Here is a 272,976-nt window from a genome sequence, read left to right as displayed (position 1 = left end):
GTCAGTTCGGTTTAAAATTAAATCGAACTGAATAAACTGAAAATTGAAATTTGAGTGTTTATAAAAATCGAACCGAACCGATTTTGGTCAAAAATCGAATCGAATCGAACTGGTCTGATTCGATTCGATTTGATCGGTTTCAATTTTTAATAATTTTTTATTTTTTACACTTTATTTTTAACATTTTAAAATTTAATTAAAATATTTTAATTTTAATATGATTTAATTTCTATATATTATTGAAAAAATATATTATTATTACTAATCGGTTCGGTTTTTTTAATTTTTTTCTGATCAAAACCGAACCGAACCGAAATAACCAAAATTTTTAAAATTAAAAATCAAACCGAACTGAAATATATAAAAACCGAACCAAATTTTCAAATTAATTCGATTCGATCAATTTTTTCGATTTGAACCGAATACTACTCACCCCTCCTGTCAATGATTATGTCACAGAAAGAGGACGAGATTATATTAGTAATCACGTCTTGAGATTCTTAGTATCTAGTAATCACATGATCCTGTTCAAAGCTCAACTTGGCATTTATTATTATTATTATTATTATTATTATTATTATTATTATTATTATTTAGTGATATTACCCTTAAAATATGATGTTTTAATTTAATGAATCAAGGGTTAGTTAAACGACTCATAGACCCATCCAACAACGTGCAGAACATGCTTGGACAGACAGAGGGTGACCCTACATCATGAGAATACACAATAAACACATACTTGTAATATAATATCATGCATCGCCAAATCTAGATATAAATCAAGAACTGATGATGCATGTTTGTATTGACAAAATCTCATGGAGAACTATACTACAATATCATTACAGGTAGTACTTGTGGTAGCAGCTCCCAGGTCGCACTGCAATCAATTTCTTGCTTATGAAAATTAATTATTTCCAAGTTATGTGCAAATGGTGAATTCTTTTATATGAATATCTCTGTGAGGCTCCATATTCAGATATTGATTGAACCAAATGGATCATAACTTGGATGAAGCACCGGAGAGTGCATGACTGACCAACTCCCTTCTCAGAATCTTCCCTGCAGGAGATTTTGGAATAGAATTGATGAAAGCTACTCGCCTTATCTTCTTGTACGGCGCAACCTGCAAACAGAAAATGACTAGATAATATTTACAGAGTCCTCCTCAACAGTACAAAGCATATGACTCAATAAGTAATTAGAAACATGCCTGCTTTGCAATAAAATCTATAACTTGATCCTCAGTGATGGTGCTTCCCGGTTTTCTCACTACATAGGCCATGGGAATTTGTCCTGCATCTTCATCCGGGTATCTGCTTCCAGATGACACAAGTCAATGAAATGAGGGAACCTGTTAGCTCTTCAACTCGAAACAGATTATGCACACTCTTACGTAACTAGTTTCCATGATTTTGGCCTTTCATCTTATTGGCTTCAAATATGGTAAACAATCTTGCTATTATCTAACCATTTATCTCAACATGAAAATATAGATTACTCCCACGAGAATTATCAGTTAAAACTATCATAACAAGCTTCTCTTAAAATTCACAGTTCACATATTTAGACATTTTTATTTGATCCCACTAGGAAAACATTTAACGGTTTCAACATGTAAACCATCTTTGTTCAGATTCTCAACAGAAGGATCTCTTTTGCTTTCATGACATTTCAAGTTATCGAATTGGATAGGAACATATTGTCAATTTACTGATCCAGCAAAGGGATGCAATGAAGATAGCAAAACTGTGAAGAAACTCTACATATGCCTAGTGGGCAGTATGTACCGCAACTATTTCAGAAAAATATAGAAGAATCTATTCCTTATGAGCGGTACTTCACTGTGAGATAGAAATAAAATGCAAAATTGATATTTTCAGCATGTAAAGCAGATAAAATGGCTAGATACTCACGGGATCACAGCAGCATCAGCGATTTCAGGATTGGATTGTAGTAACTGTTCTAATTCAGCTGGGGGCACCTGCAAGTTGGCAGAAATAAGATGACATTGCAAAATACTGAAGCAATTTACTATTTTAATGTTTATTGCTAGTCAAAGACAGGCTTGAAACATTTGGGTGGTTAACTCACCTGATATGCCTTGTATTTTATCAGTTCCTTTAACCTATCAACAATATAGAGGAAACCTTGAGAGTCAAAATAACAAAGATCCCCGGTCTTTAACCAACCCTCTGAATCCAAAGTTTCAGAAGTTGCCTTCTCATCTCCTACATAACCTGCACTAACACCACTCGAGCTCATTAGAGAAAAAGAAAATGGCATTCATCTATACACCAACATATTTGAGTTGAATGTTAGCAAATCCAAGAATATAAGTTCCCAGAAAGAAGATTTAAGGCGTCATGTAGTAGGAAAAAGTAAAGGTAAAAAAGCAAGAAATCAAGAACCAAATTCAAATCACAAAACAAGGGGGCACCAACTCTAAGTGATGGTTCGAGAAATATTACCCCCTCAGCTATGATATTACCAGCGGGAGTAGCAAAGCAGAGTCTCCCCTCATATCTCTCTTTGTAGTTATTGACAAAGCTAAACGCAATGCCATTGTTAAGATTAGTTTAAAGCTTTCACTCATGTTGAGCATCCCTCCAATTGAACACACATCAGTCATTACCTCTCATGATAGTTGGCCCCCGCAACCACAGCTCCCCTCTCTGGCCAGGAGGCAAGGCCACTCCAGTTTCAGGATCAACAATCTTTGCTTCCATATTTTCTACTAGGAGACCGACAGAACCATGCTTCTTGGCCTCTTCAGGTCCTATCATCCTTGTTGCCCCACCTCCAGTTTCGGTCAATCCATATCCCTAAGGCAAAGTACAATAGAGACTCATAATATTAAACTCACCATTGTTATTAACAACGTTGTCAAAATGCTAAAACATTCCAAGTGTTTGCAGTACAGGTATGCTGACATCGCCATTGACATTGTCATTGTCATGTCTTAAAAGGGAAGCAACCAAACTTGCAAAACATTGGCTTATGATCATTCCAATAACATTTTAATTTCAACATGAGGGGAAACAACCAAACTTGCAAAAATTAGGCTTATGATCACTCCAGTAACATTTTAATTTCAACATGAGAATCTCCAAAATTAATAAGGTCGCGTACCTAGGCCTAGTAATACGAGAATCTCAAAAATAAAAGCGTCCCAATAGGCCTACCTGGATAATATCAACATGTGGGAATTTTTCCTTGAACTTATCCGCAACATCCTTGCCCAAGGGTGCGCCGCCGCACGCCAGCATTAACAGCGAGCTCAAATCGTACCTGTTGATCAATTCCGACTTCACAAAAGCCACAATTAACGGCGGCGAAACCGGCATGTAATTGACCTTGTATTTCTCCACGGCCCTCAACATTCCTTCAAAATCAAACCTTTCCATCAAGACCACCGTCTCCCCCATCGCGGCAGCTCTTATCAACATAAAGAATCCAAAAACGTGAAACAGTGGCAGCGTAAAGAGTGAGATTTTGTGAATTTCCGGTTCATTCGCGTTCAGATTCCTGTTATAATAAAACCCGGAAATTAAGGCAATCAGGTTCTGGTGCGTCAAAGCTACTCCTTTTACTCTCCCGGTTGTTCCCGAGGAGTACAGAATTGCCGCGGTGTCAGACTGTTTCACCTCAACTCGGTTTAGTCGATCGTGGGTGGTGGCATTTGATTGGGTCAACAGCGAGAGGAACTCAGGCGAGTCGATGAGTATGGTGCCGTAAGGGAGAGAAGGAAGTTTACGTGCTGTTTGGGATGTGGCGAATGCGATTTTTGGTTTACAGAGCTGGATTTGGTGAGTCACCTCCGAGTTGGAACCGAGTGGGTTGGCGGGAGAGATAGTGACACCGAGAGAAAGGAGAGAGAAGTAGAGAACCGGGATTTGGAGAGAAGGCGGGGAGAGGATAAAAGCGACATCGTTCGTAGAGAGAGAGAATCGAGCTCTGAGAGCGAGGGAAAGAGAATGGGTCTGGCTGAGGAATTGAGCGTAGGTAAGAGAATGGCCCGTGTTAGAGTTGACGATGAAAGTATCGGTGGTTGGGTTTGTGGTGGAAGATTGAAGAAGAGAGAAAGCGCATTGGGTAATGGAAAGAGGTTCATTTGGTGGTGGTAGAGGAGTGGACGGTCTCAGGCTGTGAAAGGTTCTGGTTTCCTTACAAAAACCAGTGCTGGGATCAAAGGGATGGGTGGTCGTAGTACCGCCGGTAGTAGGTTCTGGTGCTTTTGCAGCCATTGATATCCGCAAAAGGACGAAAAATTAACTGTGCGGTCACACTGAGGCGGAGAATAAAGAGATGGAGGAGAAGGCAATAATATAAAGGAAACTTGCCGTTTTGGGCAAATATTATTGAGAGGCGCATGCGTTTGGTTTCATACGCACTGTGTTTGGAAAACTTTTTGGAGGGAAGAGAAAATAAAGGGTGGAAAATAAGGAAAAAAATAAAAGTGAATAAATTTTTTTGTGTGGATAATTGAATGGAAAATAAAATAAAAAATAGTTTTATTAGTAGTAAAATATTTTGTCTTTTTAATTTATTAATAAAATAAATTATTATAAAAATAAAATATAATTTAATAAATTACCATTCACTTTCTCTTCAACATTGAAGATAACTGTTATTCATGGATATGATATTTTTCTTGGTTATTTTTCTCGCTCTTTTTTTCTTTTCAAATAAAATAAAAGTAGAAAATATTTTTTTTTATTTTCCACTCATTCAAATAACTCATTAAATACCGCGTATAACCAATAATTAAAGACAACTGAAAACAACATCTAATTGTAGCTGAAATATTTTATTTATTATAATACATATTCATTAATAAATTATAATATATAAAGTTAAAAATATAATTCTAGAAAATAATTTCTTTATGTATATAAATTTTTTTATTATACAAAAATAAATGTTATAAAATATAATTAATATAATATTTATATTTATAAATAATTTATTAATATCTGAAATTTATTTATGAAAGTTTTATAATTAATATATATATATATATATTAAAATGATATTGTTATGTAAATAAATAATAAGATCTTATGAAAAAAATTTAAAATTAAGATTAGTTAAAAATATAACTTATAAATACTTATTAGTTATTAATTATTTTTTAAAAAATTTTATTAAATAAATAAAATATTCTTTTTAAAAAATTATCATCTATTAGTTGGATGAAAAAATTAAACTAAACTGTCTACCACGGTGTAAGTATTATTAAATTTGAGAGCGGTAAGGGAAAGCGTTGAAACCTTACCTGCTACTGACAGATGCAAACGTGAGGCGAAATGGTGATAAAATTTTATATAATATGAAAATTAATTAAAACTAATATATAAATTAATTAATGAGAAATTAAAAAAAGATCATCTCAAAAGATAACTATTGAACAATTATTTTAATAATTATATTTATTTCCATATAATATTTTTAATAATTTACACTAAATTTTATTGGATATAAATATAGACACGTTTGACGGGTGCTGGGCCTCCTGGCTTGATATGCAATTATCTCCGGTTGTGGAAGTGTTTTGTGTTCATACTTTGCTGGTAAAAGCCTTTATTTTTTATCAATCCATAATATATTATACAGCTATTAGAAATATAGAACTAAAGGCTTAAATATAGGAGTATAAAAACTATGTCCAAAATACCAACATATCGATTTAAGAAAAATTGGATTAAAATAATTAAATTAATTTAAAAAAATCGTAAATAACTGCATGCATCGAATTAATTTTATCGATACTAATTTTATCGACGAAATACTGTAAATATCAAATATAAATATCAATCATCATATTATAAAAAAAAATACAAAAAAATAAAAAAACAACCCAATATACAATACAGATAAAATAAATAGTGAGTCTTCAAATTCAATATAGAGCATTCAGATAGTACTAAAGAAAATGACGTAGGAGAGCTAAACAATCTACAGCATGCAGGAGTGGTGATCGTCGGAGATAGCGGTGTGGTCCTGAGAAGCTAACGTCAATTGGAGCATTCTTGTAACCATAGGTGCAACAGAACGTGTTCATCACAAGTGAAAATATTAGAACATGCACAAGACTAAAAGAGAAACAAAACAAACCAAAACTCCATCTTAACCACAAGTGAAAATATTAGAACATGCACAAGACTAAAAGAGAAACAAAACAAACAAACCAAAACTCTATCTGGAAAAATCAAAATAAAAGGGTTAAATAAAAGAGACAAACACTTTTCTCTTATCCAAAGGCAAAAAAACAAAAAAAATCACCAATAAAGAAAGTTTCAACCTTGTATCAAGACGTAAAACCCAAACTCACAAACCGTTGCATGTAAAGCCAATTCACATATACATATGCTATCGATTCCTAACAAGTCGATTGGATTTTTCACTTTTTTATTTTTTAAAAATTTTAATTTCTAATTCTTCTTTCATGGAATTACTCGTCAATAATATTTTTTTTCAATAATATTTTTTTCACTTTTCAATAATATTTTAAAAAAATAATAATTTTTTTATTAATACCATAAAAATTGCATTTCTCAAAGTTTATAGGACTGCACAATTATATAAAAACTGTGCCAACGGCCCAATCCACATAAAAAATAAAGATCAAATCTAAAAGAGAAAATTAAACCATAAAAGAAAAGAAATCAAACTACTTAAATTAAAAAATTGGAAAGACACACCAACAATAAGCATGCACCAACTCCACGATGAGGACATTGACAGCTATTATTGATGTGCTCCTACAATTTCAAGAATATTATAGTCGGTTGCAATTGCTGACAGAAACAAAAAAATTATAACGATGAAGTAAGAATAAGTAGGAACACCAAGACCACAACAATAAAAAAAAAAACCAACATGCAATATAAAAGGCATTTGATATTCAACAAGCGAAGCTCCTAACTATCAATAGAGGAGATAACGTAGCAGAATTCTGCCTTACGACAGCGAATGAGAGCGTAGATCATGGGAGGTAGTAGTGCGATTCCAATATACTAATGTCACTCAAACTGAAACCCTCATAGGAAGTTAATCGAAGTATTTCTATGCCGCAAATTTATCAAGACAAAGACCTCTTACACAAAACCACCGGAACCTGCAGCAAAAGATAAATAAAAATAGCAATCCAAACAAAACAAAACCACCACACATCTCCCGCTAAGGAAATTGGAGGGAAAGGCACATACAATAAAAAAGAAACCTTTTCTCTTCTGTTTGAAGGCAGGGGAAAGGAAAACAAGAGAAAAATCGACCACCAAAATTTGCAAACCCAAATAGCACTCCGACAAAAAAATGCAAATTTTCGCTATCATTGGTTGCTCCTTCCTCGACCTTTTGCCTTCATTTTCTCTTTCTTTCTCCTTTCTATAATTTTATTGCTTAATCAAGTAGATATAAAAATCCTTATATAATTGACTTGTATTTAAAGAATTACAAGCAAAAGAGATATTAAGTAACACAATATGTAAGCTGAGTTCATATGCGTTAGTAAAATTTTCATATATTTGTGTTATGAATTTATATGAATTAATTTAAATGCATATTTTTCATATCAAAGCAAAGACTTAGAACCAATCTCTCAATAAATATAAAACAAAATATTTGACAAATAACTAGCTGCAAAACAAATATATGAAAATAATGCAAACTGATAATACGGATTTAGGCTTCTAAATTTCTTTATAAAATCAATTCAAAATTTCAATTCGATTGAATTAAATTTTGTAAAGATTAAGCAACTATATTACTTTTTTTAATTAAATAAAAATATAGACCACATAAATATTATCCTAATACAACACATGTTGGTTAAAACACTCATTTCGGGCACTGATTAGTTTACTTTTTGGTGTCTTGTTGCGCTCAATTATTTACTTGTGACGCAAAAAATTTATTATAAAAAGATGTGAACTTAAAATTATTTGCAAAAGTAATATCATAAATAAGAAAAATTTTAGTATATTTAATATTTTCATAATTAATATTAAGATCAGATTTTGAAAGAGAAAACAAATAATATGCAGAACTCCACTTAAAAAAATATATATCTAAATTATTTATAAAACGACAATTATAAAAGTTAGATTGTATTACTAATTGTTTCACTAGTTTATTCCTTTATTTTATTTTGTCTGATTTTTACGTTATTTAATATCTTTACTAGTGTATTATCAAGGTTTAATTTAAAGTGGTAAATTTTTTTTAAATGAAAATTAAAAATTAAAAATTAAAAAACTCGAACATAAAATCTTTTAAATTTATTTAAGTACACATATTATCAGATTATACAACCAAAAATCTTCTGTTTACGAAAAATATATATATTTATTTTATATTTTAATATTTTTATTTTGATTATAGAATTAAATTTGTTAAGTAAATAACTTTATCAATTAACATATTTTATTTTTATGTGAATTGATATTGTTAATTTAAAAATTGTATAGATCGATTTATACTTTGATATATTAAAACATTAATTAATTAAGATTTTATTTGTTAATGAAATTGATATGACACATTTAACTATGTTACGTATAAAAAATGTAATATAATCATTATTGTATTATGAATTTAATTATTTTATTTAATAATATAAAAAAATTATGAATCATAATTATTTAAATTATTTTTTTCTGAAAAAACGATTTTAGAATAATTATTTGCAATTAGATAAATTACTTTTTTTTATCATTATATTATACTATAACTATTATTTGTTATACACTTTCATATTTTTCTAATTTATCCGTAAAACAACAAACTAGAGAAGGGCTAATAAATAACTAAATGAAAATTATAGTAAAGTTGAGTGATGATAATTTTAATAATTGTAAAATTGAAGACAAAATAATAACTTATCTTAAGAAACATTAAGGTTTTTATTATTTATTAACAGTCAATTTTGAGTAAATTTTTAAATTTGTAAATATCTTCGTGTATTTTATATATAAGTATTAAATATATTTATCTTTATAGTTTTCTTATTATATGGGGAACAGTGTAAAGTTTTGAAAGACTAAGGGAACAGATGAAATTAAGTGAAGAAAAGGGGTTACCAAACAAATATTCAAAAGAGTAGGATGTGACAGATAAAGAATTAGGGTTTAAGGTTTTGGCACCCACTAATCTCCTTTCTCTCAGAAGAGGCGCACTTCAAGAACAGTATCATCAACAATGCCGCGAACAACCACTGTAGAGTGCGCTGGTTGCCCTCCGCTTCGAGCCTTAACTTTCGATACACTTGGTCTAATTAAAGGTTGCTTTTCGTACATAATCAATTTGTTCTGATTTTTTTTTATTTTGTTGTGCATAAAATTTTGACATTGAATCACTCTTTAGTGGTAGAGTCTCGTGGTGATCGAGGAATCCCTCAAGTGGTAGAGAGATGGGGTAATCCAGACGCCTCTAAATGCGTGCTTGCTGTTTCTTTGGATGACAGTAAGAAAGACCCTGTATGTGTTCTGTTATTTGCTTCTTCTTCTTCTTTGTCTACCTTTTTCCCCTTTTAGCTGAAATTGAGAAGCAATTTGGTCAATGTTATTTTATTAAGGAATTCTGGGAAATGAAGCTTACTTCTGTTTGTGTTGTTTGCTATAAATTTTATTTTATTTTTTCCCGTTTCTGGAGTTTAATAGCATAAACGGGAATATTGCTGTTGTAATGATGGTGTGTATAATTTTGCTTTATGCAGTTATTAGCTGTTGCTAGGAAAAGCGGTGTGGTACGTTAGCCTTCTTTCAACTTTGAATATCGAGACCAGACTTCTGGTTTTCAATTATGGTTAGTTGTTGTATAGTCTTATTTGAAGCTTCTCTTAGTTAATACTGTGCTTGTATGTTTGCAGATTGAAGTACTCAATCCACTTAATGGTGAAATTGATGTTTCCATTTCTAATGTCGGTGATGCTGGTGCTCAACCTGAGGATGATGCTGTTGTTGGTTTGCATTTTCTCAAAAGACAAAGATTATCCGGGTATTGCTATATTTTATCATTTTGGAAACCAAACAATGTAAAACTCGTGGCTAATAGTCTAGCACTTGGTCAATGCTGATATCTGTGGTGTTGATTATCTTTAGGTCATGCACTTTGCTTACATGTACAACTAAAGGAAATGCAAGCATGAGGTGCATTGAAGTTACCGGTTTGACTGCAGATAATGCCAGTACTGGTGCTTCTAGAACCTGGAAAGTTTGTGCTTCTGGTAATATTTTATGCTCTGAACTGGATGGAAATGAAAACTATGCTTTATTTGGAGGGTGAGTGTTGTATAAATTTGCAATATAATACAAACATCAAACTCAAACTTCACAAAAATTGAGTGAAGTGATGAATGGCTTATTTTCTTTGATTCAGGAAAGCTGTGGAAGTCAATCTATGGGATCTAGAGAAGTGTTCTAAGATTTGGACTGCAAAACCAGTAAGCAACCTTATGCTTCCTCACCTTTTATTGTTGCACAACAAATTTTGAACAGCAAATTATTGTTGAACAAGGAAATCAAATAATTTTTTTTTTATTTCGTGTATTTTGGCCCCATATTATATCATTGTCACCTTCTACAGCCCCCTAAAAACAGCCTCGGTATTTTTACTCCAACATGGTTTACATCTGCAACATTCCTGACTAATGATGATCACCGTAAATTTGCAGCTGGCACCAACAGCCATCAGGTAATCTTTCATACAATGCTTTCTTTATGTTTAAAACCAAGTATCTGATATAAAAGCTCTGAAAGGAAGCACCTTGAGGATAGCTGTGTAATAAGTAAATATTGTTATAAAATGTCTTTTGATATGATAGTCTATAGTCTGTACTTGTACTTTGTTATATGCCTACTCAAAGCAGTGTTGGTTATGCTGGATGTGGTTGCTCCAAAATGGTGATATATTTAGAATGTTTTGTTCTTGCATCACACTCCTTGTTGTTCTTATTGTTGGGAAGTCTGCCCTGTTTATTGTATGTCTTGAAATTGTTACATAACATGTGAGATTGTGAGCATGAATTTTCTATCTAGGTATGATTTGAAAACAAAAAAAAATTCTCAGAGAAATGAACTTCATTGCTGTCACTTTTCACCATACTTTTTCTTGAGCCACAAACCAAAACATATTTTCTGATGCTCCATGTTATCCCCTTCCATGTGCAAGTGAGGATATTCTTGCTACAGTATAATTGCAATTCTGGTTGTCCTAACAGGTTCGTCTGTATGACACTTCTGCTCAGCGCAGACCTGTAATTTCATTTGATTTCCGTGAGGCCCCAATTAAAGCAGTCACTGCAGATCAAGATGGCCACACAATATATATAGGAAATGGGTCTGGTGATCTTGCTTATGTTGACATACGCACAGGTACTTGAATATTTGACTCCATTGGTATACAGTGATCTGCTTTAATTATATTTTTCTTTTTGAATTATAACAATGTCAAGGAGTAGTAATTCAGTACATGGTCTGGTAGAGCAACTTCATCCATCCATTTTTTTTTTAAAGTTTTCAATGGCAGTGTCTGGACTCTGAAAAGTACATTGAACCTATCCTTGATCTTCTCTGTAATAATATCTGTATAGGTTGTTCTGTACAGGTAGTTAGGGTCTGGCTTTATGGTCTCTTTCTTTAGTATGCTTGTTTATTTGTTTTCCCCTTAAGCCTTCTAGTCTTTTTAATCGTCTATTACTCTTTGGTGTTCTTTGGAGTAGATATTGTTGTCTCTCTCTTGCTTCTGTTTTTGATTTATCTGTAGTTCAAATGCTAGTTTTCTTTCTGATTGTTGTGTTAACAGCAATTTTATTTTTCAGGGAAATTATTAGGATGCTTTTTGGGGAAGTGTTCTGGTAGCATCAGATCCATTGCCAGGCATCCTGAGCTCCCTGTGATAGGATCTTGTGGTGAGTTTGTTGCTTAACTTCCTCTTTTCTTTGGTGATATAAACAAATATGTCTCTTGCATCACGCTTGTGTTTAAGTTTATTGAACTCTTAACATTCATTTTTCTAGGGCTGAATTTTGTTCTGTTCTTCACTTTTGCTTTTTTAGGTCTTGATAGCTATTTGCGCTTGTGGGATATAAAGACACGGCAACTTCTTTCAGCAGTATGTTCCTGGACTTCATTTCTGTTATGATCTATGACACAACTAGTTTACAGCTATTATGGTGTTTTTCCTAGTAATTAACAGTTTAGCATGAGGATTGCACTAATAATCCTCCAAAAGCTCAGGTCACTAACTTTAGAAGGATAACTATTATTATGTGAACTAGTTACTCATCCCTCTCCCCTTCCTCCTCTCACAATATACGATGTGAATGCTTGAAAAAGAATAATCACATAAAGGGAATTGGAAGCACTGTTAAAATTATTCCTTTGGGTGGAATATGAAACTACTACCAGGCTTTGCTGGCTCTTCTATATGTTGTCAGTTCATATTAATATTATTTTAACAATTGTTAATTGTGAATTCTAGTTCATAATTTAGTGTTTCCTGTGTGGTGCGTAAAATGTACGGTAATTGACTTTTTACTTCCTGTGCTTTGATGTTATTAATACTTATGTTCCTCTAATAGCTTGAGAAGTCCTTAAGGTTTAGTTTCCTCAAATACTGTGGTTCCTCCGACTATTTTTAGTTCATTAGCTGTTAAATACTTTAGTAAAAGATCAGAATCCTTGTTGAAACTAGCAATTTTATTGATATTCTACTTTATTTTGTCAAAAAAGAGGGATAAAAGTGTGAATAGTGGCAAAACTCATGACAAAACAATACTTACCTGAAATTTTATCTCATTTGACTTTGATTAGTGGATATATGCTGAAATACACTTAGAAATGGGTGAAATGACTAAAGAGTTTAACAGAATCAAATTTTAGGCATTTTTTTCAATTTATTTTTATAAATAGAGGGATGAAAGATTTAATATGACAAATCCCATGGTTGAAATAGTAATTTTCTCAAAAATATACTTGTTTTGAGGAATTTGATTTAATTAATTCTCTTGGTTTGAGTCAGCATGGTGTTATAAGTTTTTATGTCAAGGTGGAGTTAATTTTTTGAATGTGGTTTGTTTTGCAAATATGGTGATCTGTTACAATTAGGTTGTTGAATAAACTATATTGTATCATTCTTGCAGGTTTTCCTGAAGCAGCATCTTACTAATGTTGTTTTTGATTCCAATTTTACTGACAGAGGTCAGTTTTCCTTTCTCTCTGCATGGCTTCGGAAATTATTTTCTGGGGACAGTATTTACCTCACTTTCATTTTTCATGGTTGGTGAACATGGAGTGACAGGAAAAGTTGTTTGCTAGACCTGGGTTTTGGTTTAATGAGTAAATGACTAACTATTGGCAGAAACCAAGAGTGAGAATGGATTGTGACATAGGATATGTGGTTTTAGGAACTGTTGCCTGCACTTGATATTTTTTTCTTCCTTGCATAGGATATGTGGTTTTAGGATTCACGTTTTCTTGTGGCTTTAGATATCTGTATATCTTGTCTATCAAATGCACTGTGAATGGAATGAAAGATTGGGGATGCTAGTTTATTCCGTTGGATCATGTCTAAATGATGCTATTTGTTGTGTTCCTCATGAAGAAAAATTGGTCTGCTTTGTGGAGAAGAATGAAAAATGATATGTTTCCTCGGAATTCCATTCTGCCAAGCTTTTTATGTTCAATGAGAAACGAGAGACTATCAAAAATTGTTTCTTATCTAGGTTATTTTGGAGCTTCAAGGTTGTCTAAATACATTTGGAGCTTTGAGGTGGATCTTGTGTTGCTTAAAATTTTATCAGAATTTGAATGTGACTTTTGAAAATACTTGGCCTAGCTTTTGTCTTTAATGGTATATTTTTGTCCTGAAGTGCAATTCTATCGATGATTATTCTAGTCTAGTTTTTCTGCTTATTGTGTATCCCTTCAATGCAAGCAGAAGTTGCAGTGGAAGCACAGAATGCGAGTGAGATCCAAAATGAGAACGAGATGGGAACAGTGCCTGCAAAAAGAAGCAAAACATCTAAAGAAAAAGGAAGCAAAAGGAAGGCATCTAAAGAAAAAGATGGAAGCAAGAGGTTAAAATCCAAGGAAAAGAGCCACTGATGAATGGCAATTTTTGATTACCTGCTTGTACCATGAACGTGGTGAAGAATGGGATCATGCACTGTGATTAGATGGTGCTACAACAGGATCACATGGCCATGGTCGTGCAACATTTTTGCGATCCAAGTGGCAGGGGAACACTCGCTTGCCTTTTTCTGCCGTTTGTACTTGAATGTAACAAAATCATTTGTGCGATGAGTCATTAATGCAATAGATTTTGATCTCTATCATCTCTCGTTGATTTCAATTGTAACAAGAAATTGCGTCAATTTACTTTAATAGGCAAAGTCAGTTTCTACGAAATTCGGTGATCCCATGTTATGGCATTTTTGTCGTATTTACAATGTCTATAATGTTAACCTTCCCAACCAAAATACAACACATTAACAAATAACTGATGTGAACGAAATGCAAGAAAAATGGAAGTGAGACGGCATTCGTTCAGCATAACAAGAAATTTTGGCATCCTCGTGTAATCGTCGGTACAACATGATAAGCATCAGAAGGGGATGAGCCAAATAGTGAAACTTGTGGGTGAATGATTGCAACAAGAGTTATTAGCAAGTTGAGGCTAGTTTGGTGGTGTGGTCGGTTGTGCGTCAAGATGTCGGCTTATCAAGTTAGCCCATACCACCTATATTACTTGCCCCTGATTTGTTCAGGATTAATTGCTGCTGATATGTTCGGGGTCTAGGCTACAGGATTGTAAAGGTATTCTAGGTCAGTTGTCACAGTATTCTTCAGTAGCCTATTAAACCAGAAACACAATCAGTTGCCAAGGAGAAAATTTTACCTAGTGAATCCATGAGTGGATTCTATTTTGGTCCTACTTATTTTACATTACAAATCCACATGGACTCGGTCTAGATAAAAATTTTTATTGCGAAGCCCAATATTAATGGTGGTTCAGTTTACGAAACAAAGAAGGGTTGATAAACTTTCATAGCTACTTAGCTATGCAGGAAACATTAAACCAGTACATCGTGAATTGCAGTTTATTATACCATTCCCATAGGTTATCATTCCATATAACCATATGAAAGAATAAGTGACAGGTGCATCACATCACAAAAGCCGAGCCTCACTTCATTAACTAGCGCATTATTATGCCACTAAAATGAACTGCAAGTTCTTTCAAAAAGTAACAGACAAAATTAACATCATTTTCTCCACAAATCCAAATAAGAATCTCGGTAGAACAGGGCAGCAAACGAAGCAGCATTAAGTTACTCTGATGAGCCTCTCTCTTTTTTATCTGCCTCCGACGATAGGTACCTATGTTAAGGAAGAAGACGTTAAATAATGTTTAATTAATTCGTATTTCTTTGTGGATCAATTGTCACCAACAGATCGACTGCATCCAATAAAAATGAGATAACATCAAAGGGCCAATGACTTCAAAAAATTATGAACTGCAGATTTGTAATTTTGGCCTTAAATTAGAAAATAGAGGCCATACTTTGGAACTAAGAATGAGACATCAGAGCACAATAGATTATTTTGAAGCTCATCTCATATTTGCAAATTCACAAAAAGTGCAGGCTTTTTTCAAGTTATCAGCCCTAACAATAAATTGATACTACAGGTTTGAAACTCCTCCCTTTTCCAGAAAAAAAAAGAAGGATACTAGACACCCATATGTCTTCAACTTAAGATTTCTAGCATGTTGAGAAGAAGGGTTCTAGTCTACCATTTATCTGTTTGCATGTGATAAATTAAAGGAAAAGCAATCACATACCACACTAAATTTGAACGAATAGCATTCATCAAATGACATCTGAAATACCATTTATTTATTTCAAAGATCTACTTTATTACATTTTATTTTCTGATTACCAAAGACCTCATTCATTATTAATAACAAAAACTGTTGAAATTTTTCTCAAGCATGTATTACCAAGTGAGGCAGCATTTGAAACAGGTTATTATCTAGTGGTGGAATAGTGGAGGTGTATCTCAGACTATGAACTCTTTTACAGTTCATGAAAATATGTCAAGAGACTGGCCTATCACAATTTAACCTAAAAGAAATTTTCTTTGGCTGAACAATAAGCGGGAAATGACTATAATACTTTTTAATTTTACTCCAAATGCCAGGAGGATGATAGACGACATATTGTTATGGGGAATTAACAGGGCAATTTAACACAAATCACATGCAAAGCTACTCACCCCTGGCCCTTTGCCCAACGGGAGAGTTGATAGAGTTGCACAGTCTCGTTTGAAGCATGGCATGCTAGAAGTAGATAGTTGCGAGGTTGTACCATCCATGCAAACCTCATGAACAATGCTGAATAAACACACATAGCTGCAGCACCAATGAAGGTTCTAATCATAGATATTTAGTAATTATTGAGAAAAATTCACATTCTGTTGAAACTAAAAATTTTACCTCCTGTCATATTTCCAGAAATCATCTCTGGGGGTTTGTTCATGTCCACCAAGCCCTGTTCAGTAAGCCAGATGGAATTGTAATAAGGTCAGAAAAGCAGGAATTGTAATAAGGTCACAAAAGCACGGAACTAGAATTTTTTGTATGATCAAGAGTATTTATAGACATGGAACATATTAAGGGGTATTCTGTATAATATAAAGACATTGCAGTAAGACATACAGCAACTACGAATCCCCAGTTGGCAATAGGGCCCCAGAAATGAGTTGTTTTTGGACCAACTGGACTGTTCAAGAATGCTCTAAATGAAGCCATATTAAGCACCTCTGTAACAACTGCAAATCAAATTAGATGTCAGATAATCCAACAATTAAAGATTCCAAGATGAAAAAGTTAAAAGAGGAAAGAAGTATGAACCAGATTCAGTCACAAAAACAAAAGGATAAAAAGTCCATCACTTTTCACATTGAGGTTAAAGTGGGAGAAAATTCTCCGTACATCACAGGAAAAGGACAAATGCTACTGGAGCCTTTCTTTGGTCTCACTAAAAGTGAAATGCTCATAATGTTTATTCCACCCTGTTTTTTGGTTACGTGATCAACATATGGCAATGAATAACTTGGTTAGGACTTAAGAGTAAACAACTTATAAAACTGGAGGAAGACTTTCCAGCTATAACAAAGAAAGCAAGAACATTTTTCCTTCTACTTCCCCATTCATTCACTTCTAGAGGCCACTGCTTAGCAGTCTAAACTAATATCCCAAGACAATAACTTTAACTAAAATTTCACTCGAAATCCATCGATTAAACCTTTTTTTCCCTTCTTTCCAGTAGAGCCTCATCCAATACCACCCGTAAATTTCATAAATTATCCAACAGAGCAATCAAAGAAGTACAATTTGATCACACACGTAAGAAAGCCAAAAGGAAAAAACCTAAAGAAATGCTAACAACCCGAATTAATCAGTAATTAAGTCTACAAGCTTACGCAATTTTAAGTAGATTCAGCTCCTAAAATATATTTCTAACTATAAATAACGACGATGTGCGTGTTCATTTACATGCATATGCGAAAATATAAGGAGATGCCATCGTGGAAGCTTACCTGAACGGAGATCGTCGGATAATTTAAAGACGGTGAGTAATGGTATTGAAGCGAGAAAAGAGTGGACTGGGGAAGAATTGGATGGTTCGGTAGAGTGCGATGCAGAAAATGCTTTTGAGTCTGATTTGGTGAGGTCGATCCAGGGAAAACAGTTACTTCGTGTAAAAGAAATGAATAAAAAGAAAAAAGGGCAAAAAAAAAAAAAGAGAAGAAAATTACTATTTAACCAACTTAATAAAATAGGAAAAATATAATTTCCTTTTAATAAAATTACAAATTTGGTTATATATGATGTGAAAATATTTTGAATTAATAAAAAAAATTGAAAATTACAGCTTCCATTCGTTTTTCACATTTTTCTCATTTATTTAATTTCCGTTATTTTTTTCATATTTCTTATTTATTTATTATTTAAATAAATTTAAGAACTTACATTTTTTTCTTTTTCTTTTTATATTATTTTCAAAATAATTTTAAATTTAAAATTCTGAATAAACAAAATAAATTAATACTCATATCTATAATTTATTCTGCCCTCAACTTATTTATTTTGTTATTGAAAAATAATAAATAAAAAATTTAATATTTCATGATTTATTTTAAATTTTCATAGCTGATTAATATACAACTATATTATCAATTAAAACATATTTAAATTATTTTAAACCAGCATGTTTATTTATCTTTATTTTTGTTTTGTAGCAATCACTATTTTATATTTATTTTAAAATATAATTAATCAAAGTTATGCTAATTCACATTTTTGGTTTCCTCATATGAGTTTATTAGAAAAATTGACATATTTATCTGTATTTATAATCGTTTACTTTAAAAATATAAAATTATCATTAATTTTATAATTTATTATAGAATTATTGAAAATAGAATACCACTGTTGAAAATAAAGATGTTGTGATACAACTGTTAAAATTTAAAAATTATAAATTTAGAGAAAATAAAAAGAGTTACATTCTCATTATAATTATTCAGTATTATTTATAGATAAATCTTTAAAAAATTAAAAATTTATAATAAATATAATAAAAAATTAAAAATTTCTCCAAAAACTAATAAATATTAATAAACGGTCTCGTTTATATAATATTTATTATCTAAATAGACTTTTAAAATTTTTCAAATACAATAAACTTCGACTCATCAAATGAAATCTTATATTGTCCAAGAAATATTAATGCAAAAACTTGACACAGTGATGGAAATCTCTGTCCAAGAAATGGAAAATTTTCTTTTCCCACTCGTTCGCAACAAATGAGAGGAAATAGTAATACTGACCATTTTGAGGTAAATGCTTAAAAAGCGGTGGTGATGGCTTCTTGTTCGCACCATGTCTGGTTTTCGTATTCATGAAAGAAGAACATATTTTTCTTGTGATCTCTTTCCAACTCAATTTCCACGCGAAAACTACCAACAACTTTTCTTGGTTTTATAGCGAACACAACAGGAAAAAACAAACAATCTGCTGCTTTTTCAAGAAGAACATCTCATGGCGTTTTCATCAACCAATTCAAATTGGGTTTTACATATTCTTGTTCGGATTTGTGCCATGTTGTCGCTAGCCTGCACCTTCTCTGTGTTGGGTCATGATTTGTAATCTATCAAATTTATGCATTCCTGAAAGCTTTTAGCATTAAGATAAAGAGACATTTTTTCTTTTTGGCTGCAGCAACTGCGTCAAGAGCACTAGGATTACCGCTGATGGTGGAATCACAGATTGCGTTGAACTTTGATATTGAGACAAGTATTAGGAGAACAAACTTTCCTAGTGATTTCTTGTTTGGAGCTTCTACTGCTGCTCTGCAGGTATCATGTTCGTGTTTATATCTGTATGCATAATTAGTAAACAAATGCCAATGCGTATAAACGTATAACTTCATTGCGCAATAGATCGAAGGATCAACCAAGAGTGAAGGGAGAGCGCGGAGCATTTGGGACACCTACCTGGAAAACCACAGAGGTTAATCTCACTTTTATTTATTTCCCATATCATAGAGTCTGTACCAAGTCTAGAAATGGTGATTCTCAGCATTTGCAAGTATCTTGCGCTTTTTCTTTCCTTCAGATAAAGTGATTGATGGAAGTAACATGGATACTGCAATTGATTCTTACAAGCGCTACAAGGTGTCTTTTATCTATCTGTCTTTTGCATAGGAAATTTAAATGTGACCTTTGATTTTTTTTTTCTTTTAAAAAAAATTACTTAAAGCTGTTTTCTTTCTGCAGGAAGATATGGAGCATCTCAAGAACCTTGGAGTAGATGCTTATAGATTTTCCATCTCCTGGACCAGGATTCTTCCCGGTATGTTTTGGTCTTATGTTTATTCGAAAAGCAAATTATTGATATTTTATGTTTGAACGAATATGTGTGTAGATGGAACTTTGAGTGGTGGGGTGAACCAAGAGGCAATTGATCACTACAACAAGATGATTGATATGTTAATAGAATATGGTAAATGCCTAGTATGCACTGTTCATATGAAGTGGATTCCTCTTGAATAGTAAAACCAACCCCTCATTTGGCTTTTGTGTTGCATGTTTACTAATCATGCACACATAGGTATCAAACCTTTTGCGACTCTGTTTCACTTTGACTCTCCTCAAGCCTTGGATGAGAAGTATGGTGGCTTCTTGAGCAGTTCAATTGTGTAAGTACAAACATTCATATCCATGTGAAGTAAGGTTGAGCCTCTCATATTCAAGTTAAATGCAAATATAAAATTACTACTTTATGGGTTTGCAAATGAATTTTAGAAGATTCACCAGTACGTCTATAACTTGGGATGACAGGACTTAATGGAGTTTGTTCAATAATTTCAAACTTCAACTTTAATTTGAGCTGAGCTTAAGTTAAGATCATTGAACCTAAATTTTAATTTCAGCCGAGGTTGCGTTCAACCCAATTCTATACATCCCATTTTGCAGTCCTATTCACTGGTGCACCAAATACAAGAAACAATAATAACTGAGTTTGTTAATGTCCCTCCTTTCCAGGGGTGATTTCCAGGACTATAGTGAAGTTTGTTTCAGAACTTTTGGAGACAGGGTAAAAAATTGGATTACAATCAACGAACCACTAATGATTGCACAGCTTGGCTACGACCTAGGGATTGCTCCCCCAGGCAGGTGTTCAGGACGAGCCAATTGTGAAGCTGGGAATTCATCCACTGAGCCTTACATTGTATCCCATAATCTTCTACTCGCCCATGCAGCTGCCGCCAGGCTTTATAAAAACAAGTACCAAGTGAGTAATCCCTTCAACAGCGTAAATCATCTTAATTAATCAGCATATTATTTGATTCTATTATGCAAATCATTTCTTTTTGCAGGCAAAACAAGGGGGAGAAATTGGAATTTCCCTTGTAGGGCAATATTATGAGCCCTATTCTGAATCATTGGATGATAAAGCTGCACAAGAAAGAGCTTTGGACTTTCAGTTGGGATGGTTAGAGAGCATTCCTCACTTAATGGAAAATTATGTACTGCATGTTAGTTATTATTATTTTATTATTTTAAAATATTTTGCTTGATGTAGGTATATGGAACCATTAGTGTATGGAGATTATCCTAATATCATGAGAGAATTGGTGAAGGACAGGCTTCCAATCTTCACCGAGCATGAGAAGAAGCTAGTGAAGGACTCTTTTGATTTTATTGGCATAAACTACTATACGTCAATTTATGCCAAAGCCATCCCAATAGATCCAAATGCTACGCATACCAGTTACACTGACGACCAATTTATATATGCCACAGGTGTGGGCTCTAAACCCATAATCAACTACAATTATTCCCTTAAATCACATGTCTTCTCACTCTTCATAAATGCTCTTCTTCCTGTTTTGTGATTGCAGCAGAGAGCAAAGATGGAGAACTTATTGGCCCAAAGGTAAGAAATATGATCTCCAACACGATCACGTTAGTTATATATATCATATCTGTATACGAATTTCTTTACATTTTTGGTCATGTTTAGTTTGAAGGGATGAACATTTATGTGTACCCAGAAGGACTTCAGAAAGTATTGGAGTTGATCAAGGAAAAGTACCAAAGCCCTAAAATCTACATCACCGAGAATGGTACAAAAGCCTCCTGTTTCTTCAATTTCTTGCATAGTTTTAACTAGCTAAAAATGTCTTCATGGCTATTTCTTTTTTCCTTTTGTAAAGCAACAAATTTATTGCTACGTTTGTTTGCAGGGATTACTGAAGCACGGAACGACAACCGTGGACTAGTTGAAGCATTGGATGACCTGCATCGAATTGAATATATTCAACGGCATTTATATCGAGTTCACAAAGCAATCAAGTAATTTTTTTTTTATTAAAGTTTAATTATCACTTAAAGTCTTTCTGCAAATCCACATTAGTAACATTTCTTTTGGGTTTTCCAGAAGAGGATGTCTAAGCTAATTCTTGTTTTACTAATTGTGTAGGAATGGGGTGAATGTGAGAGGATATTTCTACTGGAGTCTGTTTGATTCATTTGAATGGTTAGGGGGCTACACGATAAGATTTGGGCTCTACTATATAGATTATAAGGACAATCTTAAGCGTATCCCCAAAGTTTCTTCAATGTGGTATCATCATTTCTTGCAAGGTGGTAGAAAGCAGGCATATTAACTCCACTCTACTTTTCATTACTGTGATATCTGGACATGGACTAGGATACAACAGTATAGAGACACAAGACAAAAGATACAAGTCACAGAGTCCTTGAAAGATGGGAAAATAGATGTATACGGCCCATGTAAAATAGATGATTTGTTGTATTGAATGTTGTATAGTCTTTTCCATTTGAAGAAACGTGGATTATGCTTTATGGTTTATGAAAATTACAAGAAAAGTCATTTGCTTGGATTAAATGACTATTGTCTTGGATTTGGTCTCTTTCCCTCTGCACTTGTCGAGGTATTCATCTCCTTGCTTCTATAGCTCCCATGTTTCGGCCTGGCTATGATTTAATTGCTGCTCGTGGATTTTCTGTTGAGTTGTGTACAGGAAACTTTATTATGCATTTTCATGGATAATGCAAAACAATTTTGCACTTTCATGGATACAGGAAACTTTATTATGAACAAAAATGATATGCATGAGTTGTGTACACTTGATAATAAGTACAAAAATGGTATACAACTTCGTGTCATTTCATTTGAGAAGATCAAAAAATGGGTGTGCTGTGCTTGCACATGCATTCAGGTACTGGGTATGCAATTACATCTCTGTCTCTCTTGTTACTTCTCGGCTCGGGCTTGCCCTTTGATTTCCTGTGAAGCATCCTCACTATACTTCCAAATTCTGTATCTGAAAGGGAAGAATCTTCATAGAAAGGAATCATTGCTCGCTTGTTCGGTTTTATGCATTTCCAATGTCCCACATAGGCACGGTGGCCCTGTCAACACAAAACTAGAGATTCAGATTCTTCTTGTGCTAGCTAAACGATCAATTTCCTAAAGTGCAATAGTTACCTGCATGAGCCTCCCCATGTTTCCCCCATGGGATGGCATAAAGACATTGCTGCTTAATGAAACAACATAGTCAATGGCAGCCATAGCCGAGGATTTTTTGAGATAAGGTGAGAGTTCTCCTTCTCTTGCCAGCATGTCCTTGGTCACAAGATTTTGATATTCTGACATAAGTGGCTGCAAAGCTCGAGTACCACCAAATGGCTCCCCTCCTGCAATGTATATTCGTGCATCCCTTGGGGCCCCTAAAGCCTTTAAAAGCCTGCAGTACCCCAAATCCAGCGATTTGTCTAATTACAGAATAAGAAACCTGCTCCATACAAATTCAAGTTTATGCTTATGGCTCACCTTGCTATTTCTAATGCATTGAGGGGACAAAGACCAGCGAGTCTTCGCTCAGTGTAGCTCATGTTTAGCCTTCCAGTCAGGTATTCGGGTTGAGACTCCCGAACTTCAGCAATAATTTTGTCGTATTCTGGGCCTAAACCAGTGAGACATCCACTTCTGACCCAGACATCCTTCTCCAACCGGAGATGGAGGGCAATATATGGACCTTCAATCCACATCCTCCTTGCAAGCCGATTCCCTAGTTCCAGAATTGGGGCGGCAAATCTGAGCGCATGGAAGGCTACCTAAAAAATGTACAGGGCGTACAAGGAAAGGTAAGATTACTTTTTTTTTTTTTTTTTTTTTGAGAAATTCCTTGCTGATTCTTTTTTTGATGGCTGCTCTGTCTTACCTTGCACCGAAGTTTCTGTAGATCAGGTGGCAGATTCTTGGAGAGCTTAGAGGCTAGCCCTTTCAGTACAAGAAGACCTTCTTCATTCAGCTGCATGAAATCATTAATAGGTATGTAGTAAAAATGATCATCCCAGCTAAGAACAGCAGATTTGAGTATCTTAAACAAAATAAAGGACGGAAAGAGTACCTTTCTAGAGAATTTGGTACGGATCCAAAATGGTGAAACATCATTAGGAATCTGATGTTCAATGGACTGTCTGGACATCAAATGAGTGGAGGGAAGAGATGATACAATTCGTACATCAGCTTGTAAAATCCTCTTGAAAAGTTCTACGTCAAAAATATCAGAGAATTCGCTGCAATTTATCAAGACAAGAGATTTGTAAAATAACCTATACCATTCTAGATCAGAGATCAAGTTGACTAAATCATATTACCTGTCATCGCCCCAAATCAGATTAACCTGCAGAACTGGCACAACCAGAGCTACTTCAAGAATTCTCGCAATAACAACAGCATCAACAATCTGATTCCTCTGCTGGTTCACTCCCCCTGAGACTACTGCCACCAAGAATTTTCTCTTCTCCTTCGAAATTCTTGCAGATGCCTTTCGGTATTTGATACTGAAATCCAAGCATGGTTTGTACCCTTCCCCATCAGGCTGCGCCCAGAACTCTCTCTCTTCTTTCGACACATTTCCAGTAACCCCTTGAGCCGGTAATGGCATCATAACACTCTTCGCTAGTCCAGGCTCATCATTCACATTCGAAGAATATCCTGAAGAAAGAGAAGCTAAAAGCACGTTTGAAGTTGATCTGGAAGGAAATGAAAGCGGAGATGAGGGAGAGATGAAAGAACATGAGACTGAATCTCGAGAAATGGGTATGAAGCTGAGTATGGAAGAACCCACGAGAGTGAAAAAAAAGAGAAAGAGAAAAAAGAGAGAGAGGGTTCTTGTGGTCGCTGTGGAAAGTGCAAAGAACTTGGTTTGGTTTCTTGGGCTTTTTCTTGGGGAGAAGAGAAGAGATGTTAATGGAGAGGCAGAGACCAAGTGAAAGACGGGTGATGGGGTGAGTGTGAAGAATGGGTTCTTGGTGTTTCTTGCTCTAGCCATGGAAGCTTTGCTTGAGTTCTCTGCAACTGGAATCTCCTCGAGTTCCTCGATTCGGTTGTGAATCTTGAATCAGTTCAATTCAATGAGATGGAGGGGATTTCCGTTATTGATTTTGAGGTTCAAAGACTAATATACCCTCGATTTGATGAGGAGTGGGGAGTAAATCCAAAGGGTGTTTTGATCATAAGAAGCACTTAATTGGGGACAGCCGTTATGAGAAATTGGAATCGGTTGGTTTTCCCGGGTAAACTGCAGACATAATAAACTGAAATGAATTTGCATGCCCAGCTCCTCTACCCAAGGAGAAAAATGGAAAATTTCTTTATTGAGTCTTAAGTTTGTTTCGCACAAAAAAATATTTTAAGTAAATAATTTTATTATTTAATTGTATATTAAAAATAAAAAGATATTAATAAAATTTATATAAAAAAATATAGTAATATAAATAAAAATTATAAAATATAAAAAATAATTTTCTTTTTAAAAAAGAGTAAAGACTTTTTTTTAAAATAGTTTTAGTCCTCTTTAATCAGGATTTTGTATTAGTATTTCCGAATACCTAAAAAATAAAAAATATGAAAAATATTTTTGTAAAATATATTTTGTATTTTAATGAAGGACCTGAGCGGGCAGGAGACCAGAGGATAAATTCTCCGAGATTTGGGCTTTATCCCATAAGTAAGCTGGACTCGATGCCCACAGTCCAAGTGGAAAGGCGAGCGTTGGGCTCTATATGAAAACCCTGGTAGCCCGTGATCTCCTCTTCCAAAAATTTTATGAAAATGGCGAAGGAAGAGACTCACAGTCAGTGATGGAAGCTGTGTTGTCTCCGGTCTCTCCTATAGCTTTTCACGCCGTTGATAACTCTGATTGCTTCCTTTCTGCGCTTTTGTTTGTTTCCCTAGAAAATTTTCCTTTTCTGTCTTGGGAAAATTAATCAAATTGTGGACTTCTATCGTTGGTTGATTTGTTTAGATTGGAGTTCAGCCATATGGAGGTGGTTTACGGCATATATGGTTCGATCGTGAGGTTGATAGTAAGATAAGAAAATGATTGCTTCGTTCCTTTTTTACAGCGTCTGGTTAGAATCGAGGAGCCCATTGTGCATTTCCCCACACTGGCAATTCACTTAGACAGGTTCCTTAATAAATAAATGTACTTCGTTATGAGTTGTTTATGGGTTCATATTTTAGGATTGCATGCTCTCAGCTTTGATTTTGGCTTTTTATGTTGAACAGAAACGTCGATAGTGATGGGTTTAAGGTGAAAACTCAGATTCATCTTGTCCCTGTCCTGGCAACTTCTGTCAAGGTAATCTTCATATTACAGATGCTTTTATATGAATATACAATAAAAAATAGAAAAGAATATAATTTGTTGTCCAATTACAAGTTAATCAGTAAACATGTTCTCTTGTCTTCGCAATAGGTTTTACTATTGTTTTGATGTTTGCTTTTCTTTACTTGATAATTGTTTTTCACTGGTAGAGTTCAGCAAAGTGTTTACCAAATCGGTCCTGACTCCTGAATCAATGGAGATCAAACTGATGGGAAGAAATCTACCATTCACTCAAAGCATCTCTCACTTCTACTAGAGGTTGGTAACTTCCGGAGAAGATTGTCTTCTTTTCTTTTTGTTTGTGTGAGGAACAGGGGCATAGCGGATGCAGCCGTGGTCATTGAGATGGTTTCGCTTCTAATTAAACAAATTTGGGTGTGTTTTGATGGTGATTTGTTACATTTCTTCTTTTCTGTAGATGATGGCAAGTCATGCTGGCTGCAAACATGATGTATGTGATTTTGAATTTCTTAAGGTCCTTCAACTCAGACTCTAAGGTGCTCCGGTTTCTGATTCTAAGTTTTTAGGGGGGGGCAATCAATCTAATTTCTCAGGCTTCAGTTTGAAAATTTTGAATTCTAGTATATAATATATGTCATTTCATGCTTCTGAATGACTGAAATTGTAGAAGTGTTGCCTCTAAATATCTTGGTTAGTATTTATGGATTTTCTACAGTTGCTCATTCTCCTAGACAGGGGATCTAATATCCGTTGAACCAACCTGTAGAATCTGCATATGCCATCGATACAAAAGATGGGAGATTCTCATCCAACTTACTTGCATAGTCTTATAATGCAACTCTAATTCAATAATGTGTGTGCATTTGTAAGCATAGTTTTTTTTTTCTTTGAAAGTAACTCAGAGGAATATGACATATGTTATTTATCATGGTAGCATGAAGATAATCATCAGCCCAATATGCACGTTTGGCTCGTGATCAAGCACAATGCAAATCAACGCTATGCAACCAATTCAGTCACTTCCTATTTAGGGAGATGGCACCAAAGCACAACCTTCCTGTTCAGGTCAGTTTTCTCGCCGCCTGCCCTTTCCCCTACTACCACAACCCACCAAAAATAAAGTAAAATGATTTACAATAATTCTGATGGAGGTGCTATTATTTCGTTAAACTGAATTGATTTTGTTTACTTTTTAGAACCAAGCATAATTACATCCATTTCGATCTCTATGAGACCTTTTTTTTATGCAACATATGATTTCTGATGCTTGAACATTTTGATATTGGAGGATGCGCAAGACACATTCCACCGCCAAGAACACAAATTCCACTCTGCATAATTTAGAAGAAATGAACTAGCAATAGAATACAAAAAGATTTCAACTTTGAGTTGCTTGTGGTTTCAATTACATACCACAAGTTATTGTCATTGACATGAAAGTTTGTATTGGAATTAACCCCCGACTGAAGTAATCATTTGTGAGAAATTACTACGAATGCAGTATTAGTGGTCCTCAATGACATGCCTTGTGGTTCGACCATTGCTCCAATCCTAGCATGTGGTGTGAGGATTCGTACGGTTGATGCATGTGCCCCACAATTAACGATGTACAGTATCGGAGAGATGTGTGCAGTTGATGACGTCAAGCATTCCTATGAGTATTAAGGCTTTCTTCCAAGAGGTTCCTCAGCTGGATGCAAAGATCACAGTTGACGCGTTGGTCTCTGGAGCCTTGAGCCTCACAAAAAACGTTGTTACATTGCCGATTGCGTTGTTGATGTTGCGACGGCTTTCGAAAATTGAAGTGCAAGTTTATATTTTAATTTTAAAGCAATATGAAAAATGCTACACTAGAAAATGACCTCCGTTGGTTGTGGAATGGTTCCCCCCCCCCCCCCCCTTTTATTATTATTATTATTATTATTATTAATTTTGTAATTATGAGCACATAGGAAAATTATTTCATTGAATATTGAGCGAACCTTACAAACCATACGGTCGAATGGATTCTAAAGATTTAAGAACGATCTGGGATAGTAAAGGGTATAAGGGATTTGTGTTCTGCCAATCAATAAAGTAAAGAAGCGGAAGAATGTAGATCAAAATGATAAAATGCCGAGAAAATTCCAAGACAAATATATAAATTATAAAGGAAACCAAGCAGCTTCTCTGGTTACCAGCAAGAATAGAAGATGAATGCGGTACAAAATAGATCACTTCAATCACTCAAAATATGAACCAGAGTTTTTGCGTCCTTATTTTATTTGAACTCAGAATTTGCGGTCAAAATAAAGGAGAAACAAAAGGATAATCATGTGAAAGCATGTTTAGAATACATATGAGAACAAAAAACCATTAAAATTGCCGGAAAAATCAACCCATTTGTGAGTATTAACGATCCCGCTTTACGAGGATAGCACTTTCTGAACCTCAGATGTGACCTCTTTTGGAGGTTTCTCCGCACGAAGATCCGCAACTACACCCCTGTTCTTATAATAATCGATTACCTGCATTTCAAATGTTCAAAACCCATCATATTTTCAGAGCGAGCGACTAAAAGACAATACGGCATAACTGGACAAAACAGCAATGAATCAACACGACAAACCATGGTGATTGAATTCTAGGAGCACTAGTAAATAACACATGAAAGGTAATTCACATTAATAATTTCAAAGTGTCATCACAAGCTAGACAAACAAAAGCTAAGGTAACAGTTCAAAATACAAGGTAAAAGTTGATCTAGCTTGATATCCAAATGACCAATTAAACTATGAAAAAAGAGCTAATTTCATATTCTCATGATAATGCATGAAAACAACCCTCATCTTAATGGCTGCAAGCAAACGTTCCAATCACAATTGATTCAGATTGGCTATTACCAATTTTAAACTTAAGTCCAAAGAGCCTTGAAGCCTATGCTAAGACAGGCCAAGTGGCCTAACCAAGAAATGTGTTTTTCCTTGTGTTCACTTAAGATGAATATCAAGCTGCACCAAGGAACATTTTGGTTAGTTGTCCGTGGCTAGAAGCCGGCGCCAACTATTTGCTCTGCTATCTCTTCAATTGGTATTATGATTTATGTATATAGATTACAGTAAGCTATTTGCACTTCTCAAAGGTGCAAGATTAATGTCCTAATCTGGCCCTTACTCTTGCACCAAGGTTTCACAGGCATATTTCTTCTAGCCTGCAAACAACTAGTAACTAGTGCAGCACTTCATATACTATTGCACAAAACTCTCTATCTTATGTCACCAAAACTAATGAAATAAATTGAAAGCATACTGGTTCAGTTTGCTTGTGAAATGCCTCAAGTCTTGACTTAAGAACCGCTGCAGTATCATCTTTACGTTGAATCAAAGGCTCTCCAGTCACCTTCAAGAAAATAAACAAAACGATGGAAGTTTGTTAATGTGCTTTCAACTGCTAATATACTACAACAGAGATGCAGTGATCACCAGGTAAGCATATAAAATCAGAAATAGTTGACTATAGTCTAAGCTACACTCAAACACAACTTTACTGATCCGTGATTTAAAAAAATTGGTAGGAAATATACACAAAGATAAAAGTGTGAAATGGCATCCTACTAATGATTTTGAACAAGCTCTAATAAATCTACCTTATTTGTAATATTGATGTCTTAATAAAAACATTGATGCTGTAGATAAATAATTGATAGCATGACCACTTTCATCAAACTTGGTAGATGGCATGAAACTTCTAAAAACTTGAACCAACCCCTAAACAACCAATCAGGTAAACTTCCTGACAGTAAAACTATACAGGCAGGGAATTGCCTCAGACACCAAATAAAACTTGTCATACCATCCTAAGCCTAGACATAAATAATGGTACTAAATTTAAAGACAAAAGCAAAGGAGCTAGCACTCTCCAGGAACAATTCAGAAAGTACTATAAGGGACCACTTTATATGTGTAATAAACAATTAACTTGTTAATCAGTTTCTTTTACTCTAAATTCTCCTATTATCAACGCATACATCCTAAAACAATTAATACATTTTTCACAACCAAAATATGTCAAATGAGAATCATGCATGTTGGCTTACATCATCTATGCCAGGAACATTGGGAGGTGAAAATTTTGTATGATAGGTTCTACCACTTGAAGGATGGATCCAGCGACCAGTAATTCTTTCCTCCAAAATTACATCATCAATTGCAAAATTGAGCACCTTATCAACTTTAACTCCCTGCTTTGCAAGCATCTCATCAAGCTGGACATAATCACAAGACAGTAAGGTTAGGAATGCACCATAGAGAAATCAGTTGAGCAATCAACAAAACCATAATTTAGATGCATATATATATATATATATGATAAGAGTGGCACCTTTTGTGCTTGGACCACAGTTCTAGGAAATCCGTCAAGAATGAAACCTTTCTGGCATGAAGGCTTCTTCATTGCTTCATCAATAATTCCAACAACCAAGTCATCAGATACAAGTTCACCCTGAGAAATCCACAAAACACTGAATTAGCAGACTTCAGAAATAATAACGAAGCAAGAGCACAAGATGGATATGGAAAATAACAATACATAAGGAAATTTAACCTTGTCCATAGCCTCCTTGGCCTTAACACCAAGTGGGGTTTTAGCAGCAACGGCAGCTCTCAGCATATCACCAGTAGCTAAGTGGCATAAGCAGTACTCGTCCTTAATAATTGGTGATTGAGTACCTTTACCAGACCCAGGTGGACCTGCCAATCAAACTACTAAAGGTTACAATACGAAAATATGCATTTACTGGTATTGCTCAGTTGCAAGAATCATATGCAATAATGCAACATATTAACTATTTCCATAAGATACATGTGCTGGATAAGAACCTAAGACAAAAAGAATAAAGTCGACAAAAGTCACCCTAAGATTAAAAAATAAAAACTGCAATAGTAGAAATAGTATATTGCGTTGTCCATGTAAATCTAAAAGAAAAAAAAAACAGTATTCTTTGTCCAATTATAAGGCAATCAGTAAAGGGAGTTTAACGAAGAAAGACAGCTGTTTTACGCTTTGCTTTGTTGTAATTTCTGCTTTATAGAACGTCCCTCTGGAAATTCCATCGTTTTACAGAAATATCCGAAGAGCATAATCTTGCCCATGCTTACCATAAAATAACATGGCCTGAATAAAAAGAGGCCTTCTTTGTTTTCGTTCATTATTAAATCTTATTACAAAGCCTAATTCATCATGAATACAAAAAAAAAATTACATACATTTGTGAATACTAACATATTAGGGAAATAAAATCCACCAAGGGGACAAAAAGCTCGTACTTGACTATAGCACAATCCCTTCCAATATCCTCAATTTATCCCAGCTACCAAGCAAAATATGTAAGCAAATTACTCAGAACAAAAAGGACAGCCAATTAAAGGATCTGAATGCACCGTTTAATTTCACAGAACTAATTCAAAGGGAAACAGAATGAACTTGACATTGAAGCTCATGTTATAAACGCATAAATGTATTGTATATGCAGAGAGAGAGAGAGAGAGAGAGAGACCGATGAGAATGAGGCGCTTATCAGGTTTAGTGGAGCACTTCATGCGACGGAGGAGCTCTGTCATGAGATCCACAGAGGGCACATCTTCCAAGTTCGAGGCTGAGATGCTCGCCATTGAGTCTAAATTTTACTAGTATTCCCGCGTACCACTTCCAAGCAAAACGCAGAGAGAGTTGAATTTCCGCCTGGAATGTGGAAGGGGTTTGGTGCTCAATGCTTTCAGTTGTTCGGACCTTCCAATGCTTCAAATTCAAGCAGTGCCCCTCTTACCAGTTTCTGCCCATTTCCTCTTTTACCCCTTGACTTCCTCTTTCCCTCCTGGCCGTCCCTTGACCCTCAGAATTAATTAAAACAAAGGATAATTACTGTCCTAATACCCTAATAAATTAAAATACTCTTATAATTTTAAAATTATATTAAAATATTTTTATTTCGTTAATAAAAAGATTCATTAATTTTTTATTAATTTATTAATTAAAAGTAAAAATAATTTTGATATTATGTTTCTGTATTATTCTGATTAACTAGAATCTACTTTAATTTTAGAATTATATTAAAATATTATTATATTTATTAGCTAAAAATACATTTTATTAATTTCTATTTATTATTAATTTATTAATTAAAATTAAAAAAATATTAAATAATTCACTCACTATTTATTAGTTTCGTCAGTGATTGTAATTTTTCACAGTCTGTTATTAATTATAAATCTTTATTTTTTTAGAGAATTATAGAAAAAAATGCAAGAAAATATAGAGATAAAAAATTTTTAAAATAAGTCCAATTAAGCTTTATATTTTTATTTAAGAGTCACTTAAATTAAATTAAATTTTTTTAATTAATTCAACCCATATACTTTTATTCAAGAGCCAATTAAATTTTAATTTGATATAATATTTTTTTAATTTAAATTTATTATTTTTATTAATATGAAAATGTTTAAAAAATACATAGAGATAGTAAATAATTTTAAAAATTATAAAAATAATATTTTATTAATAAAAATAATATTTTAATATTCAAAATGATATTTTATTGTTAAAAATATTATTATTTTATACTTGAATTTATTTTATTTTTAAGTAAAAGTATATGGACTTAATTGGTAAAAAAATAATAATAAATCAAACTTTATATACCCTTTGAGTAAAAGTATAAGGACTTAATTGAATTTATATTCTAAAATTTTTATTTTTGATTAATAAAGACAAAATGAATAAAATTTAATAAGTATTCTTAATTAATATAATAAAAATATAAGAACATTAATCTTAAAATTATATGGATATTTTAATTATTTAAAATAAATTTAGCGATAAAAATAAATAACGGATATCTTTTTAATTAATAGAATAAAAGTATAAGAGTATTTTAATATAATTTTAAAATTATAAAAATATTTTAATTAATTAAAATAAACTATATTCACACAACCCTAATTATCTCTAAAATAAAACATAGAGTATATTTTTTATGCATGTATTCTCGGCATTTTAAAATTTTTTTTAAAAAAAAATTATTTTTTTATTATAGGATAGGAAAAATACATACAACATTTTGAAATTTTAAAAATTTTATTTGTTAATATTTCAATTTTAAAAGATATATTAAAATATATTTAGAATTTTTTTAAAAAAATTATTAATTAATTACTCAGATAAAGAGCATTTTAGATGTCATTATTATTTATGGATAAATTATTTAATATTTTTAAAAATTAATAGACATTTTAATATATTTTTAAAAGTAAAATATTAATTAATAATTTTTTTATATTATAAAATTTTTCCTAAAATTTAATTACAGTATAATTGAAATTCCTGAATAAATTCTATTATTAACATTTTAATTTTTTAAATTTCACATTTCTTACAATGCTTTAAAAATGGTTAAAACAAAATATACAATATTACACCAACCCTTATTCTTAGCAGATAACATTTTCACCAGGACAAATACTATTATATAACATTGGTTTTAAAGACAATTTTCTGTCCGACCAAAAATTCAAAGAGACCAACGGTTTCATCTTGATTTCACACGCAGGGTCAGGATCATGGGAAGATGAGATGAACCTTGCCCTCAGGGAGTAGCTGTGATTTTAGACCCGGCAACCAATTCAGTCACAACCTTTGCCTGCCATTAAGATAAACCACCAACGTGGCAGCATTACCCGTGAAGCGATAGCATACGCAAATGCCAACAACTGCCCATGGATAGTATCATCTACCGCAATAATAAAAAATTTGCCAACAACATACATAACGTTAAAACTTCCAATGGTTAAAGCACAAACAGAACCTCCTTAAATATTTCACACTTCTGAACACCCTAATCTCTTGATAATTCATATTAATAACAGAGAACAGAAGGCTACTCTGATAATCAAAACTCAGCTGACAGAAAATATTAATGTAGCAATTTGGATACATCTGTCAAAATTTATTCATCTTCATTTTTTGACTTCTTTTTCTTTTTCTTTTTGATTTCGCTAGCAGGCTGCACATCCTCCATATCTTCATCTTTACTTTTCTTCTTTTTCTTCTTCTTAGTAGTTCCGTCTTGCTCAGCATTGGCACCATTTAGACCATTTGAATTATCCACAGCTTGCTCCTCAATTTTTCTCTTCTCCTTCTTTTTCTTCTCCGATTTAGCATCCTCTAAACCATCTCCATTTACACCAACTGCTGGTTTATCCTCCGCCATAGGTTCAGCAGCGTCTGTAGCCTCAGATTTTGATTTCTTTTTCTTGCTTTTCTTTGCTGAAGCTCCAGCAGGTGCTTCTGTTTCCATTTCAATATCTGCAGCAAGCAACATGACCATCAATCGGGTGGAAACTAAACCACCAGTATAATTATGATAGCATGGTAACTGTGAATATGCCAACACACAAGATTGTTAATGCAATATAGACCAGCGTCAATCAAAAAGATCAATTAAAATATACATCCAAAATGTCTAGCCTCGGCCATGCAGGATTAGCTGGACATAATGATTGCACAGCCGTAATTCAACTGAATATACAATATCACATTCTCCATCACTTGCACCAAAAAAGAAAAGAAAAGAAAAGGAAAGGAAAACTGACTCTACTTGAATCAGCAATCATTTTTCACTCAGGTACACACCTTTATTCTGAGTGCTTTCAATTGCAGCTTTCATCACATCAATGTTTTTACGAGGTGCAACTCCCTTGTCATAGAAATCTAATCGTTCCTCGACCTGTTCTCTCAGTTTCTCTCCAAAAATGGTAGTGCCGCTATCTGACAAGCAGCCAAAAGGAAATAGAGCTTTAAAGAGAGAAAAAAAAAATGAAACAGGGGGAAAATTTAGCCAAAAGATTAGAATTTACCAGCAAAACAATCAATGCGAGAAGCAATTGAGCATTTGTTTGCTAGATATCGAGCCATGCGTCCCTTGTTGCGGGCAGATGCTCGACCAATAAAAGATGAATGGAAAATCAAACCATATTTTGGTGTGTTTCCTCGTGTTTTCAGTGCCCTAAAGACAGCACAAAAAAGTGAATCTGTGAACTTAAAACCCTAGACAAAAGAATACCTAGGAAAAGCATCATAATGGAGTTAGTAATAATATCTTTAGAAACCTGAAAAGAGATAAGCATCAGCATCAGGAAGCAAAGAGATAACAATGATACATCTGGACATCAAATAATTGAGACCAGTAGGAAAGAACAAATAGTCTTAATTTTTCAGCAGAAATTCACCAAATACAATAAAATTAGCAATAGTTAGAACACCTGAACAGTGCTTTCTCTGCCCCAAGGATCTGAAGGGTAGAAGATGGACACTTAGCCAGATTCGTAAGACTACCAGCATGTGAAATCAAACGAGCCCCAACGACTTCACCAATCAAGGAGGCCAAATTAGGTGCTATGTCATTCATCTTAGTAACCAGATATTCATAGAGCTTTTTCCTATACTCAGAGAGATCCATTACCCTCTGAGCAAACTGTTGCACATTAATCAAGTCAATCGGGGACAAATCCTGCCCTGCAATTAGGAACAGAAATAAGTGAATAAAATATCAGAATTGAAAAGGTAATATCATAAGAAATATAGATATGATAATTCTACCCATTGATGCCTTCGCAGCTTCTACAACCTCCTTTGCCTTCTCTTCATCTCCAAGTATGTCTGTCAATTCAGGGATTTTGTCTTCAGACAACTTTGCCTTGTCCTCTATGAACTTGGCGAGTTTTGCATAGAGATAGTTGTCATTGACAATTTTCACTAATTCAGGGAAATGCCAAGAGTACCATTCTCTGCAGAGAAATGGAGTTATTGGAGATACAAACAGACTAGATAGTTCAAGAATTGGTCTAGCAACATATACACCGGGTATTAAAAATCAACAACTGACCTGACTCTCATTGAGAAGGAATTGATATCCTTATCAAGAGTATCAAGGAGAAAAATTGCTTGAATAACCATATTGTCAACTCGGTTGACATTGAACTTCACTTTTGCCCTGCTGTAACTGTGCCCCAGACCAAGTTGAGCCTTCTCCAAGTCACCAGGCTATAGTTCGCAAGGTTGGGGGAAAAAGCATAAGGAGAAAAGAAAGAAGGCATTCTGTGAGATATACCTCTGATATCTAAAGAACAAAAAATTGAAAAAGAAAAATAACATTGTAATCCAGGAACAACTTGGAGTGAAAATATACATGAAGAAATGCAAAGTGCAAACCTTTAGATCCTTGATGAACCTCTCAAAATGTAGCCTTACACCACGGAGAAGCTCGAGAACGAATTCATTGCTTTGGCAAGGTATTTTTGTCTCTTCAAATATATGCGACCCCAACTTAGGCTCCGCAACTCCTAAACTAAACTTTGGCTTTTTACCTTCCTTCACTTTTGGGAGATTAAGTTCTAAAAAGCTTCTCAACTCATCCGTCATAAGCCCTGCAAACCAAAATAAATAGATGCTATAGCAAGCCACAATTGTACTATTAAAGTGAGTAGTGAATATAGCCAATTCCAGTATCTAGGATGATAAAATCTCTACAGAAGAATGAGTCTTGGGACCCTAATCATATGGCAGAGAAAAACAATATCTACTGAGCCTCACACAAGTAAAATAGATGAACTGCATGCTTTCCCAAAACAGAACATCTTAACAAACAATATTGAAAAGTTAATATTACTTTTCACTGTGACTGCAGTGAGCTGTACTGGTCTGAACTCGGACAGATTTATAACAACACTAAGACATTGAAGAAAGCATACTAACAGGTGAAACCACATAAATAAAAGACAAGATACACATATGGAACATATATTACAAGCTTAAATCACGTGGAAGGTACTTGAAATTTCCTCCAACCAGGAAGCAGGAGCTAATGCTCAACACAAAAATATACAATGGGATATTTTTTTTTTTAGAATGATAAGAACAGAAATGGGCAGAATACAGTAACACAATTTTTTAGAATCATAAGAACAGATAGGATAAACCATCATTTCCTCCGACCAGTTAGCTTCCAAACATTTTTTATTAGCTATATGATTATTTTCTAGCAAACCCAAAAATATATTCCCTGAAATTAAATCCAGGCAACGAAAACATACAATAGAACTTGACGTAACTCCAAATATCACTTCCGAAAATCGACTACCGGTATCTGACAACATAATTAAATTGAACAACAAATAATACTACATAAACCACATATTTACAGTGATAGTCTTAAGTAGTGTACCTTCAGAGACAGAGTTACACTGATTCAGAGCGTCTAAAGACGACTCGAAAGGATGAAAAGCAGTTAACTGAACCACTTTGCCAAAACGGTTGAGATCTGCGACAGAGCTGCGAACAGCCTCTGTGTTCTGCCCAATTTCATCAAGACCATTAGCTAGAAAGAGACTATAACCAGACGCCGACTCGTATAGTAAATACAGCGCCATGGCTGAGATGAAGAAACAACCCAAAAATGAGGTGAAAACAAACAATATGAGCTATAGCCTTTCCCTCCTTTGTTCTCTGCCGATGGTAAAGAGAAGGGGGTACTGAGGGTTTTGGTGTTAGGGTTTATATAAAAATATAATTTTACGGAACTAGGGTTCAGAAATGTAAATCCGCTTGAGTGCAGGCAAATTCCATAACGAATCAAATGCATTTCGGACCTAAAGCCCATAAACCACCCAAGTCCAAAGCCACTTGTAAATTTGTAGATAATAAATGTAATTATAATCAATATTTTTTCTTGAATTTTCTATTGATGAAATAAATAATGTTATATGTCAAATGTATTTATATATAATAGATTTTTTTAATTTATAATAAATTATATTTATTTTAAAAAATAAAAATATTAAACTTTATTAATTTTTATACATCTAATAATTCTTAAAATGCGAATGACCCATAATCCACCTAAAAACAGTGAGATAAAATCATCCATTGCAAAAAGACAAATTCCTAACTTATACTCTATTTTTATAAAAAAAACAATTAAAAACTCAATAAAATTAGTAAATAATTTTCAGAAAGGGTTGTATATTTCTTGATTTCATATATTTTTTAAATATGTTATACTTTGAATGTTAATCCCCTTTAAAAGGAAATTAGCATAGTTCGAACTTTAATCTTTGTGAGCAAAAAAGAGTCGGGTTCATACTTTTGTTGTGTAATCTTTTACAAAATATATTTGTGAGATATAGATTTTAATAATAAACAATTTCACGCGTTTAATTATGAAAAATGAAAATATTAGGTTTAGTTTTTGAGCGAATTTTTAAATATTTATATGGATGAATTTGAAATTTTCTATATATATATATATATATATACCAAAGTTATCATATATTTTATAGTTAAATTAATAATATATTATTGATTGGATATACACATTGATGTTTGAGAAGAAGGGTTAAATTCAGAATATATTTTTGATAAGTTTGATTTGTTCTCTTTTGTTTCCTTTTATTTATTTTCTCTTTTGATTGGATATACACATTGATTTTTGAGATCAAATAAGGGTTAAACTCAAGATATGTTTTGATAAATTTAGTTTGTTTTTCTCTTTGTTCCCTTTTATTCATTTTTTCTTTTGTCATCTATTGACGTGTAACTGTCATTCTGCATTCTTATCCTTCTGTTATAGTCACGCTGAAATCATGGGTTCATTGTCCTACAGGGCTAACGGATATTTAAAATCAGACCCCACGTGCAGTCCAGCCCGGCTCGTCAAGGCAAGTCTAGGGCTTATATATGGAGTAGGCTCATGCATTGAGCCCTAATAAAACTAAGACTCAATCTTCCAAGCGCAAGCTCAGTCATGGCCGGGGCGTCCAGAGCCTAGTCATCATCAAATATCCCTTTAATCGCTTATTAATTATCCCATAATTTATGAGGGGGTAAATTTCGAAATCTCAATTATTATTGCGTAGCTCTAGGAGAGTTCTGTTAAAACGTCTCTTTTTTGCCTTTGTCCATTCCAAACTTACGCTCTTGCTTTCACTCGTTACTCTGTCTCTTGTACTGCTTCTGTTATATTGTTCTTTCTCATCTATATAATCCTTGATTTTCCAATCTGAGGTACATCTTACTCCTCTCATGATTTCTATTAGGAATCCCTATATAGTAAGTCTGGTGTCCTCTATTACCTTCCTCTTTCTCCCACTACTTTTTTCGCGACTATTCTGACATCACCATCTTTAGAATTAGGGTTCCATTGCCTAATGAACGAATTTGTAATACCCGGCTCGACCCCGGCATCGGAATTCATACTTTCCGGCGGACTCTCCGTTGGAATCTGGAATTCTAGGATGTCGGAGTTTCCTAGAAGGGCAAAAGAAAGGTTTTTCAAAATGTTTTTACATGTTTTTATTGGTTTTAATCAAGAAAAGTTCAGTTTTGAAAAGAAAAGACCAATGAGGGAAATGTCAGGTTCGGCCGCCGAACCTCACTTTCGGCCGCCGAACCTCACTTTCGGCCGTCGAACCTCACTTTCGGCCGCCGAATGTGGCTTTCTTTCGCTACCACCGAACTCCATGTTCGGCTGCTGAACATGGTAGAGGTGTGGAAGCAAGCTTTGGCTGCCGAAGGTGGTTGACCGGCCACCTATAAAAGGATCCCTTATCCGGATTGGAGGTGAGTTTTCTCTCTCTTTTCGGGTATAAATGAGTCTTTGTCCTCTTTTGGTTGATTTCTTGTAGGTCTTTGAAGTTGAGCAAGTTTTAAGTAGTTTTGATCTTGGATTTGAAGTTTTGAAGCAAAGAAGCAAAGAAGCAAAGTTGTGAGGCTTGGAGATTCCGGATCCGTTTTCCTTTGCATCTCCGAGTTTAGACCATCAATCCTCTCGATCTTCAAGAGGTAAGCATGGATCCTCACTTTTCCTTATGTTTTCAGTGTGTTTTGAAGGGTTTAAGGGAGTTTTATGCATGGTTATGCATAGTTTGCATGGTTAGGGTTTATGTTAATCATAAGCCATATGTGTGTATTTGTGTTGTTTTTGGGGTTTAAGCTAGTTCTAAGCCCCTATATGCATGAAAAAAGGGTATATGCATGTGTTTGAAAGGTTGGTTGCTTGTTGTGCATGTTTGGATAGGTTTTGGAGGCTGGAAACGTGAGTTGGAACCGGGTTCTACCTTCTTGGAGAACCCAGGTTCGGCTGCCGAACCCCTTGAGGAGGCTGTTTTGACCGCCTAAACTCGCCCCCGAAAGTTTGGACTTTCAGCTCTGGAGTGGAGTTTCGGCAGCCAAACCTGCCCCCGAAGGTTGTTGAGTTTCGGCTATGGAACCACTTTCGGTCGCCGAAGGTGCCGCCGAAAGTGGCTGAGTTTCAGCTCTGGAGGGACTTTCGGCCGTCGAACCTGCCGCCGAAAGTGCCCTGTCCAGCCTTCCTTTGCATGTTTTTCCATGCATGTTTAAGGTATTTTAAGGGGATTTTTGAGGAGTTGTTTAGAGTAATGATAGAGTATGTTTGGTCCCTCATTTAAGTCCACCTTTGTAGGATCGGACCTGAGGAACCCAGGAGGCCCATAGAGTTAGCTGGTTCAGAGCTAGTGCGGCATTTGCTAGAGGTGAGTAGAACTGAACTACGTTTTTAACATACATGAAAGGTTTTAGCATGAAACATGCATCATGAATGCCATATATATGTTAGGTTGTATTGCATTAGTCTTCACGAATATGACGCATTGCATTATTTCTTGTTGGTGTGGATGGACAACAGGACTACCCTTTAGCCCTCTAGTTATTATTTCTATGTAAGAAGTCCTAAGGAACCCCACCGAGGGCCGGGCACAGAGTTTATGTGTGTAATAGAAGTCCTGAGGAGCTCCTTCGAGGGCCAGGCACAGAGTAGAGGGATTTTTGGGTCAGTCCATCCTTGATGTGCATTGTTTGTGATGTGAAGCATTTCATGATGGCATATGATATTTGACTGTTTTTATTATTCTACTCACTGGGCTCTAGTAGCTCACTCCTCTCCCTAATCCCCAGGTTTGCAGGGCCAGAGATAAGACAGGGTAGCAGCAAGAACAGAGAATGTAATAGTATAGTAGTGGACATGTATTAGAGAAAAATGATGTAATGTAATGTATATTGAGTATAGTATTGTGCTTCGCCCTATAGATCCCTTTTGTACATGATCAGGATGTATTATGTTTTTATGATGTTTTATGATGAGAACCAAGCTTGATATATGTAATGTTAACCCATCTAGAGCATTTGATAAGGGCTCTAGTATGGAGTTTTATGTTCACAAAGATAGTGCATGCATAGGTCAAGCTTGGTAAATGAAAAGTTTAAAATTTTTATGGAAATGTATGATCATGTATGGGATTTATCAGGTACACAGAATGCACAGTAGGCTTGCTACGGGTTCCGGCGACCTTAAGTCGATCTGAATCCTAGCGTCGATAGTGGTCCAGTCTCCGGGTCGTTATAGAATTGTTCTCCTCTACCCACTGTCGGCGGGTCTAAAAGACACTTAGTAAGGGCGTAACTTAGTTTTTTTCGTCAAACTGCGTAACTTCCGGCTGACCTTCCCTTTTACCCCTGTCTTTATCAAGGTTTTTTTAAAATTTTAAGGTCACTCTGCGAATGTTGTCCCCTAACTCTATTATTGTCACGTGCTATTTCAAGTTCGTCTGTTTGTGCTAGAGTTTTACCCCTTCTATCGAGTTGTTTTATACTTTCTTCCATCTTGTTAGGTCTACCCATGGATTTTATTACTTTGATGACTAGGTTGAGTTGTCTATATTTGCAGGGTATAAGGACTTGATTAAAGGTTGGCATAAAATTTTGTGGTTGTCGAGTTAAAAGAAAGCTCAGAAGTTAATTGGGATATTGACCTCTCCAGGGGAGAAGTTCATCAGGGCTATAATGACTTCCTTAGGTTAAGCCTAGTAGATCAAATTTACCTTCTTCGACTGACCTCTGTAAATAAGAAATATGACGTTGAGAAGTGCATGTTTATGTCTAATTTACGGGACTACCGGAAAACTTGTATTCTTTTTTTGTTTTGTTTTTTTTATGTCTTTCTTTTGTTGTTTCGAGCTCTGACTAGACTGATATTTTCTTTTCAGCTTTCGTCATGCCAATGGATTCCATCAAGCTTCTCAAGAATTTCACTCTATCTCGGGAGAGCATGAAGGTGACTTAGGTCGCCTTTAAGGCCAACAAGTCAGTAGTTGATGTGACTAGGGAGGTTTTCCAGGCCGCAGATCTCACATCTTCAGTTTGTCTCTCTACTCCTGCCTCCGCACCTTCTCTGGCTTTGGTGCCTGTGTCAGGGGTCCCTCCTAAAGTGCAGACTTCTTCCAAGGCTGCTCTTGCTTTAAAGGAAATTCCTAAGGAGCCTATCGCAATTAGCAAGTCGACTGAAAGCAGCTCGAAAGAGGACACCAGGATTGCTCTCTTGGATGTCCCACCCATTCCAGCCATGGGTGCTATCACAATCAAAGGTAGAGTTGCTAAACATGCCCGAACCTCAGAACCTGTAGGGGCAGCTCCTTCCCCTCCCATTGATAAGGAGAAAAAGGTGGTAGAGCACTTGTCGTCTATCCTAAAAAATGAGCTACTGAACATCATCGAGGTGACTGTTGAGTCTACACTGGCCTCTATGGCTAGGATGCTGTGTGAGAGGATGTTTGGGGGGTTCCAAATGCTTTTGATCCCCGCTTTCTGGCCCTTATTAGCCATCTAGCCTGTATTGCCAAATAGCAGACGGTCTTCAGCTCGCACTCCCTAGAGGATCTTGGGGACAGTTTGAGGGAGATATTCCTCATGGTAAGTTATTTATCCTTCTTGAAAGTGTTTTTGATCTTCTAGCTTTCTCAACTTTACTTTTTCTTTTCTATGGCAGGTCTTTGGCGTGTTTATGGTGATTGATGCTCATAACTAGTCTCTCTAGAGCTCGATGGACCAGCGCATTACTGAGGCACGCTGGGACGAGAATTTGGTTGCCACTGGTGAGGCTCGTGGGCACATTATTAAGTTTCAGGGACAAATTGAAGACCTCATCAAACAGTTAGAGGAGATGAGGGAGGAGGTCATCAGAGCTTCCCAATGGGCCTCTGTGGCGGAGTCTCAATGAGATGAAGCCCTCGCTTAGCTATCCGCTTTGGAGGATATATGTCGTCAATGCAATAAGGCTTGGGCCCAGCGCGATGAGGCCTTGGCTCATACTACTGTCCTCTAGTAGGAGCTTAACAAGCGCATCAAGGACCTGAAGGGCATGAATTCGGCAGTGGAGGAATCTCCACTTCAACAGTAGCAACTCTGCCAAGAGGTTTCTGCCATGGAAGAGAGATGTGCCTCCTTATTGAGGGATGCCCGGACTGTAGAGGACAGAGTTCAGTAGGCCTATGAAGAGCGGCTGCAGGAGCACAAGGACTTTATAGAGCTGAAGGAGAAAATTCAACAGGCTTGCGAAGCACAGCTAGAGGAGTACAAGGGCTAGGCGAAGCTAAAGGAAAAAGTATATAAGGAGACCTTTTGCATGTTCGCTTCAAGCTTCAACTAGGGCCTCAAAGTTGCTCGTGTTGCCCCCTCCGCTCCATTGACTGACCTACGAGCCCTTGAACTCAATTCCGATGGCGAGGAGGACTGCTACGGAGAGGACGATAATCTCTTGCCCAAGAACCCCCTTTCCTTGTCCCCTAGACTGCAGGAGGGATATCCTGTAAATGACTTAGTTAGTTATGCTCCTCCTTCCCTTGCTGCTTCTATAACCCATTTTAATGGTGTAGGGAAAGAGTGATTAAGTTAATAAATTTTTTGAATATTTCTGTTATTTTCCAGTTGTTTGCTTTTAGTTTTCCTGTCCATTTGAATTCCCATACTTAGATTATTTTTTGCGTTTGTCTGTGAGCAATGTCAAGTTAGCTACTCATTTGATATTTTGCTTGTAAAAATGTCTAACTTATTGGGTTTTGGATTATGTTTATTGAATGCCTTTTTTTTATGTCTTCTGCTCAACTGGAGCCTTTAGATGGTTAGGTTGTGAGCTCTTTCCCCGGGTTGATTTAGCGCTAGGGGCGAATTTTTTGAAGTCGGCGCTCCCTGTAATTGCCCTTGGCCCTTATACAACTCTCTGTCTTGGTTCATATTGTTGCAAGGTTTTATTTTTTCTTTATTCATAATTCAATATTTGTGGTGCCAAGATCATCTTCTGAGTTTAGCGTCTTGCCTTAATTTTATTCTGGTTTGGCATTGGGAGCGTCGAGTTTCATCTTTAAGGTCGGCACCTTGCCTTAGTATTATCTTTGATAAAGCGTTAGGGCTTATGGGTGTCAAGGTATTTTTTTAAGGTCGGTATCATGCCTTAACTTTATTTTTAATTGAGCACTGGGAGGTGTCGAGATTCTTTTTTGAGGTGAGTAACATGCTTTAACTTTATTTTTAATTAGACCCAAGGAGGCGCCGAGGTCATTTTTCGAGATCGGCACCATACCTTAACTTTATTTTTAATTAGGCCTTGTGGGTGATGAGATCCTTTTTAGAGGTCGACACCATGGCTTTATTTCTTTCGACTTATGTTTTTGCTGGTATGGGCCTTTAGTATGGCCTTTATCTCTTCAATCAATTTTATGGTATTGACGGTTTATTTCCAATATCGGTCATCCACCTCATTGAGACCTTCATTTTCTCAACCGGTTTTGTAGTGCTGACAGTCTTTTTTCGAGATCAGTCACCCACCTCATTCAAGTTTTCATCTCCTCAATCGGTTTTGTGGTGCTGACGATTTTTTTTAGACCGCTCACCTACCTCAAGGTCTTAATCTCTTCAACTGGTTTTATAGTATCGACGGTTTTATTTCTGAGATCGATCATCCACCTCATTAAAGTCTTCATTTTCTCAATCGATTTTATGGTGTTGGCTGTCTTTTTCCAATACTGGTCACCTACCTTGTTGAGGTCTTTATTTTCTCAATCAATTTTGTAGTGCCAGCGGTCTTTTTCGAGACTGGTCACCTACCTCATTGAGGTGTTCATCTCTTCAACTAGTTTTGTGGTACTCGCAGTCTTATTTTCGAGACCGGTCACCTACCTCATTAAGGTCTTTATCGCTTGTCAAAAGTGTTTTGATGGTAGAAAAGAGAATTTTTATTCATATTCATTATAACAGTTACATTGTACATCTTATGAAAAATACCTCTTCAAATGCTGGATGTTCCGGACATGAGGTTCTGGACTTCCTTACAAATCTTCGATTCTGTATACTCCTGATCTGATGACTTTAGTGACTCTAAACAGTCCTTCCTAGGTCGGTGCTCGCTTTCCTACAACAGCTCTTTTTTCTGTGGCTTTTAGTCTCTTTAGGGCTAAGTCCCCACATTTAAGTTCCTCTCCTAAACTTTCTGGTTGTAATATCGAGCTGCTTTCTGCTGATAAGTGGTTGTTCACACTTGTACTTCATCTTTGATTTCCTCTAAGGCATCCAAGTTGCTCTTTAATTTATCACTTGGTGTTTTCATCATTGAATTGAACTCAGTGAATGGGGATCTGTAGCTCTATGGGAACTACAACTTCTATCCCAAATGCTAATGCGAATGGGGTTTTCCCTATCGGTGTCCGAGGTGTGGTCTGGAATGCCCACAAAATGCTATGCAGCTTGGTTGCTCAATTCTTTTTAGCACCGTCTAACTGCTTTTTCATCCCTTAGAGAATAACTCAATTTATCACCTCGGTTTGGCCATTAGTCTGCGGATAAGCTACTGAGGAAAACTTGTGCCATATACCTATATTCCTTATAAAATCCTGGAAGAGTTGCAGTTGAATTGCTTTTCATTATCTGATATGCGAGTCCTGGTATCCCAAACTGGCAAATAATGTTGCCCTATACAAAGTCTATCACTTTTTGAGCCGTAATGGTGGGCACGGCCTCTATCTCAAGCCACTTGGAGAAGTATTCAATAACTACAATCACAAACCTCTTCTGCCCCACAGTCTTAGGGAATGGTCCCAGAATATCTATCCCCCATTGCAAGAACGGCCATGGGCTAGAGATACTTGACTACGGTGTAACCGAGCTATTGATTGCATTGGCAAACCTTTAACAGATATTACATCTCTTCACAAATTTTTCAGCTTCTTTCTTCGTTGTAGGCCAGTAATAGCCCTGCCGGAAAATTTTATTCGCTAATATGGTCACTCCTCGTGAACTCCATAGACTCCCTGGTGTATTTCTTAGATTATCCTAGATGCCTCTTCTGGCCCTATACACCTTAACCACGAGCTGGACTTCCCTCTCCGATATAGAATCTCTCTTACCGCTTGGTAATTAAAGGATTTGGCTGCAATTCTCCGAGCTTCTACTTTGTCTTCTGATAATTTCTCGGCTTTGAGATATTCAAGGTATGGGATCATCCAGCTTCGTTCTTCATCAACTTGCATAATAGAGGCTGACTTTTCAAAGGTAGGGACATCAATTTTCTGCACATACACTTTGTTCAGTAGCTGCTCTAGCTCTTCTACTGATAGTTTGCTAAGCAAGTCTGCTTCTTCATTTTCCTCTCAAGCTATTCTTCGATATTCAACTATAATTCTTTGCTCACCAATCTCGGCTTCCAAGACTCATACTTTAACTAAGTACTCTTGCATGACTGGGTCTTTTGCCTGGTATACCCCTATTATTTAGTTCACTACTAGTTGTGAATCGTTATTTATTCTGAGGTCAGCTGCCTCAACTTTCAAGGCTATTTGTATTTCGTTTAGAAGAGCTTCATACTTGGCCATGTTATTGGACGCTGGGAACCCGAAGCATAAAGTATAATATACTTTGAACCCATCAAGCCCTTTTAGAAAGATTCTTGTCCCACTACTTGTAGAACTCATTACCTCATCTGCAAATAGATCCCATACAAATTCATGCTGGGGTTTGCTCCCTACCTCTCTTTCCTCTAAGGTCGATAGTGCATCACTCTGTTCTTTCTCGATTGTGCTGAAGGAGCATTCAGAAGTCGGTTAAGGCCTGTGCTTTAATGGTTGCCCGAGGTCGGTAAATGAGATAGTACGGGCTGATTTCTATTGACCACACTAGCATCTGCCCTGAAGTTTTAGGCCTGTGTAGGATCTTTTTCACAGGCTGATTAGTCATTATCACTCCTTGGTCATCCTTCAGATACATTCTAAACTTCCTTACGGCTAGTAATAGAGTAAATATCAATTTTTCTATGTTTATATACCTGACCTCTACGTTCTTAAGTACCTTACTGACATAGAATATCTGCTTTTGGATCCCTGCCTCTTCCCTTACCAGCACGGCACTTACCGCCTACTCTGATACAGATAAGTATATCAATAGCTCTTTCCCCGCCAAGGGACTGTGGGAGCTGAGGTATTCCTTAGGGCTCTTGAAGGCCTCTCGGCAATCTTCCGACCATTCAAAATTCAGAACTTTCCTTAATTTCTTGAAGAAGGGTAGGCATCTCTCTGTGGACCTGATTTAGGTCGGTGAAGTCTATACACATACTATACTTTCCGTTGGCCTTTTTTACTAACACGGGTTAGCTAACCACTATGGAGACATTACTTCCTTAATAAACACGACCTCTTCTAACTTCTCCACCTCCTCCCTTGTGGCCTTTTGCTTCTCTTTCTTGAAAACCCTCTTATTCTATTTCACTAGCTAAGCGTCTGGGAGGACGTTCAGTTTATGGGTCATTACCTCAGGATTAATCCCCAGCATATCCAAGGGCTTCCAGGCAAAACTTGAGGCATGCCCCCAGAATAAGGCTATTGCAGCTTCCTTTTAGCTTTCTTTTAGGCTCGAATTGATGCTGAAGACCTTGTTGCTTTCTTCTCTATATAGTGGGAAGGTCTCCAGCCTATACACAGATTCAGTCCTGGCCTCCTTCCTTTCGTCTTTGACCTCCATAACTTTAGGGTTTATCTCTTATAGCTGGGCACATTATTCCTCTACTGTGGCTAGGTATACAGCTCTGACTTTCTCTTGCCTTATCCGAATGATTCCAACCTCTACCTCTGTTGGGAACTTCATGGTCAGATACCGAATGCTAGCCATTGCTTCAAAATCATACAACATTGGTCTTTCCAGGATGGCGTTATAACTCAGAGGTAACTTCACCACAAGGAATATTGTGTAGTGAGTTCGTGACAGGGGTGGCTCCCCTAGAGTGAGGCTATCTTTACTTTTCCCTCCACCGCTACTAGGATTCCTTCTATCCCTTTGACTGGAGTTTAGTCCCTGACAAGATGCTTCTCGGGTATTTTCAACTGTTGGAAGACCTGATAGGGTAATAAATTCACATTGCCGCTGTCATCCACTAGCACCTTACGAACCCTGAAATTATGGATGACTACTTCGATGACCAAGACATCATCGTGGGGCATTTGCACTCCTTGCGTGTGCTTTGGGAAAAGGAGATGGTTATTGGGGAGTGCTCAGCAATCTGTATCAACTATGTTCTGCTTTCACTTTTATTTCTACCTCTCTTCTTCTCCCTCCTGCTCATACGACCTTTAGTCTTCTCTACAATCATGTTGATTGTTCTACTGAGGCCGTCGTTTATTGGCACTCCGATTGTCTCCTGGGCCTTTCCCCCACTACACCTTGTTATTACCTCTGGCCTTTTTGGCTTCTTCACAAAATTTTGAAGATGGCCTCTCTTGATAAGCCTTTCTATCTCATTTATTAACTTGTAGCAGTTGTTTGTGTCATGGACGTGTGTTCTGTGGTATTGACAATATTTATCTGGGTCCCTTCTGCTTTCATGGGCTTGGGCCATTACATAAAATCTTTATCCTGGACTGCTATGAGCACTTCAACTCTAGACATATTCAAGGGAGTGACTTCGGCGAGGAGCCAGGGTTGATAAAGTCTCTATTCCTTTCTTTCCCATTGGTGTTTGTTCAATGCCTTCGGTCTCCAATCCTGTCTCCTCTCTACCTTGTCTTGTCTCTTGTCCTCTCCAATCTTGCTTCTTTCTCTATCATCCCTGGCAAATCGGCTTGTCGTCTAGGCATCATCCTGTCTTATGCATTTCTTTGCCCTTTTCATTAGCTCCGAGAGGGTAGTAGGGGTCTTTCTGCACAACAACCCAAAGAACTCTGGAGAGGTTGTACCCCTCTGTATGGCTTCTATAGCCCTTCCCTCATCCAACTCGGGTATCTGCAAAGCCTCAGAGTTTAATCTGGCCATATACTCTCTCAGGGATTTATTCCTCCTCTGCCGCACAGTTTCTAAGTAGCTTATTTTTCTCTCCACAGGAACTCTGGCAATGAATCTGCTGATGAATACATTGGCTAGATCTATAAAGTTCTTGATGCTCCCCGACCTCAAGCTATTAAACCATGCCCAGTCTGGTATTGTCAAAATGGTTGGGAAGACCTTACACATCAAGGCGTTCAAATGGGTTTACAATTCCATGAATGTCTTGTAGTTCAATACGTGCTCTCGGGGATTCCCTGTCTCGTCATAGGCTGCCACAGTTGGCATCATAAACTTCTTTGGTATGATTTCTTGTTGAACCCGTTTTACAAACAATGATGAGGTTGGCAACAAGAGACTGTTGTTGTCTCGTGCTCCTAATTCTGTCAGTAGTTGTTCTTTCAATCTTTCTAACTTTTGGTCTACGTTTGCATCTTCCTTTCTGAGCTTTTTCTCTAGGCGGTAGTTTCTTTCTAACTCTTCACTCTCTGACCTTTCTACTGGCTTGAAAGAGTAACTCTCAGCCCCTTCATTCTCGATAAGCTCCCTCACTATCATACCTTTAGCTCGGGTTGTCGGCTCGTTTCACTACAAAAAAACAGACTATCAGCGACGAATTTTTCCGTCACTGAAAGTCAAAAATCCGTCGCTAAAGCTTTCAGCGACGGATTTTCGACGGACTCAAATCCGTCGCTTAAAGTCATGTCGCTAATTTTTTCCGACGGATCGGGCGTCCGTCGGAAATATTAGCGACGGATTTCCGACGGATCTGAATTCCGTCGGATAAATTTGCGACGGCTTTTCCGACGGATAATTTCGTCAAAAATTTTTGCGACGAACTAGTTCGTCGCTAAATCCGTCGGAAATTTCTAATTCACGTGATGCATATTCCGTCTCTAATCCGTCGCAAATAATTAGCGACGGAAAAGTTCCATCGGAAATCCGTCGGAAATATTAATATTCAATAATATTAATAATATTATTTATATTTTCAATAATATTCATTATCGTCAATAAAATATTTTTTGATTTTATTTAAATATTCTTATAATCTAAATAGTTTACAACTAAAAAATAAATTTAATATAAATTAAAAGTCATTCATAATCATTATAATTCATATTCATACACACAAATACTTCACAATGTTTACAAAATCGAAAGTTTAGAACAAATCCATATACTTAACAATATTCATAAAATTTAAAACAAATCTATCAGTTTGCTGAAACATCTGATGGAGAAGTAGAATCTACAATTGTGTGATGATGAAAATATGTTTGCTTGTGGAGTATGCTCTCGTGTTTCCTTTTGCATCTCTGTTGCCTCATGTCTTTCATTCATAGAGAGCTGCTAGCCATGCCCTCTACCTCTAAGATAATACTGCTCTTCTAGACATATGAAAAAAAATTTATATATAAATTTCAATTAACAATAATTGTAAATAATAATAAAACATCAAATAATAAGTCTTTAAAAATATATAAAAATAAATTTATATAATAAGTAAAAATAAATTTCAGATCCATTAACATTCTTGAAAGTCCCAACAGGGCATTCCTGTTTTGCAATTTATAGCAATTAACCAAAAAGCATCTTTGACTAATCCACTAACAAGGGAACATTAAAAATGCAATCGACAAACAGTAAGAACCCTGACTGATTATTTTATAGATCTAGCTAAGATTTTTGGGCATAGAGATGTACAAATACATATCCTTGGTCATAATAATTTTTCAACACAAATGGGATTCTCAATATAGGGCAACCAGAATGAGGATATAAATATAATAATATATCAAGGCCAGTGGTCCTAGAAATTGTACAGGCATAAGATCATAAGATGTTCAAAATATTCAAATGGTCCACGAGAAATTGACAAGATGGTATTAATAAAAATACCTCGCAGAATATACCATAAAGCCCTTTTGGACAGGCCCTTCCAGTAACAGTTTCATTTCCACCAGAATGACCCTGACCTCTACCAAATCCTCCCCTGCTATCAGGTAAACGAAAAGCTTAAATCAATTGACTTCAAAATAACCCAGCCATGAGCATTTTTATAACAAATAAGTGGGAGTGCATGTGCGTGTATAAACTAGGACAACCAAAACATTCAATAAAATATAAATCAAAGAAGATAAAATAATCAGAACTACTGTATGGGATATACACTACCTAATATAGACCAAGTTAGAATGCTTCCATTTGCAGTTGCAATTGGCAGATACTCATCTCTAACTGAAATATCTGACAAATGAAAATGAATCATTATATGTTAAAAAATATCAAAATTTTAAATGATAAATATCTATAATCAGTGATATATGAATAATTTATTTATTTAAATAATAAATTAAACGCAGCATTTATTTAAATATACATTTATTTATTTAAATATACATTTATTTATTTAAATATACATTTATTTAAATAATAAAATTAATTAAACGCAGCAAGCTGCTGCGTGCCCACGCAGCATGCTGCTGCTGGGCACGCAGCAAGCTGCTGCGTGCCCACGCAGCAAGCTGCTGCTGCGTGCCCACGCAGCAAGCTGCTGCTGCGTAAGCAGCTGCTGCATGCCCACGCAGCAAGCTGCTGCTGGGCACGCAGCAAGAAAATATTTTTAATTTTTTTTATTTTTAAAATACTTAATTAATTAAAAATATTTTACTATCTGCAACCATAAAAACAATCTCATGTTCACTAACTTACATGGAGTGGCGACGATCGGAAGCTGCAGCGGCGGGTGGCAACGGCGGTGGAGGCGACAGCGAGGACGAGGCGACAACAAATCCGTCACGGGAACGGCGAGGCGACGGCGGCGGTGAGTGGCAACGGGGCGCGCGACAGCAACTTGCGGCAGCCTTGGGACTCGCAACGGTGACGGCGACGGCGGCGGCGAGAGTGGCAGGAAGATCGATTCGGCGCTGAGGGGAAGATAGGAGAGGAAAAGCGTGGCTGAAATTAAGAGAGATGAGGAAAGAGAAGTTTAGGGTTTTGTTTTTATATTGTTTGATTTTTCTGACGGATTAGCGACGGAATAAATTCCGTCGCTAATATTTTAAAAAGCCGTCGCTAATCCGTCGCTAATCCGTCAGAAATTTAAACATAAAGTATTCGTCGCTGATCCGTCGCTAATTTTTTTTTTCCGACGGAAGTAAATTCCGTCGCTAAATCCGTCACTGATACCTTGTTTTTTTGTAGTGTTTCTCCGACTGAATTTTTCGTCTCCATTGTCTGTCCTCCTACTGTTCTGCTGAGGGATTTGACAGTTCAATGTAGGTTAGGACTCATTGATGTTGAGTCTCTCGGCTACAGGTGGTATACTCAACAGGGTATTGAACCCTCTCTGCTGTAACATCTAACCTAGCCAGTGGGCAGTATTTTATAACTGGAGAGCCATATTTTGCAATTCTTGATCAGATAGGATAATTCGGGACATGGTCTTGGCTGAGCTTGGTGAAGGGTTAAACAATATGGGTGGTTGATTTACTGGGGCGGTCGAGCTAGAGAATGAGAACTGTGGACCTTCCTGAATTGAGCTCAGGTCGTTTGGGGTGTTTCCAGTATGATTTTCATAGTGATTGGTCATGTGGATCTTAGTGGGTGAAATGATGATGAGATCTCCGATGATGAAAATATCTTCTTCGTTCCACAGATAACGTCAATTGATGTTTGAAATCTAGTAAGGGGTTAGGCTTAAGGTATATTTTGATAAGTTTAGTTTGTCCCTCCCCTTTGTTTTCTTTTATTCATTTTCTCTTTTGTTAGTAACATGTAACCACTGTCATGCGCTTGTACCCTCCTATCATAGTCACGTTAACTATAAGTATGAATGTATTGTGTCATTTTTTATTATCAGACGACTATTTAATTTCATTCAGTGCCATTTGAACATTATTTCGGGTATCATAGAATTCATTGTCCCAGACTAACGGATATTTGAGGTCAGACCCTCTATGTGCAGGTCCGTTGCCAGCTCGACTCATTAAAATAAGTTCAGGACTTATATATGGAGTAGACTCATACATTAAGTCTTAATAAAAATAAAGTCCGATTTTCCTATGGCGAGCTTAATCACGACCGAGGCATCCAGATCCGATCATGATTACACATTAAGATATAAAAAATATGTTTGGGATTGTGTAAGTCGCGTGGATTAACTTGTAAAATTCCATCCGTGGGCTCTATAATAATTTTTGCTATTTGTACTCGTGAGAAACAGATATGTGGCAGGAAAAAATTTTAAGCCATTTGATAATTATTATCTAGAGTTCTGTGTTCGTTGAATTATAATTCATATTCAATTCTTACAAGTATACAATCTAAAATCTGTTTCATGTGGGATTAATATTTTGAATGATAATTTACTGAGAAATTCCCTTTTTTTAGCTCACTGTTAACTAGTTACTAATACAACTAGAAATAACTTTGATAATAGAATATATATTAAATAAATTTTATAATTTAGGAATCATTTAATAAATTTTATAATTTAGGAATCATTAATAAATTATCCTAATTAATAAAGAATAGGAATTCGAGAGACGCACACCAATGCAAAAGGCCTGTCGTTTCATCGCTTCGGCCCATAAAAATAGTCTCACAGCCAGACAGCAGCAGTTCGCAGTTTTATTTCTGTACGCAGTTAGGGTTTTACCCGAGCCAGGACCCAGAGGCCGGAGGCCGGAGGCAAGAGACTAAACAGCCATAGCTGGAAACAAAAAGCACCAAGAAGGACAGGTAACCATTCATTTTCTTTATCCTACTATTTCTATTCCAGTCCAATGATTCGATTTTTTTGTATAAGACTCTCCCAAACGGGGCACAGAACTTCACCAGTTACATTTATCAATTCCTTTTTGATCCCAACATTTTCTCACAAGCTCATGTTCAACCTCTCAAACTCTGATTTACCAGAGTCTCTCACTATCTCTTACCTCCAAAAATCTTGTGGGCTGTCCTTACAAGCAGCCATTTCAGTCTCTAGAAAGCTACAGTTGGAATCCACGGATAACCCTGACTTAGTCCTGAACTTGCTCACTGCTCATGGTTTGAGTCAGACCCACATCAAGAATTTAATCACTAAACGTCCAATGTTGCTCTTAGCTGATCTGGACAACACCCTTAAACCTAATATGGATTTGTTTAAGTCTTTGGGGTTTTCTGGCACTAATCTGGCCAAAATGATTATCAAGGAACCAAGAGTACTTGAAGTTGATGCAAAGACAGTGGTTCAGTTCTTTAGAGAGAATGGTTTTAGTAAAAAACAGATAGCGACTTTGACCTTAAAGCGACCCTCACTGTATTTATTCAAGTCAGATAGAAATTTTAAGCCGAAGTTTGAATTTTTGAAGTCCTTGGGTTTTTCAGAGCTTGATCTTGCAACCATTTTGTCAACAGCGCCTTATATTTTGGAAAGGAGTCTGGAAAACCAAATTATTCCCTGTATTAATGTACTTAGGCGTGTTGTTGGAAATGATATGATTGTCCAAAAAGTAATAATGGGATGCCACCGGTTTCTTTATTTTAATGTAGAGAAGATGCTTGAGCCAAACATGTCAACGTTGGTAAACCATGGGGTGCCAGAGTCCATAATATCGAAGATATTCTTGTTTCATCCAAAAGCATTGCTGCTAAAGACTGACAAGTTAAATCAGATTATTAATGAAGTTAAGAATTTGGGTTTTACTCCCACTAATATTGTGTTTGTTGTAGCGGTTCGTACCTTGGTGACAACGAACAAAAGACTCTGGGAGAAAAAGTTGGAAGCCTATGGAAGTTTTGGCTTGTCAAGGGATGAAATTGTTATGGCATTTAAGTTGCAACCTATGTTTATGATTGCTTCAGAGAAGAAAATAAGAAAGTCGATGGATTTCTTTGTAAACAAGTTGAACTTGAAGCCTTCAGTGATTTCTAAGAATCCAAATCTTGTACTACTAAGTGTAGAGAAGAGGATTATACCTAGGTGTTGTGTTCTGCACATTTTGATGTCAAAGGAATTGATAAAGGAAGATTTTAACCTTGCTTATATGCTTACAATGACAGAGAAGAGGTTCATGGAGAAATTAGTGACCAAGTATCAGGATGTTGTTCCTGAAGTTGTTAAGGCGCATCAGGGCAGGATGGAATTTCAAGGCTTTCCAAGAGATATGAAAATGTGAGAGACCAGGGGTGCTGCGAAATGGCTAGGTGATGCCAAATGGTTTGAAGCTCATACTCCAGTAAGTATGATTTGGAAGGCAGTGTCATTGGAAGGCAATGCATCAATGTGGTATGTCTGTTTTTAACAGTAATCAGTAGCTGAAAGTGTGAGTATATTGGACTGACTGTTTATCGTTCTTGTTTGCACATCAGTGGAAGCCAACTGATGATGTGCATGAATAGCTACAATCCACATTGATCAGTAGCTGAAAATGCGTGAGCATATTTAACAGCGTCTTGTTGTCTGATGCCTCGCAATTTTAGGAAATTGATTGAAAAAATTGGTATTTGATGAGTGTATTGGAAGAGTGGTGTTTTCATTCTGTCCCTTTTTTTTTCTCAATATATCAAAGCATTGAAGTGTATTCAGGTGTATCAAATTTCATGTTAGTTTTAACTTTCAAATGATAGATTATTGGTGTAGTTCTTTAAGCTGATGTGCAAGACATTTTACTGAAGATTTTTTTTTTTCACAATTTTTAATGACATATTGTCGCTTGGGAATTAATTTGTTGGATTCTTTCAATTCAGAAATCAGGATTTCTAAATTTTAACGTTCTAGTGCAGTGAGGTGCTTCTGTTTTTCTGGCAGTAGTTCTTGTATCTGACTGCAGGAAATGCAACTTAGCTTTGCTGATACATGTATTACTCTTATTTCAAATAAAGAAAAAAACTACTTAATAGCAGTATATATTGATTACATATCAAACCAAAATAATAAATTATGTTTTTAATAATAACTTAAAATAAGTTTTAGGGTATATTCTGGCAATAGCTTTTAAAGTATAAAGTGTACATATTTTTTTCAAAATTTTCTATTTATTTATATACGTGGATATCAAAAAGCATAAAAGGCTTTGGATCACAATTCTTATTGTGTGAAATTACTTATTAAAATTTAGTCTATTATGAATTTTAAATATAAATATTTATATAAAATAGTCTACATATTTTAAATTTACGATTAAGTCGAATTTGAACAATCATTCTTGTTAGTGTGACCACATTGCATTTTCTTTTTTTTGGAACAACGCAAAAAAAGAAAAATTGCATTTATAAGGCCTTGAAAGGCCGAGTACAGAGGGAATAATTAAGATCAGCATACAATCGGAGGAAAATTAGATAAAATCCCAATTCCATGCAATTGGAGGAAAATTAGATAAAACCCCAATTCTAAAAAAACATATCAAAACCAACTATAAATCAACTCAAAATCAAGACCCAACACAATCAAAATCAAGACTCAGTGAAATTCAAACGAGTCGGCCCAATCTAATCCAAACTATCCATAGAAAAATAAGACACGGCATGAAACTGATACACGCAACAACACACCATTAGGAGTCATCATCAGCATCACCTATCAAAACAATCCATGCCATAGCATCGCCAATCAACACGGATCGACAACAACCCGAAGGATCAGCACTAGAACTAGCAACGCTCAACAATCTTAGAGCACAAACCAGCCAAGCAAGTCACATCTGAAAACTCGAGAAGAAACAAATCGAAGGCAACCAATAGTAAAAACATGGTGCGCAAGAAGAAAACGCTGTAGAACTTAACAGGAGCGTAAACTCTTAAATGTCGCGGGAGCGGTCCCAGAATAAACTGTAGATATAAATATTTATAGAAAGATGGCTGAAAGCGAGCCACCAAACTCCATCCAGTTCGAAAAAGCAGTCGCCCCACATAAAAAAGGTCAAAATAAGTTGGTACCGTCTATGGAGAGGGAAATCAAGGATGATGGTCATTGCCCAAAAATAAGGAAAAGCAAATGCTCTAGGACCATTGCATTTTCAGAGTTGCCTGTTGAACCACTTTCATTCTTCATTTATTTCAGATTTAAATGCTCTTTACATTATTTACCTAACCTAGTCGGTGGTCAAAATACCCAAATTTCAGGGTTACGCAATGGGAATATTAGGTTCAATAATTTGATAATATATAATACTCCGCAGATAAATTATTTTTATTTTATTTGTCTTAAGATACAAATAACTTTTCTTAAAAAAAAAATTATTAACTAATATTTCTATATTTTTTTATAAAAAAATCACTATTTATAAAATATTAAAAAATGAAATTCATTAATTTCAAAAATAATTCAATAATGAGTTGTTTAATTTTTAATAGAATACTATAAGTGAAATTCCACTATTTTAAATGAAAACAAAAATAAATATATTTATGGAAGACGATAGAAGTAGATGATAGATGGACAAGTCTTCGGTCCACTCAGTGCTACACTCAGTACAGAGCTCTCACGGCATGGCCTACTAAATTGTTTTTTCTTTTATTTAAATGGAGCTTTCTCTTTCTCTTTCTCAGTTTCACCTTTCAACCATCTTTCTATAAAGCTAGAATCTGTGTCTAAAGTAAGGCATCTAATCCTATCTTTAGATAATCACTCTGCTTTTAGTTGTGATTCATAATAGACTGTAAGGTCGTTGGTGCTGCAGCAGTGGAAGGTCCCATGATGGGCTAGATCTAATTAATTCTCTCTTCAAATTTTGAAGGCAATGCAAATGCGGTACACCATTAATGTATTGAATATTTGTGCAGGAGAATCTTAATTTGAATATTGGGGAGGAGACCACCTTCTGACTGAGCCACCAACTTCTGAAATCTTTCACTGCTGCCTTGTAAAAAGATTCCATAGAACCTAAACCGATATTTCCAGGAAAACTGACCAAGGACATTTCTCTTTTGCCCATTTTAGATTGAGTTGGGCAGCAAAATGACATCAGAAGTTCTAATGCAATTGCAGGGAGATGCTCCATGAACAAGATCTCTGGAATTACATTCAAAATGGGGACCCATCTAATCCATGTTTCAAACCGGTTTGTTCTTATAGCCAACCACTTGAAAATGTGAACTTTTCACAGCACATTTTGCCCCAGAGGGCAAAAAAAGTTACTGTAAATGGGTATTTGCCAATTTGATAAATTAGAGTGTAGAGACAGCCTGTAACTATATGGGCAGTTGCAATCACAAGTTCCAAGGATAGGCACTGTGATTACTCTTATGCCCTCCGATTTGAGGCAGCCATCCTCCTCTGTTGGGCAATAGAGTTAAAACATTGCTTTATAGCTGCTGAATAGTTTTCTTAGTTCTTGTTTCTCTGTCAAGCTAGACATTACAACTTCTTCAAAGTGTACAATTCAAATGCTTCCTTTCAACTTTTTCTAGTTCTTTTCTCTCTCTTTAGTCTCTACTGCGTTCACTGTTCACAGTAACCAACTGTTACTGTCGTATGAGACAAACTCTGTCCGTTAATGTTGGAGAAAGCTCAGGTCAGAAAATGATGTGGAAGGGCTAGCTGCATGATCTGATCCAGGTACCTGTCCCCCCACATCCCATTGTAAGGTTTCCGGCGAAAAGCAAATTTCATTAATGCTAGTAATTCACTGGTTGGTGTTTATTGAGAAGGAAAAGGGAAAAAAAACCTTTCACAACAAACTTTTCAATTGATCAGAATTATAGCTCTAGCCGTTTGTGTTTTGTTCTTTTACACTTGATGGGCGATTTTCTAAACTGAAAAGTTTCACTTCATGCATAGTTTTCTGAATTTGTAACTGTGATTTATCTTGTAAATCCAACAGGTTGCAACTACTTTTGATTCTATACTGGTCATTCTCTTCTTCAATTCTGTTTCACCCATTAACACTGATTTGCTTTTTGATTCATGACTCTTATGCACGGTTTCAGATCCTCAGAAGGCATCATTATTAAGTGTTTATACAAGAGAAAAGAGTTTGTCCATGGAGTGTTGTAGCTGGTTTCTGCTGTCATGTCTTTTATGGAGTTCTCTGATTCTGGGTTCCCATCAATTACAATCTTCACAAAGACAAGTGCTTCTTCAACTGAGGAAGCATTTGGAGTTCCCAAATCTACTAGAAATTTGGAATGATCATGGCATAGATTTTTGCTATATATCTTCATCCTCACAAGTGAACATGTCATGCCAAGACAATTTTGTGACCGAGCTCAGAATTACAGGAGACAAGCCTGCCAAGTTTGATAACTCTGTTGGACGGGTAATTCCAAATCAAACTTTATCAGAGAATTTCTCTATGGATTCTTTTGTTGTTACTCTTGCAAGGCTTAACAGCTTGAGAGTCCTCAGTCTTATATCTCTGGGCCTTTGGGGTCCACTTCCAGACAAAATTCATCGGTTGTCTTCACTGGAATATTTGGATTTGAGTTCAAATTATCTCTTTGGTTCTGTTCCACCAAAGATTTCAGCGATGGTGAAACTTCAAACTCTTATACTAGATGACAATTTCTTCAATGATACAGTACCCAATTGGTTTGATTCATTGTCTAATCTTAAAATTCTAAGATTGAGGAATAACCAATTGAAAGGTCCATTTCCATCGTCAATACAGAGAATTAACTCTCTTACTTATCTTGTTCTGTCTAGCAATGAGATATCTGGCAAGTTACCAAGTCTTGATGCCTTAAGCAACCTGCATCTGCTGGATTTAAGTGGGAACCATTTAGATTCTAAGCTACCTTCAATGCCGAAAGGACTGGTCACAGTAGTCCTTAGCAATAACTCCTTTTCAGGTGAGATACCACATCAATATAGCCAGCTTGGTCAGCTTCAGTACCTTGATATGTCATTCAATGAACTAAGCGGAACACCTCCTGCTACAATTTTTACGTTGCCAAACATCAGTTACTTGAATTTGGCATCAAATATGTTAAGTGGTTCGCTTCCAGACCAGCTAAGCTGTGGCAGCAAACTGCAGTTTGTTGATATATCTAATAATAGTTTTACTGGCAGATTGCCTCATTGTTTGAGAACTGAATCAGATGATAGAGTTGTGAAGTTTGATGGAAATTGCTTATCCACTGGTTTACATCACCAGCGTGCAGAATCATCGTGTATGGTCATGCCTGTGAAACATAAAAATTCTGGTGGCAAAGATGTAGGAATAGTAGTGGGTGTGGCTGCTGGTATACTTGTTATTGTGGTGCTTCTGGCTTTCGGCTTTCTTGTTCTATGTAGAAGATATTGCCCACGGGGAATCTCAGAGCAGCATTTGTTGCACAAAGCAGTGCAAGAAAACCCAGCGGCAGGGTTCCCATCTGATATCCTCAACAGTGCAAGTAAGTCATCTAGCAACAAGAAACTGCAGGCAGAAATTGCAGAAGTTTTCCTTTTCATTTGAAAATTTCAGTCAGAAACTATTTTACACAAGGCAGTGGGGCTTGAATCTTGACTTTTGAGAATTTCTTATCTTGTTTGGTGACTATATGTTTTTTTCTTTTCACTTCAGGATTTATTTCTCAAGCTGCAAAATTAGGGACACAAGATCTCCCGGCATGTCGGTCATTTGCATTAGAAGAGTTAAAGGAAGCCACCAAAAACTTCGATAACTCTACCATTTTGGGTGAAGGTTCTTATGGAAAGGTGCTGCCTAAAACTTGCAAAACTTCCTAACATTTTTTGTCATGAAGTGGAAAGTGAAACGCAGAATGCATCTAGGTCTTTTCATCTGTTTTTAACTATAACAGTTCATAACATTTATATTATTATCACATCACAGGGTAACTAGGATTAAGGAAATAGGTATAAGAAAAGTTGCTGAGAAATGAGATGACCAATCTTGATGCCCTTGTCTAAGTCCATGTGTTTGTCTAAAGTTCTCCCTATGTACACTGGATTCATTTTCCAATTCTGAAATTTAGGTTATTAGACATCTGCAAGGCTTGTTCCAAAGTTCATCCTAAGCTTTATGCAAAACAACCCTTCATCATTGAAGATTTTGTCACTGAAACATTTCCTTCTCTGCTTTGCTTTCTCAGCTTTACAAAGGAAGATTAGAAGATGGAACCCAAGTTGCTATAAGGTGCCTCCCTTCGTCGAAGAAATACTCATTTCGAAACCTTAAACTCAGGTTGGATTTGCTTGCAAAGCTTCGTCACCCACATTTGGTTTGTCTCTTGGGGCACTGCATTGACAGTGGTGGACAAGATGATTACAGAGTGAACAGAGTCTTCCTTATATTTGAATACATTTCAAATGGGAGTTTTCACACTCGCCTCTATGGTAATTTCTGAAACATTCTCTTGGAAGTGATAGAAGCATGATCTTGTTGGGTCTTACAGAAAATTTAGACAAAAGGACAACCTATTCATAATGGTGATCAGGCTTAGATAAAGCATAAGCAGCATATGTCATTTTATTTCCTTTTTTTTTCCTGAAAAAAAAATCTCAAGTATCCGTGAATTAAACTATCAATTAAATGGTTTTCATTCTTTTTTTTTGTTTTTATTTTTATCCATTTTGTTATATTTAGTATGAAATCTTGAATTGTATTCTTACTCTAGCAATAGTACATTGGTGTAGAGAACAGTCCAGGCAAGGTTCTAGATTGGTCAGAGAGATTGACAGTGCTAATTGGTGTAGCAAAAGCAGTGCACTTTTTGCATACAGGTGTTATTCCTGGTTTCTTCAACAATCGATTGAAGACGAACAATATCCTGCTCAATGAGCATGGGAATGCAAAGTTGAGTGACTATGGACTGTCCATTATCTCTGAAGAAATAGTAAATTGTAGGGTAAGGCTTCTTCCTTATTTGATCAAATCGTCAGACCAAAAATAAGCCCTTGGTTCTGGGAGGCCTATGACCTGGTTATTTCTTTGCAGGAAGGTGGAGAAGGCTTTAAATCATGGTACGATTTTCTTTTTTACCTGCATCCATTTTGTGATTTGATTCCACCAAAACTGCATAGCTGTTAATGCATCTCCAGATATGGTTGTTCAATGAATTGAACCAACTCAATCATAAACAATTCGTTCATGAGAAATTGGCAAAATCATCGAGCAATAAATCGTTTCTAAGTTTATTCATCAGAAGCAGAAATTTTGACACTCATTTTGTAGCTATGCAGCACGCACTCCTGCTATATATGCAAAGATTTTTATCCATAAATGTCCTGTGTTTCAGGCAAATGGCAAGATTAGAGGATGATGTTTATGGCTTTGGCTTCATATTACTTGAATCATTGGTGGGCCCCTCAGTATCTGGCAGAAAAGATAAGCTGCTGCTGGATGAATTGGTATGCACCGAAACTCTGAATTGGAGCTTATTTTATTTACCAAGTACAAGAAAATTTCTGAAAATCATCAGTGAGCAGTATTCAAAGCCATTTTTATGTCCTCTCATCTACTACATTGCATTTCTTTTTTTAATTTGTTCTTTTAGAATATGAGAAATCCTAATGTAAAGAAACTGCATTTTTACAGGCATCTTGTGACAGCCCGGACGGGCGTAGGAAATTAATAAGCCCAATTGTGCTGGCAACTTGCTCACAAGAGTCCTTGTCAATTGTGCTTTCTATAACAAACAAATGCATTTGTTCTGAATCATGGAGCCGTCCGTCATTTGAGGACATCCTCTGGAACTTGCAGTATGCAGCTCAGATCCAAGCAACAGCTGATGGTTCAAAGATTTGACAACGAATCACATGAGGGGTTATTTATGCGTGGACTCGCAACTCCCTCCAAAGGGAACTTGTTCCTTTTTTTGTTCATCGAGGTTGCAGCTATTGCAAATGTTGAAGCTTTGCTACCTCAAGTTGGGCATAACTTGTATTTATATATTGTTATTTCGCTCCTCTTTTTTTTTTTTTTTTCTGTTTCTAGGAGTGGATTATTGTCATTATATATTCGCTTGGCCTCTGTTAATTCTTGTTCTGACTGACCAAAGATCAACTAGTGGAAAAAAGTTTTCCTCTTTCAGAAGATGGATTATAGGTAGGTGCTCATTTTTTCTTTTCCAAATTTATTACTGCCATTATGATTATCACAAACAGCAACAGGTGCTCAAGCAGTTGGCAATAATTGAAGATAATTTGTAAAGAAACAAAATTGAAAAATCTAAACCAGCTGATTCATACTACGGCAGAAATCCTGATGTCCTCTAGTTTTATACGTGCATGCCTTAATGAATTTTTGTTTACCAGGAGCTAATTAAGGCATCTATTTAGATATAGGTTCTAATTCTATGATGGTGATGGATGTACCAAGTTATCTATTATACTAGAATAAATGAAATTGTTGGTTTTACTGTTTATGGAAAATTCTTGTACTAATCCGAGGTATAGACCTCCAATTAATATATCATATTTTAGGGGATCCTATTATAGTTTTAAATAGAATCCCTACAATCCTACATACGCCTAGATGTGGTTAACATTGAATCATTATTTACATAAACGCCATATATCCATTCTAAGCAATTTGTCCACATTAAAAGTTTAACTAGTTCTTTTAGGGACTTCATTGCTATTGAGATATTACTAAACATTTTTCATGTAGTTGTACGCTTGGCAAGAGTGAAATTGTTAGATTTTTTTTAAATTAACGCTATAAATTAATAGAGTTAAAATTATAAATGAAAAGACTTGGACATTCAGCGGCTAAAAGTGGTTTCACTTTCGATAATAGTATATTTACACCAAAAAATACTGACATTGTCTATACATGACATGGTTCTTTAATTTTTGTGATGAGACATTGTTTTCATCGCAAAGCATATTTTAGAAGATGTAACTAAAATTTCTACAAAAGTCTCTCGTTGGTTTATGATGTTATTTAGCTATGAATTTTCAAATTTGGGGACGAAAACATTTATAGCTAAATACTATATTTGTCATGGCGAGTTTGTAACAATTTAAAATGTTTGTACATCATAGGCATACCTAGATAATTACAAAAGAGCACACACATCAATATATCACACGTTGCATCATCAAAATTGTTCACAGTTGCACGAAAAAGAAAAAAGACATCTACATATCCTAGGGAAATTCACCAGTGATATTTCCGGGGCTCGTATTTAAAATGAAGTAGGCACCAAAAGGAACTTTAAAGCAAGGTATATCCTGAAGTCAGCTTCTTCGAACAATTAACAGCATTCATATGTTGTAGACGCAATGCAGCCAAAAGCCCTTGCCAGGTCTCTCCAGGTGCACCGCCGACTTGAAAGTCAAGAAGCTTTTTCTGTTTCCTGTAATAATCTTCTAGTGGTTTGCTCTGAGGACAAAAATTGAGAACAAATTATCATCACAGTTCCTCCCTCTTTCTGCTTGTATTGCAAAACCACTAAATAGATGCAAGCAATTGTCTTAACGGATCCCGCCAAAAAGATCCACACACACACACACGACAACTATTTGTGCAGTAAAATAAAGTTTCACAAACCACCTCCCTATGTATAAAAAGATAACAGGGCGGGAAAAGAAAATAAGAAAGAAAAGATTACCATTACAAAGCCAGTTAAGGAAACAAGGCTTTGAAAAAGTGTCTGCCCGTGTTAAATTTGGAAATCATATTAGACAATATTTATTTTATATGGACTTATATAACAACAGAGTTACTTTACACATTGATATTGTGATCCAACCACTTATATTCAGTTATTTATCCTTTCATCTTTATTTATTTCCGGGATTTTCATTCCCAACAGCCCACACAGTTGACTGGAGGAAACAAACAGAAAAATGAAAAATAAAGAAAAAATCAAACACACAAACTGAAGGATTGTTTTTGACTTTGTGCTCCATTTTTGCATGCCATATAACACCTAGTCATTCTGATTTATCACAATGATCCACATGGCAATATTGATTTAGAAGTTTATATGTGCAAAATGTGAGTCTTATGGGGTAGATAAAAAAAAGGGTGGCAGAATACTTATTCTTCACAATTGCTGTAGTTAGCAGCAACAATGACCTCATACACTTAGAAATTATTTGGTAAACAAAAAAATGCCAATGACAACAAACATGCAAATGTAAATCAGCTGCTCACAATTTATTGATAAAAATTGCAACATGTCTAATATTAGCTTTTGTTGCATAGTTGGGGCTAGCTGGAATAAAAGGGGAAGGGAGTGCAAAGATAAACCTTGACCAAAACAAGGCGGAAGATATGTATATACACATGCAAAAGACATAGCACACCATGCCGGAAAGTAGCAATATGTTAAAAGTTCATGTTGTAACTTAAGAAGATACAAGGTGCTAGGTTTACCGTTTACCTTCTCAACATAGGCTCGGAGCTTATCTTTCCAAGCACCTTCTGCAATGATAGTGGAATATTTTAGTTGTCTGTGCTGTGAGTAACATAGAAATTGTTCTAGTTCACATAATTCATAACAATGGGCAGAAATACTACCTTCTTGGTGCTTTATCAAGAAATCATCGGTGCATTTAAAATTCACTACCAAATCAATCTTTGCAAGTTCATCAAGAATCTCCTGCATAATTAAAGAAAATGAAAAGAAAGCAGTGGATCAGCATTGAGTGACTCTAGCTGATTTCTACCTGAACTAAACACAAAAACTAGGTGAGAAGCCACAGTGAGGAAAACTACATATCCTCTTGGACAATAGAATAAATGTCCAATTGTCCATGAACAGGACGTTTGTTGTTACTTGAGAGTGTCAATGATACAAAACTTTAAGTGCTTTACCTTTGAATTAAAAAGCATTCAGTTAATGGTATGTACATCAAATTTCCAAAAAGACTTACAGCTTGTAACTGTGAACGAGGAATTCCATCCAAAATAAAACCAATTTCACCTCTGTAATACCCATCTTCCAACCTCTTAGACAGCAAGCCAAAAATTATATCCTCTGGAACAAGTTGCCCGCGATTAACAGCATTTGCAATCTAATTAAATTGAAGACAGAACAGTGACCCATCAAAATGTTTCCATTCAAGTAGAATACACAAAGGTGGTAAATAAAAAGCAGCCAGGACAAGAGAAACATTTTAAAAAGTAAATTCATTCACTTGTAATGATAAAATATCCAAATATACTATATCAATCTTCAGCAGGGCCATTTCTAGTAATTGCCATTGTCAAGTACAGTGCATAAAACTTTAACCTCTGCGTCGCCAAATTCCATATAATAGCACTATTTTCAATTTGGAACCATTTACCCAACATAAAAGGTTCAACAGACAAATGTCGTTTAATATGGCTTAACATTTCTATTTTAGCGATCAGAAAAAAACCGTGCTATCACTATGGGTTCGTTAGAAGTCCAAAGTCAACAGAACTTAATTCTTCAGGCAAAGATCATCAATAAAACAATACGAAAAGAACCCTAGCGAATCCTTTCAACATTAATTCCTAAGAAATTTCCGAGCGCAATCCAACTTGAACGCATGGAAATGAAGACCTGTTTGTAGAGAGAGGTGCCTGGTTTCAGCTCTTGACGAACGAGACTAGCCATAGAAATGTAAGGGACTTCTAGAAGCTTGGATAGTCTCTCAACGTACACGCGCTTCTTGATACGCGGATATCCTATGAACGCCCAGTGCACTCCTCTTGTCGGAACCGAGCTTTCGGCGTCGGCCATTGGAGCCTTGGCAAGCCGATTGCTGCTCGGCTCATAGTAGTTGCTGCTGTTATCGTTGTAGTAGTAGTAATCGGGGTCGAGCTGCGGTTGGGCTGCGCCAGAAGTGTAGAATCGGTAGATAGTGAGGAGACGATATACTAGGGGCAACCCCGATACGACGGGAGCAGCCGTTACTGGACGGCTCAGAGCGATCATGGCAAATAATATTCCCGGGGGGGAGAGGGAAGGGAAGAGAAAAGACAGTAACTGCCTAACTGGGTGTCGGCGAAAATAGATTATTATTTTTTATTTAATATTACTTATTAATTAGTTAAAAGTTGCAATGCTATTTGTTTCGCCGGTCACGTCAGTTTGAATTGTCGGAGCCACGCGCAGTTGGAGTTGGAATTTTATTTTTTAAATAAGAAAGATTTACAATTTAGTCCATAAATATTGCCATTATTAATAAGTTAGTCTCTATATTTTTTAAAATCTATTAAAATGTCATTATATTTTCTTTCCGTCAATGAAATAGTCAATTCATCATCTTTTTTCCATTAAAATTAGATAAAGGAGGAGAAAAAAAAATTTTAAAATCTAATTTTACTCTCAAATAAAACCTCATATTTTATCCTTAAATATTATTATTATTAACAAGTCAGTCCCTATATTTTCAAAAATCTATTAAAACGTTTTTATTTTTTTTTATATATATTAAAACGTTCTTATCGTTTTTTTTTGTCAACGAAATAATCTCTGCCCATCGTTTCTTTCCGTCAATAAAATTGTCCCTCCCTATATTTTCAGAAATCTATTAAAATATCCTTATCTTTTCTCATATCTACTAAAACGTCATTATCGTTTCTTTCCGTCAACAAAATTGTCCCTCCCTATATTTTCAGAAATCTATTAAAATATCCTTATCTTTTCTCATATCTACTAAAACGTCATTATCGTTTCTTTTCGTCAACGAAATAGTCCCTATCTTTTCTCACATCTATTAAAATGTCCTTATCATTTCCTTTCGTCAATGAAATAGTCCCTCCTCCTTCTCCTCCTCCTCCTCAAAAAAGAAGAAGATAATGATGATGAAGGAAAAGAAGGAAAAGAAGAAAAATGAGAAGCAGAAGAAGAAAAAGAAGCAGAGGCAGAAGAAAAAGAAGCAAAAGCAGAAGAAGAAGCAGCAGAAGAAGGAGGAAGAATTGATGAAGAAGAAAAGGAAGGAGAAGGAAAAGGTGGTAATTTAGTCTTTTACTATATTTTTAACAACAAAAATAAATGGAAGAACTATTTCGTTGACGGAGAGAAAATATAAGGACGTTTTAATAGGTTTATAAAAATACAGGGATTGACTTATTAATAATAGCAATACTCAGGGACTAAATTGTAAATCTCCCTTTAAATAATTATCATCCATCTCTAATTACTTGATTAGCAAAAAGCTAATTTCTATGAACAAAATAGATTTTCTAGAAAGCAATTCCTACCAAAATAAACTTGACATCAGTTTATTAATATTTTTAAAATTTTCACAGTACATTTTGTTAATCAACTGTATGCAATGTGATTAGAACAAAGGTAAACGAGAACATGTTTTATATTTATGAAGGAATTCTGGAAGCCAAATTGTGAAATTCTTGTAACTAACTATCTGTAGCTGCATAAAAACCATGGACTAATTGGAGGACTGCAATAGCTTTTCTCCCTGGTGCGACGGACTTTCAATTTTGAGCTTCTTGCTCTTTCTTGCAGTGGGGGAATCATCTTCAGCACTCCATAACAATCGGTTCTGCATCAAATCTAGCAGCCGAGACTGTAAATGCTTGTTCATTTCCATGACATGTTTTGTCATTCTTGTAGCACACATCCGGTGGTCCACGCTTGTTTCTAACTTCATCTGCAGGGCTGCAGGTGTATGTTCTTCCTGCTTGCATACCAACAGGAACATAAGAATATATAACATTGCGCATATAACAATATGTGGAGAAATAAAAGTATAAGCTAATGTTCTTTGTGCTTAATGCTAGTAATCACAGTTAAGGCATGGACTGACTGCATTTAGCAACTTCTATTTTTCTTTCTGTATAAAAATGCACATAATAGGTATGTAGCCTATGAATACGTTTATAATGTGAGAAGGGAGAGTAAGACCTCCATCTCAAATATTTGGTGGTCCAGTGAATTGATTCTGAACTCCGAAGAGGTTTGACTGTCCTTAAGAGGAGAACAAGCACGAAGGAGAACGACTGCTCCCTTGGATGAGTTCGATTCAGGCTGAGGACACTTATCAAGCAAAGAAACACGGATCTGATAGGGACCTCTTTGATGGTTTGTTGAAGGAAGCAGTGAAGGGTGTGGAATCACCACAAGATTAGTTACTGCCCCTGCTTCAGATGCACAGAATTTTTTGTGAGAACTCCATTCACCAAGGGAAAAAAAAAAAGATCAACATAAAAATTTCTAAACAAAGTTTTGCCACATGTATTTCTAGAAACAAAGGAACTTCGCTCCATAGTGACTTTATTACCATCCTAACAAACTTGCAGTTTCTTCTTTTTTGACATCCAAAACTTACTTGTCAATACAGCATAACTATGACAAAATAATGGATATTCCTTGAGATTTGCAGTCAATAAATTTTACAATTACCTTTTTGGTAGTTAAATCTTCGTACAGTCACCCAACTAATGGCATCCCAGAGGCAGACAGTACCATCCTCAGATGCTGATATCAGACCTAATGTACTGAAGGCCAATGCTGTTATGGAACCTCTGCATAGAAGAAGGAATTCTGTCAATATATTATGCTGTCATTCGCTTCAGTGCTTGATACAAGATGTGATACCATCTATTATGAAAGGCAAGTAAATTTAGTTACGGAAATGCAACTTGGGCAAGTAGGTCAACAGCAAAATTCAAACTTCTTTGAAATGTTTAATTCAAGAACTGGAAGCGAGTAGGATGCTTAATTACTTCTAAGAAATTAATATATGAACTAATACAGTAACCTTCAGATTCTTCTTCCACTTTTACTATTCCTCTACATCCTACATGTGCTTCAGTCATTCCTAATCAGATTTCAAGAAATTTTATGCATCATACATTAGACATTACTTGTGTCCTTCCAGCACGACCAGGTGATCTTCTCCAACAACAAAAGGATCATCCACCAATCCAATATTAAGCACACTAACAAATATTCTTCCATCTGTACTTCCACCAAACAAGAATTTCTCTGCTGGGTGAAGGATGATTGCATTTATCCCTAGTGGATGTTCTTGAGTTTGTATAAGCCTACCTGAAACCAGGTCCCAAGCCTACAAAGGGAAGGTATGCCCTTTATGTAAGAATTTCAATGATAAATATACAGCATAGGAATATATAATGTAAACATTCTATTAACCTTGCAGGTACCATCAAGGGAGCTTGATATCAAAGTTGAGTTTGCGCTGGATGTTGTTAACAGACCACTTACTGAGGACCTATGCTCCAAGTAGTGAAACAATGAAGGTGAGCTTTCCAAATTCTCCATATCCAGCACACTGCCACAGTATTGGTTTTAAAAAGGTATATTTCAATCATTTTGCTTCTTAAATTACTCTACCAGATAAAACTTAAAATGAGCTGAGGGTGAAAGATTTGGTCGTTTTTACCTGACCATAGACCACACACAGATCATACCATCATCTGAACCTGAAATAAGAAGAGAGTCATCATTGGAAAATGTCATGCACTTCAAAGACTTATGATGTGCCCGCCATGTTTTGAGTAATCTTCCATTAGCAACCTACATGTCATCTCAATCTCATTAGAAACTATTGTTTGGATCATGTTTAGATCATCATGCCTATCTGAACTAAGTTCTAACTGCTTGGCTGAAAATACATGTATATATATCAGCCATTGCAAACGAAGATGATGTTTGAACCTAAGAAAATATAATATTTGGTTACTAACCTCCCAGATATAAACATTTCCTGAAGGAGCGCCGCCTGCGAGATACACTCCATCCTTGGTGCAAGAAATCGGCCCAATGGCTTCAATGGGGTAGCTCCGAAGTGGTGACTGTGGCTGAAAATTTAAAAAAGATAATAAGAATCAGAACTTTATCCCAACAAATTCAGATACCAAATGGGTTGCTCAATTATTTTGGTGTTCTTCAGTTAACGACGTTATAAGAGCAAAATTATCTCGAGAAACTAATACAAAAACTCAAGCAAATGCTTTATGCTTTCTTTTAAAGTCAAGGGTGATTTACAAAAACACTCTTGTGTATTGTAATTATTGATAAGTTGATTCTTAAATTTTGAGAAAGTCATTAATGGTATGTGATATTAATATTGGAGCTGCTATCCAGAAAAACAATGTTTAAATATATAATTTAAACTTGTAGTTATAAAAATACTAAAATAACGCACAGGAGCCACAGGGGTTACCTACCCCTAGAGTTGTTCCAGTCTTGTAATTCTGTACTTCTCTCTGGATGATAGTCCTCTCTAGTATCAAATTATATATATAAAAAAAAAAAAAAAATAGTTGCTCTGTTATTTTCAAATTCTGCTTTTTTTCAATACCATTTAAAATGTTGTTCTTTTCCATAAAAAAAGAGTTTTGCCTCTTGTAGAAAGTTAATATTTATTGTATACATGACAATAGAGGTTACAACATATTTATACGTGAGAAACCATATCTAAAAAGGAAAGGAAATCAAGAAATAAAGCCTATGATCATGCAATCCCTAAGATTAGGCAACTAACACATTTATCAATATTTACTTCCTATAACCTATAACTCTCCTCCTCAAGTTGGAGCATAGATATTAATCATGCCCAACTTATTACACTTGAGTCCCAGTTAGAGTTTTAGTCAAAATATCTTCTAATTGTTCTCCAGTTCTGACATGTCCTATTAAGATTATCTTTTGTTGGACCTTCTCACGAACAAAATGACAGTCAATCTTGATATGTTTAGTTCTCTCATGAAATATTGGACTGGAGGCAATGTGGATAGCTGATTTAGCAGGCACTAAATTTGTGAATCCAACCTCTTCTAATGGTTGCACCCACAAGATTTCACATACGGCTTGTGCCATGACTCATTTTCAGATTCAGCACTAGAATGAGAGACCACACTTTTCTTTTTACTTCTCCATGAGACCAGGTTACCTGGTTGATCTCTTATCAACCTTCCAATCTGCCCAATCAGCATCAGAAAGCATTCAATATTTGAATGCCCATGGTTACTGTTGAATCCCACATCGGTTGTGTAAAGGGGTAATGTGCCCTTATATGAGGTATAGGCAATCCTCCTCCTTGAGCTAGCTTTTGGGGTGAGTTAGGTCTGGCCCGAATTTAACATGTTATCAGAGCCTCCCCATTTGATGTTGGGCCTCCCATTAATATGTCATGCACCAGTAAAATTCTGGGCGTGAGAGGATGTGTTGAATCCCACATCGGTTGTGTAAAGGGGTAATGTGCCCTTATATGAGGTATAGACAATCCTCCTCCTTGAGCTAGCTTTTGGGGTGAGTTAGGCCTAGCTCGAATTTAACAGTTACCATAGAAGAGGTCTTGTCCTGGAGCCCCTTTCAGGTAGCAAAGAATCTATCCGAGAGCATTCCACTAAGCAACATTAGGAGAGGATATAAACTGACTTACCACACTCACTAATATATGCAATATCAGAACGAGTCAACGTCAAATAATTCAACTTGCCAATTAATTTTCTATATATTTCAGGATCTACAAATGGCTCACTATCTTCTGTGGTATGTTGAAGATTAGGAGTCATCGGTGCACTACAAGGCTCAGCACCCAATTTTCCTATTTCTGTCAACAAATCAAGAACATATTGTTTTTTAGATAACAAAATGTCTTTCTTACACTGCATAACTTCAATGCTCAAAAAATATTTCAAGGAGCCCAAATACTTTGTATGGAACTGTATTTTGAGAAATTCTTTTAGGGATATAATGCCAGCAACGTCACTTCCTGGATAACAATACAATCCACATATACTACAAGCAGAATTACTCCACTACCATAATTTCTATAAAATTTTGAGTGATCACACTTACTCATCTTCATTCCAAACTGTTGGACCACCTCACTAAACCTACCAAACCATGCCCGAGGACTTTGTTTCAAGCCATAGAGAGATTTTTGAAATCTACAAATCTTACCTAATTCTCCCTGAGCAATAAAATCAGGTGGTTGCTCAATATAAACCTCCTCTGAAGGTCACCATAGAGAAAAACATTTTTAATATCCAATTGATGTAAAGGCCAATCATGTGTAGTTGTCAAGGAAATAAACAATCGATCAGATGCGAGCTTGGCAACTGGAGAGAATGTATCAAAATAGTCAACTCCATAAATTTGAGCATAACGTTTAGCCACTAAACGGGCCTCGAGGCAAGCAACAGATCCATCGGGGTTTACTTTTACTGTAAACACCCATTTACACCTAATAGCCCGCTTTTCTGGAGGCAAGGACATCAACTCCCAAGTATCATTAGTGTCTAAGGCCATCATTTCTTCTTCCATCACAGCACGCCAACCAGCATGGGATAAAACCTCAATAACAGTTTTGGGGACTAAAATAGAATCTAAAGCAGTGGCAAAATAAATAATGAGAAGAAGAGGATAATTGAGCATAAAAATAAAAGACGAAATAGGATGAGTGCAAGTACGTTTACCTTTGCAGAGAGCAATGGGTAAATTCAAATCAGACGATGGTGAAGGATCAGTAGGAGCAAGGTTTGTCAATGAAGAAGCTGGTAGTGGAGTAGAGTTAGAGCCCTCTAAGCATCTAGAATAAACATGAAAAATGGGAGCGTGACTTGGCACATGAGCGAAAGTGCAGTAAGAGTGTGAGAAGGAGAGAAAGAGCGAACAATGTATAACAAGAGGTCATCTTCCTCCCTTGGGTATCATAAACAAATGATGGTGGAAAGAATGTAGTAGACTCAAAAAATGTTACATCAGTAGACACAAGGTACCGATTAAGATCAGGAGAAAAATAACGATACCCTTTCTGAAGTCGAGAATAGCTAAGAAAGACACATTTGAGTGATTTGGGATTCAATTTAATAACCTGTGGATGAACATCACGAATAAAATAAGTATAACCAAAGATACATGGCTCAATAAGAAATAAAGATTTAGCAGAAAATAAAATATTATAAGGGATATCACCATGAAGAACGAAGGAGGGCATGTGATTGTAAAAAAAACAAGCAGTTGATACAGTATCAGACCAAAAATATTTAGATACTTTTATTTGGAATAATAGAGCTCTGCCTACTTCAAGAAAATATAGATTTTTTTCTTTTGGCAACCCCATTATGTGAAGGAATGTCAACACAAAAACACCGATGGAGAATCACTTTTTGTGACAAATAAAATCGAAATTCCCCAGAAAGAACACCATTAAAACCTACGACTAATAAGAGCACTAGTAGTGTGTGAAGGAATTGAAGATTTTGTACGCAATACCCTAGTGAAAACATCATGTAATGATGATATTTCAGAGTCAGATAGAATATGAGATTTAGCTGTCTCAAACTCTGTAGGGAGACCTGCAAGGAAGCTCATAATAGTCATTTACTCTCGTTGAGCTTGTTGAGTTTTCACATATGTACTAAAAGGCATCAAGATATTAAGTTCCTCGTATACTCTTTTAAAATCCATAAAATATGATGTTAGATTTCTATCATGTTTCTCAACTTCGTAAATAAATACGAATAGTCTTACTCAAATCCAGAAAATTAGATTCATTTAATTTGTGTTCCGTGATTTTATTCATCACAAGAATCACCTCAGCTACAGTGTAACAACCAACTTAAAGCAATGGCAATAAAAGAAACAGAAGAAACACGTAACAGAATGTGATCCAAACCAGAAACACCTCCTCCACTCAGCACCCAAACAGCAAACGGACCATAGAACTTATAAGGGGGCTTCAAGGCGACTCCGGCGAGGGTGACCAGAGCAGCAACAGATATGCGACACGCCTCCATGCACAAGCTAGTGGGACGTCGTCAGAAACCTTGCCACAGCAGGTGAAGCTCGACTCTTCAGGGCAGTTTTGGCGGCGCTCCGACACCCTCCTTGGGTGGGGCAGTGAGAAGCAAATATTACCCTATGTGGGTAACCTCAAAGAACAAGAGCCTTACGTCTCCAAACATAACAGGAAAAAAATTCAAATGTCTACGGGAGGCTCTAATACCATGTACAAAGGTAATATTTATTGTATACATTACAATAGAGATTACAAAATATCTATACATAAAAAACCATATCTAAAAAGCAAAGGAAATTAAGAAATCAAGTATATGATCATGCAATCCCTAAGATTAGATAACTAATACATCTATCAATATTTATTTTCTATATTAACATACTAACTTCCTATACCCTATAACACCTCTCTAAATACAATGTCAAACAGACACTAAAAAGTTTCTAATTTTGATTTGTCGGACACTTCAGTACTTTCATTTATTTTTTAAGTATATCCTAGTAAATTGTGTAGCTTCAATTTCAATTGCATGGCCATTTAGTATGTGAATTTAGTTATTATTAAAAATTTTATTCGTCTATTAGGAAAAAAAAAAACATTTCCATTTTATAAGGGCATTTTAATCTTTAGAACAGAGGGAAGAAGGTGTTTAAGGAAGCTAAAACCTGAGAATGTTTGAATGAATTTTTGAAAATACAAGGATAATTGGAAAATTTTTTATAAGCACCCGTCTATATGCATACACGGTCAATAGAAAGTTAAATTTAAATGTGAGACTATGATTTTAATTTTTAATGTTGTCTGTTCATTGGTCGGTGTATATGAATATAATTATTTCCCATTTAATTCACCCTAAAACCAATCACTAACAACTTAATTTGGCCCGACCAAGAAACAAGAATCAATTGTACTCTGATTTAAAAAAAAAAAAAACAACCCTCTGCTTATATAATCATTATAACAATTTTCCAATATTGAATTCCAGATGAATCATCATGGGAGCAACTCTTCGGCGAACTCACCAAAACTATCCAAAAGCAAAAATCAAATTGTACACGGAATTAATTAATTGAAGTTAGTTTGAGGATGTTACTGGTACCTTGTTGAAGGGCCAGGTGAAGATAGCCCCGCCACCAACAGATCCATGCTTGTTAACCTGAGAAGCTACAAGAAACTGGTTTCCCAAGCACAATAACCCATGAGGAGGCGAGGCACAGGTCGGAATGTGCAATAGACGATCTCCAGTTCGTATATCCCATATCGCTATCCCTGTCCCCATACTCCTATCACTGCAAGCCACCAAAGCCTCTCTCGCATTTTCCATCTCGATCTCCCTCTCGCTTTCTGATCTCTCAGAAACAGAGAGATGCGTATGTGTATATATGGAGTGTGTGTTTGAGAAGTTGAGCATGCAGGGCAGATAATGGTTTAAAGAGATTTGTGCGCTGGCGAAAGAGACAAAGGTCGTTGGCCAGATTGCATCTTTCGCCCATAATTACAGTGATTGAGCGAGAAAGGAAGGTTCAGCTTGTTAGGCATGTGTATTGCATGCAACTGCTCCACACTTAATGCATGGCCAACTGTGGAGAGCCAGGTATGCTATTTGGGTCCACACTGTAAAACATTCCATATAAAGCGTTTTAATTAATTAAAAAAAGTTAATGCTAGTTTTATTAAATCAAAGTTAATACATATATGTGAATTTTGTTTCGTTTAAAGCATTTTAAAAATTAATTAATATAAAGTATTTTTGTAATAATATTTCATTTTACAAATTTTAAGATATCATTAAAATAAATTGTATAAATTTATTTATATTCTTTGCAAAATATTTTTACATAAAATATTCCTTATTAAAATTATTGTACATAAACAAATAAAAGCATAACGTATAAAATCTTTTATATTTGTAGGTTTTAAATAATATCACAGCTGGAATTATCTCATCTTCTATCTCTTATAAAATATAACATTATATTATAAATTTATAGTTAAATTTATATTTTAATAAAATTAATTATTAAATATGTTTATTTTTAAAAATATATTAAATAATTTATGTTTATTTAGATATGCTAATTATTAATTATATAAATTAAATAGTTGTTATTTTAAAATGATAAAAATTAAATAATTATAATTTTAAATTATTAATGTTAACCGTAAATAAAAATATTTTAGTCATTTTACACATACTAACAAATTACATAAAATAAATAATTATCTGAATAAGAAATTTTTAAATTGTTTTTTAAAATTTTAAAAAAAAAGTTTAACTAACCTTTACTTTTGCAATAAGGTTCATTAAAATACAGATATTAAATAATAAAATTTATTTTTAAAGGTAATGTATAGTATATTTTTATAAATTTAATGAAATTTATAGTTTGGTTCTTATTTTTTAATAGTAAATAATTTAATTATTAAAATTTTATTTTATAAATTAAATTATTTAAATTAAATGGATTAAATTATTTTAAAAAAAAATTTAAAGGGCTATATTATTAAGATTTAATAGTAAATTTTAACTGAATTATTATTTAATTAATAGAATAAAATTGTAGAAAATAAATTATTTTTCATTAAAAATGAGGGAAATTAAATTATAAATTGTATTAAATGTCGATATTTTAATATTTTTTTTAATCATCCTCGTTCAGCAATTCTTTTTCCCCTTAATAAAAATTTCAATTTTGTCGTATATAACGTGACTCGACAAGGCTACAGTGAGGACAAAACCCAAATAGGGATATAACTCATATAAGCACCTGCAATCCGGTACTGTCATCGCTCGTCGCTCATCCCTCATCACTCCTCACTCCTCACTCCTCCCTCCTCAGTTAACACTTGTCACGCGTTACTCTACCGCCCTCGTAGCTTCCGTTCCCCACTGTGAACTATCTCACTAACAAAGCACTGAAACCGTCAACGCGGCACCCAGATTGCCCTCTTGCTCCACGCATTAACTATCCAGATCCCAAGGATTTCCTCTTTGCATCAATATCCCAACAATGGGCGGTAAATCCTATGTTTCTTTGTTTGCTGTGGCTTTCTCTGAAAAGTTTTCTAATGTCAGTAATTTTATCACTTTCTAATGAGAAATTGGCGGTGACGATACCACAGGTAGGAAATCGGAATGCCATAGTTCCAGTCTATGGCTGTCTCCTAACCCTAGTAAGAGATGGGGTGAGCTTTTCTTCCTTTGCTATACTCCTTTCTGGCTTACTCTCTGTCTGGGCATTGTGGTCCCCTACAAACTCTACGAGGTAACCTCTGTTTGTTCTCGGAGAAAATTATTAGAAAAGTTTATTTGAGAGAGCAGTGCAGATTTTTTGCTGTTTAATTTTGAGCTGTACTTATGAAAAAAGAATTTACAGAACAAGAGTAATTATGCTGCTAATGTGCTTTTCTCACGCAAATGCAATAGAGCACGCGCCAAAAGTGGTGGCTCGTGTAACATTGATTCTCTGAGTATCATTGTTGTTACTGCAGAGCTTTACGGAACTGGAGTATTTGCTTCTGGCTATGGTTTCGGCAGTTCCTTCTTTCTTGATACCAATGATATTTGTTGGAAAGGTAAATTCATGATTCAGTTCTCTTTTCTTTGGGAAAATTTCTGAAATCCAAGTCTCTCTCTCTCTCTGTCTTTTTGCTTTTTAGATTTTTATTTTCTTTGCTTATTTGTTTGGTGTTTTTTACAGGCTGATAGTGGCTTGAATTGGAAAGACCGCTACTGGGTCAAGGCAAGCATTTTGCCCCCTTTCACCATCCTAGTTTCTACATTTTCCATTTATTAACTATTCAATCATATTGTGATTTCATTTGCAATCTTTTATGAATATTACGTTTTCTTTTGATGAATGATCTTGTAATCTTGCTTAGTGATCTGTTAATTTCTATTGAAGTTCTTCAATTACCTTATGTTTATGTTTTTATCCGGGGATGTTTGTAGCAGTTACAAATTTCTCACCCTATTTTTCTAAATTGCGAAGTAGTGTGAATTAAATTATTTAGGAAAAAAAATATTGCGAATTCAAACTCCACTTTTTGTCTTAGTAAACCTGTTCAATACTTTGTGACCATAACCAAAATGGCCCTGGATGTATTGGTTAGTCATAGTGTAACTGTGTAAAAATAGAGGTTTTAGAGCATACTAGTAGTTGAATACTGGCAAGATAATATTTTGTTTAACAATTGTATAAAACTTTAATAAGGAGAAATGCTACAAGTGTTGGCAGGAGTGGAGGGACATTTGTAGTTACGTTTTTACTTTCTTCAGTGGTGCCTATTTTAGCAAAGTTTGTTCTCATGTTTTAACTGGTTGAATACCTTTTAGTGAATGTGAACTTGAAAAATAAAAATTATACTTGGGCTTAGCTTCTTAGGCCATAATTTTCTTAAAATCTCAAATTTCTTTTTCATAATGTCAACTTAGTTCAGTTGCATGTTCATGTGAAGAAAGTCCAACTCTAACAAAAGGCTATTGGCCTCAATTGTGAACTTATTGTTGTGGCAGGCTAGTCTGTGGATAATCATTTTCAGCTATGTTGGAAATTACTTTTGGACACACTATTTCTTTACAGTTTTGGGAGCTTCTTATACATTTCCATCATGGAAGATGAATGATGTAAGCTATAAAGCAAGAAAATTCCTATTAATACAATCTACATAGTATCCTGTGTGCTTATTTTGTCCCACTATTTTTGCAGGTACCCCACACAACTTTCCTTCTTACACACGTTTGCTTCTTGTTTTACCATGTCACAGCAAATATGACACTTCGCAGACTACGGCATGCTATTACTGACTTACCAGATAAAGTTCAGTGGGTTATCGAGGCAGCATGGATTTTGGCTCTTTCATATTTCATAGCATACCTGGAGACTTTAGCCATTTCTAATGTATGTGCTAACTGCCAACTTGCTTGTAGCATACTTAATTAACTTTTTTTTATCTAACCATAAAAGAAGCACATTTCACGTAAATAAATAGTTTAGTCAATGCAGAATATGCTCTTTTTATATTACTGAGGATTTAGTTTTATCTAATCTAACAAGTATCTCTGTGCCTCATCTGGATATTGATTTGATAAAGTTTGTGGCCTCTTTTAACTAAGTATATCTTCATGTTTTGAATATGTGCAGTTTCCTTACTATGAATTTGTGGACCGGGCTTCCATGTACAAAGTCGGATCCTTGTTTTACGCCATCTACTTCATTGTAAGCTTCCCAATGTTTCTGAGGTAAGAAATAAACCTACTGAGAAATTTGAATTTCTGGTCATTGCTGCTTCTCTTATGCTTTTCAGTATGCTAATAGTTTTTGCATTGTAGAATATGCTTGGTTGATGACACTAATTGCTCCTAATTTGTAGAAAATACTGGAATTGTATTCTCAGATTAATGTGCTTCAGGTCATGGTAAAATTTGTCTAGTTACTTTAGATGTTTCAATTGTACTGTAAATTGGCGATAATAGGGATGCTACTTTTTTTTTTTTGGGGGGGGGGGGAAGAATAACACAAGTGATCAGAAAACATCAAGTTGAAAAAGTGAAAAGAAAATGGAATCATTTGAGTAATTTTATATGTGTAGTATCTAGAACAATGACTCGTGCCTTAATTACATATCAAATATATTCTTACTCCAGTACCATAATTAATTATATGTCAAAGATATTCTTACTCCTGGTCCAGAATGGGGGGAAAAAGATGTATTCTGACTCTTCCTTGTGGGATTCACTGATGCACACAGGATCGATGAGAAACCTGGTGACTTATGGGACTTAACAAGAGTGGCTGTTGACGCTTTGGGTGCTGCAATGTTGGTAACAATAATACTTGACTTGTGGAGGATCTTTCTTGGACCCATTGTTCCGCAGCGAAATGCAAAACAATGCCTTCAACGGGGACTGCCATGGTTTCACGGACATGCCAATGAAACTTGATGAATCTACCTCACTGTTGAAGTTTCCAGCACCTGATGTTGTAACATTAACTATAACTTGCTAATTTATTAGACCAGTGGCTTTTCCATATCATGGATTGCTTCAACTTGGGTGCAATGAAACTTGCAGCAGTAATTTTCATGGCTGGTGTGGTGTCCAGTGCTTCTGGTTAGTGTGGTTAGATCCTGACAGAAGGGTAATACTGTGTCTTTCTTCTTTTTCACCCAGATAGGATTAGGAGTACAAATTATAGCATCTATATAATAGAACCCTAGCTGATTGGTTGAAGTTATATTATATGCAAAGTAAATAAACGAAGAATTAATCAAATAATATGAAATACAGCAACCTAGTAATGATGTAAACTGAAGTCCAGTAATGTCTCATTATTCCCTTTTACTATTTTATTTTGGCCTATTGAATAAAAAAGTTAATTTATATTTATATATAAAACTTTAAAGCTCAATAATTTTTTTTTTTCTATTAATTACATTATTTAGCTCTCATTTCCATATTTATATGCATACTATATAATGAAATTAAAAAGGTAAAACAAAACAAACTTTTGTAAATTAAAACATACAAAATTTCATTTTATCTAATATTATTAATATGAAATAAAACTTTTCATACATATAATTTACAACAATGTTTGGATATAATATTTAATGAAATGTTTTAATACATAATAATTATTTAAATATGATATCTTAATCAATAATTTATTAAAAATTCAATTTAATTTATTTCTTTTTTAATAAATTCCTTATTTATAGTAAATTTTTTAATTTAAAAAAAATTAAATTTTTATCTGATTTAAAAAAAAATTAATTTCTCGTAAAAAAATTAAATTTTTATATAATTTTAAAAAAATTCATTTAATTTTTTTTTATAAATGAATCACGAATTTTGTTCAAGTTTATATCAGAATCCAATCACAATTGATCACATCAAAATTAAATTAATATTAACTAAATTTAAATTTAATAAAAATTAATTTTAATTTGATCAAGTTTAGATATGACTTATTTTAATTGAATCAAAGTCTCACTTATTAAAAAATAGAGTATTGAGAACTAATTGAATCAAAATAATAAAAAAGCAAAAATAAACATGAACAAAGCCTTCAATTCTACTTTTATGTCTCTACTTGGGTTAGGATGGCAATGAATCAGTAACACGGATTCGATACTCATAAAACGGTTTGGATAATTTAATTTTTCAATTAATTATAATAAAATAAATTTAAATAATTATAATCAAATTTAAAATAAATTTAAATTTAAAATATAATATTTATTGTAAATTCAGATTAAATTTAAATTTTATGTATAGAATATTTATTATTCAAATTTATTTATATAAATAATTAATTTAATATAAAATAATATATTTTGTAATAATATTTATAAAATTTTTTATATTTTTTTATTTAAAAATTAAAATTTAAATAATTTTTAAAAATGTTAAATTTTTAAATAAAAATTATTAATAAAAATATTTTTTATATAAATTATTAATTAAAATATATAAAATTAAATGAGTTTTAATTTTATTCGAATAATAATTAAATTTGAGATAAATTTAAATAATTTAAATTAATTTTTAATTAATTTTAAAATAAATTTAAATATTATTAATAACCAGTCAATTTCAATTATCAGTCGAAATAAGCCCAAGTAGTGTTCAACTTGGGAAGAGATAATTAGCTGCCACATAAAAAGTTTGAAATAATATATTTATTCAAAATGTGAGCGACAATAAATTTAATAATAATTAAATAAATATTTTTAAATGTAAAATAAAATATTTAGTATATGTATGTTAATTAATTTTATATAAATTTAAATATAAATATTATAACTTCTAGTAAATTAAATAAACTCGAAATATTATCATACGCGTGTGGAAATTTGAGCAGGCACGTGCGAGCTTCTTATCATTAATCTGGATCTTTTTGTGAGGAAATGATAAGAAAGGTATTTTGGTTCTCAACCAGCCCTTGGCTTTAAGCCTTTACTCACTTCCCGCTCCAAGTAGCTGCCTCACTTTATCTAAATCATAAACCTAAACTTTCTTCCTAAATTCAATTCTCAGTTTCTAATCTCTGCAACTGCAAAAACACATGTATTTAGGGTTTTTGGGGGGTTTTTCTCTATCCCATTCCTTATACACTGGGTCTACATGCTTTGCTGCCTGTAGGCTCAAAGACTTGCAAAACATGGCCGCCTTTAGTACTATCTCGCTGTTCCCCAATAGTCTTTGTGGCCGCCCGAGCCCGAGGAAGTTTTCCATTTCGTACTCCTTCCGTTCTCCTATGACTACAGGTGCGTGCAGTTCTAAAATGTCGGAGAATGATTTTAATTGTCACACCTTGTTGTTCTTTGATTTGCATCCTTACATTTTGGTGTTAGAAAAAGGAAGGAATAGTCTGAGAAAAGAAAGTGAAATTGTGGTGCTACGGAATTTTTTGTTTTAGCGTGTGAACAAATGGGAGAATTTGACTTGAAGTAATAAAAACATTTTTTTAGGTCAGTGGACTAGTGGAGTGGTTGTTTTGGTGTAATGGGATTTCTAGAAAAGAGAACTATGGGGTTTAAACACCTGGTTTATTCTTTCAAACTTGTTTATTATGCTTCAGAGCTTATATTAGCTATATATCAGAAAGTCTTATATTTGGAAGATTTAGATTGGAAAGGGTTGTTTATTTGGACTCTTCAACTGTTAAAGCTAGAGCTGTCTTGAAAAACTGTTTGCACTTTAATTTTATTGAACTTTCTTTTGATCCCATAATTTTTTTTAAGAATGAAAAGGAATTTAAGCTGTTGTGTTTGGTTAATTTGAGGGAGTTTAACACTAGGTTGTGTCAAATAATGGGAAGTTTAAGATAGAAACTGAGCCGACCAACTTAATCTCATTAGAAGTTGTTAACACAAGTATATAGTTTTTTCCCATAATCTCTTACATAAGAGCTCGTACACGTCTAAACTTAATATATGAGCATGTCTAGTTGTCTACATGTTCACTTGAGTTTGAAACCTCGAAAGGCTGAATTTTCTGACATTTGTTTTTCATTTTGTTCTCCTTGGAATCCATATTTTAGAACGTACTGGCCATAGGCACTCCATAACGCCGCCTCATTTTAAGTATTGAAATTTTCAATTCTTTTGGTGCATAACTTATTTTGGTTGGTAGATTGATTTTTTGGTGACTTGTATCTGAGCCTCTAGCCGTCATTGTGTCTTTTCCCCCCAAATATCTTCTTTTCCTTTTTCAGTTTATCATTTTGGCCTTTCTGGTATCGTAAAAATAATTGCTACCATGAATTTAGTTTTCATGATTGTTGTGCTATCTCGGCTCATTCTAGGCAATCATGGATCCAAAGCTTCACGTAAGAGATCAGGAAGATTAGAAGGGGCAGGGAAAAGTATGGAGGATTCTGTTAAACGAAAATTGGAACAGTTTTATGAAGGGTCTAATGGTCCACCAATCCGCATTATTCCTATTGGTGGCCTAGGTGAGATTGGAATGAATTGCATGCTTGTTGGGAATCATGATCGCTACATACTAATTGATGCTGGTGTTATGTTTCCTGAGTAAGTATTTTTTGCTTCCTTGATTTGATGTTTAATGCATTGCATTTCTGCCAAGTGGATAATGATTTCTTATGAGGATTTATTCCATCGCAGTTACTCACACTTTACCGATTCAGTTGCTTCATCAATAATTAGCAATTTACTAATAGCATGAATTATCAAGGGGATTAAACATGTGTAATATAATGTGTTACCGAATTCATTGTGCATGCTTCCGTAAATCACACCTTGAGTAATACATTTATGTGAAGGCACCAGAAATTGCAGTTTTCTTTTGTATGCATGATTAGTAGCCATGTTGTTTATTGTCAACTGATGTGCTGACATTTTAATATTCGTGCGATCCGTGTTTCAGCTATGATGAGCTTGGAGTCCAAAAAATTATACCTGATACCACATTTATAAAAAGATGGAGCCACAAAATTGAAGCTGTTGTTATAACACATGGACACGAAGATCACATTGGTGCGTTGCCTTGGGTAAAGTTTCCCTCGACTTCTTGAAAATTGCATTTTGACTTTATACTGCAAAATGAAATACAAGTCTATTAACTTTGTTAACTCTGACATTTATACAAAAAGTTAGTTGACAATCTGACCTTTGCTTTATTAACTGTTATCACTTGACCTTTGTGATAGTATAACTATTTAAACCCTAAACTTTACAAAGTAAAACTATTAAACCCACGAACTTTACAAAGTGTAATTATTTAAGTCATGAAAATTCCAAGAGAGCGTAATTCACATCCGCGCATAGGTGGTTTAGTAGTTACACTTTATAAAGACCAGGCATCAAAAGTTAACAATGAAAAGGTCAGGGTAATAATTGGCTTTTTATGTAAAGATTAGGGGCCAAATTATACATTCAGCCTATATTATTTTTTCTGTTGTTCTCTAGTTTCAGGGTGTAGTCCCATAGCTGAGCCAACAATTAGTGTTTGGTAGAGAATAAGCTGCACTATTACCTTGGCTGATGGCTGGGGCAGCTTGGTCCATGTACTTGGGATGGAGAAGGTGTATAAATAGGTGAAAAATCAACACGAGACTTGCAAGGAGCAGCAGTTGTCAAAATATAATAGTTTTCTGGGTCTAGTATTGGATTCTAGAAAATTTTAGCTTATTTTTAATGGAGGAGAAACGTGAATTTGAAGACTTTAGGTGGGTTATTATGTTCAAAACCTGCTGATGGCTGCTTTCATGAGCACATTATTTTGTTCATCACATATTTGGAGCCTTCTTAAGGGATCGGCTTGGTTCATCAGTAATTTTTGCTTGTGGTTTGTTGTGGCATTGCTGTTAACTATAATTTGGCATTGCTGCAGTTTAGATGGATTTACTTTCATTATGGAGCACATTCCCTATGGCTTCCAACTTTTGCATCTAGTGCATGTTTGGTAGGAAGTAATTGGGAATAATAGAATTCCATAGAAAAATATAGAAAAAGTGCATTTCATTATGTTAAATTATGTCATACCAACCATGCACTTATTTCTCTGGAGTTGGTATTTGATAATTGGGCTAAGTAGAGGGTTTCTCTTTTTTTTTTTTTTTTTGGGGGGGGGGGGGGGGAGGGGGAGCAAGGAACCCTAGCTTATGAGTGGTTAAAACGCTGGTGATTGAGAAGAATCATTTGAAGGATTAGAGATGAAACTGGGAAATCATAATTCAAGATTTATTTTGGCTTTTAGATTTGGTAGTCAGGTTTTTTGTGGATTTATTCTTTTTCTGGATGGTTTCAGCCTTATAGGCTGCATCATTGATCTCAACCATGTATGATGTCTTACCCCCTGTTTGGAATCAAGAATTTCTTAAGAATTTAACTCAATTGATTTCTTTTCTATTAATTCTCTTGTTTAGAATGACAGAATTCCTTTTTTTACTTAAAAAAATTTCATTTAAAAGGGATTAAAATCATGCATGATTTTATAAGAATTTATTTGAGTTCTTTTCTTAAAAAATGAATTTTTCCAAATGAAGGGTAAATGTTTCTTCTCATCATGCATGCTTATTTTGAATACTTCTCATCTGATTTCAAGCATTTTGCTCTTTATTTATATATTTAAGAATAATCCTCTTACTGTCCAAGCAGGTTATCCCAGCTCTGGACTCCCGTACGCCAATATATGCATCATCATTTACAATGGAGGTACTTATTTTGGGTGCTACTTTACATGCATACTTATGAGGCTTAATTTTGTCAACTTGAGCATATATATGTATATATATGTACACACACAGAGATATATTGTTATGAAGTCTCCCTCACTTGACAAAATAGCCTGGCTAGCTCATGTCATGATTTGTCTGTTAGGTACTAAGAAACTAAAATCATATATTCACTCTTTCAAGTATATTAATTGTAACGTCATTCTTTTAATAGGAAAAAAAAAAAGCAAAGCAAGTTCAAGTACTGCTACAAATTTATTAACACTTGCATGGAAGATGTGGTTGTAGATGATTTTCATATACTTTTTTAATTTTTCAACAGTTGATCAAAAAGCGTTTGAAGGAGAATGGGATTTTTGTTTATTCTAGACTTAAGGTTTTCAGAACAAGGAAGAAATTTATAGCTGGGCCTTTCGAAGTAGAGCCGATAAGGGTGACTCATTCTATCCCTGATTGTTGTGGACTGGTACTTCGCTGTGATGATGGTACAATACTTCATACTGGGGACTGGAAGGTAAGCTTATGGTTTGATATAGCTTCTTTTTTATTTCACTTCACAAGTGGCTAAGAAGGTATTCATTTGCAGATTGATGAATCTCCATTGGATGGGAAAGTTTTTGATCGTGAAGCATTAGAAGAACTTTCAAAAGAAGGAGTAACTCTGGTAAGCCTTCTGGACTTATCTACCACATCATCAGCTTGTCATATTGTTTGTGAAAGTCATATTTATTGGGTTCAACATTTTTTAAGATATGGAAACCACAAAACAAAAACATCCCTTCTCTGTTTTTGTGCTTAAACATCGAATGAAGAGCAGTCCCATATATGGTCTACTTGACCAACTGACTTCTATTTCTTGATAACACATACATGGGGAAAACTGATTACTCTTGACAGTCTAAGGAAACATTTTTGCAGTCATGCAGTGGAGAAAAACAATTCCAAAGCACTCACTATCCTTTCTTTCAATTTGAAAACCATTTTACCCCTTTTTAGGTTTAAAATTTTGCGTTGAAGTATGGCACCTAATGCTGTAGATTTATTTTCTTTGGTTATTCATTTGAGAGATTATTCATGTGTTTAACCTCTCTTTCCCTCTTGTTGGTTAATTTTAGTTTTGAATAGGTATTATGATTCTTTAATTGGTATTGTTTATTATAGATGCATTATAAATTTATTTCTTTTATTAAAGCTGTTCATAAAGAAATGCAACTTGACATTGTAATTAATGTGCACTTCTGCTCAGATGATGAGTGACTCTACAAATGTTTTGTCACCTGGAAGGACAATTAGTGAAAGTGTGGTGGCAGATGCACTAATGAGACGTATTTCAGCCGCTAAAGGAAGGGTTATTACTACTCAATTTGCATCCAATATACACCGTCTTGGAAGTGTGAAAGCTGCTGCTGATTTGACTGGTAGAAAATTGGTATGTGCTTCTGGGTCCTTCTTCTTCTAGTATATTGTAATGTTTAAGATGGAATACATGCCTCAGCAGCTGTGATATCATGGTCATTTTTTAGGTCTTTGTTGGCATGTCCTTGCGGACATATTTGGATGCAGCTTGGAAGGATGGAAAGGCACCGATTGATCCATCCACTCTGGTATAACACTTCAATCTTTTCTTGCTTTCTTCCTTATTTCTCTGTTAATTGTTTAGATCTTAAGCTTTTGGTTTATATCCTCTCTTCATTTCCTTGGTTTATTGTTATTTGTATTTAGTACTTAGCTGATTGTACAGGCATTGTGATTTGTACTTTACAGAAGCAAGTCATAATATTGGTCAACTTCTGAACATGTTTCTTTTAAAGTTTTATTGTTTTGGATCAGTCTACTAAAGATTGATGTATTTCATATGCTTTTTATTAGTAAACAAAAAGGTGTTCTTTAAGTCATTTGGCTCAGACAGTTGGCATTTTTGATAGGCTATTTGTATAGTGTTACTTCTGAGGTAGTTATCATGATTCAGAATGCAAGATGTACTATACATTTCATCTTGTTATCATGATACCCTTCTGCTTTACATTATATAGGTGAAAGTTGAAGATATTGACGCTTATGCTCCAAAAGATCTGCTGATTGTCACAACTGGATCTCAAGTAAGCTGATTTTATTCACTGTTGTCCGTTTTAACTAGCCATGTGACTTTGCATGCTTTGGTGTCAGGCAGAGCCACGTGCTGCACTGAATCTTGCATCATATGGCAGCAGTCATTCCTTCAAACTGAGCAAGGAAGATTTAATTCTGTATTCAGCTAAGGTAACATGATCTCCATTTTATATTTTCAATCAAGAGTTTTCCTAATGGATTCGTTTCTTTATTATTATTATAACCGTTGAGATCATTTCGGTAAATAGCTTAGATTTGTAGTAATAATTAGGGATATGATTGTGTGATATGATTGGGATATGATTAGGCTATAATTAGGGAATTAATTTATTTTAATTTATTTTCTTACCTAGTATGTACTCTTATAAGTAGTATATATACCCAATTGGCTTGAGGGGAATAATCAAGTATTTTCTCTCAAATCTTCTACTCTCTTTTTCTTCTTTTCATCAAATGTTTCATGGTACCAGAGCCAAGAAACTTGGTTCACCTTTGAGTGACAGATCTGCCACCTTGTTCTGGTGACTTTTTGGAAATCAGTTCCCAGCCCGTTCTCCACGCCGACTTCGGATCTACTTTTCGGTGAAGCACCGCCTCTAGATTCGGCCCCATGCGCCTCACGCGCCACCCCAAGCAGCCTGTCTTAGGCCATACGCAGCCCATTCCCCACGCCGGCTTCCGATCTATTTCCCGATGAAGCACCACCTCCAGATTCGGCCCCACGCGCCACCCCAAGCAGCCTGTCTTCGGCTACATGCTGGCGCGTGCACCATCTTCCGGTGACCGTTTCACGCCGGCGATTCTTCCTCCAGCATCGCCCGGCGACAGCGACTCCAGCCCAGCAGGTCCGGTCACCTGTTCAGCTTGCCTTCACATGCCCTCCGGCCACGCACGGACGCGTGCACCATCTTTCCGGCGACCGTTTCACGCCGGCGACTCTTCTCCAGCATTGCTTGGCGCCGGCAACCCCAGCCCAGCAGGTTCGGTCGCTTGTCCAGCCCGTCTTCACACACCCCTTGTGAATAGTAACATCAGATTTAGTGTTCACAAGCGCAAATCCTTCTTTGGCAGATTCAGATTCAGATTCAATCTCCATAGCCCAATCAAATATTGCCCATTCTGGTAATTCTTTTGCTTATCTAACCAAGTCTTTACCTATTGGTTTATGGATCCTCGACTGTGGTGCTTCTGATCATATTTCTGGTAATCTCTCTCTTTTTTCTACTCTTGTTTCACCTTCTACACCATCTAAACTTACATTAGCTAATGGTTCACAAACTCAAGTTAAAGGGATCGGTAACGTATGTCTCCTGCCTTCTATCCCATTTTCTAATGTTTTATTTACCCCTGACTGTCCATACAACCTAATCTCTGTTAGCAAATTGACTAAAGATCTTCACTGTTCAGTCATCTTTGCTGTTGAATCTGTGGTTGTGTAGGACCGGAATACTAGGAAGATGATTGGAGCAGGATATGAGTCACAAGGATTGTACTATTTTTCCACTTCTAACTCTCCAATTGCTTTTGTGTTTTCCACCTCCGTTGAACTCATTCATAGTCGTTGGGGACATCCAAGTCTGAACAAGTTACAAAAACAGGTTCCTAGTCTTTCTTCCTTGCCTTCTTTAGAATGTGAGTCTTGTCAACTCGGGAAGCAAACTCGAGCTTCTTTTCCTAAATGAATCGATAATAGGGCCACTTCTATGTTTGACATTGTTCATTCAGATATTTGGGGTCCAAGTCGGTTAGTATAACTCTGGGATTTCAATATTTTGTTACTTTTATTGATGACTATTCTCGTTGCACTTGGCTTTTTCTGATGAAGAATCGTTCTGAGTTGTTTCCTATTTTTCAAAAGTTTTATGCTTAAATCCATAATCAATTTGGTGTTCGCATCAAGATACTGCGAAGTGATAATGTAAGAGAATATTTGTCTTCCTCATTCACTCATTTCTTATCTACTCAGGATATTACTCGCCATACTTCTTGCTCTTATAGCCCACAACAAAATGGGGTTGCTGAGCGAAAAAAATCGGCATTTAATTGAAACAGCCCGCACTTTACTCCTACATCACAATGTTCCATTGCGATTTTGGGGGGAAGTTGTCCTCACTGCCTGTTACTTGATTAACCGAATGCATTCCTTTGTTTTGCAGCATCAAAATCCTCATTCTATCCTATTTCCTAATCAGAATTCCACCCAGTTGTCTCTGCGTGTTTTCGGATATATATGCTTTGTTCATGATCATACTCCTGGCAAAGACAAACTCCAGTCCAAATCAGTTAAATGTGCTTTTCTTGGCTATTCACGGCTTTAAAAAGGTTACAAATGCTATAATCCTACTACTAACAAATATTTTGTGTCTGCATATGTCACCTTTTTTGAAACCTCTCCTTACTTTTCTTATAGTCCAACACACAAAACTTTTGTCCCTAAAGCTTTGCTTGTACCTCCGAATCTTATTTCTCCTTTAAAGCCAGTGTGTCCATCTCCCACTCCTATGTCACCTCTTTAGGTCTACACACGTCGGTCTCACCCATCTGCTAATAACAATGACATTTCTATCTCTTATGCAGATACTTCTAATAACTCACCTCTCGTTCCTTCATCACCTACTTCGGTCATGCCTTCAATAACAGCAACTACTCCTCTTCTTGCTCTTCGAAAAGGTATTCGCTCTTCCTGAAATACTCATCCCATTTATAATTTTGTGAGTTACCATCGTTTGTCTCCTTCCTACTATACTTGTGTCTCTGTTGTGTCTGCTGTCTCCATACCCAAGACAGTTAAAGAAACATTGGATCATCTTGGTTGGTGTAATGCCATGGTTGAAGAAATGAATGCTCTGCATAACAATGGAACTTGGGAACTGGTATCCTTACCACCTAGTAAGTCTACTGTTGGTTGTCGATGGGTTTACACAGTTAAGGTGGGACCTGATGGCAAAATTGATCGCCTAGTTAAAGGTTACACACAGATTTTTGGGTTTCATTACAGTGATACTTTCTCTCCAGTAGCCAAAATAGCTTCTGTTTGCCTCCTTATCTCATTGGCTGCAATTAATCACTGGACCCTGCATCAGCTGGACATTAAAAATACCTTTCTTTACGGAGAGCTCGCTGAAGAAGTTTACATAGAGCAACCTCCAGGGTTTGTTGCTCAGGGGGAGTTAGGCTTAGTATGTCGTCTTCGACGCTCTTTGTATGGGCTAAAACAGTCTCCAAGAGCATGGTTTGGACGATTTAGCACTGTAGTTCAACAGTTTGGAATGTCTTGAAGTAATTCTGATCATTCCGTATTTTTTCGTTATAATGGTGATAGATGCATCTACTTGGTGATCTATGTTGATGATATTGTCATTACAGGAAATGATCATGATGGAATCTCTCAGCTTAAGCAACATTTGTTCAGTCATTTCCAAACTAAAGATCTGGGAAAAGTGAAGTATTTCTTGAGAATTGAAGTGGTAGTCTAAAACAGGTATTGCGATTTCTCAATGGAAATATATTTTGGATATATTGGAAGAAACAGGCATGTTAGACTGTAGACACGTGGATACTCCCATGGATTCAAATCTCAAACTTGTTCTTGAACAGGGGGAGCCACTTAAAGATCCTGCTATATATAGAAGATTAGTTGGCAAGCTCAATTATCTCACTATCACACGACCAAATATTTCCTTTGCTATAAGTGTAGTTAGTCAATTTCTTTAAACTCCATACAGTAATCACTGGGATACAATCATTCGCATTCTTAGATATATCAAAGGAGCTCCAGAATAGGGTCTACTCTATGAGGACAAGAGTCACTCGCAAATTGTTGGCTATTCTGATGCAGATTGGACAGGTTCTCCTTCAGATAGACGATCTACTTTAAGATATTGTATTATGATTGGAGGAAATCTTATATCCTGGAAAAGTAAAAAACAGAGTGTGGTTGCAAGATCAAGTGCAGAAGCAGAATATCGAGCTATGGCTTCAGCAACATGCGAAGTCATTTGGTTGAAGTAACTCCTTCAAGAATTGAAATATAGCGATATTGGCCAAACGAAGCTGATATGTGATAATCAAGCTGCCCTCCATATTGCATCAAATCCTTCAAGAATTGAAATATAGCGATATTGGCCAAACGAAGCTGATATGTGATAATCAAGCTGCCCTCCATATTGCATCAAATCCAATTTTTCATGAGAGGACGAAGCATATAGAGGTGGATTGCCATTTTATTGGACAAAAGATTGAGTCCAGATGCATTTCTACTAGCTTTGTCAACTCAAATGATAAACTAGCTGTTGTTTTCACAAAATCACTTCGAAGATCACGAATCGAGTATATTTGTAACAAATTTGAAGTATATGATATGAACGCTCCAACTTGAGGGTGCCTTCCATATTGCATCAAATCCTTCAAGAATTGAAATATAGCGATATTGGCCAAACGAAACTGATATGTGATAATCAAGCTGCCCTCCATATTACATCAAATCCAATTTTTTATGAGAGGACGAAGCATATAGAGGTGGATTGCCATTTTATTGGACAAAAGATTGAGTCCAGATGCATTTCTACTAGCTTTGTCAACTCAAATGATAAACTAGCTGTTGTTTTCACAAAATCACTTCGAAAATCACGAATCGAGTATATTTGTAACAAATTTGAAGTACGTGATATGAACGCTCCAACTTGAGGGGGAGTGTTGAGATCTTTTTTGTAAATAGCCTAGATTTGTAGTAATAATTAGGGATATGATTATGTGATATGATTGGGATATGATTAGACTATAATTAGGGAATTAATTTATTTTTTTACTTAATATGTATTCTTGTAAGTAGTATATATACTCCAATTGCCTTGAGGGGAATAATCTAATTATTTTCTCTCAAATCTTCCACTCTCTTTTTCTTCTTTTCATCAAAGGTTTCAATAACTATATATGTGTTAACAAATTTTAATTTATACATTCAACAGAACTTATACTGATTTAAGCTTATACTCTCTTCCATCTTTGCCTTCTTCATGGATGTGATTTATAGTTTTCTACTTCATGTTCATGTGCTTTGTATGGAATAATAGAAGATGTTCTCAATCTTCTGGTTGAGTGATAGTACACTCATGATATAGTATGTAGAATCGAAGATGCTGTAAATGTTGGAAGTGCCAAATTTAATATGTGATGTTCAAACAAAACTGTACAGGAGAGCTGCTAAATAGGAATATGGTCAAAGATGTTGATAAAATTTGTTCTATTCCTCAAATTCATTTTTTTGGGGAAAAAAAAAGAGATGCAGTTAGTTGGCCATTTTCTAATAAATTTTACAGTTTGAACTAGTCAAGCTTTTGATTTTAGGCCCAACTATTTACATACATTCAACTTTTTTTTGTGATAATTGCTATCACTGAACTTATCAAAACATGTTTCTGGTGATAATTGCTGTCACTGACTTGTCAAAACATTCTCTTCTGCTTTCTCCTTGCTTCTGCAAGTTTTTAGTCGGACATTTGGAAGATGGTTATGATTTTAGTTAATATTTTGTTTTTGTTGTTTATTATTAGCAGCAGTTTTATGTTTTGCTTTCAGGTCATCCCTGGCAATGAATCTAGGGTGATGAAAATGTTGAACCGTATATCAGATATTGGTTCAACTATAATAATGGGCAAGAATGAACTGCTGCACACATCTGGCCATGGATATCGTGGAGAACTGGTAAGATATTTTATGATTTTCTCAGGATTTCATATGTAATTTTTGGCATCATATCACATATTAATTGATCCTGGTTTCAATTAACTGGACATGGCTGTTTCTCAGGCTTCATCTGTTTAGCGAGAAATTTTTTTCAAGCAAACATTTTCACATTTATTAGAGTTTTGAGCATGGTTTTAAATCACGGTCGCGGCCACATTCGCGGTGGTGGTTGCGGATAACGGAAACAGACCTATAACGGCCGTAACATAATAGTAACGGCCTAGCGCTATGCAAATTTTTTAAAAATGTTTGCAAAGTTCATAAATAAAATGATATTGATTAGATTTAATTTAGAACAATGTATACAAATGCATAATAAACATAAATATATAAAATATAGATTGTTTAACTTAAGTTAAACATCATATAGTTTAAAATAAGAAAAATCAACATAATCTTTATAGATCGAGTAAACTAATAGCTCAAAGTATAATTTTAACTCAAAACTAACACTTTAATCCACAAAAACTTACAAAAAAAAAGGAAAAAAAAACAGCAATTAAAAACTAAAATAGATAAAATTTAACTAATTTTTTAGAAGAAATAAGCTTGGAAATAGAGTAGTTTATAATGGATCTAAGTATATATGAGAAATATGCAGGGAAGATTGAAATTTGAAAGAGAAAGGGAAGAGAAAACTTAAAAAATATAGTCTTTGAAGTTGCTGAAAAGTATAGAAACTAATGAAAATGAAAATAGAGCAAAAGATAAAAGATATAAAATAATTTTAATTATTGATAACGGCCATTACCGTTATGTAACGGTCGGTAACGGCTGTTACCATTATGTAACGGCCGTTACGCCTGCAAATCAGGAGGGGCTGTTATATAATGGGATAACGGTAATGGCCCCCCCAAAATCCGTTACATAACGGCCGTTACGTCACGTAACAGCCATTATTTAAAACCATGGTTTGAGGCACTTGGGAAAATAGGTCAACTACAAATATTTTTCTAGTAAAAGGGAAAATTAAGTCATTTTTAAGCAAAATGAGTCATTTGGAAAGAATAAATTGTTTTCCGAACTATGAGAATCTTATTAACCCGATTGAACTTCCTATTATGGATCTTGGTAACACTCTTTATTTTTTAACATTGCAAACAAACAATGGGAAAAAAAGTCCTTTTCATGGAAAATAATTTCCTTGGAAAATATTTTCACATACAAGTTATTTTCCACAAAACAAATGGAGCCTTGGTGTTACCATATTAATTTTGGCCCTTTTTTAAATTGAGAACTACTTAGAATTATTGCCACAGACATCAGCCCCTTGTTTAGAGAGTGGTGAATAAACTATTTTGATTTCATGTTTGGTGATGTCTTTTTCACTCAAACTTGATTTGCATCTTGGTATTTCTCTCTATGGTGGTTACACTATCATTTTATTTACTATTGTAAGGCAAAGGCCATATAGTTTGATGAGAATTATCTAAATATTAATCTAATTTGTTCAGGAAGAGATACTTAGAATTGTGAAGCCGCAACATTTTCTTCCTATACATGGTGAACTCTTGTTCTTGAAAGAGCATGAATTGCTTGGGAAATCAACTGGTATTGGACATACTACGGTGAGTCAACTTTCCATATTCTTGGTTCACTGATGTGAATAACAATAATCTTAATTTGAAAAGATATTCTATATTTGTAATTGTTTAACCAAGTTACATGCCATGCCATTTTAAGTTCCAACTCACAGCATGATCTGCTCATATATGGTAGCTTTAGTGTGAGTGTTGCTCTCTTGGTTGATAGCGTCCAATTCAAGGTTTAGGCTTGTCCTGGGACCTTTAATTAGACATATGCAGAATACCAGCTACATTGCAAGCTTTGAAGCATGGGCTGCTGAAACTTGTTTATAATATCATATAGATCGGGAATCTTCCAAGCATACCCGAATGGGCCAAATCCCAATGGACTTTTCCCATCAAATTTCACTGGCAGTACACATTAGGCTGGGTATTTACTCACATGGCTTTGCATGCCATCTTTCTCCTTCTTGTTATTGAAATTCCACCATGACAGGGAAAGACTTCTCAATCTAGTTTTATTGTTGTTTGACGCTAGATACGCATACAGTGGATTTATTATGCACACGACAATTGACATGATTTGGTTTGGTGTTATAATTTGAAACTACAAATATGACGTGGGTAAAAATTACTTATGATTTTTCAGGTTATTAAAAATGGAGAGATGCTAGGGGTTTCCCACTTGAGGAACAGAAGAGTTATATCAAATGGTTTTATTTCCCTTGGGAAAGAAAACTTGCAGGTTGGTTATACTTGAAGATTTCAATTTCTTGGTCACAATAATCCAGTTGAGAAATATTACACTAACTACAGTCTCATTTATACTGCAGTTGATGTATAGTGATGGAGATAAAGCATTTGGCACATCTGCCGAACTTTGTGTTGATGAGAGACTAAGAATCGCAACAGATGGCATTATAGTGGTCAGGTAGAACATTTTGATCTACAGATGAGTTCACCTATTGTTATTGCGTTAGTGGTGTTGACTTTTCTCTGTTGTAGCATGGAAATTTTACGGCCACAAAATTCAGAAAGTCTCATTGAGAATACCATAAAAGGAAAAATCAGAATCACGACACGCTGCTTGTGGCTGGATAAAGGGAAGCTTTTAGATGCTCTCCACAAAGCTGCCCATGCTGCACTTTCGAGCTGTCCTGTGAATTGCCCTTTATCTCACATGGAAAAGATGGTGTCTGAGGTTTTGAGGAAGATGGTGAGGAAGTATAGTGGTAAAAGGCCTGAAGTCATTGCCATCGCGATGGAAAACCCAGCTGGAGTTCTCTCTGATGAGATCAAAACAAGGCTATCCGGTAACTCTCATATTGGTGTTGGGATATCATCATTGAAAAAAGTGGTTGATGGATATCCCAAAAAAAATCGCTCAAACAAGACACAAGAAGAAAGCAATGGCTATATGCATTTAGATAACACATCGCAACGGAATTTGGAAGGTCCACCCTCTCTCTCTCTCTCCTATATGTATGTATAGATGTGTTTGTGTCTGTGACCGTGTGTGATTGCTCGTGTGCACACATGCATACATTTGCATGCATGTATTGGTGGATACCTGTACCCCTGTGCATTTGGGAGAATTTTTTACTTCTGTGTATTTGTTCGGGTGCATGAATTGCCTTACTGAGAAATCCTTATCGTATCTGAAATGAATGTACTTACTCTCTATCTTCCCAGCTGTTTGTATGAGGCAAGCCATAATTTCAGCATGTGCATAGATTTGTATTTTACCTATGCCTTAATCTAGCATGTCATTGCTAGTGCTTTTTTTTTTTTTCTTTTCCCTTTGAACATGTGTATTAAGCAGCATGTATATTCTGCTCTTTTTTCCTACATGGTACTCACACAGTTGATGATATTCAAGTTGGGAGACTACCAGTCAACGAAGAAACCACTACCTCAACTTCCAGCTTGGCTGATAGCCTTCCTTCCGACTCTGAGGATCAAGATGATTTCTGGAAATCATTCGTTTCACCATCATCACCCGTGGACAATTTGGTTCCACAGCAGGAAAATGTAAACGAGCTCAAGGAAGATGGTAGTATGAGCAGTGATGATAACTCTTCAACTGTGCAAAATTCTCAATCAAAGCCTTCCAAGCGAGTGAAAAGGAACAAATGGAAACCCGAGGAGGTGAAAAGGCTGATAAAAATGCGTGGGGATTTACATGATAGATTTCATGTTGTAAAGGGGCGAATGGCTCTGTGGGAAGAGATATCTGAAAACTTGATAGCTGAAGGATTCAATCGAACTCCTGGACAATGCAAATCTTTGTGGGCATCTCTGGTTCAGAAATATGAGGTTTGATCTTCTTCCTTTTCTTGTATTACAATTTTGGTTCATTTTAAATTCCCTCTATTTTTTATAATGAAATTATTCTTGGTACATGTACACGTGCATATTTGTGCCCAACTCTTGCTTTTCAATATGATAAGATATTTGAACTCTTTTTATACCTTGTTTTTTTTTTTCATATTGCTTAGTGACAATCACCCTAGCATGAACAGGAAAACGCGAGTGACGAGAAAAGCCGAAAAGTGTGGCCCTATTTTGAAGACATGGATAAAATTTTATCTGGCTTCGAGGCAACGTCAACAAAATGATGATTGGGTTGATATATTCAACACATGAAGATGGTCGCGCAAGTGTCTGGGAGAGGCAGTGCTTGTCCAAATGAACCTTGGATGGGAATGGCTGCGGTGTGGGATCACACAAGTAGCAGTAGCACAGCCTCAGCATCAAGGATTCCTACTTAAAAAAGAAATGGGGCAAATTTTGAAGCTTTAGGGGCTCCATTGAATTATTAATGAGATACACATTCAGTGACGAGTAATAATTGTAAAATGGTCATCTCATATGTAGGTATCATTTGATTATTATGATTGTGGAATGTTTTGGTGCAGAGGATGTTTATTTTGTATTTTTTTTCCCTTAGTATTTGTTATATTAAAAATTTTTGATGTGATGTAGTAATTTGTGGGTGCTGTTCAAATTTAATTAATCTCCAAGAATGATTCTTTCTACATTCTGATATGTACTATGTATAATAAAAATTAAATGAATAATAAAATTTTCAAAAAAGTTGTGATATTTTTAAAATAAATTATGGTCTTTATCCGGTAAAGCCAAGTCAGTAGAATAATGTAACAAGTCAGTCAGAGCCTGTGAGGGTAAGATGGAAGTCTTCTTGGGCTTAGGTTGATCGACTTAATTTGTTTTTTTTTTCTCTCTCTCCAATGTTCATATCAAAAGGACTTGTGTTTACTGCAGGGTAAGATAGATTGATGCCATATTATAAAATTTGAGCGCGAGAAAACATGAATAATTTTCTAAAGTTACAGTGAGACAATGAAAGAGGCAGAAAATGGCAGTTGGAGTCATTGGACTCAGATGGAGATGAGTTGTCGGAACTGGAGGATCATAATCATCTAATGGAAGCCGGAGGAGAATGAGCTTTTGCCATGTATGATGTTAGATAATTGTGGGTTTTCACTCCCAAAGAACTAAATGCTTAGAAGGCTTGGTGAGTCGAAGTCTATGGAATAAGGTGAAGAGATCATAATCACGTTTGCTCCTAATGGGGATAATATTCTTAGCCTCGAAGAATTTTAGGGTTATGATGCAGTAAAATCTTCCTTTATTGCTTACATCATAATATGGGAATTAATTAATATTGAAAATGAATACTTTAATGGGCCCTTAGAATGATTTTTATTTTTATTTTTTACGAAACTTAGTTTTGTAGTTTAATATCTAAGCTAGACAAATGAATGGAAAACAAGAAATCATTGATTTTAGTATGAATAGCAAAGTTGCATACGTTTGGGACAACATACTAACGGACATACCACTCCATTTGAAACTGTCATACAGCTAAACCAATGCATTTCCCCCCCGAATTTCTCAATCTGTTCCCCGTTTCCTTGTGTTTGTTGTTTTTCAGCTATATTGCTCTTTCTCCAGCTCATCAGCTTAGAAGTTCAAAGCTACCCCAACCTTCATTTCTCTTCTTCTTCTTTCCTTTGTCTGACTTTTACTTCAGAATATTTTGAAGCATTGAGATCGTGTTTCGGACAACAAAACTTTAGTTGGGCGACAGGTAGGCAAGGTTCTGCAGTCTTCTTCATTTGCCAAAAACAGTATGGATTCTGTGACAAATCTCCACGCCTCTGGTAGGATTTCTTAAAGCTCAAGCATTTAGTAAAACCTTTTTAAATGCATAAATCATGCTTGGAATTTTTTTCTCCCTTGTAGTTGGCCAGGGGATGACCTCTAACGATGCCAAAGTCTTGTCAGGATCAGACACTGAGGATGATTTCTTCAGCGTCAAAGGAGGTTAGATAACAAAAAAATTTCTTCCTTTTTCTTCCCATTGTTATGCAGCGCAAGGACTTCTCATTTCTGAATTCTTCTTCAGATTTCAGTCGATCTTGTAGTAATGCCTCAAGCCGCCGAGACAGCTTCAGTGGGTCTTCTTCTGTTCTCTGTCAAGATCCTTTCAGGAGTGATCAAGTAGACAATCGCCCAAAATTATTTGAGTTCCTTCAGGACGAATGCTGGAGTGAAGAAATAGCTTCAATCCATTTGAGCTATGTTCCTAGTGCCGTCTTTACTGCTCCAGGAATAAAAGATGACAGGTTAAAACCAAAGCCAACAGTCCTCCAGTTACCTCCAATGGAGGAAACTTCAAGTATCCCTGGAGAAGAATTAAAGCTCAGTGATAAAATAGCTGGGGACCATAATCGCAGTCTGAAAAACGAAAAAGCAGCTACTGCTAGTCGCTGCTGCTTTCCCAGTTTGAGTCCAAGACGCAGCCCCAGGGAAGGAAAAAAGGGGAATCCACCCAATTGAGCACTAAGGATGACCAGGTGAAGGTTTTCATTGTAATATTATTAATATTGCTTGCCTTATTTCCTACGCCTGAGAGAACTAGTTAGGATTGAGAAGTTCTTGAACCTAACTGTAACTTTCCAGTTTGTTAAACAGAAATAAACAACTAATTGATCTTGTTTTGAAAACAGGAATAAAGAGAGAAAGAGATCAGATGAATGAAAGAAAGCACGAGTTGGATTTAGCAAATCTTACATGCAATCTGCCCTCCGACACAATTTGTTTTTTTTTTTTTGGGTTTAGTTCTAAATTAGTGGGTTTGATTTAATTTCATAATTTAATTAATTAAGATTGATGGGTTTATTTAGAAAAATGAATTTCTCTAGCTCAATTTTGTTATGCAACTCCATTGATCAATCAACTCATGGCAAGTTTGTGCATTCCAATATGTAAAATGAAGACACATTGCACAAGGTAGAAAGACAAAAAATAATGTGGATGGTACTATGTGATCGATCTCAATCCTAACCTGTTATTTGATGTGATCTTGATTGCTGTGTTTTGGTGTTTGTGGATTTTGTTATTTTGAGCTGACCTATAATTTGATTTTATTGTTGTTTTTAGAGAAAATTATTTTTTTGTCTCTATAGCATAATTAATAGATTTGTCTCTTTACTTTTAGAACCCAACACTTTCATCCTTTGATATTTAATTCCGTCAAAATTCAGGTCCCTCCGTCAAAAAATTATCTTAAGTCAATGATTTTCACTTGGTTAAAGGAAAGAGAATAAATATAATTCTAAAAATACCCTTATCAATAATAAAATGAAAATTTACTATTTAATTCTTATAATATGAAAAAACTCGCTATTTAGTTCTTCAATTTTGAAAAATATATTAAAATATTCTTGACATTTTAAAAAGTCTACTAGTTAGTTTTTTTTATTAATTTTATCACTAAATATTTTATGATTTAATCCCTATAGTTTAGAAAAAATTATTATTTAGTCCCTCAAATTATTAAAAAATTTACTAATTAGTCCCTCCATATCAGGGGTATTTTAGATTTTTTTACAATACTTAACGACTAAAATTAATGAAAATACTAACTAGTAAACTTTTTAAAATGTTAGAAATATTTTAATGAATTTTTCAAATGACAAACAGTAATCGACAGCGAATGACATTACAAAAGCAATTTATATTGAGTTTTAACTTTTTATTCTTAATAATTTAAATTTTATATATTTTAATTTTTATTATCTTTACTGAATTTGAATTTTAAATTTATTGAATTTTTTATTTGTTTATGGAGATTGAATTTGAGATTTTTTTCCTTGAATTTTAATGAAATTAAATTTCAGGGACTAAAGTGTTGAATTCAAAAAATAGAGGGATAAATATATTAATTATATAATATTTTAGGGATGAAAACGTATTTTTTCCTTTAATTCTTTGAGAGAGGGACCTATAATGTAACAGCCCGGCCCCGTACGACCGGCCCTGTTACCGCCCACAGCCCGTGACCTTCCTCTGGGCCCAGCCACTGTGAGCAGCTCTTAACATCCCTTCACCCTCACGGGTTCCAGGCAGGATTTGTCCCTCGGGGGAGCCATTACGGCCCGCCCTAGCCCGAGTGGATTTGGCCCAATTCCTTCCTCTGGGAATTAGGTCGCCTCCCCCACTGCTCGAACCCTTGACCTCCCACTTTAAGGGAATAGTCTGGTGAGAGTGAGTACCAATTGTGCCACTATTCCCTTAAAGTGGGAGGTCAAGGGTTCGAGCAGTGGGGGAGGCGACCTAATTCCCAGAGGAAGGAATTGGGCCAAATCCACTCGGGCTAGGGCGGGCCGTAATGGCTCCCCGAGGGACAAATCCTGCCTGGAACCCGTGAGGGTGAAGGGATGTTAAGAGCTGCTCACAGTGGCTGGGCCCAGAGGAAGGTCACGGGCTGTGAGCGGTAACAGGGCCGGTCGTACGGGGCCGGGCTGTTACATAATTGGAACAATTGGTACTCACTCTCACCAGACTATTCCCTTAAAGTGGGAGGTCAAGGGTTCGAGTAGTGGGGGAGGCGACCTAATTTCCAAAGGGAAATTTGGGCCAAATCCACTTGGGGAAGGATGCATTCGATGCAAGAACCCAAGGGGACAAATCCTGCCAGGAACCCGTGAGGGTGAATGGATGTTAAGAGCTGTTCACGACGCCAGTGGAAAGCCCGAGGTGGCAAAGAGGCCAGGCGAGGGATAGCCCTGGGCCGTGAACGGTAACAGTGCCGGGGATCACGTCCGGGCTGTTACATATAAATTTGTAAAAATTAAATTTCAGGATTAAAGTATTGGATTCCAGAAAGGATAGTTCAGTCATTTTTTCTGTCACTAGCGGTATTTTTGACGGAGAGACCTCTAATTTTGATGGAATTAAACTTCAGGGACGAAAGTGATGGGTTCTAAAAATAGAAAAATGAATATGTTAATTACGCTATACCTCAAAAACTAAAAAGTAATTCTCCATTGTTTTTAAGTTTTACAAATGATTGCCATTTTCTCATTTTAAAAAATACTTTTCATTATTCAAATATAAAGGTGACATTTTATTTATTAATATTATATATTCTATAACATTTTTTCACATCATTATTATTATTATTTTTAAACAAGGACCAATTAATATTTTTTTTTTTGAAATAAAAGACTGAAAATTAAAAAAATAGAATATGAAACATCTCTCCGTGCTAATGTTGTCAATTTTAAAATTATTATTTCATGCAACTAGTTTTCCTAGATTTATTTAGGTTTCTTTTTTCTTTTTTCCTAATGCTGTGTTGAGGTAATTTCTCTGGAAATGGGGCTTTATAGTCAGATTTAGACGTAAATTTGCAAAAAAGCAGAGCAACTAGGTAGTTGACTTGCCTCAATCATTTTTGATATTTGAATTTCACTTTTTATTTATATTACCACAAGAACTAAAATTCATATATGTCATTGTTATAATAATAATAACAATTTATTAATTTCATCATCACATGCTTTGTAAATCTTACTTGTATGGATTACGTCCCTTACTTTTTAATCATTCGATTATATATGATCAGACCTATGATTCAATACGATTAGTACTTTGCATGATATTACATAATTCAGACACTATTTCTATTTAAGAGTGGACGTTCGATCGGTTCAATTTTGAATCAAATCAAATTGAATAAATTAAAAATTAAAATTTTAGTATTTATGAAAATTAAATCGAATTAATTTTTATAAAAAATTAAATTGAATTGAATCGATCTGATTTAATTCAGTTCGATTTAATCGATTTTAATTTTTAATAAATTTTTTATTTTTTACATTTTATTTTTAATATTTTAAAATTTAATTAAAATATTTTAATTTTAATATGATTTAATTTTTCAATATTATTAAAAATAATATATTATTATCACTAATCGGTTCGATTTAATTTTTTTAATTTTTTTTATTAAAATTAAATTGAAATAAAATAATTAAAATTTTTAAAATTAAAAATTAAATTAAATTAAAATAAATAAAAATTAAATTAAAATTTTAAATTAATTCAATCCAGTCAACTTCTTCAAGTTACTCACCCCTATTTCTATTCATAAATAGGGATGGTAGTTTAAAGGGTATGATTTTAGTTAAATAACTATTAAGCTTTTGTATTTAAAAAAAAATGTTCTAGTTATTAATTATTTAATTAAAATATTTATGTGTTTTGCAAAATCACTTTTTTATTACTTTATTTAAAAATTATCAATTTATTTTAACCTTAATTAATTATTTATATTATTTCATTCATAAAATTTAAATACTACATATATTATTTAATTTATATAACTATTTTTTTTGAACGGAATTTATATAGCTATTTATAGTAATTATTTATCGTTTTATTTAATGAAATCACTAATGGGTTTAATTTATAAAATATAAATATATTTAAATCAAATAAATAAAAATGAAAATAAAAGAATAATTAATTAATTTTACTAAATACAGCAACTTAATAATAATAAAAATAATAATTTAGGTTATACTTATCGGGAAGTGATTTTTTATTTTTTTGGGGACAAAGAAGAATGGAAACTATGCATAACGAACCAATCTGGAAACTATGCAGAAGTCACGCCGAAACGACACACCGTTTGACCTCAATAATGCTGTCAATACAAACCTAACCTTCTCTGGCAAAAAAAACTCTGACTGAACTGTGGTCTGAAACCAGGATCTCTCTAACTAACATGAAAAAAAACCAACCGAAGTCCAAATGGTGGATGCGGTGTCAACTCCACCGCTGAGGGCCACGGACCTCTTCTCGGACCCCCTCGACGCCCACCCGCTATGGTTCAAATCTAATCTTAGCCAACCTTCGGCTCCGAGTCCTACATCTCGGAGCTCCGCACCTTCGTTCCATTCGACACTCTCCGCTCGGAGCTCCGGACCTACCTTGCCTCCCTCAACCACCTCATCAACCACGATTATGCCGATTTCTTTAATCTCAGTACCAAGCTCGTCGATGTGGACGCTGCCGTGGTGCGCTTGCGAGCCCCGCTACTGGAGTAGAGGAAGCGTGGACGGGTCTCTTGCGGCTTTGAGGAATGGATTGCAACAGAGATCGGAGGCAGCAGCGGCGAGAGAGGTTTTGCAGCTGTTGTTGGATACGTTTTACGTTGTCTCTAAGGTGTGAGTTTGGATCAGAATTGGAAGCCTCGTATTGAAACTTATGGTTTTTATGAAATGTGCATTGTGCGTTTTGTATGCTGCAAATCTACTGGATCTTTAGAATCATACAGCTTTGGCATCGTATACCAAATTTTGTAAGTCTGTAGAAGTTGAATTTGCGGCTTATTGGTGTTTATACTATATCAGCTTATTTACTGGCTTTGGTGCACGATTTTGGAATACCAACCAGAGTACTGGGCTGTGCAATGGCGAGTCAATTTTATTTGTTTGGTTTCTTTAGAATTCTAATTAAGGGAAAGTATCCATGTGTGTGTTTAATGTGGATAATGTCAAGTGGGCACTATATTTTGAATTCAGCAATGAGGAAATTTAATGGATTGCCTGTTCAGTTTCAACTTCATATTTATTGATGGCAGACTATCAAAATCAATTCAATGAAGTAGACAACATAATTTGTAGTTCCGTAGAATTGATAAAAGTTCAATTCACCGCAGATCTAAACTCCTGTTCCCTTTTCCTTTTGTTGTTGTAAATGTAATTGTGTTGATATAAAAACATTTATATATATGTTGATGAGTGTATGTTGATGACTGGTCTAATGGAGCTTTGAGTTTGACTATAAAGAGTTCTATGAGCAATGGCACTTCCTTGCAACCAATTGAGAGTGGAACAAATATCAGGGAGACTCAAAGCATGCTTCTGGAGAGAATTGCCAGTGAAATGAATCGGCTAAAGTTATATATGGCTCATAAACAGGTCTTTTCTGCTTTCTCTTTATATCTATGTTTAGGAGCTACTTTCACATAAGTTATGGGAAAGACTATTAGATATGAGCATGTAGAGTCGTACAGAATGTAACAAGTTATCCATGAGTTCAAAATTGCTTTCTGCATTACTGACACATTTGTGGTCATCGCTTTTCTACATTATGCCAGTACAGAACCTTCCTTCAATGAGAACATGGAGAAGAGAATTCAAAGTGCAAGCCTTATATTGGATGCAAGTTTGGGACATTGTTTTGTAAATGGCTTGGAACACCAAGGTGAAAATGCAATTTACAATTGTTTACATGCACATGCTGCTATTGATAATACCAAGAGTGCAAAAGAAATTTTTCGCTCAACTATTGTAGCTCCACTTGTAAGGAAAATTATTCCTCATGAACCATCAGGAATTGTTGATGGTGCTTCTGGACATGGACTTGAAAATGATTATTACCGAATTAAATAATGCGTTCGGAAAGACTGCAAATTCCTCTTGGAAATTTCATCTGCAGGTATTATCATATAACTTATTACGCTGTTGCTAAAATATTCATTTATTTTGGATCGTAGGACCAACTATTAGCTTGTAACATACCCCTTTCGTGGTTTATCTGATCCAAGCAGCAGCTTGTTACTCTAGTCATTAATGTCAACTTCACAGAGAAACAACTCACCTGACTTGTTATTATCTTATTTTAGTTGGTGCTACTTCTAGATGGCTATCTTGCCCATATCTTTTGAACACCAAGATTTTTTGTGTATTTTGAGGAGATGCTTCTTGAATCTACAATTGTTTTACACAAGTATGACAGCATTTAGAACCCTCTTATAGAGTGAAAAATGTATCTACCAGAAAGAACTCAAGAATGGGTTTTCATATGGGCTGTCCTGCTCTTGTTTGGTGTCTTTGTACCTTAGAAATAATCGATCAAATATTAATAAATTGTCTTGTGTTTGTCTCTGTATTGAAAGGCAATTCTACCTTAGAAGTAATCGATCCAATATTAACCTTGTTCCTACTGTGTGCAAGTGCACTAAGTTACTAACTTGTTTCTGTACTCGTTTTCTTGCTCTTCTGTTTTTATGGTTCAGAGAATTCAGGTCTGCATGTATTTAACTTCTTAGCCAACTCAATCTTGAAAGAGGTTCTCTTATCAATTCAAAAGGGAAAGCCGGGTGTATTTTACCTGGAAGGCCAACTGAATTTCTGATGAACTACAAGTCAAGCTTGGAATTCTTGGCTCATCCTGAAGGTAATATAGGACTTCCATGTCTCTTCTTCTCTCCGTCCAACTCTCCAAACCAATACATTGCACCCATGGGATTGATAATTTTGCATGGCTTATTTTTTAGCTATTAATGCTTTAAGAAAATGACCATAGTGTTATGATTATGAGTCTGTATGTTGTTCATTATTGTTATAACATCTAATTGTCATCCAAGGCTATTGTCCATCCAGATCTGCAGTTGCCAAATTTCAAGCAGAAGTTGTATATGCCGAGTTCATGAAACGATGGAATATTGGGGTTTATTTCTCTCTAAGGTATGTACTCTTAGATGGTTGATTTTTCTTTATTATAAAAACTTTTGCTCTTATATGTCCATTTAATTCAGATTTCAGGAAATAGCGGGGGCTCTGGATTCAGCACTTGCAGCAACCATTCTTGTCCCAGCTCAAAATTCACATTCTGGTCATGGAAAGTTGCAAGACCTGACATTAAAGCAAAGTGCCGTTCTTTTAGAGAGCTTGAGATCTTGTTGGAGGGAAGATGCTCTTATCATTTCATGCTCTGACAAGTTTCTTCACTTATCTTTACAGCTTCTTGCAAGGTCAGTTTTGAACTTCTTAATTGAGATCAGAAGTCTTTCTGTTTCATGCATCAATAGTTAAATTCCCATTAACATGGATGTCTAAGATCTTGGTGGTCTATTGCCCATTAATAAATACCCAACAGATTTTCAAGTTGGTTATTCTCTGGACTGGCTGCCCGGAAGACAAGTAATGCAGGCTCCAATTCTGCATATGAATGGGTTCTTTCAGCTGTGCCTGATGATTTTGTTTATGTATGTATCATGTCATCATTCTGCCATACTTATGCTGTAGACTGGATCTTATCAATGCCCCATGCATGGTAATCATGCTTAACTAGCAATTTCATGTAGGTCCTTTTAATATTTGCAGATTATTCATGGCATAACTTGCCTGGCCACTGAGGTTTGTGGAGACTACCTTGATCATGTACTTCAGTGCCTATCTTCATGTTCTGCTGACACTCTTGATCTGGTAAAACAAAGCATTTTACATGGTGGAGAGTCATTAGATGACATATCACCTCTTGCTATCAATGCAATCATAGAGATACTAGTTGATAAGGCCGTTGAGGTAGGCTCTATGTCAAAATGATTGAATTCATGATGTGTAGAATGAGTATGCTTTATCTGCCATTCAATCTTTTTTGATCATTGGCATGTGAATTGAAATTTATTCACACAAGTGCTTCGGCTTGAAAATGTAGGACTTGGGACTGGTGAAGGGAATAACTGCAACTTACAGGATGACTAATAAGCCTCTCCCTATTAGATACTCACCCTATGTGTCAGGGGTGTTGCGTCCTTTAAAGGTTTTTTTTTTTTTTCTTTCAGTTTGTAAATTAGCTCCTTGCATGTGGTCTGACAGTCGATACTGTAGTCTAGGCCGTATATTTTTGCAACTTGTTTTAGGAAATGACGTGAAGGTTAGTTGTCTTGTAGCAATATTTATGGTATGCCTTGCAAGGCTTCTAAGAATTACACTCCCACTCAGCTTGATTATGATAGACTCCTTTATCCAAGTGCTTAATGTTGTTATTTATGCATTTGTATCACTTCTGTAGTTACTATAAGTGCTGCCTGGACTGTGTTTGTTATACTGGCTTCATGCCTCCAGATTTAACCTGTGTAGTATCATGTATCATGCAAACTTCCTGATATTCTTGTGAAGTAACTGTATTATAGATGTTCTGATGAACAACTTTATGCTTGCAGGCTTTTTCAGATGGGGAGCGAGCTATGACCTATTTAACCAAGGAAAGTAGAAATGAATTACTGCTTGGTGGTGCAACCGACACTACTAGTCGACATTATGAATGGGCTGCTGAGCTTGTCAGCGTGGTTTGTATCCAAAAATGAAATATCTCAACTTGACAGAATTTTTTTTTTCTTGAAATAATTGATTTTATTGTGTTCACTTGTCATGCCCAGGCTAGGAAAACAGAATCATCACTCGAGAGGATACGGCAGGGTGCTCAACGACGAGCTGGAGCAAGTTCAGATGTCTCAGACCAGAGTGTTTCCGATACTGACAAGATTTGCATGCAATTGTTGCTTGATGTCCAGGTGAGCTACATTTCTATCGTTCACGTGTTGCAAGCTGTACAAGCGGGAACTAAACGACCTGTGTTCATGAATTAACTTGTATATAATTTCAGCAGGAGCAAGTAATATCATTTATCATGGGCAATCATCTTGGAGGCATTGTTGTTTCAATGTTGGCGATTCAGTAAATAAAAAATGGCTTTGTGCTAACAGCGATTTTTTCGTTTCCCGCTTTGTTTTGTTCACTCTTGAAGAGGAAATTACCGAAATAATATTTTTCCTCTTAGAATAATAAGAACGAGAGACGTTACACCTATCACGGCTAGGCTCATAGTCGAACATGCATCACTTGTGTGCTTATGGTTGTAGACAAAAAGGAGACGGTATTTGCAAATTGACGGAGAGGGATGAGGCATCCTATACAGGTGAAAAAGCTACCCGAAGAAATGGATGTTTCGGTGAATGAGTTGGCACGTTGTATGCAGGCGAAGAAAAAAAACTTGCACGAACTTGAGTTTTGCAAGAACCCTAGTTTTGCAGTAGGGAATTAGTTCGCAACAACACTCGAGGAAATTGATCATTTGAGAATAAGGTTGGAATTGGTTCACGATTCCAAAGCAATTTGCGTTATTAAGTAGGAATTTGGCCTTCAACCTCTAAACTAGTAAATTATCCAAACCACCATGCTGGTGTGCTTATAAAACAATTGGTAATTCGCCTCTAGTTGCAGGATCCCTAGAAGTTTGACTAATTTCTAGTGATTTGTTTTGGTTTGTTCTCGTATCTCGCATATTTTACTCGTTCTGATTCAAAATCCTTCTCACCTGCTGTCACCACCTATACGAACTTCCTGATTACAATAAACTTCACAATTTTAAGATCATAACCACCTTTGAATATAGTTCCAAATGCACCACCTTCCAGTTTCGAAAGCATAATAAGAGTAACCTGATCTCTTCATAATAATTTAACGGTAAAAATGAAGGAAATTCGATGAAATATAGAATTAACAGAAGTAAAATGTATGGACAACATGCCAAGTAAAAGACTGAAACACGAGGACTCAAAAGTAAGATGCGATAACATACAGTACACTGAGCAGCCCCAGTTCAGGACGAAAAGAAGGAAAAGCTCAAAGCAGGAACACCATTGATTATTTATTTTAAAGAAAGTGTATCATCACAGAAGGCATTTGTCGTTCATTACATTTTTGAATTGCTTCCCCTCTGTAAGGCACACTACAGGTTTGTAACATTCACAGGAGCAACAATGATTTCATCCTAGGAATTGGCTTATTGTTTGATCATCACAAAAACACCATAAAGAATAACAGTAATAAACAATAAAATATATATTCACATGGTCATCAGTTTCTCTTCTCTTTGCTATATCAGATGTTAAAATAACTTAAAATTCAAAAGGAGATAAGGCTCTTCACGGCAGCAGCGGAAAGGGGATAGGGAATATAACAATAGCTTTGTGCCATTTATACCCCTAAACTCAGAGATAACAAAATATAATTTAGAGAACCTACACCTCATCTTACAGACAAAATGGCTCCCCAGCAAGCCCAGGGTACGGGCAGCAATTACTTGGGCACAGGCTTTAGGAGAACAAGAGAATCAACAGAACATAAGAAGCTTTTGTACAAAGTAAAATTTACATAAAATAGCTTAGTGCCTTCTTTCTTCTAGAGCCGCCTTCGCCATAGAGTTCATTCCATTGTAACAACTCACTCATGTTAACAGACTCGGATGAAACACTTGCACATACCTATTTAAATAAGAACAAATTATAAATAAGTATATACAAATAAGATGGAACGGATAATAAATTGAAGTCGAATAGTCATTCACTTTACCCGTTCATGAGCATATTTAAAATCATCCATGTTAAGAGGCCGGATATCAGCACTTCCGCTTAAAGCTGGAGCAGGTTTACCTTCTGCTACAGCTGCAGCGCGTTCCTGTCATTAATCGAACATTATAGATCATCATATTAGATGCTTGACAGAAAATATTCGGTCATTCATTACATGTCAACATCTAATTGACTTGCTGATCTAGCCTCCCACATGCCACTGGCGGAGGAAGGGTGGACGGGAAAGAAAAAATCCATGTCTGAGAAATAGCTCCAAAACCAACTAATTGCATACACAAAAATAATAATAATAAAAAAAAATTCAATAGGCTGACAGCATGATATCCAGTTCTAATAAACTACTCATCACTCACAATTGGAACTTACTTTGAAGGGCATAGTGACAGCATGATATCCAGTCCTAATATTGTACCTATACTGAACTACTCGTCACAATTGGAACTCACTTTGAAGATCATACTATTAGTGGGCTATGGGCATAGCAATAAAAACAGGTAAAACTAAGGGAGAGGTGGGTGTGTTGGTGTGTGTGTGTGTGGGGGGGGGGGGGGGGGGGGGGGGGGGTTGAGGGGAGCTAGAGAGTTTAAAGACAACCAATTTGGTTAGATTATTTAGTACAAAAACCAATAATCGGCATTCCTAACCTAATTTCAATTACCTATCAATGTTAATTAATTGTTGCCAGTTAAACTAATTGATCTTTAACAGCAAAAATAAATAAATTTTAACATGCACCTTCTTCTCTTTTTCCAGAATCTCTTTAATTGGGCGATGAGCAGCAGTTACGCATAGGTTCTGCAAGTAAAAAATACATATGTAAGGCATCTGCTCATTAACTTTCACCTAGAAACTCAAAAAACATAGAAAATAAAAGCATTCTATTCCATAACCAACATATAGAAGAAAATAATGATGACTGAAACCTTAAGATCACTTCCAGAATATCCATCCGTCATACTTGCAATAGCATCAAAATCAACATCAGGGGACAAATCCTCCTTTGCCAAAATAACTTTCAGTATCTTTGCTCTATTTGGAGCATCAGGCAAATTTACCATCAACCTATAAGAACATCCATTTAAAAAAAAGCATTAGTATATGGGACAAAATTAGCTCAAGAATTAGAACATGTTCAATAAAGAAAATTACCTCCGAGGCAGCCTTCTAATGACAGCCTCATCAAGGTCAAAAGGCCTATTTGTTGCTGCAAGTACAAGAACTCTTTCCGTATCTTTGGTGCGTAGCCCATCCCAATTCACCATAAATTCATTTTTCATCTTCCTCATGGCTTCGTGCTCCCCTGGATTTTCCCTCCTGCCCAACATGCTGTCAACCTATACAGCAAAGAGATCAGAGAAGAGGACAAAAAGGATTGAGGGATATTGGACAGTTGATCCTTGATTACACTAGAAATGATAAATTATAATGATGACGATTATTAACAAAAGGATTATAGGAAGCTTGCCTCATCAACAAAGACAACACTAGGGGCAATTTTGCTAGCCAGGGAGAAGACAGCTTTCACATACTTCTCACCCTCACCAAACCACTGTTGCAAGTGAGAAATAAGCTTCAATATCAATAAATTAACCAAGTATACAAAAATCAAATCAGATGTAAAATGATATTTACCTTAGATGTTATGCTTGACATTGAAATATTGATGAAATTTGCACCAGCTTCAGTTGCCACAGCCTTTGCAAGCATAGTCTTTCCGGTTCCAGGAGGTCCAAATAAAAGTATGCCCTTGCAAGGCTATACAAAGAAGATAGGTAGTTAAATAGACCTTTACATCACCAACCAAATTCTTTAACCAACCATATCAACAGATGACTTCATCCTTTCAAATGAAACAGGTTGTTTTGCTGAATGAAAATAAAAGTACACACCTTGGTTAATTGCCCCTTGCAGAAAAGCTCAGGCCTCTGTAAAGGAAGCATCACCAACTCTTTCAAAGTATCCTTAACATTCTCAAGAGCTCCAATATCATCAAATGTAACCCCAATGTCACTAGGTGGAATAACATCAGCCAAAAGCCTTTTCTCAAACTCATTTTCTGTTACGACATCCTGATTTAGCCAAAACGAATCACTTGGAAGATCAGTGCATGATACCCTTTAGAAGAGGATATCAGGAAAGTTTGTTATGTAAACTATATTAAATAACTCGTGCACATAAATTGAACTTTTCAAGGGACATGCAATTATGCCTCAAGATCACCTTGAGAGACTTCTTCAGGCTTTTAGATTCATTCTGGATGGCCTGCAGGATCCCAATCCCATACTGGATGCTGCCAGAATCACACAACGGCATTACAACTGTGTGTAATCCATATGGGAACTAAAGATTCAGATGACTATACAAAAACTAACTGCAAGCTAAGTTGTCAATTACCTCTCACTGGGTAAAACAAGTCTTGCATCAGCTTCAGCTTCAGGATTCTGCATTAGATGATGGCTTAAAGCCCAACCAATTACCTTCTCTGCGCCTGAAATGTGCACCAATCATGAGTTTTTACAAAGAAGTTTATCAGAAATGAATAAAGTCAAAATATGTAAAAGCAAAACATACTTTCATTTGTCAGTGTCTGGTCCTTGATGCATAAGGTCTCAAGTCCTTCACATTCCATCCCACTCCGACTCAGAACCTATCATATGAAATGACAAACAATAACAACTGTAATGGGGAATGCCACAATTTTAACCACAACAATCATGATTTCAATAACGTCATGAACCTCAAAAACCTATTATCTTCTCATCTAAATTGCACTATAAATAGCTCATAGAATGATTTAGAAAGGAATACTTCATTATTCATTTTGTGTTTCATGTGCAGCTTACAGCCTTACATTTCATTTTTTGTAATCCCTCCAAAGGCCTATTTTCTATCATAGGAGACAGGACTATGTTACTGTCATTCTTAGCAAGTTCTCATTTCCTACCCATATATTTTATACAAAAGTACATATTCCAACCACCCTAAATCTGGAACTTTTCTATAAGGCCCTCAATTTTCAAGTTCACTGTTGAGTCCTTGAAATCTAAGTTTTTTTTCTTGTTACTATTATCAAGTGTACTCATGGCCCTCCAATCTTGAAATTCTAGTTCCGCAACAGGAATCTAGAACCTTCATTGCTCAACCAACAAAAGGACTTAACCAGCTATAAACCAAAAATTCCAAGAATTTTCAGGATGACTGATATGGGACCAACTTTGAGAAGAAAAGACCAATTCTAGGAAACACAGTAGCATAAACATGAATTTCTATGTTAAACAGAAAAATCCATTAATATAGTCGGGAAGCCAGATGGCTATGGCAACTCATATTCTTCTAGTTGTTGCTAAAGCTAGCAAAGATGCCGTAAGAGTAGAAAGGGAAGTTTCAACAGTTAACCAGAAACAACATAGGAAAAAGAACATCAAACAGACCCCTTAAATTGACAATCAAAACTAGACGTTATCTAAGTTGAAGCTGCTCCTCGCAGATTTGATAGTTGGTATTTGGTAAGCCACAATATACTTATTAATGATAACTAGAAGAGGCATCTTCTAATGCCTTTACTGTGCACACTGAACATTCATGCGTCATTGAAGATTATTTTATTATAAGGACCAGTGCTGTGAGCCAACATAATGTTTCAGTAGCAGAGGCAAACTGACCAGACATGGACAAGTAATTGACTCTTACCAAATTTCAAAACCGCCCCTTTACATATAGTATTAGCGATAAAATGTTTAAGAAATAACAATCAAATGTCATAGCTTAGTGTATGAAAGATTTCTCACAGCACGAAGGTGATTCAAATTCCCCTTCATTTTGAGGGTTTCTACATCTCGATCCAATTGATGCTTCCAAGATGCTAGAAGCACCTCATCCTGCAATGATTTATATAATTCAATAATATATCATACCCCAATATAATAGTTGTAATAATGGTACAGTGTCCATTTTACAGACCTGTGGCATGTGAATAACTACTTTATTCGGGAAAAGTTTAGTCAGAACTTTTGTTGCCTTTGGCACTTCTTTCCCTCTGTCATGAAGTCTTCCAAAGCTGTCCTGATAAAACCATATGGCAAGAGATCACTCATTATACGCATATGTGACATGATAACCTTTTAATGCCTGATACCAACCAGTATACATCACACCAATGCACACATGCAGATGCAGACACACGCAAACAGACACATTCATAAATATATATAAGTATGAGATGCATTTATATGAAGAGAGAAGGAGACAGAGAGAAAAAGTTCATCCATAGTCTGTCTTTTGCATTACATCTGAAAAACCTAAAGCACATTGGAAGTAACATTTAACAGGCCCTCTAAATTGAAAGGTTGAGAGGAACTCCAGGATAGCTTAGACCCCATTTAGCATTGAGTTTTAGGGAAAAAAGGAGTGCTCTCAGAAAAAGTACCCTTTTAAATACTATTGAAAAAAGAAATTTGAAAAGCTGTTTTGTCAACTCAGTATTTTATCAATTTATTTTTTAATCAATTTTTAATACTCTAACGATTATATTTAAGAATGTGTTTTTCTTAGCAGGAGCTCCAACAGCAATGCAAACAGGCCCTGAGAAGAAGGAAAAGAAAAGGGAAAAAATCGTAGCTGATTTACATTGCGTCACAACTTTTGCCAACACCAAAAATTTATTATGTTCTAGTATAATACACTCTTCACATTTATGGACACAAAGAACAGAGTATATTGACATGTAAAATATATATGATAATAAACATTTGGGCCAAAAGATAAAAATGAAATTGCTACATCGGTTTGTGCAACGAAGCACCTGTAGACCTCCACTTCTATTTACTACATGCCATCAGAACCAATGAGAAAAGAAAGAAAAGGAAAAATTAACTTTTTAAGGCAAATCTTGTGCATATAGGAGATGTTCAAAGACTCCTGTAGAGGAGACGAGAAAAGGTCTACAACTGGAAACCAAAAAGGAGAGAGGAGAGGAAAGAATCACTACCGGAAAAGCCAAGTCAAGAAGTGCAGTTTGATTGCTACCAAATTTTGTGAAAAGAAGACCTCCAGGATGCGACTGCAAGAAGAAATCAAATTCAAGGGTTTTAAAATGGACCATAATTTTTTATAAAGAAACTAAAAGCAAATTTAAATCACAGAATAGGCTCAATTTGTAGGCTTCAGACTTTCACTGCTTACATTGTGCAAAAATAAGGGCAAATAAGTTTTACTATATATTAGAAGGGAGTTTCAACACCAACGCCACAGGTTAAATGTAATTGTTTTAGAAGTCTAGAACACTTCAATTTTCTGGACCAAGGTCACCCATCTCCATAATTCCCTTTTGAATACTTAAAGCTACATCAATGAATAATAAAGCACATTGAATCTACAGTTCACGTACTTGAATAGCTTTTCTTTTAAGTTATTTTCAGTTAGCAACTCCCAATATTTAACAGAAGCCTTCCTATTATATGCATAGAGAAACTTAGACATGCATGTTCATAAATAACATTTTTCAAATTTTTCAATATCTTTTGCGATTTTTCTCAGTTGAATTCTGAGGAAGAATAACACCAAGATGCCTCAAATTAGAAATTTTTGGTGCTTCGGCATAGAAGAAAATCGGTAAATAAAATTCAAAATACATTTAGAACACCCTCACTCCCTGGGTTTAATCTGTAACCAAAATATCACCTTTTCTTTGCGATTGTCAGTTTGTGTGTGTGAAGCAATTGCTACCACATTATCAGGAAGCTTTTCAAGTTTGCTTTTAAATGTAGAGCATGTGTCTGGATTTCCTGCAATTGATTTCTCTGCATCTTTCATGAACAAAATAAAAGGATAGTTTCTGCTCTCGTTGTGTACAGCCTGATAAAACATTTTGTAGAAGATATATAAGAAGCCAGAAAATGGAAAACAACACAAAGCCAAATCAAATTGAATCATATTATCATTCATTTGAGTATCACTACCTCAAATAATGTATTGATCAGTAACTTGTCCAGATCTTCCACATTATCCAAACGAAGATCAGTAACTAGAGAAAGAAAGTGAAAAATATCTCCAGTCAGCTGGAGTCGGAAAAGTTTGAGGAAAAAAAGAAAAGGGTTTCTGATGAAGTCAAAGCACATGAAAATTCTCATAGAACAGTACAAAATTACCATTGCAAAAGTACCCATGACCTCCCTCGCAAAGGCCTCCAAGATCAACCCCGTCAGTTACAGGTTTATCAAACCTTACCCCAATTTTTGACAAAGGATTGTCCTCGAAAACTAGTACAACCTTTCCACGAATTCCATTAGGTGGACCCCTACATATTAAATTAACAAATAATTAACAGAGTGAGCAACCATATCCTGCGCCAAAAGGGCCAAATGACAAACATAAGGCAAGAATCAAAAAAACTTTCAAGTCCACCCCTTATGAGGCAACAGCTTGAGAATAGCAGGAGGCTCTAAATATCTCCAGAACATGTTTTCTACATTTGTTTACGCTAGCATATGCATATATGAACCAGCACAATTAGGCAGGTTTTGAATTCCAACTCTATAACTAGTCTCAACAACTAGAAAGTAGAAAAATAAAAATCACATAAATCATCATCATTGATCTTCTTAATTTTGGCATTGGACTACATTTGGCAACTACTTCAACAGTAAAACCCTGCTTGATGCTGCTCATATCCAAAACAAAATTTGCCCAGTTCATCAGCTATTATTTCAAGCATTCCACTTCAGATCATGATGAGGTGGAATTCTGCAACTGACATGTTTATGTCAAAATACAGCCCCAGTTCAGATAGTGGAAACCCATCAATCAATTCCCCTTTTAGTTCGTGACTTAAGAGAAACAGAGTTTCAATGATTATTACAAAGTAATTAAGAAAAAAGACAAGGACTCGTCTAAACATCACTGCACTCAAGTTCACAAAACCACATAAAAGATCACTAGAAAGTTTAACAGATTCTGGCCACTACTAGTACCTTGATGAAGATGCTGATGGATATAATCCACCAGAAATGTACCTTACTCTATCACCTGGAAGAACATAGTTTGTAGTTATCTTGCTAAATTAGAATCCAAGGGAACTGAATAGAACTAAAAGGTCAAACAAAAAGGAAGACCAAATATGGATGGCCAGTCCTACCTATTTTAAACAACAGATTCCTAGATGTCCCAGAAGAAGAGGGTACAGCATCAATATCCATCTTTGGTTGAGATCCCTGACCAAAGGTAGAAGGTGCATTTGAAGAACTAGGTGTATCTGCTTCAAGACCTGACGGATTCACACTTTTTAATGAGTCGGCAATCATAGGGCTTTGTTTGGTACAGATGCAGGATTTTTCTGCATTAAATCCATCCTTCAAAAACTCAGCTTCCTTTGAAGACAAACCCTACATATTTATAATTGGAGATTCAACAAATGTTAATGTTTACATCATATAGATGAGAAAGTGTTACAGAGAATCCAGAATGTTTTTAGCTTACACCCAGAAAAGAATGGCTATCAAATATGAGTAATTTAGCACCAAAGTAGTTAGCAAGGGCCTTCGCCAACATCTCCTGATATATCTCAGAACCTGCAAAGAAAAGTTACGCCAAGAACTTCAAGTTTGCATTTAAACTCATATGGAGGTTGATACATAGGACCAAAGAAAAACATCAGGGACTACCTGCTGGACCAGAAAGCAAAATCCGTGGATTAATGGTGGTTAGTTCTGCAGTGTACTTCACATGTTCTTTGTGCCTCAGATGTATAAATGAAGCCGCAATCAGTACATTTTTTGTGTTCTCACTGCATGTGAAGAAAAATAGACAATCATGCCATGTAGAACCACAGTTGAAAATTGTATGTTAAAATTGCAACCACTAATTTTCTGTATCTGAAATAAAAAAGTAAATTACTCTTTAGAATCATTGCAGAAAGAAATCTTAAATCAAAGAACAACCCAGCTTACAGAAATCTGCATCTTTTTCATTTTTCAACTCTTGATTTCTAGCATTCAGAGACTTCCAGTTAAGATGACCAAAGAAAACAGTTTGTTCTGAAAAGTAATCTTCTCCAACAACTAATGAGATCTTCTTAGGATTTTGTTTTTGTTATGCAACTACGAAGTCCTAAAGTGCGTAAAACATAGAAACAAAAAGAGAAAGGAGAAATGACAAGGTCATCAATTGAAATCTTAACTGGATATCTTGCAAAGAAAATAATCATTCAAAATGAACGCTGGAGAACTCATCAATAGTATAAAAATGAACAGTAAACATGGTGACAGCAAAACCATACCTTAAATAGTAAGGAAAATCATCAAATGAAACTTCTATTTTTTTCCCATCAAGAATTCCAGCACGAATGTCTTCTTTGAATACTGCACACCGCAACGACATACCAGAGGTTGATGCCAGCTGCGAGTCCCTTGCCCACTCGTTCCTTTCTTCCAATACCTGTTTACAGATACTTTTGCTCAATTTTTGTTTACAACTAGTTGATCGAGCTAACATCCTGAAGAAAGGCCTTATCAAATCATTCACCCCAGAGAGTTTTACATTGCCTGCCTCTGTGCCAGAGTCCTGGTTGCGGTCATGAGGAAGGTTCTTGCCAACAGCTCCAACATCTGCAGCTTTGTCACTTCCTGCATTTGGAGTTGAGTTGATTTCCAAGCCGTCAACCTCTACTTCTGTACCATCATGGACAACAGATTGGGCAGGCACCTCAGTCCCTTGGTGGAGCTTTCCAGTATTCTGACCTGGAGACTTAAAACGCGATATATCTTGCCTCAGGCTTGAAAGAGATGCCAATATCGATGCCCCAGCAACAGCTGAAGGATCTCCTGACCTCCTTTCAAGTTGCAAAAGTTTTCCCAGACTGCTCTGGACCTCTGCACCCTTAACAGCAACATCAGTTATGACTTGCTGAAAAATCTAAATTCATCAAGATTAAGGAAATTGACACATGGTGAAAAAGAAAATTTGATCATCATATGGAATTGAAAGCAAGAAAAGGAAAAGAAAAAAACATAAGGGGAATCCATAAGAAAAGTAAAACAAGTAAAGGACTATCCTCCAACTAGTAGAAAGGATACATAGGCATGGTTCCCCATCAAACCAAAAACCACCTCATCCCCTGAGTGGAGGGTGCGACTAGTGTTCTTCTTGACTACTTCACCATTTACTTGCACTGATCCCTTGCTTCCCGTACTTTCTAGAACAGCTACAGCACTTCCCTCGCGCTGATCATGTCCACAAACAGTGAGTACTCAAACTGCATATACATATTAAGGAGTTCACCTCCACAACAATTAATCAAATAATAACTCCACCAAAATACATCTGATAAACGAGGAGTCCTTAAGATTCCTAACTACCCAATATTAAGTGAGATCTACACATCAGGTATTTATCTTTATTCTACAAGAAGCAACCACTATCCCTATTCTACAAACGAAATCGTGATAGTTAAAGTAAAGACCTGTGTGTGCTTGATCTTGCACAGAATTCCACTCTGATCCTTCAGTGGGAAATTGCAGTTCTTGTTTGAACCAATAGTGAAACTGGATGTGCAAATGACTACATTTGGATTCTGCATATCAATCATGCAGAATTATGAAAACGTTAAACATGAAATAACTCTAGTCAAACCATAAAAATTAAAAATAAAGGCCTTTCACTTGTCATCCAAACAAGTACTCGCTTCCACTCAATAGTTTAAATTAACAATAAAATTAATGTTTGTAACAATTTATTGGATTAACAATCTAATTACTGATGAGAACCTGTGCAGACTGTGACAGAAGTTTACACCAAGGCGTTGATGCCTCAAAAGCTGCATTCTGCTTCTGATACAAGCTCCAGGACGAAAAAGAACTCCTCGGCTTATCCACTACAAGCGGTGTAGAACCTTCAAAAACGAATCCATCAATGAAGACTAAAAATTACAAAGGAACTCATGCATTGAAGAGACAAACAAATATCAAAACTCTTGACAACTTCAAATCACCTACCTTCGGCGATCGGCGTGACCAAAGCCACCGCCGGAGCCACCTCACCCTTCCCTGAACTCACACCTTCCCCAGCAGCGTCTCCTGCAATGGGAACATCACCAGGCCCACATTCTGCGGGATCCGCAGCGGCAGGGGGACACAAATCCTTGGAATTCTCCGCCGCCGGCATCGGTTTTTCCGCAGTCCCACCATTTTCACCCTGAAATTCGAACAAATCACAGAAAAATTACATGAAGAATCCAAAAATCAAACATCTTGAAACAAAAGAAAATAAAGAAAAATTAAGTTGAGATTTCCCCCTTTCTTTCACCTTTTGACGCTTTGGCGACGGAGGTTTGTCCTCTGACGAAGAAGATCTCTTGATATTATTGTTTCCAGAGAGAGATCCACTTCTTCTCGTTGAAACCATGACTCTGGTTTCGTTTTTTGTTTTGTTTGTTTTCTCTCTCTCTCTGTCTCTCTCTCTCTCCCCTCTTCCTCTCCCTTCTCTCTATTCTTCAATACACTTGAGCTTCAGTTTATATATGTAAAGCGAAATTATATTACGTTTTATATTTTCCTCCTTTATTTTTTCTTTTACCATAAAGCTTTTTTTATTATTTAAATAATAAAGTTGCTCTGTCCGGTTGGTGCACGAAAGTTCGATGCCCCTATACGTGGCTTATATAAATATGGAATTAGGGTAGTAACTGTTCGGGTATTTTCTATATTAATTTAAGAATTAATTTATATTTTATATAATCAATTTCAAAATATATATGAATTATTTTTAATTTTATATGTTTATTTTTTATTGTTTAAATTGTTTATTTATCAAATTATTAAAATATAGAAAATAATTTTAATGATAAATGTTTATAAATTTTTATTTTATTCTGATTTAGAATTAAATAATATGAGTACTGAATTTTTAGAATGCAAAATATTAATGAAAATAAATCTTATATAAATTATCAATTGAAAATATATGATTAAATGAGTTTAAATATTATTTAAATTATAATAATTAAATATAAACGTATTTTAGGTATTAAAAATAATGATTAGATCAAATTTGGATAGATTGAGTTTCGTGAATGGCGTACCATTACTGTCCTGTATGAAACATTCGTGTGCCTAACGGCGTAAGATAGCAACTTTGCTCCAGTTGGCGGTCTACATTAGCTGAGCAGCTCGGTTCTTCCTAGGATGCGCCACAATGGTGAAGCTTTAGGTATGTGGTTTCGGAATTATTCGAATTTTGTCCTCTGGTCATTTGGGTGGAATGGATGAGGATGACCGGTCAGTTTGGCATAGTTTTATTATGCAACATGCAACTAATTTTAAGCTGTAGCATTTGGAATTGCAATTCAAAGAGTTATGATTCCTCATTGCTATAGAATGTTGTTAAAAATTATATAATTTGAAAAAAAAGGCAATTCAACAAAGTTTACCCAATTCTTTCTATTTTTATATAAAAATATATTAAAATTTAATTTTCAATGGAAATTTTCTATATAAATAAAATATATTTAATAATAATTTTGATACTATAATCATACACTCAACCTCCTCATGCTGTCATGTATTTTCTCAGGTGGGATCAGCAAGGTTTAGGCATCCACGAACCCTAGTGATGGTTTAGTTCTCCTTCAAGTTCCCTCTCATTAGTATTAAAAAATAATAATTTGTGGCACGTTTAATTTAACTTTTTTTAGGTGGATATAATTTATATATTAACTTAGGTTTGCACAATCAAATTAATACTCACAAATCTTAACTAACTCAGAGTAGCGTAATCTTTTTTTTTATATTTCAATCTCAAACATATTAAAATAACACTAATCATTTTTTAAAATGTATATATATTAGTCATTTTTATTTCATAATAATAAATTAATTTTTCAAAATCTCACACGTACATACTCATAACATTAAAAAAATTATTAAAAATTATCATAATTTTGATTTGAATTTAATATCTACTATACGTATATCTTGACTTTCATAAAAAAAAATACTTGATGTCTAGAGTTGTACATGCTTATTATAATATAAATTTTATATTGAATTTCTTTAAAAAAATATATTTATAAACTAATTTTTTATGATATTCATATCAATTATAAATAGATGTATAAATAATTTATATATCACTAAAAAATTGTTATATTGCTATGATTTTAATTTAAATTTAATAGTTGCCGTTTGTATATTTTAATTTTAAAAGAAAATAGTCGCTTAATTTATTTGTATCTTTTAATATTAATTTTTATTTTTACTGAAAATTCAATTGGTGCTTATCATATTTCAACTTGGTGGCATTTTCAACATTATACGGAATGAACTCATTGTCTGTTAGCAGAGATACAAACATACATTATTATAATGAATTATTTCAGGTAGCATTATGTTTTATATTATCATAATTAGTTGATGAAAATTTTTAAGATATATTTTATTTCACATATATTATTATTATTTATTTATTAAAAATAGAGTTATATGCGCAACAATTTTATATCGTATCTTAAAAGTTAAAAATTTTACATTTTTATTATTTAATTAATTATTTTTGAAAAAAATAAATTAATTAATATCCAAATATTTAATATATTTGAATCGTGTAACTGTAAAATATGAGTTGACCTCTAAATTAATCATATGCAATATAATGCATCAATAATGGCAGGCTAACTCCACGAAATATTAATTTTTAATCTGAACTTCTTTTTGAACCAAGGATTAGAGGAAATTCACGAGGGTCTTTTTGCATGCAATGTAACTAACATGAACGTTACGGTTAACGATTAGTCGTCCTTATATGCACGTGGGACGTGGACTCGTGCACATGAAGAAACCTCCTTTTGACGGCTAACCGTGGCGTAGCTTAGTAAGTCAATTCATGTCCTCAGTACTCTACTACAGGCAACAGTATTTGATTCAAATTAAAAAAATTAATCAAATTAAATATAATTTTAAAATTTAATTTAATTTTTTATTTAATTCGGTTCGATTCAATTTTTAATTTTAAAAATTTCAATTATTTTAATTTTATTCAATTTTAATAAAAAAAATCAAAAAAATTAAATTAAATCGTGGTAATAATATATTATTTTCAATAATATAAAAAATTAAATTATATTAAGATTAAAATATTTTTAAAATATTAAAAGTGTAGTGTAAAAAATAAAAAAATTTATTAAAAATTAAAATCGATCAAACTGAATCGAATTAAACTGAATTTGATCGGTTCGATTCGATTTCTGACCAAAATCGATTTGATTTGGTTTTTATAAATACTAAAATTTTAATTTTTGGTTTATTTAGTTCGATTCGATTTTAAACTAAACCCACCGAATGTTCACCTCTATTCAATAATTGAAATATATTTTTCAAGTATGTGCGGTGAATTTAGATTTAAATTTATTTATATAAATAAAATAAATAATATTATATATAAAATTGAATAACAAGTTACAATAATATTACATGATAACTTAACAATCCAAACTGTTTGATAAATAAAAAGTTAATATTTTAAATGATGTGGAAACAAAACATTTCAACAAAATATTATTTTATTACTATTAATTAACAAGACATCGATTTTTTATTTTTTCATAATTAATGTATTTTAAAAGGTGATCTTCTCAATGATAACTCTAACAATAATACTCCATTTCAAAAAAAAAAAAAACAATAATACTAATTAAACCACTAATCAGATGAACGTTAAAGACGTTAATATTTTAAAATTACTTAATTAAAATATTAATATATGTTAATTAAAAGGTGATTTGTATAATTATTTTTTTATCATAATTAATATTTTAAAATCACTTAATTAAAAACATTATTATATTTTTATAAAATCAAATTATTTAATATTCCTCACAAATAATTCCATTTAGTCTATTTATTTTAATATTAGTTAAATAAATTAAATAATATAAATATTTGAAATCAAACGACTTAAATAAATGGTTAAAATTATATGAAACAAAATAGTATAAAATATTTAACTCAATTAATGATTTAATTTGTACGATTTAATAATTTATAAAAATATATTTAAGATATTGTTTTATATTATAAAAATATTATAATTACATGAAATATTCAAACTTAATTTTTTAAATATAATATGAATAAAAATATAAATATTATTGTAAAATATACAAAATATAACTAATTACTTATTATTTATACAAATAGTTTGGTTAACATAAATATAGCATGTAAAATTTAAATTAATATTATTTTTAAATCAAAATCCACCAACTTCAATTATAATTATACAAATTCATTATAATAATTCTAATTTAATCATATAAATACAAAAATTCCACGCGTTACCATCACTGCTTAGCAGAAATGATCTTTTATCTTTTATCCTGTATGGCATTCACGTCATGCAAAGACACCGTAATGGGGTTTCCTTATTAGGCCTTCAATGAAAATATTCCGTATTTTATTAATAATATTAAATTTGTAACGACCCTTTTATAAATAATAAATCACAATTTTGTAGGTTTCATAAAACTATGTGTAATTTTTTAAATAATTGTGGAGCTCAATATGTCTGGAAATACTGGACAATGTTCATTTATTGATATTATTAGTAGTATTGGATATTGAATCATTCATAATATTATTATACGTTCGTTATTCATCATACAAATATACTTTATATTGTATAAAACTCTATTTTACCAAAAGTTAATAAATAATTTTATTAATTATTGGCAGTTTTGGTCCTTTAAAAAAAGGATGAATTTAGTAAATTTTTTTCGAAGGACGAAAGACCGTAAATAAATTTATCCAATTTTTATAATATGATAAGTTGGCTGCTCATGGACTAATTATACCTATCATTTTTTTCGGGGTCAATATTAGTAATATAGTTCATAAATGTAATTCCAATTAATTATAAAAATATGACACAATTAAATCTGAACAAATAAAATGTTGAATTGAATCGTGCTAATTTTTACGGGATTATTTGTAACATCTCCCACCCGGTTAATTGCTTAACTGAGCTGGAGATATTACATTCTGAAACAATTCTCTTATTTTTCCTTTATTTTATATCATGTAAATCCTGACGCCTTTTTTTTTGTATTGAAAATCCGGCAGAGTATCCTCTGAAATATGGACTTAATTTCACCTGTGAATAGTAATCTCACACTTCTATCAATTTCAACCTTAACTCCAAACTTCTTTCAACAGCAACACAATTTCAATTCAGATTGAGCACTTTATAAATCATCTCATTAATCTCAACATAACAACTTATACTAATAACCCATATTTACACCAAAATTAAAGTCTTCAAATATATTTAATTCAAATCATCTACAACTAAAACTTTATGTACATGCCAAATTTCCACAATCACCTTTATATAAACTTTACAAAATATACCCCCAAGATAGATAATGATATAACTCTGGCTGAGTTGATGCAGATTTTAATCTACTGCTACTTGGGTCTACAACCTGCGCGAGGAAAAAAATAAATTTCTACGCGCTAAGCAAATTGCTTAGTGGTGCTCAACCTTTTGTTTTTAAAATAACACATTTAAATCAAAGTTCATTTAACCACAGCAACTTAAGCAAATAACAAGAAACAATATAGCAAATAATTTAAAATAAAACTAACTCATATTATTAGTTCACAAATATACATATTTTCATTTCATAGTATTTTTCTTTTTCTTCATCATGTAAAAAGTTTTATTTTCTCTTAATACTTTTATTTATTTATTATTTTTCTGTTGGCCCCTATAAATTTAAATGGGACTATTAAGTCAGATAAGAAAACTGTAATTATAGGGCACAAGGTGCCAAATTACTTTATGGCTCAAAAGCCGATTCTATAACGGTAGGATATCTCATTGTATCTCAAGAATCAGTGTAACTGTAGTGCAGTACTGCAAGATCTATATATGGCATGTCACACCCTTAAATTAACTCACAATTCCCACCAAATTTATTAGGGTCAAACCTTAAATAATTTATACATTTACACAGGGGAACAAAAACTTCCAATACAATATACCTTTCAATTCTTCAAACTATAATATTTTATCATATTACAACTGTACTTTTAAAAATTGTCGGATCACGTAAGTCTATTAATTTAATTTAACTACATAAATTATATTTATAATTTAATTCTTAATTAATTAACTATTATTTTTATTTTTATATTTTTTTTCTAGTCTACTAAACTTTTCATTATAACTATGTCTAACCAAATTATATTTCTATCCAAGAATATAAGTCATTTCATTTGTTCCATAACCCAATTTTTGATTAAATTACATATTAATTTTAACATTTCCTATCTATTAAATCTATTATTTCTCAAACTTTTATTATACAAATATAATTAATCATTTATTCACTTGGTCTACTTCTACTAGGATAGTAAAATTTCAAATAAAACCTAATTAACAAATTCTTGAATTTATTCAAATAGGGTTGAGCACAAACCTTAGAATTTCCAAAATATTCTACAAGCTTTAATTCTCTACTCTTCCTTTTCTTTCCCTTTGGAACTTCCACTTTTCCTTTCCACTTCTTCCTCATGAAAAAAAATAAACCAATAAATCAAATTAACACAATATTTCTCATAAATATTCACATAAAATGATAAGAAATATCCATACAACAAAAACCCCTAACATACCTTTAAATTTCAAACCCTTGGTTACTATTCACTCCCCCTCACCCTTGAAATTTCTCTTTGATTTCCCTTCTTTTCTTCAAATTCTTCTTTGGAAAGGTGTTGGGAGAAGATGGGGAATTGATTGGAGGTAGAGATTTGAAGAAATTTGATGTAGGAAAAACAAATGGAGAAAGGAGGGTTTCACGGCAGAGGAAGCAGAAGGAAATGGAGGAAACAAAATGAGTTTCTCTCTTCTCTCCTAATCTTTTCTTCTTTCTTCTTTTCTTTTCTTTTTTTTTTTTACAACATTTATTTGGTTTGTGGCTACAAATGAGCCACTTATCTTTTACATTAAAATTTAATTTATTATCTTCTTTTTTTTCATTTCTTTTCTTTTCTTTTTTAATTCTTTTTCTTTCTTTTTTCTTTTTTTTATTATTATTTATTTATTTTATTTTATTTTTTTTAAGGATGTTACAATTCTACCCCTCTTATAAAAATTTCGTCCTCGAAATTTTACCTGTATTAAAGAGATGAGGATATTGTGCTTTCATGACATATTCGCTCTCCCAAGTTGCTTCTTCTACTTTGTGATTCCTCCACAGGACTTTCACAAGAGGAATTCTTTTGTTTCTTAATTTTTTTATTTCTCTTGCTAGAATTTTCACAGGTTCTTCTTCATATGACAAGTTTGGCTGTACATCCACAGATTCTGTTGGAAGGTTATGAGAGAGATCTGACACGTATCTTCTAAGCATGGAAACATGAAAGACATTGTGTATCTTGTCAAGTTCTGGTGGTAAGGCTAGCTTGTAGGCTACCGGTCCTACACGTTCCATAATTTCATAAGGACCGATAAACCTAGGACTCAGTTTGCCCTTTTTGCCAAATCTCAGTACTTTCTTCCAAGGTGAAACTTTAAGGAATACTTTATCGCCCACTGAAAACTCTATATTCTTTCTTTTCTTATCTGCATATGACTTTTGTCTGTCTGATGCTGCCTTTAACCTCTCCTTGATGATCTTAACCTTTTCTTCTGTTTGTCTTATCAAGTCAGGACCCACAAGCTTATCTTCACTTAGCTCGGTCCAGCATAGAGGAGTCCTGCATTTCCTCCCATACAATGCTTCATAAGGTACCATTTTAATACTGGACTGGTAGCTGTTGTTGTAAGCGAATTCCATTAATGAAAGATACTTTTCCCAGCTTCCTTCAAATTCAATAACACAACTTCTTAACATGTCTTCTAAGATCTGAATTACCCTCTCTGACTGTCCATCTGTTTGGGGATGAAAAGCTGTACTGAAGTTCAATCTGGTACCCAAAGCTTCATGCAATTTCTCCCAAAATCTTGATGTAAACCTCGGATCTCTGTCAGATATGATAGAGATAGGTACGCCATGCAGTCGTACTATCTCGTTTATGTACAATTCTGCTAATTTTTCAAGGGAATAATCCGTTCTGACAGGTAGAAAATGTGCAGACTTCGTCAATCTATCAACAATCACCCATACAGCATCTTTCTTTCTTAGTGTGAGTGGCAGACCAGTGACAAAATCCATAGTAACTCGATCCCATTTCCATTCTGGTATAGAGATTGGTTGTAGCAAACCAGAAGGAACTTGGTGCTCTGCTTTTACCTGCTGACAGGTTAGGCATTTCGAAACAAACTTTGCTATGTCTCTTTTTATTCCTGGCCACCAATAATTTTTCTTCAGATCTTGGTACATTTTGGTACTACCAGGATGCATTGCATATGGACTGCTATGAGCCTCTTCCAGTATACTCTTCCTTAACTCAGTTATGTCTGGCACACATATTCTGTTTTGGAAATATAAGCAACCATCGGCTTTAATCTCAAACCCATTATCCTTCCCTTCTTGTATTTGTCTTACCTTCACTGCAATATCCTTGTCTTCCTTCTGAGCTTCCTGGACTTGTTGAAGCAAATTGGGCCTAACTTTCAGTTCTGCAATAACAGCTCCATCTCTAGCCAAAGTCAAGTGAGCATTCATAGCTTTGAGTGCAAGCAAATATTTCCTGCTAAGAGCATCTGCCACCACATTTGCTTTGCCAGGATGGTAGTCAATAATACAATCGTAGTCTTTTAACAGCTCCATCCATCTCCTTTGTCTCAAATTTAACTCTTTTTGAGTTGGCAAGTACTTTAGGCTTTTATGATCCGTATAAATGTAACACTTTTCACCATATAAGTAATGCCTCAAGATCTTTAATGCAAAGACTATTGCTGCTAATTCTAAATCATGAGTGGGATAGTTTCTTTCATGTGACTTTAGTTGCCTAGAAGCATAAGCAACAACTTTTCCATCTTGCATCAACACGCAACCAAGTCCATTGTGAGAGGCATCACTATAAATCACAAAATCCTTACCTGACACTGGTTGTGTAAGAACAGGTGCCTCTGTGAGCATAGCCTTTAATCGATCAAAACTGGCCTGACACTTATCACTCCATTCAAATTTGACATTTTTCTGCAACAACCTTGTCAGTGGAGCAGCTATATGAGAGAATCATTTTACAAACCTTCTGTAATAACCGACTAACCCCAAAAAGCTTCTAACTTCTGTAATGTTCTTGGGTGGCTTCCATGCAAGGATAGTCTCTATCTTTTTGGGATCGACCCTTATGCCTTCTGCAGATACTACATGTCCCAGAAAAGGTATTTCATTCAGCCAAAATTCACATTTGCTGAATTTAGCATAAAGCTGTTTATCCCTTAGCGTTTGTAACACAATCCTCAAGTGCCTATCATGCTCTTCTTTTGTCTTTGAATAGACAAGAATGTCATCGATGAACACAACAACAAACTGATCCAAGAAAGGGTGAAAGATACGATTCATCAAGTCCATAAATGCAGCTGGAGCATTAGTCAATCCGAATGGCATGACAAGGAATTCATAATGCCCATATCGGGTCCTGAACGCAGTCTTTGGAATATCTGCATCCTTTACTCTGAGCTGATAATAACCTGATCGTAGGTCAATTTTAGAAAAGACGCTCACTCTCTTTAGCTGATCAAATAAACCATCTATACGAGGCAGTGGATATTTATTTTTGATGGTCACCTTGTTGAGTTGTCTGTAATCCACACACAGTCGCAGCGAACCATCCTTCTTCTTTACAAATAGCACTGGCGCACCCCAGGGAGAGATACTAGGGCGTATGAAACCCTTATCGAGTAATTCTTGTAGCTGCACTTTTGATTCTTGTAATTCTGTGGGAGCCATCCTATATGGAGCAATTGATATGGGTGTAGTGCCTGGTACAACGTCTATGGCAAAATCTACTTCTCTTTCTGGAGGTAATCCGGGTAATTCGTCTGGAAAGACGTCAGAGAAGTCACAAACAGTAGGTATATCTTGCACAATAAGTTTCTCCTTCTTAGCCTCCAAAACACAAGCTAAGTATGCCTCACAACCCTTCCTTATCATTCTTCTGGCTGCAGTAGCAGAAATAACATTGGAGAGAAAATATGATCTCTCGCCCACAACTACTACTTCTTCACCTGCTGGTGTCTTTAGCGTGATTCTCTTCTTTCTACAGTCAACTATAACTTGGTGTCTAAACAATCAATCCATTCCTAGAATCACATCAAACTCCTGAAAAGATAATTCAATCAAATCTCCATGAAAAATGTGACCGTGAATCAAGATGGGACAATCTTTAAATACTTTACTGACAACTACACTGTGGCCAAGAGGATTAGTTACTACTATATCCTGGTCTAGTATGTCTGCTTTTTTTTTTTTTAAGGATGTTACATTATTACTATTTTTATACTTATTATTTTATTTTCTAATTATCTCTTCAATTGATTAATACTAATAGAAGAAATAATTATAAAATAGTAAAATAATAACATAAATAATCATATAAATTTTCTTATTCCATCGAAAGGATCTCATCTCATAATTATCTATAATTGTTTATGTTTCTAACATTCCCGCTTGATTAAATGTGGAGGGGTGAGATAAATGGCTAATACTACGGGATATATTGAAATACATGTCACTGAATTTTTCTATTCTATTAATGATGTTCCTATTACTCATTTTCGTCCTCACAATGATTCAAATAAGAAGATTCTCTTTCTCCATATCTTTTCTTATTTGTTTGTCAAGCACTTTCTACTTACTATTAAAAACTCAAGCCAGGAGTCTCATTTAGGGTATTAAGTTCTCTAGGCATATTTCAGTCCTTGTTGATGTATTATTTACATATGATACTATATTGTTTGCTCGTGCTTCACAATGAGAGATGGATAATTGATACATATCCTTCAGTCCTATGGGCTTTAGGGTATTAAGTTCTCTTGGCATATTTCAACCTTTGTTGATGTTTTATTTACAGATGATACTCTATTATTTGCTCGTGCATCACAATGAGAGATGGATAATTGATGCATATTCTTCAGTCTTATGGGCTTCAGGCCAATCGATAAATTTATAGAAGTCTCATGTTCTATTTAGTAAACATACACCTCATAGTCTTAAACATGAGATTCTATGTAAGTTTCATATACAATAATTGCTACCTTTAGATCGCTATTTGGTTTACCAGTACTTGTATGATGTTATAAATAGCAGGAGCTAGCGGTTGTGGAAGATAAGGTCCATTTAAAAACTCATGCTTGGAAACATAAACTTCTATCACCAACTGGTCGTGCTATAATAGTTAGATCGGTTTTATCTACTATTTTCACTTACTCGATGGTTATTTTTTCGTATTCCAAACAGTTTTCAACAAAACTTAATAGCCTACTTTCTAATTTTTTTATGGGATGGAGATGAGGAAGTTAGAAATATATATTAGGTAAATTAATCAAAATTTTGGGGCGAGTTAGGGTTCAAAGATTTAAAAAATTAAAACCTTAGATGATTAGCTAAGTAGTGTTGGAGGCTTCTTCATAATTCGTTTCGTTTATAGGCAAATATTTTGAAAAGATTACATTTCTCACGATATTCTTTCTAACAGGTCGGCCGAAAGCTCCAATATTCATAGATTTGGCAAGGTTTATTAGTTGGCATACCAGTTCTTCAAATAGAGACCCACTTGAATATTGAGGATGATTGGAGTACTTTCATTTGGTCAAATCCATAGGTAGTCGAATTGGATAATTTCACACTAACCAGTCCTCCAGTTCGTCCAGTGGCATGAGAAGGTAGCAGATTTAATTGATTATATAATTTTGGACTGGAATCATTAGGTAGTACAACAGTTATTCACCCCTTTGTTGGTTATGGCTATTCTTTCTATTCTAGTAGCCCTTAATGCTGCGATTGAGTATCTTATTTGGTACTACGCTCGTACTGGTCAATACAGTATATGGTCTTATTATAGGTAGCTCATTTGTTCCTTTGGTGACTTTTTCACAATGTATTATCAATCTTAATTTGGTTTGTCTATCTTACAGGTCCCTAAGTGCCCTATCTGTCAGTCTTCGTCTGAAACCTAAGGATATATTTTCTTTTGATGCCCACATGCTTGTGCATTCTGATATATTGGTCCCTGCGGATTTTCTTGGTTTCGCTATATGGTGAGAGACATTACTAATAAGGTTTCAATTGGACACGAAGGGCCCTCGGTTGTTTACCTTAGTTACGCTTATCTTATGTCATATATGAAATGTAAGTAATAAGAGTATTTTTTTAATTTATACAGTCCGATCCAGTCGATATGTCATGTCGTATCTCCATTGATTTTGGCTTGTTACAAGAGATTGATGTTTTTGCTGATTCTCCCCCTTATCTATATAAGTCTTAATCACTTATGACTTGGTATCCTCTTCCTCTGGTATATACCAAACTAAATTGTGATGTGACATGAAAGTATGAATTACCGACTGCTATTACTGTAGCGGCTAAAGATAGTATTGATATGATTGTATGGTATTCATATGCGAGTTTGGTATTTCATTAGTTATGGCGGAGGAAGCATGTGCTGTACTAGGGATTCGCTTGACTTATGACGTGGTCTCTCAGAATATAAAATGCGAAATAGATTCTACTATTATATATGCTGCTATTTGCAGTTTATCATCTTTAATGCCATGGAAAATTAGGGCTTCAATTGTACCTATTTGCCTTTTTATCCCACATATTTCATTTTAATGGATTCCGCGTCATATTAATATTGTTGCTTATATAATAACTAAATTTTATCTGAAATATTTGTTACCACTGAATTAGCAGCAATATCAATTGGTGGATTTACGTTATCTCTTGTAATAAAGTTGTAATACAATTATTTTTTGAACGTAAAAAAAACATATATTAGAGATAGTAAATAAAATTAATACTTTCAAAAATCAAGTGAAAATAACAATATTATACACTTAGAGGGAGAAGAAAAAGAGTATCGGCTAAATGGTCTTTATAGATAATAATAATTTAAGAAAAATTTACTATTTAGTTAATATTATCATTATTAATAAATAAATCTCTATATTTTTTAAAATTTATTAAAATGACATTATTATTTTTTTATATTAATAAAATAGTTATTATATTTTTATTTTCGTTAAAACTATATGAAAATGTGAGAAACTTTTTAATAAACGTCGGGCCTCGCACCCCCTTGAGGTAGAACAAGCAAGTCTCATCATTTCGCAGCCATGTTCGCATGCGTACTGGAAAAAATTAAATGACCGCGATATGAGTATAGCGACTGACGATACGAGCCTGCATGACAGAAAAACCATTAGGCGCCAATACAAGAAGAAAATAATAAAAGGAGAAAAAGGACCCAAAAAGAGGGGATCGACACACACAGAAAAAAATCATATCATCTGAATCTCAAAACATCACTTTTTAAAACACAATTCTCAATAGTTCTCTTTTTATTTTTTTTCTTCCTCACAAACACAATTTATTATTATTATTATTTTTTTCTTCTTTTTTCGATAATTCAATTTTTAAAATTTAAAATCACATATCTAGATATACACTTGTCATTATCGCATAGGCCAATACGATTCTATGGTTTATTTTTTTTTCTATTCCTCATTAATCTCATTTTAAAACTTAATTTTTTCAATTTTTAAAATTTATTTTTTTGTTTTTCAATAATTTTATTTTTAAAATTTAATTTTTTTACACAAAAAAAAATCAAAGAAAAAAAATAAAAACGAAGGGGTATAATTTAATCTTTTAATATATTTTTAATAGATAGGATGGGATGGAAGGACTCAGAGAAAAAATATAAAAATATTGTAATAAAATTTTAAATATAAAAATATATTTATTAATAATGTTAATATTTAAAAATTAAATAATAAATCTCTAATAATTTATTTTTATTGTAGAAAAATGTACAACCTTAATGTGAACGAAGAAAAAAAAGTTACCGCTCTCAAGTGATCATTTACAACAACAATTGAATTACAGTTCCGGAAGTCGAAGATACAACCGGGTGAATTGTCGCACCTATAAATTCACGCGGCTCAGCTTATTCAACAAACCCTAGACTTCATTTGCGGCTGCCATTTCCCAGTGAGTACTACGCATCTCTATAGCCGGTAAGCGCACGCATCTACTTATATTCCAACTAGTGCATTTGTTTTTCGGTCAAGGAATTCTCGTTCCTATCTCTATTTTATTCTGCTTCGTCGCTAATCCTATCGATTTTGAGTTGGAAGACTGCAACTTTGATGCCTTAAATCCGTTTTCTGATTTGTTGTTATTTCTGAGAATTTCACTCCCTTTTGGAAGATTTTATATTGTCAGTGAGTAAACTTGTTTAACTTCACTGATCACACCCAGTGAAGTGATTTGTTACCTTAGCGAGTAAATTTTATTATCAATCACAAATTCAACTATTAGATGCTATTTATTCACATATTTTACTCATTCGGCGCTTAAGTTTAATGACATATTTCTTTCTCTTGTTATAGTTTTATGTTTTCGTGTTAATGATTCAGCTGAACTGAACAGAACAAAAATAATTTGGACAATTAGAATGCATAATATTTATTGCTTTAACTGGAATTATAGATATTAGAAGTTTTTGTTCAGTAGTTGTCATCGTTCATTCTTTTAGAAACAAGCCGCACAACTAGCTAGTAATGGCAGTCGCATTCCATGATCTTGTCTCACCGGCTGGCCTCAAGAAGCTTGATGACTACCTCCTTTCTCGCAGTTATATTACGGGGTAAGTTCACCATTGATATTTTCTTGTCATTAGTTAGCTGTGAGCCTTTTAGGATGTCACCTTATCAAATGGTCTTGGAGGGATTGTTTTTTGCTAAAAAAATGTTCATTAGTTATTTATTTTTGGACTTTTTTGTTTCTCTGTCTTATAAGGTACCAAGCTTCAAAAGATGATGTTACAGTGTATGCAGCTCTGCCAAAGGCTCCATCATCAGAGTATGTGAATGTGTCCAGGTGGTACAACCACATTGATGCCCTCCTAAGGATTTCGTAAGTCTAAGTTCCCATGCTTCTTGTTACTAGGAGTAGGACACCTGTTTTTCTTTTTATCTATGGGTATGTGATTTACCTTCTGTTTCAGTGGTGTATCTGCAGAAGGGTCAGGAGTTACTGTTGAGGGATTTGCTCCTATCACGGAGGAGGCGATAGCAACTCCTCCAGCTGCTGATTCGAAGGCAAGCTTTTCTTTTCCCGCTTCCTTACACTGTTGATAAACTCTTGTTTGCCTGTGAACCTGTACTTTAGGTTTCTTGATATTTAATTGGGTCATAATATTTGTTGGAGAAGCATATTATTTCTTCTTGTAAAGTTGTCTTCTTATTTTTGTTTCAGCAAATTAGGACTATCAGAATATTGTATTCATGTTTCCGCTGATTATTTTGCTCTTTCTAACTGTGAATACTTTTATTGGTTCCTAATGAGTAATATATAACGTGATTTTAGGCTGCTGCTGAGGATGATGATGATGATGATGTGGATCTGTTTGGTGAAGAGACTGAAGAGGAAAAGAAGGCTGCAGAAGAACGGGCTGCTGCTGTCAAAGCATCTGCAAAAAAGAAAGAGTGTAAGTGTTCCGTGTTCTCCTGATTATGCTGGAAACTAAGTTTCATTTCACTTTGTTATTGTTAGGCTTTAGTAAGTGATTCTTCTGGACTTGAAGAAATTTAATTCTTTCTGTTGCTTTTGGACCCTCCAAACAATTGGTTGGTACTGCTTGCTAAATGACTTGCCTGATTTTCTTCCCAGCCGGAAAGTCATCTGTGCTATTGGATGTCAAACCATGGGATGATGAGACTGACATGAAAAAGCTTGAGGAAGCAGTTAGAAGCATTCAGATGGAAGGGCTGCTTTGGGGAGCCTGTAAGTTCTTTAGCTACCTCAGTGGCAATTATTAATCATGATGGAATCATGGAATTCTTTTGAAAGCCTGTTTTCTTGCACTAATATTCTTCTCTCCATATATTTAGCTTTCTCCTTAGGAAGAAATAACCACATGTGATGAAATTAATTGTATTTCCCTTCTGGATGCATCTTTCCTACAAATGATGATATTTCATCTACCTGCAGTAAAATGGATAAAAATGTATTGTAATTCCCAGTCCTATTATGAAAATTGTTTTGCAGCCAAGCTTGTACCTGTTGGATATGGTATAAAGAAATTGCAGATTATGCTAACCATTGTGGATGACTTGGTGTCTGTGGACAATCTCATTGAAGAATATCTAACAGTTGAGCCAGTGAATGAACATGTCCAGAGCTGTGATATTGTGGCCTTCAACAAGATATGTAAGTAAAAGCCTTAGCTTTTCATTTTTATTCTTCTGCTTATTGTCAATTTAGATTGTAGTTGGATCTTAAATGCAATATGAAAACCCTCAATTTGTTCATGAAATTTACACGGTCCATCTTAATGTTGTAATATGTTAAATAAGTGTTTTTGTGATTGTTGTTGCAGAATTTGGGGATCCTTCTCACTGGGACCGGGTGCAGGAGAGGTTTCTACAAGTGAAGATCTTGTATTTGGGAGAAATGATATATTATTTTTGACCTTTTCGCATGATTACATTTACATCCGCATTTTGGCTGCTCTAAATCTGATATCTTCGTTGTTATTGGACCTGGTTAAAGTGTTGTTTATTGGATATGTGGGCTGGTGACAACTTTCTGAGTTATGCATGTTTTTGAATATCTTTTTGCATTTTGGCAGGGGCATATAGACTAAACTACTGACTGATCATCCATTTGAAACTGAAAAACAATCTAAAAAAGAAGACTCGGAGTTAGTTTAGATTTAGATTATATGATCAACTTGGGCAACTGTTTCTGAACTATAAACTCAAATTCGGACTTGGTGGAATGTGATATTTTGAAGTTTGAGCTTGAAACTTGGCTTGATGAAAAACCTAATCTCGACTTGATAGCTGTAGCTAGAAGTCTAGAATTTTATTGCGATCCCGATTTAGGAGATCTTTTTCAATTATATATTAAAATGTAGTTTTTCTACTTGTTTTAAAGTTTTTTTTGTTTTTTTTGAAATAGTTGTTTTAAAGGTTTTCCATAGAGACTAATAAAGTAATTACATTATTATAAAAATAATTCTAATTTGATGAAATTATTTTTATATCACAGCTATTTTAATTTAAATAATTTCCCTTTTATTAATTTACCACTAAAGAATTGAGGTAGTTAAAGAAGAAAATTAAATGATGAAATATTTTGAAAAATTAAAAAAATAGTTGCCGATCTTATTATATGCTAGCGTAGGCCAAATCTTTGAGGGATTTGGTATATGTCAATGCGTAAACGACAGTGAATAGGTGTAGAGCGATGTCATTTTGAATAGGTTTTATGCAGGCGTAAAAGTCTCGCATAGAGAAAATTAAAGTTGAAGATGCGAAGAAAAACAGGTCTTCCTCCCTCCCTTATGGTGTGGCACGCGAGGCTCTTTATTGCAGTGCCTAACCTTTCTTTTCCTCCGCATTTGCTCCTTTAATTGTCTCCATGTGGCACCTAGACACCGGACGGTGAACCAGACCGCTCAAATTAGGAACATGAGGTTTTCACAAGGTGTAGCATGTGAGGAGAGGAACATGAGGCTTTTTTTTCTCTTCCATCATGGCCAATGGTGGTCTGAGTTTGTTAATGGGATCCAGTTTTGCTCGCCAGTGAAATTTTTAGGCTTTCACAAGTGTTTGTGTCTTATTGCTGGAAGGGGATCTGCGGCAGTGATTCTTTAGACTTTTTCAGATCTGAGACCGGGTGCTTCTAGGGTTGTTAGAGACTTGGGCCCATTTGTTCTCGTAATGCGTTTTGGGTCTTAGGTTAGGAGAATTTGTGAGCCAGTACCTAATATGTTTTCTAGCCTATAATGGCTCTGGACCCGTCATATTTGGGCTTCAAGCCTTCTTTAATGATCTCTTTCTTTCTCAAACAAAAAACGCGTCGATCAAACAAAAACTAGTCCATACTCCAGACTCCAGAAGCATAAGCCTGTGCAGTGTGCATCATCAAATCCCGCTGGCATATACGTCATCGTTTTAGCCTTTTCCTCCCTTTTGAGGTATAACGGTGAGGTTTAGAGAATCGTTATCTTCTTGGCTTCCGAGTTGGAATAACGCATCCTGAGTTAGATAACTCGAAGGCAGAAAGAGGAAAATGCCGAAGAGAACAACGCACACATACTCGAGCGAGGACGCAGCTCCTGATGGTCCAGACTCCGATCTCTTTGTCTATTACTGCAAGCATTGTGGCTCTCATGTCCTTATTACCGGTTCTCTCTCTCTTCCCCTGCTTGCAAATTCATGGATTTTAATCGATTCTATATACTGTATATTCTACTGTTCTTTCGCTGCTTATGTTGAGAAATTATGAGCAACTTATATCAATTTCAACGCAGTGTACTTTATTATTCAGAGGAATATACCATTAGAAATAATCTCTCTCTCGCTTTAATGAAATAGGTGCTTTTTGATTGCTGCTCAACTCAACTTTAGAGGAGTAACGAAAACTACCTAATTTGTCTTGGAATGCATATAATAAGTTCTGAAACCTGTGATTGAATTTTATTTTGAACGCAAGTAGAAATTTAGAACTGTATAATATATGCTAAAGCGCACAGGTGATTTAACATCTAAACGCTTTTCAATTCTCGTGTCGTGTAATTTTCTCCGTCGCAGGAAATTTATGAACATCTGATATGGAACCCCTTCACTGAAAGGAAAATTATAATTGTGTTTTTTCATGCTAGATATTATGTAACTTAAGTACATGAACAACGGAAAAATAACTGCACGTCTACAATTAGATGCTCTATGGTTTCTGTACTCTGTGTAAAGAAACTTTACTATTGTATGATTTGCATCTCCACTGTTTCATTCTTTCATACTAAAATATGTCTGTTACTAGATACCCAGTTGCAGAAAATGCCGAAAAGGAAGACTGACAAAGCATATGTATTAGATAAGAGGAAGCATCTTGCAAGATTGAACATTAATGAGGCTGGAAAAGTTCTCTTGAAACGGTATCTGTAGCCATCTTTAATAGGATTTAATATGTTCTGCCTTCTTATAATCTTTCGCTTTTTGCCTCCTAGCGGGGACTTGATACATTTGATGATTCCATATGTTCTTGTTTCCATCATTTATATTGCTGTGCTACCATGTACGGTATGTTTGATTCTTCATGACCTATGCAACTTTCAGAAAGGGAGGCCTTTTGTTTACAGATGTGAAGAAGTATATTATGTTTACCCTCATTAAGTAGCTTACTGCTGTAAATATGAAGATAGATTAAACTACTTAAATCAAGTGAGGCACCAGATAGAATTTATTGGGAGAAAAAAAGAGAAAAATGTGATTCTTTGCCATGCCGCATATAATATTCTTAATTTCAGGGCTCCCTTTTCCTAAATAGTAGGTCATTGTTATGAAGGGCCTACAAAGTTTCACTATGTATTGGAACCACTTCAGTCATTTGGATGATATTGGATGGCTATTCTGTTAGGCTTATTAAAAACTGCATATTTCCTGCCATTTACACATCCAGCAAATCAATTTGTTAGTGCTCCCTCCATTCCACAAATATAGACTTATACTTAATTTCACATGAATTAAGAAAATGTAGTTAATATAGTTAAAGCAATAAATTTTATGTTCTCTTTTCTAATATACCCTCTACTCATATTACTCCATCCTAAATTATTTTTGGAACTAATAAGTTATACTTTTTCCAATGCATATTAAAAGGGGATATATTAGGAAGATAATAAATTATCATGATATTATCTAAAAAATGAAAGTAGCTTATAATTTGTGACTGATAGAAAAGGAGAACGAGCCTGTCCTTGCAGGTGGAGGGAGGAATTCTTCTCTCTCTCTCTCTCTCTCTCTCTTCTCTCTCTATATCTATCTATCTATCTATCTATCTCTCTTTGGAATTTATTGAGGGCATTATGGCTTGGACTACTGTGGATAAATCAAGTTGCATTATGGTTCCTATTTATAACCCTGAGACTGAGTCATTCTTTTCTAGGGGTGAAGGGAAATTGGAGAAGCAATTTCGTATGAACTGTATGGGTTGTAGCCTGTTTGTCTGCTATCGTGCAGAAGAAGATCTGGAAACTGCTTCTTTTATATATGTTGTTGATGGAGCACTTAGTACAGTTGCTGCTGAAACAAATCCTCAGGTACAAATAATTTTTCAAGGGCTTGGGATCATCCATCATCCGCGGGTCTTAATTAATGAATTAAGAGATTTTATATATCATATTTGGAGCATGTTACTGCTTGCATTTCTCTGTAAATGGGGATCAGCCTCACGCACATGATCATTAGAAAGATTACATGTCTTGCAGATTTCCTCATCTTGCTTTGTGAAATATGATATAGGATGCTCCAGTGCCGCCGTGTATATCTCAGTTAGAAGGAGGACTTGTTCAAGTAGCTATTGAAGTGGAAGACCGTGCACAACGTTCAGCAATAACAAGTAATTTTATTATTTAATTACTTTTTTTATGGCACATCCCCTTTATTAAGGTCTATTTGGCATTACTGTGGTAGTCATTGTTGAGAAACACTTTTAGACATATTAATTAGAGGGTATTAAAACTTGATTTGGAATTAAAACCAACACTTTTAGTGATAAGAACACCAAAATAACTTTTTCCGGATTGTTTTTTTTAAACATTATCTAACAAGGTAAGTTTTTCTAAAAAACAGTTTTTGACCAAAGCTCAATGCCAAATGGAGACTATCTGATATCTGTCTCTTTTTTGGCTTCAATTAAACGTAATGTATTTCTTTCTGGACTCATCACACTTGCATAGAATTAGATAGTTATCAGATTAATTTGTTGCTATATGGTAACTAGAGAGTTATCAGATCAACTTGTTGCTATATGGTACTCGACTGCATTATTTGTCTTGGTAATTGGCAGATGTAAATAAACTAAATTAAATTATTTTATGTTGTATGGATTTGGAACTTGGTCTCTGCATAGAGAGGCACTCTTTGGACTTAGAATCTGGCAAACGCATGGCATTTGCATATTTACATACAAAATTTTCTTCTGCATGTGTAAGGAGGAAGAGAGATGCGTAAGTGGAGCAGATACCTTTGGAAATATTGAGGAAACAGCTAACTTATTAGAATGACTGGTTATTTGAGTACCATAAAAAAGAGTGAGAATATCAGGTTATTTTACCGACTACTGACAAGGTCACTTCAGATGCCTTCAGTGTGTTTCATCGTTGAGATGAGATGATATATCCAAGGAAAGCATTTCTCTCATTATCTCATTTCCTCTTCCTTTGAAGGGATTAAACTCAACAACATAAGAGATGTATGATGTGATGATATAATCTATAGAATCTTCCATGTGCATTAGGAGCAGTGTTATTAAGGCGAAGGCGAGAGGCGACACTTAAGATGACAAGGTCTCCAATCGCCTTAGGCGAGAGGCGAGGCCACATAAGCTAAAATTTTTACATATTTTAGATATATGCATATAAATATAATATACACAGATTAACATTCATATTTAATTATATAAACAATAAATATATAATAAAGCATTATTAATAACTAACAATACAAGGCATTAGGTATACTAGTAGACTAGTATCACTGTCATACTCACACCACCAAAATTCACACCACCAACATAAATTATGAATAAACAATAATTTAAAATCAATAACACAGTAACACTCATGACCCATTATAATTAATTTCTGCAATGTTGGAGCCTATCAGCCTATGACTGCGAAGGAAAGCTTGAAGTAGCAGAAGGAGATCGGGAGAAGAAGAAAAAGGAGAGGAGATGAAGAATTTGGAGAAGAAGGTGATCAGGAATCGGGAGAAGAAGAAGGAGAAGGAAGAAGAAGAAAGAGGAGAGGAGACGAGAGAGGAGAGACACATACTGGACTGGTCACTGGTGTCGATGACTGCTGTTTGGAGGCTGTGTCTGGGCTCGGCTGGCTGTTGTTGGAGAATGCAGAAGAAGTTGCAATTTAAGGATTTTGGGTTTTAACCCTTTAAAATTAAAAAATAAAAAAGAATTCGGCAAGAGGCGCTCGCCTCGCCCACTTGGCGCCTCGCGAGGCAATGCGAGCGCCTCTTGAAAGGTGCCTCGCCTGGTCACCTCCTTGTCTTTAACAACACTGATTAGGAGGCTTTTATAATGGCACATCCTTTGTCCTATATTGTTCCATCAAGACTATGAACAGATGAATATGAGGTAAATACTAGAAGCAGGGACTGAGCCGTCCCTGAGCCCCTGAAATTTTTGTAATTTTTAAAGGATATATAGGTAATTTTTCTTAAAATATGAAAAATTATCATTACATCCCTATATGTTTAAAAAACTTACCAACTCATTCTTATTTCAAAATTATTTAATTAAATCATCATTATATTTTATAATTTCAAATTCTTTAATCCATTTATCAAAGAAATTTTTACTATTTAGTTCCTCATCTTCTATACTATTTTTCAATCTAAAAAATTTTGCTTCTCATTTTCAAAATTTTAAGTTCAATTCTCCGTTTAAATTTTTTCTTAAGTTATTCATTTATTATTTAATTTATTTTTATATACTATTTTTATTATTAGTGATAGTTTTTTTTTTATTTATCTCAATTAATTACTAATCTATTTATATGATTGAATTTATATGAAAATAATTTTTAATGGGTTAAAATAATTCTTTTTTAAAAAATATTAAGTTTCAATAGTAAACCATGTATTAAAATATTATATTATTTTAATAATTTTTTTTATAGATTTGCATGTTCCAACCATAGCGGAAAGAAATTTTTCTATAATAAATATCATTAAAAGTTAAAAGGTGACTTTATAGTGATGAACCATAAATAATTTATCGATAACTTATATTGAAAAATATATTTGCAAATGCTGATAACAATATCATTAGAAATATATTTTAATGAATAAAAAATAGATGCGAATGACCATGATTTAATTATAATAGTTTATTCACTTTTTATAAAAATTTATTTTCTGAATATATATTTATTTTATACTCTCTTTATTCTATACTTTTTGTCCTTTTTTATTTTTCACACATATTAATAAAGATAATTTATTTTATTAATTTTTTAATTATATTATCTTTAAAATATTAAATTTTATTAAATATTAAGAAATATTGCGAATACTTAATTTGAAAAAATAATAATTAATGATAGGTTGATTTGGAAATAACTTAAAATTAAATAGAATTATAAGTCAATTATATATTACGATAATGAAAGAAAGTGAATAATAATTTTGAGATAATAATAAAAAAATCGATAAAATAATAAAATAGGAGATACTTATTATTAGACCCTCTCGAATTGAATTTCTTGCATCGTCACTTGCTATAAGAGTAGTATGCATCTAGTAATATTCTTCATCCTAAGAAACAACACAATGTGACTACTTTTTTTCAAACTGACATTCTAGAGTGGTGTTCTTTCAAATAGCGTTTTCTTGGCCTCCCTACCTCAACAGGGAACTAAGCTTATATTTATTTGCACCTTTGCAACGCCCTTTTTTCCCTTTATTGAACTTCTTACTTCTAAACATATGACCACGTTCTTTTGTTGATTAGAAACTATTTCTTTACTTAGAAACTATCGTTTCATGGTGCCTAGATAAAAGGTATTGAGCACATACTTGCCTATGCTATATACAGAAGAACATGCATATGCATCTTCACCTGATAGTTGCATAAGAGAAGGATATCTTGGTGATCTTTTGAGCTTTTGTACCTCTAGTTCCCCAAGCTAGAAATTTTAGTTCTAAGTTGATAAGTTTTTGTGGTGTTCTTCATTAATAAACTGCACGTTCCTTATCAGGAGTGAATGCTGATGATGTTCGAGTTACTGTAGCTGCACCTGCAGCCCGTGGGGAAGCTAACAATGAACTTTTGGAATTCATGGGCAAAGTATGGTTTTATATTGCCCTTTATTGTTATTGTGGGGCTACAGAATCTTAATTTATCAATTTTGGTGGGTCAGTTTAACTGGATATTTTTTGCCACACAGGTGTTGGGTCTAAGACTGAGCCAAATGACTCTTCAAAGGGGATGGAATAACAAATCAAAACTCCTTGTTGTGAGTTGCTTGAAGAATTAAAATGTTTTCCTCTGTAGTGCATGACATGTAGTCTTGCGTAAATTCTAAATCTTAGGTGTTAGTAAGATTCCAGTGTTCAGTTTATGCAACTTCTCTTCTAATCTCATGTTGCTGCCTCCCTGCTGCCTTGATTTTCCGTCATGTTGTTACAATATGTTGTTGTGATCTTTCGTAGATTTACTTTATGATCATCTCTACTAGGTAAGTTCTCTTAACTTAAAAAAAAAGAAAAGAAAGAGAATAAGAAGAAGATCAGCACGTGCTTGTCTTGTGTAGTTAAGAATAGTCGATATGCTTTTTTGTTGAAATTAACTAAATTGCGCTTGGATCATTTAGTTTATACGATTATGACATATTACCCTGTGTAACTAGAAATTAGAAATGGTTGTCCTTAATGACCATTTTGTGAAAGTGGATTGAATCACTTTGCTCTCAAGGTACCTTGTCAATTAACTAGAAGTTGATACTTTTACGTTATATGTATACTCTTTTCATACTTCACCAAATGTTCCACTGTACAATAAATGGAGTGATGAGTGCATTTGTCATATTTTCAAAATGGATTTTATATCCAGGACTTTGCTTCTATGAAGGGGAAACTGCTTCTAAAAGATGGTTATAGTTGACTAACGCTTTATTCTTGTATCAGGTGGAGGATTTGTCTGCCAGAGAGGTGTACGAGAAACTTTTGGAAGCTGTACAGCCTTGAAGCTGACTTCTGAATGGATCGGGACTGTGTTAGTGTTGATAAATGAGCTGCAAGAGATTACATAATTAAATATTGATTAAAATTGAAATTTAGAGTTTGAACCCGATGGAAATGGACAACTGTTCAACGAGTGTAATTGTATTATCTGATGCACCAGGATAGAATTTTGTTTGATTGATTCTGTTTTGATGAAATTACAGTTGCAAAAAGTTAAGCTGGGTTGGCAGTAATCAGATTCAATTCATCTCCTAAAATTTTCCAGGTGGCTTAATGGCGAACAGGGAGCTGATTATAGATTTATAAAATTCTTCGTCCATAATAGAGATCACCTTAAAATGGGTGATTCAACAGTCAAAACTTCAAAGTTGAGCTTTCAGAAATGCGCACTTTAAATTTGCAACCTTTAGTTAATTTTGGGCTAGACATTCAAGTCCTTTTTCTCCACAGAAATTACAATTTACACCTGCGAGCAACTGAGAACTGGATTGATAAAAGAATCGCATCTTTTTGTATGAATGCAGCAGCCGATCATTTTAGATCAGTGGGCGCCGTCTGCTACGCATACCCGAATACCTAGATATTAGCTTACAGGATAAAAATCCCTAGTCCCATCATCACAATTCATCGACGAACACAACTTAAATGCCAAAAGATCTTAGCGAAAAGATTAAAAAAAATAAAAAGGCCAAAAGATCTTGGCGAAAAGAATTAAGAAAAAAAAAAAAGGCCAAAAGCTGCTTAAACCTTTCAGGCTGCTTCTAACAAGTAACAAAATTCCATAGAAATATTTCGGCGGTCTCAATCTTTGAACTCCAATTGCGAAAGTAGTACATTGTAAACGAGTATAAGATATAGAACAAACATCTCAGAAAACTAACTCAAAAGAGTATAAGATATAGAACAAACATCTCAGAAAACTGACTCAAAAAGAGTGTCAGTGTTCCACCAGATAAGAAAAAGCAAAATGTTTGAATAGTGCCGATTCTCAGGACCAGTTCACTGCTTGCCTTCAGGAGGAACCCCCACTACACTTGAGACTTCGGTTTCCTAGCAGCCAGCTGAGTCTCGGGCTGCAAAACCATAGAATATCTAAGATGAGAAGCATCATACCCATAATGCAGAAGACTCCAATATGTGAAATGAACAGATAAATAAATTAATGAATTCTAGAGGTTGAGGAGAACTTATCTTCAGAATTGTGGAGTTTTTCAATATATGTTAAATTACATTTGAGTTTAATTTAAACAATTTTCCTTCTATAGAATTGAATATCGGCATCTTCAAATTGCATAGACAAAGAACAGGAAATTTAAAGTAAGAGAAAACATGCATGACCAATCCTCGGTGAGAATATCTGCAAAACAAAATTCTTTATTTGACATTAATTAAAATAGAGTTGGCTCATTTCATGTAAGAATAGATTTATTAATGTTAAAAGATTTTGAGGTATATTTTAAATTAAAATTCACACTCAAATGATAATTTTTTAAACATTTGTTAAACAAGTCCTACTTCAACCAAAAGACAAATGGAAATCTCCCGATTTTAGGTGCCCATTATCCAAAAACAATGAAATATAAATTTGGTAATAGCTATGGTATTTACTGAGTTGCTACTGGTCATCGACTTACAAGTGCAATTTCAAGTGAATTATTTAAATTAAGACATTACCTCCTTCTTAACAGGTTCTTCCTTTTCTGACAAAATCAACTCGATGTGGCATGGGGAGGACATGTAAGCTGCAATAAAATTATAGGTCACCATCAAATTTATCATGTATGATCAGAAACCTCATGGAAAGTGAGGGGAGCAGGGTGAAGGAGGGGAAGATACAAAGTCAACTGTTGAAAAAATGCATTGAATGAACTCACGGTTTATCCTTCCATGGGCTCTGTAAGTGCGGCGACGTTGTTTTTGTGCTTGGTTGACTTGGATGTGAGATATGTGGAGTGAATCAACATCTAAACCTTTTACCTAAAGGATGATTAGACAATGGATAAAAATGTCAGAACATTCGGGAAGTCAGGAAGCAAGAATAACTAGTCTAATAATTTCTGGGGATAAGATAGAGAGAAAAGCTACCTCTGCATTACTTTCAGCATTCTTGAGCAAATCAAGGATAAATTTTGCAGATTTAACAGGCCAGCGCCCTTGTCCATTTGAATGGCGGTTTTTTGCCTGTGCAGTTCGTCCAACACCACCACAGAAACGGCGGAATGGGATTGCTTGCTTGTGTGCCATAACATCCTCCAAGTACCTTTTAGCCTTGGCTAAATGCAATTTCCGAATTGCATGAGCAGTCTCTCTTGTATTCTAATATAGAAATGGCAACAACGAAGTATAATCAGATGAACACATTACCAAAAGAAACCAATCATTGTGCCAATGATAATAAATAAAGATTCACAAGATTGAACTGCAGGAAAATTCAAATAAAATTTCTAAGGAACGAGAAACAGCAAGAGAATCCAGCCAATGTACATTATATTCAATAAACTTAACAGTGTTTTGGTACAATTAGTGGATTTACTGATTATAAGCAAACCACTCAGATTAGTGAAAACCATTTAATACAGGCGCTTGGTTTGGATTTGCAAGACCATAAGAAAAAAAACAGCAGCGTTGTTAAAGAGCTAGGAGACCAAGGCATGCAACAGAAGGAAAACAGCCAATTCAAATAAGGAAGTGAAGGGTCAACCCAGAATCCCAGATGGGATCGTATCCCTTCTACTTCTCAAAACAAATCAAATAGCCAATAAGGCATGCAAATAGGCATCTGCCACCTGACAAAACAATCATCATTTGCATTTATAAAATAAGAGAGTAAGAAAATGAACATTTCAGCTAGGAGAGAACCCTAAATGTACCATCATTTACTGAACCATCTGCCAGTAAAAACACCTAGAAAGGCTCCAGAGAGATGCGAGTAATTTCCCTGGAGCTTATGAGAACCCTGTTCACGGAGGGAACAGGGACCCTTCTCCTTCATGGTTAACTAAGTATAAGCCTGAAGAAAGCTGATCTCATCACTTGCCTTAATAAGTGAAGGGCCACAAGCTTCATTCCACATTGGGGAAAAAACTCAATTGCAACAGTAAAGTTCACCTTCTTGTCTCCCAAGGCAAAAGGAGATAAGCAACACGGTTGAAATTTATACACATATATTGCAGCAACTACATCATTGAAAAGCCTTCATCTTGTCTCCCAGTAGGGAATATGGAAGCTACTGCTTCAGATCATGGAACATAATCACCTTTTTAGGATATCAAGAACTGTGAATGATCAAAACTTCCAAGTATATGAATTCAAGAAACCTTCTTCATCAATAGATCTAATCATTTAGATGGATTTTGACAGAAAACTTAACGAGTCCCTTCTATTATAAAGGGGCTAAGGAGCATAAGAATGGTTGAAAAATTAAAAATAATACTCTCATGACAAAGGATCGGTTACAATGACTCAAGCAAGCATAAACAAATAATCACTACCATAGTTTTAACAAAAAAATGGCTTCCTCAATTGAGTGGGTGGGGGAAGTGGGTGTCTGAACATCTGGGAATCAAATTCAGTAATCGAATTCAGCTAAAAAAACACAGGTGCAACATCATCTAGACAGTGTCTGGAAATAAAGCTATGACCAAAAAAAGAAAAGGATAATGTGAGCCAGTCTAGTTATAAAAGATGAACAAACATGCATAAAGCAAAGATATAATGCGAGCAAGGTTCAGTGGCTTTAGGTGGAATGGTCCTGTGGATTATTTATTTAACGCATAGAACAATGAATAATCTAAAAGAGCAGAATGTACCTTAAAGTGAACTCGAAGATCAGAGCCTCTAGCTTTGCATGCTGAAATATAGCCATAACATCAAAATGAGATCGCAAGTTTTCAATTCTATTAAGTAGATACAAATAGAAACTATCATTCTCCTCAGAATGCATTCATATTTCGTTGGTTTCGTTTCCCACAACACAAGTCACGTTTTCTACGTTTTCTCGTCTAACAAATAGAATGGCAAACGATGATCCTACAAAATCCAAAACGGGGGGAAAAAAAAAAGCAAAGATTTACAGTAAACACTCACACTTGGTGGAATTGTCTGGTTCTCTGGAATACTTCACCTGAAAGATCAATCAAGCAGATCTCGTGTGAGACTAAAGACTAAAAAATTGAAACATTCACTGATCTGATCAGCAAAATTTTGCCTCCCAAGTTTCATGCAACTCACCATAGCTGCAGATTTACACTCGGCTGATGTTTCTGTTGCCACAAATACAGAAATGCCGAAGATTTACGACTCAGAGAGCGAGTTAAACCCTAGAGTGCTGGCGATGCTAGGGTTTTATCTTCTATGTTGGGCCTGTACGGGCCTTCGGACTTCAAGGTAGAAATTTTTTTCTTTACGGAGGCCCATTAATTTACTCGAAGTTTTGGGCCTTTTCGCCATAATCTGGCCCGTAACGGTACAATTCCACTTGACGCCAAATTGTCGTTTAAACAAGGGTATTCACGTCATTATGTAATGGATAAATAAATAATCGAGGATGGAAGAGAAAATCCGAAAGGAAAACCACAGTTGGCTCCTTGAACCGCCGATCTACGGAGCAGGGAATTTTGAAACAGAGACGAAGGCAGAAAGCGAAGCGTAGTGTTTCACCTGTGGGGCTCCGTTTTGTTCTTGTAAGAATTTTTGTTTGTAATCCTTGTATACATAACGTATATTTATGTGTAGATTTAGCATTCCCTTTTGCTCGGTTTAGTTGAAAAATAGAAAACCATGAGAAAAGAGCAAGCTTTGTGCACTGTTTCTGTGAGTTATTCACTTTATGGTTGTTTATACACTGTGTACCAGGCTTGCAATCAGAATCAGGTTTCATAGATGCTAGGGTTTTGTAGCATTCAAATTGAGCTGATTTTATTGTTAGGATGACTGAAAACGCTTGAAGAAGTGTGAATGTTGGAAAAGAAGCTTTTTGTAGATACCCAGAATCTGATTTTAGTCTTATTGGTGGTTTCGTGAAGCTTTGTTTGGAGTATTATGTTGCTTGCGACGGTTATTAACCTTTAGTTTTGAAAGAATTTAGGTTGTTAGATAGGGATATCATGAATAATAACAATCCAGCAAAAAGCTTAGGGGCACCTTCTGCTGTTGCCAATTCTGGGGCAATAACACAGTCTACGCCCTTGAACAATCAGTCACCGCATCTTCTTTCACAGTCGCAGCCTCAAACACAAGGTGGGTCTGCCTTTCCAGGCCACTTTCAGCTGTCAGAACCGCAAGCTCAAGTGTTAGGTCATTCACAACATGCACAGGCAGCTCATGCTCATTTCCAAGCTCAGATACATTCAACTAACCGATCCATTGCCCAGCTGCAAAACCCTAATCCTAGTAATGCTGGTGTGCCTTCACCCTCTGTGTCTACACCTGGCACTGCAAGTGCCAAAAGGGCTAACCAGAAACCACCTTCTAGACCTCCAGGTGGCTCATCCAATAGTAATACAGCTTCTCTATTTAAAACCATGGAGTTGACACCAGCTGTGCGAAGGAAGAAGCAGAAGCTTCCCGAGAAGCAGATACCAGATAAGGTGGCTGCAATTTTGCCAGAGTCTGCTCTTTATACTCAGTTGCTTGAATTTGAGGCGAGGGTTGATGCTGCTATGACAAGAAAGAAAATGGATATTCAAGAGTCTCTTAAAACTCCTCCCCGAATTTGTAAAACACTTCGAGTGTATATTTTTAACACTTTTGAAAATCAAATGCAAGGAGAGAAGAATAGTGCAGAGCCTCCTTCCTGGTCATTGAAGATTTTTGGAAAGATACTGGAAGATGGGAAAGATCCAGTGCTGGCTGGGATGCCTCAGAAACCATATCCAAAATTCTCATCTTACTTCAAAAGAATCACAATATACTTGGACCAGAGCCTTTATCCAGATAACCATGTAATTCTATGGGAAAGTGCTCGGTCACCTGTACTTAATGAGGGCTTTGAAGTGAAGAGAAAAGGAGACAAGGAATTTACTGCAATGATTAGGCTAGAAATGAATTATGTACCAGAAAAATTCAAGCTTTCACCTGCTTTATCAGAAGTTCTTGGCATTGAAGTAGAAACCCGTTCAAGAATTCTGGTGGCAATTTGGCATTATGTGAAGACTAGGAAGTTGCAGATCCCGAATGATCCATCCTTCTTCATGTGTGATCCACCCCTTAAGAAATTATTTGGGGAAGAGAAGATGAAATTCACAATGGTCTCGCAGAAGATAAGTCACCATTTAACTCCTCCGCAACCTATTCATTTGGAACATAGGGTCAAACTATCTGGGAATTGCCCAGCTGGAACTACTTGTTATGATATTGTTGTTGATGGTCCTTTTCCGTTACAAAAGGACCTTGCTGCATTTTTGGCAAGTACTGAGAAGAACAAAGAAATTGATGCTTGTGACCAATTAATATGTGATTCTATAAAGAAGATACATGAGCATCGAAGGAGGCGGTCTTTCTTTCTAGGTTTCAGTCAGTGTCCAGCAGAATTTATTAATTCTTTAATTGCTTCACAAAGCAAAGATCTAAAGCTTGTTGCAGGAGATGCTAGCCATTCTGCAGAAAAGGAGCGCCGTTCATATTTTTATAATCAGCCCTGGTATGTTTTTTCATCCATTTGATCCTTTTAGTTTAATTTTATCTGCCTTTGTCTAAGTTAACCATATTCTAGAAGATGATATTTTCCCTCTAGTGGAGTATGCCAATAGAGTCGGTTTGACTCTAAGTGAAAGTGCAAGATTTAAGGCAAGTATTGACTGTAATTGTTCAATTTTTTGTTTGGAATCTTTAGGGTTGAAGATGCTGTCATTCGTTACCTGAATCGCAAATCTGCTGGAAGTGATGCTCCTGGAAGCATATAAATAAGGAATGCCATGCCATTCTAGTCCCTGTCTCCTTGTGTTGATTTAGGTTGACTGGTGTAATTAATCCGAGGAATTCTAGATCCTCTTTTCAGCAGTGAGTTGTTTTTCAGTATGCTGAAAGCTTGTAATGGTAGAGATTGTTATTTAGGATTGATTTGTAGCATCTCGATTGCATGGAATAGAAATGGACATCTGCAAATCTACTCAACATTCATTTGTTTTATTGATGGTTAATAATTTAGTATCTTTTTAATTAATTAAGATCGTTGGAGTTGCGTGAAAGGCAATTTAATTAGCCATGTTACTTTTGAAATGACAAACTTTGTGCTCATAGGTGTCTCTATTTCAGTTTTATAGTTGCTGTTGCAACAGCCTTGCAGTTTTTGGTACTGATCATTTGCTTTATCTACTAAGAGTTGCCTGGCCTCTCGCATATTCAAACCACCAAGAGCCTAGAGGATAGATTGAGTGTGCAAAAATCACAACCTGTTTAATTTATATTTTGATTATGTAAAATATGTTTTTACTAAAATCTATATTTTAAAATTTAATAATCTTATAAAATATTTAGTTCTATTATTTAAAAATTTACTAATATATTAAATATATATATTTATTCGTAATTAATAATTTATATAAAGTGATTCTAATAGTAAATATTTATTAAGTAAAATTCCACAACTAAATGTGATACATATAATTTTTTTAAGAAAAAATAACTTATAAAAAATTTATTAGTCGATATTTTAATTTTAAAAAATATCATTTTAAAATGATATTAATATTTTAAAAAATATATTGATTAATTTTTTTATTAAATATAAAAAATTTAAAATATTTTTATTATGTATAAACTGATTAATAGTTTTCATAAAAATAATAAATAATTAATAAATTTTTTAAATGATAAAAATTAAATAATAAATATTTATTGTTAAAGTTATTAAAAAAATTAATTAGTAATTTTTTTAAAATATTTAAAAAAATTTAATATATTTTTTAAAATTAAAAATTAAATAATAAATTTGCTCATAATATTAAAAGTAAGTCACAAATTTTTTTTAAATACAAATATATTTCAAACTCACATATATGTATATTATTTTAATAGAATTCAATTATCCCTTGTCGTACCACGCTATCAAACATGCAAGATTCTTTTGCCTAGGGTGCCTATACTGTGAATTTAGTTTAAAATCGAATTCAATTTGAATAAATTAAAAATTAAAATTTTAATATTTATAAAAATTAAATTGAATTAATTTTAATTAATTTTAATTAAGAATTAAATTGAATCGGTCTGATTCAATTTGATTTAATCGATTTGAATTTTTAATAATTTTTTTTATTTTTTATAATTTATTTTTAATATTTTAAAATTTAATTAGAATATTTTTAATCTGATCTAATCTCTTTATATTATTAACAATCATATATTATTATCACTAATCAGTTCATTTGATTTCTTTAATTTTTTTCTGATCAAAACCGAACCGAATCGAAATAATTAAAATTTTTAAAATTAAAAACAAACCAAACTTAAAATAAATAAAAAATTGAATTGAATTATCAAATTAATTCGTTTCATTAATTTTTTCGGTTTCAATCTGCAGCAAATTGCATAAATTTGCATCTTCTTGAATCCTGCAAATCCCACATGGGCATTTGGGTCATCCAACCCGTTGCTAGGGTTTTGGAGTTGGTTACCCATCTCTTGATTGAATTGATGACCTGAGCTCCCCTTTGTTTTCATGCAATCCCAAGGACATTATTTGTTTGTCTTCATTGTTCACTACTTTTTTTATTAAAAATAAATCCATAAATATCTTCTTCTTTGCCAAAGATAAAGTTTGTACTAATAAGGCCTTAATCCTAATATAGAAGTTTAGTTATAAACATTGCAAGCCATAGTTTGGTTATGCACTATATTTCTACTGTAAAATATTCGGTTCTATCTGGGAGTTTGTCGTTGAATCTTATAGTTCCATCCAAAGGGTTAAGGTAAGGAAATTCGATCTCGTCTTACCTTTTTATTCTTTGTGCTGAAGGTTTGTCTCGTATGATTTCAGATAAGGTAAATTAGGGTTTGATTACAGGATGGTCTATTACGAGAAGAGCTCCTATTATTTCACATTTATTTTTTGCAAATTACAGTTTAATTACTTTCCAAGCAAGTGGCAGAGAGGCACGTGTGGTGAAGGAGATTATGGATGGGTATGCTGAGACGTCAGGACAATTAATCAATTATTCAAAGTCTTCTTTGTGCTTCTCATATAATACACCTCTTGATGTGCGACATAATGTATATTCTATATTGAGAGTGATGGAGCAAAAAGACTTGGGAGTATATTTGGGTTTGCCAACGCCAATAGGGATTAATAAGTGTGAGGTGTTTCAGTTTATGAAGGATAGAATGTGGCAGAAACTCAACTCTTGGAAGCAGAGATATCTATCTAGGGCGGGGAAAGAAGTGATGTTAAAAACTGTTCTTCAGGCACTTCCAACATATGCTATGGATTTATTTTTGGTGCCGCAAACAATTTGTTATAAATTACAGCGACTTATGGCTCGATTTTGGTGGGGGAGAGAGAGCTCTCACGAACGAGGTATGCATTGGGTAAGTTGGGAATGGATGGCGAAATCAAAGTTTGATGGTGGGTTGGGATTTAAGAAATTGCATGAGTTCAATTTATCTATGTTAGGGAAGCACGCATGGGCAATTTTCACTAGAGATGATTCATTGGTGACAAGAACTCTCAAGGCCAAGTATTTTCCGTTTGGCTTTTTTTTAGATTCGGAGATTGGGAGTAATCCAAGCTACTTGTGGAGAAGTTTGTGGAAGAGTAAAAAGTTAATTGCGTTAGGTTCTCTCAAAAGAGTTGGACATGGTAGAAGCATTTGGGAGGATCCATGGGTGCTATTAAATTTGAATGGTAAGGTTTCTACTCCTCAACAGACAGATTCTGATGTGTTTTTTGTTTCTGATCTGATTCAACAGGAATGCTGAAAAAGGGATTTGATTTTGTCTATATTTAATCAGGTTGATACTCATAATATATTGTCTATCCCTTTAAGTATCATTGGGCAAGCAAATAATTGAGTATGAAAATTTGAGAAACGTGGATTCTATTCGGTTCGAAGTGCTTATATATTCTTGACACAGACTACTCACTTGAGTTGCTCAGTTGTGGTTAGATCAATGTGAAAGAAATTTTGGCATATTCGGGCTCCAACGAAAGTTTTGAATCTGGTATGGCGGTCTTGTCTTAATGCGATTCCATGCTTGGTTAAATTAATTCGTAGGAATGTCCAAGTCAGTGAGTCTTTTCCTGTTTGTTCTAGTCAAAGTGAAACGATAATATATGCTTTGGTTACTTGCCCTTTCGCCCGTGATTGTTGGATGATGACTGAATCTGGTTGGCTCTTCCCCTACATGCAGTTATTTAGTGATTGGTTTGTTCGGGTATGCAATTCAATTTCTGTTTCTACTTTACACATAGTGGTTATGGTAGTTTGGGTTTTATGGGAGAATAGAAACGTTGTGGTATGGAAGCAGAAAATGTGTTTACCTCATGTTGTAATTAGGCATGCAAAGTCTCTTTTTCGAGATTAGGAGTCGGCTAGAAGTTGCAGGGAGTTAGTTGTTAATGCTCCAGTTTGCATCCAATGGAAAAAACTACCTATTGAAAGTTTTAAGCTAAATGTTGATGTTGCATTATTGCTACATCACACTATGGGAATTGGTTGTATTTTAAGGGGATAGAATGGTGAGTTTAATGCAGCACATCATCAACAACGAATTCTTGATAATTTTGATGTTTCTACGGCTGAAACCATGACTTTTAGGGAAATTTTAAGCTAGTTCAATGATAGTGGTTGATCCTTGGTTATTGTGGAGTTAGACGCTTATCTATTGATTCGAGCTATAGTTGATCTCAATTACTAAGATTTGTCATCATTTGGTAATATTATTTTTATCATAAGTTTCTTATCTCAGAAGTAATTTTTATTTCTATTAATTTTGTTCGTAGGTCTACTAATGGTGTAACTCATGCGCTTCCTTGAGCTAGCTATGGTATTCCGGATCTGATTGAGGTTTTTTCCTCACCTCCAGATTGTATTTCTGAGTTGATCGTTCTTTAATCTTAATGAAATTTACATTTTTTATTCAAAAAAAAAAATCTACAACATCTCTGCACGGGCTACAGGCCTAAGTTCAAAAGCAGAAAATATTAATTTAGCAAAATCATTTGATTTTTATAATTATAGTCATGCGTTTAATTGTTTTTATAAAATGGCACTAAACTTAAAAAAATAAAAAATTTAAATTAAACATATTACTCAAAACAAAAATATATTTTAACAACAATAGAGCAATAAAAAATGATAGAATTATGAGTATAATCTCATATCATCCCACATCGACAGAGATTAAAAAAGGAAAGATTTTCATTTTATAAACTATCACTAATCGAGCAAAAAACATTACATGAATGTTAGATCATCAAATCGAGAATACTTTGCACTAGCAATCTAAGACTACAACAAAAAGGTTGAACGAAACAAAGAGAATTGTGAAGCCGTGGAAGAGAACTCTAGATCTCCTCAAGTCAAGTGATAAGAAGCACGGGAGAGTTCATCGGTATTATTCATTACAACTTAATAATTATGGCACTCTAAGTACGAAGTGCAATTCTTATTATTTTAGTGCTTTCTCAAGTCTCTTACCATTTTATTTTAGTATCAAAAATTTTTTTTAAATTTTTTTGCATAATAAAATTATATTTAATATAATTCTTTATAAGAGTTCTCTTTTCTCGTCGTAAAAGTATATTAAGTAATAGTTTTGTAAGGAAGGAAAAAAAAATCACAATGATAACTTAAGACATACAAAATTTCTTGAGCTATTTTGCTCTTTGTCCACTTGTATTATCTTTAACTTTAAACCTTGCAGTTCTATGGATGCCGGGATGTTGAACCCAATTGAGGTTAATAAACAGGGCTAAATTTCAACAAACCATGAATTAGCTTTTGAGAATAAGATACTATGCTTTCTTGTTTGTATAGCAAATTTAGCAATGATCGAATCTCGAGGCGGTTTACACCTTCACCAATTCAGAATGGTTGATGAGCCACCATACCTTCAATAGGGTTGTGCTTTGGCTTCTGTAAAATGCACAACCGCCTAGAAAACCCTCTTGCAATGGAAAGGTCAGTTGATTTATCCACATCTTTTTAATGCAGTGGCCTTGCGCATGTGTGTTTCTAACCAATTCCAGGAAAAAGTCAGGGAAATCATGAACTCAGAGAACAGATTTGCTGCTGAAATTTTGACAAAAGGACATATATCGTTTCCCCAGGAATATCCATAGTGGATAAGGATGAGAAATACAATTATTATATTTACATTGCTTTTAGAGTAAAATATAATTTAATCCATAAAACATATTGAATTCTCTACTTTAATTTTCATATTTTCAAAATCCAACTTAATAGTCCTTTTAACATTTCAATAAATATATTAAATATTTCCTACCATTAATCACTACTTATAATCAATATTTATAAGGATAAAGTATTAAAATTTCTGCTTTAGTCTCGTCTAATTACAGAAAGTTTTATATAAAATCATAATAATTATATTGAATAATTTTTCTCCAAAAGTACGTTATAATTTCGATACTTATTTGCAATTAATACCATTTTACCAGCAATATTAAGGGAAACTTCCAGGAAAATTGCACACTGGATCATGAGGAGGACTGAATCGGAAATAAAATATAAAAGCTTACACCACAGGATTTGGAATGAGTCGGCTTATCGGGAATATGAATTAAATAATACATATAGATGTTGGGAAATAATTTAAATAAATTTTTATGAGATTATGTAAAAATTTTATTTTTAAAAAATAAAAAAAAATTAAATCAAAGAAAACTTTTGAATTGAATTTATCTGAAATCATTCTAAACTGGGAGGGAGATATAAAATAAGAACTTCAAAGTTTGAAATAAATTTCCAAGACAATTCAATCTTTATCCACTTTCCAATCTTCTCCTCAAAAGCATCCATTCTTCCATTATATTATATTTCTGCAGAAAATGTCTGAAGCGTCTGAGCTATCATCATCACCACACACCCCTTCCTGTATCTTCCTCTTATTAATTATTTTACCTTACATATATAATTGTTCTATGTTAATTTTTAATTAATTTCAGACATTATATTAGTTTTTTTATTACATTTATTTTTATTAATATCATATAGAGGCATTTTGAAGTTTGAAAAGAAGAGCATCACGAAAAAGAATTAATAATAAGCAGGTGATAATGATCAAATCCTAATTAATAAATCCCGTGATGTGAAAACATGGATTATGATTTTTTTTTTAATGCTAAAAAAAGAAAATTTCTCATAAAAAATTAATGGGTTTTAAAATTGTAAGTTCCATGTGGTCATCAATTCATGTTTGGATAATTCAAATTTGTGATTCATCCCATCAAGTCAAATTAAGCACAAAATCTTTTTTGGGGGATACACTGTGCATCCCTATGTATGCATTCATTTGGAAAGTACATAATGTCAAATTTGATTTTACTTAATATGAAAATTATTGCATAAAATAATAAATCAAGGATTGTAAGTAGAACAAATATACATATATATATATATATATAAAGATTCACAATCAACAAACTTGTCGTTGGAATATTCTCTAAAGCAAATTTATAGGACTTTCCAACAAAAGGACTAGAACGTTGGACTCTTCGCACGGCGTCAATTTGGCGACTAACGAATTTACAAGTGCAATGAAACCATTTTTATGTCCTTCTCTTGACAGTAACCTTCAACCCGCCAGCCATGTGAGCCGTCAACAGAGGAACAAAAACAGGCTGCTCCTCCCTAACCGGTCTCAACTCGAACCGCCTCAGCACCGAAGCCACCACATACTTCATCTGTATAAACGCCATTTCCTTCCCAAGGCACACCCTTGGACCCGCTTGGAACACTGGAAACTTGTATGGACTCACAGTCTTCAGCATCGCACCGCCTCTCCCCGACCCAACTGGTTGCTCGAACCACCTCTCTGGTTTGAACTCGAAGCGGTCCTTGCCCCACAGACTGTCCATTCTGCCCATTCCATAGGGAAAATAGGTCACTCTATCTCCTTTCCGTATAAAAGTCCCGTCCGGCAAGACATCGTCTAAAAGAGCATGCTTGGAGTCCCATGCAACAGGAGGATACAATCTCATGGACTCGCATAAAGTTGCTTTCAAGAAGTTCATCTCTCTAAGTAGTTCATAATCGATGGTCCTTTCGCCGTTGTTGAGTAATGTTTCTACTTCATCCACGATCATTTTCTCTGACGACTGGTGCTTGGAGAGCAACCAAAAGAGCCAAGTCATTGCTGCTGATGTTGTATCTCTTCCAGCCATAATGAAACTTATTAGCATGTCTCTTATAACTTCCTCATCGTGGCCATCTAATAACAACCTTGACAAAAGATCATCGTCCAATTTCCTTTCTTGGTCATTCTCAAGAACCCTCTTCTTGCTTTGTACGATCTCTAGAACTGAGCTATGGACAAGCTTGATTGCTTGTTTGAGTTTTCTTTCAACTCCCATATTCATCAGTCGCTTTGTCTTCCACACGGCATAAACAGGTGCCGCCCCACGCATGGCGCTTATTTCAGAAGCAGTATCAAACGCCTTAACAAGAGGAGGCGAAGGACGTGAAAGATCCAAGCAACAAGGATCTGTGCCCAAAGAAACCCGACCAACAATATCAAATGCAAATCTCCTTAACATATCTTGCAAATCCAGAACTTTTTCATAATCTGCAGCTTCCTCAAGGATCGGTATTAAACGATTCTCCACTTCTTCCTGCAGCGTCTTAACCACGAACTCCCTCAAAGACTTGGTGGTGAACTTGTGGACAGCCAACTTACGCTGAGTGCACCATAATTCACCATCAACGTTAAAAATACCACACCCAAGAAGGTCCCCGAGGATTTCAGTGAAGGGTTTGCCTTTAGGGAAGTTACTAAAGTTGGTCTTGAGCATGTACTCTACGTTGGCGGGGTTAGCGGTGACTACGGTGCGGCGAGCACCAAGCCGCTGCACTACAATGGTTTGCGTTGGAGACACAGATAAAAGATTGGTGTACCATTCTAAGAGGCGATAGCGATTCTTGTAGAAAGCTAGCAAACAGCCAATAATTGGATAAGAGGGAGGGCCATGAGCGGAAACTAATTTCATACCAGTGTTGTGAAATGCTTGAAAGAGAGAAAAGAACAAAGAAAAGAGGAAAAATCCTAGAGAGACAAAGACAATGAGAAAGATTAACATGGTGATTAGTGTTGAGTGATGGAGAAAGATATAGGGTTTATCTTGTTCTTGCAGAAACGAAGAGAAGAGAGGAGATGGTGGTGCAAGAATGTGGCGAACGAGAGAGGTATATATATATATATATATGTGTGCGTAGTTGAACGTGTTCGTGATAGTGCTAGAGACCCACCTTTGCAACGAGAACCAAAAAGAAAGAGAAAAATAAAGACTCACATGATTCTCATGCCAAAAATTGAAAACTGCGGGCGAGGTTACTACGGTAATTTCATAATAGAGGGCTGATATTTCTTGTGCTAATTTCCATAAATTTTTGGCTGTCTTTTTTTTTTTCCCTTACCAAAAACCAAAATTGAGTTAATTATTACACGGATATAGTACTAATAGAGTTTCTAAAATAAAAAATTATAATTTAATTTAATTTAGTAATATTGAAAACGTTTTTAGAGATATGAAATTTTGGATTTGGATTTGAATTTAAATAAATTACACTAAAATTTTATTTTAAAATATTAAAAAAAATTAATTCAAATAAATTTGACATCATTAATCAAGATTGCATCCAATTGCTAAAAAAATAATGTTAAACATTTTAAAGCATGCAAAGAAGTGAAGTTGTGCAGAAAGACGAGATCCTCGAAGCGGAAGGAAATGCAAAAAATATGGTTTTGAGTTAAACATGGTGGATGTGAGAACGCCGCAAAAGATTAGCAAGATTATTTTTTTTAAGTTTATATTGAATTAATTTATTAATATAGTAAATAAATTAATTCAATATAAATATAATTAAATTTTTTATTTAAAAAATTAAAGTGTGTAATTTTCAATAAGCAAATATAAAATACGTAATAAAAATGAGCCGTTGGTATTTTATCATTTTTTCTTAATAAATAAAATAATATTAATATAGTATGTAATTTGTGTCTGCTGTGGGTCTTAAATTACTCTTTAACATATTCTAAATTTCTCTTCTTTGACCAAAAAAATTATTCTAATTCTAAAAAGAAAGAAATCAATCAAAAAGTGAAATATAAAACTCAATTAGTTTATATGAATCCATGACAAGCTCCAAATATATTTATTTAATATTAAAACTATAATTTGATCATATAAAAATAAACATGAATAAAATATCTAAATTATTATTATATTCCTTTCAATTTTTTACTTTTAGCAAAAAATCATAGTCTCATAATTGCTTTTTCTAATGAAAATTAATTTAATTCATGAATTTTTATTTTATTAATAAAATAATTATTATATTAAATTTGTATGTAAATCTAAAAAATTAATATTGTTTTACTGTACAAATAAAGGCTAAGGTGTGATTTTTAGTAAATATTCAGAATATATATATACTGCTATTAAAGCCAAAATAGTTTTTGATTCCCACCATGATTGCGAGACTTGACTACTAAAGTTTGGCCTTTGATTTTGCATATTTAATTTAATCTAAATTTTTTGAAATTCTATAAGCAATTAAAATTTTTTTTTACTATTTTAACCTTATTAATATTAGATGTCACCAATATTTCATCAATACTGATTAATTAATGTTAAGGGTAATTAAATATTTATAAAAATAATTAATGATAAATATGAGTTTTGTCACTTATTATAGTTTTGTTTCATTATTTTATTTAATGTAAAAGATTTCACCCTATCCAAGTCCTGCAAATTTTTTACGGAAGTAAAAGTTAATGATGAAATATTTGAATTTCCATAAGACAGAAATCACGTCAACGTCATGTTGAGTAATAAAATTTAACCTGCATACCTTATTTTTTTTTAAGAAAAAAAAAAGAAAGAAATTTAAGAGTCACGTGAAAATTGGGAAAGAAAGACTAATTCACAGGAAATACTGACACACCGTGTACTGGGATTTGCCCTGCGTTCTAGCTTATCGTTTAGTCCCTTTCCCATCAAATCAAATCCTTCGCATCTCCACTACTGTGTCAGTCACTGTTACTGTCCTCTTCCATTATTTGTCTCTATTTTTTTTTCTGCAACCAAACTAACTTATATTTAAAATACAAATGAATTAAATTATTTTTAAATTATTTAAAAATTAATTTAACAAAATTTTAATTTAATTTTTAAATAATTTAAATTTATTTAATAAATGAGTAAAGCTTAAACGCTCTAGCATTGACTTATTGAAATTGGTAAACGCAATTCATTTTTAAATTAATAAATAAATTTACAAATAAATTTTGTGAGCAGTTTTATTAATCATGTTAAAATTAATATAATAAAAAAGTAAATTTAAATTTTATATAATTTACAGATATTCCTATAATTAAAATTTAAAATTTTATTTTTACAAATTTATGAGCTTATTATATATATATATATTTATTTAATTAAAATTATTTAATTTTAAATTTATTAATTTTAAATTAAAATTTATTATATATAAATAAATTAATGAAATTATTTAAGATTAAACTCGATATGTTTAAATTTATTTATTAAACGAGTTAAATTTGAGTTTATTAATATTTAATTAAATTTAAAATGAATAAATTTTGTGTACTCGAATTTAAAAAAATTTAACGAATCAAATTTAAATTTTATAAAATTTAATAGTATTCGATTCATTTATATATTATTTTTGCTGAGTTCTGATTTCATTTTTCTTAATTTACTTGCGGAAATGTTTTCAAAACTGAACACCACAATTTTTAGAATAATTAAATTGTTTTATTAATTAATTTGATGATAATTTATCAATAAATAAATTTAGTTATTAATTAAAACAATTAGGGAAGTAGAATTGAGTTTAGAAAAGAAGGAGGCAACGACGACAAACAACATGATAATTGCATGTCCTAAAGCCTCATTCCAGAAAACCAATCATTCTGACAGAAGCTAGCTGGGGCATTCCGGCGCCGTTTTAAGGTGGACTCAAAACTCATCTGATGACTCGGCTAGGATTTGAAAGTCAGATGGGTAATAGCCACGCAAAACCCCGGTCAACTCCACTCCAATCCAATCCAATCCAATTTGGTACCCAACCTTCAACTATAGCTTATCTTCACCGGCCTACTTTAATGAGCTTCATCAGCTCAAAAAATTTGATTTGATGTCTATTTTCCCATAATATCATCTCCAATTTGGCTATAACTTTGCTCTTTAACTTCTATAAATCTTTCGTCTTCTTACCAAATCCGATTTCATGATTTTTATTTTTTAGGCATTATATGACGTCTCCATTCGTCTATACAAATGGAATTAATATATGCTAAAACAAGAAGATATTTATTTATTTTTTTATTTATAAATAAACATCAAGCAAATAAAAGATAATTAAAAAAAGATTTTCCAATCTTCAGAATTCGAGTTATTGATCTGCATGTAACCCTTCAACCGAAAATGCAATTCAATTCAGTCCACTTTAGTAATGGACATCAATGTAGCTTAAATTAGTTTGTTCTTTGAAGCATGAGATCTTCAAAGGTTCAATTAGGTATTACCTAATGATACATGTTTTCTATAGAGGTGAGTGGCGAAAAATTCAAAGAAAAAAATAAAATAAAATAAAAAAGAAAAGAGCAGGCATGGGCAATTGAGCATCACCTGGATTGTGCACATGTGTTATACATTTGAAAGCAAAGACGGATATTAACGGGTGAAGAGTTAAAGATACCGACATGGTTGGGGAAGAGTTGTCCCGTCTTCGTTAGTACACAAAGAAAATGTGGTGTTTTAAAATTACGGCTGAGGAGACGACAGTGAATGATATATTCCAACTCTTCCTACTGGCCCCATTCCCAAGATTTCGAATCATATATTATCCTCTCTTTATTTTCATGTTTATCCTATGAGTTAACTATTCACTCCTCACTCTACCTTTTAAAAAAATAATAATAATAAAATTTCAATTTAATAGTAAATTACTATTAAATTTCTAAATTAAAGAGTTTATATTTATGAAATATAAGAATGTTTTAATTAAATAATTTTAAATAAAAATAAACCGCTAAATTTTTTAAAATTCAAAAATTTATGCTGATTCTCTCTTAATTTAATAATGTTACAAAAGGTTTATATAACATTTTATATCATGCAAACTGATAACTAAATGATACCATTTCAATTGACCCATAATTTTTATCCTCTTTATTTTTTATATATATATTAAAAAAATTATTTTTTATTGACTTTTTAATTATATTTATATTAAAGACATTAAATTTTATTAAATATTAACTGATATTTTAAAATATTTAAAAAAATAAAATAAAATTATAATAATCAATTTATTTATTATAGTAAAAAAAAAGTTAACAATAATTTTAAAATAATTAAAAATCTTTATAGATCAGAACGAGTATCACAAATAGACCATCTAAAATGGAAAATTTATTCTTTTAATTTTTTAATTACTATATTAGAGTCATTTTACCGAATCATTCAAATATAATTATTTATAAAGTAAAATCTGATATGTAAAAAAAAAAAATTATGGTAAAAGCTCCAATGGGATTGGAAGTGGAATAAGCTCCCTGTTTATCTTATTCATAAGTTATAATGTCTTTAATTTATTACAAAAATAAATTTACTTTCACTTTTTAACATAATCTATTACTTTGTATTGGTGATCTATTTTTCAATCCACATATAAATAAAAATAAAATCATCTTTATGAAATCGGAACAACTTTACATGAAGCTTTTAAATATTAAACAATGGCTCAAAAGGTTTTCGATAAAAGGACGCCACAGCCCAGCATAGAAGGCCCAAAATTAGGATCCCTTATACTGCCAATTTGATCTACGAAACATGAAGGCCGAATGGTCTGCTGACACATCAGTCATCAAATTCAAACCCGAAAAACCAATACTTATCATTGGATCAGGCAAAATTCCAAATGCCACGTAACATGACCAGCAAATTTCTAATTTTACAGGCATAAATTGCAGCAAAGAATAAAAAGTCTGCACAAGAGAAAAGATCATAATTCTTTTCAACATCTAATTTTAGCGCACTTTCTTCCCCTCGTTTTAGTCATTTGACTCATTTCTAAGTTACATAGAAGATAACAAAATACCTAAATCCCTACCCTGAAAGTATACAATGTGAGTAAGCAGATTTGCTGAAACTTTCTCCAGTGATTAGCCGTTTAAATTTCTCAACCTTGCAACCAGCTCATCCTGCAGATCATGCAATAAATCAGAAAAAAGACATGCAGATTTATAGTCAACCTGAAACTCTGCTCCTATACTGATGAGTTATGAGCCCAGCGGGCCAGAACATGACTAGGTAATATAAATAAGTCGAGTCTAACTTCATATGAGTTTTCTACACTTGCCTTCTTTCCTTTCGGTGAAAGACCCCGCTCCTTCAGAAGAGCACGAAGCTTTTCTACTGTTAAACTGTACAATTCCCTATCAGCTTGGCGGCTATCAGATCCCCCTGCACACCCAAAGGCATTTAAAACTCAGAGGACAATACATGTAACGTGAATAGGAGCTGCAAATGAAGGAAATATCTCCATAAAAACTTGCTGACATTTAAGGCAGACAAGATTCTCTAAATGGATAGCATTGAACCCAAAACCATCCTCTCACATTGCTTCCTGTGCGATTTTTAAACCAAGACGTGCTTTTAACTTTCTTTTCCATTAATCTACAATGTCATTGCCATTTTGAAAGCCACATTGCAAATTTACATACCAAAGAAAACAAGGACATTTGGGTTCTGCTGGATATGAATATGTACATAACAATTTACATACATAGTAGCTATTGGTGTATAAAGACAAAAGTTACAAGAAACAAATAATTTGCATGCAAAATCTTAATGGCATCACATGAGGACACTTTAACAGGGGCCAAAACATTTTATTCATTGATTTTCAGGTGGGAACCAGAAACAGATGTTGAATGATCTTTATTGCCATTACCCATTTTTTTAAAAAAAATGATAAACTTATGTACAAAGTGGAGATCAATGCCAACGAAAAACAAAGACTACAAACACTCACCTTGCTCAGAACAAATCTGATTATTGCTTCTCTTAGATGAAGACCTGCCATCCTGAAGCCTTTCTGGAGCGCTGGAAACAATAAAAGGTAACAAGGGTCGAAGAGATTTAACATGATCATGTTTTCATCAGGGAAAAGGTGCAAGGGAACAAAGGATGTTCACAGAGAAATAGAAAAAAGCTGACAAACAGAGAAGGATGGGGAAAATAAAAAATATTTGTGTGTGAATTAGAACAAGCAGTAGGCAATGCTAAAACCATGCCAGTCTGAATCAGACAAGAAAAACATGTAACCATATGCAAGCAACCTATTACCAAATGGCAAGCATCCCTTCATAACAAAGATAAAAGGAATACCGCTTTCTAGAGCCCTCAGCTGCAGTTACTCCCTTCATATCCTTTGAACTGGATTCACCTTTTTGTTTCTTAAGCTGGAGTGATCTAATCAATATGTTTGTTTGATTAGTCTTAATCTGTTGGCCTTCTGTATATACAAGGAGGAGAAATCATTTCTGATTAGAAGTACATTATCCCATAATAAAGAGCCATTCTTTAAGTTATACGACAATATGAGAGAGAGAGAGAGAGAGAGAGAGATTTGAAATTCTTCCAAAGACAACAGTTATGAAGTTGAAAAGAGAAGTGGACCTGGGGGCGATGTGTTGTGCTCACATATATAGACTCGCATCCCACCCTGCACAAAATATTCTCAAACACATGAACAATAATTCATTGTGAAAGAAAATTCTACTGAATAAGAAGTCTAATAATTTAAGGAACAAGGCAACGACCATAGAAGAGTGACCAAAGCAAACAAAATAAATACACAAAAAAGACTAAGAAAAGAAAATAACAAGATCAAGGCTTGAAATATTGGCATGTCTGCAATCAAATGTAAAACACTGAATGAAAACATGACATGTCATGACTCCTGGCTTGATAAAATTCAATGATTAAGCTTCAAATTGCAATCACAAATGCAGACTTTTGGAAATGATTCATCAAAGGTGGGGAAAAAAATCAAACCTCTAAACACATAGATAACAAATCCACATTCTTCAAATAACTTGGAGTTTACCATAGCAAACTGTATGCATTGGAGAGGATAGGCTTGTTCAATTCCTCAAAAAATGTATACAATTTAGGAAAAGTTAATTTAAATCAAATTCTAACCTCACAATTTATTACCCAACAACCACATTACAACAGAACGCTACAACAAAGGCATCAATGTTATCACGTCTATACTCATTCTCACATCACCTGGATAGAACCACTGGGGCATCGTTAATAAAGCTTTCTTAGTATCTTCCACCAGCACAACCGGCAAAAAGATACATGCCAAATAAATAATTTCATTCACCATACAAAATAATCTAACCAAAAATACCATCAATTAAGCTCTTTCTTCCAGGAATTTCATGGTAAGTAAAATAAATAAATAAGATTACGTATGCGCATTTGTAAAGCCAAAAGCATAAACCCCACCTACAATTTGGGGAAAAGTATAAAAATTGCTAATTTATTGAATACCGAACCGCAACTGAATCAAATGACTGGTCTTATTCTCAGTAAAGCAAGTCAGTCGAAAAGAACCAACCCTCCAATAATAAAAAATTTCGACCATTTTTTCTCAGGAATGAAACTGGAAGTACTCAATCAGAAGAAAACTACAACAGCACCAAAAAAAGTTTAAAAAAAAAAAACAATTGAAGAATGAATGCAGCGAAGAAGACAAGAGATTCACCGGATTTGAAGAGAGAACCGTAGAGGATAAGAAGCCTCGAGAAGGAAGGTTAGAGAGGAATTTGGAAACATCAGTAGCCGTTGGATTTGAATCAGACGGCTGAGAAGACGAACCCTCCATTGCACTGACAAAACCCTAACGGGGTATAGAAGACGAGAGAGAGAGGACCAAAGCGTGCGAGTTAAATGGGCGCGACAAGCGAAACTGGCAGTATGGTACTATAGCCTATCCCGCTTCGCTATATCTACGGGCGATATACCGTGTTTGGTTGCCTAGAAGATAGGTGGAAAAATAATTCTCGAGTCCAAACTCGAATGCCTATTTCAAGTATTTGAAATTATCAAATACCAATTTAATAAGTCACTTGTAATTACCGATTACCAAATTATCAATATACTGTTATGAGATATAGAGAATAGAATTTATATAGTTGTGTAAACTTGACCGGAGATAAGAGTGTTTTTTTTTTATTTTTTATCTTTTGTCTGCTAATTATGCCTAACGCCTTTCTACTACAGTATCATTTATTTTTATCACGCAGATTCGTATGTACGAAAACGTCACACTCTTTTTATGCCAGACAGCCATTTAATTTTTTTCGACTGGCATGCAGACAGAGTTGCAAAGTGACTGGATCTGCTGTCGTTTCTCATATTACACCACCGGACTAAACTTCTTCCTACTGGATTTGAGTTTGTGAGTGATCCAGTCCGTTTCGCATGCCCGCATTTGGACTGAAGGTGTTGGATCAGTCTGTCGATTGAGTTTTATGGACTTTGAGCCAATACCGTCTTCTTGAATCCGGTCTCATTCTGAAACGATGAAATCAGATGGTCATTATAAAGTAATTAGTTATTGACATGAATATTGTGTGAAATTTCTTGTAAATTTAGCTCTAATTACTCATCGATCACCTAAAAGTGTAAAATAACAAAAATTTGTTGGTATTTATTTCAAATATTAAAATAACATACTAATAAATATTAAAACAAGATTCAACTTTTATATATATATATATATATATATATATATAATGATACATGAATAGCAATGTAATGGAATTGTCATTCAACTTAATGATAGAAAATGTTATTTTGAATATGTTCGTTATTTTTCATTTTTAACTTATAATAAATTCTTATTATAAAAATAAATATAACAGTAATTACCTTTTATTCTCTCATCTATTATGGAGGATGAAATTTGGCCATGTGTGTGAAAGCCGCCGTATGCAATTAAAATATGGAAACATATATATTTATACATTTATATTTTAATATTAATATTTTCACTTACCATCTCAATTTTAAATTAAAAAAAATTACTTTTAAACATTTAAATTTAAAAAAATGTATTTATTTTAAACACACACTTAAAACTATAAATTTAAAAAATTACTTTTAAACACAGATTTACATAAATTTAAAAAATTTCTTTTAAATACAACTATAAAATAAAAAATTTAATAAAATTATGTTTAAAGATAATGTTTTTTAAAAATTTAAATACTTATTAAATCACAATTAAAATTAAAATATTTGATAGATAAAAGTAATAAATACAAGTGTGAAATAAAAGCTAAACTCCTCAATTTTGTATGAAGATTATAACATAGAGCTTGTAATCTAAAATTTGAATTGTTAAGAATAATAAAAAATTCACCTAAAACTGGATTATTATTTGTAATGATCAATAATTAGTAGTCGATGCTGTCTCATGGTAGTTATAAATATTTTTCTTATACTATGCTCTCCTATCCCTCCTCCGAGGAACCTGAAATCTTGTACTTGCATATTTGAGAATTGAAGGTGCCGCTTTTGCCCCATCAATCACCAGTGATGGAAGAAGAAGAGTTACATCACCAGCATTATCAAATCCTTCACTAATCTAATATAAGATGGGATTAAGACTGCAGCAGGAACACAGAAGTTTACGAAATCTCACTGTATGCTTGTGTGAATTTTCGTCATTCCCTTTGCACCTCCTTTGTTCTTCAGTATATCATCAGAAGAAATACAGAACATGCACTGGTTATTAGTGGATTCAGATTAAATAATCTAAGCTTTCTTGGAAAGCAACCCCCATTTCACTTGATCTGCAACTATTCAAGCAATGATAACAACACATAAGAGCATTGAAATCCCTAGTCTATGTTTTGCATAATTTACCAAAACAATGGTAATAAATCTATGAAAGACTGCATTAAGTTGCTTATAGAGACACTGATTTCTCTAATATGGCATGCATACAGGATGTGCCTTCAGATACAAAATGGTTTTGTACACTGCTGGGACATCGAATGTAACCATCTTTTTCCTTACTTAACAGCAGTCAATTGTTTCTTCCAATCATCTTTTTCCTTACCGCGCTCACATACTACCAACAATCATTATAACAGCACCAAATATGTTTCTTTGAGCTTTACATGAAAATAAAAAACCCTGAAATTTTCATAGAAAGCGTTGCCAAATGGTGCCTATACTTCCTCACATCAATTCTCCCTTTTCCTCTCTGTTGGTTTTGGTATACCACATTTCCTATGCATTGGCAATCCATTTCAAATATATACTCTCATATGAGTTTTATAGCATCCTCTAATTTGACTCCCCAACTCTAAATAAAGACGAGATTCATATAACTTAAGCTCACAATTAGTAATGACTTTTTTTCCTTCAAAAAAGAAATAGTAATGACTTTTCATAGCAGCATATGAGGTTTGACCAGCCAATCAAACCCAATTTAACCAAGCTTTCATCTAGATCATCCATATATCAAATGTATGTATAGTAGTTAGATATATTAGGGAAAAAGCATTTAGCTTTGAGAGTGTTTATTTGATTCACAACAATCTAAATCTCCGTGAGAGTCACACCAATTAAAGTGCAGGAATATCACATATGAGAAAATAATATACAAAATTTTACCAATCAAATTGTACCTTCATATTACGAATAAAACCTTGACACTTGCAGTCAGGATGTTGTGCCTCCAACAGCGAAACAATTGGAAAACAAAATGTTTACATATTTCTGTAACCCAGCTAATTTCAATCTGTAGAACAGCAGGCCAAGTAATTTCCTGTAGCAAAATAGTTTCCAAGTCCAAGCTATCCCATTACATAGAAGCTTACAAAAAACTAGACTGTGTTGGTTTCCTGGGATAAATGCCTCCTATTTGATGCAACATCCTGCCAAGCAGACAAGAAGTTGACAAAGACAAACAACTAAGCTAAACAAATTTACACCCAGTAATATAGAAGAAAAAAAATGCATGCACAGTACTTACCATGTCAGACAGCTGGTCTCTTATGCAGTACATGGACTTTACCATTGTTTCTAGAGTATCTTTAGTTAATTGAAACTTTACTTCCAATTCTCCCGAGTGAGATGGTACATCATTTTGGAGCTGCAAAAGTGCAATTGCTTAAATCCATGCATACAAATCACACCGCCATTATTTTGCAAGCGACGTTTGACTTGAGAATCCACAATTCATGTCAAGCTAAGCTACAAACTTGTTCCAAAATAGAAGCAATTCTTAAAGATACCTTCAAATTTATAACAGCCATGGGTTCAGTCACTTCAGCTGTGTCCTGATTAGCCATATTCCACGTCATTGTCTTCAAGCGGGGCAAAATAACCTGAATAGAAATTATTTGAGATTAGAATTCCAGATTCTTAATCAAGATAAATTTGGTTCTGTACTAAATAATATAATGTTAGACCTGATCTTTGAATACGTCTTCCTGCCATTCTCTCTGAAACTTCTGCAACAAAATTGTTAATAGCCTTTGCAGTTCAGGAAGAACCTCTTTGGGAAATAGCTTTTGAATCTCATCCTTGCTTATATTCTCATAAACACACCTTCTGATCAACATCCGGAGACATACCAATAGCTACAAAGCGCAGAAGTGTAAAAAAGAAAAAAAAAAGTTTAGCAGTTGATTGACCAGAGGAGAAACCATTAGAAGCTGCTCATGGATGATGCCTAAATAAGAACATTAATGACCAGAAGCGGAAGACTTAAAACTATCACGAAAATATACAAAACAATTAATTTTGAGAATAAAATCACAAAAGGTTAAACTTTAAAGCATAAGAAGGAAAGAGAATGAAATACAAATGAAAACCCAAATTACGCCAACAGAAACATAACAGATTGATTCCAATAAAACAGCCGCTCACTTCCAAAAAAAAAAAATGAAATCTTTCAGCAATCAAGGGAGCAAGGCCGATGAACTTGTTTCAGTACTTAATCGCACCCAAAAAATTAAGTAATCAGCAAAAGATTTATAATTTATTAGATGGGAAAGTGAATAGATACAGGATCGAGGTCGGAGTCGTTTTGAATGTTGAGCATGTCGCATATGACCTGACGGTCAGCAGCATCGAGACCGGTCTTTCGGGTTCTCCAGAGAGCTTGAAGTATGTACTCCACCGATTCCTTGGAGTTTGCTCTGACCAATAACGGCAAATGACCCCAAAATGCATGCTCCATCTACAGTCCTAATCAGCTCCTTCATCAATTCGAATACAGTATCTACTGGAAGAAATTGAAGTTCTCTACCGCCCTAACTTTGCAGCAATTCAAGGAACTAGTGCATTTCTTGGCACTGTTTCAATCTTCACAGTCTGCCTCCCTTTCTAATGGTGGAGGAGAAGGATAGAGGCGCGACGTCGTTCCTGCCTAGAGGCTGCCCGCCTGCCCCCGCCTAACTCTTTGTTTTCGCTCGTGTTAAGCGTCAAGGCATGCCGCATAAGTTGCTCAAACGTTTTTCTGTTTTAGGGCCACGAGTTTGGAGATTAAGGAAAATATATGTGATTTAATATGTTTATTTTAATTAAATATTAAAAAAATTTTAAAATAAAATTAACATCCATTTTTCCCCGCAAATAATATATGTTTGTCCAGTGATTTTCATCCTGATAAAAATTCAAATTGTCTTAAATTAATTTTAATATTTTACTGCAACTTGTTTTCTCGATTTTATTGCTTTGCCATTTTTTTTCTCAATTTTATTCTTCATTCTAATATTATAATATTTGAATTAATTATCAATTAATCAAGCAAATTTTATATGAAAAAGTATAGTATTTTTTTTCCTAAAAAAACATTTTTTTTTACATCGTTGACACTTCTTTAATTCATTCCCACGTGAGAAACAAAATTGTACAACTTTTTAACACGCTTAATAAAATTAGTGTGCAAATATCTCTTCGGTTCCAATCCCTTTTGTTATATATGAAGAATTCCTCATTGAAAATAAATTTAAAGAATGAGAAATCAATACATTACATATATAATCAATAATAAAAAAAATATTATCTAAATATTTTCTATTCCAATTTTAATCACAAAATTCAACAGGAAACCATAAACAGAATCAGCAATCTATATTGACAAAAAAAAAAAAGGATGATTCTTAATTTTCGAAACTCAAGAAGAATTCATTGGCTAAAATTCCAATCAATGATTCACAGTAACACAGCTGACACACAGGCATCAAATATTCCAATCAAGGATCCAAGGACCACGTATACATGACCATCGCATCCATCAGCAAAATCCCAATCATCAAGCTCTCGTTTTCATGGTGATCTCTTTGTGATTTCCCTGCGAGCGGTAGGCAGTCTACAAAGAACCTCTCTAAGGCCATGCTGACAACGATCACGCTAATAACGTTGTTCGATGGATCCAGTCGTTGTAGCTCCTCTATACTTGATGGTTATGGTGATTATATTATCTATGGACGACGAGTTTGACACATTATTATGATGGAGTGGTGCATACTAATTAATAAAAGAGTAAGGCAGTATTTGTAAAAGCCAACAGATTAACAATCTCCATTTTCTGGGACTCTAGATTTAAGGCAGAGAGAGGAGAGAAGAAGAGAAGAGGAGAAGCTGAGAAAATTTCAACCATTGATCGGTGTGGAGCTCCAGCAGTTGGCTCCTCTGCTTTTGGATGTAAGAACTTGTTGTTCTTGATCTGTACGATTTTTATTTATATTTGGTTAAATTCTTTTCGAATTTTCTTTGATTGTTTATTTTGAGATGAGTTTGGAGGATTGTTTTTGCTGTTGGAGAGTAATTCGACACCGGAGTTTGTTGGTTCCGTTGGTTGCTCCATGATTAGCTGAGATTAAAATGGTTAAAAGTGAGTTATATGTTACATAGCTATTCGTCGATGACTATTCAGTGAATTGTTAAAAAAATTAAAAAAAGACAGTGTAAATGTATTAAAATAAAAAAAAATATGGCATGTCCAGTAAAAAACAAAACGATGGAATTACACAAAAGAGTAATGTAATTTGAGAAACTATTCCATTTTATCATATTTGCGCTCTAAATTAAAGCGTAAGAAATTTTACATTTAAAAAATATGAAAGCTCTTGAAAATTAAAAGAATAAAATATAATATTTTTTATATTTATTTAAATATACTTACAAGTGATCGTATACATCTTAAATAATTTTATTCATCTTTCTTACTTTCTAATAAATATAGTTTTAATTGATGTATAAAATTAATTTTACAATAAATTATATACAATAATAATATATATATTTTTAAAAATATACGATTAAAAAATATAATTAATATAATTAAAATTAATAAATTTTATATTATTTTTCTTAATATTTTTTCAGTAATATTATTTTAACATTAATTTATTTTTAAAATTAATAAAATTTAATTTTTAATACGTATTAAATAAAAACATATTTATTAAAAGAAATAATGGTAAAGAATAAGTACATTTTATGGGTTGGGGACTAATAATAATAATTATAATAAAAAAGAACCCCTGGGAGAAGTTTTGAAACAACCCGTTGAGACAGCCAGGAATAAATTTCTAGGGGAAGAGGGCCGTTTTCTCAGGCACAGGATAAGCAAATGGCACCGCACGATGTCCGCCGCCCGTTTAAGAGAGCCGCGATCTCCGATCAGCAGAGACGGAGGGATCTGACGCTGCAGCGGCAAGCTCAGAGCCGCCGCGACGCTCAACTACAAGCTCGTTGCTTAGCCTCCACCGTCCTCTCTTTCCAATCCCAAAGCACTGAACCCGAACAGGAGCCGGACATCGAACTCGAACCCGAATCGCTAGTCGATTTTCTACCTGATCAAGAAGAATCCGGAGCTTCGTCAAAAGATCTGGATGTCCGTCATGCGTCGAAGCTCAAAGGAGCGGAGGCTCGCAAGTGGTTCGCGAGGCAGCTTATGCTTCCGGAGTGGATGATCGATATCCCCGACTGCTTGGCGCAAGACTGGTCGGTTTTCTCTCTCATTCTCTCCTATTTTTCTCACGTAGATCGACTCTGAACAGCGACTACTTGCTGTAGGTATGTATTCGCGAGGCCAGCTGGCAAACGATGCTTCGTTGTCTCTTCTAATGGAACCACAGTTAGTCGGCAAAGGAATGGCTCCATCTTGCATCGTTTCCCATCTGCTTTACCAAATGGCGCTAAGATTAGAGATGCATCGGGGCCTTCTCAATCTTACTCTATACTGGACTGCATATTCCATGAGGTACACAATTATTATCATATATCATAGATTCTGTATTTTTCACTTCTTTAGTAGTAATTAATTAATTACTCTTGTTGTTTTTGGTTTGTTATATTGGGTTGAAGCGGGACCAAACGTACTATGTGATAGACATGGTTTGCTGGCGGGGTTACTCTCTTTATGACTGCACCGCTGAGTTCAGGTTTTTTTGGTTGAACTCGAAGCTTGGTGAGACCGGGGCTTGTAATCCTCCTTCTTTTTACCATAAATACAGATTCAGTACAGTTCCCATTTACAATTGTGACCAGAGTGGTTTATGGTCTGCGTATACAGGAGCAGTGCCTTATGTTAAGGATGGTTTATTGTTCTATAACAAGTAAGTCCTTTTGTCTTAAATTATAGTTTTCTTGTTCCTTCTCTTGTTACTTTTGGCTGAAATATGCTCAAGGTCATGTATTGTTACTTCTTCGCACCAAATTTTAAGTTTAGAAGACTGCCAGGTTGAAGAAATGAAGAGTTGTGTTTCTAGATTGCAGGTTCAAATGCAGTGGACTTCTTTGTATGTGGCTTGATGTGGGGTGAGCTGCTTGCCAGTATTTTAAGGGTGACACCTGCTCCAAGGCCAGCAGGTGCCAATCTTTTGGCTTTCAGTTCTGTACTCCCCTTAAGGAATAGTTCCTAGGTTAGACTTAAAGATTCATACGTTATTTTCAAATTACATAAGCTTTTAATCATATTAACTAGTGTAGGATTCAGAGATCTTTCCATTGTTGTCTCACCAATGTTTATTGGTAATTAATTAGCTAATTTATGCTTCCATCAGGAGGTATCATGACGTTATGTTCAATCGAGATGGACATATTCTCTATGAGAGATTGCCAAGCATAGTTCTCATACGAAAATTAGAGAGGATGATAGGTGCTTTTTATGTGTGTTTCTTTAAAAGCTATCTGGCACCTTTTATTTGGGAAGGAAGTACTATCCTATCTAAAATGTTTAGGTAATAAAGAGTGTCACATCAAATAGTATGTTCTAGGTGTATGCATTCCTTTAGCTAGGTACTTTCCGGAATGGTGCTCATGTAAGCAATATCTGTGATTTAGTTGTCCTGTTAAATGGGTTTAATACATCTTGTATTTATTTGTAATACCGAAATTTCTTTAGAGTAACAATTGCTGACCTGTTCATCTACATCACGCTGATTCTCTGTCAGGCATGCACACTATCAAACAGGAAATACACCTCTAGCATTAGTCTGGAAAGATGAGAACTGTAGCCAGTATGTTATTGACACAGACAGTAAAGGGCAGGTTCCAAGCCAACAACAGGTACTTGCAGGAGCTTTTCTTAAACCTAGCATCCCCTCCCCCTCCCCCACCCCTCTTTCTCTCCTTTCTTCCCCCTTTTGCTTTGTTGGTCTTAAGATTGCTTGTTGCCATGACTAGGTAGTTTTGGAGCTACAAGATGATGGACAATTGGTTACATCTGATGATCCTTCTGTGGTTTTTGGCTGCTTAGACTTGGATTTTATTCAAAAGGTTTGATATATATATATATATATATATAATCAGTTTCATCTATGGTTTTGTATAATTTAGCTTGCTTTGGTTCCTCTCTCTATATTATTTCAAACATTATTCTTTCCAACTCTTTAGACAGGGCTGCATTCAGGAAATCTTTTACGTTTCACTGTTAGTGATGGAGGTTTGAGTTTTGTGGATGGAAAACTTGAGAAGGTGGACTTACATTATCTTGGCAAGGTTAATAGGGCACGTGCTTTTGCAGATAGTTACTCTAAGGTTAGTAGGATATGTACACTCTATACTTCATAATGAATTCTGTACTGATCTTAGGTAATGATTCTACTGTGTGTAATAGATGCTAGAGCCTTGATAGTCTATGAATAAAGGAAAGAACTGGTGTTTGTTCAATTCTTGGTATGCCGTTGGATTCCTGGGCATGCTTTCTCATTAATATATTCTCTCTCATTTTGCCTGCTAAATGTTGCATGATTAAAACAAAATGACAAAAGTAGAGATCTAGGTTTAGTTTCACCATTGCCTTTTCTTCTGTGTTTAGTTTTACCATTGCTTCGTATAGTGATTAGTTTCACTGCTCTTGGAATAAAGATCAATGTTTTGTCAATGTGCAATTAGCTATTTTTGTGTGTTTGCAATTAGCTATTTTTGTGTGTTCACATGTAAATTTTTGTGTGTTCACATGTAATTTTTTTGCTTACCATTTTGTGGTGACAGTATTTACTGGCTTGCTTGACGTTAATGTCCTGAAAAACACTTGCAGATTATGTTTCAGCACACTGTTCGGCATTCCCCTTTAAAAATTGATGATCTGGTAGCATCTATTTGCTCATTAGATGATCAACAAGGCAAACCTTGTGACACTGAGATGAGTGGTTGATGGTGTTTGTTTCCCCGTGGTTCTGATTGAAAAGGTGAAAGACCTAAAATAGGTCGGCGAAGCAGATCCCAGCCTTGCAGCTCTTGGGTTATCACAAGTTCACAGTGCCGCATTCATTGACAGATGATGCAGAAAAATGCCACGTAATTGACATGTTGTGTCTATTTGAGTTTTATTCTTGGTTGGGTTTCATGCATATAAAAGCTTCTCCCTTGGCTGTTTCCACAGATCAGCGTACATTTCAAACCATCAGTTGGAACTTTTGAATGTTGGTAATATGTTATGACGCTCTTGTACAGGATATGGAAGTGATTTCAAGGAAGACATTCTGCTTTTATTTTTTTTTTGTTGACAATAAATGAATACATTCTACTCCACGCGTAAGAACCAATAGATATGATATTACCCATCCCATACGAGTACTGGAAAACATGGTCTCAACCTTGGTAATACCCACTTTGCTAAAAACTGAAATTACTGCAAGTTCTTTTGTCACGAGTTAAAACAATGTTAGACCATGATATAGTTTTTCTTTTTGTTTTTACCCACTAAATATAACTACCTAGTTTTTTTTTTATTCAATTATCCTTTATAAATTTTAAAAAAATTAAGATGAAAATAAAATAAAGTAAATTTATCTGTATTACACGGAAAGAGTAAATTATAGTTTGCCCTTCGTCTTCTCCAATCCTAAAATCACATATTAGGATCTATAGTATGAAGAACATTCTAACGCGAGCCTTTTTTTTTTTTTTTTTTTTTTTTTTTTGAAAAAAACTCACTCTCTCCAAAGGTGAGGATTTTGATCGCTCGAGGTAATCAATGAGGCCGCAAAATGAATAGTTGGAAAAGAAACTAGTGGAAAAGTTAGAAAAGCAACTAGTGAAAAACTGAACAGACGTTGAAACAAGAGGCGGTGAAAACAAAACCTTGCCAATGGCTTCTGCAGTGACTGGTTTTAGAATGTATTATACAATACACTCGTGCACCTTCAAGTTAACTTTTACTTAAATCATGGAGAGAAACAAAAACTCATTCTTTATACCATAATTCAAAAGAGAGATCTCATTAAATAACGTAGCGAACTCTGAAGCACAAGCAAGATTGCAAACCTCTTCCGAGTAACTATCAATAGAAGCATCAGAAATGGTTGGATCAACTATGAAGTCAAATAGTTCTCGAATTGTCAAGACAGCTATATTACGTTTCTTGAAAAAAAATCCTACATTCCACCCATGATTGATCAACTCATTTCTAAAAGCAAAATGTAAAAACATAATCACAACCATATGTCCTTGAGAAAAACTTACAGGAGCATGAATACAATCTAAGACCAAAAAATCGTAATTAAAATATTAAATAAAGAAACTGTTAAACTCTTTCTTCTTTTCTCCAAATAACATTCTAATAGAAGCACAACTGTTACCATATCATTTCCAATAGAAATCCCCTGTTAAACCCTCCAGCCTGATCAACCCAAATTATAAATCCCAAAGGCTAAAATATGTATCAGAAGATTCAACTTGACAACTAAGTTTCTACAACATCCACACTACTAAGTACTAATTACAAATTACATAGTTGCTTTAATTAAATTAAACAAAAATAAATGAATTACTAAAAATGTCTAGACAGACCTCCACATGACCTTCACGTAACTTAACCAAAGATAAGGCAGCATCCTTAAAGCGAGGTGCAGCCCAACCAGCCTTTCCTATAACAATATCAATCAAAAGAATAGGTCAATAGTCTAACAAACTCTAAAATCCTCATTGTACATAGAAATGGTGGCGGGGAAGGCAGGATGGGTGGGAGAGAAAGAGAGAGAGGAAACAGAAGAAGAGATATAAGATAACTTGAGATCATTGCCTTTAATATATACTTAAAGCAACAAGAAGAGCTAAAGGGCAAATAGTTGAAAGGAGGATACTTGTGCCAAGTACCAACTCCACAAGGCCACATAATTTGAAAAATGGCAAAAAGAGAAGAAATAGAGGCTTGTTGTAAGATGGCTGTGATATGTTAATGAAATTGCATTTCTCCTATATAATACCCTAAAACATCTTTATAGCTAATTTTTTCCATACCAATGAACAAGTAAAAAGACTACTATCACAAGCACACAAAACAGTGCACGATACCTATGAATTCCATGACCAGAACATGAAGTCTCAAAAGATAAGGAGTTGGACACCTAATTCCAGCTGCCTTTAACCTGGAACTCGTGATTTAAAAGATAAATCACATAATATCACATTGAAAAAAAAATTGTACCTAGTTGCATGAATTAATCAATTCAAAGAATAGCACCTGATGTTCTGAGATCCAAATAATAGGGTTTACAGTGCGATCGTAAGCTTAGATAGAGAGAAAGATGTTTCTCTCCTTTTATTCCTTTCCATTTGTCCGCTAGTGACACCTAACAGCCTCTCTGCTACAGTGCCACCTGTCACTGTGATTCAGATCCGTACGTACGAATGTGTCAGAACTCCTCTCCACGTCAGGCGGCTATTTAATTCCCCCGGCGTGCATGCGGGCAGAGCTGCGAAGTGACTGGGCCTGTTGTCCTTCCTCATGTCACATCACCGGGCTGGACTTCTTCTTACTGTACTTAGGCTCGCGGGCGACCTGGCTTGCCCCGCGTGTCTGGGTCATGGCCGAAGGGGCAGGACCGGCCTCTCAAAGAAGGCTTCATAGGCTTTGGGCCAGCGCTGTCTTCTAGGGTCCGGCCTTGTCCAGGGGTGGTGAGGTCAGGCGGTCATCAATACCAACCTCCAATTAATAACCTAAAAAATTCATTTCTCCGTCCATGTATAATATGCAAAATAGTCAAGTAGGATGATTTGAAGGAGACTAATTAAGGCATTGTATTGCAATGAAAAATCTGCAGGTAAATGATGCCATGTAAAAGTTAAATATCTTACCTCATAAGCTTCCTTATTTCCTTTTCAGCCCATGTCATTAACATTTTCCTGGGATTCTGCTTACAGTATCCACATCTAAAATGATAGTCACCTTGTACATACCTATCTCGGTCCCTAAAGTTTTTAGAAGTAACAAAATGAATTGAGTGAAAAAGAGTATATGGAGTATAGCATATTCTACTAACTAAAATTAATTTTTATGAAAAAAGAAAACTAGGGAAGTTCACAAGCACAACCAGTAAATTTAACTATGGAATAATATCCAGCATCAACTCCCTCATAGAATGATAGTGGTACAATATCAACATCTTCATTCTCAATCATGGAACTCACTTTGTGATAGCAATATATTCTAAAAAAGATGGAACCTAATTCTAAGTTAACATCGTAAAATTAGAAGTCAAACAAAAAGGATGAATTGAAAGACAACAAAGAGGGGAACACAAAAGGATAACCAATAAAACTATCCATGGCACAAAATCCAGCATCATAACTTCATAACAGAATCTATACCAACATTGTGATAGTCATTTATCTTATCAAAAAGACAAAGGAAGGAAAAAGTGGAAGCTAAACACCAGTGTCTTGGTCACACAACAGTATGGATTTCCTACTTTGTTACTGCTGTAGTACTGAATGCCAATATCTCCAAACAAAAACCTTTACATTACAGTCCTTTTTCCCCCTCAATAAGTTAGAACACCATTCGACTTAAAAACCAAAAATGAAGTTTTGTACACTTTGATAGCAAGTTCCTGACCATCAGATTTTGTTGCATGGTACACGTTTGCCTGTTAATCAAAAGAAAAGTTCAAATATCAGATACTTCATACATGTTGAGTTGGTGAATCCATAGCACATTATTGAAGCATAATATAATCATACCAATAAAGCATAATGGATTTCCAACTACCAAAGTGGTCTTCAAATACCTCTTTTCCAGTCGAAATGCAGCCATTAATGTCATGAAATACACCCCCATTCAGCATTTTGAACAGAACCATGGGAGTTCTAGGATCAATGGCCTAGAAACAACAAAATATAATATATTTCCAGGAGAAAAAAAAATCATCTAGAGAATTATATCATTAAATTATGAGATCAATAAAGTATAAGAACATAGAGGCACAATGACAGCCAATGCGAAACCTATATCAAGACAAATAAACTTATAAGATTACTGCAATTATATAAAAATGAATTAATTCTCAGGTAAGAAAACAAGAAGATAGCCCCCCTATACGTTCCACATGAACACTTGCACAATGTCAACTCAATATACTTCAGGCCAGCAACGTTAGCGCACAGAACATGATACGACATTTAATCAAATTGTATTTTAACAGAAACCTGGGCACACATAAACCTAAGTTAAGCACATAAATTTATCTACATGTAATTGCCACTTTCTTGCTTAAAAAAATGGTAGGTAATAAAGGACGAAGCCACAGGGAGCTTCAACTGATCTTCACCTGCTCCACTGTTGCACGATCTGCTTTCCCAGTAGTTCTAGTTTTCCCAATGGCCATGTCTCGAACACTTTCACGAATTGCAGTTGTCACAGAATTAGACATGCCAAAGTTCAACCTCCCGTCCCACTCTTGCACCATCAATTGAACAATTTCCAGATGAAATATGCACACACAATATAACTTTTTATGATTTCAACAAAGGTTAAAGCATTAGCTAAGCCAAATATATGCATAATACGAATGTTCCGTAAAGAGCCAACAATTAGCAACTTTAAGGAGAGATACTGACACATCCAAAGGCGAAGCACGAATGTGATGAGAGAACTTCTGGTTGCGATTGGAAAGAGGTTGCAGAGTGGAGGAATTAGGACGAGAGTGTACGCCACCATGAGCATTTGCACGTCTGGAGTTGAGAGCAATGATTCCATCTACAGCTTCCTCATCGTCTTTTGAGTCCAACCAATTCAACGCATCTCCAATTTCAGAGCTCGACGACCAAGACAACTCTTTCTCTTCTCCTTCACCATCTTCTCGGTCTTCATTCGCCGGTGGTAAACACTATTTGATCGACTTTTTCGTGTACTGTAATCACCGATTACTAACGCCCTGTTTGGAGGATATTTCTCATGATATACTGTGTTGTACAATGTTTGTCAAGATTATATCATGGTTCTATAACCATTATTTCATTGTTCTAAATAATAATTAAATTATTTAAATACTCTCATTTATTTTTTTATATAATTTAATCACTAATTTTTCATTTTAAATAATTTAATATTATTTTATATTTATTCTAATTCAAAAAAACTATTTAATTTTTTTTTTAAATATTTAATATTATTAAATATTTATAATTGTTAGGTTGGAGATGTTAGTTTAATTAGTTAAAATAAATAGTTATTATAAAGGTAAATTGGTCATATAGATTGAAACATATTTTAATTTGTAACAAAGTTTAGCCATAAAATTAAATGAAGAAATACCATAAATCATGCATATTCATCCACTTAAACAATAGATATAATTTTGTATGAATAAAATAGTATATATTTTTAATAAGAAATAAATGTCATATAATGCATAAAAAAATAACTTATATTTTATTAAAATAGATTGATGAATTGTGAATGGATATGTGGCATGGTTAATGAATCATATCATAAATATAATATAAATAGTTATCCGTAATTTATGACACAATACAATTAGTTACGTATCATATAATATTTTATATTTGTAATTTGTTGGAAGTCAAACTTAAAATAAAAATTGGAAATTAAATTATCAAAAATAATTTAAAAAATTATAATAGATAATATGCATTAACTTGTTATGCATTCAATGAATTTAATTTTTTAAAACAAGTCATAAACGATATAATAGTACTATGGGGGTTAATTATTCGATCGGTTTGATTTAAAATCAAATCGAATTAAATAAATTAAAAATTAAAATTTTAGTATTTATAAAAATTAAACTAAATCGATTTTAATTAAAAATTAAATTCAATTAAACTAATTTGATTCAGTTCGATTTGATTTGATTAATTTAAATTTTTAATAAATTTTTTATTTTTTACACTTTATTTTTAATATTTTAAAATTTAATTAAAATATTTTAATTTTATTTAATCTATTTATATTAGTAAAAATAATATACTATTATCTATAATTGATTCAATTTAATTTTTTTAATTTTTTTATGATTAAAATCGAATCGAACTAAAATTATAAAAAATTTTAAAATTAAAAATTAAATCAGACTGAAATAAATAAAAAATCAAATTAAAATTTTAAATTAATTCAATTCAATTAATTTTTCCAGTCTATTTGACTGATCTAAAAATCTTTTCTATACAAATAACAACTTGCACGAAATAGTTATTGCTCCATTTATCTTGCACGAAATAATTGTAAAATAAAAAATATATATTATTTTGATTAATTAATTATTGCTCCATTTATCTTGTACGAAATAACTTATTAAAAATGTATTCTATTAAAATAAACTTTCAAGAAAATAAGTTTTTATCATTCATTCATTTAAGCTTTAAATAATAATACTTTTACCAAACAAAACACTAAAATTTGTATGAAAAGTTATTGGCGAAGAGAGCTATTAGATATTCACAATCTTACGGGATAAATACGGATGCCCTTTTGTTGGTGTCCGTTGAAACAACCAGAAGCCTTTTTATTTTCCCGGATCTGAGCGTATCGATTGGGCCGCCTGGACTTCTTCTACTTGTGGGCCTACCCTTAAATACGTCGCATCTTTCATTTTCTTAGTCATTTCTAGAAAAGCCATTGGGTTATCTTATTTCTATATTTAATTAACTTGTCTATCCTTTTTAATTGGGGAATCTTGTTTCTACTTGTGGGTCCACCAAGTAAATCGCATGGCTGTCCCTCTTCAGATCGCGATAATATCTACATGTTGAAAGTCCACATACAATACAGCTCCTCATACCACGACAAATTGAGGATTAGAAAGTCCTTATTTTAATCGTGCTTCATCATGCATCACGTACACATGTTTCTGACCTGCTTATATTTTTACCCCTCCTTTAATTTATTCTTATTTTCATTGCAATCTGTCGACACTTTTACCAAATAATTTTTTATTATTATATGTTATTATTTCATGAAATGACTAATATGCAAGAAAAAAAGAAATATATCATTAAAATAAGGTAAAATTTTATAAATAAAGAAATAGCAAAATAAGGACTTTTGTTGTGGAGACTAACCCAACAAGCAAGGACAAATAGTAATGTATTTTCCATAACTTTTCTCCTACCATAATAATATCTTTTTATAGTACAAAATTTGTACTTGAATAATTTCCCAAACCTTTCTCGATATATACATATATAAAAAATAAAATTAACAAAATAGAATATCCTTACCATAAAAATTCCAAATCAAACGCTACCAATTTGATCGCTGCTATCAATGGAGGACAACCCAATTTTAACCTTCTTCGATCTCAACCATTCCTCCAATCTCATTATCGTCGCCGTCTACGCCATGCCACAGCTCCATTGGTACACATTCAACCTTGTGCCTCAACTTCCAATCGATCGCTTGACATCCCCGCGAGCAATAATTCACCTTGCCACAAACCGAACAACGCCGGAACTCGTGCGGCCTTGTCTCGGGCCGCCCGCATCCGCTGTGTGAGCACAATCTCAAGTTTGGCCCCATCACCCCTATCCCAGACTCGAACCACTCCCTCAAAAACCGGTTCGCCGGGTGCACTTCCCTCGCCGGCACATTACAACCGAAGTCACTTAGCAATGGACACCCCATACTTCCAATCGTCACACACGAAGCATATGGAAGCTGCTGCCATTGATGTTCGTTTTGGTGTTGCGGTTGCCACGTGAGCATCGAACGAAGAGATGACGCGAGCTCTCGCGCGTTAGCCTGGATTAGGAGCCGGCGTCCGTCTGCAGTGTTTTGAGCAACGCCGTAACCATCTTGGAGGCAATGGCCTAGCTCCCGTAGAGCATCTATGTGCCCCAAGACGGCGGCTCGAGCACAAAGAGAAACGCCGGCTCGGAGATCTTTGTTGTTCTTGGAGCCACCGCTGCCGTTAAACTGCATAACAGCGAGAGAATAGAGAGCCGGCGCGTGAGATTTAATGGCGGCCTTTGCCATCAACGATGCTCCGCTCGCTCGGTTTTGTAAGCAGTAAAATTGGATCTATAACAGCAAAAACAAACTGAAAACTTTTACCAGGAAAATATATTTGAAAAGGTGAAGGAGAGAATATAAATTACTGACCATTCCTAGAGTATAGGAAGCTTCGGTGTTGCCGGCGTTAACGCACTGTTTGAGAAACCGGTGAGCGGAATCTGACCAGTTTTTTGCTCTGATTGCAAATGTTTTAGGCCCGGCTTTGGACAAAACTTGAGGATGAAGAGCTAACCGATTCAACCTTTTGCATCTGTTTGGAAGATAACAAATTAAAGAAACATCATCAAACCGCAAATAGAAATAAGCATGCACATGAATACCATATACAGACAACATACGTCACGAGAATGTTGATGAAATCCGAAGGACAGGAAGCGGAGGAGCTGAGCTTGCAGAGGATGCAAACCACAATATCGTCTGGTTGCTCTTCGAAAAGATCAGATTTTTGAGTGATTAAGGGTGAAATCTTTTGCCTTTTTCTTTGGGACATCTTCTTCTTCTTCTTCTTCTCTCTTTTGGGCTTTGTAAACTCTGTTCTGCTGAAGTGTTATTACAGGGAAAAGCAAAGACTTCCCATATTCCAATTGTATGGAGGTTTGCACTGGCTTGTCTGTTGGCTTGCTCCCTCTTAAAAGAAAGACGATATGCAAAGGGAGTGTTGCAGAGGACCCACAAACGTGAAATGAGTTTGTACTTATAATAACGCACAAGGAGTTGTATATGGCAATTTCCTTTGGCATTTTTACCCGGTTTCTTGTTATTGGCTTTGTGCTCTGCTTGTGCTCATCAGACAACGTGACAATAGGGGCAAAGTTAATGGTCAAAGTGGCCCCATGGCTGCATTGGGTTGCTCAATGAGACAAATCGGTGCCATACGTCGGCTAGGGTTGGGTTGGGTGTGGTGCGGTGCGTTTGATGATATACTTGATAGTGCAATGCTGTTTATTTTCAAATTCAAAAAAAGGGGTGACCTGGTCACAGCTGAAAAATGATTATTGGTGCCATTTCATTTCTTCATCTCCTGGTTGGTTACAACTAAACAAGCGAATTTATTTTTATGATTATTTTCTTTTAAGTTTTCTATTTATAATCTAATTTGAAATTTTCATGTAACTCTAATATTATTAAATCAAGTTTTATTATAATTTGCTACTCTAACATGAAAAAATAATTTCAATTATAATTATTATTTATCCCTTGGTATTTTATTTTTTTCGTTGAAATTAATTAATACACATGGGTGTATTAGCGTATGACTTGTTGTTTACTATTAGTCATAGAATAACATTCACATATTATAATATGTATATCTGTATGTATTCAAATTTAGCTATCAAAACCTTATCTCATACTATTCTTGCTATTACACATTTAAAGATTTTATAATTATAAAGTTTAAAAATTCAAATATCATAAAATGTTGCTCATCATATTATACATGAAAAACTATTTATAAAGTTTAAAAATATTTATTATATGTAAAGTATGAGAATTTTAGCAATGAAACTTCAAGTTTAGTCACGTTCAATATATGCGGTTTTTTCTATTTTATTTTTCTTATTGGCATGTGCCAACTAATCTAAAAATAATTACATAATTTATTAAAATTTTAAACAATTAATAAAAAATATGCAAAAAGTAAAATAATAAATAAATCTTAAATATGCAAACAAAAGCATAAATATAAATGTAAATTTATAAATAATAATTTGTCTTTTTTTATAAAATTTTTATGTATCTTCATCTTCTTAATTATTTATAATTTAAAAATAAATCAAATAAAATTTCGTTTCCATCAAAATCATTTTCTTGCAATTTTATTATTATACATATGCTATTTACCTTCCTCCTCTCTCTTTATATACACAAACATAGAGAATTCCGATTTCAAATCCTAATTGAATTTAATTATGCCAAATAAAATTAGGAGAAAAAAAAATATTAAGCGCATATGCAGCACCAAACTCATTTCAAATCTAAACCTAAACCTAAAATTTATAATATATATTTCAACAACTAAAATAGAGTATTGACGCTTAATATTTCCCTTGTTTAATGTTATTATTTCCCTTTTTATTTGAATAATTTAGATGAAACAAATACATAAAATTAACTAAATAACAAATAAAAAATTAATATACGTTATTGTAGTTTTAGTTGTTCCCATGTTTGTATTTTATAAATTAAATACTAATATAGTTCATTAATTATTGAAAAGAAAAAAAAATTCATAAAATAATAGGATACTTATATATAATTAATGCACATATTTAATTCTTAATTTTGCCTTTTGATTAAACTAATGAATAAGTTTAAAGTGGTAGGTAAGCACAATAAGCGTGGCAAGTGGCAAGGGCAGAGGCAGAGGCTCCTCATCTTTCCCATTTCTACGCTGATATACTCAGGCCTTCAAAATGCTAGATACAAAGTTTATTCATTATTTAAAATTTTTATTCAATATAAAATCGAATTATTATTTAAAATAAAAAAAATAATATTATATTTTAATTTTTTATATACAAATTAATTTATATATATATATTTAAAAATAACCAACCGTTGTTAAATTGGATAAGGGAAATGGTTTAGCTGCGGATAAGGTTTGAAGAGATGTGGAGTTGGTGAAGCATAAATCAAATCCCTTTCACTACCATAAAAAAGATATGAATTAATCTGTTTAGGTTTGGTTGGAAATGAGTACTGCGTTGCTGCCGCTACTTCTCATCTTTTGCCACCTTTCAAACTATTCTCATCACTTCTTTTTCCCGTCTCTTTTATAATCAAAGTCGTCATAGTTCCAAGCTTGTGAAGAAATCGCCTCTTTACAAAATAAAATAAATAAACAATCATTTCACCGTTCCTTTTCATTACTGCTGGTCTAAGATACACCCTACCCTTTCTCCTCACTACATGACAAAAAAGGTTGTCTGAAATAGTTTGCTCATCTCTTCAAATCAGCTGCTGCAAGCAAGCATCACCTATAATTGGCCACGGCGTTAACCGTAATTTCTCAACTCCTTCACTATACCTTTTCTCATTATCTAAAAATTATATTGTGTGATTTATTTAAAAATTAAGCCTAGAAATAAATATGAGTTTTTTTTTTTAATTTAAAAAAAAAAATAACTTGAGACTGAGGCTGCTGGCAAGGTGTTATTTTTAAACTAATTTACAAGCAATCTATTTAATTATGATGAGATTTTATAACTAAAATATATGAAATTTTAAGTTTTATTTAATTAATACAGCTTAAAAAAATATTTTTACGGTAACAGACGTTATAATAGCATTGTGAAAGAGGTGGCTGTGACATGTCTGAAGATAATTAGTAATAAAACTATAATAACACACTTTAGGTCTCCATCATAATAGCAATTAATTGGCTAGAAGAGGAATTCAATTTTAGTTTTGTAATAATTTTCATTCTTTAAAAGGGTCGGCCAATTGCTAGAGATTAGAGATAGTGATTTTACTACCCAACCTAATTCCTTTATCTTGTCAATTATTATTATATTTTAGAGTAAATGCCACGAATTCTATAGAGTGGATTTCAAATCTCCTACTATTCTAAGTTAATTATTTCGTATGCTACTCAATTTTTCGTGTACAAATTTATTTAATAAATTATACCGTAATAATAAATAAAACTGATTGAATTATATAACTCACTGATTCAATTAATATAAATTTATATTCGATGTATTAAAAAAAATTTATATTTAAAAATTTAAATATTTTTAAATAGTAAACTTAAATTCATTATCTCAATTGAAAAAAAAAATTATATAGTTTCATCTTACAATTTAAAATTTAAATAGCCATTTAATTATTTTTTGATTTTTGAGTCATTCAAATAAATTAAACATTTATTTTCATATTATAAAATGGAGTAAATACTGAATTATTATATTAAAATATGCACGTAATAATTAAAATATTTTATAATTTAATAAACAAGATGAAGTTTAATCAATTAAGCTTACTTGTCATAAGAGTAAATGAAAGCAAGCATGTCACATCTCGTATTTAGTGGAGTTGTGTGTTGTTGCGTGTTAATTACTTAAACATTGTAATTAATAGCTTAACTTTGAGTTCCCGCAGTAATCCTAAATAATTAATTAAGGATAAATGTCTACTACTATTATATATTTTAATTCATGATTTTGACTCATTATATATCTCTATAATAATTAACTAATACTAGTAATATATTCCATTAGACATCAACAAATTATGATAATTACAAATTTAATAAAATTTTATAAATTTGTTTAAAAATGAAAAATTTTTAAATTAAAAAAATTTTTTTTTTTTCAGTTTAATCAAGAAAATGATTAGAAAACAAATCAATTAAATTAAAATTTTAAAAATTTTTTTATCGCAGGCTAAAGGATATTGATTTTTAATTTCATTTCTCAAGATAGCTACAGACTACATTATTATTAACCCTGATCACAAGCAAAGGTTTACATCAATCCTAGGTTGGAGTGAGATATTATAATATAATTGCTTGGAAAATTTTCTCATTTACACTAAGCTCTTGTAAGCCACTAACTCAATTTCATAGAGATTTCTGTCCTAAAGCACATATAATAATCTAAAGAAAACTTGATGAGTTGCTGCTTAATCTTTCTGTAGTGTAAGCCAAGAACTGGTCAAATAGTGCGAAAAAAGGTCGGGAACTTGGCTTGTTGACTTCGCAACATAAGCAAAAGCATGAAAATGACCAAAATAATGGAAAAACTAGAGTGATTGTTGACGTCAGGAGGCACGTCCTTGAGTGTCTTATGTGTTTGATACTCTATGGCGGAAGATAGATAGACAGAGAGAGAGACTTGCCACCTTAGAGAAGATGTAGTAGTAATCATGTGTGCATGGGCATAAGTGGCTGTGTACAATAGCAGCAGCAGGAACTATAGGCATAATTAGTCTGCTAACATCATGAACATGAAAGGGAAAGCGTGATAACCACATGGCGTTCATCGCTCACTGTTTAAGCATTGCCAAATAAATCCAATCAACTTATGGGTTAGTTGTTAGGCATGAGAGTAGCTCGCAACACTCTTCTCTTCTTCCCTAGTGGACGACCAAGCCATTTTTGGTCTCCTTTGTGCAATTGAATCATCCCTTTCTTAAGAAGAGTGTACTACAATATTTGAAACCCGTTGCGTCACACATCTCCTTTTCATTGTTCATCCATCATTGTTTGTTTGATCCTGTCTTCATGCCATGCCCTGAGGCAGATTATTGATAATTTTCTATTATGAAAAATTAAATAAAATTGCTATTTAACTGAACAATATATTTAATAATAAAAGCTGTATGATAAAGCAATTGAAATTTGGTATTAGAAATAAAATAATAAGGAGAATTAATAATGAAGGTAGATGTGGGGTTTGGTTATTCTTTTCTTTTTCTAGTTAGCGAGACATATAATGAAAGAGTAGTTAGATAGTTTGGACTCATCTACGAAAATTCAATCCTTCTTCCACATGAAGATTCAACTTTTTTCTCCACCTCAATCTTGTATTGATCTCATCCAAGGCCACACCCCCGTACACATCAAACCAAACGAATCGGTAATCAATATCCCATGCCATGCCATGCCATGCTTGTTTACTGGTCCACTTCACCTACAAAAATCAACAGATAATGCTCTATTAATAAAGAGATAATTTAAAATTAATTGTTTAAGAGATTAATTATACAAAACTAATTAAAATTCAAAAACAATTTAGTTCTCCTATGAAATTGCTACATCAAATAAAGAAAAATCTAAACCATGAATACGAAATGGCAGAATTAGAAACCGTGACTAACATGGACATGTGGGATTGACAATGGCAGGTAGCGTATCAGCTCTTCTTATTCTTTGATTTTTTTTTTATTATTTTTTTAAGTAATGGGAGAATTATTGAAGTTTTACAGATTTTAATGTTATCTTTAGAAAAATATGGAAATTTTTAAGGAAAAGTTATAGAGATTTTAAAAAATTAATAACATATTGAATGGGTTTGTATGCTAATAAGTCGAATATGAGTTTATTTTTAATTTTATGTTATTTTAAAAATATTCCTAAACAGTAAAAATATAAAAAATTAAAAACTATAAAGAATTTGTAGTTTATAAAAGCTCTCCATCACCCACTTGGCTCTTGTTCAAGTTATGATAATGTGATAATAATAATAATAATAATGATGATAAAGTTTGAGTTTCTTCGTCCTTGGGCTCCACTGGAGGATGGAGATCTGTAGAATTTTTGGATAAGGTGGAGTAATATGCATATCTTTGTTTTTCAAGTTTGGTATGCCATTGGACATCCACCTTCTTCCAAAATTCATTTCCCATCCCTTGCTTCTGGATTTTATTTATTTATTTATTTTATTAATTGCTTGGTGAAATGGACTTGTCTATTGTCTATCACCAAACTCAGACATTATAGAGCTAGAGCCCAATCTTCCAGCCCAGATCTAGAAGTCCTTGAACGACATCGTAAAGCATTGCCCAAATTCTGGCCCGACAAAAATTCACTTGCAAAGAGCATCTTGTACGCAAGACTGCACTGTAACACTGACAATACACAACGCAGTAATATAGCAGGAAGAAAACGTTGTTAGGTTACACTAAAGAAGCAGATTAGCTTAGCTAAGAAGAAAATGGAGACAGAATTGAAAGCTCTCGAGTCTCTGAAGCACTCATAGACTGATCCTTCCTATCACGCTTCAGTCGATACGGTATACACACATACACAATGCATTTTCTGCCTGTAAGTTTTGTTTGGATCCAGCTTTTACCTAGTTAATAAATTTGATTATGATATTTTTGAACTGGTTCTTATTTTTTTTTTGTTGATCGGGATTATTGGTCTTTAATCCTATATATTGAGGATTGTGCTTAATTAACTAATTTCTGTGTTTAATTTGCATCTGCAATTGCGCGTTCAACATCCGACGAATTTGGCAGATACTGAACCTAATCGCCGTTCTCCAACAAGCTTTAGTTTAATGTGGCCTGCATGAAATGGGCGTCCTCTCTGTGTGTGTTTGCGTCTCTCTATCAGACCTGCTGTGACTGAGGTGCTAGGTCTGCATTCTTTCTCCAGTCAAAACCATCAATTGTTCTGTTAGCCTTTTTCTAGTTAAAGAAGCCGCAAGCGCACCTAAGACCATTGCTGCAGCAAAAGAGGGAGCTCTCTCCAGAATTCATACAGCTTCTCTACAGGTAAAGGCGAGGAAATCCCAGGAAACTGCTTTCTCGTTGGCTAGAAAATTTCACGCCTTTTTCTCTGACCTAAAGTCCTGAACAATAAAGTGCTGGTAAAAAAAAAATTACCGGAAAGTTAGAAAAGGACAGATAAAGCAGTGAAATATATATAATAATTATATGTTAAAATTTCGCATATATGTCCGCTGATAAATATTAGACTTAAACCGCCTGGATAAAAATTGACAATTACTAATATATTTTTTGAATAATCAATCTAATTAAATTCTATATAGTAAGATACTTTCTTATAATATATAATTAGATTTAAAATGGATTCTAAGAGGTTTGAGTTATTTGTTTTCTAAATTAATGTATTTATATAAATAAATAATTTTATATATTATAACTATAAATTTTTTTTAAATTTTTTATATATATGTAAAAGCATAATTAGTCTTATTTTTATGGAATGAAGAGTGAAAAGGTTATGAAATTGAAGTGATAACAATTGAGATATATCTATTTAACTAAATAAGATTTTAATTAAATTTAAAGACAAATTTAAAATTGAAATTATAAATTAAATTTAAATTCCGATAGAATAATATTTATAAATATGATATGGATAGTGATCCCTGATAATTTTGGAAAATGCTAGGTTTTGCATGGACCAGATAAGGCCTGCATGTGTAGGTGATCTCTTTTTGCAAAAAAAAAAAAAAAAGGGTTATAGGCCACTTTAGTCTTGTGTGCTTTTAGCTCATGCAGATGCCGGCGACCCCAGAAGACGAAATTTGGTGAGGGCTTAGTTGGAGTCCATGATATAAAATCATTGCCCCGAAGTGACCTCCATTAACACTGCACATTCAAGCTATAGCTACCAATAGAGTTATGGCAATGGAAAAACTTTTTCACGTGCTCAACTTCATTGCTTCAGTTAAAACTCTGCTTTGCATTTATATATTTAACCATCGGAACTTTTCCAGGTTGGCGTGGAGATGGCCGAGTTGGTCTAAGGCGCCAGATTAAGGTTCTGGTCCGAAAGGGCGTGGGTTCAAATCCCACTCTCCACATTGCTTTTTTCAAACTTAAACTCTGAATTCATCCTGAGCTTTGACCAATTTAATTAAAGCTATGTATGATATCTATTGTTACGTAGCTTAGGATCTCTTATACTTATCATCTATTCTTGAAGCTTTAAACTTTATTTATAGATCAGTACTCAATGAATTGTAAAGTTCTTGCATAATAACAAAGAAAAGGGCCCATCTATAACCTCATAATTCTATTATTCTCTAAAAAATTTATTATTTTAAAGGTATATGACGTATTATACGGATATAATATATCACATATTTTAAATACTTCAAAAAAAGTAAATAAAACGAAAATATTAATGATTTGTTACAAATAATCTTTATATTTATTTATAAATGATAATGATTATTTTTTTTTTCATATCAATATAAACTTTTACAGCAAACTTTTTGGAAAAAAATATCAAAAAGTATATATATAAATCCCAAAGTCATAAAGTTTGATTTGTTTGATTTGTTTTCCATCTCACATAAAATAACAAATTTCCTTTTAGCTAACTTAAAAGGTAATTATATTCATTCAGTACCAATCCATGCTCAAGATATTTACTTAATTTTTTTTTCTAATATTACCAAAAATATATATCTTGTAATTTAATTTATCGCATTGTGTAAGCTATGCATGAAGATTTGTATCCTAAGCACAAAAATTTAATTATCTCACAGGTGAACGGTCGTAGAGGTAGAGTCAGTACCCACAATCATAGACAGCCATAGCAGGGTGGCCATACCACGTGCCAAGCCTGCCCATAGCGTGGGCTGCTGAGTTAGAAAGTGGAGAACTTTTTTCCTATGAGGGCCCGACAACCTTAGGCCTACCATAAAAGCTAAAATCCATGTCCAAAGCACTTATTTTATTTATTTTTTTCCTCCTTTTTTTTTTATTTTTAATAATAGTTTTATATATTTAAAAAATAAATGAATAAATAAAATCTCTACCTTCTAACAACACTTCGCGCACGTGCGACTCTAATTATTACACACCCACAGGCCACACCCCTCAATCCTCATCTCCTCCCATCACAATTTAAAGGATCTTAAAAAGAGATTATCAAGTCAATAATAAATTAATTAAATTGAAAAGACGAACAAAAGGAGAGACAAACACTTCGCTACAACACTGCGACAAAAGAAAAGCTACTCATAGCTCAATAACGTGATCCGTTATTTATTTTGTTTTCTTTTGGCTCTTTCTATAACGGGATTCTCACTGTGCCTAAAAAACCCTTTACTCTTACCCACATTTACCAATCGTGGTTTCAGTAAATTTTTAGGAGGGAGGGTTACTATTGTCATTTGATTTGTGCTGATGGTGGTTAAGTCATTCTGTTTGGAACTAGGGGTATAGTGGTAATTTGGTTGGCATGATTTTTATATATAGGCACCGGTCCTTGCTAACTTAACAGTAGTTCCCTTGAGACTTGAGAGCTTTGATTTGAAACTCTTTCCTTTTTTTTCTTCTTCTGCGGTTTCAATGGAAGAGGATGGTCAGAAAGAGTTGCAGCTTCTTCCTTCTCAACACTCTTTAGCAGCTTCTTCTTCTTCTTCTTGTTCTTATTCACACATGTCGTTCAGGCCTCCGGATTCTTCTTCGTTGAGGTATCGATCATCATCGGCAATGGTGTCTGATCATCATCATCAAATTGGAGGGGCGCCATCGCTAGACTTGCAATTATCAATCAGTCTTAGTCCAATCCAGGCACCATCTAACTGTGTTTTAACGGGTCCCATTTGTGATTTCAGTGATGGGAATAAAGCGGATGCGAGCTGTGTGGAGGCGTTGAAATGGCAGGCGGCGGAGCAAATTAGATTGGCTGCCATTGAAAAAGCTTATGCAGAAAGAGTGAGGGAACTGACAAGGAGGGAGATGGAGTTGGCGCAGTCGGAGTTTGCAAGGGCAAGAAATATGTGGCAGAGGGCAAGAGAGGAGGTGGAAAAAGCAGAAAGAATGAAGGAGAAAGCAACAAGGCAGATAGATTCTACGTGCATGGAGATCACTTGCCAATCTTGCAGGCAAAGGTTCAAGCCTTGAAATTAATATTATGCTTGTGATGAGATTTGAAACCCTTGAAGACAAGATGAGAAAGAGATTGTTAGGGGCCAAATTGTTGAGTTTGAATATTTGGGTATTGGTATTGGATTCCTCCTTTTTCCTTTCACCACAAACAGAAGAAAGCATAAAGACCAAGGACACAACATAAGTGGCATGGAAAAGTTTGCAATGCCCATAATTTGTTTTCCCCAATTTTCATCATTAATTTGTGATATGTGTGATTAATAATTATATCACTAAAGAATTTATTTCAAACCCAGATAACATGTTTTAATATTTTTACAATTATAATACATTAATTTCCAGATATTGATAACTTGTGATGAAACGGAGCAACGAAAACTTCAATTAGACGTTAAAAAATCACTGTGGGCCTAGAATTTCCTGTCTACCATATATACATGCACTTGGTATCTTTTTGTAGGGGATGCACTTAGTGGATATTTGGTAGAATCTAATTAATTGAATGTGATAATGACCAGCATAAAATTTAAGTACTTAATAATTGCATCATTTGAATTAGTTTTGGACACCCATTACCCCAACCGTATGAATAATTCCATTGTAACTAAGATTCAGATGATTACGTAATTTTGTTTATTTAAGGTAAGGCTCATCATTTTAAGTGTTGGTGCTAGAAATATATGTGGTCAAAACTAGTTTCCTTTCGCTACAAAAAAAATATACTTCTAGTAGATTTCAATGTCCCACTCTTGATAGCTTTTAATGTCTTTCCAATGTTAAAAGAGTTGGCATCTCTTGTTATATTGCGATATCATAATTCAAAATTTTTTTATAAGTTGTTCTACTAAATGTTTATTGGATTTTTTTTATGGGAGTTGAATCTTCTATACTATATTTAGAGTACAGCCATATTGCATATGGATCCTAGTGGATTGCAACTTGGAACAAATTTGTGCGAGTAGATGGACACAAAAAATTGCATCGAAGTTGATAGATATATTAGGCGGTGGGTGACGGGAAATGTTAAGATCAAGAAACAATTAGGCAGGCTTCCACATCTGTCAACAATCAACCTGAAAGCAAGACTGCGGAACCGACCAATTGATAACCCAAACCCTTATCCTAATTGCACAACAAAAGCTGAATACAAGTTTACAAATGGATTAAAATTGGTAATTTGATATGATACACGCATACTCCAAAACAATCAACTGCTTTTAGCTATTTATCGTTTAAAATACTAATGGCTTTCGGCTCGAAGAAGGATTTGTTTATTGTGCTTGTAACCAAGTTGATGGCAATTTCAATTTTCGTACATATTTTGGAACCTGAAACAGATAGTGCAGCCTAAACGAGTCAAACCTGATGCGTATCAGAGTCAACTTCAGAACCTTGATTTTGATAGAAAGGCAAATGAATCAGAACAAAAAGCAAGAAAATTTCATCAAGAACAAGACACAAAAGTGTAGCTGCATGCATCCACTTGTATTCAAGTTGTTAACTTTTGCTCATCAGAAACCAAACACCCACTATCCATGTCTGGGATCTAACAAAAAACAGACATTTTTTCGAATGAGACGATGACCCAACTAAAGCATCAGTCAGAGAAGAGGAACAGTAACCCCTCTTTCTTTCTTTCAAGATGTCTGATCAAGAATCGTATTAGCTTGATTTGTCAGCAACCTCAAAACATGTAGCTCATACACAGTTAACCTGTCATGGGTGCCTCCAATAATACACTGCCCCTTGATTCTTTTGCTGAGGTCAAGACATAATCCAGTGGGGGCAGAGTGTTCTTCAAGTTTCAAAAATTAGGTCCTTGTGAAAATTACATTTGCCAACACCAAACAGACCAATACAAGAAATAAAGCTAATCCTAATCTATTAACAGCAATACCCAATCCCTTAATTTTGTTGTACAACCTGTTAACCTTTTTCACTTCCTAAACAATTCTTGTCTTGCTTATGCGTGCAACAAAACAACTGTTAATCACTTCCTAATCAAGCCTTTAAATGCTTAAAGTTTGAACGCTATTGCTCCCTGCTGTCCTGTAATGATTATCTTTGACATGATCCTGGACGAGGTCAAAATCCCTTCAAATGTACGGCTCAAAAGGGTAAATCTCTTTGATAAAAATGACTCCAGCGTCGATGAGCTAAAATCACTGAAAACTTTAATTGACTGTATCCTAATTGAGTTGCATAATTAAATGATAATCATAGTAATGAGGAACCGTACTCCGACATATGGCCACTTGCATTATGGGGGGCTTGTCTTGTATCTTTTATTTGGATACAATCAGAGAAATGCAAGAGCTATATCAACTCTTCCATAAAGTTGATAAGCAAAGATAAAGTTGTAGGACATAGTTGCTGAGCCATCAAACTAGTCATTATGACAAAACCTTAACATTTGTCTTTTCAGATTGTCCACATATTATCATGAACCCGATACTGTATTTCTACATGAAAATTTTGATCTGGAAATGTCAGTATCATGCTTCCATCCATCACTTAAAATAATTTGCATAGACGACTCATGATTCTTCCCTTTATCCCATTGCCATACTTGGGTGTCTATGTCCCCATACTAGGTTAATACCGGACTTACCTATATATTGACTGTAACTCTAATAGAATGCGATAACATAAAATAAAATGTAATAAAAATAAAGACAGAAAACAAATTATCTACTCTTAATGATTAAAACGAACCTTTTCATTTTTTATTTTAAATTAAATAATTCAGAATGAATTAAATCTCTCCAAATAAGATTCAAATCTAAGATCAAACGGCGGTTAATTACTACTGGGGAACAATAAGAGATTAAATCTCATAGAATTTAATTTCTGTTTTTAACCCATGATCAATATGAGTTCAAAATTTTATCCGTTAACTCTTAGAATTTCTTCGTAACGACTCTATCTAGTTTTTTGTCCTTGAAACTGACACCTCTTCATCAACTTCACTACATAACTATATTCCATTACATCCATGCTTGTAATAATTTTTTAAAATGCTCTAGCTTAATAAGATATCATGTATTTAGTGGTGATGCATAGCAGAAGAGAATCTGGTCTGGGTTCATACAAAAAGACAGTGCCAATCATTTAATGTTAAAATTTGGAAGGAAGTAGAAAGGAAGTATTAGATTTAAGAGGGGACAAAATATGGTGGTGTTGATATCATTTCATGTGAGAATTCATTTTTGAAATTTCAGCAGGGAAAATTAATTCTCCACAAACAAGACTTTTCACGGAAAAAAGAGAGGAAACATATGAAGTTATGTATTGTTCATTAAAGTCATGTCTAAAACAATCAAAAAGAAAAAGGCAACTCACTTTAGATATATGAGGAAATATTAATTAGTTCATGGTGGGACTCAAAAACTCTTAAGCTCAAACCATGTGTAAATGTGACTTGCACTATTGCAATGTATAATTGGAACTGCCTACTGGCTACTGGCTACCAACAAGGATGAGGATAATATCTATAGTAGATTTAAATTTTTGTATGTAGGATATATATTATCTAAACTTGTTATATATATATATTATTTATTCTAATTTACAAATAGAACATAAATATTTTATTGAAATATTATATTTTTAAAATAAAATTATTAATTCCTTAAAAAATTAAATTATGAATAAAAAATATTTTTTAGATGGATTATTAACTTAAAAAATATAAAATTATCCGAACTTAAATATTATTTGAGTAATATCAGAAGATTTATGATAAATTCCAATGAAAATTTGAGTTTTGATAGGATACAATTACAGTACGTGCTCATTGGGGGACTCGCTTTACAAAATTACTCCCAATCTGAAGTCTGCAATCCAATCTTTGATTCTGAGTAAGAAGTAAGATAAACTGATGATCACTCGCAGATTCAGGAAGCCTAACCTAACCTAACCCTAGTTCTATAATCAACGCCATGAACCAGAAGATCGATAGCGCAAACAAAACTAATAATAATAAGAAGAAGAAGAGTGAATTCGAGTTTTGCAAGGTTTGCAATCTGAATCAAGAGCAAGGACATCGCCACAAGTACTTTCCTAGCCACAAGAAGTCCCTCTCTTCTTTCCTCTCTCGATTCCAGAGCAAGCTAGTCGACATTCGGTTCTTCCTCAAAAACCCTAGTGTCCTGCGCCGCGAACACGCGTCTCGCAATCGCTTCTGGTGCGTCTTTTGCGATACTGATATCCACGAGATAGACAGCTCTTTTGCTTGGTGAGAGTTTGAATTGCTCCGCATTTTAAATGAAGGCTCAATTTCTCTGTCTTTTTAGATGATTTGGTTAAAGTTCAGCGTTATTGATTACTTCGTTTTACCTTCTTCCATGATTTCTTTTCAAGTGGATTAATTATATTGTGGATTTGTTTTACTATTACTTTACACAGTTTTCTTGATTTCTACTAAACTGTGGACAGTTCAATGTAGCTTTAACAATGGAGGATTTGATATTGGTTAACAGAAGAATGTGAAATAGAATGAAGTTTTGCTTAGAGGAAGGGGAAGTTCTCATGTGTAATGGCCCCAATATGGTTGCCTTAGTGAATTTTTTGAAGCCAAATTGAGGAAATGAAAAATTCTCTAATATGCACAGTTCTTTATATCTTAACCATGCATAATCCTTTTGATGTTGTTTTCTAAGTGGTAATACAAATTAATCTTCTTAGATTTATATATACTTTTTTCTTCCCAAAATACAGTGCTAATGCAATAAATCATCTGGCAAGTGAGGACCATGCGAAGAATTTGAAGCATTTCCTTTGGAAATATGGTGGTGAGATGAATCACATGGATACTTATCGAATTTTGGAAGCTGATATAACTAAGGTATCATAATTTATTCATATTATTAAAAAATAAATGGCTATTGAATTGTGGTATGCATCCTGCATGGGATTTCCATGGTTTTAATATAATGGTCTAGTTATTGAAAGGATTCAGAAGAAGGAGCAAGATTTTACTTGATTTTTATAGCATCCTTTTCCTGGTTCTGTGATGGAAAAAATAGATAGAAAAGGATATACTAACATAGAGTGAAAAGCTACAAAATGGTCTACTGACTACTGGTCATTTTTTGGTAACTGCAGTGGGAAAAGAAGTGCAAATCACTGGAGAATGAAGCTGCATCATCCAATGGATCTAATATGCTGCAAGTTGGACCTTCAAATGATATCCAAAATGAACTCAACCACAAATATAGAAATAATTTTGAAAGCTATTCTTTTGACCCTACTAAATCAAATATTTCTAATGGTGTTATGCCTTTACTTTATTTCACGAATAAGAATCAGATATCCCATTCAGAACTCTCAGCAGTTACAAAGGTTGGGTCAATTGTACATGATACTGTCTCTTCTATTCCGGCAGATGTATGGAATTCAAATGATTTAACAGGTATGAATAACTTGTTCATTTGATATTGATTTTTTTTTTATCTTGAGCTTTTCTCGTGGAGTTTATACTCAATATTTTTCTTCTGGAATGTCTTTATGTTTGATTATGCAGTGGACTGGAATAGCCAACAGCCTCTCCCATATAGCAGTGTAATATCATCCTGTGACCTTGGTTATAGAGAGGTGAGTTAAGTCCTTCACACTTTGCTCTACTGTTTTGTTGCTTCTAGAAATTGGAAAATTATCTGTTGCTTTTGAAACTTTTTCTGCTGGGCAGCTAAAATTGCATATTGGCATGTGTGGGGGTGTGTGTGTATATACCTAGTCTTTAAATAGGTTTTAATTATCAATTTGTCATATTTTTTAAGCCAGCATTAGGTAAAACAATTTAAGATTAACAGTTTGATTCTCACTTCTCAGAATGTACTATGCAGCTTATACAGTAGATGGTTGGCATGTCTTTGAATCTAGGTGTTGCTTTTTTATTCTGTTGATAAATGCCACACTTTTGTGAGATCCGTTGAATATCTGATGAGGTGATATAGAGATTCACAGGTTTTTGGTGCACATTCTTTTCATTTAGATTATTGTTTTGAGTACTGTATGGAGGTTGAGGACAGCTAAGACCAAATTCTTTTTCTTTCTTGCTTTCTTTCCTTGTTTATTTATTTATTCTTTTAAAAATAAGTTTCCTGTCTTTGGAGGCAGATTCAAGTACTAGACAGAAAACTATATGTTGTGAATCCTTGTTTGGCATTTTTCTGTGGACCTTGCCATTAGTTTGTTAACTACTTTTTATATGATGCTGGTACTAATTTTCTGATCATTTACATGAAGGTAAGTGCATGCATATGTTTGTGTTGATATTATGTTCTGTATATGCTGTATATTTAGTATTTATACGTGTATTTATTTACTGTCTACAGTTATCCATTAACTTGTACAAACAATGACTCTTTTATTCTAGTTTTCATATTGTAGTTATGCTGTATGGTCAGACGTTGCAATGCATTCTTGTCTCGTTTCTTATTTGAACAGTATCATATGTACCTTTTCATTCTCTGACAATGTGCTTCTTCTGGTGCCCCTTGACTTCTGTATGCATTGCATATTCTATCATGTTTGATGCTTATCCAGACGATATTTCTTTTTCTACTTTATACTTGAATCTCTGAATAAATTAAATGTATGCATTTTTGGGTATAGCTAGGCCAAGGTTATCAGGGTGGCGGAATGGTAAATGGAATGACCAGCTCACAAGGTAATAACCTTTGACTATGTTTGGTTTCTTCTTTTTTCTCATCTGCCTCCTCCACAGCCCCCCTCTCTCTATACTTTCTTAAGCTGCTCATCAAAGTATCCATTTGAATCACATCTACTATGGAATGAATTTATGCATGAAGTTTGGTGTTGCTAGCTTGGTGTTTCATTTGAAGGCAATCGTAATATTGTAATTTTCTTGTCAGGTTCACAGAATATCACTCAAACATCTGCAACTCCTGGAAAGGCTGGAGGGAATGTGCATACTGGAGCACCTCCTCCTTGGCTTGAAGCTACTGAAGAAACTCAGCTAGTTGCTGAATTGAAACCAATTTCATCTAGCTTCATCTCCCTCTCAAACAAGCCCGGGAAAAAATTAAATCCAAAACGGGTGGGAGCTGCTTGGGCAGAAAGGAGAAAAATTGAGCTGGAGATGGAGAGAAGAGGAGAAATAGTCAAGAGTGATGGCGATGATAACTGGCTTCCTAATTTTGGTAGGGTTTGGCAATCAGGAACTAGAAAGGAATCTAGAAAAGAGTTTGAGAAGGAGAAACAAAAATTACCGAAGGTCGAAAGTCATTCTGAGATGCCTATTAAAATGGAGCCTTACATCAGCAAAAGAATGGTAAGCCCCAAGTTATAATGTACTATGTTATATATCCTTTGATATTTTCTGTTTTCATGCTAGAAATGTTTATTATTGTTGAAATCTGTACTTTTTTCATCTTGCCAACTATATTTCATTCCATTATTTTCCAAGTACATGACTGTCCCCATCTGTAGATAGTGACACCTACCTGTCCATAACATGCTAATGAACTAATATTGCTAAATTTCTCTCCTTTTTGAGTTTTGAAATGAAATGGATTGAGTTCTGAAATTGGGGCTACCCATGTCTGAACTAGCAAAAAATTGAGTTGGAGAAAAATTGGATCTGAGCATTAGATTGTTATGCTATTGATTAAACTTTCATTTGAAATGCTTCTGTATGTGTAGCTGGTACAAGTTTTGTTTCCATTTCCCCCATATTGGAATGGGAACTCTCAGTTCATAGCAATGGAGTTGAATACACTTCTAGTGTTGCTTTGTCTAGGAGGGAAAAAAAATATACCTCTGTGGTGATAAAAGTTTCACTTGTTTCAGGTGGTATGCCCAATGTAACATTTTTGCTTCTTAGATGAGAAAGTTTGTATTTGGACTTGGTATCAATTGTTTTAATTTTTGAAACTCTGCTTGATGATATATAAATGGATTTCCTTCTTACGCGTTTCCATATTTTCTCTCCAACACAGCGGAGGGATGCAAGTGAATGATTGTCAAGGATGTATAGTGATTATCAGGCAGATGAAAGATAGTACAGGTGATAGACATGGTGAGAGGTTAATACGTATATTCTCCTGCCACTCCCCGTACCTTTGAATTTGAGATCAACTGAGTTGGATATTGCTGTGGAAGGTGAAAAGGGATATTGGTGAACTTCAGTCCAGAGTTAGTAAATCAGCTGTCAAGATTTTGTGGTAATCGTGACAATGCTTTTGATACGTGATGCTCTTTCATTGTCCTGAAATGGAACTATCCCACATCTCATGTTACAAAAGTGATGATTGATTTCCATTTTTGCTATCGTGAATGTTGCAATTTACCAAAGTACAGAATGCATTGTCATTACTGCATTCTGTTCGCCGTGTAAAATCCATTTTTTGCATTCTGCATGCATGACACAAGCCATTCACACTAGTTATCCGAGTATATATGATGTCTGCCAGTCCTAAAGCTAGACATTTGCTATGCAATTTAGTAGAACGGATGCATTATTAGATTTTTAAGACTAGTTGGGTCAATTAGTTACAAAATACGAGAAACTGCAGTTATGTTAGATGGTTGACAAACCAGTTAACAATGTCCAATTCTCAGTTCTACACTGCGCATAAATGAACGGAGTAAATTTATGAAGCAACATTTGGTTCAAGGTTTAAAGTATTTTTCTGTTATATATTTAAAAGATTATGAAGAGAAATAACTGTATACTTTCTGCTTTGTTCTTGGAATTTTCCAAAGCAACATTTGTGCATAAAACAGAATCACCAAGGATCGTAGATGAAGAAACTGCAGAGCGATTGTTTGGCTGTTACAAAATTGAGTTAAACTTCCTAGTTATGCCATTTAGATCAAAGATAGCTTCCATTGATAATAGCGGACACGTACGTTAAAGATCATAAGCAAGCAAAAATTCCGAGTAGCCGTGTGGGTGCACCATGCAGCTTGAGTTGTTTAACTGCAGAAAACAGCAGGAGAAAAGGTTGGCCAACTGTTTTTTGTGTGGAAAAAGATAATGATAGAGCAGTGTGTATAGTTGACTATGAGGTATCATGATTAAAAGACAATGAAGAAGAAAAAGATGAATAATCAGATTCAAACTACAGCTTACTCATTTGATTCAGATAACCTAGAAAATGAAAAAATAAATTAGATAAACAGAAAACTATAAATATATAAAGAGTTCAGAAATGCTTAAATGAAGCATATTGTGCTCAGAATACTAGCCAAAAACATAAATTTTTTCTCTAATTGAGTCCAAGTAAATTTAATTTCAGTCACATGGGATACAACTAATAAAATATTATATTCAATGACTTAAAAATAAGAAAATCTCAACCAAATTAATAAAAGTAAAGAATATAATCCATAACAAGAACAAATGTGTATTTGTTCTCTCCCCCATTAAGTTGCACATTACATACTCGCCCAGTTCTCTCTATCTGTGCGTCTCTTTTGTGCACATTCTGCTCTAGCTCTCATCTTTCTATCTCCCAAAATCAAACATCTCGAACACATAAACCAACTTCAATCAATTTAACACAAACCAACATAAACCCAGCAAAAATTATTGCACAAAAAAAGCAAAGAAACTCCACTTAACCTCACCTTTCTTAGAAAGTCTCCATTGCTAGAAGAATCACGTAAAAATGAAAAGAGATAGCAAAGAAAATTCCAGCATGCATTTGTTGTTTCTTAAGTGGGCCAACACTTAATGTTTTTGGCATTCTTTATAGAGCTAGCAATGAAGGCATTTGATGGACTTGATTGGAGACAAGTATTGCAAGTTTGCAACAAGAACCACAGATAAAACATGAGAAACCAAGCCATGAATACACAAATGAACAAGTTTTGACCATTCACTGCATATGTTCTATCTTTGAAAGGCCAATTTGTGGAGAAAGACGGTTGCTTAAGCGCACAATAATAGCAGAGTGGTTGTAGGTTGCAAGAGCAGCAATTTTCTTTTTCTTCAGTTGGGAGCGGGGGTGATTGGTATCAAGAGGGGGGAGGTTCAGGTTTGCATTTGCTATAAAGGAGAAGAGGAGGTGCTGATTTTTGGCAACGAAAGGAAGGGAAGGTTTGGAGAAGTAAACATAGATTTTTAGGTTCAGTTCCTGTTTGATTAAGAATTTTTAATTTTTTAAAAAACATTTTTTCAAAAATTATAAAATATTTTTTAATTTTTTAAAAATATAAAAACAATTTATTATTTGGTAATTTACTTTTATTAATTGTTTGAAATCAGTTGTTAAGGCAATTAATTGCGAACTTATTACACTAAAATAATAAATTGAAGGGCTGAATTAACTGTAACATATATTAAAAAAAAAGTCTATTTAACTAATAAATTATAATTTAAGGCTCCGTTTAGGCCTTTCACTAAAATGAAAATAAGACCTAGCAAAGCCACCAGCCATTCTCTCATACATGAATGAGGTTCTACTGGTCCACCCCTTGACTCAGAAGCGTATGGCAATTTTAAGAGGTGAAGTGTTAAAAAGTAAAAGGTTTCAGAATCACACCAGTATGCTGATGTCGTTTCAGGCTGACTGAGAATTCACCTTATTTATTATCATTGCTGGTCTACCAGCTTTTCCTTTTAACCATTTTGAATTTCAAATGCAAAAGACCAATTTCAGATAATTACATGGCTGGAAAAGCTGTCTCATAAAAGAGAACTTACTTTAACACAAATTTTTTCAGTCTCATCTAGAGCTCATGCTTGTTTTCTGAAAAACCATGCTAAGAGTTGAGAAAAAACAAAAAAAAGAAAAGAAAATCAACCATGTCTCCCCTTTCCGTTTCTGACACTAGACAAAATGCTTATCTCACTGGTTCAGAACGAAACAGACATGTCAAACATGAGTCTTACTAGATTTTTTTAACACCGACCCAGTCAGCAAATTCCGGAGAAGAAATAGAGAGTAAATACTTCTTTCTTTGAATTGATTAACATAATAACTATGTGGCAGTGCCATTATGGACATGCTATCTAAAGACTGATCACCTTTTTCAAGGAAACTCCCTTAATGACAGCCTTATTAAGCAATATCATGAAAATGGAAGCAATCTGACAAATTTATCTCATGATTTAAAAATCTAGATGAGTTTTGCCATAAACAACAGTATCCCAAGATTGCCACAGCCTACAAGGAATTTAGAGCAATAAATTAGTAACCTTCCATAATCCAAAAGTTAATCACGAGAATCCGACAAAAGAATTCATTGTCAGGTAATGCAACCAACGAAAAATGAAGAAAACCCACTGATAAAGAGAAAGAAACAACCACTATAAGCACGGGCATGTGAAACAAAAACATATCCCGATTTATTCACACAAAATCTTGCACAAACTCCACTCCAATAACTTCAAAAGATTCCTCCTTTATAAAAAAGGACAGAAAAATCTCTACTTTATCTTAGTGCACCAAATCATCAATGGTCTTGTGCTTTCAAAAGAAAAATTGAAGGAGCAACCATGAATGAGAACCCAGAACAGAACAAGAAATGCAGTTCAAACACTCAACTTAAAATAGAGCATTGTGCCAGAAAGTTAAAAAGGAAGCGCTTTTGAGTAGAAACCAGTACTTTTCCTCGCAGATACAATGCAATAAAGCACATAATCTAAATCCAAAAGCATTCCCAGAACAGGAAAAAATGAAAGGAAGTGGCAAAAAAAAATGCATACTTACCCCTGTCCGTCGAGATTCCCCTGCCCACTGCTTCCTCCGCTTCCATACGACCCATCCTCTGCCGCAGCTCTCTGCCACACAGACTGCCACGCCTGTGAAGGTGGCTGGACATAAACTCCAGTAGGATCCATGGCGGGCCTACCAATCATCATTCCTCCAGGGCCCGGTCCTGCCGGATGCCCTATCGGAGGATAATAATAAGGCACTCCGCTAGCCGTGGCCCCAACCATCCCTCCCAGCCCAGCCTCATCTTTGATCTCATCTCTTGGCACAATATCCACCAGGAAATCAAAAATATCGGTCCTGGTAATGGCCGCAGCGATATCGTTTTTCTGAAGAGTCCGCCGCTTGTTCTCCTCAGCGTGAAGCCAAGAACGTATAGTAAGCTCCAAAATGAAGAGCTCACAGGCCTTAGCAAATAGAATGGGAGCCTCGGCTGAGATCATGCGAACATCTTCGTCGGCCTTCATGATCTTCTTGATACGTGCGAGAGGAAGCTGGTGGTTCTTAAAATCATTCACCTGCTCGATCTCCTGGCGCTGGTAGGACCAGAACATTTGGAGTTGTTGCTGTTGCTGCTGGAGGAGATGGTGGAAAGGGGTGGGAGCAGACGGAGCAGGGGCGCCACTCGCGGGAGGCTGTGGCGGGTAAGAGGCTGATTGGACCTGCTGGCTGTTGGCATCCATCTGATTGGCTACGCTTTTCTTTTGTTTTTTTTTTTTTAAAGATCGAATTTTTCTGGGTTGACAAATGTTAGTGTTTTGGGGGGTTGCGGGGAGAGGTTTGTGTTGTGATGTGTTGGATTTGGTTTTGGATTTTTCTGAGGGTTTGAGGAGATGAGCTGAAGGGATAAGTTAGACGGAGAAGAGAGGTTGCAGTGTCAGGATCCGTTTGATTTCATGATTTTGGTGATTAAGTAATTCTTATTCTTGTCCTTTTAATGGAGGAGATAGATTCCCCATCTTTGCTTATCCTGTGCACCTACCCCCTCTATTCTATTCTCTTTCTTTCTTTATTTTTTTCCTTTTTAATTTCTTTATATTTGACATTATCCAACTGATTCTTAAAAAAATAAAGAAAAACATTATCCAACTGAAATTCATTTATTGATTAAATTAGTTGTTTGTCTCCGTGTGATGCGGTATTAAAATATTATATATTATTATTATATAAAATATTTTTTATTTTAATAAATAATGATATAAAATATTTTAATATTCGTATAATAAACAAAAATTAATTAATTTTTCTTATTTATATATATAAATTATAAAATTTTATTAAAATAATTTTTAAAAATTATATATCAATCAATTAATTAGTCTATAATTATATAATCTCCTCTAATTATATATAAATTATATTTACAATAATATTTTTAAATTTTTATAGTTTTCTTTTACAAATAAATCAGAATTTACATAACTGTTTTTTACAACAAAATTTTATTATAACAAAAAAAGTAAATTTATCCATTGATGCTTTCGGACAAATTAGTAAATTAAAGTCAGCATGCTTCCTGCAAGGAGGGTTGGTTGCTAATTTTTTTTTTTTCCCAAAGTGGTTGCTAACTTAATCATAGGCTTCTGATTAATATTTTTTCTTTTGAAAAAAGTAAATATTTTTTTTCCCAAAGTAGTTAATTCGTGCACACAGTATAATTATTCTCTATTCTTCTTTTGGGTTCCAATGTCTCTTTTCCTGTGAAGCAAATTCCAGAATTTTGACTGATTGGACTCTCCCAACTCCAATTTAAGCCTCTAATCTAAAAAGCAAAAGAAGTTTCATTACCACCAGTCTTTTTCTGGAATCAATATTCCTGCATTGCATTCACAATATAAAAAAGCTTCCTGGTCTTCAAAAGCCCACTTTGCTATTTTCCTATGTGATATTGTCCTATGATAATGCTTAGAAGAGAAGGAAAAGACAGCTGCTTGTCAATTTATGATGTTTATACATGTACACAAACATATATATATATATTTACGCTTCTTCAAGAATAAGGTGAGATTATCCTTTGACAAATGGGAATGCTTCAACCAATTATGGTCCGTGAAATTTTCGATCAGCTTCAGGCTACTGATCTTTTCTCACAAGAGATTTCAAATGGCTGCCACATGACACCACAATGATGCAAAACATCAAACACCTGTACTTGTTTGGGTTACAACTCCTTTTAAGGCTATTCAAAAACAAAACAAAAGCAATAGTGGACGGCAAATTAGCACACTGGATGGTTAAGCTAATAACTACATAGTAAAAATTTCAGTCTTTCAAAAAAATTTCTTCATGCTATGGATGCAGCTGTGATGAGTCTCGGGCATCCCACAACTACAAAAACAAAACTGCGATCTGCCAATGTATTGAAGAGAACAACTGCTAAATAGTTTCTGTACGGACTTCTGTCTTCTCTAACTCTTTTCCTTTGCGGCTATAACTGTCATACGACCTAGTTCCTCTGTCGCCTCCTTTTGTACACCATTAACTTTTCCATCTTGGTTTCCTTCCCCTCATCCCTCTTCACTTCTGCTACATCTTCTTTAGCAGCATCTTTCACCAGATTTTTTTCCTTTGTTTCACCATCTTCCACCAACTGTTCTTCCTCAGATTTTTTCATCTTCCCAAGTGGATCCTTAGCCTTTTGAACACTCTCCTCCACTTCTTCCTCCTTAGCTTCTGCTAATACTGTAAGTAGTTCCAAAGGCATAGATGCAGGATCAAGTTCCAAACAACCCTTGGGAGCATTAAGACCTTCTTGACCTGTCAACAAGTAAAAAGGAACTTGATGAGAAAGCCGAAACAGCTCCTCTCTTGGGACAGACTTGGTTTTACTGGAGTCCGAATGCCGGCAAAACACCGTCTTAAAACCAGCAACTTTAACGAGAGGGGCAACGGTCACACCTCTCTCCTTGTTGTAATCTTCAAGCACTTCCACCATATCATAATTATGTATCACTTCATCTGGGGTAAGCTCATTCCAATCAGGAGACCAATTCCTATAAAGAGCCCAGACATCTCCCTTCCTGGGATATATCTGAATTGTCCCTCTTGTACCCTTTTCCCAATTAACCTTGTGTGAAAAAGAATTAATAGACTGGTTAAATTCATGCTTGCCTATCCAGAAGACTCCACTGGTCTTGTAAAAACCAGAACCAATCCAGTTTAACGGGCCCAATTCACGATTGCTTTTGGAATTAAGCCAACTGATCTGCATTCTGAATGGTTTCCTCGATATCACTCTGTGGATCATCGCATAATATCGAGGCATCCCATCATCATCATCATAAGCAGCCCACACCTGATTATCACCAAATGATTTTTCTGTGCGATCATCGTCAAAATCATGAAAATCTGGATCTGGAACAGTCATTGTTAATGATGCATTACTACCCTTTGTGTCAAGATCATCATTAGAGTTGGCCAGGGAAGAATCTGTCTGAGCTCTGGTCTTGGTATTTAAAAACTCCGAGCATTTGTTTCCATCAGTGTTCATGCTATTTAGAGGAGCCTTCTGCTTTCCTTTCTCTTTATTGTCCTCCTTCTCTGAAATCTTTGATACAGCATATGGAATGCTGCATTCCATTAGCCTGAGGCGAATATCCTTCTTAGCCTTCTCCACCAACATGTTTCGAAGTTCCTGCTGTGACAACTCCCTTGTCCTAAACCCAGCAATGTTTGTCTTTCCTGTTTCAAAACTACCTTTGTCAGTCCCATCTCCTCCATTTCTGTCTGCCATTTGATTGGCCATCCTATATTCATCAAGTCGCCTTTTCTTCTTCATCCTATCTCCTTTCGATATATATTCCCCTCTTCCAGCAGTTGCTGGAGCCGCTGATGGCACACTTTCAACACTGCCCACTTTACCAAATGTGCCCGCCTGAACAACTGGTCTTAAAGTTGTGCTAGAAACTGGCTTCATTCCCGAAGCGTATGGGTTTTTTGTCCTAGTTTGCAGAGTAGAATTCAGTCCTTGCATGTGAGAACTCCATGTAGGGAATGGACCATTGCAAACTATAGGTGGAGGAGGCACCTCAACAGCAAAGAAAGGACGTTTGCAGTTATGGCAAAGAAGGGTATGATGGACAAAAGTTCTAGAATACTCAAATTGCGCTCTACAAAAACTGCAGATTGTCCAAAAGGTCCTAGTCATGGAAAAATGAGGAGGTGGAGCAGGCTTTGGATGCAAGGCACTGTTCTGATATGTTGTATGTAACTTGTTATTGCTGAAGAAATAATGAGAACCATTCTTTCCAGCTGGTGTTGAGGATTTTAAATTTGGATCACTCCGGTACATATCGCATAAAATCTGCTTCTGGTCATAGGCAATTCGCTTGGCTTTATCAGACAACAAACTCCAGGCTTCAGATAGAATCTTAAAAGCCCCTTCAGCGCCAACAGATTTATTTTTATCAGGATGAAGGATCAGAGCCAGTTTCCTATAATGTTTCCGGATTGTCTCCTCATCAGCCAATGGATCTACACCAAGAATTCCATAACAATCTATTTCACCATTAGTTCTTCGCTCAGCAGAGATGTACACATCAAGCGTTGCTAGAAATTGGGAAAGACCATCAAGTCCAGGAAACAAGTTTTGAGCCTTCATTGCAAATCTTTTGGCTCCTGCAATGTCCCTCTCAATGAACTTCTTCTCTGCAATCTCCTTGGCTCTGAAGGCATATTCTTTATTGCAGTCCATTTTCACAATGTCACCAATGGCTCACCTTTTTAATGTAAAAGCCAACGCCAGAAATAAGAACTCAATCACCAATATCTCATTTTAAAATCCAAAGCTTCTGCATGAATCTTCATGAGTATCCCTTTGACTGCATAAGCCCTAAAGCACCAAAATAATGAATCCAAAATAAGGACACTATGTCCAGAAAGAAGGTAAATAAAGTGCAAAGTACTTGCTGATAAACGTGGGCAGGATTTATGGAAGACGACACTTAAAAACTCCAAATTATAATGAATGATTCTCCAGATGCATCAATTACAAAGTTTTTGACACTTGTTGATCTGGAAAACCTATTAAATAATCGAATGAAATAACCTGAAAATATTTATGAAATTCATAAAATTCATTAACAAACTTTCCACATGAGCAGAACAGGTTTGGAAATGAAAAATGTTATTACCACGTGACAAAATACGCAGCTGTTAACACCAATTCGTTTAAAAACATATTAAGGGAACAAAAACAGAAAAACCACAAAAGATTAAATTCAAAACATTTTGTTAGTGAACTTCAATAAAGAAGGCAAATAAAATCTTAAGTTCTAGCTGTAAAATGCAGTCATGAATCACCAAAAAAAAAAAATAAAACACTTAAAGGCACCAAAATGCTAAAGAATGCTTCTTATGATCCATCAATTAAAAAATTTTAGATACCAGTTATTACAAAGTTTTCAAAGCCTGTCGATATGAAAAGCTAACAAATGGTTAAATGAGATGACCAGAAAATATTTATGAAATTCCAAGCATTCATATACGAACTTTCAAGGCAAGCAAACATATTTGGAAACAGGATGTTATGAAATTTATTGTTACCTTATCATGAAATTACATGGTTGTTAACTGTCGATCAAACCTATCAAGTGATCAAAGACAAACAGAATAACTGGAAAAGCTAATTCAAAGACTCTGTAATGAACTTCAACAAAGAAGGTAAATAAGGTTCAAAATTCTCAAAAAAAAAAAAAAAATTGCCATCATCTACGCTTGAAAAGCCAAAAGTACTCATGATTAACGGATGCTTCTCATTATCCATCAATTACAATGTGTTAAAGACCTGTTGATATGAAAACCTATTAAATTATCAAACAAAATATTTTATGAAATTCCAAGTATTCTTCAATGAACATTCAAGGTAAGCATAACATATTTGAATCCAGAATTTTATGAAAATTATTATTCCAGTGACATGAATTACATAATAGTTAACACCTGTCTAACAAATCTATCAGGTGATCAAGCGGGATAACTGGGGAAAAAAAAATAAAGTTCAGAATTTAACTAACTTCAACAAAGAAATGCTTTTAAAAAGAAGATAAACAAATTCCAAAGTTGTTACCAAATAATGTGGGCATGATTCATCAAAGAATATAGGAAAGCTTTGCATAATCTATCAATTACAGAGTTTAGACACCTGTTAATCTGAAAACTTATTAAATGATCAAACGAAAAAACCAGAAAAAGATTAATGAAATTCCAAGTATCCGGTGACGAACTTGTCAGATAAGAACAACAAATTTGGAAATACTATACTATGAAAAGTATCATAACAATGTAATGAATTACATACTAGTTAACACTTATCCATCTATCAAGTGATCAAAAGGAAGAACCGGCAATAAAATTCCAAATATTAGGTAACAAATATCCAATAGAAGCATAACATATTAGGAATATATATATATATATATATATATATGATGGTTATGTTGCCTTCAATTAACTAGTCCATTAACACCTGTTTATCTAAAGATCTATTCAGGGTCAAACGGCATAACCAGAACTGAGTTATGAAATTGCAAGTGTTCTGTAATGAACTTCTTCGCATTATAGATTACAGAAAACATGATGACAAAACCATGCACGCTTCTCATTCATACCAATCATTCAATAAAACCTACATGTAATAAAACGAAAATCCTACCAGCAAATCCTTCTGGTAACTAAGAAATAATGAGAAATCTGACAAAGGAAGATAAAAAAAAAAAGTCATATCAAGACATTGTTCCAAAAATATATATATAATTTTCTCTGCCTTTCCCTTGATTCACAAGCTGCTACGAAAATCGTAATTCTCTTTATCCTCAGCGTCTTGCATGCAATAGCAAACAAGCCTTAATCATGATTGAACAATGACACTAAAAAATTAAAATTAAAAGGAAAAAAAGCAGCAAACAGCCGGTCCACAGATTGACTTGAATTTGCCAAAGAAACACCGATGATTAACAGACAATGAGAGTGTAAATTTTTTAAAGAAGTGACTTTCACGACCACAGTACCCAATTCCAGTAATTTGTACTAAAACCAGTCTTTTTTATTAAAGCTCGATATAATGCACAAAATAATGATGAAAATGGTAAATTTAAAAAATCTAAACAGAGCAGATATAAGTGTCAAAATGTGATATTTAACAGAAATAGAGAGGCGAAAATTACCTATTTGCATAGAGTATACCACAGGAACTCCACTGACGATTCGTTCTCCAATTTTACGAGACAGATCAAAGAGGGAAAAAAACAATCGTAGAGTGTGTTTTTTGTTTAAGTTTCCTTTTGATCTTTTCTTTAAAAACAACCTAATGAGAATTTACAAAGAAAACAGTACAGGTAAGTAATCTTAAAAAATATGTTTTTCTCTGCATTCTGATTCCTTTTTATATGAAAAAACTCGACCTTTTTTGTGAAAGGTTAAAACCCAAACCAGGGTTAGTTTTTAACTCTAGTTAACAGGAATATGTGCTATTTACCTAAAAAGGATAAGAAAAAAAATTATTAGGGTGGCTAGAAAACTTTTTTTTAAAAAAAAAAGGATATTTTCAAGACCAACATTTATTGATTTTGATTAGTTTTTTCAAATTTATTTTAAGATGATTTCTTAATTACTACTTTCCTGTTTTAAATTTCCTTCAGATTTCATCACAACTCGAAATTTCAATTTTGCAAATACAAATTTTATTGAATATTGTTTATGTTCTTTAATAAATAAAACAATGTGGTTAATTTTTATTTGAAAATGCAGCATGCATGGATTGTATTACTTTACCATTAAGTAAAATTTTGAACTTGGAAATGCATTAATGAATCCTCTTAATATGGTAGCTAGTTTTGACTGAACTGGCAGGTTACAGAGATTGCGTTTTGAATTAGCCTTATTACATCTGTATTCCACTTGTCGTGAAGGCAGATTTCTGTTTTAGTTTGCCTTTAATGGTGGTGAGGCTGAACTTTCTATCCATACATTAATTTTCTTGTCATAGCAGTCAGCATTCTTAGGATTTTGCTTAACAAAGTGAATCCAATTTCTTAAGTTAGCCAAAATGAAAGGTACAGCTCTGACCCTTGAGTTGGAAACTAGAATGATAAGTCAAATCTTGCTTGAACTTGACTAAAATGGACTGATGAGTCTGAGAGAGAGTTCACACACCAGATGATATACTTACCATAGTTTAACTTCCTCGCCATTTTTGTTCTGCTTACTTGTGAAGTGAAATTCCACTTCAGCACTCAGTTGCATAGCATTCCCTTGAAACATGCAGAAGAATTGTCATATCAGACAAACTCCATTGTTGTTTATATGCATGTTCACATTCCAGAAGAGCCAAATTATCAGTAAAAAGTGTATAACATTAATAGTAATTGAATTTTGCTACATGGTTGTTGCATGGTTAAGCAAACTACAGGAATATTCATCTGAATCACCTGTATATTTCCAAATGGTGCTGTTTTGCAAGAAACACCAGAGTAAGCATACAACCAAAGTAACACTAGAACATCTCTTTATTTTAATTTTTTTTATTATTAAGCATATAATGAATTCACTATAACACAACGAACTACAGATGTATGATACTGGCCTAATGAAATAACCTGCACGTCTGTGAGAAAACCTTTGTCGAAGATAAATCAGCTATGCAAGCAAAAGCTTCCGAATCCCACAAAAATGCAGTGGTTCCGAGGATAATGAAAGACCATTCTTGATTTGTTTTGTGTTTACTTTATGTAGCAATAAAAGTTTGTCCTTCCTTTATAAGTAGGATCCTAGCAACTCAAGCATTAGTCTTCCCATATAGTTGAGCATACACACTCCTAGTCCGATGAACCACGATCAAACTCAAGATCATTGCAATAACACAAAGACCTGACATTATCCCACAAGTGAGAGAATAACATATTGTACCCATACAAGTAAGTGATTCCTCCCGAATTGGCATTGTAAGCACAGATTCTGAATTTAGCTTTTGGATGCCAGCTTGTTTCTCTGCATAATAGTCATATATACCGCTCCCAATAATGCCAGAGAATATTAGAGAACCAGCAGTACTAGACAGTGTAAGAAAATTATATAAGGCCCCGAAACTCTTTAATCCAAATAACTCCGAAGCTGCAGCAGGCACAATTGCCCAATGAGCACCATAGCCGAGTCCTATCAAAATGCTCACAACATAAATTTCCCCAGGCCATCCCATTGCATAATAGAAGAGTCCAACAGCCATGATCACCTGAACAACAGCCATGGCCACTGGTCTCGGGTAGGCAAATTTTCTGAAAAAAAAAAAAAACCCAAGAACATAAGATTCAATTAGGATTAGAAAAGTATGTACTAAAACTTGTTGAAGGGCCTAAGCTACATTGTCATTTTTGAATGAAGAAATTCAAAGGAAAGTAGGTTTCACCTAATGATAGCTTCGGAGAAGTAGCCACCACCAACACGGCCAAGAAAGTTCCAAATGCTTATCATGGAAACAAAAATGTTCGTATCAGTATATCCCAAAGATTGACAAATCTGACCCAAATTGTCAATTACTGTCAAACCAGACCCAGAAGCCAGTATAAGAGAGAAAAACATAAGCAGAAAATCTGCCTTGATTAATGCCTGCATCAAAGTGAAATCCTCCCCTCTACGTGGACCCTTTTTCGGCTTGACTCTCACTGCTCCCTCTGCAGCTGCTTGGAACAATTTAGCTTGCAGATGAGCAATTCGTTTTTGTCTTTCTGATGCTGGAAGTGACTCCATTTCTGCAGGCTTCTCATCTTCAACCTCACTCAGAAGGACCTCATTTCTGTCCTGCTCCTGCCCAGATTTACCTCCTTCTTGTTTATCTGGCTCAGAAAGAAGACTCTCTTGTACTTGATATCTTTGTTGAAAGAAGAAAACCAATAGAATGGGAATTGTAATAGGAAGTAATACAAGAATTATCAAAACTACAGCAAATACTGTGACCAAAGTTTGATTCACATCAACTAAATCCTCAAGTATCAAAACTCCCAGTAAATAAGCAGCCAGAATAAGGCAGATGCTGTAGACAAATAAGAAGCTCGAGTTATCAGAGGGTCTAACTTGTTTGTGACCTCCTACAGGTCTAATAATGAACATTAGAGCAATGACCACCATAGATGGCCCAACTGCAACCATGAAAATCAATGATGCTTCATTAGGGAAATTGATCATAGTGTAAATCTGAGTCAGAATTGCACCACTCAACCCAGCAAATCCCTTCAGTATCCCAACAACAGGACCCCGGCTTTTGGGAAAGTTTTGCACACAAGAAACTAGAGCTGCAGTGTTGAAGTAGGTTTCACCATTTGTCCCCACAAAGACAGCAACACAGAGCTGCAACCAAAATTTGTAGAATTTTATGAACATATCAGACATAATTCCATAATTAATGATCTCAACATATATCTACTTTGTTAATTCCATAATTAATGATCTCAACATATATATACTTTGTCCCATGGATGCAAAAAATTAAGAAGAAAAGCAAATAAGCATAAAAACACAAAGCAGAAGCTCTGATCATTAAGCCCATGCATTCTTTGTTAATGCAGAATGCAGACTTACCATGTGTGCTATAACAGAAGAAATAAATAACAGAACTAGACATTTTAACCATCACAAAATAAACAAATTTCAATATGTTCAACAAATGACGGCAAAACTTTCAGAGAATCAGAAAATAATTTCACCAGGCACTGTTTCGGTGTAACCTTCAGCTTCTTTCTTCAGACAATAAGATAAGAAGTAATATCAAAAGCTTATTTGGCAATGAGCAATATATTTGAACCAATCTCAGAGGTTTCAGGTATAAACTATAAACCTTTGTTCAGTATCAAGAGAAGTATACAATTAAGACTACTCTATTTCATGCTAGGTAACCAACTAGTTTCATGATTTCAAAAGATTCAAAGCCTCCTTATCAAACTAAAGCAAAATTGGCAGTGAAGATTTCTTCTATTAATATGACTGAACTGATTCATTTTAAAGCTCCTAGAATCATTAGCTAGAAGTAAAGTAACACAGCAACCTAATTGAAAATTTTATGGTACTCACTGAAAGCATCCTACATCGATGTTTTTCAGTTGATTTCAGGCCCAGATAAGGCCGCACAATAAGAATGCAACGAGGATTAGAAAAAGAACACCTTTCTTTGGTCTGCTTTTTAAAATTATTTTCCCTTTTTTTTTTAGATTAAGAACTGTATTGACTTTTCCAATCAGAATCCACAGTTAAGTCTGTCACACATATCTCCAAGTATGACCATAGTTCCTTTCATGACCTTACATCACAGTAAAATGTGCAACAAGTTGGATAGTATATGAAAATAACCCAAATTAGAGAATGAAATTGGAAAAAAAAAAGTTACTCATTATGTAATAACAATGTGCAATATCGCATAATCACAATTTTAAAGAAAGCAAGCAGATGTTAGCACTTACTAATGATACTATCAAACTTACAAAACTAATGTCTGTGAAAAGAACAATGTTCACTGTTTGTCAGTTTGTCAAATTTAGGATCTCATTATGGTTTTGGCATATAAAAGCTGCATAATTTGAAGTGCCCAATCTTTATTGGAAATACTTAGAATTCATCTCCATCTAACAAAATCGTCCTACCATAGATCTCTCTCTTTTTTTTTTCTTTTTTTTATAATAAGTATGATCATGTCGCATCCAACCACTGTCCCAACACTCGTTGGTTATGGATCTCATATTTTCTTGCATTTCTCACTGGATCCTGGACGACACACAGTTGAGAAGAGGGTTCTGTTCCATAGGTCTCATCTGATAAAGCTCTCTGCTTCACTTACTCCCTAGCTACTTCCCGGAAACCTAATTGACCAGCGCATCAACCCTGAGATTCATTAAGGATTTACACGATTTTACGGGGTTTAAATCAAGAAAGCAGTACCACTAGTGCCGTAGTGCGGCAAATTCTCAGTTAACTTTGAAGAGATGGAAGATAAACAGACACTTCATTACAAGCCAAAAGGGATTCATAAAGAAACATCAAAATTTGCTCACAACTCATGAAAGTTCTCTCAAAGGAAAATTTAGACATTCACACGCACAACAAAGAAGTTCCAAGTTAACTAGTGGAAATGAACTCACCACCCAGAGCGGCAAAGAAGGCAATTTGTTTATGATTATGAGCCAAACCAAACCATACCCAACAAAGTTCTGAATCGCCCCAATCAGCAGAAGGGCCCAAATGGGTAAGACTTCACACAAAGCTCCAGCTACAAAACCAATACTATCACCCAAATCCTTTGCCACACCGAGCATAGCTACCTGCCTCTGATTGTAACCCATAGCGCTTTTGATCACGGGTGATATACTCCCAAAAAGGTAGCCAATCCCTGCACATGACTGCACCCACATTGCACACACAAACACCAGCCATCTGTTGCTCACAAAGGCCCTGAATCTCTCATACAAAAGATTCATCCCCTATGGTTCTGATAGAAACAATGATTGATGAGAAAGAGGGTTGTGAACTCGGGAGGATATGCGATCTTGCAGATACCAATTGTAAGTAGTATTATAGAAAGATTTACAGTATTATATTTGGTGGTTTGATCGAGTGGGATACTATGTTCAGACAAAGTCTTGTCCCACCTCGAACACAGCTCTTATCAACCTTTGTTCCTTTGTGGTGGTGGTCCTCTTCTTCCCTGCAGCTTATCACTTATCACCTCTGTTCACACAGAGGTTTTCTTACTTTTTTTCTTTTTTTCTTCTTTCTGAATTGATTTGTGAGCCATATAACAGCTCACTTGTACTAATCCATGGTTTCATAAATCTTTAATCACTGTTTTTTTGTCAAAATTGGTTCCCCACTTGCTTGTTCTGAAAAGTATCTTACTATTTTGTTTGTTTTTTTTTGAAAGCATATTTTGTTTGTTATAAGTCGCTATTAATAAATATAATATATTATATTTACATCATAAATCAGATATTATTTATGTTTTCATGTGACAAAGAAATCTAGTTTCCTTTTTTATTCTTATCACGTGTTTCTAATCCCAACCTACTTATAAAATTTATTTTTAAATTTTAAGAAAATAATAATTTGAAAGTTTTTATATATTAACAAAGAAAAAAGAGACTCAAATGTAAAAGGTTGGCCAGGATTAAAAGTTTAGACACATAACTGCATGCTGCTTATAAACTTTTATTTTAGAAAAAATTTAAATGATTTCTTTCAACATTATGTATAATTTTATTTTTTTATAAGTAAAAATTTTACAAATTAAAAATAAATGAATTATTCAATTTTAAACAATAAAATCAATAAATGAATTAAACATTATAGTGTATAATTTATCAACTCTATAACCAATAATTGTATTAATGTATTTTACCTTATTGAAATTTAGTTGTGTCAATAATGGCTTCCTTCCCAAAAAGTGGCGTGCACGTTTTGCATTCTCAATATAATCACAGCCACTCAATGGAATTCTGCTCTATTTATTTATTTATTTTCTCCACTCATCGAAAGAAGAACACATTTCCGTATTTGATTAAAAATCTTACCTAATAAGATTAGATATGGTCCTCCAAGTAATTATCAAAGTCATATAAGATATCTATCATCCGTCTTTTATCTTTACACATTTTCCTTTTTGATTGATTCACTGTTGTAAGCATGATTTTCCAAATCAGTTAGTTGGAGTTAGATAGCTAATTACTTATTAAATTTGTTAGCTTCATGTGTTTCTAAGGTTTACACAGATTACTAGCCTTTCTAAATTAACAAAGTCCATATCTTTCAAATCAGGTACAACGATTCATGGACGTCGCTTGGAAAGCAAGGAAAGCTGCAACTACCTCTATAATTCATTATTTCTATCAACACAACTTCTTCGTCTCCTTTTCAGTCGGACAATAATTAAACATAGATGCACGCAAGGTCCATTTCTTCAAGTGCTGAAGAGTATCAGGCTCAGAGTGTCTTTGTGCATGTGCATCTTAAAGTCTATGTCCCTTGGCTGAAGCTAAAGAACTTGGAGATCTCTCGACTGAGATATTTGAACTGGACCTCCACCATTCGAGGTAAGTATGTGCAATTTCACATGCTGACGGACTTTTATTTTGGGCATAGACATTGTAAATAGGAAGAATTAATGATTTATTGATTATTCAGTTTACAAATTGTTTGTGGATCAATGTTGCTGAAACAATGGTTGCTGCCATTGGTTTTCCACAGACTTGACAACATTCCCAATTGACGAAGCGCAATAAAAAGACAAATCATGGAGCTTCAATTATCTAATTCAAATCTAAGACATAGTTATACAGCAAATCAGAAACAACGAGTGGCACTAAAATAGCAGCACAGCCGATGAGTGCGCTGCAAGTGAAGGAGGACTTAAAGCTACTATCTCTTTCCAAAGGCAATGTAATATTAAATCTAATCCATAGATTCAAAACTTGGAGCATACCAGTCTAATTGATCTATGATTTTCTTCATTCTTTCTTCCTGTCCTTTAGAATCTCCAAAGGCTGTGGTGAATGGATACACATAGGTGACTTTTGTGGCCATACACCTATAAGCAACCACATCTCCTTTTACTAAAAATTCAAGCACATCCTGCCCAAATCCTCCGTCGACCTCTGCTTGTAAATATTGGCCTGAAATTTGTTATCATAATCAGGATTCAAGAATGTTTCTTAAAAATTGAAATGAAACATCGTGTAATTCTGCTACATGTACATTAGCAAACACCTAAGTGGCTTATCGTTTACAGATTTACAACCTAGTTCAGTTATTTGATTACCATATGGGGTATCTTCAATGACTCGAATCTTGGGATTTTTCTGCGTTTTCAGGATTGCTTCCTGCAATTTCTGCACAAATTTAAGAGTTTTAACGATTTCAACAGACACTACAATTAATATTCTAGCCATAAGATAACAAGTCAAATATATGTTTCTTCCATACCTGAATTGCGTTCTCTGTAGTACTGTCAGGAATTCTCAATGGGAATGCAAATGATGAAGATTTAGGATTTGTCGATACACAACTTGGATTAATGGATGGGCAAGGCCTAATTTTCCTGCAAAAACACATAACAAAAAAAATAAGAACAAAATTACAAAAAGAAAAAATGAAGTCAGTACATACCCATCTTCTAGTCCAATCGGCAAATTCTTGGATTCAGAAAACGGAGTTGTGGGGGGAAGTAGGGGAGACAAAGAATTGGGAGAAGGGATAGCCAAGGAAGGTAATGGCGAGTTTAAGGTGAAAGTGAGGGCTAAGGAGACGAGATTAGTGAAGAGAATGGGTTTTAGGGCTGGATTCTGTAGACTAAATTTTGCAAACTTGAAGTGTTGAGGACAACTTTTCGGAGTTGGGTTCCTGGAGACTGTAGGAAGCGGAGGAGGAAGAACATGACCAATCAAACTCATGTTAGAATTACGTTATCCTCTCCCAGGGGCCGGTTTTTTTGCCCAAAAAAAACTAAAAAATTTTTAAGTTATATGTGGGTGGGAGGAATAACAAATGGTCGATATGTCCGAGTGGTTAAGGAGACAGACTTGAAATCTGTTGGGCTTCGCCCGCGCAGGTTCGAACCCTGCTGTCGACGTTTCGTTTTTTCTTTTTATATATTTTTTTCCTAAAGAAAAAGGCAGTTTCTTTTTTCCCCTCGTTCAATTCCATGTTAGGGTTTGCTTCATGAAATTGCTATGTTTTGGATTTTGGAAAGGAAACGATCGAGCTAAGAGAGAGAGCACAAGTATCCTTTTCTAGACCCTTGAAGTAAAGGCAAACAGAAATGGAGGACACTGTCATGAGTTCAACAACGCTACCCAAAACAACGCAAGAGCTTGCAATAGAAGGGCAGAAGCATCTGGAAGAAACCATCCAAGCTGCTTACCAGATTCTCTCTTCCATGAACGATGAACTCTGTAACCCGACTTTGTGGTCCACCAGTTCCACAGCTTTTTCTTCTACTACTAGTACCACCACCGCTTCACCTATTAGTGCGGCTAATAATTTACCTACGTCTCTCTCCCAAAATAGTGTGGTAGCCAATGGCGAAGCTGCTTCTGATGGTGTTCATCACTTGGATGGCGGTGCTGCAGCTGGTGGCGGTGCTGGTACGGGTAATGGAGCGCTCGATGAGGCTCGGTTTCGGTACAAGAATTCCGTCGCTGCTCTTCGTGAGGTCCTCGCGGCGATTCCCAATTCTCAGAAGGTAAAGCTCGAAACTTTTTCAGTTTTTTATTTTTTCCTTCTTAATTCAGTGATTGCTCTTCTAAAATAAAACCATGGATCAGTAATGGCAAGGTCATAAGCTCAAGAAAGATGTGAACTTTGTTTGGTCCTGTAAATCTAGTCACAAAGCGAAACAGGGAAATAGAAGTTTATAGGGTTCAGATTGGATCTGAAACCATTCTCATTTACCAAATTTTCTTCTTTGAAACCTCAAACCATTATCATTTACCAAATGTGAACTTTGTTTTTTGAGTCGCTTCAGCTTAATGGATCCACCAAAACGTTCAAAAGACTCATCTTTTGAGCCACGCATCCATCTTATGTTTCTATACCATTTATTTATGTAATTAGCCTTGTCTTGCAAATTTGTGAAGTATATTGCATATTGCTGGAATTACTAATAAATTATTTGTCTTCAAACAGGCAAAAGCTTTTGAAACTGGTTCAACCACCAACAGTTCATCTCCTGCAAATCAATCTGAGATTGAGAAATTAGAAGAGCAAGCTTCCAATCTGAGAAAGGTAATTCCAGTGAACCATGAATTCTCCTTGATCAGTTATATTCTTCAGGCTATTAATTCATGGATTTTCCTTTCTTGGCATGTTATTCTAGCATCTAGTGTACCAGACGGGTGGTGTTTTGTCTTTTTGCCTTTTTGAAAATTTTCCCCCTGATTTTGTTCTTTTCAATGCAGGAACTTGTAAACAAGAATGTCTATCTCAAGCTTCTCATTGATCAATTACGAGATCTTATCACTGACATATCTATGTGGCAAAGTCCTTGCTCTGTCTAATGTTCATAGGTTGTCATGAAAAGAGATGCTTGAGAAATGGTGCTGGAATTGAGATATCTACATGAGGTGATCTTGTCTCGACATTGCTTTATTTGTTAAATTATTCGAGTGGTAGGGAGATGACTCTGATTTTAGAGGGAAAAATAGCAATTCTGAAGGAGAAGTTTTACAGGAGAACATGTGAAGAATTTCATAGATCATGATATGTTCACTGTTGTAAAGCCTCTATTGAAATAAATTTAGGCGTAATAAACTTGATTATAGCAGTGTTAAATAAGTTGTTTAAGACAAGTGTCAATATGTTTTATTGAAATAGCAAGTGATACGGTTGAGTCGCTTCGCTCAGAAGTCTATTCTGTTGCTGTATAGGTATATCAATATATACAAATTGTGGTGGTGGCACAAAAGACTTCTGCTTTTAGCCAATTTTCTGAACCTCACTTAGGTGCTATTGTTCAAGAAACGTTGTTTTCTCCACCCTTTTATTTCACTATGATAACTACATCCACTTGGCCATTAAGAAGCAGTTCCTTATCAATTATTAAGCTGAATGGCATAAAGTTTCAGTTGGCTGTTTTAATGCAATTATTAAGCAGCTACGGAAGACTACTGAGTTGATTTGCCGAGAGCTCATATTCACATGGAAATATGGTCAAGGATGAGGAGATTTGATGGTCAAGATGACCCGTTTGCATTGTATGTAATACTGGCAATTAGTTAATCGTATACGTGAAAATGTGGGATTCATCTGCATTACCATGAACAGTCCCCTTTGACATTCTTATGCAATATGCATTCGATTTCTGAGACTCCAAACTAACCAAAGTAACAACGGAGTGATATTTAACTCGCCTTTATTGCTTTCTACTTTCACCAATTTAATATTTCTAATAATCTAAGGGAGACATGGTGGCCATTAGACAGATGATGTACTCCTAATAATGTAAGGAAGATCTGGTAGTGAGCGACGACCTCATATCTACAATTGCAGATGCATCTGCTCCTAAATTAATGGCCTCTTTGCTAGCTCTTATGAACCTTGTAACAGCGCCGGTCACATAGTCGCGAGCTTCTCGCACGTTCATCTTCTTGCCCATCTCGTCAGGGAAGCTGCTCAAGAAGTGGTCGCCATTAAGAACTGCTGCTAGTTGCACTACCTCGCTCTGAAACTCGGATAGGTTACCGTTTTCCTTTGCTTCTGTGCTTCTCAAAGGTGCCACGTCTGGCAAGGTCACTGCAAACAAATTTACACCCATGAATACCCAATAACAATTCATCAAGCATCATGTAACTTACTCCTTCAGAAATTATTGTATAACTTCGAAGAGGATTAATACCTGGGCAGTCAGTCCTGGGAGATGCCAACTCCCCAACAACCCCTTCAAATGTGCCAGCCCAAGCATCCCTGTGCGTCAAGAAGTTAGAGGAGAGGTTGAACATTTTCTTTATGGTGGCCGGGATTGATGAGTGCTCGAACTCAGAGTTTGGAAAAGGTCCCTTTGGTCCACTTATCACTGAGAAAGGGAAAAAGAAGCAAATGAATATGAGCTCAGAATAGAAATAAATGTGAAAGATTGAACCAAAGAACAAATCTAATATAGATCCAGAAGTTCAAACAAATAATACCAGTGCCCTTTTTGATCCAAGGGGAGACCATAATTGTGGGCACACGAACTCCAAGGCGATCGAACTTGAAGAAAGAAGGTGCAGGGCCAGTGTTTCCATCTGGGTTAGGAACATTAATATAAGGAGTCTCGACATGATCATAAAACCCACCATGCTCATCATAAGTAATTACAAAAAGGGTCTCATTCCACTGAGGGCTAGACCTCAGTGCTTCATACACCTCCTTGACAAGCTTTTGTCCATTGGCAACATCATGAGATGGATGGTCATCATTTGCAGGCATTCCCTTGAGATCAAAATACCTCGGTTCAATTACAGTGAGGCTTGGCAACTTCCCATTTCTAGCATCTTTCTTAAACTTCAAATCGAATTGGTGAAACTTAAAGATATACTTCAATTTCCTCATGTTCCTATAAAACAGAGTTGTGGGTATGTTCTGGAAGTAAATCCCAAAATTCTTACCATTCTCATGAAGTGAATCAAATATCGTCTTTTGAGGGTACCCTCGAGACAACTGCTTCTTAACATGGCTGGTTGAGCCGTGAGAAGTAGCAGAGTATACAAATAGCCTATTGGGTTGCGTTGGACCAGGGATTGAAGAGAACCACCTATCAAAAACTGCAAATTCTTTCACAAGTGTGGCATAAACAGGCACAGATTCAGGCCTAAAACCCTTCATGACAGTTTGAGAGAGATTTTGAGACATGGTGAGCGCTTGTTCGACAAAGCCAGTCATGGAGGGAATTGAACCATTGCCAAATACCTGTAACTCCACAGCTTCAAAGGAGTGGCCAGGATCTGGATCCACGAACTCCGCATCATCTGTGAAGCAAATAGACTGTCGCTTTGGGTTCTTGGTCGATACAGGGTTACATTCTTTCCCTGTCACCCCATTGATTGCTGGATTTACTGCTTTCTTCATCCACCCAAGCATGTGATCGAAAGATCTGTTTTCCATAACCAAGACCACAATGGTCTTGATGGGATTTTGCAGTTGGGTAGTGGAAACGCATGATAGAGTGAGAAACAGCAAGAAAATGGAGGAATATAAAGGTGGACTAGTTCTGAATCCTCTCATGGTGGTTTGCAATAGGATAAGCCTAGAAGCAAATGGGTCTCTTTTAGCTTCAGATTTAAAGATGGTGGCTTCTACTAAATAGTGGAACCAGGAACTCAAATAGGAGCTATTGGCCTGTCAAGAAAGATTTACTGTGTATGTTGTATAATTGCTGCTGTATGTATCTACACTTTCCTGGATATTTTTGAGTGTTGAGAGTACAAACACCACTAAAGAATAAAGAAGCTTCTGGTTTTAATAATGCAGTTATGCTTTTGCTTTTGATTTTTATGGTGTTTTAAAGGGAGCAGTGATCAAAAGTAAAAGCAGGAAAATGACATTTCTCCCATTAAAACATTTCCAAGCTTCAAACTTTTTTTACTAAAATCTTGTGGGTAAGCATTATGAAACATGGCCATTCTTTCGCAGATTCAGTTTTCCTTTTCAAGTGCGATATGACTGTGCATTACCAGACATTGCTCTAGTTTTTTAGTTTTAGGGTTACAGTTAATTTGACAAAGTGATGGATTGAGCTTAATCAAAACAGACAGGAATGATCAGATGCTAATCGGACGGTGGCGATTCTTGGACCAAATTCCGACAGGGGAAAAAAATAATAGTGGGGCGGAGGGCTTGTGATTGTAATTCTGGTAAGAGAGCTTTTTTAATCGGATAAGTTTTCCAAACGCCTAAGATTTGAAAAAACTTTATTAATTAAAGGTGTTTAGTTTATTTTAATACTCGTAATTTGAATGCTTAAATATTAATTTGACTAAAGATTTCACTACAATATTACTTTTATTTATTAGTTTAAATAAACTATTTCTACTAGTTTTAATAAATCTAAAAATTATTTCTGTAATAAAATATTTGTCTATAAATTAATTGTAAATATATTTTAATAATATTATAATAAAAATGGATTAATTTAATGTATTATTTAAAATAATTTAATGTGTTTTTTAGTTTTTTAATATAATTTTTTTTTATCAAATGTATAATTAATGATTTTTTTGTTAAACCGGAAATTGAGAATTAGAAGAATAGAATATGAGATCTCTTAGATTTATTCGATGCACTTGTCACGCGTGAGTGCATGATCTTATAACTAATTAATGGTACATTTAATATTTTATGTATAAAATTAGATGAAAGCATTTTCTTAATATATTAGTTATAAAGTAGTAAAAATTAATGTAAAATTAAATTGATATGTCTTAATTATTTAAATAAATAAATAATAAAACTGTTTTATATGTATATATAAAAACCTTTCCATTAACTACTCTAAAATTTAATCTTCTAATTTAGAGTAAATTTTATCTAAGAATACAAACCATTGTCATCATCCAACTATTTGTTGATTTTTCTAATTTTTATTTATTTATTTCTCATTAATTATTTTCTCGAGGCTGGTAGGATTATAAACAAAAAAATTCTGTTTCTATTTGAATTTAATATATGATTTTAATGTTGATATTTTACTTGAAAAAATATTAAATTAATAAATTTTTATTTATATAATTTAGAATAACCGACTTGATATTATAGTTAAAAGCATGACAATAAATTTCTAGTTAAATAATAAGTATTTTATTTTTTAAACATGATATATACATTTAACAAGTGGATTTGTGATTTTTTAAATTAAAATATAAATATAAATACAAATCAAAATTGTACTTAATTAAGTTTTATTACCATTAAAGATATTCTTCAAATATATTTACCATATATATATATTTTTCCTTAATAATTAGTTAAATAAAATTTTAGCAAGCATAAAAGTCTATGATAAAATACAAATTATAATATAGACTTTTCGTGCAAGTAGTGAGTGATTCACAATTTATATATTGTAAACAGAAAAATCGAGACTTTAGTCTACAATTTTAGCTTGAAAAAACAAATTCTGAAATACAATATCTATACTTTAATGTATTTTCTAACTTATCCCTGTTTTGTATTAAAGTTTCACAACTCTACCCTTCTAAGAAAAGCCCGCAAGAGAGAACTTTATTCTTCTTGTCTTTATTTTTCTTTTCTTTTTTTCCAGAGATCACACTTCACACACAAAGAAATAGTGAATCCCATTGTACCTATGATTGTGCTTGGTGAGCTTTGCCATTTTGACATTTTTTTAAAGGAAAATGGAAATCCCATTTATTAAATTGGCAATCTTTTTTGACAATGGATAGATGTTTTTTTTTTCTGCCATTCATAATATCATAATTGTTAGAGATGTTTGATGTTAGTTAAGCAAATGATAACAAAATTCAAAAGGGAAATTAGGGGGGAAAAGAAAGTGATATTGTGAAGAAGGGGAATTTGATTTGACGATAAGCTAAAGCGACTAGGAGACGGAAACCATATAATTTTGTTGTATGTATGCACTTTGTGGCTTCAAAAGTCACACCTCTACTTGTGTCTTTACTCCTATGTGGGTCTCCACTGCCATCACCATCTCTCATATGCTTTCTGCACTGCACTTAACTTGATATTTCACTTATCTTTTATACTTTAATTAATGTATATTAAAATCATTAACTATTTAATTAATTATTTTCAAAACAAATGAAAAAAAATATATCATTTTACCTTTTGTTTATTTTCAACTACACTATCTTTAATGTAATTAGATTAGCATACTCTTACCAGGTTTCACCAAACACGAATCAGTAAGTTAAGGCATGCTCAGAAAGTGGCACACTTTATTTTCTATACACCCAAAAATTTCCAACTTCGTGTACCACAGAATATTACATACCAACACTGAATACATGTAAAGGTGTTTTGTTTGGAGTACCCAGCACCAACAAATTGAGTTTTTGTTTTTCCCTTCCCTTCCCTTCTTTTCTTTTTGTTGTACACATCTAGGTCTACAAAAACACATATCAAGCACAAGAAATGCCTCCCAGCCAATTCCATTTTGGTCACTTCGTTCAGGAGAAATTACATTTGTATGAACTGCTAATTTTTTCCCACAAAAAAAAAAAAAAAAAAAACCATCACTAACTGGATCTTCGCAAGTACGCCAGTACACCCAACCCGGCAACCAGGGCCGCACCAGCTGCAACAGCACTGTATGCAGCAGCCCATGCATCTTGGTGACCGTACTCCATATCTCTTGAATTACTCCCCCGTCGACCGCGTATTCCAGAATAGTCTAAATGCAATCTCAGACCCTGCAAAATTCATTACAAAGTTAAGCCTTTACCCCCTGTCTAGAGAATTCAGTTTAATTCAATTCTTTTCTATCAAGAATGGAATAATTCATTTCTTTTTTAATTTACAAAATTTCATTTTCAAATGAAATAAAATAATGCATGATTTTAAAGAATTGCAAATGAGTCGTGCCAAAAAGGAGTGTTATAGTTTTAAAATTCAGCGGAAAAAAAAAAGGAGTTTCCTTCTTTTTCTTAGTGGGATTCCTTGCCCATATAGATCTCTGAATCAACAGTCAACCGTATTCTTACTGTGTGTGTCAAGGATTTTTTTTTTTTTTTTTTTTAAATTATTATAGATCTCTGAATCAAGCCTAGGAAAATGGAGGGTAAAATCATTCCCTCGTGTAAAATACCAATTGAAAGCAGAAACATACCTTGAAACCAGCTAATTTTGCATGCTCCACAGCTGCTCCAAGATCGCTATCTGACTCCAGAACAACTTTATCACGGTCTTCATCTTCATACTTGAGTATGTGAACACAAATTAATATACAACCAAGAGGGGGAAACAAAGAATCCAAGGTAATGGATGCTAAATATGGACTTCTCAACACATACCAGAATTTGAGGCAAGTTGTTTCGATCAATGTCATCCCCTAACCTCTGGAGTATAGCAGTAATCAGATCTGTCAAATTCTTAGTATCTGGTATAAAAGAAAAACAGAAACCAGGTTAACATTCCATCATACAACAATTATAATGTGATTCAGGAAGTGAACCTCTGATTTCATTTAGCATTTAAACCTCCTATACCAAGTTCCTGACACATTATGAAACTCGAAAGCAATATAGTTCAATCTACAACAGGGTTGTAATACGCAACTTTTTAAGGCAAGCCGCCTAGAAAAATAAACTGGCAGCACAAGGGACATCCAGGAACTACATGTATGTCATATGCAATAGGGCAAACAAGTCAAAAAGCTTGCATAAACATTATGATGAAAAAAGAACATATATACACACAAGTGTGCATAGACATACATATATACATGAGCGTGTGTGTGTGTGTGTGAATCTCACCACAAGTAAATCTGTGCATTCGCCCCCTCTTGTCTTCAATTTTGAAACCAAACGTATTTGGCAACGTTGATGAAGGATAGGGAAGAGATCTTCCTGTCTCTCCTCCTTCAGAAGGCAATTTCAAGGAACCTTCACTGAAATATCACCAAATTGTGTGTCAGTAAACAATGATGGAAGAAATCAGAACCTATCATAACGACAAGACCAAAGCATATAACCTCCGAGTATCCTCATCCTCCTCATTGGGACTTAAGGCCATTGCGGAATCCCAAAACTTTTGCATCATTGTGTTTGCTGCCTCATTATTTACTCCAGCAGTATTTCCAACCTGATTAATGCAGGAATAAGAATAACTTTTTTGTTCTGCTCCACAATAACAATATCATGCAATTGTAACATGACATGCGTTTCTCATCAAAGATGAGTAAATTTCTGCCTCCAGCGGACCCGCGCCATCATTTATTGACTGGGTTAGAAAATCAGTAAACCCCTCATCTCAGGCATGAGTATGAGTGGTTAAAATGCCAAAAGATGCGACCAGCCAACACAGCCGGCATTCATGTTATTAGAATGTCTGCCTATATGACAACTCGTATCATATAACTAGGAACTTATTATGAATTCCTGTAAAAAGCAACTTGCAGCGAGAAAAACTACAGAGCACAATATATTTCATAAGGAACTTACCGTGGCAACAGCTGCATGAGTAATATGAATCACATCAACAACAGCAACTATATTCCCATCTGTATTTAGACATCCAGAGTCATCACAACTTAAGGACAAACATGAAACAATTTATTCTTCATTTACAACAATGCCTAAAAAGTATATTACCTCTATCTACTACAGGAAGGTGCAAAAACTTCCCATCATGCATGGTATGCAGAGCATCAACAATTGGAGTATCAATGGTTGCACATTCCGGGTTAGGAGTCATAACCTGTAAATGAAACAAAGGTGCAGTACCTAAATAAACATCATCCTCTTTTGGCAATCAGAGATGCATATCACATAAATAATACAGTATAGAACATACATGAATTTTATTTGGTGGAACCAAATGAAGAACAAGTAGGAACATCAGAAAGACAAAATACCTTCTCTACAACAGTGGAATCTGGTGGAAGATTTTGTGATATTACTCGCATCAAGATATCCTTAGATCTGGCAGAAAAATATACAGATTATAACATGTGATAATAACAGCAAAAGAAAAATTTCCTGCTTTTGCAAAAAATTGGATTCAGCCATTAAGTATTTATTGGATCAGATACTTAGAGAACACTTACGTTATAATTCCCCGTGGTTTGTGATCAACAACCACCACTGCAGAGCTTGCCCGGAATTCAAGCATCTTCTTTGTCACTGCCAAAACTGTTTCAGTTGGTGAAACTGTTACAACCCTGAAAGATGAAACAACGTATTAAGCTAAGAAACTAGAACATAAAACACAATAAACAACGTAATACACTAAAAAAATTCAATAAACAAAATATTACCTACTTTGAATTCTCCTGAATTATTGTAGATAAAGACGGTTTAAACATCCGCTCTCGAAGTGTCTCAATGAATGTATTAGGTCCTGCACATCAACCCAAAAAAAAAGGAACATGTAATTGTATATATTCTGCACTGCAGTATATAGCAAGAAGTTCTGACTAAAGAATAAAAAATGGTCTAAAGTTTGTAGAATCATTTTCCACCAACCAGAAAAGGATGTCCCCCAATTTTTTTCTACACCTTCAACAGCAGCAGCAATAGCCTTTCCTTTCTCAGCTGCCCTTTCCATACGAGCAATAGCATCGTATAAACACTTTGCTATATCAAGCAAAGCAATAACCTCTCCATTATCCACAACAGGCAAATGCCTAAATTTTCCTGTAAATATCAATATCCAAAGCTTATTTAAGGGTCAAGGAATACAACAATACAATAAAAATGTTGTGGCAGTTCTAAGTTTACTGCTAACCTTGAACCATCTTCTGTAGAGCTTCCACAGCAAGGGTGTCAGAAAGAACAAACACTGGGTTCCTTGTCATAACTTTGGAAACAGGGGTTTCCTCAAGATTAATATCACGAGCAATAACTCTTGTTACTATATCCTATAACAAAAAGAGAACTTCACATGAAATATAGTGCATGCATGCAAAAGCCAAAAAAAGGTGCATCTATTTACTTTTTTATTTATTTTTGGTAATCTACCATTGTAAAGGCCATAGTCATACCCTGTCTGTAAGGATTCCACAAAGTAAAGCATTTGAGTCTGTTAGCAATAAGGCATCAACTCTACGAGCAGCCATACGACGACAAGCCTCATGAACACTTGTGGTCTCAGGTACTGTAAGGGCCTTTGACAGGCGCAATCGTTTAACTGTGCGCTCACCAGTCAGTCCCCTGTGCCAAATGCAAGTGTAAATGGGAGGCTACGCTAGTGGCATAGGATGAAGCATTAAAGTAGCTACTTTCATATATGAGTGCATCAACTATTATGTGCAAACTCTGTCATGAATCTTGCTTAAAGATGGATGAGCACATTTTAGTATTTTCACCAACCTACCAAAATAGTTGCTTGGATGCCAAACCATTCAAACCTAAACCTTTGCAGAATATAGAAAGCAACAGATATCACTATAAAAATCTATGATCTCAGTAGATACCAATCACTCTTATGTTTCTTAAGATCTAAAAATAAAGTAGATGAGAAAAGGCTATTTAAAATGTAAAAGGGCAACAATACATCTTTAAATTTAAGTAGCTCAAGCATCTAAACAATGATGGGGAGACAAGTTGGCCATTGCTCCCTTTTAATTGTAAGAAGGAGAGAGAGAGAGAGGATTCCTTGCTAATATCAAACCCTGATTCAAGGTATCCTACACTGGGGGAATCACTGGGGAACAAGTAAAAGTTCAACATAAATTATTTTACTTCCATTATACCTTTTTCATTTCATAACTATTCATCAAGAACAAAGAAGAAGAACATACATTTCAATTCATTATTATTTAACCTTCCCTTACTTCTCTGCTTAGCAGCTAATAAGAGAGAGGTTACGTGAGACAGCCACCAAGTCGTGTTTTGTTATCAGGAACAAGAGAAGAGGTTGGAAAGAATCCTTCATCCAATTCACCTAGTGTTTACTAAACACCGGGATGAACAAAATAAGAACAGTGAATCAGAAATGAAAATTAGCTCTTTCTTTTCCACATAGGAGCCAGGTACTGGAAATTATAAATGGAAATGCTTCTGCTTCATCATCAACCCCTCATTTCCAGTAATCAAACCAAGCCTAAATGTTGAAACTTCATTAATAAAACCTAAATGCTGCAACTTCATCAATAAATTTACTTCTACTGATCCTTGACTTTCTCCTTCATTTAAAGAAATAATTGAGATTCACTGACATGCATGTCGTTGAGAACTATCCTACAGCCCTAAGTTATCATAATAAGACAAACCCGTTCTCACTCAAACTCAGAATATTTCTTCCTTGCTTATACTAATTACCAGTTCATTCTTTTCAATAAAATAAAGTGCAGTTGGCAACTTAGCATTCTTGCAATTACAACAATCCTTATATAGTTCACAATTCTCACTTCCCCACAATTTTGAACAGTAAAAAAATTTATATACATAATCTAAATTAGATGGAATTAAAAAAAAGGCATCAAAAGCCCCAGCTAAAAAAGAGGTAAATGAAGAGGAAATACAAATAAAATATTAAAAATGCAAGTACCAAACTCAATATCCAGCCAATTGGTTACTATAGTCATTTATACACTAAAAACAGAAGCCAGCAGTTCTTCACAATATAATGCGTTAAATTTAAAAGCGAGCCTAAGGTGTAATGAAAAATTAAACAAAAGGTAATCACGAAAGTAACTAAATAAAACGGAAAGCAACGAACCCGGGCCGAGAACCGGTGAAAGATTTTCGTGCAGAATCAGGGGCACCACCATTCTCAGATGATTTCTTCCTTGCAAGCACAGAAGCTGAGTTTGACAACGATAAACTTTTCCTCGAAGATCCGCCTTGACTGGCCATCTTCACCTACAATCGACACACAATTTTCAATCTATATCCCTTCAAATTACTGCAACCAATCACCAGAACCTGAAATTTCATATTTATCAGATTAAGCTTCTTATTTTGGAGTACTACTTCTGAATTTTACGCTAAAATATCGGCCCATGAAAAATTCTTCAATAATACATAAAAATAAAAAACGAAAAACTCACGATAGATTAGGCAACAGTGGTTTCAATAGCAAAAGGAAGAGGAGAATTCAATCGAGAAATGAAAATTTGATGAAACGGAGCCTCAGTCAGAAACGAAAATTAATTTTCGTCAATCGAACAGTCGAGAAGATTCAGGATAGGGAAAAAAAAAAAAAAGGATGGCTAACTGTGAGAGACAAAAAGTTTTCGAAGGCGAAGAGCAGGTCGGGACTGTTATCGGAAAATTAGATTTTCCGTAATATTCACCGACCGGCGAGGCAGAGATATAGAGATACGGAAATAGTGGAGGTGGAGAGGGGCTGAAACCCTAGAAGGAAAATGGGAGGATGTGAAATTTGCCACAGGATGGGAAGGGACCCAATGATATTCGCGCACGTTACAATTCCAACTGAAAACGCTCCAATTTCACTGGGATTATAAATTTATAATAAACCGCGATTTTCAATGAAAGTAAACCTTTCTCCAATCTGCGACCATGCCAAATCCATGGTGACTTTGTTGCCTCCTCCTTTTTGTTTCTCAAAATTATATTTTACGACGGTAAGATTTTAGTAATAAAATTAGTGTCACATTCATTAGCGTAAGCTGTTATTTTGTAGGTTAATTCCACCGTTTGGTTTGAGCTCTCACGTTAATAACTCATTTTTCAGATTTCTTTTACTTTAATATTTTGACTCGTAAATAGATTTTAAATTTTAAATTTTAAATAAATTTGAAATTCAAAAAGTAAAAATATTTATATGATTATATCTCTATTGACTAAATGTATGTTATTCACCTAATAGCCTAAAATTTTAGTTTTTATGTGCTAAATATTCTAGAAAAAACTAATTATTTATTTAAAAAGATGTATGTTTCATATTTTATTATTTCATTATGCTTTTTTATATTCAATTAAGATTTAAATTTGAAATTCCTAGAGTTTTTAGCTCTGATATTGCAGTTAATAGTTAATAATCAGCGTATTTCTTTTTTTTTTTTTTCGGAAAATAACTGGCGTTAGACTCTGTTATAATTAGCGGTTGATTCTGTTATAAAGATAATCAGTATTTAATTCCCACTTGAATCACAAGGATTTTATTTGAATTGTTTAAGTTTTTGAATTGAGTGGTCTTGATTTGGGCTCATCGCTTGCTGATGATCTTTCTCGTCTTTAATCTCCTACCGTTGGAATTTTTTTAAAAATAATTAAAAAAAGTATCAAAGGTATAAAAAAGGGTCCCATCTCATGACGGCGTCCATTGAATTTGTAAGGGTTATGTTATTTTGAATTTTGATGGTTCTCAAAATGGGAAGGGTCACCCCTCGAAGAATGACCACCTTAATAATTAAATAAATAAAATAATGGAAAACTCATCCTATTAAGTGGAACTAGAATTCGCTTTCAACATGCTAGTTGTGGTTGCCAATTTGGATACGGTCTCATTTCAAAGGTCGAAAATTTTTCTCTTATTATTTTTTTTAAATTGTTGTTTAAAAATTTATTTGATTATTTTAAAATTAAGTAATTATTATTTAGGTGATAAAATTAAATAAATTTTATTATATAATTATTGTTTTGTAATTTGTATATAATATAAAGAGTTAATTATCAAAGAAATTTTACATTTTATAATTTTATTATATATTTTAAAAATAATTAATTTAGTATATATTTTTTAAAATTTTTAAAAATTAAATTTAACAGTTAAAATTTCTATTAATTCACATCAATATAATATAATATAAAAAAATAATATGCTTTATATTTCATTGTAATTTTATCTATACTTTAAGAATAATTATTTTAATTTTATACTTTAAAATTTTTAATAATTATATCTAATCGTTAAAAAATTATTAATTTATTAAAAAACTTTTGAAAAATTATTTTTATAAAATTAATAAATCATGTTTTGAAAAATTTTAAAGTAAAAAATTAAATTAATTATTTTTAAAATATAAAGTAATTAATTTTTTTTTATAATTATTTTATATTATATTATAATGATATGAGATAATATAATAATAAGGAGTATCCCCATTAATGAGCTAATGAAAATTGCATATTTAAATTTTAAAATATTAAAATTATAAAAAGTTATAAAAACAAATATAAATCAATATACTTTTACATGGTACAAAGGCAATATTAATCAGACACTACATGAGCGCGTGGATACAGCAGGAGGGGTTGAGTGTGGCCCCGCCATCATCAACGTGGAATATTTGGAGCGTGTGAATGATGTCTGAACAATGAAGTAATGGGCCACGTTTATGGTCAGAAGGGAAAAGCCGAGGACACGACACCCACACCTCACGGTTCACGCATCGCCAACAAAACAGGAATGCGATTATCTCAAGTCAAATTTAAATGGTAAAATACTTGCGCAAATAAAATAAATAAATTATTTTATACATATATTTTAAGTAAATAAAATTATTTAAAAAATACAACGGTTGCTTTCAGTAAATTTCATCAGTAATTTAGGTGTTATAACAGTTTTATACTTAGAATAATTACAGTCGTATTTTTATAATTTATCATAATTAATTAAAATATTATGTAATTTTATAATTATATTAAAATATTTTTATATTTTAATATCGTTAATAAAAAAGATATTCCTCAATTTTTATTTATTTTATCACTAATCTATTAGTTAAATTAAAAAAAATTAATACTGTATTCATGTATTTTATTTTGATTAATAAAATTATATTAAAATATTTTTATATTTTTATTTTTCAATTAAAAATAACACTTTTTAATTTTTATCTATTTTTATTATTAATTTATTAATAAAATTGAAAAAAATATCCAAATGTACTTTAAAAAAATTAATATAATATAAAATTTTATTATTTAATTTTAAAATTTTATTAAAATGTTTATTAATCAATTACTAAAACGTATGTACATTTTTAAAAATTATATCAATTAGTGATTTATCTAATTTTAATTGTTAAATATTTTATAATTTAATTTATGTAATATAAAAGGATTTATTAATTAATTTTTTAATTTTATTAAAATGTCTATAAATTAATATATTAATATTGAGATATTTTAATTTTTTATATTATTTAATGATTAAAATTAATAGAATAATTAATTAATAAATTTTTTAAAATTATTAAATATATTTTTAATATATTTTTAAAAGAGGGACTTAACTAAGGATAGTATCAGTGCTTATAATGCATATGTGGCATCAAAATTAAGAAAAAATAAAATCAAGCTCATATGAATCTAAAGCACACAATTATAGCAAAATACTCCTAAAATTTTATATATTTAAATTATAAATTTATATAACTACTGCCTAGAATTATCGGCAAAAATATATTTATAGAGCCCATTTACCTTTTCTTGTCAAAATTATAAAAAAAAAATCAAGAATTGAAAAAATTAAATTTGAAACTCTTATATTCACTCCAATAAACTTACCATCAAGTTATGACAAACCTGCCCCTAGCCACTTATCTCAAGCTCATGCTTTCCTATACTTGAAACTTATTATATAATCAATTATATATTCATATTAATTTCATCCTATTTGACATTTATTAATTATAAAAAATATTAAGAAAGAATTTCGCTTATCTGACTCTATAGCATGAAGAATTATTAATACCATGAGTAAAATTATTGCAAGCATTTAGGTATATAAATTAATTTATAGATTAATTAATTAAAAATTAAAATATTATATTAATTCGTAAATAATATTATATTTTAAATATATATTTTTTTAATCTTAAATAACGTGTCAATTTTGTATTGAATGTGTAGGTGTATTTTTTAGTGCCTACAAGAATTCTTTCACTGGTGGAGAAAGATGCTTAGACACTGTATAAAAGGTTCGTTGCGTGAGCATATAGTTCACGTGCTCAGCGAAAATGCAGACTTCAACGTGAGTGGCTATTTCAGAACATACAACAGATTCCAACAACAAACTGAAGTCTTTCTTTCCATGATCCGATACATTTCTTGCAAGAAAAGGATGCTATTATTAGAGTTTCAGAAAAAAACACGTTCGTTTCCGGCCCCACTTTTGTAATGCACATAGCATAAATGAACACTCCCGTATGATACTCAAACAGACTGCTCTTTGCTTTCGTTTCTCTTTCAATCGCATCAAGCATTCTTTGTTTGCCGTTTTCTCAAACAGACCAGAGAGCTGATTCAGCAATGGCGGATTGGGCGCCCATATTAGTGGGGTTTCTACTGTTCATACTTCTCTCTCCTGGGCTTATATTTCAGCTACCAGGGAGCACCAAGCATGTCGAATTTGGCAGCTTCAAGACCAATGGGAAGGCCGTTCTTGTTCACACCATCATCTTCTTTGTAGTATTTACCATCCTCATTCTAGCAGTTGGCATTCGCATCTACACTGGCTAATTAAAAATTGAAATAAGCTTCTTACAGCTTCCATGTTTAGATTCTTTTCTGAATTTGTTAAACTCCAGGGTCTGTTTGATTTTTGTAATGGGCTTGCTGTTTCCCCCCTTTTGTCCATGATTTTGCATTTAATTTTCAATTTTTTTATTATCTATTTGTTGATGCTGTGGACTGGATTATTATTCTATAAATTTCCGTCGAAGACTTAGTTTTAAGCCCATTAAAATTGTAAATAAAAGAAGCCCAGGTACAGATGGGCCTTAATCAAGAAACAAGATTTTCCCAATAAGATCACAACCGTTGAAACACGTTTTTTGGGATGCTTCGACTCCATTACTTACTAGTCGCAACTCACGAGAAGCATCCATGTGAAAGCAGTTGTCGAAGTCTGGAAGAGTCGATTCAGCTGTTTTTGGTCCCTTTGCCAGATCCTGGTTTAACATTCATCGGTAAGATCTGTTTTGAAAGGAAAAGGAGATGGCAGATTGGGGACCGGTGTTAATAGCAGTGGTGCTTTTTGTGCTGTTAACGCCAGGGCTGTTGTTTCAGATACCTGGAAGGAATAGGGTGGTTGAGTTTGGGAGCATGCAGACCAGCGGCGCTTCTATTGTTGTTCATGCTATTATCTATTTTGGCCTCATCACTATCTTCCTAATTGCCATTGGCGTCCACGTCTATACTGGCTAGTCTCTCTCCCCCCCCCCCCCCTCCCTGTAATGCTGTTGCTTCAATTTCTGTTTTGCTTTGGGACCTATACTGATACATATGTTGTTTGCTTTTGTTATTGTTATGGTTAGTTTTGTCTAAGTTGTGAGATCTAACTCTGTTTGTAAAAGGGGTGGATCTTGTTTTTTACTCTTGTGTAAAAGAAAGTACTTTATTTTGAGCAATCATTTGACAGTGGAAATTAACAATTAACCACACGATTCGTTGTCTCAATTTATGTTGATCTGTCTTCTTAGCAAGTAAGGTTTAGTGGATTTGACTCTTGAGTTTTAACATCAGTATATAATGAGGTTAGCTTTATTGAGTTTAGGTGAGATTTATGAATTTGGCAATACAATTTGTATGAAGTAATATAAACATTCAAATAAATTATTGATTTCAAATGATCGTGTCCAAAGGAAACTTAACTTTAGATGTGAATTAGCGAGCATCTGGTGCGTACTTTTTTAGGCTCAGTATCAAGGGATGTTGGATTCCAATCGGAAGCCTAACTCTTTTAGCCTAAACTGGCGAGCTGTATTAATATTCTATAGTTTACACTTGATAACTATAACGATCAAAATTCAAAAACCTTGAAGCCCAGTAGAAGATGGAACCGAGGAAGAAAATTCATATCTACCTTGTTCAGAAAGGCCTCCGACAACCCACGATGACGAACTGCATTCAACTCAGTAACGAAGAGGCTCTTGTCGTCCATGCTCAAAGACATCCACGCTGACCATAGGATTGCAGCGACTCACCAATAAATACAGGGACTCAGATTATTGTTTTGTTTAAACCCAGAACAATGTAGTTGGATCAACTTATCAAGTCTCAAAATCCATATGTAGGGAAGAATCTGTTGTTTGGAATGTATAATTTTACAACAGTTCAATTTTATTGATTTTCAAATTCTCGTGTAAAGATAGAAATTATTTAAGAATTCATATGATTTATTTTGTAATTAATTTTTGTCAAAGCATAAAACAAATTTAAGTTGATATGGGAAGGGTCGACAACCAATCGATTGGATTTACCCGAGAGACTAGCCAAGAGAAAGTTATTTGCTATGTAAGAGAGGAGGTTTTTTTTCTTTTTATAGAAATAGAAAGAGGGGTAATTCTGTAGATATATATTATTTAGTGTGTGATCAATTTAGTGGGTAATTATATTTATTCTGGGTTTACATGGATCTGTAAATAAATAATGGGGTTTAGGGGAAATCCATATAGATAAATTCTATATAACTATTTTCCAAATTTCAAACCTTAGTGATAGGCAATGATTCTCAATTCTCAGTGTAGTATTAATTGTGATTTACTGTTGTATGATGGGCAGCTAGAGACTGAGTGATTGGACAACACCCAATTGATCTCCACAGTTAACTTTGGCATTATATTAAAGTTCCCTCAATTAGCTTGTGCTTACTAGTAGAAAATCTTATTTGCTTTTGTTCCCGTGGAAAATTTGAGGAAGGGATAAGAAGCAAATGGGTATAAAATTAGTGGTAAACAATAATTACAGAGATGAGAGAGGGAGACCCGCATGTCAAATATATAATCTATCAACCGACACAACCATTTCTGGTTGTGGATGGAATAGAAAGTTGGTACCCCACTTGAATTCACCAGTTGCTAAAGCAAAACTACGTTTCGACCTCTTCTATGCCGCGGACCCACTCCCCTCTGATTTCCTTAATTTTGGTTCGAGAATTCATCATCCTATACCTATTAACTACCTTCAATTATTCATTTTCAATCGAAAACTACATCAGAGATGTAGAGCTGAAACTATACGATGAATAAGTTGACCACCTGATGGAATGCCCTCCCAACTTTAAGTCATCTCATTGGTCGACACATTTAGGATTCCTCCGACATATGTCCATTTTTTTTTCAAAATATACATTTGCTCCATAATGCTATCACTATCATTCTTTTTATCCCATAATTTTTTTAATATATATTTGCTGCATTAAAATATACATATACAAATAATTTATTTTCTAAAAAAAATATTTTTTAATAAAAAATTTTCCGTTCATATATTAATTTATTTTATTTGTAATTAAAAGAGTGAAATTCCATTCAGATATCAATAATTCCCCAGGAGACGATATTTTGACGATTTCATTATTTTTCTTGACAAGGGATTTTCCGAAGGAAAATAATGATGAGATTTACTAACTTTTGGATTTGTACTCGAAATTGCATTTAACATGGTAATCAATCAATCAAAATGTTTACCAACGTGTCGACTTTTCATGGGATTCAATGGAATCCCATTCTTTTATCCTAGGTTATACGTGTCACCCTCTTATTAGCCTGTATGGTGTTGTGTTTCCATTTTCTTTGCGTGTTTGATGCTGCTCTAGCACTTCCCATTTGGAGTTCAGCTTCCTCATTTTCTTTTCCTATCGAAAATTATACTTTCCATTTTTCGAACTCTTTCATCGCAATTATTTTGTCCTTTGCATGGAATTATTTTTTCATAAAGATATTAGGTTTCATTTATTAAATAACTATTCTCAATAAACCTTAAATTACGATGTTTCTTTTAAAAATTTTAATTGTTTAATAAATTATTTTTTATTATTATTATATTTTATTATGTATGATTAATATATAGTAATTGCTGTATATAAAAAAAATTAATATTTTGCATTCACAGACTTAATTTAATAGTGTGTGTATTTAAGTAAATTTGAGAGATTTTAAATTATACTCTCAGATTCTCAAATTCCATTTTAAAAAAAAATATTTTATAAAATTTTTATTGTTAATTATAATATTTAGTGTGAGAGCACTCATAAATTTAGTCTCCTGATAAGTGTATCGTAATAAATATGAAAATCTTAATTATACTTTTCTAATTTCTAATTTTTATTTAAAAAAAATAACAGTTGTACTCTTTAATTTTTAATTCTTATTTAAAGAAAAAAAATATTTGGTGTGAGAGAAAAACATATAATCAAAGGCAATAGATCTTCCATTGAAGGAATTCCGACGATAGGTAAAGTTTCATGGAATCGGAGATAATCGATAGACATTAATATTTTATTAATATATGATTGTATCAACGTGATTTTCTTCAATTACTGTTGTCTTTTTTTTTTTTATTTAAACGTTGGCTTCTATTATTGCAGTTTGAATTCAACCAATAACAGTCTGGGTGACAGAATTCATGAATTGGAAAAGTTTTAAAAATAAAAAGTTAATTAGACATGCTTTTAAAATAAACATAAATTAATAATGTCTTTATAATTTATTAAAATTAACTAATTATTTGTATTTATTTAAAGTATTTTATAAATTTATTTAGGTCCTTTTATATATTTTAGTTTGAATATTAATATTGTTTAATCTATACAATTTTAATTATCTCTATACTTCTTAATTCGTTATAATTTGAACTATGTTAGGATAATACTACTATTTAGTTTTTCTTGTGGTTTTATTAGTTAATTTTTGAAAAACGTAAATAATTAATTTTTTCAAAAATACAAAATAAACTGTATTTTCCCTCAAAAATAAAAGGTTAATCGGGAAATATATATGCATAGAGTCAAATGAGAATAATGAAAAAAAAAAAAAAAAAACTATTCTTTCTCCAAAGGAATGAAGTAGTGTAATGGCATCATGATATGCTCTTAATCACACATATATGCTATACATGAACATGATGATGGATGGTCATGATCCTTGTTTTGCCTTTGCATGGAACATTCCCTTCTTTATATACACAGTTCATTAGCCCATTTCGTTCACATTTAATTGCTATTCCTCATATAAGCTCTGATCAGGCCTCTGCATGTAGAGAATGGGGAGAGGGAGAGTAGAGCTGAAGAGAATAGAGAACCCAACAAGCAGACAGGTGACCTTTTCAAAGAGAAGAAATGGCCTTCTAAAGAAAGCTTTCGAGCTTTCAGTTCTTTGTGATGCCGAAGTTTGCTTGCTTATCTTCTCTCCCACTGGAAAGGCTTACCAGTTTGCAAGCCATGAGTTAGAAATTCTTCCTTCCTTCATAGCTACTTCTCATCATAATTGGGCATGCCTTCTTCATTTTTTCCTTTTTTCTATGTGTTTGTTGGTTGCAGAGTGGATAGGACCATTGCTAGGTACCGCAGGGAGGTGGGACTAATAGGGTTAAATGACCAGCACTCCAGATCCTCGGAGGTAATTCATCAATATTATATCCTATATATATATACATGATCATTACTTCACTTGATAATGGATTTAGAAAATCCCTTTCAACTATATATATATATATATACACTTTCAACTATATTCACTTTAAAGATGATAATTTTATTGAGGAGTTCTCTTTCACCAATTCAACTTCGATCTAAATTTTATTTCAAATGATTTATTTTATAAAACTAAAATAAAAAAAATGATAAAATAAGATAATTAAATTTATTTTTTTTAAAGAAAATTCTTGATTCTATATGGATTAATAAGGGAGTTTCTACAAAAAGAACTGAAAAAGCAATACAATCCGGGGGAAAACAAAGAATAAAAGTTACCAAAATCAACTCTTCTTTTACTCTCTTAAAGAATTGTGATATCATATAACCATGAGTATTTTTTAGTCAAAAAGCGAAAAGGAAAAGGAGATAATTCAATTCTGTAAAATATTTTTAAAAATATGGTTTGTTATATTACTCTGAATTAATTAATTATTATACAATGATGATGAATTCAGTAGGAGAGGAAGCACTTTCAACTATATAGTCAATTGGATAAGGGTAACTTTGAAGCAATCAGAGAAAATGCTTTATATATATATATCACATCATGAAGTTCCTTGAATATAATATAGACTCTCAAGCTAAATGACATTTCTTTTTTTTTTTTTTTTTATGGTTTGATATATTCACTTCAAACCCTTTGTTAACTAGCTACTGCATAAGCTGCTGAATTTTCTGGTGTGTGCAGTTTTGGAGAAGTGAGATTGAAGAGTTAGAGAGAACAATAGAAACTCTGGAAACAAGACTCAAGTAACTATATGCGGCACTTTTATATATAATCACTTTTTTTCCTTACATATGTCCTAGTAATTATAGAAAGTCCTCTCGTTGTCAATAATTACTGTAATTTTCAGGCACTTCTGTGGAGAAGATATATCAGTTTTGGGCATGAAAGAGTTAAAACAACTCGAGAGACAATTAAAGACTGGGGTTGAGCGCATCCGCTCTAAGAAGGTACGTCAACTTCAGGAGGAAAAAAAAAAAATCTTCATGAATATTAATTAATCTTCTCTAATTTGGACTGACTGTGTTATTTTGAATGTGTAATAAACTGAACAGAGGCGCATTATTATGGACCACATCAACTTTCTCAAGAGAAAGGTATACGCAGATATATACTATATAATCCCAAGTCTCTTAAGAAGCTATGTATGGTAAAAATTAATTGGGTAGGCAAAACTACGGAACTTTCTTACTACAGAAATGGTAGTGTAACAAATTTAAAAGATATGGACTCCTTATATTCCCTAGGATTTCACATGCTGATGAGGAATGGAACTTATTCATTTAGGATACCTTCGTACAGTTTTAAGGTTGTTATTGACATAAACTTCTTGGGATGTAGTCAAGTACAATGATGTTGACTCTAGGCTTTAACTAGGCTTTAACTACGCTTTGACAAGATGACGTTTTGTGGACTCACAGGAATTATATTCAGTTTATGCGACTTGGGGAGGGAGATCCATGCAATAAAATCGGGTTGTTTATATATATATATATCATGTTTTACGAAAATTTCTTGTAGATATCCAAGTATGCAGATGTTAGGTGGTTGTTTTAGGTAAATTTCCACTATACTGCAACCATGTTTTCTTACTTTAGTTGTTGGAGTTGTTAAGCTTTCTTCTAATTACTGTAATCAGCTATATTCCTCTGAGATTGTGCTTTAAGTTGTATTTGAATTTTTACATATCTAATTTCAGTTTTAGAAAGTATTTTCTACTCAAATTTTAACAGAAGGAAAGAAGTTCCCTATCTTAATTGGTATTGCATTGTAAATACACTTGTTGAAGCTGTGTCTCAACTACTCCTTTGCAAGGAATTCCATATATACTTGGGCTTATAATTTGAATGGTCTAGGAATTTCAATAGGAAAAATGTGCTGAAATATATATAAAAATTTACCCCTTGTTCTGAACGCAGCATAGAGCCCTGCAAGAAGCGAATACTCTCCTCCAGAAAAGAGTGAGATATTACAATCTTATTCTTCATTGTTCTTTTTTTCCCTTATAGATTTAAGTGCTAGAGTTCTAAATCTACCTTTCCTGTAATAATGTTTTGAGATTAAGTTGCATGAACTGAGTGAAGCAAGCATAGGTTCGAGAATTCTGGACTCAAATCCTTTTGATGCATTTCAGCAAAGGTATTCAATCTTATTAATATTTTCGGTTCTAGTTTAACACGCGCAGCAGTTACTGAATAATCTTGAAATGCAGGGCTGTTAATGATGGGATTCTCCATTAAACTGGTGGTGCTATTTGCTTATTTAAAAAAAAAAAATTGAAAAACACAGAACTGCTGGTGCTAAAATGGCATTCTCCATGGGTCGTGCTGTACTGTTAACTTATATTAAGCTTTTGTGTGGGTTTTCATTTTATCATGCATGCCTGTATTGTACTAAATAATAAAAAGGTGTAACTCATATTTCATTGTAAATTAATCTCGCCAAAGCTGGTGACGATGTAACTTGTTTGTCCAAGATCATATAAAACTCGCAAATTAAGCTTATCGATTACTTGCACGTCTGTACAATGAGCAGTGGCATACATGCAGTGGAATATAAAAACGACATACTAATTTCAAACTGATTACAAGTAATTTAATCGTGTACCCTGAATCGCTCTCGAACGCTTGAGATGTAATTTGCTGCTTTTTCATCAATTCTTTCATCGTAGCCATAGGAGTTATAACCAATACCTGAATAGCTGTAAGAGTTCTTGTCCTTGGATGGATTATGTTGTACTCCATCGTAGACGCCCGCAGAAGCAACTGATGAAGATAGGTAGGGCTTCACATATTGCGTAGAAGATGATGGCTTGGCTGCTTGATACAAAGACATGACTAGCATATGTTTAGACTCCATTGATTCCCAAATGATTTTACTTTGTTTATGTTGAAGGCAGAAGGAGTTTATATTTATAGGGGGTCATCCACTTGGTTCAAAAAGATCAGAAAAAATCTTGGAGGTAAAGGATCTGCATGAGCTAGATATTTCAAAAAAAAAAACCCTGTTGGATAACCCTCCACAAATATCATATGTTCCTATCCTTTTAATGGGAGCTTTACAGGATGTAAAAGATGCTTCCACTACTTCCAGTATCGCTTAAGAAACTCCCTAACACGAGCAACTATACAGTAAAACAGTGATTAGCTGTTTACTTGTAGCAATCCGAATGCTTCAGTGCTTGTCTTGTACTATATGGATAATGTTTATTAAAGGAATTATTGGTTTGCTTGGTTTTTGTCCAAATTGATTACATATTCCTGTTGAGATCGATCATATGCTTTTATTATCTTTAAATATTCGATCTGTTTCTTGTTTTTGTAATTTGAGTAAATCAAAATATAACAAGTATTAATTAGTTAAGGGAAAAGTGAATTGCATTTTTTAATCAATTATATAAAGAAAAAGTTGAAAGAAAATGAGAGGAATAATGAATATATTGATTTATTTGCCTTCCATCAAGAATTGGATAAGGGAATGGAAAGAAAGGCGAAGCTGATGATAGGCTATAGAATTGAAAAATGATGCAAGTTATCCAGAAGAGAAGAGGTCCCAAATTGCACTTTATTCTGGGCAGATGGAAAAGTGCTGAGCTTTTCTCTTCTTTTGTCCAGTGTGGTACTACTAAGGAGACAAGTCGTAAAGCTCTTTACCTGTCCATTTCTAACTGGCTGTACAGTCATAGTCCAACATTTAATATTAATTCATCCATTCTCTCTATTTGGGCCCATTAATAGCCCATCAAAGATAAATGGGTTTAAAATTATCGATCACAATTTCAGATTCAATTTCATTTGGGCCCAATTCATCACTGCCGACTCCCACTCCTCTCTCTCCCTTTCATCTGTGCAAAACGTTGGGTTCAAGCTAGATACCGGTGGAAAAAATGGCGACTGCCCTAGCCCGCATCTCCCGAAAAGCCCTAATCACTACTATCTTCCCACACCGGACTCTCCTTCATCGAACCTTCACCGTAGAGGCATCAACCAAATCGATAACGCCGTCAGCCGATCGAGTCAAGTGGGACTACCGAGGCCAGAGGCAGTTAATCCCGTTGGGTCAGTGGCTCCCCAAGGTTGCCGTCGATGCCTACGTGGCACCCAACGTCGTCCTAGCTGGTCAGGTCACTGTCTGGGATGGAGCTTCAGTTTGGAGTGGATCGGTCCTACGGGGCGATCTCAACAAGATCACAGTTGGGTTCTGCTCTAATGTTCAAGAGCGTTGCGTCATTCATGCCGCTTGGAACTCGCCTACAGGTTTTATTCTATCTTTTAAATCCTTCTATATTCCATTCGCATTGTCTGAAATGGGGGCATTTTTTATATTTTAGTGAACTCGAGCTTCCGATTCGTTAGGGTTTTAGGCATTTTTCAGGTTTCATTATGCCGAAATGGACAATTTTTATTGGATTTGTGAATGTTCTTGAACTTGCTTAGGAAGGCTTCTTTTGTTGCATTGTTAATTTTGTGTGCCCAGGTTGAATGTGAATTGTCCTTATTTATTTTACTGAGCATCCCTGCATTAAATCTACGGACCTTTGGACAACTATTGCTTGAGTTTTAGGAGAGGAATCCATTATTTTTGCTTAGGTTTGACAAGCTGCAATTTACCAGATTTGTAAGCATGTGTGATCTTTATATGTTATATGGGTTTATCTCAATAGGGGGCGAGCAGTCCATCTGTTTAGTTCAAAAGTAACCTAAATGCATTTAACCAGACGGACCTAAACGAATAAACTAGATCTTTTAAAATATAGAACCAAATAGAAACCAACCAAGTAAAAAAAAAACTGAATTAATTTGGTCTGGTTCCTATCATTTCTATAATTTGGGTTTGGAGGTAGAAGAGCAGAGGTGCGGACCAAATCTTATCTCAAGTCAACAAGTATAACTTGGTAATCAACCACACGAAATTCATCTCAATCTACCAATGCATTCCCTTTCGCTTGCGGTATCAAAATTGCTCCCCATCTTCGGAACCTGCTCTACATCAAAATTGCTCTCCATCTTCAGCGCCTGCTCCACATCAAAATTGTTCTCCATCTTCAGCACCTGCTCCACATCAAAATTGCTCTCCATTTTCAGCATCTTCCCAGATGAAAAAAGAACAGAATCAATAGAAATTCTGTGGAGATGGACGCATGTTAATTTCCTGGGCAAGAGAATCTCAAGTTTCACAATGTAAATGCATGCACAAAAACCACATAGCAGAGGAAGAAATCATGAGAAAGAAAGGGAAGGTTTATTGGAGATGTGGTTGTTGGAGGTGAGTTTTGGTGAAACGCCATATGACATTGGCAAGAAGGTGGATGAGAATGGTGTTAAGCAAGGGCAGAGTCGGCAATTCGATGGAGGCTGTGTTGCATCAGTGCTCAATGATTTGTCATTGTGTCTATATTTGACTGCAGTGTGCATCAATGTTTTGGGTTGCCTTCTTGTGCTGCTGGAGTGGATACTAAGCACAGGTGGTCTTGAGAATGGGCCTGTCATGCCTTGTTGTCTAGTGGAGAGCGAGGGAGAAACAGGGAGGGGCATGTTGATGCTCATTGGGAGAGTGAGTTAGAAAATGCAGAGGGGCTGGGCAGCAGAAAGAGAAAGGGAAAGTGATGTAGCCCTAAATACTTGAAAAATATAGAGTTTAAAAATTGGTTTGGTGCAGTTTTGCTGAAAATTTTCCTTTAAAAAGATGAACCAATAAAATTAGTTTTTATGAAAACTAAACCAAATCGTATTACCTAATAAACTTAACCAAAATTTTAAATCAGTTTAAATCTGTTGGTTATTTTGGTTTAAGTCGAATTCTGCTCAGCCCTATGTTTGTGCAACAAAATTATATGAATTGCCAATGTTGATGAAACTGTGCCAACCTTAGCATTTGTTCCATGCCTCCTGTTTATTGATTTCTCTTTGATAACGTAGCTGCAGCGTTTCATGTTAAATATAGAACCTTGAAGAAATGCAAATGTGATTCCTTATTATGAACTTCATGTAGAACCTTTGATTTTATTTTTCTATACTGCTTCCTTGTGTCAGGACTGCCGGCGGAGACATCCATTGAAAGGTTTGTGACAATTGGTGCATATAGTCTCTTGCGGTCCTGCACAATTGAGCCAGAATGCATCATTGGACAGCACTCTATCCTTATGGAAGGTTCTTTGGTGGAGACTCACTCAATCCTTGAAGCAGGGTCTGTAGTTCCCCCAGGGAGGAGAATTCCAACCGGTGAACTTTGGGCAGGAAATCCAGCAAGGTTTGTGAGGGCTTTGACTCATGAAGAGACTTTAGAAATCCCTAAACTTGCTGTTGCAATTAACGATCTCAGCAAGAACCATTTCTCAGAGTTCCTCCCTTACTCCACAGTATATTTAGAGGTTGAGAAGCTGAAGAAGAAGTTAGGTATTGCTATCTAATGCATTACACTATCATCTTTCTTTGTAGCGGTCGATTGCAGGAAATAAACAGCTGGAGAACATATAAAGCATGCTTCCATGTTTCTTTTGTTTGTATTTGATTTTATTGGCTGTTGAAAGAGCGAGTTGTGAATTTCAACCAAATGGATGATACTATTCACTGGAGGCACTGTTCAATTGTTTCTGCTTTGAATTCCCTACACTTTATTCCATCAGCTTACTGTATTTGCCTATAAAGCTTACTGGTTGTTTTTGCAAAGTTTTTGTCGCTAGAAGAAAGTGTACCTTTTCTTTCATCAACTTGTTAATCAATTTGGCTCACATTATGTAACGCTATGTCATTGTGAATGGATTTATTAGTACAGATTATGCCTTTTGGAAAGATGGTCTTGCGCTGGACCTGGACTGGGGTTGTAGATTCAGTGGGTCGGGGGGAGCTATTATTACTAAGGCTCCGTTAGATTGGTAAAGATATATACGAAAATCTCGAAGTAATCTTGATTCCCTTTCTCTTTCTCAAATAATTATTGACCAAAAAACAAAACTCATCGTGCAATTCAAAAGCCAAGATGCCAAGCTGCTGCTTCTCAAGCAGGGGTCGACCCCAATTTCAATCCACTGAATGGTGTGGATATTACGAGAAAAAAAAAATAGGTAAACCGAATATTTGGTTTCTTAGTGTCAATGATTAGTGGATATAATGGACAAATTGTTCCTCACCCAAATTGGTAAAGCAAATCTAATGTCTAATTGCGAAACTAATGTGCACGATTGCAACCCTTAATTATTATTTTTTTTTCCTTTTTTTGAATAAAATTTTAGACACTTTCCAACGAGGCAACTACCCCCCTGGCCTTGAGGGTGACCTTCCATTATACAATAATTGGTGAGTTTAACCAAATTTATTTATCTGAAATATGATAATTTGTTTTATGTGTTATATGATTATTATCTTTCCACCATGGCAGCGACTGCCCCATTATATCATTCCACTCTACAAGCAATTATTAGATTATTAATTAGGTGGCATCTCTAGAGCTATATATATACATATATATATATTGATGAGTTTAGGGTTTAGGATAGCGATAACAACGTTTACGATGATCTTTATCTATATCATTTTATTTTAATATGTATTTCATTAATCTTTTTATCACTTAATTCACTTTATATTTATCACGAAATTTATTTGTAATTTTGATACTTTATAAATTTAAATTTTGAACTACTAATATTATGCATTATCATGCAATTTTTTTAAGCTGACAATTGCAATATATAAACTCGAATTTGAATCGAGGTAATATGACTTTAACTAATAGATTGCTCATGCAATTGAATTGAATTGAACTATTAAATCGTTGTTAAGAAAACCATATGAATTTTTTTTTTTTTAAGAAATTGAAAAAATTAGAAAGGAAGTGAAAAAAAAAAAAGGAATGAGGTGTGATATGTCTAAGATTCAGTGAGACCAGGTGACACGTAGGTAAAGGTTTGATGAAGACACATAGGCAAGAGTTTGATTCGCAGGGAAGTTAATGGCTCTAATTGGGTGGAGCGTGAGTTAATAGGGCTGATATTCCTGATTTGTAGAAATTGAAGTTTTTAAAAGGAATTCAGAGTTTTTTTTGTATAGTTATTAAAAAAAATATGTTCTAAGGTGATTGGTCTAAGAGTATTTATAATCTGGCCATATTTAGAAAATGGATAGGGACGTGTCACGGTAAGTATATCAGGCCGTTCATCAACAGTGGACAGTTGGCTAATAAATGCTAAGTCACTTCGCTCATATTATATCTATCATGCACGTTTTTTCTGTCAGTTTTACTGCATGTGTAATTATGATTCTATAGAGATTCTATGAAAATTCTATGTGTTTTGAAAAAATTGATCAGCTGACTCTAAGTATAAGTGAGGTTGGTTTGCTTATTTTGGGCATGCACATGGTTAGTAACTTAGAAGGTCTAATTTACACACTATGTAGAATGGATTTTCTGTATTCCAATCAAACCGGAATTTTGATTCGAAGGACATTCTGATTAGTAATTTAGGAGGTCTAATCTGCACACTGTGTAGAATGGGCTTTCTGTATTCCTATCAAACTGGAATTCTGGTACGGATGATGCTTTTATTTCTTTCGCACACATATTGCTGTTTCAGTGGGATTTCTTATTATTATTATTATTATTATTATTATTATGTTATTAAGGTGATTGCTTCTAAATTCAACAAAACAGGTAAGAAATTTAAGAGAAAAATAAATATAAAGAACTATTTCGTTTTGGTTTGTAAGGTTAATTAGTCGGTTGGCCCTTAAATATTTTTATACCTTGAAACATATTTCTCTTTTTTTTTTTTATTAAAAAAATTGTAATTGTTCATTACAATATTATAGAGGATGACAACGATACCTATGCTCCACTTGTAACAAGAGCAGTTAAAAATTTGATTATATCAAATAATGCTTGAATTAAACTAAATAAATTATTATTAATTCATTTGATGATAATTAAATAAATAACATTTTTTTTACTTTATTAAAAGTAAGATAATCACACAATTTCTCAAAATAAATTGTCACTCTGCTTAATGAAGCAAAGATTATGACGTCTCAACCAATTTTTTATTTTTTTATTTTTTAATATTATCTCCTTCGTAATTTTCCACTTTCTTCAGTTTCTCAGCTGTTTGTATTAAATCATAATCCTGGCTTCTTCCCTTGTGCCAATTCTCTCCATCATGATACAAGCTCCACTCATCATAATTAACTCAGATTATGATCATTTATTCTGGTACGTTTATAGAGAAAGAGGTGATGTTGGGATGGCTCAATCAAATCAAATCTCCCAAGGTTTGGGTCCTTTAATCTGATTGAGCCGTGCCAATATCCCTCTTAATTCCTTCTCTCTTTTTATTCTTTTCTTTCATGTTACAATGAATTGGTAAATTTCAGTGCTTATAGCAATTATTGCAGGAATTTGGTAATATCAATCTTCATAATTTTTTTAAGGGAATATCATTTGTATGGGTATGGTTTTTTCAGAAATATCATTTGTTTATATTCTTCTATACAAAAAATTAACCATAAATCTATAAGAGTAGGGATTTTATTCAGATTAACCTTCTCCATCATAAAAAGCAAAATGAAAATCAATCTTATTAATCTTTTTTCCCTTCTTTCTTGCCGATTATATATCCCTTCTAATGCAAGATCAGACAGGTGTTGTAATTAGATTAGAGTTGATATTCTGTATAATCTTCAATGCAGCCTTGAACTTGTTTATTGGTAAAGGAAATTATTTGTGCAGATTTTTAAGTAAAAGAAGTGCAGTCTAATTTAGAAGATGAGGGAGTTTCATTCTTCAGAGGAAATGAAGATTTAATTTGTTTGTTTCTCTAATGTAATTCTAAATGCTTTGGCTTTCCCCTCATGACAATGTCGGGATTTAGGTATTTCATGACATCTTAGCATGACTTTGCGTACGCATGCCAATGCACTTACAAGAATGAACTTTTTCTAGCCAACTGCATGCGAGTGTTGGCAATGTGCTTGGACAGTGCGAGATCTCCCAAGTCGCAAGTGGATGTCAACTTTTCAGGTACTCTCAGAATACACCTTCTTTGTGCTCTTCTTTCAGGACAGTGAAGAGAAAGCAAGGCCAAAATATCATTGATTTTCTGCTCGATTCCATGAAAATGTTGTCCGACCATATACATAGTACATGTAATATATCATCAACTCAAACCTAAAACTTTCCAGATCACCTGGCTCATATCTATAGACCTTGAATTGTCACAGAAGGTATGTTTTTCTCTTTATGCATCTAGTTTATACATTTACGTGCATTCCCTTGAGTTTCAGGACTCAATTTCTGACTAACCATCAAAATTTGTTTGTTTCTGTTTAACAAGAATGCAAACGTTTCTCTTTTGATGAGTATGGAGCTCCCAAAAAAACTCTGCATGTATTTTCACGTTAAATGATCCTCTTCCCCCTCAAGCAAAGGGATGTATAAAACCGTACTACATTCTTCTATGTTGACCCTCATGAAGTACATAGGAAATCTAGTAAACATTTTCCGACAAAAAAAAAAACATTTGACACACAAGACAAAGCCATAATAGGTAAATAATAAAACAGAGAAAGGACAAAGATTTACATGATCATATAAGGCTTACTTCATGTTTTCTGATAGATTTATTGCCATGCATTTCCTGTGGAGTTCACCTCATGACATCATTTCCTTAGACAAAAAGACACATGGCCACTGCTTTAAGGAAATGGAGAGAAGAAAAAGAAGCATCATTAGCTACTAGTAATTGAGTCATATATCTGATTCCCTTCCATCCATTTGGGTCACAATTATGGACAGGACTAATTGTCCATAGCCGATGGGGCATATACATGCAGACAACTGGGAGTGCTTTCTTCCAGCGTTCAATGTGCATTCAAGATTGAAATGTCATGGCCTATATATTTTCCATCACGAAAAATATCTGCCAATGGGACCCAGGAATTCTCGAATAATGGAGAACTATCAACATTCGGCCGCCCCAGAAATGATTCACTAAGGTCACAACAAGGGAAAATAAAACCTCCTTTACATTCGCTAGCAACATCCTTTGGATGGAGGCCCTTTTTAGATCCCAATCAAGCTTCTCAGGTTCACAGAAATATTACTGGATGAAGATAATGCTGCTTCTGGATCTAAATGGAAAAATTGGAAATGGTCTGTACTTCTGATGCCAGTACCATAAACCAAAAGGTACCTTAAAAAAAAAAGATACTCTTGGTCATCAAACCAAAATCTAACGAAGATTGTTATAGAGGGATCAAAACAATAATCTTTATAAAAATAAAAAACTATGTAAATATAATTTTCCAAACTCTGCAAGGGCCATCCAGTTATGCCCCTGGTTTCAACAAGAGAATCAAATTGCAGATGTAACAGCCCGCTTACCGGACCATCACCGGCACTAGGATCCAGATCGGCTTAAGGCCGCCGGGACCCGTAGTAAGCCTACTGTCAACTCTGTGTACCTGATAAATCCCATACATGATCATACTTAGGCTTAAAACTGTTACTTACTCTTCTCTTTTTTTTTTTTCTTTGCTTGACTATCTTTTCTTTTCTTGAAACTTTTCTCATCAACTAAGCCTGGACTATGCATGCTCTGTCTGTATGCACTCGAAGAGTGATACCTGCTATGGTACCATACAGTAACTACAGAGATAGAAAGACTACCATGCACCAAGCCTAGCGCATCATAACAACATTAGCTCAATCATAAAATGATCATGTGCAAAGGGATAAACATACACTAGGGCCAAGCACAATTCTATAACTCAATACATAACTTGCTATTACATCATTTCTATACATTACATGAACTCTGTACTGTACATCATTCTCATGTCCACTATTCTATACTATTACATATGCCTTTTACCCTTACTATCTCTTTCTCTTTCTCTTCTCTGAGGCCCTGAAAAAATGGGGTTAGGGAGAGGGATGAGCTGCTAAAGCCCAGTGAGCGGAATCTATAAAAATCACATTTAAAACATGCTATCATATGATGCATCACTGCACAAACATTTCACATCTCGGATTGGACATGATCCCAAAACTCCCTCTGTCAGTGCCCGGCCCCCAAAGGAGCTCACACAGGTCTTTCACTAACTACTCATGGTGCCCGACCCTATAAGGGCTCTCACAGGACTCATCCAAGGTAAATGCCCGGCCCCAAAGGAGCTCACACAGGACATACAATAATGACAGACTTATGGGCTATTGAGATCGCCTCGGTCCAATCCACATATACAAGTAATAATGCAATGCATCAACTTGGTGAATACTAATGCAAAGCATCCTACATAAACATGGCATGAATGATGCATGAATCATGCTAAAACAGTTCTTAACTTTTAAAATAAAGTTCTGTTCCACTCACCTCTGTCAACTGCTGAGCAGTCTCTGTAACTCTAACTCTGTGGGCCTCCTTGGTCTCTCAGGTCCGTACCTACACAGGTGGACTCAAATGAGGACCAAACTTACTTAAACATAACTCCTACTATCTCCCCAAAACCCCTCTAAAACATCATAGGCATGCATGGAAAAATGGGCAAAAGAAGGCTGGACTGGGCACTTTCGGCGGCTGGTTCGGCGGCCGAAACCTCCCTCCAGAGACGAAACTCATGCATGTTCGGCGGCACCTTCGGCGGCCGAAAGTCTCGTCCAGAGACGAAACTCATGCACTTTCGGCGGCCGAACTCCCTCTTTCGGCGGCCGAAAGCCCCTTTCTCACCCAAAAGCCTAGCTTTCGGGGGCAAGGTTTGGCAGCCGAAACTGCCTCCACAAGGGGTTCGGCGGCCGAACCTTACTTCGGCGGCCGAACCTGGATTCTCCAGAAAGGCAGAATCCGAGCACAACTCATGCTCTCAGCCTCCAAATCCTATCAAACACCCATAACATGCATACCAACACTTCAAAACTCAATTGTCTTAACTCAAAACATGCATGAGATATGTTATATGTTAGTTCAGAAGTGTTGGTATGCATGTTATGGGTGTTTGATAGGATTTGGAGGCTGAGAGCATGAGTTGTGCTCGGATTCTGCCTTTCTGGAGAATCCAGGTTCGGCCGCCGAAGTAAGGTTCGGCCGCCGAACCCCTTGTGGAGGCAGTTTCGGCTGCCAAACCTTGCCCCCGAAAGCTAGGCTTTTGGGTGAGAAAGGGGCTTTCGGCCGCCGAAAGAGGGAGTTCGGCCGCCGAAAGTGCATGAGTTTCGTCTCTGGACGAGACTTTCGGCCGCCGAAGGTGCCGCCGAACATGCATGAGTTTCGTCTCTGGAGGGAGGTTTCGGCCGCCGAACCAGCCGCCGAAAGTGCCCAGTCCAGCCTTCTTTTGCCCATTTTTCCATGCATGCCTATGATGTTTTAGAGGGGTTTTGGGGAGATAGTAGGAGTTATGTTTAAGTAAGTTTGGTCCTCATTTGAGTCCACCTGTGTAGGTACGGACCTGAGAGACCAAGGAGGCCCACAGAGTTAGAGTTACAGAGACTGCTCAGCAGTTGACAGAGGTGAGTGGAACAGAACTTTATTTTAAAAGTTAAGAACTGTTTTAGCATGATTCATGCATCATTCATGCCATGTTTATGTAGGATGCTTTGCATTAGTATTCACCAAGTTGATGCATTGCATTATTACTTGTATATGTGGATTGGACCGAGGCGATCTCAATAGCCCATAAGTCTGTCATTATTGTATGTCCTGTGTGAGCTCCTTTGGGGCCGGGCATTTACCTTGGATGAGTCCTGTGAGAGCCCTTATAGGGTCGGGCACCATGAGTAGTTAGTGAAAGACCTGTGTGAGCTCCTTTGGGGGCCGGGCACTGACAGAGGGAGTTTTGGGATCATGTCCAATCCGAGATGTGAAATGTTTGTGCAGTGATGCATCATATGATAGCATGTTTTAAATGTGATTTTTATAGATTCCGCTCACTGGGCTTTAGCAGCTCATCCCTCTCCCTAACCCCATTTTTTCAGGGCCTCAGAGAAGAGAAAGAGAAAGAGATAGCAAGGGTAAAAGGCATATGTAATAGTATAGAATAGTGGACATGAGAATGATGTACAGTACAGAGTTCATGTAATGTATAGAAATGATGTAATAGCAAGTTATGTATTGAGTTATAGAATTGTGCTTGGCCCTAGTGTATGTTTATCCCTTTGCACATGATCATTTTATGATTGAGCTAATGTTGTTATGATGCGCTAGGCTTGGTGCATGGTAGTCTTTCTATCTCTGTAGTTACTGTATGGTACCATAGCAGGTATCACTCTTCGAGTGCATACAGACAGAGCATGCATAGTCCAGGCTTAGTTGATGAGAAAAGTTTCAAGAAAAGAAAAGATAGTCAAGCAAAGAAAAAAAAAAAGAGAAGAGTAAGTAACAGTTTTAAGCCTAAGTATGATCATGTATGGGATTTATCAGGTACACAGAGTTGACAGTAGGCTTACTACGGGTCCCGGCGGCCTTAAGCCGATCTGGATCCTAGTGCCGGTGATGGTCCGGTAAGCGGACTGTTACAGATTGGTATCAGAGCCTGGTTCCTCTAGAGTACGGTGTGCTGAGCTAAGATGCTCAGGGATTAGAGATATCTCACATCGGAAAGAGGTTGTTTTAGAGGGCAAGCACAATAGGAAGATCATGTCCACTAGGATAGGATGTTGAGTCCTGTCTTGATGTGTAATGCCATGATTTTATGCATGTGCATTTCATGATATGCTATGCTATGAGTTGAGGGTTCATGTTGTTACATGGATCCTATGATGCTAAAGTTCATGTTATGTTTTCAGAAGCGAAGATGAGAGGAACCCGTCGATCAGCTAGATTGACTGGAGCTCCGCCCGAGAATGAGGGTATGGAAGGGCGTCCCCCTGCTTTGCCAAGAGCTATGTCCCAAAGGGCAGGCAGAGAAAGATCATCAAGGGACCCTAGAAGGTCTTTTGATGAAAGCAGGAGGGAGACAGAATAGAGAAGAAGATCGAGTGATACAAGGGAAGAGATGGATGTGGATCCAAGAAGGGATGGAGGGTTAGGTGTTGGCACTACAGAGGAGGATGTGGGATCATCACAGGGATTTTATGCATCAGCAAAATATTATGTGCTCACACAGAAATTTCTATATCTAATCCTTCTTCTGTACAAACTTTCAGTTTTCTCATCACCAACAAAGATATCCTTCTCTTTTACTTCCACAGACATTTGATTTCTTGATTCAACATTCTTCCATAAACTGGGGTTTGAGGGGATAACTAGTCCTTCCTTATCATTTCTTTCCCAAAAACTTGACCTTTTCCTTCTTATATCCCTCCATCCAAACAAAGTGTAAATCAAACATAAGAAAGAAAAGAGCCACAGTGAGAAAATCTCACCCATTTTTTCAACTTTAGGTTTCAGGTCAGTATCCCCACCCTGCACCAATAACCTACATTTTAGAAAAGACTGTAATCAAAGTTATACAACGATATGACAGCAATGGGAACACTTACTCCAAACAATATGATTCCAACTGGCTATTTCCAACCTGAAGCAGAAGGAACGTAGCTTCTGATTTCCATCGCAGGGTCATCAGCCCCTGATACTCATGTTACCTCATGCCAGTGAAAAAGGTCAAATCAGCTTGCTTTAATCATTCAGAACCTACAATGAGCATATAAGTTGCTCATGCTCCTTAATAATTCACGAATTTTAGGGAATGTCATGGTTATCCACCATCCAGCTGTCTAGACAAACCATTTCCACACAAATTATGTGATTCAAGATAGAGCATTTAATATCAGAATCTTATAAAGAGTATCAAATCAAATGGACTTTTAACAGCACATGTTGTAATCAAAATTGAGTTCTAATATTAGGGTTTTATTACCTTTGTCCATATTAACAGAGGGATGGCCTCAACTTCTAATCCTGAAACAAAGTCCACAGTCAAAAGAATACCAGAACCGGCGTCCATATTGTCATCATCACAATCACTACAATCATCTCCTCCCATGACCACCTACATAATTAATTAATGAGGGAAATTATGGTTCTGTTTCATCAACTTTCATACAACACATACGCAAACAACTTTAACACAGAGAAAGAACAAAACTCCCTGATTTTGTGAGCTCTTCCCATGATTCCATTGGCCCAGTAACCCAGTTTTCCAGCTATCTGAAAAATAAAGAAAATGTAAACCATGTGAGAAGAAGGTAAAGCAAATAGCCAAAACTGCAGAGAGCTGATGATAATTCAATCCAAATCGAAAGCTTTCTGCATGCAAAAAGCTATTACCAGTTAGCTCTGAAAATTACTTTAGCAAGAACCTCTTGAACAGCAATCTTCTGATTAAAAAATTCAACAATTGCATAAGATTTAAATGGTGCATTTAAAGTGCAGAAATGCAGCAGATTCTGTAAACATTTGTAATCAAACGGGGATCATTTAATGATTTAATTGTAGATTATCCTCACATAAGAAGTGACAAAATTAGAGAGAACTAAACGTTTTTAATAAAAATAAATAAAGTATGGGCTTGGCTTTGGTTAGAGAAATTTGCGTCAAGGGAAGGATTGAGAGAGAGAGAAAAGGCGAGCTTTGATCGAAAGAGGATTCGATTGCAATTCTGGTATCAAAAAATTTGCAAACATACGCCGGTGATGACAACGATGGGGGTCCCTTTATGAAACTTCTGTTCACGCTAAATCTGGCCTAGCATTTTTATTTACCTTTTCACTTAGAATTCTTTTCATTTTTCACACTTTAATCTTAAAATGACTTAAAACTCTAAGACATCCATCTACAGCATCTATGTATGAATCATAGATTAAAATTTTATATAAAAAAAGAAAATCTATATTTTTTCCTCTGAATTCTTTGAAGGACATTTATCTTCTTCTTCCATTTATGTTGACGAGTATAAATGTGTTAGCAAGTCATCCTCATATATACACTCTGATTTTATGAAAGAAATTCTCTATCTTGAAAAAAAAAAAAAAAAAACCATTGAATAGCCAACAAATTCTTATTTAGACTATCTCCCAAAAAATGTCCTTATCAAGCTTACAAATTCAATGGTAAACAAACGAAAATTAATGCAAGAAATCTAACATTTCTTCGTTACTATTTTTTTCATTTTTAAATGAAATTGGAAAATAAAATTTAAAATTTTTCAAATTTATTCAAATATATTTACTATTAAATAAGCATGTAAATACAAACCTTTCCTAGATATTATTAAAACCGACATAATCATTGATGCATGCACTGCATGAATAATGCGCTAGCTATGTAATGAATAATGAAGAAATTATCATAAACAATTCAATATATATATATATAATTGGGTCAAAAATAAATTATGAAAATGTTAACAAGTACTATGTTTAACTTCATATTTGTGTCGAGCGACTCTTAATATATTTTATTTTATTTTTAAATTATATATTTATATTTAATAATATTATTATTAATATGTCCCTAATAGATATAATTTATTATTTTTATTATTATAATTTATATATGACTTTTAAATTTTTCTTTCATTAATATTTAATAGGTGACTTTTTAATTTTTTATAATTTTTTAATATAATATATTAATTTATAATTAAAAAAATAAAATAAAAAATTGACTATATCTTTAAAATAATTAATAAAAAATTAATACATATTTATCTTTTTAATTATAAAATATGAAAAATTATATAATTAAATTTGTAATAGACATTTTTAATTATATATATATATAGAGAGATTTTAAAATATGTTGATGAGAGATTGACATGTGACTCAATTAATATTAAATATTTATGATATGTGGTGTAAATATATTTTTAATTTTATTTATATATAAAATAATAATTGATATATATATATATAATACAATTTATTTTTTTAATCACACCTTTTAATTTACTATTATTTCTAATATAATTTTTATTATATTTATTGGGATAAATATAATTTATTATTTTTTTAATCACAATGTATAACCTTTATGATTTCTTACTATTCTCCAATATGATAAACACAATTTTTATTATATTTATTATTATTATGACCTTACTTTTTAATATATTATATTATCAATATTGCAATAAAAATTTTATTGTATTTCAATTATTAAAAAAATTTTATTATATTTTTTATTTTAAGAATAAATAAAATTTTTAAAATATATTTATAAAAATTGAATAAATACTATATAAAAAATGTTTGTAAAATTAAAAAAAAACACTTTTACTATATATCAATAATTTTATAATAAAAGATTATATAAAATTTTTTTATTATTTCACAGTATTATTATTGTTTATTTATTTGACAATTCTATAAAATCATAACTAATATAATTTAATTACAAATACTTTATATATAATGTGAATAATTACATAGAATAAATATATATATAATTAATTAAATTTATTATAAAAGAAATATTAACGTGATAAAAATATAAAATAATTAAAAAATTAATAGAATTAATTGTATAATATTATCAAACTAAAATTTTATTAATTTAAATAATTATAAAAAATTAATAAATATAAATAATTAAAATATAATAAAAATAAAAATTGTGATTTTAATACCCTCATTACAAATATTAAACATTTAAGTTATTAAACTTAAATTTCTACAATTTATTATATTAATAATTATAATAATTTTAATCTCTTCATTTTCTAAAAAAATATAATCTTTATTATATATTTTAGGTAAAACTCATGAGTACAATCTCAATTCTATGTATTTATCATATATTTCTCTCCATCTTAATTATACGTATTTATCACATATTTCTTTCCTCCGTTTTCAAATAGCTAGTGTTTTAAAATTTTTCTTTTTTATTAATTTTTTAGTTTCTAGAATGAAATACATGGTTACACTGTCTTCGACAGCCAACTCATTGATATACCAGATTTTACCATTTAAAAAATTAATACACTCGAAAGATATTATAATAAAGTAAATAATTCTCCACTACTATTATTGTCACAGTTATTTACTATTGTTAGAGTTTAATACTTTATTTTCTTGAATAAAATTTATTATTGTATATTAATAATATAAATACTAAAATCTTTAATTTTTTTATAGTAATTTATACTATTATTAATTTGAGTTTAAAATTTTGGAGAAAATGCTTTATTTCTCGGAATGAATTTCTAAAAAAGAAATTATTTTATAAAATAATATCATATCACAGTCATATAAACGATTTTAATTGTGCGGACAAACGAATAATTCAGAAATAATGGAACTCACTGGAGCAGAATTTTTTGCAATTATTACCCACCGATGCAGAATTCCCGGCCATTATTATTATGATCATTACTCCCAATTAAATGGAAGCGTTTGAGAGGATTTGCTTCCGGAGGACCAAGGAGAATCTTCATCCCTGTGGTTGGACACCAGAACCGAGTCCATTGGGTCCATGGGGAGCACTAAGGGGATTGAGTTAGGCTGCAGTATCATGTGGTTCTCAGATGTCTGCGTTTGAGTTGATGACAGAAGAGAGAGAGCACAATCCGAGTCCTGGACTTGTGTTGTTGTTGTTAGCCTGTCACAGAATATGCTGTAGCTACCAGCACCGCCGCTTTCTGACAGTGGAATGTTCCTCAGAAGCGGCTGGCAGATGAAAGCTTCATGTGAAGGACGAGGAGGAGACGATGTAGTCTGACGGTTAAAAGTAGGAGGTTTGTCAACTTCCAAAAATGGGAATTGCTTCCATCCCAATTTGTAGCTGCTGCTCAGGGAGGATCCAAAGCAGAGATTCTGTTTGCCAAGCATATGCATTTCTTGTTGAAGACTGAAGTGGGTACTAGCATCCGCGTCGTTATTAACAACTCCAGACCAAGTAGGACTCACCATTGTTGTGGATGGATAAACATGTGGACTGGGGTATGGCAACCTTAGTGTCCCTGAAGACAGAAGTTTGAACATTTCATCAGTTGAAGGAACTGTGATAAACAGTTCAGAGAACCAAACTCAAATCAGAGATGAACCGTGTGCAAAAGGGAGCATATGTGGGATGAATATGGACCGTTAGAAATAGCTTTCGTGCCACTAGATCAACACTAACAGAAGTTGAAGAAGAACTCAATTCTATTGATTGCTTTTAATATGGCTAGTTTTGGGCAAATTTATTATCCATGGAAGCAGAATCCTGCTTTTTAGCTGAAACAGAGTTCACTTAGACATGATTGTGACTGACCTTTGTAATTGGACAAAAAGCTTCCAGGACGTGTTAGGAGGTCTGGCTGAGGCTTCCTTCGTCGCCGATTGTGTCCATCAAGACGTTTCCTGCAGCTTCTTTTCCCTTCATCAAATTCCTCTAATGAATGGAACCTACGAAGAGAGTGATGGAAATGCTAAAAACCCATAAACTGGTCAAGATTCTTGAATGAGATACATCTTCATAAATCTGAGGCCAGCTATACTTGCAAGGGAGAACAATCGTGCAAGAAAGAAATAGGCTAGTTTTTTTTTATTTGTCCGAGGATTGAAGGAAACTTTTTCACTTTAAGCTTATAAGTTTAGGATACTTCACTATATAAATGAAAAAAAAAATCTTGTTTATTTCCAATTCGAGATATAAAATGTACAGGATCCACAAAATCATGTCATGTCTACTATGAATAAGAATTGGGTAAGTTTTTTTATGGGGGAAAAAATTGCAATGATGAGCGGAAGGGGGGGAAAAAGAGTCAACTTTGGCCTAGTGGGAAAGGTAAGAAATCTCCCTCCAGTGTTAAACATAAATAAGTAATACAGAGTGTGGAATATGAACAGAAATGCAGAAGAAATTCTGTGGAAAACCAACGGTGGATAAATTTTTTTTTTTAAAGCAGTGCCCTTCTATACACCTTTAAAATGGCATGCCAAAACAACTCATCCTTTGTCTTGGGTATATCTTTTAGCTCGTTCTGATGAGCCTCTTTCTAGAAAGACATGTTACTCAGAACTCGCATACTAGCAAAGACAATAGTCCCTATGAAACTGGAAGCAACTAATGACTTTATAGTATCCAGTTCCTTAAAAATACATGCATCTTCAGTTGATCACTATAGAAAAACACCAAAGAAGGAAGTTAAGATGTACCTATATATAGACAACAACTATTGATAATCCAGTAAAACACACAACGCAGCCATAGAAAAGAAGGAATTGCATGATAAACTGTCTTTTCTTGGTCCACCACCAAGAGACTCGTCCTATTAGTCCTTAGACCAAAATGAAAAGGGTAGCCTTTCGCATTTCAAAATCTCTTCCCTCCCTCCCAAAAATATTTGAGATAAATACTTTAGGAGTATCAGGTTGAAATTCTGAAGGAAACTTAAGAAACATGAGACCCAGAAGCAATACCTGCTACATTGCTGGCAGAACCGTTGCTTTAGACCTCCTATAGTAACTTGTGGAGACTTGGAGTGAAGCTCACAGACCTTATGACGCCTATGGTAGTCTCTACAGTTGCTAAGGTCTGAACTGCATCCATCAACAAGGCAAAACGCTGCCTGAGTTCCATTAGTTGCTCGTGCCCTTTTCGTTGATATTGACGGCGAAGATTCCGTCTTTGAGACTCTAGGCTGCTTCCACTGATTTGTAGATTCGTCATTTGAATTACTACCGACTCTACCAAGTTTCAGATCAACCGAAAATTCCTCACTGCTAGTCCTTTGAAATGCGTCAATATTTGGAATAGCTTCTTGCTTGAATTCAGTTAAATCCCAAGAAGTTGCCTTCAGGTTCCAGTCCATTTGTAAGATTTAGTCTCCTCGAAGCTATCTTCCTGCCCCACCAGACCTTCTCACCCCGAATGAGCTAAGCTTCTCTTTTCACCGTTGCTGTTTACACCACTCTTTGAAACAAAACAAACTAGATTCAGATTCAACACCAGCTTCAATCAATTAAATCTGAGCAAAAAGTAAGGTCCCTCAATTTAAACCAGGCAGAAACAAAGAACAGCAGAGTTTGTATGTAAATAAGCAAGCACCGAGTCAGAGCCAGTGTCATGTGAAATAACAGCAACAAAATCCTGATTCTTGCACTATGAACAGTCAATTTTCAAGTTAAAAAACATAAAATTTGTTGAATGTTGGATTGTGCATTTAAGTCGGAAACAATTTGGCAGAGATAGAAACCCGCAAAAAGCAGCAATCTGAAAACGCAATTATTTCTTAATTAAGGGGGAAATAACCAAGAAAAGAAAAAGAAATTGAAAGAAAGCTTTTTGCATTTCCCCTCTTTTTGTGTTGGAGGAATACTCATGAAAGCACCAACACAGTTGCAGAGATAGAAACAAAAAGATTAGAAGCAAGTAACTAGAAATAATAAATAAATGAAGAATCAGAAGAAAGATATAGAAGAGCACTTACAGACAATGTTGAGCAGAAGAAAACTGGTACGGAATTTGCAGCCATTCATTTCCTGACAGGGATTCCATACATAAGAAGCAATAATAAACTAGCAGATGCCACAAAGAGCTAAAGTACATAAAGTAGATAGATGCATAAATAATAAGTTTATTAGCTAGAAGAGAGGTAGCTATTAGCTAGATAGCTAGGTCCAATGGAGGACCAAAAATAGCCAATTATATTAAGTTTAATTATAGTAAATTAAGTTGAAATTGTAATTTTATAATAATAAAAATAAAATGTTGTTTCCAAATGTAGGGTTTGTTTGGTTGAAATGCGGATGGAAAGAGTAGAGAGAGGAAGGGGATAACAAGGACAGGCTGTTTGTTCCTTTCAACTTTTATTGGGAGCCAAAGGGAAACAAATACAAGGATTATATGGATGCCCCATGGCTGCTCTGGGACAAAGCAAAGCATGTGGTGTTGTGTTTCACATTTGATGACATTTTTTTCTTTTTCTTTTTTCCTTTTCCTTTTCTTTTGCTTGGAAGTTGGACATGCATATCCCACTCAGCCTTTGTCTCTGTGGGGAACATTTCACATTTTTTTCCCTTTCCGTAACTCCTTAAAATTGCATTCATCATTTTAAATGATTTTTCTTTTGTACATAATCACTTTTTTTAATAGAAAAAATCCTTATTTCATATATGCATCTTCAAGAATATATAAAATTCATTACAAACTTCAATTTAGCAAATGCATTACAAGAGACATCAGCTAAGAATAATTTTATCAAGAAATAAATAAATGTAAATAATTGAGTCAAATGAGAGAATATGAGATCATGTTACTAATAATTAAGGATAGTTTACAGATAACAATGAAAAAATCTCTCCCGATGTAAATCTGTGAGAATTCTCTAAACTTAGCAAAAAGTAAAATTTCTCTATAAGCTAAACTTTCAAGAAGTAAAGATTTTAAATAGCAGGTTTAAGGCTAAAACACCAATCCATAACTCTTAACTCTTCCATTATGATCTCTGTAAACAACGGCTACATCTCTATTTCTAGTCTTGTCTAATGTGACATCAACATTTAGTTTGATATGATCAATTGGTGGGAGTTGCCCTCAAGTTGCTTTTCTTTATCATTCATCAATGTGAAATCATAAAAAAGCCTCAGAACGGCCTCAATTATATCCAAAAATGTGAAATTTTGTCACTTAAAAATATAAGTATTTCTAGATGTGCCATAATATAAAACCAGCCTGCTGGAGGTGCTCTCAGGTTATTGGGACAAAGGAGTTGTAATCTCTTTTCATACATCCATTATAAAAACATTTATTAACAATGAGGATCGCAGCCTCATAGGGGAGTGAAGCCATGGTGCTATAGTCCCTTAACAATGAAAAAAGAGTTGCAGAAGTGATTCTTTTTCATTGTATAAACAATAAAGAGACTGTTAATATAGGAACTCATTACAAAAGAGTCTTTCAAGAAAGATAAATCAAAGAAAAATTTTAATTTTATTAGACAGAGATATTTTTCAAAATTCTGTCAAAAAAAGAGAGTTTTATCTCATAGACATAGACATAGGATCGAATTACCTTTTATAGATAAAGAGGCTCTGTCTTGAATGTAACAGCCAATTTATATCTAAATTTAATGGAATAATGCCTAAATCTTTTGAAATACTAAATCAATTTATCTTCGATCAAAAGAGACTAATAAAAATAGCTAAAATATATTCAATGATATTTGATAAAATTGTCTTTAAAAAATTAAAATATTTCATGAATTAGAGGCAGAGTAGACTTAGCTAAGAATCCTATATAATGTTCAATTGATGATCATGTTTAACTATAGAAATTTGAGAGAAAATACTAAATACTCACTCGTCTTTTTTGCACATTATAACTCGACTATCTTCTATATGCCTTCAAATATTTTAATAACTTCACTTAAAATAGATATCGTTTTAATTTTTTTATTAAATCATAAAATTACCAAAAAAAAATACATGAGCAATAAAATATTATTAAATCTCAAAAGAAACCTCTCTTTTTCATATTCTCTTTTTCATATTCTATTGTTAAAACTCTTTTTTTTTTTAAATACATGTGTATTCTATTCTTATAATTTTTTTATTTTTTAATTTAATTATAAAGGTGATATGATAGAGAACATCATGCAACTAGTATGTGGATATTATCCAATCTAAAAAGGAGTAGAGTTAGGCAGGAATATAATTGCAAACCATACACGAGAAATAAAAAATTATTAAATCTCAAAAGAAAACTTATTTTTTTATAATATTATAATTTTTTTTAATTTAATTACCAAAGGTGCTATGGTAGAGAACATCCATGTCATCATGGCATCTATTTTCCAATCCAAAAACAGAGTAGAGTTGCATCAAATTTCATTTATATTTATTTAAAAAAATAATAATGGAGAAGAAGAGACAGGCCGTCTATAATTATTTAAAAAGAAAAAAAACAGGAAATTGATGGTATATTGGACGTAATCGATGGTGTGAATTTGTACAGCAACGAAAGACACAGCTTTCAAATCTACAACCACCAAAAGTCGGTGGTAGTTATCATTGCAAATGTGAGTGGGACCACCCTCACAATAATAATACTAATATAAATACGTCGGACCATTAGGCTCAGCCTGGGTGTAACTTTAGTTTACTTTAATTTTTATCCAAGTACAAAACTAAGTTTCTTGTTTTTTGTTTTTGGATGGTGATAGTTCTCCGTGTTTTAGATTATGCTTTTATTTTAAATATTATTTTTTATATGTATTAATAAACTATTTTTAATATAGTTAAATTAGTAAAATTTTATATTTTTGCTAATATACCTTGTAACACTAAATTATTCTTTAAATTAATACATTTTATTTTAATTTATATTAAATATAAATATATTAAAAATTGATAAATAAATTATCATAAAAAAGACATAAATTCATGTTTTAAAATGAAAGGAGTAGAAAAAATTTTGTCGTTTTGATTATTTTTTCTGTGCAAGCGTGGGGGCAGAGAATAGCACTTCTTTTTTTCTTTTTTCTGGGCGCTTCGTTTCCCACGTGCCATCACCTTGAATGTGCAAATTCAAGATGGAACTGTCGGCAAATTTAAGTAAATTACAATTTTTGAATTAAAAAAATATATTATAATTTATTTTTTATAATTTAATAAAATTTATTGATATATATTAAAAATAATTATTTAATCTTTTAATTTAATTAATATCTATTATCATTATTAACAAATCAATTTTTATATTTTTATAAATTTAATTAAAATATTTTATATTTTTTCATCAATAAAATAAATTTTCACTATTTTTTCATTAAAAATAAAAAAAAATTACAATTTAATTTTACCACCTATTCCTTTTTGTTAAGAATATTAAGCGTGCTCTTCATAATACCTTATTAAATGAAAAGGTTTGAGCATTAAAGAAATTAGTTGGGAGAAGAGTCAAACCTCTCAAAATATTCACAGCAATAAACTCAGTCGACCATG

The 272,976-nt window shown here is 34.3% G+C and overlaps 40 protein-coding genes, 5 long non-coding RNA genes, 3 other non-coding genes and 1 pseudogene across 88 annotated transcripts; 24 read left to right on the top strand and 25 right to left on the bottom strand.

The window, feature by feature from the left end:
• Positions 1-692: 692 nt before the first annotated feature.
• LOC110599826 (4-coumarate--CoA ligase-like 9) lies at positions 693-4,405 on the bottom strand. Of its 2 annotated transcripts, XM_043950066.1 has the most exons (6): positions 3,189-4,405; positions 2,639-2,828; positions 2,098-2,243; positions 1,920-1,987; positions 1,217-1,319; positions 693-1,129 (listed from the first exon to the last, which is right to left on the bottom strand). In XM_043950066.1, the coding sequence occupies exons 1-6, from the start codon at positions 4,248-4,250 to the stop codon at positions 1,004-1,006; spliced, it is 1,695 nt and encodes a 564-aa protein (XP_043806001.1). In that variant the 5' UTR covers positions 4,251-4,405; the 3' UTR covers positions 693-1,003. The 2 variants fall into 2 exon arrangements, with proteins under 2 accessions (XP_043806001.1, XP_043806002.1); XM_043950067.1 differs by lacking the exon at positions 693-1,129 and having other exon boundaries at positions 1,916-1,987.
• Positions 4,406-9,095: 4,690 nt separating this feature from the next.
• On the top strand, positions 9,096-14,414 carry LOC110599979 (WD repeat-containing protein 74). 2 transcript variants are annotated; one of them, XM_021736631.2, is made up of 12 exons: positions 9,097-9,286; positions 9,370-9,482; positions 9,722-9,751; positions 9,875-10,002; positions 10,107-10,286; positions 10,384-10,447; positions 10,591-10,698; positions 11,225-11,378; positions 11,825-11,914; positions 12,062-12,117; positions 13,148-13,205; positions 13,945-14,414. In XM_021736631.2, the coding sequence occupies exons 1-12, from the start codon at positions 9,205-9,207 to the stop codon at positions 14,109-14,111; spliced, it is 1,230 nt and encodes a 409-aa protein (XP_021592323.1). In that variant the 5' UTR covers positions 9,097-9,204; the 3' UTR covers positions 14,112-14,414. The 2 variants fall into 2 exon arrangements, with proteins under 2 accessions (XP_043806382.1, XP_021592323.1); XM_043950447.1 differs by lacking the exon at positions 13,148-13,205 and having other exon boundaries at positions 9,096-9,286.
• A 677-nt stretch (positions 14,415-15,091) lies between these two features.
• On the bottom strand, positions 15,092-17,770 carry LOC110599980 (mitochondrial pyruvate carrier 1). Its single transcript, XM_043950448.1, has 5 exons — positions 17,610-17,770; positions 16,726-16,838; positions 16,504-16,558; positions 16,284-16,419; positions 15,092-15,386 (listed from the first exon to the last, which is right to left on the bottom strand). The coding sequence occupies exons 2-5, from the start codon at positions 16,816-16,818 to the stop codon at positions 15,338-15,340; spliced, it is 333 nt and encodes a 110-aa protein (XP_043806383.1). The 5' UTR covers positions 16,819-16,838; positions 17,610-17,770; the 3' UTR covers positions 15,092-15,337.
• A 1,302-nt stretch (positions 17,771-19,072) lies between these two features.
• Positions 19,073-22,576, top strand: LOC110599978 (beta-glucosidase 24). Of its 3 annotated transcripts, none has more exons than XM_021736630.2 (14): positions 19,073-19,207; positions 19,294-19,430; positions 19,515-19,584; positions 19,690-19,748; positions 19,851-19,926; positions 19,999-20,076; positions 20,185-20,272; positions 20,619-20,868; positions 20,954-21,069; positions 21,160-21,380; positions 21,482-21,513; positions 21,601-21,703; positions 21,824-21,932; positions 22,060-22,576. In XM_021736630.2, exons 1-14 carry the CDS (start codon positions 19,114-19,116, stop codon positions 22,244-22,246), a joined length of 1,620 nt encoding a protein of 539 aa, XP_021592322.1. In that variant the 5' UTR covers positions 19,073-19,113; the 3' UTR covers positions 22,247-22,576. The 3 variants fall into 3 exon arrangements, with proteins under 3 accessions (XP_021592322.1, XP_021592321.1, XP_043806381.1); XM_021736629.2 differs by having other exon boundaries at positions 21,479-21,513; XM_043950446.1 differs by having other exon boundaries at positions 19,095-19,217; positions 21,479-21,513.
• LOC110630679 (O-fucosyltransferase 37) lies at positions 22,576-25,257 on the bottom strand. Its single transcript, XM_021778213.2, has 6 exons — positions 24,267-25,257; positions 24,017-24,185; positions 23,828-23,917; positions 23,437-23,720; positions 23,092-23,350; positions 22,576-23,015 (listed from the first exon to the last, which is right to left on the bottom strand). The coding sequence occupies exons 1-6, from the start codon at positions 24,941-24,943 to the stop codon at positions 22,785-22,787; spliced, it is 1,710 nt and encodes a 569-aa protein (XP_021633905.1). The 5' UTR covers positions 24,944-25,257; the 3' UTR covers positions 22,576-22,784.
• Positions 25,258-25,642: 385 nt separating this feature from the next.
• On the top strand, positions 25,643-28,161 carry LOC110600297. 5 transcript variants are annotated; one of them, XR_006348607.1, is made up of 6 exons: positions 25,647-26,080; positions 26,182-26,254; positions 26,431-26,539; positions 26,700-26,756; positions 27,177-27,307; positions 27,744-28,160. It is a non-coding gene; the product is annotated as an uncharacterized LOC110600297 (long non-coding RNA). The 5 variants fall into 5 exon arrangements; XR_006348604.1 differs by having other exon boundaries at positions 25,648-26,080; positions 26,700-26,778; XR_006348605.1 differs by having other exon boundaries at positions 25,649-26,080; positions 26,700-26,732.
• A 194-nt stretch (positions 28,162-28,355) lies between these two features.
• Positions 28,356-32,036, bottom strand: LOC110630837 (adenylate kinase 4). Its single transcript, XM_021778437.2, has 6 exons — positions 31,776-32,036; positions 30,824-30,969; positions 30,602-30,721; positions 30,318-30,485; positions 29,531-29,620; positions 28,356-28,749 (listed from the first exon to the last, which is right to left on the bottom strand). Exons 1-6 carry the CDS (start codon positions 31,888-31,890, stop codon positions 28,648-28,650), a joined length of 741 nt encoding a protein of 246 aa, XP_021634129.1. The 5' UTR covers positions 31,891-32,036; the 3' UTR covers positions 28,356-28,647.
• A 2,025-nt stretch (positions 32,037-34,061) lies between these two features.
• On the bottom strand, positions 34,062-37,827 carry LOC110599931 (nucleolar protein 56). The gene is made up of 8 exons (XM_021736557.2): positions 37,497-37,827; positions 36,485-36,699; positions 36,159-36,316; positions 35,873-36,060; positions 35,536-35,788; positions 35,131-35,279; positions 34,907-35,041; positions 34,062-34,579 (listed from the first exon to the last, which is right to left on the bottom strand). The coding sequence occupies exons 1-8, from the start codon at positions 37,699-37,701 to the stop codon at positions 34,221-34,223; spliced, it is 1,662 nt and encodes a 553-aa protein (XP_021592249.1). The 5' UTR covers positions 37,702-37,827; the 3' UTR covers positions 34,062-34,220.
• Positions 37,828-50,501: 12,674 nt separating this feature from the next.
• On the bottom strand, positions 50,502-51,587 carry LOC122721673. The gene is made up of 2 exons (XR_006348377.1): positions 51,320-51,587; positions 50,502-50,808 (listed from the first exon to the last, which is right to left on the bottom strand). It is a non-coding gene; the product is annotated as an uncharacterized LOC122721673 (long non-coding RNA).
• A 2,428-nt stretch (positions 51,588-54,015) lies between these two features.
• Positions 54,016-56,094, top strand: LOC110630808 (transcription termination factor MTERF6, chloroplastic/mitochondrial). Its single transcript, XM_021778395.2, has one exon. The coding sequence runs from the start codon at positions 54,208-54,210 to the stop codon at positions 55,582-55,584; it is 1,377 nt and encodes a 458-aa protein (XP_021634087.2). The 5' UTR covers positions 54,016-54,207; the 3' UTR covers positions 55,585-56,094.
• Positions 56,095-58,015: 1,921 nt separating this feature from the next.
• LOC110630974 (probable inactive leucine-rich repeat receptor-like protein kinase At3g03770) lies at positions 58,016-63,381 on the top strand. Of its 5 annotated transcripts, none has more exons than XM_021778644.2 (8): positions 58,026-58,988; positions 59,336-60,742; positions 60,913-61,046; positions 61,442-61,685; positions 61,986-62,197; positions 62,287-62,312; positions 62,588-62,699; positions 62,887-63,381. In XM_021778644.2, exons 2-8 carry the CDS (start codon positions 59,389-59,391, stop codon positions 63,094-63,096), a joined length of 2,292 nt encoding a protein of 763 aa, XP_021634336.2. In that variant the 5' UTR covers positions 58,026-58,988; positions 59,336-59,388; the 3' UTR covers positions 63,097-63,381. The 5 variants fall into 5 exon arrangements, 4 of the variants coding, with proteins under 4 accessions (XP_043806397.1, XP_021634336.2, XP_021634335.2 ...); XM_021778643.2 differs by having other exon boundaries at positions 58,027-58,964; XM_043950461.1 differs by lacking the exon at positions 58,026-58,988 and adding an exon at positions 59,008-59,229.
• An 874-nt stretch (positions 63,382-64,255) lies between these two features.
• Positions 64,256-67,297, bottom strand: LOC110630662 (probable adenylate kinase 7, mitochondrial). 2 transcript variants are annotated; one of them, XM_021778182.2, is made up of 5 exons: positions 66,833-67,297; positions 66,177-66,317; positions 65,821-65,902; positions 65,677-65,724; positions 64,256-64,677 (listed from the first exon to the last, which is right to left on the bottom strand). In XM_021778182.2, the coding sequence occupies exons 1-5, from the start codon at positions 67,205-67,207 to the stop codon at positions 64,631-64,633; spliced, it is 693 nt and encodes a 230-aa protein (XP_021633874.1). In that variant the 5' UTR covers positions 67,208-67,297; the 3' UTR covers positions 64,256-64,630. The 2 variants fall into 2 exon arrangements, with proteins under 2 accessions (XP_021633874.1, XP_021633873.1); XM_021778181.2 differs by having other exon boundaries at positions 65,684-65,724; positions 66,833-67,296.
• A 1,161-nt stretch (positions 67,298-68,458) lies between these two features.
• On the bottom strand, positions 68,459-76,522 carry LOC110631214 (protein ROOT INITIATION DEFECTIVE 3). Of its 2 annotated transcripts, none has more exons than XM_021778960.2 (8): positions 76,111-76,522; positions 70,948-71,061; positions 70,644-70,777; positions 70,394-70,532; positions 70,105-70,307; positions 69,641-69,762; positions 69,143-69,378; positions 68,459-68,915 (listed from the first exon to the last, which is right to left on the bottom strand). In XM_021778960.2, exons 1-8 carry the CDS (start codon positions 76,420-76,422, stop codon positions 68,667-68,669), a joined length of 1,509 nt encoding a protein of 502 aa, XP_021634652.1. In that variant the 5' UTR covers positions 76,423-76,522; the 3' UTR covers positions 68,459-68,666. The 2 variants fall into 2 exon arrangements, with proteins under 2 accessions (XP_021634652.1, XP_021634654.1); XM_021778962.2 differs by having other exon boundaries at positions 68,460-68,915; positions 69,143-69,375; positions 76,111-76,521.
• A 1,270-nt stretch (positions 76,523-77,792) lies between these two features.
• LOC110631103 (cycloeucalenol cycloisomerase) lies at positions 77,793-81,247 on the top strand. The gene is made up of 8 exons (XM_043950071.1): positions 77,793-78,029; positions 78,135-78,277; positions 78,504-78,587; positions 78,713-78,754; positions 79,528-79,638; positions 79,721-79,912; positions 80,156-80,253; positions 80,763-81,247. Exons 1-8 carry the CDS (start codon positions 78,023-78,025, stop codon positions 80,953-80,955), a joined length of 870 nt encoding a protein of 289 aa, XP_043806006.1. The 5' UTR covers positions 77,793-78,022; the 3' UTR covers positions 80,956-81,247.
• A 1,677-nt stretch (positions 81,248-82,924) lies between these two features.
• LOC110599606 (ribonuclease J) lies at positions 82,925-99,084 on the top strand. Of its 6 annotated transcripts, none has more exons than XM_021736064.2 (17): positions 82,925-83,282; positions 84,323-84,551; positions 84,907-85,030; positions 86,640-86,696; positions 87,039-87,230; positions 87,303-87,380; positions 87,963-88,145; positions 88,240-88,320; positions 88,750-88,815; positions 88,883-88,975; positions 94,403-94,528; positions 96,025-96,138; positions 96,746-96,841; positions 96,930-97,027; positions 97,102-97,550; positions 97,976-98,412; positions 98,610-99,084. In XM_021736064.2, exons 1-17 carry the CDS (start codon positions 83,081-83,083, stop codon positions 98,712-98,714), a joined length of 2,730 nt encoding a protein of 909 aa, XP_021591756.2. In that variant the 5' UTR covers positions 82,925-83,080; the 3' UTR covers positions 98,715-99,084. The 6 variants fall into 6 exon arrangements, with proteins under 6 accessions (XP_021591756.2, XP_021591754.2, XP_021591757.2 ...); XM_021736062.2 differs by having other exon boundaries at positions 97,961-98,412; XM_021736065.2 differs by having other exon boundaries at positions 97,961-98,412; positions 98,595-98,736.
• Positions 89,580-93,981, top strand: LOC122721713. Its single transcript, XM_043950244.1, has 2 exons — positions 89,580-89,805; positions 89,897-93,981. The coding sequence occupies exons 1-2, from the start codon at positions 89,580-89,582 to the stop codon at positions 90,262-90,264; spliced, it is 594 nt and encodes a 197-aa protein (XP_043806179.1). The 3' UTR covers positions 90,265-93,981.
• A 129-nt stretch (positions 99,085-99,213) lies between the features above and the next one.
• LOC110630695 lies at positions 99,214-101,236 on the top strand. Its single transcript, XM_021778241.2, has 4 exons — positions 99,214-100,283; positions 100,366-100,446; positions 100,529-100,979; positions 101,133-101,236. Exons 1-3 carry the CDS (start codon positions 100,253-100,255, stop codon positions 100,960-100,962), a joined length of 546 nt encoding a protein of 181 aa, XP_021633933.2. The 5' UTR covers positions 99,214-100,252; the 3' UTR covers positions 100,963-100,979; positions 101,133-101,236.
• A 3,806-nt stretch (positions 101,237-105,042) lies between these two features.
• LOC110599824 lies at positions 105,043-109,969 on the top strand (annotated as a pseudogene).
• Positions 109,970-111,086: 1,117 nt separating this feature from the next.
• LOC110599823 lies at positions 111,087-122,138 on the bottom strand. 4 transcript variants are annotated; one of them, XM_043950593.1, is made up of 28 exons: positions 121,937-122,138; positions 121,627-121,825; positions 121,399-121,523; positions 121,095-121,205; positions 120,709-120,855; positions 120,158-120,547; positions 119,913-120,070; positions 119,299-119,420; positions 119,114-119,205; positions 118,773-119,019; positions 118,609-118,663; positions 117,787-117,935; positions 117,598-117,662; positions 117,320-117,493; positions 116,628-116,699; positions 115,601-115,702; positions 115,429-115,518; positions 114,212-114,287; positions 114,035-114,128; positions 113,861-113,930; positions 113,530-113,709; positions 113,273-113,395; positions 113,106-113,189; positions 112,790-112,974; positions 112,564-112,702; positions 112,376-112,435; positions 111,621-111,725; positions 111,087-111,532 (listed from the first exon to the last, which is right to left on the bottom strand). In XM_043950593.1, the coding sequence occupies exons 1-28, from the start codon at positions 122,033-122,035 to the stop codon at positions 111,419-111,421; spliced, it is 3,627 nt and encodes a 1,208-aa protein (XP_043806528.1). In that variant the 5' UTR covers positions 122,036-122,138; the 3' UTR covers positions 111,087-111,418. The 4 variants fall into 4 exon arrangements, with proteins under 4 accessions (XP_043806528.1, XP_021592096.2, XP_043806529.1 ...); XM_021736404.2 differs by having other exon boundaries at positions 120,173-120,547; XM_043950594.1 differs by having other exon boundaries at positions 120,182-120,547.
• A 4,780-nt stretch (positions 122,139-126,918) lies between these two features.
• LOC122721815 lies at positions 126,919-128,583 on the bottom strand. The gene is made up of 3 exons (XR_006348584.1): positions 128,302-128,583; positions 128,106-128,192; positions 126,919-127,106 (listed from the first exon to the last, which is right to left on the bottom strand). It is a non-coding gene; the product is annotated as an uncharacterized LOC122721815 (long non-coding RNA).
• Positions 128,584-135,661: 7,078 nt separating this feature from the next.
• LOC110599736 (elongation factor 1-delta 1) lies at positions 135,662-138,388 on the top strand. Of its 2 annotated transcripts, none has more exons than XM_021736299.2 (8): positions 135,662-135,817; positions 136,339-136,449; positions 136,602-136,718; positions 136,810-136,903; positions 137,172-137,292; positions 137,475-137,588; positions 137,853-138,014; positions 138,184-138,388. In XM_021736299.2, coding segments are annotated over exons 2-8 (696 nt in total). In that variant the 5' UTR covers positions 135,662-135,817; positions 136,339-136,363; the 3' UTR covers positions 138,186-138,388. The 2 variants fall into 2 exon arrangements, with proteins under 2 accessions (XP_021591991.2, XP_021591992.2); XM_021736300.2 differs by having other exon boundaries at positions 135,795-135,817; positions 136,314-136,449.
• Positions 138,389-139,680: 1,292 nt separating this feature from the next.
• Positions 139,681-146,824, top strand: LOC110599735 (UPF0235 protein At5g63440). 2 transcript variants are annotated; one of them, XM_021736298.2, is made up of 7 exons: positions 139,690-139,998; positions 140,634-140,748; positions 141,759-141,912; positions 142,115-142,211; positions 145,588-145,676; positions 145,777-145,845; positions 146,516-146,824. In XM_021736298.2, exons 1-7 carry the CDS (start codon positions 139,884-139,886, stop codon positions 146,573-146,575), a joined length of 699 nt encoding a protein of 232 aa, XP_021591990.2. In that variant the 5' UTR covers positions 139,690-139,883; the 3' UTR covers positions 146,576-146,824. The 2 variants fall into 2 exon arrangements, with proteins under 2 accessions (XP_043806429.1, XP_021591990.2); XM_043950494.1 differs by lacking the exons at positions 145,588-145,676; positions 145,777-145,845 and having other exon boundaries at positions 139,681-139,998.
• Positions 146,825-147,310: 486 nt separating this feature from the next.
• On the bottom strand, positions 147,311-150,927 carry LOC110630967 (60S ribosomal protein L17-2). 3 transcript variants are annotated; one of them, XM_043950496.1, is made up of 8 exons: positions 150,803-150,849; positions 150,659-150,695; positions 150,382-150,422; positions 149,610-149,801; positions 148,658-148,888; positions 148,447-148,549; positions 148,247-148,314; positions 147,311-147,645 (listed from the first exon to the last, which is right to left on the bottom strand). In XM_043950496.1, exons 4-8 carry the CDS (start codon positions 149,643-149,645, stop codon positions 147,601-147,603), a joined length of 483 nt encoding a protein of 160 aa, XP_043806431.1. In that variant the 5' UTR covers positions 149,646-149,801; positions 150,382-150,422; positions 150,659-150,695; positions 150,803-150,849; the 3' UTR covers positions 147,311-147,600. The 3 variants fall into 3 exon arrangements, with proteins under 3 accessions (XP_043806431.1, XP_043806430.1, XP_043806432.1); XM_043950495.1 differs by lacking the exon at positions 149,610-149,801 and having other exon boundaries at positions 150,803-150,927; XM_043950497.1 differs by lacking the exons at positions 150,659-150,695; positions 150,803-150,849 and having other exon boundaries at positions 149,610-149,847.
• LOC122721849 lies at positions 149,435-149,562 on the bottom strand. Its single transcript, XR_006348634.1, has one exon. It is a non-coding gene; the product is annotated as a small nucleolar RNA snoR74 (small nucleolar RNA).
• Positions 150,928-151,123: 196 nt separating the features above from the next.
• Positions 151,124-153,734, top strand: LOC122721756 (SWI/SNF complex component SNF12 homolog). The gene is made up of 3 exons (XM_043950493.1): positions 151,124-151,254; positions 151,427-153,212; positions 153,405-153,734. The coding sequence occupies exons 2-3, from the start codon at positions 151,678-151,680 to the stop codon at positions 153,472-153,474; spliced, it is 1,605 nt and encodes a 534-aa protein (XP_043806428.1). The 5' UTR covers positions 151,124-151,254; positions 151,427-151,677; the 3' UTR covers positions 153,475-153,734.
• A 1,949-nt stretch (positions 153,735-155,683) lies between these two features.
• On the top strand, positions 155,684-156,484 carry LOC110599822 (uncharacterized mitochondrial protein AtMg00310-like). Its single transcript, XM_043950397.1, has one exon. It carries the CDS (start codon positions 155,684-155,686, stop codon positions 156,482-156,484), a length of 801 nt encoding a protein of 266 aa, XP_043806332.1.
• Positions 156,485-160,174: 3,690 nt separating this feature from the next.
• On the bottom strand, positions 160,175-161,899 carry LOC110631223 (cytochrome P450 94B3). Its single transcript, XM_021778975.2, has one exon. It carries the CDS (start codon positions 161,823-161,825, stop codon positions 160,299-160,301), a length of 1,527 nt encoding a protein of 508 aa, XP_021634667.1. The 5' UTR covers positions 161,826-161,899; the 3' UTR covers positions 160,175-160,298.
• Positions 161,900-166,646: 4,747 nt separating this feature from the next.
• Positions 166,647-169,861, bottom strand: LOC110630815. 2 transcript variants are annotated; one of them, XM_043950052.1, is made up of 6 exons: positions 169,558-169,861; positions 168,459-168,504; positions 168,126-168,294; positions 167,812-167,882; positions 167,137-167,240; positions 166,647-166,978 (listed from the first exon to the last, which is right to left on the bottom strand). In XM_043950052.1, exons 1-6 carry the CDS (start codon positions 169,675-169,677, stop codon positions 166,940-166,942), a joined length of 549 nt encoding a protein of 182 aa, XP_043805987.1. In that variant the 5' UTR covers positions 169,678-169,861; the 3' UTR covers positions 166,647-166,939. The 2 variants fall into 2 exon arrangements, with proteins under 2 accessions (XP_043805987.1, XP_021634100.1); XM_021778408.2 differs by having other exon boundaries at positions 168,168-168,294; positions 169,558-169,852.
• Positions 169,862-172,356: 2,495 nt separating this feature from the next.
• Positions 172,357-174,312, bottom strand: LOC110630803. Its single transcript, XM_021778389.2, has 5 exons — positions 173,881-174,312; positions 173,282-173,452; positions 173,105-173,197; positions 172,843-172,962; positions 172,357-172,744 (listed from the first exon to the last, which is right to left on the bottom strand). The coding sequence occupies exons 1-5, from the start codon at positions 174,052-174,054 to the stop codon at positions 172,694-172,696; spliced, it is 609 nt and encodes a 202-aa protein (XP_021634081.1). The 5' UTR covers positions 174,055-174,312; the 3' UTR covers positions 172,357-172,693.
• A 2,041-nt stretch (positions 174,313-176,353) lies between these two features.
• LOC110600344 (snurportin-1) lies at positions 176,354-179,825 on the top strand. Its single transcript, XM_021737180.2, has 7 exons — positions 176,354-176,828; positions 176,901-177,087; positions 177,192-177,442; positions 178,280-178,394; positions 178,512-178,604; positions 178,722-178,865; positions 179,368-179,825. The coding sequence occupies exons 1-7, from the start codon at positions 176,455-176,457 to the stop codon at positions 179,482-179,484; spliced, it is 1,281 nt and encodes a 426-aa protein (XP_021592872.1). The 5' UTR covers positions 176,354-176,454; the 3' UTR covers positions 179,485-179,825.
• A 433-nt stretch (positions 179,826-180,258) lies between these two features.
• LOC110599818 (serine/threonine-protein kinase RIO1) lies at positions 180,259-186,190 on the bottom strand. The gene is made up of 10 exons (XM_043950396.1): positions 186,140-186,190; positions 184,166-184,438; positions 183,881-184,006; positions 183,341-183,433; positions 183,120-183,199; positions 182,409-182,522; positions 181,626-181,699; positions 181,086-181,198; positions 180,911-180,981; positions 180,259-180,831 (listed from the first exon to the last, which is right to left on the bottom strand). The coding sequence occupies exons 1-10, from the start codon at positions 186,188-186,190 to the stop codon at positions 180,492-180,494; spliced, it is 1,335 nt and encodes a 444-aa protein (XP_043806331.1). The 3' UTR covers positions 180,259-180,491.
• A 351-nt stretch (positions 186,191-186,541) lies between these two features.
• LOC110599686 (F-box protein At5g50450) lies at positions 186,542-188,278 on the bottom strand. The gene is made up of 3 exons (XM_021736211.2): positions 187,923-188,278; positions 187,672-187,834; positions 186,542-187,590 (listed from the first exon to the last, which is right to left on the bottom strand). The coding sequence occupies exons 1-3, from the start codon at positions 188,072-188,074 to the stop codon at positions 186,856-186,858; spliced, it is 1,050 nt and encodes a 349-aa protein (XP_021591903.2). The 5' UTR covers positions 188,075-188,278; the 3' UTR covers positions 186,542-186,855.
• Positions 188,279-194,063: 5,785 nt separating this feature from the next.
• LOC110600440 lies at positions 194,064-196,057 on the top strand. 2 transcript variants are annotated; one of them, XR_002485696.2, is made up of 3 exons: positions 194,087-194,350; positions 194,548-194,805; positions 195,777-196,057. It is a non-coding gene; the product is annotated as an uncharacterized LOC110600440 (long non-coding RNA). The 2 variants fall into 2 exon arrangements; XR_002485695.2 differs by lacking the exon at positions 195,777-196,057 and having other exon boundaries at positions 194,064-194,350; positions 194,548-194,983.
• Positions 195,783-195,863, top strand: TRNAL-AAG. The gene has a single exon. It is a non-coding gene; the product is annotated as a tRNA-Leu (tRNA).
• Positions 196,058-197,278: 1,221 nt separating the features above from the next.
• Positions 197,279-198,247, top strand: LOC110600204 (protein indeterminate-domain 16). Its single transcript, XM_021736999.2, has one exon. It carries the CDS (start codon positions 197,362-197,364, stop codon positions 197,917-197,919), a length of 558 nt encoding a protein of 185 aa, XP_021592691.1. The 5' UTR covers positions 197,279-197,361; the 3' UTR covers positions 197,920-198,247.
• Positions 198,248-201,659: 3,412 nt separating this feature from the next.
• LOC110599670 (TITAN-like protein) lies at positions 201,660-206,216 on the top strand. The gene is made up of 7 exons (XM_021736183.2): positions 201,660-202,141; positions 202,624-202,750; positions 203,011-203,317; positions 203,429-203,499; positions 204,523-204,577; positions 204,783-205,201; positions 205,869-206,216. Exons 1-7 carry the CDS (start codon positions 201,846-201,848, stop codon positions 205,887-205,889), a joined length of 1,296 nt encoding a protein of 431 aa, XP_021591875.2. The 5' UTR covers positions 201,660-201,845; the 3' UTR covers positions 205,890-206,216.
• A 395-nt stretch (positions 206,217-206,611) lies between these two features.
• Positions 206,612-210,511, bottom strand: LOC110599671 (nuclear transcription factor Y subunit C-1). Of its 4 annotated transcripts, XR_002485594.2 has the most exons (3): positions 209,589-210,511; positions 208,904-209,042; positions 206,612-206,851 (listed from the first exon to the last, which is right to left on the bottom strand). XR_002485594.2 is itself a non-coding variant. In XM_021736185.2 (2 exons), exons 1-2 carry the CDS (start codon positions 210,272-210,274, stop codon positions 206,848-206,850), a joined length of 690 nt encoding a protein of 229 aa, XP_021591877.2. In that variant the 5' UTR covers positions 210,275-210,509; the 3' UTR covers positions 206,612-206,847. The 4 variants fall into 4 exon arrangements, 3 of the variants coding, with proteins under 3 accessions (XP_021591877.2, XP_043806275.1, XP_021591876.2); XM_021736185.2 differs by lacking the exon at positions 208,904-209,042 and having other exon boundaries at positions 209,589-210,509; XM_043950340.1 differs by lacking the exons at positions 206,612-206,851; positions 208,904-209,042 and adding an exon at positions 206,862-207,400.
• Positions 210,512-211,584: 1,073 nt separating this feature from the next.
• LOC110631087 lies at positions 211,585-217,895 on the bottom strand. 4 transcript variants are annotated; one of them, XM_043950504.1, is made up of 3 exons: positions 216,755-217,768; positions 215,136-215,175; positions 211,585-214,422 (listed from the first exon to the last, which is right to left on the bottom strand). In XM_043950504.1, exon 3 carries the CDS (start codon positions 214,282-214,284, stop codon positions 212,038-212,040), a length of 2,247 nt encoding a protein of 748 aa, XP_043806439.1. In that variant the 5' UTR covers positions 214,285-214,422; positions 215,136-215,175; positions 216,755-217,768; the 3' UTR covers positions 211,585-212,037. The 4 variants fall into 4 exon arrangements, with proteins under 4 accessions (XP_043806439.1, XP_021634495.2, XP_043806438.1 ...); XM_021778803.2 differs by lacking the exon at positions 215,136-215,175 and having other exon boundaries at positions 217,759-217,895; XM_043950503.1 differs by having other exon boundaries at positions 211,585-216,894; positions 217,759-217,865.
• Positions 217,896-218,062: 167 nt separating this feature from the next.
• Positions 218,063-223,249, bottom strand: LOC110631088 (protein NUCLEAR FUSION DEFECTIVE 4). Of its 2 annotated transcripts, XM_043950505.1 has the most exons (4): positions 223,190-223,249; positions 221,711-222,043; positions 218,992-219,929; positions 218,063-218,860 (listed from the first exon to the last, which is right to left on the bottom strand). In XM_043950505.1, exons 1-4 carry the CDS (start codon positions 223,247-223,249, stop codon positions 218,365-218,367), a joined length of 1,827 nt encoding a protein of 608 aa, XP_043806440.1. In that variant the 3' UTR covers positions 218,063-218,364. The 2 variants fall into 2 exon arrangements, with proteins under 2 accessions (XP_043806440.1, XP_021634496.1); XM_021778804.2 differs by lacking the exon at positions 223,190-223,249 and having other exon boundaries at positions 221,711-222,393.
• A 464-nt stretch (positions 223,250-223,713) lies between these two features.
• On the bottom strand, positions 223,714-225,052 carry LOC110631090 (thylakoid lumenal 17.9 kDa protein, chloroplastic). The gene is made up of 4 exons (XM_021778806.2): positions 224,727-225,052; positions 224,544-224,658; positions 224,380-224,449; positions 223,714-224,233 (listed from the first exon to the last, which is right to left on the bottom strand). Exons 1-4 carry the CDS (start codon positions 225,008-225,010, stop codon positions 224,013-224,015), a joined length of 690 nt encoding a protein of 229 aa, XP_021634498.2. The 5' UTR covers positions 225,011-225,052; the 3' UTR covers positions 223,714-224,012.
• A 55-nt stretch (positions 225,053-225,107) lies between these two features.
• Positions 225,108-225,189, top strand: TRNAS-UGA. The gene has a single exon. It is a non-coding gene; the product is annotated as a tRNA-Ser (tRNA).
• LOC110631091 (mediator of RNA polymerase II transcription subunit 30) lies at positions 225,184-227,022 on the top strand. Its single transcript, XM_021778807.2, has 3 exons — positions 225,184-225,801; positions 226,245-226,343; positions 226,517-227,022. Exons 1-3 carry the CDS (start codon positions 225,379-225,381, stop codon positions 226,613-226,615), a joined length of 621 nt encoding a protein of 206 aa, XP_021634499.2. The 5' UTR covers positions 225,184-225,378; the 3' UTR covers positions 226,616-227,022.
• A 319-nt stretch (positions 227,023-227,341) lies between these two features.
• On the bottom strand, positions 227,342-229,659 carry LOC110631089 (non-specific phospholipase C6). Its single transcript, XM_021778805.2, has 3 exons — positions 228,242-229,659; positions 227,953-228,129; positions 227,342-227,849 (listed from the first exon to the last, which is right to left on the bottom strand). The coding sequence occupies exons 1-3, from the start codon at positions 229,317-229,319 to the stop codon at positions 227,551-227,553; spliced, it is 1,554 nt and encodes a 517-aa protein (XP_021634497.2). The 5' UTR covers positions 229,320-229,659; the 3' UTR covers positions 227,342-227,550.
• A 2,330-nt stretch (positions 229,660-231,989) lies between these two features.
• Positions 231,990-238,187, bottom strand: LOC110600403 (CBS domain-containing protein CBSCBSPB5). Of its 3 annotated transcripts, none has more exons than XM_021737250.2 (15): positions 237,784-238,184; positions 237,453-237,658; positions 235,774-235,942; positions 235,518-235,650; positions 235,256-235,426; positions 235,052-235,130; positions 234,838-234,951; positions 234,646-234,712; positions 234,383-234,488; positions 234,233-234,291; positions 233,764-233,873; positions 233,546-233,679; positions 233,084-233,169; positions 232,900-232,989; positions 231,990-232,483 (listed from the first exon to the last, which is right to left on the bottom strand). In XM_021737250.2, exons 2-15 carry the CDS (start codon positions 237,587-237,589, stop codon positions 232,310-232,312), a joined length of 1,629 nt encoding a protein of 542 aa, XP_021592942.2. In that variant the 5' UTR covers positions 237,590-237,658; positions 237,784-238,184; the 3' UTR covers positions 231,990-232,309. The 3 variants fall into 3 exon arrangements, with proteins under 3 accessions (XP_021592942.2, XP_021592943.2, XP_043806022.1); XM_021737251.2 differs by having other exon boundaries at positions 237,453-237,595; XM_043950087.1 differs by lacking the exons at positions 231,990-232,483; positions 232,900-232,989; positions 233,084-233,169 and adding an exon at positions 233,342-233,404 and having other exon boundaries at positions 237,784-238,187.
• Positions 238,188-242,485: 4,298 nt separating this feature from the next.
• Positions 242,486-243,057, top strand: LOC110599817. The gene has a single exon (XM_043950086.1). It carries the CDS (start codon positions 242,645-242,647, stop codon positions 242,852-242,854), a length of 210 nt encoding a protein of 69 aa, XP_043806021.1. The 5' UTR covers positions 242,486-242,644; the 3' UTR covers positions 242,855-243,057.
• Positions 243,058-246,632: 3,575 nt separating this feature from the next.
• Positions 246,633-249,392, top strand: LOC110599816 (truncated transcription factor CAULIFLOWER D). 2 transcript variants are annotated; one of them, XM_043950085.1, is made up of 8 exons: positions 246,633-246,873; positions 246,969-247,047; positions 247,813-247,874; positions 247,979-248,078; positions 248,184-248,225; positions 249,048-249,089; positions 249,194-249,267; positions 249,341-249,392. In XM_043950085.1, the coding sequence occupies exons 1-8, from the start codon at positions 246,692-246,694 to the stop codon at positions 249,366-249,368; spliced, it is 609 nt and encodes a 202-aa protein (XP_043806020.1). In that variant the 5' UTR covers positions 246,633-246,691; the 3' UTR covers positions 249,369-249,392. The 2 variants fall into 2 exon arrangements, with proteins under 2 accessions (XP_043806020.1, XP_043806019.1); XM_043950084.1 differs by having other exon boundaries at positions 249,188-249,267.
• A 1,517-nt stretch (positions 249,393-250,909) lies between these two features.
• LOC110600402 (gamma carbonic anhydrase-like 2, mitochondrial) lies at positions 250,910-253,796 on the top strand. The gene is made up of 2 exons (XM_021737249.2): positions 250,910-251,384; positions 253,161-253,796. Exons 1-2 carry the CDS (start codon positions 251,015-251,017, stop codon positions 253,535-253,537), a joined length of 747 nt encoding a protein of 248 aa, XP_021592941.1. The 5' UTR covers positions 250,910-251,014; the 3' UTR covers positions 253,538-253,796.
• Positions 253,797-257,481: 3,685 nt separating this feature from the next.
• Positions 257,482-263,790, bottom strand: LOC110600254. Of its 3 annotated transcripts, XR_006348422.1 has the most exons (5): positions 263,378-263,789; positions 262,968-263,257; positions 262,591-262,824; positions 262,474-262,513; positions 257,482-258,310 (listed from the first exon to the last, which is right to left on the bottom strand). It is a non-coding gene; the product is annotated as an uncharacterized LOC110600254 (long non-coding RNA). The 3 variants fall into 3 exon arrangements; XR_002485669.2 differs by lacking the exon at positions 257,482-258,310 and having other exon boundaries at positions 262,185-262,513; positions 263,378-263,786; XR_002485670.2 differs by lacking the exon at positions 257,482-258,310 and having other exon boundaries at positions 262,191-262,513; positions 262,591-262,820; positions 263,378-263,790.
• A 2,459-nt stretch (positions 263,791-266,249) lies between these two features.
• LOC122721687 (squamosa promoter-binding-like protein 13A) lies at positions 266,250-269,839 on the bottom strand. The gene is made up of 4 exons (XM_043950116.1): positions 269,463-269,839; positions 268,453-268,945; positions 267,302-267,435; positions 266,250-267,008 (listed from the first exon to the last, which is right to left on the bottom strand). The coding sequence occupies exons 2-4, from the start codon at positions 268,842-268,844 to the stop codon at positions 266,419-266,421; spliced, it is 1,116 nt and encodes a 371-aa protein (XP_043806051.1). The 5' UTR covers positions 268,845-268,945; positions 269,463-269,839; the 3' UTR covers positions 266,250-266,418.
• Positions 269,840-272,976: the final 3,137 nt, after the last annotated feature.

Source organism: Manihot esculenta, chromosome 14 (assembly GCF_001659605.2).
Source record: "Manihot esculenta cultivar AM560-2 chromosome 14, M.esculenta_v8, whole genome shotgun sequence".
In the NCBI taxonomy this organism is placed as follows: Eukaryota; Viridiplantae; Streptophyta; class Magnoliopsida; order Malpighiales; family Euphorbiaceae; genus Manihot; species Manihot esculenta.
This window is presented reverse-complemented; position numbering and strand designations above follow the sequence as displayed.

Coding starts and splice junctions, on each gene's coding strand:
- LOC110630815 (XM_043950052.1), bottom strand. CDS start 169,677: ATGGAGGGTTCGTCTTCTCAGCCGTCTGATTCAAATCCAACGGCTACT. Junction 168,295..168,458: donor GCACAACACATCGCCCCCAG/GTCCACTTCTCT, acceptor TTGTATATACAG/AAGGCCAACAGATTAAGACT. Junction 167,241..167,811: donor TCAGATTTGTTCTGAGCAAG/GTGAGTGTTTGT, acceptor TTGGGTGTGCAG/GGGGATCTGATAGCCGCCAA.
- LOC110630679 (XM_021778213.2), bottom strand. CDS start 24,943: ATGGCTAGAGCAAGAAACACCAAGAACCCATTCTTCACACTCACCCCA. Junction 24,186..24,266: donor CTGATTTGGGGCGATGACAG/GTAATATGATTT, acceptor GATAAATTGCAG/CGAATTCTCTGATATTTTTG. Junction 23,016..23,091: donor ACATGGGGAGGCTCATGCAG/GTAACTATTGCA, acceptor TTGTGTTGACAG/GGCCACCGTGCCTATGTGGG.
- LOC110630662 (XM_021778181.2), bottom strand. CDS start 67,207: ATGATCGCTCTGAGCCGTCCAGTAACGGCTGCTCCCGTCGTATCGGGG. Junction 66,318..66,832: donor GCACCTCTCTCTACAAACAG/GTCTTCATTTCC, acceptor CAATTTAATTAG/ATTGCAAATGCTGTTAATCG. Junction 65,903..66,176: donor CTCGTTCACAGTTACAAGCT/GTAAGTCTTTTT, acceptor TTAATTATGCAG/GAGATTCTTGATGAACTTGC.
- LOC110631103 (XM_043950071.1), top strand. Junction 79,913..80,155: donor AGACTTTAGCCATTTCTAAT/GTATGTGCTAAC, acceptor GAATATGTGCAG/TTTCCTTACTATGAATTTGT. Junction 80,254..80,762: donor AGCTTCCCAATGTTTCTGAG/GTAAGAAATAAA, acceptor TGATGCACACAG/GATCGATGAGAAACCTGGTG.
- LOC110599686 (XM_021736211.2), bottom strand. CDS start 188,074: ATGTCCCAAAGAAAAAGGCAAAAGATTTCACCCTTAATCACTCAAAAA. Junction 187,835..187,922: donor TTCATCAACATTCTCGTGAC/GTATGTTGTCTG, acceptor TCTTCCAAACAG/ATGCAAAAGGTTGAATCGGT. Junction 187,591..187,671: donor CTTCCTATACTCTAGGAATG/GTCAGTAATTTA, acceptor TTGCTGTTATAG/ATCCAATTTTACTGCTTACA.
- LOC110599671 (XM_043950340.1), bottom strand. CDS start 210,274: ATGGATGCCAACAGCCAGCAGGTCCAATCAGCCTCTTACCCGCCACAG. Junction 207,401..209,588: donor GGGAATCTCGACGGACAGGG/GTAAGTATGCAT, acceptor TATGTGTTCGAG/ATGTTTGATTTTGGGAGATA.
- LOC110599816 (XM_043950084.1), top strand. CDS start 246,692: ATGGGGAGAGGGAGAGTAGAGCTGAAGAGAATAGAGAACCCAACAAGC. Junction 246,874..246,968: donor TACCAGTTTGCAAGCCATGA/GTTAGAAATTCT, acceptor TGTTGGTTGCAG/AGTGGATAGGACCATTGCTA. Junction 249,090..249,187: donor ATACTCTCCTCCAGAAAAGA/GTGAGATATTAC, acceptor TAATGTTTTGAG/ATTAAGTTGCATGAACTGAG.
- LOC110631088 (XM_043950505.1), bottom strand. CDS start 223,249: ATGCTTACAACAGTGAATCAATCAAAAAGGAAAATGTGTAAAGATAAA. Junction 222,044..223,189: donor AAGATAAAAGACGGATGATA/GATATCTTATAT, acceptor CCATAGGGGATG/AATCTTTTGTATGAGAGATT. Junction 218,861..218,991: donor TTCTCCGAAGCTATCATTAG/GTGAAACCTACT, acceptor TTTTTTTTTCAG/AAAATTTGCCTACCCGAGAC.
- LOC110599817 (XM_043950086.1), top strand. CDS start 242,645: ATGGCAGATTGGGGACCGGTGTTAATAGCAGTGGTGCTTTTTGTGCTG.
- LOC110630803 (XM_021778389.2), bottom strand. CDS start 174,054: ATGGAGCATGCATTTTGGGGTCATTTGCCGTTATTGGTCAGAGCAAAC. Junction 173,198..173,281: donor AAGACGTATTCAAAGATCAG/GTCTAACATTAT, acceptor ATTTCTATTCAG/GTTATTTTGCCCCGCTTGAA. Junction 172,745..172,842: donor GAGACCAGCTGTCTGACATG/GTAAGTACTGTG, acceptor TCTGCTTGGCAG/GATGTTGCATCAAATAGGAG.
- LOC110630808 (XM_021778395.2), top strand. CDS start 54,208: ATGATTCGATTTTTTTGTATAAGACTCTCCCAAACGGGGCACAGAACT.
- LOC110599978 (XM_021736629.2), top strand. CDS start 19,114: ATGGCGTTTTCATCAACCAATTCAAATTGGGTTTTACATATTCTTGTT. Junction 21,070..21,159: donor TTGGACTTTCAGTTGGGATG/GTTAGAGAGCAT, acceptor TGCTTGATGTAG/GTATATGGAACCATTAGTGT. Junction 21,381..21,478: donor CCAATTTATATATGCCACAG/GTGTGGGCTCTA, acceptor TTGTGATTGCAG/CAGAGAGCAAAGATGGAGAA.
- LOC110600402 (XM_021737249.2), top strand. CDS start 251,015: ATGGCGACTGCCCTAGCCCGCATCTCCCGAAAAGCCCTAATCACTACT. Junction 251,385..253,160: donor CGCTTGGAACTCGCCTACAG/GTTTTATTCTAT, acceptor TCCTTGTGTCAG/GACTGCCGGCGGAGACATCC.
- LOC110631090 (XM_021778806.2), bottom strand. CDS start 225,010: ATGAGTTTGATTGGTCATGTTCTTCCTCCTCCGCTTCCTACAGTCTCC. Junction 224,659..224,726: donor CCGATTGGACTAGAAGATGG/GTATGTACTGAC, acceptor GTGTTTTTGCAG/GAAAATTAGGCCTTGCCCAT. Junction 224,234..224,379: donor CATTGAAGATACCCCATATG/GTAATCAAATAA, acceptor AACAAATTTCAG/GCCAATATTTACAAGCAGAG.
- LOC110599822 (XM_043950397.1), top strand. CDS start 155,684: ATGGATGGGTATGCTGAGACGTCAGGACAATTAATCAATTATTCAAAG.
- LOC110631089 (XM_021778805.2), bottom strand. CDS start 229,319: ATGAGAGGATTCAGAACTAGTCCACCTTTATATTCCTCCATTTTCTTG. Junction 228,130..228,241: donor TTGGATCAAAAAGGGCACTG/GTATTATTTGTT, acceptor TCCCTTTCTCAG/TGATAAGTGGACCAAAGGGA. Junction 227,850..227,952: donor TCCCAGGACTGACTGCCCAG/GTATTAATCCTC, acceptor ATTTGTTTGCAG/TGACCTTGCCAGACGTGGCA.
- LOC110599606 (XM_021736062.2), top strand. CDS start 83,081: ATGTATTTAGGGTTTTTGGGGGGTTTTTCTCTATCCCATTCCTTATAC. Junction 87,381..87,962: donor CAAAAGAAGGAGTAACTCTG/GTAAGCCTTCTG, acceptor ACTTCTGCTCAG/ATGATGAGTGACTCTACAAA. Junction 88,321..88,749: donor CGATTGATCCATCCACTCTG/GTATAACACTTC, acceptor TACATTATATAG/GTGAAAGTTGAAGATATTGA.
- LOC110631087 (XM_021778803.2), bottom strand. CDS start 214,284: ATGGACTGCAATAAAGAATATGCCTTCAGAGCCAAGGAGATTGCAGAG.
- LOC110599823 (XM_043950592.1), bottom strand. CDS start 122,035: ATGGTTTCAACGAGAAGAAGTGGATCTCTCTCTGGAAACAATAATATC. Junction 121,206..121,398: donor TTCTGTCACAGTCTGCACAG/GTTCTCATCAGT, acceptor ATTGATATGCAG/AATCCAAATGTAGTCATTTG. Junction 120,856..121,094: donor GCAAGATCAAGCACACACAG/GTCTTTACTTTA, acceptor GGACATGATCAG/CGCGAGGGAAGTGCTGTAGC.
- LOC110631091 (XM_021778807.2), top strand. CDS start 225,379: ATGGAGGACACTGTCATGAGTTCAACAACGCTACCCAAAACAACGCAA. Junction 225,802..226,244: donor CGATTCCCAATTCTCAGAAG/GTAAAGCTCGAA, acceptor GTCTTCAAACAG/GCAAAAGCTTTTGAAACTGG. Junction 226,344..226,516: donor AAGCTTCCAATCTGAGAAAG/GTAATTCCAGTG, acceptor TTTTCAATGCAG/GAACTTGTAAACAAGAATGT.
- LOC110599931 (XM_021736557.2), bottom strand. CDS start 37,701: ATGGCGCTGTATTTACTATACGAGTCGGCGTCTGGTTATAGTCTCTTT. Junction 36,317..36,484: donor GGTTCATCAAGGATCTAAAG/GTTTGCACTTTG, acceptor TGCGAACTATAG/CCTGGTGACTTGGAGAAGGC. Junction 34,580..34,906: donor TGAAAGCACTCAGAATAAAG/GTGTGTACCTGA, acceptor TGCTTGCTGCAG/ATATTGAAATGGAAACAGAA.
- LOC110630967 (XM_043950495.1), bottom strand. Junction 150,423..150,658: donor ACCAGACAATTCCACCAAGT/GTGAGTGTTTAC, acceptor GCTATATTTCAG/CATGCAAAGCTAGAGGCTCT. Junction 148,550..148,657: donor ATGCTGAAAGTAATGCAGAG/GTAGCTTTTCTC, acceptor ATCATCCTTTAG/GTAAAAGGTTTAGATGTTGA.
- LOC110600204 (XM_021736999.2), top strand. CDS start 197,362: ATGGAAGAGGATGGTCAGAAAGAGTTGCAGCTTCTTCCTTCTCAACAC.
- LOC110631223 (XM_021778975.2), bottom strand. CDS start 161,825: ATGTTAATCTTTCTCATTGTCTTTGTCTCTCTAGGATTTTTCCTCTTT.
- LOC110599980 (XM_043950448.1), bottom strand. CDS start 16,818: ATGGCTTCATTTAGAGCATTCTTGAACAGTCCAGTTGGTCCAAAAACA. Junction 16,420..16,503: donor TTCTGGAAATATGACAGGAG/GTAAAATTTTTA, acceptor TTGGTGCTGCAG/CTATGTGTGTTTATTCAGCA. Junction 15,387..16,283: donor CGTTGGGCAAAGGGCCAGGG/GTGAGTAGCTTT, acceptor TCCTTAACATAG/GTACCTATCGTCGGAGGCAG.
- LOC110599736 (XM_021736299.2), top strand. CDS start 136,364: ATGGCAGTCGCATTCCATGATCTTGTCTCACCGGCTGGCCTCAAGAAG. Junction 137,293..137,474: donor ATCTGCAAAAAAGAAAGAGT/GTAAGTGTTCCG, acceptor TTTTCTTCCCAG/CCGGAAAGTCATCTGTGCTA. Junction 137,589..137,852: donor AGGGCTGCTTTGGGGAGCCT/GTAAGTTCTTTA, acceptor ATTGTTTTGCAG/CCAAGCTTGTACCTGTTGGA.
- LOC110599826 (XM_043950066.1), bottom strand. CDS start 4,250: ATGGCTGCAAAAGCACCAGAACCTACTACCGGCGGTACTACGACCACC. Junction 1,988..2,097: donor TAAAATACAAGGCATATCAG/GTGAGTTAACCA, acceptor GCCAACTTGCAG/GTGCCCCCAGCTGAATTAGA. Junction 1,130..1,216: donor TAGATTTTATTGCAAAGCAG/GCATGTTTCTAA, acceptor TTCTGTTTGCAG/GTTGCGCCGTACAAGAAGAT.
- LOC122721687 (XM_043950116.1), bottom strand. CDS start 268,844: ATGGACTGGAACCTGAAGGCAACTTCTTGGGATTTAACTGAATTCAAG. Junction 267,436..268,452: donor TTCTGCCAGCAATGTAGCAG/GTATTGCTTCTG, acceptor CTCTCTTCGTAG/GTTCCATTCATTAGAGGAAT. Junction 267,009..267,301: donor CTTTTTGTCCAATTACAAAG/GTCAGTCACAAT, acceptor TTCTGTCTTCAG/GGACACTAAGGTTGCCATAC.
- LOC110631214 (XM_021778960.2), bottom strand. CDS start 76,422: ATGCTCAACTTCTCAAACACACACTCCATATATACACATACGCATCTC. Junction 70,533..70,643: donor TGTGTGTGGTCTATGGTCAG/GTAAAAACGACC, acceptor ATACTGTGGCAG/TGTGCTGGATATGGAGAATT. Junction 70,308..70,393: donor CCCTTGATGGTACCTGCAAG/GTTAATAGAATG, acceptor TTCCCTTTGTAG/GCTTGGGACCTGGTTTCAGG.
- LOC110599735 (XM_021736298.2), top strand. CDS start 139,884: ATGCCGAAGAGAACAACGCACACATACTCGAGCGAGGACGCAGCTCCT. Junction 140,749..141,758: donor GGAAAAGTTCTCTTGAAACG/GTATCTGTAGCC, acceptor ATTCTTTTCTAG/GGGTGAAGGGAAATTGGAGA. Junction 145,677..145,776: donor TTTTGGAATTCATGGGCAAA/GTATGGTTTTAT, acceptor TTTGCCACACAG/GTGTTGGGTCTAAGACTGAG.
- LOC110600403 (XM_021737250.2), bottom strand. CDS start 237,589: ATGGCCAGTCAAGGCGGATCTTCGAGGAAAAGTTTATCGTTGTCAAAC. Junction 235,427..235,517: donor TCTACAGAAGATGGTTCAAG/GTTAGCAGTAAA, acceptor TGATATTTACAG/GAAAATTTAGGCATTTGCCT. Junction 234,292..234,382: donor CCTTCCTGTAGTAGATAGAG/GTAATATACTTT, acceptor GTCTAAATACAG/ATGGGAATATAGTTGCTGTT.
- LOC110599818 (XM_043950396.1), bottom strand. CDS start 186,190: ATGGCTTTTCTAGAAATGACTAAGAAAATGAAAGATGCGACGTATTTA. Junction 182,523..183,119: donor ACTTCATTTTTGGTTTTTAA/GTCGAATGGTGT, acceptor TAAAAACTTTAG/GGACCGAGATAGGTATGTAC. Junction 181,199..181,625: donor TCTGGTCATGGAATTCATAG/GTATCGTGCACT, acceptor ATATTGTTATAG/GAAAGGCTGGTTGGGCTGCA.
- LOC110630695 (XM_021778241.2), top strand. CDS start 100,253: ATGGATTCTGTGACAAATCTCCACGCCTCTG. Junction 100,284..100,365: donor GACAAATCTCCACGCCTCTG/GTAGGATTTCTT, acceptor TCTCCCTTGTAG/TTGGCCAGGGGATGACCTCT. Junction 100,447..100,528: donor TTTCTTCAGCGTCAAAGGAG/GTTAGATAACAA, acceptor ATTCTTCTTCAG/ATTTCAGTCGATCTTGTAGT.
- LOC110630837 (XM_021778437.2), bottom strand. CDS start 31,890: ATGGCGAGCATCTCAGCCTCGAACTTGGAAGATGTGCCCTCTGTGGAT. Junction 30,970..31,775: donor TAAGCGCCTCATTCTCATCG/GTCTCTCTCTCT, acceptor TTTGATTGGCAG/GTCCACCTGGGTCTGGTAAA. Junction 30,722..30,823: donor CCAAGGAGGCTATGGACAAG/GTTAAATTTCCT, acceptor TGGATTTCTCAG/GGTGAACTTGTATCTGATGA.
- LOC122721756 (XM_043950493.1), top strand. CDS start 151,678: ATGAATAATAACAATCCAGCAAAAAGCTTAGGGGCACCTTCTGCTGTT. Junction 153,213..153,404: donor TATTTTTATAATCAGCCCTG/GTATGTTTTTTC, acceptor TGGAATCTTTAG/GGTTGAAGATGCTGTCATTC.
- LOC122721713 (XM_043950244.1), top strand. CDS start 89,580: ATGCTGGCGCGTGCACCATCTTCCGGTGACCGTTTCACGCCGGCGATT. Junction 89,806..89,896: donor CGGCAACCCCAGCCCAGCAG/GTTCGGTCGCTT, acceptor CTTCTTTGGCAG/ATTCAGATTCAGATTCAATC.
- LOC110630974 (XM_021778644.2), top strand. CDS start 59,389: ATGGAGTGTTGTAGCTGGTTTCTGCTGTCATGTCTTTTATGGAGTTCT. Junction 60,743..60,912: donor TGATATCCTCAACAGTGCAA/GTAAGTCATCTA, acceptor TTTTCACTTCAG/GATTTATTTCTCAAGCTGCA. Junction 61,047..61,441: donor GTGAAGGTTCTTATGGAAAG/GTGCTGCCTAAA, acceptor TTGCTTTCTCAG/CTTTACAAAGGAAGATTAGA.
- LOC110599670 (XM_021736183.2), top strand. CDS start 201,846: ATGAACCAGAAGATCGATAGCGCAAACAAAACTAATAATAATAAGAAG. Junction 204,578..204,782: donor TGGAATGACCAGCTCACAAG/GTAATAACCTTT, acceptor TTTTCTTGTCAG/GTTCACAGAATATCACTCAA. Junction 205,202..205,868: donor CTTACATCAGCAAAAGAATG/GTAAGCCCCAAG, acceptor TCTCCAACACAG/CGGAGGGATGCAAGTGAATG.
- LOC110600344 (XM_021737180.2), top strand. CDS start 176,455: ATGGCACCGCACGATGTCCGCCGCCCGTTTAAGAGAGCCGCGATCTCC. Junction 176,829..176,900: donor GACTGCTTGGCGCAAGACTG/GTCGGTTTTCTC, acceptor TACTTGCTGTAG/GTATGTATTCGCGAGGCCAG. Junction 177,443..178,279: donor GGTTTATTGTTCTATAACAA/GTAAGTCCTTTT, acceptor ATTCTCTGTCAG/GCATGCACACTATCAAACAG.
- LOC110599979 (XM_021736631.2), top strand. CDS start 9,205: ATGCCGCGAACAACCACTGTAGAGTGCGCTGGTTGCCCTCCGCTTCGA. Junction 9,483..9,721: donor ATGACAGTAAGAAAGACCCT/GTATGTGTTCTG, acceptor TGCTTTATGCAG/TTATTAGCTGTTGCTAGGAA. Junction 9,752..9,874: donor TTGCTAGGAAAAGCGGTGTG/GTACGTTAGCCT, acceptor GTATGTTTGCAG/ATTGAAGTACTCAATCCACT.